The sequence below is a fragment of the Anabrus simplex genome, chromosome 2 (assembly GCF_040414725.1).
Source record: "Anabrus simplex isolate iqAnaSimp1 chromosome 2, ASM4041472v1, whole genome shotgun sequence".
NCBI lineage: Eukaryota > Metazoa > Arthropoda > Insecta > Orthoptera > Tettigoniidae > Anabrus > Anabrus simplex.
Genome location: NC_090266.1, coordinates 158,302,763 through 158,591,120, shown reverse-complemented (window position 1 = coordinate 158,591,120; position 288,358 = coordinate 158,302,763). Strand labels below are relative to the sequence as shown.

The window sequence follows — 288,358 nt, the reverse complement described above, 5'->3', positions numbered from 1 at the left end:
ATGTTTAACCTTCATTTTCAGCCTTCCCCGATCAAAACTTGAGAGCAAATCTTTTCGATAAATTTCGCAATGAATTAAATGAGAAATAAATCGAACGAACTCGACGCGTAGGTAATACTGGTAGTATAAAACGTTGCTCCTTATTCCAAAAATCAATTAGTTACAAGTCAAAATGCTGGTTATTTTCATTCAATTACTACGGCACCGATTGATGCGTACATTGCTCACTGAACTAAAAATTCTTCGATACAATCAAACATCTGCGTCTGTTTTGCGGTTTATCGGAAGATTACATAAAGCCATGTATAAACTCTAAACTTGCTTTTATCTTTATTCATTCTTATGATGTGCGTTGTTTATAGCCAAAGCGAAAAATACATCTATGACTAAAGTACGAAAAATACATATAATGCTACCAAGTCTAATAATCTCTGACAACGAAGAATTTAAACGCATAAAGTTGATACAAAATAGTGCTATTCTTGTTTCATTTCGATCTTGGAGACCTTATGTGTTGCCTCTACTCCAAATAAAACGAAAATCAATTGGATAGTGATTACGCCACAAATGGAAAACAAAGAATTTTCTTCCTTTGTTTTCAAGGCAATAGAAAGAACATTAATGCTACTTATTCTGCACGCGATCATTGTAATATTCAATCCGTTGCCGTTATCTTGAAATCACACTTCTATCAATATGAGAAGCTGTGTAATATTCAATCCGTTGCCGTTATCTTGAAATCACACTTCTATCCATATGAGAAGCTGTAGCTAATTTAAATACTGACGATTGCAGTGAATTGTATGGCATGTTCACCAAGTTTCGAAATTATTATTATAAGATTGAAGATAATCGTTCTGAACCGCTTAGATCAAAAAATGAATTTCAATTTCATTGTCCTATTGTCATCACTAAATATATGAAACAGCTAGAAACGTTAAAATCTTTTTTCTGTAGATGTTCGAATTGAAATTGAAACAAGCGAGCCCATTCCTGCCGACATTACTCTGAACTTTATAATTATTCGGGATCACATAATAAAATATAAGCATCTACCTAATGTAGTACTTTTCTTCCAATGAACTTCCATGCGTTATTATTTTTCCTTTTTCTGTTCGAACTACGCATATAAAGGAGAGATGAAATTCTCTGTTTCAGTTCTTTAAAATATTCGATATCGGAAACAGCATGAGTGTCGAGTGTGAGGAGTGATTGTTGTCATTCCAAAGATTGCCCACTGGAGGTTATGAGATAGCCTGTTGTAATATAGATGCTTCCATTAATGTTTTATCTGCAGCATTCTTTGGTATGAGTGCACCTAATTAAGATTTCAAGCTTACGTCTCTTTTCAAACTTCTCAGTGATCAACAATATCAGTATCTAACTGTGTGCAATTGTGTGAATGAATAACGTCTGATGGCACCCCTAGAGTATCCTCATTCATCCATAATTTAATTTTGACACTACATAAGCTGTTCGTGATTTAAAGAATATGCATAACTCGTGTTACCCCATCGACTGCCCGCGTAGTTTACCTTAAGTTGTAAGAAATTCAAGTAGCTGTGCTATGTTCAAACTTCACGCACTACATAATTCCTTAAAATCATCAGGTGGTTTAGTGAGAATTGTGTATACTGTGATCAACAAATTCAAGAAAGAAGGATCGAGCAGTTTCAATAAGTTTGATTGGACTTTCTTCCCTGAAATCATACTGCAACAACATCAGTTAGATGAACTCCGGATGAATCTGGCAAAACATCTCAAGGGAAACTTCCTCCCCCCTATCAAGATTCCGTATCCAACAACTAACGCCTGGGATTAATATCAATCTTCTCGTTAACAATTCTTTTCAGCAATAAATATAATTGTTCATGCTTTCTTTTTACCTTAATCATGCTATCAAGTATATATATTATTTCTTCTCCTCTGCAGGTGTTCATGAAGATGGATGTGTACTCAACTTTTTAAAATGTAAAAACAATTAATCCTTCAAAAATGTAAATTACGCAAAAACTCGTTAAAATGAATAAATGTAACATGAAATGTATGTGTAAGTTTTTATTTCTTAGACTCCACAACAGTTGTATGTATGTTCAGTCCGTCAGCGATGCCGCTGGTGGGATCCTCAACAGCTCTGCCATCAACTGTCATAGATGGCCTAGGCATCACTGAAGAGGCGTACTAGGGAAATGAGGAGTGATGTAGATTCCCGTTGCTTTCCTCACCGAGCCAGAGTTGCTATTACATATCAGTCTGCCAAGCCCACTGAAATGCATACACCAACATGAGCAACATTTTCACACCATTCATAGCAGGGACTGGCTGCATAAGGATTGGCATTACTAGCATCGCTCATACCTCAGTCACTTTTATATTGTCAACACCAAGGATAAGACAGAGACAGATCTATGAAAGTAACAAAATTGCTCTAGCCTATACCAGAAGACATAGCGCACTGTAAATACTAGGTCCTGCCAGCAAAGACGGCCACAACAGTTAGCATGAAAGAATAGGTATAAAAAGGAAAAACATCAGCGTAATGGTCATCTAGTTTGTATTTATCTCTGAAAGGAAAAATAATCTAAGAAGATTTTTCAAATGGTAACACAAGTTTCTTTAATAGATACAGTACAATTGAAAAATAATTTATACATATAACAGTACAGAAAAATAATACAAATAATAATTTAATGATCAACTATATTTTTAAAATTTTCTCTAATATGAATACATCAAGAAAAAATAAATTCTACATTTATAGTTATATTTATACACAATTATAAATACAAATAACATTCAGTGATAAATAAGTGTTCGGCCTCTCCCTGCTATTAAATGGGAGATACCGTATCATCACACACTTTCTGAGGAGTTGCTAATATGTTTTGAGTGCCAGATATAAGTTTACTCTGAGAAGGAGTATGATAGCTATGTTCGAAGAAAATTCTTTGTAGGTTTGGGTCTTGGGAAAAATGGTAGCGATGATCATGTTGAATGTGCTGGTCGTCTACTACAACCATTCCAGGATGTTTCGAAGGTCGACCACGCCCTATAAAATATAAGGTAACATAAAAGTAAACAAATTTCAATACCTATTTAATTGCTTTGGCGAATAAAATAGCTTACCACACATACCCTGCACGCATGTACCCTTACTGGATGTTGGTGGTTCCATAACTTTACGTTTTGTTCCGCTCCTAGAACAGAATAGAATTTATTGTTATTAAACAATGTACATAGTAATAGGCAAACGTCCAACGATCCATAAGAAATATGTTCTCAGAAGTCATGACTATGCGCAGACTATACTGTTAATTGCCTTGGAATATATAATGTACTATTTTAATAGTATTAGGTTAGAGAAATTAAGTTGTCAATGAGACAGTGAAAGATGAGCCGAGTTATGGCATCCACCTCGGCAGTCTCACCCGTGGGCTGTTACATAAAGGAGTGGTGAGGAAGTAACATTGACAGCTTAAGGGGTCTTTAAGGTATCGGTTCCCGGCTTCATGAGATATGTATAGTCGTGACATCCCAGGGAAGGGTGGTAGCAGTTCCTCACCAGGGGTGATGTCGCGACTAGACAGATTTAGAATAGAATCCGTATAGATTTAATGTAGTTAAGTAGTTAATTCAATTAGATGTGGAGGTAGCGTGTTGCACGTGGGGCTGGCTACATGCTACACGGTAGGTTTAGTGGTCGTTAAGTAGTTAGTACTTAGACAGAATATATACTGTATGTAGGGGTGGCATCATGCATGTTGACTGGCTATCCGCCCATGTGAGAGTCCACATAGTACATTTAGTTTGATTTTATTTGTTTATACATGTTCACTTCTGTGGTTATTTTGAATTTGGAATAGCGAACATGTTATGTTATGTTCAATAAAAATATACTATCTATTTTATATTATACCTACAAGTAATACATCTACATATTTATATATTTACACATCTTTACTAATTTATATGAAGATGCACCAATTTTTATTCAAATGCCTCTATACTGTAAATCATAAAGTGTGTGTGTGTGTGTGATACATTTAGTTCCGCAAATATTGGTGTTTAGTTTTGTAGTAATTGAGATTTAAGGTATTTATTTACATTTCTACACTGAGTAGTTCCGTACGGTTTCTCTACATACCGATTTGTAGGTTAGGATTGCGTGAAAGAAGATACATAATTTTTAATTTTTTAAAAATATCAGTCGGTTTGTCGATAGAATACTTAAAAGGAAGGAATATTATAAAGAGTTGTAACTTCAGCAGTGGTTATATTAGTGTAGGAAATAGACAGGGTATTTCAAATAGCAGATCATCGTTTCCACATATCACGAAGGTAATAATTTCTTTCAATAAAGCGATACTGTTGTACATTTTGTTTCAAGAAAGAATTCCAACAGAATATTTAGTGCTTCATTGGCGAAATAGTTAACAGTCATTGTATTCTCATCGATTATTGCCACTCTTCTTCAAGTATTGCATTGTTGGCTACAGTTGTGAATATTTGGGGCAGTGTTGTCAATAGAATATAAATAAAAATCAGCTGATTGGTGTGTTACGATCATTTGTAGTTCTGAGTACTTAGTCCAAGTCTTCATAATTTATAATTTGCACCCTCGATCTTTCAGTATTGAAGAGTCGTTAGATTGTAAGTATAACGCAAAGGTATTTATTTTAAACTGCATTTCTCTTGTCTATATTATCCATATTTGTAATTACCCGGATAAATGTAAACGCAGTTAATGACTGGAAGTGTGATCACAACATGGCAACTCTTAACAAGAGCCTGTCACAATCATTTGTTCGTGTCAATGTGTTATGTATAATAATTCCCATGGTCATCCTCAGTGTCCAGAATTTAAAGCTTCACGGACTGTTAGCTGGTATGAAATGGTTAAACGCAATCACTTATGTGTTTGATCACATGTTTAAACAGTGCAGTTCCAGCGGATGTACAGTTTGGGGCAAGTGGCACCAGTAATTATTACAACACAGTCGGGAATCACTCCGAGTGGACAAGGGGTTCATATCATACACACACAGCTTATGTCAAGGTCAAGGACAATATGGGAAACAGCAATACTGTCAGATTCTTCTTGTTCGCAGGCTAATATCGTCACAGAAGGCCTTGTTAGCGGGTTAGGTTTAACTCATCGTCAGACAAGGAATCAAGTACCAGTAAAGTGTATTATTAATGTTACATCAACAGTCACTCACACTGTTCAATTGGAAATTATCTCTATGCACAGTAGCTGTCAAACTAAAATAACGCCTTTGGTTCTACCACAAGTTACTAATCATGTGTCTACTGTACACACTGACATTTCTAAATGGAGCTCTAATCCTCATGTAAAACTTGCCGGTGATAATTTTAACAACCCTTCTGATGTCGACCTCCTCATTGAGGCAAAACGATTCTTTGATATTACCGGTATGTTAGAAGGTAAATTTGAATGTAAGGGATTGCCAGTCCTCCAGAACACACAATTAGGCTTCGTACTTGCTGGGAAGGTCCATCAGCCATATGTTCACTGTAGCAATCGTACAAGTCGTGCTCACACCGTACAGACAGACACATTACGTAAACTGATGGAGTGAATATGGGAAGATATATAAAGAACACTTACTCAGGAAGAGATAGCTTGTGAAGTCCACTTCTGACAACACAAAAGACGTTTATGTCTAGAGACTGGTTGGTATGAAGTTAGACTACCATTGAAACAGAAACATCAATAATTAGGGAAGTTCTCTGACAATGCGAAATCCACGATTTTGGGGTTGGAAGGGATATTAAAATACCAGCTAAAATGAAGAAAAAATTATCAGGTATCTTTGCAAAAATATGAAGATTTGGGTCAAATGTCACTATTCAAGAAGAAGGTTGAAGTAATTCCTGATAACACATCCCCACCAGTTTTTCATGCTATATCATGGTGTCATAAAGGAGACCAGTTCAACAACTAAGCTAAGGGTTGTTCCTCAGGAGATGCGACAATGGAATTTCATACAAAGATTTATTAATGGTCGGTGCAACTTTGTAGGATGGCCCGCACTCAGTCATTCAAAGATTAGGACTGAACAGAATTGCATTTAAGGCTGACCTTGAGAAAATAAGTTATATATGCAAGTTTGGATGCATCCAGAATACCGATGCCTCCAACGAATAGTGTGGGGAAGTGATCCAAACCGACCGGTCCGAGAGTAAAAATTGAACACCATTACATATGGAACAGCAGCGACGTTATTCTTAGCTACAAGACGCGTAAGAAGATACACTGAAAATGAATCACTGAACTATCCTGAAGCACAAGGACAGCACACAATGATTTTTATGTTGATGACATAATTTCAGGATAGAATGACTTAAATGAAACCTTAAGATTTGGCCTACAGAAAGATTTAATATCAATGAGATGGAATTGTGGACTTCATCTAAGGAAGTGGACATCCATTCACGCCGCATTATTACAAAATATCCCGCCAGAAGACTTCGACACAAATGTCTCACTGAATTTCAACGACAAGGTAACTACGAAAACGTTTGGAGTTTTATGAAATGAAATGGCGTATGGCTTTTAGTGCCGGGAGATCCCAGGATGGATTCGGCTGGCCAGGTACAGGTCTTTTGATTTGACTCCCTAGGCGACCTGCGCGTCGTGATAAGGATGAAATAATGATGAAGACAACACATACACGCGACTCCCGTGCCAGAGAAATCAACCAAAGATGGTTACAATTCTCGGCCCTGCCGGGAATCTAAACCGGGACTCCTGTGATCAAAGGCCAGCACGCTAGCAGTTTAGCCATGGTGCCCGACAAGGAGTTTTATGGAACCTAGTGACTGATAAATTATTGTTTGATTTCCGGCATGCACCAGACAACATTATGACCAAAAGGAGTGTGTTGAGGACGATTGCTTCTATATATTGTCATTTATGACTTTTCGGCCCCATAATCGTCACCTGTAAATAGTTTATGCAATAAATTTGGAGAGCTGTAATAGAGTGAGATTTATCTCTACCACAGGATTCAAGGACTTCTTAGTCAAACATTTATAAACAGTTAACATCTATAAACGATATCTAGGTCGACCGTTTGATCACTAGTACGGAAGGCAGTGGCAGATTTTGACTGCACGGATTTTCGAATGACAGTGAATTTGCATATGTCGCCTGCATATATCTTCGAACCGTGGGCAGAGAAGGAAATATAAAACTACTAGGGTAAGCTCAACGTCAAGAGTTGCTACGTTTAAGACTACCACTTCGTAGTGCTCTCTTATTTGCAGATTGTATCAGAAGACAAAACGGACATTAATGGAGTAATTTCACAACGTTAGATTTTGGTCTGACTGAAGCATTACCTTATCTTGGCTTTGTTCTTCACCTTGGCGGCGGAAGACATTAATTGCGAACAGGGTGAATCAAATTCAGGAAATGACAAATGTGAGTGCCTGGAGTCACGTCAGCAGCAAGGAGAATTCTTCAGATTTAATATCACGTGGATTTTATGCTAGGAAACTAAAGGATCTCAGCTTATGGTTGAACGGCCCAGACTGTTTAAGGAAACAGGCGACGCACTGGCCAAAGTTGCAGAAGCTAACAGAAACCTCTGAAGAGAGAGAGGAACATATAAGGAGGAAACAACGATCAGTCTCCTGAGTGCAGTGGTTCCTTTTACAGTATTCACTAAGTTGTAGTCATGGCCAAAACTACTAGGATTATTGTTTGTTGTTTAAGGTTTACTCATATTTGTCGGGTAAAGGAGAATAGTGCTAGTTAGGTAAAACATGATCAAATGGAATTCTTCAAATAAGACCAAGAAAAATTGACCGAAAACAAAGTACTATCTACCAAGAGCTAATAACTTAACCCTTTTCATGATGCAAAACTGTTGCTCAGGGTGGTTGGTAGGCTACGACACTCAAACTTGGCTTTGAGCAACAACATCTTGCCTTCAAATATCGTATTACAAAACTCATTGTTGTGTAGTCTCACAAGAAACTTCAGCAAGCAAGAATACAATTATTACTTTCTAATCTCAGATAGATGTATTGGATACCCAACGCCACACACGCTTAGGAAAATTGAATATCACTGCGCAATTTGCTTCAGACAACAGGATACAACAACGGAACAGCTCATTTTTCAATTACCTCAAGCAAGAGTCAAACCTTCACGGCCCCGTACTAATACGGGTGTTGACTATTGCGGTTCGTTTTATATTACACGGAGGAAAACGATTTATACTGAAGAACAAGTGTTACGTGGCTCCATTCGTTTGATTGAGTGTGAAGGCCTTACACCCATAGTTAGTGACCGATCTGTAAAGTGAAACATTTATCGGAGCCTTGAGACCCATTGTCGCGAGAAGAGGACTATGTGTTAACACTTATAACGGCACCAATCTTGTTGGAGTGCGTAATGTACTAACGGTGTGATTATTTTAATCAGACTTCAAAACTGAGATTACCAGTTATGCTAATACATCACTTTTCATTTTATTCCTCTGAATTCCCCTCACGTGGGAGGCATTTGTGAGGCATGTATTTAATCTGTCAAGTTTCACTTACAAAGCACAACTGGCAATGCCAATTTGAACTTTGAAAAATCCGACATTGTGTTGTGTCAAACCGAAGCTATTCTGAATTCCAGGCCACTTGTTCCCTTCCCCACGGATCCTGATAACATATGTGCCCTTCTCACAACAGCATGTGTGGCGGTGATCCTCTTGTAGACCCTTGCTTCGGCTGCTGATAATGAAAATACTCACCACACACGTAGATTCTTACCTCAGGGTGGACCGTCCGTTGTTTCCTCGCATATAGGACTGCTGGATGTGTAATTAAATAACTAGGTGTCAAACTAACTACCAAATAACTTAACCCAAGACTGAATTAAACTCAAATTAAGGACATTTATTAATAAAAAGTAATGCAGTTGAAGTTAGGCAAACGAAAAAGTAAATTTAAATTACGTAGAAAAGAAAAACTGAAGTATCATAGATTTTAATACGAAGACGTGGCTGTAAATAGAATAACAGTAACTAGAAATCTAAGCAACATTTAAATACCAACCTATCTAGTCATCTGACTGAACTGGTCCATCTCCTTAAAGTAAGTCTCATATAACCAATGAATGCTGCCTGCTATCATTTCTTGATGGATACAGTACTTTTGCATCCATCTCTTGGCACAGGCCAGAGCAAAGTGTAGCTTCCACTGATGTCCCAGTCTCATCCATGGCTGTGACAATATGGAAGCTGCTGGGGTATGGGTGGTGCTGATTAATGACATTCAGAGCACAACCAGTGTGTCTGAGTGTCATGAAAGGTGTTGCTCATAGGGTTAGTTGTGCTACAATAACACTGTCTGGCCCAGTGAGGAAAGCAATGGCAAACTACCTCACTCCTCATCTTGCTTAATACGCCTCATTTTGGTACTGCCATTGGTTTTGTGGTTTCCCTATAACTGCTTAGCCTTTGGTGATGCTATTTGAGGATCCAACCAGCCTCTGGGCTGATGACCTAACAGACAGACACAGCATCCATCTAGCCTCGAGGACCCTAGCACTATCATGTTGTAAGCAGCTGCATTCTTATGCAATCGCCCCTAGGCCCTCTCCTTAAATCGTATGTCTCCCCATGACCAGCTTTCTCCAGAAGAGCCTATGTATAGCCGCCATCTTGCGCAGCAGCCTCTGGGGCTAGCTTTCTCCATAAGAGCGTGTGTATAGCTGCCATCTTGCGCAATCGCCCTTGGGATATCTCCTTAAGTCCTGTGTTCCCCGTAGACCAGCTTTCTCCATAAGAGCCTATATATAGTCGCCATCTTGCGCAGTAGCCTGTGGCCCAGCTTTCTCCATAAGAGCCCGTGTATAGTCGCCATCTTGCGCAATCGCCCTTAGGCCATCTCCTTAAGTCCCATGTCCCCCTGAGCCAGCTTTCTCCATAAGAGCCTATGTATAGCCATCATCTTGCGCAGTAGCCTCTGGGCTAGCTTTCTCCATAAAAGCCTGTGTATAACCGCCACCTTGCGCAATCGCCCATTGGCCAGCTCCTTAAGTCCTATGTCTCCTCGAGCCAGCTTTCTCCATAAGAGCCTATGTATAGCCGCCATCTTGCGCAGTAGCCTCTCGGCCAGCTTTCTTCATAAGAGCCCGTGAATAGCCGCCATCGTGTGCAATTGTCGTCGGAAAGGGCAGCCTACTAAGGAGGAGGAAGGAGGTTAGGCCCCTCCAAGGTGGCGACTGTCCACGTCGGGAAGGGCATTTGCCTGTAAAACTGAGGTTAGGCCCTTCCAAGATGGCGACTGTCCACGTCAGGAAGGGCATCTGGAAGTAAAACTAGGTCATGTGAGGTTAGGCCACTACAGAATGGCGACTGTCCACATCGAGAAGGGCATCTGGTCGTAAAAATAAATCCTGTGATGTTGGGCCTGTCCAAGATGGCTTCTGTCCCGTCGGGAAGGTCATCTGCCCGTAAAACTGAGGTGTGCCCCCTCCCAGATGGCGCCTGTGAGGTTGGGCTTGCTCTCTTATGCAAAATCTTCGTCGGTAAGGGCAATTGGCCGTAAAACTGTGTTTAGGCCCTCCAAGATGGCGTCTGTGATGTTAGGCTCGCTCTCTTATGTAAATTCGCGATTCGGCATGGTCATACTTCTATACTAGGGGTCAATGACCTCGGGTCAGAACACGCATAGGTACACTACTAGAGGTGGCAGTGGCATAGATATACATTGTTTTAGAACTCTCATAGCTGCCCTACTAATTCAACATCTCTTTACCTTATGTGTTGGCTGCAACTGCATTACGCTGGTTCCCGTTACATGGTGATTTATTCCATCCTGGGCCTCATGAGTGCGTTATAACATGCGTACCACACACTAGTTGAATACTTCATAATACTACTAAGCACACGCATTAAATGTTAACACACGAGTTTCTACACCATAATACCATAGCATAATACACCATAATACAGCTTATGCAACTAATACACTTTTTATTTATATATAAATTCTTGTTTCTAATTTGTATTTGTAATGACTTAATTCCGCGATCCGCAAATCGTTTTGCCTCGACCAGCTTGTCAACAAGCTTACCGGTCAAACTACCTGCCTCTATCGAACTATTGCAATTTGTCCTTGTCTCCCTGAACTTTCTGTTATCTACTCTCTGCGGTCAGCTATCCTTTTATCTTGTACAAACAGTTGTTTACTCATTTAGTCTTTCACTGCTACTGTCTTTGTGCATATTTGCAATCGCTCTGAATGGTGGCAGCTCTCCTTACGATGAATTCTCTGCATACCACTCCCGTTGATAAATAAATCCTCTCATATATTTAATTTGCAGTCAGGACGTAAATATGAGTGTCCCATCTTTTGTTGATTTAATATACTGTCAAGTTCATCTAAGTGTCATAGACTATTCAAAACTTGAGTGTAGATTGATAACAAAGCAATATTATCATTCCCACTACATAGACTGTTCGTGACAATTGACATAGAGTATTAGAATTCACACTCATCGATCAAACATGTTTCATAGTTCCTCAAAACAAGAATAAGCACCGAATACCGAATACTGAAGACTGTCATTGTTTGAGACTAACACTCACCTCGACTGATACAGAGATGCAATGACGAAGCTGATGATTGCGTTCCTCGACCGATTGTAGACATGTGTAGACCGAACATAGACTGACTCGTAGACTGACTGTAGATTGTCTTTCGACTGAATAGTACACTGAATAGTTTCAGGAATTCCTCGCTCTGTTTTGTATAATTCCTACGTCACGCCCCTAACTATTCTGGAGAAGGGATGGCGGAGTAATATTTATTCATTCTTGCAGAATTTTTATCAACGTCCGTCACTTAATTTAACAACAAATAATTTGCTATGATTCCATAAATTTGTGCGGTTCCAATGCTCCGAATTATTATGGAACTCGATTGTACATTTTAACATAAAGTCACAAGCGTCACTGTTTCTATTTTGCTAGGTGGATCTCTACTATTTGTCGCCATGTGGATCTCGCTTTGAATGAGTCCATTCCGATCACACTTACAACGTAATTGTCAATAATTAATTAATTAATTATGAATACTTCATCACTAAAATCATCACAAAATTTATCATTAATTAGTTTAACATGCGAGCAGAGTATTCCTTCTTTAACTCACTACACAATCTCGAGAATAACTAAATAACAATTTTAGTTTAGCTGGGCGGTTATATTTTTCAAAATTTGTGATTGGTTGGTTTCTGCCTAAGGCTATAATGACATCTTCCAACAAGGACTAGACGATTTCTTTCAAGGGGTGCCAAGTATCGTTCCATCTCGTATTGTCACCTGTTTTCTCCGTCTTACTTCGGGGTGCGGCCTCCTTTGTTTCCAATATCCACTTTCTGGTGATAAAGTCCAAATAGAAATGTTGCAAGGCAGATCATTAAATTTATTAGAGAGTTCTATGACTTTCGGGTCTTCCTGTACATAATTTTAAACAAGTAGTGGGGTTTGCTCTGGCCTCTAGAATGTCTCTTTGTTGCAAAACCTGGGAAGTATCTTCAGTAAATTCTCTGTACGTAGTTTTAATATTAAAACGGATAAATTAATACATCATCGTTTAGGCTAATCGTCTTATGGGTGCAAGAAACTCCTTGACACCTCGTCAATTTCTCTCTGCTCAGTTCCAGACCACAACTTTATTGATTACAAACCTATCCGCCTGTCTCCTGGCAGTATGTTCAACAGTTGGTACAACACTTCTGGAAGTCTTGGTCATCAGATTATATATGCCAACTATCGGTTTGACAGTAAGTTGCTGGCGTTTTGAGCTCAGTAGATCCCTATATACAGATAAACTCCGCTTGACATTTACCCAAACCAATGGGGCCTCTCTTTTCATCAATCGTAAAAGGGGTTCAGTCAAACTTGCAAGGGTTTCCACATCCGGATTTTTTCAAATTTAATAATTTTATTCGAATTTGCCTTTATTAAGTCCATCAAAGTTTTACCTAACACTCATCAACTTCTCCCATTGTTATTCCTTCTCCATGTCTTATTCCTTCACAATTTGAATCACATCAGGCTAATACTTGCAGCCATGTAATGAACAAAGTTCTAACTCTAGGTCTTTGTTGAGTAATTGTTAAGCCTGCTTGATCCTTCTGCGTCTCTTGAGTCTAGGGCACTTATGAAGCAATTGATTTTATCAAAGTCTTCGCACAAGAAAACTGCGTGTTGTGTTTTTAATATAAAATATGCTATGGTAGGATAAGTGTGGATACACGGGTTTGGCAGCAGTGGCCAAGCAGCGTCATGATGAGAGTGAGTAATGGCTTCCTATGTTTATGTTGTTATGGTGATGTGTTGTTCACGTAGATTGAATAAATATCGGTTGTAAGTAAAATGCGACTTATCATTTGAGAACCTTCGTTTACTGATGCGTGGGTAACGTAAAATTAACATTGTGGCGACCGCGACAGGACTTACTGGTCCTGATATTTAAATATTGCGTTCAGAACTGAAGGAAGACATTGTGAAACATGGCTCTCGAATTCTCTATTACAATGAGGACGGTGAAACATTCAGGATTTACACGGCGATTGAACATTTTCAAAGATGAACTGAAAGTCAAAGAATTGGATCAGGAAGAAAGAAGGAGGAAAGTCAGAATCTCCTTTTCCTTGCTTCAAAAGAATAACGAAGATCCTCTGAGGCTGGATGGTAAGATCTTAAATTTGAAGATAGAGGCGGGTCAGGAAGGCTTGGAAGATGAATGCCGTGTGGCCGATGACTACCAGCGACAGTTCCTTGACTGTGAATGAAATATTAACTCACCCGGCGAACAGACTTGATGATTCGAGTATCAACAGTGGTGCTGTCATCGCAAGTAGGCGGAAATTCAAACTCCCGAAACTGGAATTACGGAAATTTGATGGTGATGTGAAACAATGGTTACAGTTCTGGGGACAATATGAAAAGGTAGATAAGGACCCAGTCGTTGTACCAGAGGATAAATTCCAGTATCTAGTGCAAGTTACTGTTGAAGGTTCTCGTGCTAGGGAAGTGGTCGAGAGTTTTCCACTTATTGGTGAAAATTATAATAAAGCTGTAAAAAGCTTAAGAAATAGATTCGGTAGAGATTATCTACTTGTAGAAGTGTATGTTAGAGAATTGTAGACTTTAGTTTTGAAGAATGCTTCCTCTGTAAATGATTACACTTCATTCTGTAGTCTCTATGGCAGTCTAGAATCACAAATTAGGTCACTTGAAACTTCGGGTGTCACTTCAGATAAGTGTGCTGCTATGCTTTATCCTCTGGTCGAATCATGCTTCCCTGAGGCACTGCTGAGGGTATGGCAAAGAAGCAGTACTTTTGTAAACACTGGTGATGGTAAAGATAGGTTAGAAAACATTATGAAATTTCTGAAACTCGAAGTTGAATCAAAGAAAGAATCAGTAGCAGGCTTTGGTATTCACGATAATGGTTACAATAATGCTCAGAGAGTATTGTCATGTAATAAGCCTGCCACTGCTACTGTGTTGCTAATAAACGGCAGGGTACAAGATAAAAGACAGGGTTGCATTATTTTGTGATGGACGACATGAGGCTTCAAGTTGTTTTAAGGCCCAGAAGCTCAGCCTACCAGATAAACAAAGGGTACTGAAAGATAACGGTGGTTGTTTTCGATGTTTTAAGAAGGGTCATTACACGAACAGGTGTAAAATTGCTGTGAGATGTTTGGTTTGTAGCATGAATCACAATGTCTTAATGTGCCCTGATGTACTTAGTAACGGAAAGAAATATTCTAAAAATAGTTCAGACTCACATAGTTCAGACCACAAACATGAAGATCAATCGAAAACAACCTCCCTAAGCATGTCCACTAACCGCCAAGTTCTTTTGCAGACCTTAGTTGTAATTATTAGGGGTCCTAGATTTTCTGTCTCAGCACGAGCTCTGATTGATTCAGGATCGCAGAGATCCTATGTCAGGAAAGAGATTATGGAAAAACTGGGTTACACACCACTGAGGAATGAAACTATTAATCACAGCCTCTTTGGGGGTGTGAAAACTAATGTGAAAGAACATTTATGTTATAAAGTAGAACTACAAAGTTTTCAAGGTGAATTCAATGTAATTTTGAAGCTCTGGATCAGTCTGCCATATGTGATGGTATTCCTTCAGTCGAAGGAGGGCCTTTGTTGAGATAGATTTCAGAAGCTAATATTTCTTTAACTGATGTAGAAGATAGGGATAGACCCGTCGACTTACTAATCGGAGCAGATGTATCAGGTAAATTAATGACAGGGACGCTCAAAATGTTAGACTCGGGACTAGTGGCTGTAGAAACCAAATTAGGATGGACGGTGATTGGTAAAGTACCGTGCCAATCGGCGAATAACTTAGCAGCAGAATAGGTTACTTCACTGCTCATCAGTGATGTCAGTGGCCTCTGGAAGTTGGACACAATCGGTATCTCGGATTCGGCCATTCAGAAGTCCAAAGAAGTGAGATAATTTGAGATCCGAACAAATTTCCAAACGTGCATTGACAGAACTGACGATGGACGCTATGAGGTACCTTGCTTTGGAAGGAGGGGCATTTACCTCTTCCAAATAACCAAGATTTGGCATTGAAATACTTGAGTCCACGAATCGAAAACTGCATGACCAGAATTTATTTAATTCCTACGATGATGACCCAAGCGAGTGGGAACAGCTTGAAATAATCGAAGTTTCTCTTCAGGTATCTATGCTTTATGGGCACTACTTGCCACACCGAGTGGTCGTGAAGGAACACAGCACCACTAGGGTGCGTCCTGTATTTGATGCCTCTGCCAGGAAGGGAACCTCGCCCTCCCTCAATCAGTGTTTAGAAAGTGGACCTAATCTCATTGAATTCATTCCCTCTGTCTTGCTCAAACTTCGAGAAAGAAAGTTTGGTGTAACAGCAGGCAGTTATCAGACTGTGCCTCATAATAGGCTTCTGATAAATTTCACCTGCATGCACCCCAGCATCAGTGGGTAGGGTCTGACACATCCCACTCTGACGAGTCTAGTGTCAGACCTAAGACGAAATGCTGGTTAATAGAGCAAACGCCTGAAAAGCCATACATCTAATTTTTGATCTGATTTTTGATATGCTCTATTGGTGGAAAAATATCTAATTCCCTCCATGGGAATTTAGAATTTCCATTTGGAATTGCTAGGCGGGCATTAATTCCATTGTGGAGTTTTATCTCCCGTATGCAGTTATCAGACTGTGCCTCATAATAGGCTTCTGATAAATTTCACCTGCCACACACAACCTCACAACAACGCACCTGTTGGTGTATTCTCAAATCACGTTGTACGTGTCAAGTCTGACGAGCCCGTACACCGTAATCCAGCACGACGTCATATCGACGCTTAAAAAAGTGTATTGGACAGGTGGACCGAGTGGTTTCGTGGGGTTTCACCCCTGGACTTGCATATTCTTCTAATAGCACAGTACAGCTCTTCATTTTTCTGATCCAGGCTAAAATCCTCCTCAGCCACTCCTACATATACTCTTCGTTCTACTGAAGTCAAGTCTCCAGGAAGTCCAGCGTTTTTTCAACACTTCGTCCGGTGTCATGTCGGAGCTCCAGGAGACGGATCGTGAACATCCTGGACCCCGCGTTATGGACGACGGATCTATTAAATCAGCCCGACAATTGGATAGCGACGATGATCACCACTCTAGCCCTGAACGTGAAGTTAAGAAACGCCGTTCAGTAGTTCAGTCTATACTACTATGCTCTATACAGGTATTTATCCTTCTCATTGGGGTCGAGCTAACGTACTTCTCTTCCTCAAGCCTGGCAAACCTCCTTCCGATGTTTCTTCCTATAGGCCTATTAGTCTTTTACCCGTCTTATCTAAGATTTTAGAAGCTCTCTTATCACGTCGCATATCTCGTTATCTTACTTCCCTCAATCTCCTTCCTATCTCCCAAGCCGGATTACGATCAAATTTCTCAACCCAGGATCATTTATTTCATATTACGTCATCCCTAAATTCATTTCTACGCTCCCGGAAAACTGCTGCACTGGTGTGTCTTGATGTCCATAGAGCTTTTGATACTGTGTGGCACTCCGGCTTACTGTTTCAATTGCGCCATTTACCGCTTCCTCTTACTCTTATTCGTTTTATTTATCACTATCTTCGCTCCCGTACAGCTCGTATCTTAATTCATGGCACCTCCTCTTATATTTTCCCTATGACTTTCGGAGTTCAACAAGGTTCTCCACTTACACCTTTGCTGTATACCCTTTTCACTCATGATATTCCCCATCCTGATCCTCCCCTCCGCCTGTATCAATATGCAGATGATCTAGCTTTTCTTGCCCTTTCCACCACGACTAACACATTAACTACTCAACTACAAGCCTACCTCACTACTCTCGAAACCTGGCTTCTATCCTGGCATTTGTCCGTTAATCCTGTTAAAACTCAATTTATAGTTTTCCGTAAGAAATCCCGTCTTTGCCGTCCCCGGCATCGAGTTCTACTATGTACAATACACCCCTTGCGGTGACTAATCTCTTAAAATATTTAGGCATTACCTTTCAAAATAACCTCCAATGGAACCATCATCTTGATGATATCTATCAAAAGGCATTTCTCGCTTCCGTGCCCTTCGTTCGCTCACTGGGCATACCTGGGGGTCTTCGACCCTCCCATATTATCCATATATACACTTCCTTTATCCGCCCTGTCGTCACCTATGCCTCCCTGACTTGGTTGACTGCTCATGTTCGACAGTATATTCAGCTCTTGAAACTTGTCAGACATGATCTACGAATCGCACATCGCCTCCCCCTTGACACTCCCTCTGCTAACTTTCAAACACTTTATTCTTTCCCCACTATCCTTGGTCACCTTCACTCTCTACGCCTCAACTATCTCACCAAAGGTACCAGTAATCACAATCCTATCATCACCGAAGCCCTGTCCTTATCCCCTTTAGCTGATGCCATTCTTAACGACCGTCGCACACTCCAGACTTCTCATCTCTTTCCTCCCCCATCACATAGCTTCCCCCCACCCCACTCTTTCTCTACCACTGTCCTGTTACAAGCTAAAACTGTATTTTTCAATTCTATGATGCTCCTGCGCACAGTGGTGCAGCCTATATTTCTGCAGCACGACCAGTGTCCTTCCATTGTTTTATTATTTTATTATTTATTATTTTATTTGTTATTATTATTATTGTTATTATTTTTATCATCACAATATTTTCTCTGTTTCTACTCTGGCGCAAGCAAACGGACTTTCCGTCCCATTAGTTCTTATCTTTTGTTCATTATTATTGTTATTATTATTATTATTTATGTTTTTCGTCCAAAGTGAGGACATATTGTATTAAGTGACGGTGTTTCCGTTTCGTTTTTCTGCAGTGCCACAAGGTAATGCGTGTGCTTCTAATTTCTGTTTGTTTTTCTCATTGCATTTTTTCGTGCCGATTGACATTCTACCTGCGGCACGTTCTTTATTTACGTTATGTGGACTTGCTTAAGCTAGCAATTGGTGTTCTTGAACGTTATTCAACCGACTTTTCTTCCATATTCTTTATATTCAGTGTTGTCTTTCCTTTCTTTCTGCAATTTCGTCTGTTATTTGTAACAATTTGTCAGTGCACGTTATATTCATTTCCTACTCGGTATGTTGTGAACTTGACTAGTGCAGTGCTTATGTTGTCCGTGCATTGACGTCCAATGGACTATATGAACTCTTGCTCCAATACGCTACGATGCAAACATGTTTATCTTCGTTGTATATTCATAATTTTGTTATCCTATTTTGTACCTATCTGTATAACTGTGTATCCTAATTCGTTATCCTCCTACTTTTCCCCCACGTATGTCTATACATACCATTAACATTTGATTTTCTTTTACATATATATATATGTATTGTACACGGCCTAAGAGCTACTTTGTATAGCCATAGGGTAGGAATGAAGTAACCTTCTAATAAATAAATAAATAATAAATAGGCGAGCTCTGGTGCAGATGACGGCTGCTCTCCTCTGCTTCAACGCAACGCATATTTTTTCTTCGGCCGGGTGACTCCTCACCTTTACTTATCACCCCGCCGAGACAACAAAGCATATAGGCTGGCACCACGTAGGAGGTCGGCCTTCCCACAATGCTCTACACCTGCCTTGCCCGCAACGTTCCTCTCGTCTTCTCAGACCAAGATGTCCTCACTGCTCTTCGTCCGGCGGGTGCCTATGGTGCCTGCCGGCTAGTCGACGACGAAGCTCAACCACTATCCGATGTACTTCTCTATTTATCCACTCCAGCCGACGTCTCTACCATCATCAAGAATGGCACACGCATCCACAACCATCTCTATGCAGTTGAACCTACTCCAGAGGATCTTTTGGCTGAGCTACCGGACACCGATGACCCTCCGCCTGGAACCATCGATCTGCCCGCTACGACCACACCACCTCCCTACTGCTCACCCCCGCCCCCTTTGTCCTTCACTCCTGTTACCTCTGTCACTACTCTAACCACAGCTACCACCACCATTACCACCTCAGTTCACACCTCCTCTTCCCTTCCTATCACTACTACTGTTACCACTCATCCTTCCCCTCTCATGACATTTCCTTTCTCCTTACCTCCCACCACTGACCCCACACAGCCCCAGCGCTCATCACTTCAGTCATCTGAAGAGGGATATTCCCATCAAGATACTCCTGGCAACTTGGCACAGCCACCATTGGTCCCACCGCCTTCCACAGGCACTACCACCTTTAGCTGTGTCGCCTGCGGTGTGGAGCCCAGTCTTCCATCAGCATATAACATCCAAACACTCCGCCAGACAGGGATACCAGTGCGCCGGGCCTTTCGGATCTATAACTCCGCTGGACCCACCTATCTCGTCCGACTTCATCTCCCGACTGCTGAAGACGTTGAACGCCTCATTGCCATCGGGATCCACCTCAACGGCCGTCATCATCGCATAGAACCATCTCGCTCACCTCCACAACCTTCATCTCATCCCTCCACACCTCGAAGTAGTCCCCGGGCGGCCCCACCTCCCCAACCACCACCTCCATCATTTCATCCTTATCTCTTTCCGCCCGCACCTCCTTACTTTCCCCCACCTCCCTCTTTTGATATCCTTCGCCTTCTTCTAACTTCGCTTGTTAGCTTCTCCTCCTTTTATAACACCCTTGCCCTTCATTTATTTCCCTCTCACCTTGTATAACCCCTCTCCTCTTTGCATCATTGTTCATAGCTCATTTTGACATAATCACAACTGTATTCTAATTTCGATAAAGAATAAATACTTAGGAATAGGCACAATTCCCCTCCCATCTCCTACTCCTTCAAGTCCTTATCCACCTCCTTCTTCCCTCACATCTCCCCAACCTGCCCGCATCTCTTGGCCAGAGAGAGGGCGACACCCTCTAGGTGGCCCGCCCCACCCCTTTCGGGTGGGGAAAGAAAGCATTTGATAGATAGATAGATAGGTAGATAATAGGATTCTGATAAATTTCACCTGCACAGGATCACCGATCAACATATCCTTCACATGTCCACACTTTTTCCGGCTGGGTGGCCCTCTTCTCTGCGCACACTCAGCCGGCCCAAGAATAACTAAACGGGCAGACGCCTCGTTGGCTGTCGCCTCCCCTATTCACCACGACTCCTCATCATCTTCTTCTTGTTGTGGACCCCGCTATCGACGAAAATCAGCTTTTCAACGTTCTTCCCATCCGTTCAGCCAGGCGGCTACACGATCGCACCACTAATGGCATGTCAACGCAGATCATGGTGCAATTCTTTGATCACGTCGACACGGCAGCCCTCCAAACCGGTGGAGTAAACATCAACGGACGGCTTTATAAGGTGGTTCCTACTCCTGAGTTCATCCTTCAACAGTTGCGCTCTGACCCCGGCGAACCACCCAGCGTTTATCTATGTCCCCCTCGCACACTTCAGCATTTCCCACCGCTCCCCACCTCTGTAACAACCACCCTCCCTACTACTACTACCACCACCTTCACTCATTCTGCACTTACCCTCCCGAGTACTTCCACTCTTCCTCCTACAATTAGCCGCCCCTCTCCAATCATGTCCACCCCTGCCCTCGCCCCATCAGTCACATTGCCCAGTCCCCAACAGCCCCCTACCACCACCACAGCTGCCACCGTCACTGCTCAGCCAGCTTCCCAAGGAGAGTCCGCCGCTGCCGCAGTTCATCACCGGCCTCCGTCTTCGAGCTGCGTCCTTCGTGGCATCGACCCTACCATCACGGAACAGGACATATTGGGGAAACTCCACATGGTAGGCATTCCAGCACTTCGAGTGTTCCGTATCTACAACAATGCTGGCCCAACGTTTATGGTACGCCTCCAACTCCCGTCACATGTAGACGTCCACAAACTGATCACCTCTGGCGTCCGCATCCGTCGTCGGCACTACCGCGTGGAACATTCTCGCTCCCCACCCCGAACTGTGTGTTCCCCTCCCATCAAATCTCCTCGTCGTCCTCGACCGGACCCGCCACCCACCCCACCCCCGCAATCGGTTTACCTACCTGCTCCCCAACCCCCAACTTTCCTGCCGCCCCTCCCGATCCTAGACCTTCTTCGTCTTCTCGCTACCTCCATTACTAACATCACAACCATCCTCTACTACCTCCTATTACAACATTACCCTCCTGCTCCTTACTAAACCTTTCAACCGAACCGCAAACTGTCCACTCATGTTTTGTTTTCACGATGCTCCTGGGTGCGGTACTGCTCCTCTTGTCCACCCTCGACGATCCGGCGCCACAAGCGCCCTCAATGATTGTTTTTACCAAGTGCAATAAAGTGTCATCCACGTGCATTTCTTTCTCGCAGTGTTTATTACTATTCGCTACGTCTCTATGGTTTCTTTTGTGCGATTTTATCGCACTTGCTACCGACGTACTCCGAAAGACAACTGAACACTCTCTTCTAATTTCCTCCTGTTTCGTTATGTCTAGAGTTAACATCGCAGCGTAAGAAGAGCTGCAGGCCAATTCTGTTTATTTTACGTTATAGTAGTGCAATGTAAGCAATGCTGCAAGACTTTCACAACTTTCTGTTTCAATTGTACCCTTCTGCGCTGGGACATTCTACATATTAGTTTACGTATGTGCATAACATACCCGCTAGTTCTTGTTAATCTCACTCTCCCTTTCTTATTCGCAAGGCCCAAGAGCCGCTAGTTCGGCTGATGGCCCGCCCGCCGCACTCGCGGCGGGAATGAAATAACTTACGTTTCTATCTTCTTTTCACCTGCATTATTGCTGTTAATCCCACCAAGACCCAATTTATTGTATTTCGGAAAAAATCCCGCCTCACTAGACCCCGTCACCGAGTTCTTTTAACGTTGTATAATACTCCACTAACAGAAACTAATACCCTAATCTACCTTGGTATTCAATTCCACAACAACCTTCATTGGAAACATCATTTAACACAAGTCTACAAACGTGCTCTTCAACGCTTCCGAGCCCTCCGTATTCTTACTGGTAAAACGTGGGGCCTCCGTCCTTCTCAAATCCTCACAGTTTATAAATCTTTTATCCGCCGTTTCGTAACATACAGTTCATTGACCTGGCTCTCAGCTGACAGACAACAATACGTGACCTTGCTTAAACTTGACAGACATGTTATGCGTATTGCATAACATATCCCCTTTGACACCCCTTCTGCTGACTTCCAACCTCTTTATTCTTTCCCCACCATCCTTACTCATGTCCATGATCTTCGTCTCAAATACTTACAATCTGCCCTAGCCATCAATCATTCTGCGATTAAAGAAGCCCTCTACCTTTCTCCTCTTGCCACCGCTATCCTTACTAATGACCGCTCTCCTGCTATCTCTTACCTTTTCTCCTCCCCTATTACGTAACTTTCCCCTCTGTCCCACTGCCTTTTTATTCTAACTTTTCGTTTACTGGATATTATGATGCTCCTCGCGGCAGTGGTACCGGCCTCCAATATCTGTGTCTGAGTGCTTTACGACACTACCAGTGTCATCTCTATCCGTATTCATTTTCAATCATTCTGTGTATTTCGCGTCCTCATTCTTTCACTAGTGTTCGTCCATTTCTTTCTGCTTCCCCCATAGTGTTTTTCGTATCGTACGTCAAGATGAACTGAAGACACTTCTCTCTCAGTACGATGTGTTGTGCGTTTATACTTTGTGTGCCAACCGAAATCAATGAAAAATAGACTGACATGGAAGAAATCACATAATATTTATGCTTTACATTTTCTCTGTTTCAATCTGTATTTGATTATGTTTTGTTTTCAGTATGTACGAGACATACTACTATGTATGTGTTCCAAATTTCAACTTTTATGTACTCACTCACCGGCCAAAGAGGTACATGTTTAGCTGGTGGCCAGCCTGCCCCTTACCGGGCAGGAATGAAATAACTATTTGAATAGAAAATAATTCACCTGCATACACCCCAGCATCAGTGGGTATGGTCTGACACATCCCACTCTGACGAGTCTAGTGTCAGACCTAAGACGAAATGCTGGTTAATAGAGCAAACGCCTGAAAAGCCATACATCTAATTTTTGATCTGATTTTTGATATGCTCTATTGGTGGAAAAATATCTAATTCACTCCATGGGAATTTAGAATTTCCATTTGGAATTGCTAGGCGGGCATTAATTTCATTGTGGAGTTTTATCTCCCTTATGCAGTTATCAGACTGCCTCATAATAGGCTTCTGATAAATAGTCCCCTTGAAACTATTATCCCAACCCAAACCTAAAAATGAACCTCCCCCCCGCCCGTCACAGCCTCTTTAGCTGTGTAATCCGAGGGGTGGACCCCGAAATTCCAACAGACACAATAATAAAAGAACTGGAAGAGGAAGGCGTACCAGTCCAGAAAGCCTTCCGGATTAAAAATAACTCGGGGCCCACTTACATGGTCAGAATACTATTACCCTCCACCCAGGACCTAGATAAATTTCTGGACAAGGGGGTCTATATATTTAGACACCACCACCGGGTGGAACCCTCCCGCACTCCACCCCCTCAATCCATCAGGTGCGAACGGTGCCTTACGTACAACAACCACGACACTGCACACTGCACAGCAGAACGACCAGTGTGCAGCCACTGTTCGCAGCCTCACCCCACCTTCCCATGCTCCAATACCCAACTTCCCCCCAAATGTAACACCTGCGGCGAAAATCATCCCACCTATTCCCGAAAATGCAAATCCCGCCCACAACCTCCCGAAAATCGCCCTGAACTGGTAGCCCCAGTTAAAACAATAGATACCCCCACCCAACCCTCCCAATCCATCTTCCCACCCCCAACCATCGAGGACATAATCCGCTTCGTGACCATCTCCCTAATGAATATTCATCCCTACCATAGGCCAATGGTCCTTACCAAAATCCAAGCAGCGGCCAACCAAACCCTCAAAGCCCACTTCCTACCCTCCTACTCAGGCCTGAACACCCACTTCTATTTCTCCCGCCTAGAAACACAAGTATAAACATGGCCCACAACCCACCCCGTCGTACCCGGCCCCCAGAACCCATCTCCATCCTCTTCCTAAATATCCAATCCTTCCACTCTAAACGACTACACCTAAAAGCCCTCTCCTCACAACACTCCGCCCACGCAATTCTACTCAACGAAACAATGCTCCGCCCCTTCCAGCCCGCTCACCTCCCAGGCTTTACCTTCCACCGAGCCGACCACCCCCACGACATAGGGCGTGGGGGCTCCACCATAGCCGTCCGGTCATCACTGCCCACCCGCCCCCACATCCCTCCCCACCCCCATAACTTCCCAGAATCAGTTATAACCACTGTTTGCTTCCGCTCGAGGATCCTACAACTAGCCACCATCTACCACCGCTCAAATATCCCCCTCCCACTGGACTTCATCACCTACCTTAGTGACACCTTTCCCCACTTCATACTCATAGCCGACCTCAACCTCACCCACCGAACCAAACGAGCAATGACCGAATTACAAAATCACCTGAGCGACCTAAACTGCTCCTTGATACCCTTCCCCGGCCCCACCCGTCCCGCCTCCAACACCACACCAGACGCCCTAATAGCCCACAATTCCCTCATCCATCTTATCACAATACAACTACTACCCAGCATCGGAAGTGACCACCTCCCAGTCTTACTCCAAATCCCATCCACCAACCCCCGTCCCCCACCCCCACCCCCCAGGACAATCCTAAACTTCAACAAAGCCGACTGGCCCTCCTATCAAGCCACGCTTAACCAAGTACTAGAACACACCCCTCCCCTTCCTACCGACCAACCTTCATTAGACAACCTAAATACATTCATTCTCACCACCATCGCTACTGCTTCAGAATCCAGCATTCCCACAACACTCCACTCCCCATCCCAACCCCGACTCCCCCCCGGTACGTACACCTCCAAAAGCTTTCCCATTCATACCATGGAGAATTCATGCGCACCCGAGACCCATACTTCCTAAGACTGCACCGCCAAATCCTCCGAACTATCCGAAACTACCTAGCCGCCCACACCCGCCGCTCCTGGTCCCAGACCTGCTCCAAACTCAACGACCTCCAACCCCATCCCGCCAAATTCTGGGCCAAACTCAACACCCTCCTAGGGACCAAAACAACACCCCACAACCCCATCATCCAAAGAGATACAACACCAGCGAATACCGAAGAAAAGCTGGGAATCTTCGCACAGTACTTCCGCCACCGTTTCAACACCCACGGAGACCCCCACTTCGACAACTCAAACTCAGAACTATACCTCCACCATGCCTCCTCACCTCCACTCAAACCATCCAACACTCACTCTTTATCAAACCACCCCCTAGAAACACCCATCACCCCGGCTGAAATACAGTCCGTCCTCTCTAAATCACGGAACACCGCCCCAGGACCAGATAAAACCCGATACCTTCACATCCGATATGCACCGCAAACCCTTCTATCCCTACTGGCCAACCTGTACACCTTCATCCTACGAACCGGGTTCTACCCCTCAGCCTGGAAACACACAACAATGCTTCTATTCCTTAAACCAGGCAAACCTCCCTCGGAACTAAGCTCCTACCGCCCGATAATCCTCATCACAGTCCTTGCAAAAATTCTAGATAAAATCCTAGTTCGTCGCCTACACCCTCACCTACAATCCCACCATCTACTCCCACCATCCCAGTTCGGCTTCCGCCCAAAACTTTCCACCGAAGACCAACTCCTCCGACTCATCCAAATTACTGCCAACAACTTCAACCGAGCCCGTCCTACCCTTCTAATCACCTTCGACTTCCAGCTAGTCTTTGACTCCGTATGGCACCCCGCCCTCCTCTTCAAACTCCGGTTCTTCGCCTTCCCCACCTCCTACGTCCGCGTCATCGCCTCCTACCTTACAAACCGATCAACCCAAATATCAATAAGGAACCAACTGTCACCATCCTTCCCCCTCACACTAGGCGTACCACAAGGCTCACCCCTCTCCCCACTAATCTTTATCCTATTTGTGGCCGACATCCCCCAACCACCTCCCCCCATCCAACTGCTCCAGTTCGCCGACGACACCGCCATCCTAGCCCCTCTACACTCAGTCCAAGCCATTAAGCGCTCCGTCCAACCCTACCTCAACACCTTCCTAACATGATGCGACCGGTGGCACCTAAAACTTAACCCAGAAAAAACCCAGTCCATCCTCTTCAGGCGTAGACGGGGAAAAACCAGTATATCCCGTAACCCCGACAATCTCCAACTCCGAATCCGTAGATCCCCCATTCGTACACAACCCACCCTAAAATACCTTGGTATCCTATTCGATCAACACCTCTCCTTTCGCCCCCACTTCCAACACCTAAAAACCAAGACTGCCGCCCGGGCTCGGCTAGTGCGCCGCCTAGCCGGGACCAGATGGGGTCTAAAAACCTCACTACTCCTCCTCACCTACAAAGCTTTCGTACGCCCCGCAATCACCTACGGCCTCATCACCTGGGCGGCTGCTGCAAACTCCCATCCGAACCTGTATCAACCTTTACTATCAATTGAACGCCGCACAGTCCGACACGCCCTCCGACTCCCCTTCCGATACCCCACGACCGACTTACTAGCTATATTCCCTTTCCCACCTCTAGACTCCTATGTCCTCACACAATTCCAGCGATCCTACCGCCGAGCCCTAGACCGAGACAACCCAACCCTTAACCAACTCCTCCGCGGAGACCTACCCCCCAACCCCCACTTCACCCAAATCCCGTTCCATCTCTACCGGTCCCTCCCCCCACCCGATGAGGGTACTACATAAGAAAAGGAAGCTGTGACGAAAATACCCCACCCCAGAAGCCCCAACCCCGTAAAATCCCACCCCCTCCCACCACAGGTAAAGCAACCCCAACACCCTAAGAACCACTGGCGACCTCCCCCCCCAACACCAGAATATATGTCAAATGTATTAACGAAACCCTTCTATGTTTCAGAAGCAGTGCATTCCAATCACAACCGAGATAATATTGTAAAACATCAAGCAACAACAAATGTAAATCTGCTAACCAACAACTGTAAATACCCAGATCAACTTGTAAATAACTCCATAATGGACTACAAATAACTATGCAAATCAAGACATGTACTGTAAATAACAACGCATTGTAAACGACCAAGCACTGTAATAATCAAGTGTAAATAGCCTGTAAATAGCCAAGTTCTGTAAATAACCAAGTGTAAATAGTCCATAGTGTAAATAGTCCATAGCTTAACAGTTGTAAATATCCTAATAACCCCCAATAAAAAATAAAAAAAGGAGGGGGGAAGGGATATATTAAAAACACGGTAGGCATCACAAATAAACAAGTAAATATTACAACAAAAGAATAACAATCTCAATGTAAACATCCAAAAATTGTAAAAATGTAAAAACTATAACCAAACTGTACATAATTGAAAGAATCAATAAATACTTAGTCAAGAGGTCGAGACCCCCTCCCAACTCCTTCAACTTAGCAAAGCTCCATCCCTCTCTACCAATCCCAACAAATCCCCAAACCCCGCCAAATCTCCTGGCCAGAGAGAAGGCGTAACCTTCTAGGTGGCCCGTCCCTTCCTTCGGGAAGGGGAATGAAAACTTCCTCCTTGGTCCTTGGTCGCCTGCATACATCGCCTCTCCGATCTTCGTAATGCACAAATCACTCATCCCAAACTTTTTTTCTCGGCCGGGTGGCCCACATCTCTAATCGCAGCCCAGCCGAGCTCAACAAAGCACAAATAGGCAGACGCCTAGTTGGCAGTCGCCTCCCCTCTACCACTAAACATGCCCTATGTACTCCTCCCCTGGGTAGATCTCTCTATCCCAGAGGCAGAAATACAACAAGCACTGAAAACGCAATATGCCCAAGTTATAAACTCTTTCCGTGTAATAGATGGCCGAACGAAGAAACCTTCAGAGCACCTCCTACTACAAATCATGACCGACCAAGAAGCGCGCCGCCTAATACTGGATGGAGTCAACTTAAGGAACTACAACTACGTGGTAATAACACCGCCGCAGAACATCCTCGACCAACTACAAGCCAAGCCCGAATACATTCCCATCCTCCATGAGCCTCCAATAAAAACAACACCTTTGCCTCTCTCACTCCCTATCACAACCACCACTACAACCATCATAACCACTACCAGTACCCATGCCACAACTATAACCACTACCAGCACATCCTGCCATTCCTTCCCGGTCATGACATCAACCCTCCCCCTCCCTCCCATCTTCCAACCACCAGTCCTCAGCAGACAACGTCCGAAATAACTCTGCAGGACTATGCCGCTGACCACGTAACACCGTCCGAGCAAGAGTACTCCACAGACCGAGCAACGCCGACCGAGCAGCCACCATCTCCCACATCCATCTACAGCTGTGTACTGCATGGCATCAACCCGCACATCCCTACCAGAGACATCATACAGGAACTCCGCACCGCAGGTATCCCAGTGAAGCGGGCCATAAGGATTCGGAACAACCATGGCCCTACCTATATGGTTCGCCTGCAACTACCATCTGAACGAGACGTTCAACGACTTATCAGCACAGGAGCACAAATTTACGGCGAACATCATCGAGTGGAACCCTCCTATTCACCACCCCCATCCACCCGCCAACCATCAGCCACTATGCATCCTCGCCCCCGGCCACCCCCCACCACAATCCCGCCATATCGCCAGGCTCTCCCATCTCTCCCACACTCCAGCCCCTACCAGCCGCCCACACCCACATTGGATCTCCTCCACTTCCTCATCCTTTCTCTTCACAACTGTACCGCCACCCTACAACTCTTAACCTCACACCTACTCCCAACCATGGTCATCCCACCATACCCACAGTCTAACCTAATCCCAAATCACGTATACTAAAAATTGTAAACCTAATATAAGCACCAATCATTGTAAACCAAATGTAAAATATGTAGACATGTATCACCACTGTATCTAAACCAATAAAAAGCACAAGAACAGACACTGCACCCTTAGCCAAGAGGCCAAACCCCATCACATCTCCAAATCAAAAACTCCCTCCCTCTTAACTTCAAACCCCATCAAATCCCCAAACCCCGCCAAATCTCCTGGCCAGAGAGAAGGCGTAACCTTCTAGGTGGCCCGCCCCTCCCCTTCGGGGAGGGGAATGAAAACATCTCCCTTGGTCGCCTGCATATACATATACATGTCCACATATTTTTTCGGCTGGGTGGTACTCTTCTCCTCGCTATCTTCACTGTCTCAGCCGGCCCAAGAATAATCAATCGGGCAGACGCCTCGTTGGCTGTCGCCTTCCTCCACCATGTCTTCTTGTCCCATCAAGAATGTGGACACAGCTTATTCACCTAAAGACATCCGGATCTCGCTTCAGAACGACAACGTTGCGACCAAGTGGGTACTCCGTCTCCAGGATGCCTTATCTGGACAACCTTCGCCCGACGTTTTGGTCTTCTTTGAATACTCCATTCACGGACCAAATTTCATCGCTCAAGGCACCATCTCTCTCTTTCACGTCCAGCACAAAGTTCTTCCCACTCCCGACTATCTCTTACAACAACTGGCCTCTGATCCTACTTTCCCTATTACAGTTCCGATTTCCTGTCTCACTTCCACTACTACCACTGTCACTTCTTCCGTCCATCAGCCTTCGCCTACTCTTACTACTACTACTACTACTACTACTACTACTACGTACACTACAGTTACCACCTCTGTTCAGCTTTCCCCGTCTTCTTCTATAGCCACTCTTACGTCCAGTCATCCTTCCCCCATCATGTCTACCCCCACCCCCTCCCTATTTACGACCCTCCCCAGTCCCCAACTGCCCCCTGCTGATTCGCTGGATACCGCCACTACTGCTCAGCCAGCCTCCTACGGCACATCTGGCGCTACCACGGCCAATCAACCACCTTCAGTGTCGAGCTGTGTCCTTCGTGCCGTCGACCCTGCGATCTCTGAACAGGATCTACTTACCGATCTCCTCACGGCAGGGGTCCCGGCACGGCGCGTCTTCCGTATCTTCAACGTCCACGGTCCGACGTACATGGTACGCCTTCAGCTTCCCACCAATGAAGACGTCAACCGCTTGCTCACCGATGGCGTCCATCTTCACCAGCGAACTTACCGTGTGCAGCCTTCCCGCTCCCCCGCCCCGCGCTGTACGCTCTCCCACACATACCCCCCTTCTTCGCTCTCGCCCAGCACCGCCACCCACCCCACCGCCCCAAGCGATCTATCTCAATGTTCCACAACCCCCTTTCAGCCTGCCGCCTCTCACCATCCTAGAACTTCTCCGTCTACTTGCCACTTCCGTTACAACTCTTACAAATAAACTATATTATCTCCTTCTCCAATACTACCCGTGTCCGTCTAATTATACCTTCCTCCCAACCTCCCTACCTGTACCTGCTCACCATATGTGACTACTTTTGTACATATTCTCTGTAACGAATGCTGCAAGACTTTCGCAATTTTAATGCGCTGGGACATTCTACATTTTATTTTACGTATGTGCACAACATACTTGCCATTTTTTTGTTAAATTCACTCTCCATTTTTGCTTCGCAAGGCCTAAGAGCCGCTAGTTCGGCTGATGGCCCGCCCGCCGCACTAGCGGCGGGAATGAAATAACTTACGTTTGTTGGTTGTTTGTTCGCCTGCATAGAACACACACATACAGAGTCTCCATCGGCATCTGTGGATGTCATTCGAGTCGTTTTCCAGAACTTCTAGAACATTCTCGACGCTTCGTGCTGTGGAAGCTTCTACTGTGAGTCAAAAAGGTTCTCCGTCTCCTCCTCGTGAAATGAATGCTACAACTCTAAAACAGGCTAGGAAAATTTCTCCGAAACTTACAGGCGACAGGAAGAAACGATGTGCTGAAGACCAGGCCTCATCAACATTCTCATCAGGCTCTATAGAGCGTTCCAACCTTAAATTGCAGTACAGCAGTAATGGGATAATTCCGTCTCTTTCCTTCTCCCATGTTTTGCGGGTAGCGCTGTCCTACTCTAATGCAGCGGGTTTGCCAAATATCCGTAAATTAGAATGTTATCGGTTAAAATGGGTGAATATCGTGTTATGTACAGAATTTTAAGGCGCATATGATGCCGTTAACAAAAAATTGTAAAAACATTAATTTAGTGTGAAAATGGTAATATAATGGAAAGTTACGCCAAATGCAAAATCTTCATTGCATAGAACTTATCATGTCGTAACTCCTATTTTATATTCATGATTTTCCTAATTGTTTCACTGCTGGTAAAGAAACATTTCAGCTCGATGTAGATAAGTTTAGTTTTAAATTTAAATGATAACAAAATGCAGTATATGCGTTTATTTTCAGTCATGTTCAGGGATTTTTATGTGCAGACACGAAAAAGTCAGTCGCTGGCCAGCGTCTTTCCTATTGAATTTGCATGGGGGGTCAAAGCGAGGCAAATGGACTTCAGATATGGAAGTTATTTTTAAAACAATCCTGAAGTTTTTATCTTGCTTAGTTCTTAATTTGTGACAGGAAGAATGTCTTCTTGAATTTTGGTTTCGCGCCTGACTCGGCTGGCTGTCTGTCTGGCTGGCTGGCTGAAGTACTGGTAGTGATCACCCAAACATGCGCTTTTAACACTTCCAGACAGTCGCATGCAGTGCAGTGCTCATTTTGTCAGTGGTGTGTATAATAGTGATTAAATACATATTAGTGACATATGTACAATTCTTGAAGGCAAGTGTATTTCGTTTGTGTGGTTCGGGAGTTCGTGCTCGTGCGTGGGGATCTTAGTTCGAAGAAAAAGTGCAGAAGGATCATGGCGTGGTTAAAGCGAATCAAACGGTCTTCGGATAGGGAGTTATTTTTAAATCATACCTCAAGTCCTTACCTCGATATCTCTTAATTTATGACAGGGAGAACGTCTCGTTTGTTTACGTTTCACGAGTGACTCAGATGGCTGGCCAGTAATGATCTCCCAAACACTGAGCTTTTAAATATACTGACAGCCGTGTGCAGTGGTGTTCATTTAATCAGTATTATCAGATTGGTTAAGTAAAGATTAGTGATAAATGTATAGTTCTTGAGGACAAGTGGATTGTGTTTGTTGTGTTTGTGTAGTCTGTTAAGTTGTGAGTTCGTGCTTGTGCTCGTGCGGGGGGTTCTTAGTTCGAAGAAAAAGTGCAGAAGGATGTACAATGGATCGTCAAATTAAAAAGAAATGTTCCGTAGGTAAACTCAGGGGAAAGGAACGCAATATTATAATGAGTGTCCTGGATTATTTCTTAAAGACTATGAATGTGACTAGTGCAGTCAGTGAAACAGCTAAAGCTACAGGTTGTTCCGAAAGAACAATCTATGCTATAAGGAAGGAACACACACATGGTCCTTTGCGAACTCCCGCAAAAAAAAAGCAAAAAAGAGAAGGACGGCAGAAAAATGCAAGGAAAATTAAGTATGATGAAATTGTGCAAAGTGGAGTGCGTCGGATAGTTCACTCTCTTTTATTTGCTAACATACCACCGACATTGAACGTGATTTTGAGTCGGGTAAATGGAGAAGATTCTTTGCCACGATTTTCCAAAACTACGTTGTGTCGCTTCTTACATGATATAGGCTTCCGCTATTTAAGACGGGGTTATAAAGCGGCTTTAATTGAAACCGATGAAATTATTAATTGAAGGCATAGATATCTCAGGGAGATAACACGTTTGAGGGCACAAAATAAAGCTATAATTTACACAGGTGAATCGTGGGTAAATATTGGGCAGACAGTGACAAAAGAATGGAAGGATACGACAGTGAAAAGTGCACGGCAGGCCGCCATTGAAGGGGTGAGTTCGGGACTTAGGCCACCGAAAAGCCGAGGACCGCGATTCGCCTTAGTCCACGCGGGTAATGAACATGGTTTTGTTCCAAATGCTGAACTAACATTTTTATGCCATAAAAACACGGCGGACGCCCACGAGGAAATGACTGGTGAAATTTACGAGAAGTGGTTTTCGGAACAACTGTTGCCGAACACTTCCGAAGGTGCCGTGATCGTGCTGGATAATGCCGCTTATCATTCTCGTAAGTTGGAACTTTTGCCGGTGGCTTCTTGGCGAAAGGATGACATCGTACAGTGGTTACGTAAAAAGCAAATATCTTTTGAGGACGGGATGCTCAAGCGAGAATTGTTGCACATCGCTTTTCAGCATAGGGCTCTGTATGATAAGAAGAGAATAGATGAAATGGCAAAAGCGGCAGGTCGGCAGGTTCTACGTCTCCCGCCTTATCACTGCGAGTTAAACCCTATTGAGATGGTGTGGTCCCAGGTGAAAAACTACATTCGGTATCATAACGTATCATTCAAGAAAAATGATATGGAAAATTTAATAACCGCTGCATATAAGAACATTACAGTGGACAATTGGGCAAATTACGTGAACGAAGTAAAGAAAAATGAAGGAGATTTGTGGAAAGCAGACGAATTACAGGACGATGTCGACGATGAACAGTTTTTAATAAGACTTTCTTCATCTTCCGGATCATCCTCAAGTTCATCTCCCGAACCCAGATCATCCAAAGCGGGAACATCAGGCCTTGCAGTAATGATAGAAGGTGTACGTCCATTATCTGAGAGCAACGACAGTGATTAAGGTATGTTGTGTTTATTTTACCATGCTACAAATATCAATTTATGAATGAATGAACTTAAAATTACAAAATTACAAACAAAAAATGTGGAACTGTGACGCACTGTTTGAGTCACACTCGAGCGTTACCTTCACGAGTCGATTTCGCAACAGCGCGCTCCATTTACGCTGTACTGCAATTTAAGGTTGGAACGCTCTATACCTTCACGTCTCCAAACTCCATTATTCGCCAGGGTTCCATTTCTGACGCACCACCTTCCGATCTCGGCATATCTCCGCTGCTGAATCTGAACACGGCCACCGTCGTGGCGCCTTTCCATCTTCCGCCACGGTCGCCTCCGTCTAATAATGAATACATGCCTAGCAATGTACGCAGTTATGCTGCGGCGGCGAAGAATCCAGCCTTACATCCTGCTATACGTCAACGCAGTGTCGTCAGTCCTGTACCACTGCCATCAACACCATTCTACGTTATTAAACTTATGCATGTGGACCCGGACAAGGCTAATACTCGTGCTATATACACCATTCTTTCCAGATTCACTACAGACTTCAGTTCCTATAATCTTGAACTGCAAAGTACTAGGGACGGCTATTTTCATATCAAGACTTCAAAACCTTATTATGATCATCTACTCACTACCGTCGGATTGGCACATTTTGGGAAACACACTACTGCTGCCAACATTACGCAGCAAACACCGGCCCGGCGCTCTGCTCCATCATCTCGTACAATGCCTCTTTTGTCTGTGGTCGCCTATCGGGTGGACAGAGACTGGACGGAAGACGAAATTGCGGCCCAACTCCAACTTGAGGGTCATACTTTCTACAAGGTCGTCCGCATTCGCAACGCTCAGGGCCCCACCTCTCTCGTCCGAGTGCTGTCGAGGGACGTCGCTACGCTGGATGCCCATCTTCGTGACGGCGTCGTCATCTACGGTCAACGTCACCGCGTCGAACCGTCCCGCTCTGCGGCACCCCTACAGATCAGATGTGAGCGGTGTCACCGGTATAACCGCGCTCCAGGTGCTCCCTGTGTGAATAACGAGGTATGTGGTATCTGTAGTCAGGAGCATCCTACTTCTCAGTGCACCAACAAGGCTTCTCCCAAATGTGTGAATTGTGACCAACCTCATCCCTCTTTTTCCTACAAGTGTCGTGCTCGCCCTGTACCTGATCCCCCTAAACCTGAGTATGTCACCCCTGTCATTTCACAGGATCTTTCTACCTCTGCCCCTTCCTCCTCCCTCCCCGCCCCTAGTTCTGAGAACCTTATCAGGTTTCTCACTATGGTTCTCCAGAACGTTCTTCCAGTTAACCGGCCCCATATCCTCTCCCAGGTCCAGTTAGCAGCGCGGCTGGTTCTAAATACTCATGTGGATGTCGCGTGTTCGGGGAATAAGATGCACTTTGCATTTTTTCCCCTTAACGCGGTACCCCTTATGAGATAAAATGTTTCAGGTATATTACGTTTACCTTCAATCTCTTCAACCAGCCGTGCTCTCCTGGACTTTGCCCTAAATCTGTACGCCCCGGACATTTTCATTCTTAACGAAACATTTTTGACCTATCAACAACAGCCCCATTTTCCGAAGTACAGCCTCTATCGCGCTGATAGGCAATATGAATCTCGAGGTGGTGTAGCTGTTGGAGTTAAACGCGGTATTACTGCTAAACGTCACTATTTCACTTTCCATAACAAATTCTCTGAATATCTCATCTTAGAAACGTTTCTCCAAAATAATACTTCTATTACTTTTGTTACTCTCTATCTCCCTCCTCGTACACCTCCTCCGATCGACTTCATTCGATATATCAATACCACTTTCTCTCACTATATTTTTGTCGCTGACATCAATATTACTTCATATACTGCAACTGAAGTTACTGCTTTTAATACGATGCTTACTCATATCCGGGGCGTGCAGATCCCCTTCCCTTTCCCCACCCGTCCCATTTCCAACTCTACCCCTGATGCCCTCATAGTTTCCCCATCCCTTTCCACTCTCACCCTTGATAAGCTTCTCCCTATATATTCCGACCATACACCAGCTCTAATTACTGTATCTAATTATTCCTATACTACACGCTCTCTTCCCCCTCGCCCTCCCCCCACCCGTCGGTTTTCCCAGACAAACTGGACTAACTATCGTACGACAATCACTGATTTACTTCAGGACTTTCCTCCCCCTATCTCCCTTCCTAACCTCTAGGCTCTAATCTCCCAAGTGAAACATGCCCTTTCTGTTGCTGATCAACGCCATATCCCTCGCCATTCTTCCTACCCCTCCAAACCACCTATTCCCCCTAAAGCTCACTCTTTACTTCAACTTGCTCATGACTATTACCGCTCTTACTTACGTACTCGCGATCCTGTGATTTTACGTGAACATCGACGTCTCTTACGTCACGCTCGATCTTACATCAAAGCACTTAAGAAACGACAATGGATGACTGCTTGTAATAACCTCAAAGATGTACATGAACCACATAAATTTTGGACAACTTTTCGACGCTTGACTAAAACGAATCAATCTTTCCTGACTTATCCTCTTCATTTTGGCCCTTCCCCATCCTGACGAGCCGCTTATATCCCAACACACTAACCCTGATCAACCACATTTGCAACCATCTTTCTTACATTTTCGTGATATTGATTATTCCCATCCGCTCAATACCCCTATTACCCCTACTGAAATCCTGACTTTTTTACGCCATAAACGTAACACCGCTCCTGGACACGATCACCTTACCTATCGCCATATCCGCGAAGCCCCTCTACTCCTCATTCATATTCTCTGCTCTATATATAATACCATGCTCTATACCGGTTTTTATCCCCAGCATTGGGGCCATGCTATCATTGTTCTTTTTCTCAAACCACATATACCTCCCTCCGATATCCATTCCTATCTCCCCATTTCTCTTCTCACTGTTCACTCTAAAATTTTTGAAGGCATTCTTAGTAACCGCCTGTCCCATTATTTACATTCTCTTAACTTATTGCCTTCTTCCCAAGCCGGTTTCCGTTCTCACTTCTCTACTCAAGATCACCTATTTCATATTACTTCCTCTCTGTCCACCTATTTAAAGTCCCATAATCCCGCTGCCCTAATTTGCCTTGATGTAGGTAAAACCTTTTGATTCTGTTTGGCATGCCGGCCTCTTATTTAAACTTAGTCATCTGCCTATTCCTACCACTCTCATTCGTTTCTTTTCCAACTATCTCCATTCTCGCACAGCCACTATTAAAATTCATGGTTCGCTTTCCTATACCTTTCCAATCACCTCCGGCCTTGCTCAAGGTTCACCCCTATCTCCGCTTCTTTATGTTCTCTTCACATATGATATTTCCCATCCTCAGTCTCCCCTCCGTCTCTATCAATATGCTGACGACCTAGCTATCCTCGCTTTCAGTCCTACTTACACTTCGCTTACTCGCCGCGCACAACAATATCTTAACACCCTTGAATCCTGGTTGAATAAATGGCACCTTTCTGTAAATCCTACCAAGACTCAGTTCGTCGTCTTCCGTGCTAAATCCCGTATTTGTCCCTTACGCCATAAAAAACACCTAACAATGTATAACATCCCTTTCCCCGAAACTCAAATACTAACTTACCTTGGCATTCAAATTCAAAATAATTTTCGTTGGAACCACCACTTCACGACCCTTTATGAAAAAGTTGCACAGCGTTTCAGTGCCCTTCGATCCCTTACCAGTTCTACGTTGGGTCTTTCCCCCCCTCAGATACTCCATATTTATAAATCCTTTATTCGACCTCTCATCACCTATGCCTACTTGACTTGGATCGACGCCCACCCAACCGAGTACTTACGTCTGACTCGACTAGACAGACATGCAATCCGTATAGCCTATCGCCTCCCTTACGACACTCCCTCCGCCCACTTCCGACCCTATTACTCTTTTCCTGGCATCTTTACACATCTTCATACTCTTCGCCCCCAATACCTCACTCGCGCTATTTCCCATAATAATCCCATTGTCACTGAAGCCCTTATTTTATCCCCCCTAGCTACTGCCATCCTTACCGACAACCGAACACTACAATATTCTCATCTCTTTCCACCCCCTATTACTTAGCTTCCACTTTATTCTAGACTTACCGCCCGTCACTCCTACTCATAATAATAATAACAACCATACTCCTCATGTATCGTTTTCAAGATGCTTCTGGCTGCGGTGTTGCTCCTCTTGTCCACCACTGACGATCCGGCTCCACAAGCGCCCTCAATTCGTGTTTTACCGAGTGCAGTAAAGTGTACTTCACGTGCGTTTCTTTCTCTCAGTGTTTGTTTCTATTCGTCACGTCGTTATGGTTTCCTTTCGTGTGATCTTACTCCCTTTATCGTATATCACTAAATATTACATGTTCTCATGTACTCAGTGAGTTTCTTTGATGTTCTTAACCGCACTCGCTACTGAAGTATTCTGTAACAATTGAACAATCTCTTCCAATTTTACTCGTATTTTTGTCGTTGTGTCTAGTTTATTTTCTCTTTATTTTGTATTTGTCTCTAATGTTCACATAGCAGCGCAAGAAGAGCTGCAAAACTTTTCTTTCTTTTTTCTAAGTTGCTCAGTGTAAGAAATGCTGCAGGACGTTCTCAATTTTAATGTATCCCCTTGCGCTGGGACATTCTACATTTTATTTTACGTATGTGCAAAACATACTTGCCATGTCTTGTTAATCTCATTCTCCCTTTTTGATTCGCAAGGCCTAAGAGCCGCTAGTTCGGCTGACGGCCCACCCGCCGCGCTCGCGGCGGGAATGAAATACCTTACGTTTGTTTGTTTGTTTGTTTGTTTGTTTGTTTCACCTGCACATACATAGCACACAGGAGGGGATTCCCTTGTCGCTGAGGATCCGTCTCTCTTCGCACGTCGCCGTCTCCACTTTTTCGGCTGGGTGGCGCTCTTCTCTTCGCATTCCCAGTCGGCCCAAGAACAAGCACAACGGGCAGACGCCTAGTTGGCTGTCGCCTTCTGATCCACTATGTCTACATGCCTCGTCAAGAATGTGGAGACTACCTATTCCCCGGGGGGAATTCGGACCTTGTTTCACAACGAAGACCTTGCAGTTCAGTGGGTTCTTCGCCTCCAGGATGCCTTCTCTGGGCAACCTTCGCCTGACATTGTGCTCTTCTTTGAATATAAATTTCAAGGTCCACGGTTCCTGGAGAAAGGCTACCTCACTCTCCTCGGCAAAAAATATGCAGTTGCCCCCACTCCCGACCGTATTTTACAACAATTAGCCTCTGATCCTAACTTCCCTTATAAAATCCCGCTTTCCTGTCTCCCACCGAATACTACTTCACCTCCTCATACCACTACTTCTCCCACTATTACTACCTCTACTACCATCACTCTTACTACCACTACTACAACCACTACAGTCACCACCTCTCTCGAGCTTTCTCCGTCTTCTTCTCCTGTTACTTTAACGTCCAGCCATCCTTCCCCTATAATGTCTACCCCTACCACTTCCCTTGCTATTAGTACTCGGCTACCTCCAACTGACTCTCAGCCTGTCACAACTGCAGCTCCACCATCTTCCCAGCGCAATGCCGACGTCTCTTCATCCGCCGATCGACTGCTTCGTCTTCCGAGCTGCGTTGTCCGTGGGGTTGACCCCGCTATTACTGAAAGCAACATCCTCCATGAGCTCCAACGGACCGGCGTTCCAGCACAACGGGCGTTTCGCATCTTTAATGACGACGGCCCGACCTTCATGATTCGCCTGCAACTTTCATCAGCTACTGCTATCGACCAACTCATCACCACTGGGGTCCGCTTTCGTCAAAAACATTATCGAGTGGAACCTTCTCGTTCCCCTCCCCGTATTGGCCCTTCCCTCCCTCGTACCCCTTCTTCCCGCTCTTCGTCTGCCCCGCCACCCAACCCCCCTTCGCCTTCAGTTAACCTCCCCGCTTCACCGCCCAATTTCCTATTACCCCCGCTTCAGATCATGGATCTTCTCCGTCTCTTTGCTACTTCTATCACCAACATGACCACCACCCTCTATTACCTTCTCTTGCAACATTACCCTACTCCTTACTCACACTTCCTTCCACAGCCGTATACTATCCCCTCTCCGTCTCAGTAAAACTTTTCAACCTACCCACGAAACGTCCACTCATGTCCACCACCGACAATCCGGCGCCACAAGCGCCCTCAATGAGTGTTTTATCGAGTGCAATAAAGTGTAATTCACGCACGTTTCTTTCTCTCAGTGTTTATTTCTATTCGTTACGTCTCTATGGTTTCTTTTCGTGCTCGCTACCGAAGTACCCTGTAAGACAATTGAGCAATATCTACTAATTTACTCATATTTTAAGTTGTGTCTAGTGTTACCATAGCAGCGCAAGAAGAGCTGCAGGACGATTCTGTTGTATATCTTTTCATTATAGTTGCGCAGTGTAAGCAATGATGCAGGACTTTCAAAATTTTCTGTTTCAATTGTAGCCTCCTGTGCTGGGACATTCTACATATTATTTTACGTATGTGCATAACATACCCGCTAGTACTTGTTAATCTCACTCTCCCCTTTTTTCGCAAGGCCTAAGAACCGCTAGTTCGGCTGATGGCCCGCCCGCCGCACTTGGGGCGGGAATGAAATAACTTACGTTTGTTTGTTTGTTCACCTGCATACACCCCAGCATCAGTGGGTAGGGTCTGACACATCCCACTCTGACGAGTCTAGTGTCAGACCTAAGACGAAATGTTGGTTAATAGAGCAAACGCCTGAAAAGCCATTCATCTAATTTTTGATCTGATTTTTGATATGCTCTATTGGTGGAAAAATATCTAATTCCCTCCATGGGAATTTAGAATTTCCATTTGGAATTGCTAGGCGGGCATTAATTCCATTGTGGAGTTTTATCTCTCGTATGCAGTTATCAGACTGTGCCTCATAATATGCTTCTGATAAATTTCACGTGTAGGATCGTCGATCAACATATCCTTCACATGTCCACACTTTTTTCGGCTGGGTGGCCATCTTCTCTGCGCACACTCAGTCGGCTCAAGCATAACTAAACGGGCAGACGCCTCGTTGGCTGTCGCCTCCCCTATTCACCATGACTTTTCATCTTATTCTTGGTGTGGACCCCGCTATCGACGAAAATCAGCTTTTCAACGTTCTTCCCATCCGTGCAGTCAGGCGGCTACACGATCGCACCACTAATGACATGTCAACGAAGATCGTGGTGCAATTCTTTGATCACGTCGACACGGCAGCCCTCCAAACCAGTGCAGTAAACATCAACGGACGGCTTTATAAGGTGGTTCCTACTCCTGAGTTCATCCTTCAACAGTTGCGCTCTGACCCCGGCGAACCTCCCAGCGCTTATCCATGTCCCCCTCGCACACTTCAGCATTTCCCACCGCTCCCCATCTCTGTAACGACCACCCTCACTACTACTACTACTACCACTTCCACCCAATCTGCACTTACCCTCCCGAGTACTTCCACTCTTCCTCCTACAATTAGTCACCCCTCTCCCATCATGTCCACCCCTGCCCTCACCCCATCCGTCACATTGCCCAGTCCCCAACAGCCCCCTACCACCACCACAGCTGCCACCGTCACTGCTCAGCCAGCTTCCCAAGGAGAGTCCGCCGCTGCCGCAGTTCTTCACCGGCCTCCGTCTTCGAGCTGCGTCCTTCGTGGCATCGACCCTACCATCACGGAACAGGACATATTGGGGGAACTCCACATGGTTGGCGTTCCGGCACTTCGAGTGTTCCGTATCTACAACAATGCTGGCCCAACGTTTATGGTACGCCTCCAACTCCCGTCACATGTAGACGTCCACAAACTGATCACCTCTGGCGTCCGGATCCGTCGTCGGCACTACCGCGTGGAACATTCTCGCTCCCCACCCCGAACTGTGTGTTCCCCTCCCATCAATTCTCCTCGTACTCCTCGACCGGACCCGCCACCCACCCCACCCCCGCAATCGGTTTACCTACCTGCTCCCCAACCCCCAACTTTCCTGCCGCCCCTCCCGATCCTAGACCTTCTTCGTCTTCTCGCTACCTCCATTACTAACATCACAACCACCCTCTATTATCTCCTATTAAACATTACCATCCTGCTCCTTACTAAACCTTTCAACCGAACCGCAAACTGTCCACTCATGTTTTGTTTTCACGATGCTCCTGGGTGCGGTACTGCTCCTCTCGTCCAACCTCGACGATCCGGCGCCACAAGCGCCCTCAATGAGTGTTTTTACCAAGTGCAATAAAGTGTCATCCACGTGCATTTCTTTCTCGCAGTGTTTATTACTATTCGCTACGTCTCTATGGTTTCTTTTGTGCGATTTTATCGCACTTGCTACCGACGTACTCCGAAGGACAACTGAACACTCTCTTCTAATTTCCTCCTGTTTCGTTATGTCTAGAGTTAACATTGCAGCGTAAGAAGAGCTGCAGGCCAATTCTGTTTATTTTACGTTATAGTAGTGCAATGTAAGCAATGCTGCAGGACTTACACAATTTTCTTTTTCAATTGTACCCTTCTGCGCTGGGACATTCTACATATTATTTTACGTATGTGCATAACATACCCGCTAGATCTTGTTAATCTCACTCTCCCTTTCTCATTCGCAAGGCCCAAGAGCCGCTAGTTCGGCTGATGGCCCGACCGCCGTATACCTGCATACACCCCAGCATCAGTGGGTATGGTCTGACACATCCCACTCTGACGAGTCTAGTGTCAGACCTAAGACGAAATGCTGGTTAATAGAGCAAACGCCTGAAAAGCCATACATCTAATTTTTGATCTGATTTTTTATATGCTCTATTGGTGGAAAAATATCTAATTCCCTCCATGGGAATGTAGAATTTCCATTTGGAATTGCTAGGCGGGCATTAATTTCATTGTAGAGTTTTATCTCCCTTATGCAGTTATCAGACTGTGCCTCATAATAGGCTTCTGATAAATTTCTCCTGCACACGATCGTCGATCTATCGTCACGTCACACGCCCCACGATTTTTTCGGCTGGGTGGCTCTCATCTCAGCAGCACCTCAGCCGGCCCAAGAACAACCATAAACAGGCAGACGCCTAGTTGGCTGTCGCCTCCCCGCTCTACCATGGATACCTGCATCATCACGGGCGTGGACATCGCTGAACTTCGCAAGTCTGGTTCCCCCGTCCACGTTGTTATCCGGCTCCGGGAACGCTCCACTGCTAAACTTTCTACGCAGGTCCTGGCCTACCTACGAGATCCCGCTTCAGCGGCAGCCTTCGTCACCAGCGGCGCCATTATCCAGGGCAAACTTCATGAAGTGGTACCTACTCCCGACTACATCGCACAGCAGCTGCTCTATCATCCTTACTCCTATCCCACTGTTCACGCACATCCATCTCGCACACCTCCGCAGTCCCCATCACCCTCATCTTCATTTCGTCTACATCCACCACTACCACTACTACCCTCACAACTTCGACCCACACTCCCTTCTATAATTCCACCCTTACTACCACGCCCAGCCACTCTTCTCCCATTATGTCCACTCCCATCCCCTCTACCTCCCTAACTGCCAATCTTCCTAGTCCCCAGCAACCCCCCATCAATCACATCGAGGTCGATACCGCTGCACAGCCTGCTTCTCACGGGACAACCGCCGCTACAACACCAGCTCCTCAGCTTCCATCTCCGAGCTGTGTTCTTCGTGGCATCGACCCCACCATCACGGAACAGGACATATTGGGGGAACTCCACATAGCAGGCGTCCCGGTACTTCGAGTGTTCCGTATCTACAACAATACTGGCCCAACGTTCATGGTACGCCTCCAACTCCCGTCAGATGAAGATGTCCACCGACTGATCACCTCTGGCGTCCGCATCTGTCGTCGGCACTACCGCGTAGAACATTCTCGCTCCCCACCCCATACTGTGTGCTCCCCTCCTATCAATTCTCCTCGTCGCTCTCGACCGGAACCACCACCCACCCGACCCCCGCAAACGGTATACCTACCTGCTCCCCAACCCCCACCTTTTCCGCTGGCCCTCCCGATCGTAGACCTTCTTCGCCTTCTCGCTACCTCCATTACCAACATCACAACTACTCTCTACTACCTCCTCTTACAGCATTACCTTCGTGCTCCTTACTAAACTTTTCAACCGAACCACGAACCGTCCACTCCTGTCCACCATCGACGATCCGGCGCCACAAGCGCCCTAAATGAGTGTTTTATCGAGTGCAATAAAGTGTAATTCACGCACGTTTCTTTCTCTCAGTGTTTATTTCTATTCGTTACGTCTCTATGGTTTCTTTTCGTGCTCGCTACCGAAGTACCCTGTAAGACAATTGAACAATCTCTACTAATTTACTCATATTTTTAGTTGTGTCTAGTGTTACCATAGCAGCGCAAGAAGAGCTGCAGGACAATTCTGTTGTTTATCTTTTCATTATAGTTGCGCAGTGTAAGCAATGCTGCAGGACTTTCACATTTTCTGTTTCAATTGTAGCCTCCTGTGCTGGGACATTCTACATATTATTTTACGTATGTGCATAACATACCCGCTAGTACTTGTTAATCTCACTCTCCCCTTTTTTCGCAAGGCCTAAGAGCCGCTAGTTCGGCTGATGGCCTGCCCCCCGCGCTTGCGGCGGGAATGAAATAACTTAGGTTTTGTTTTGTTCACCTGCATCCACTGTCCACATCCTTTTTCGGCTGGGTGGTGCTCTTCTCATCGCTAACTTCGCTCTCTCAGCCGGCCCAAGAAACAATAACTGGGCTGACGCCTCGTTGGTTGTCGCCTTCCCTGACCATGCCAGCTTTCTCCTGCCTCATCAAGAATGTGGACACTGCACACTCTCCATCTGCTATTCGTACCTGGTTATGTGATTATGGCGTCGACACTCAAGTGGTTCTCCGCATCCAAGATTCTCTCTCTAGTCAACCTTCCCCCGACGTGGTGGCCTTCTTTCGCTATTCGGAGGCTGCGGAAGGCGAATCTTGAGCGCGGCGAGATCTACCTCTTTGAGACTGTCTATGTAGCTCTCCCTACTCCTGCTCACGTTTTACGCACTCTGGTCTCCGATTCTGCCTTCCCTATTCGAATCCGGGACACGATCCCTTGCTCCGCTCCACCTACCATTACTACTACCACCCCTACTACCACCACCATCACCACTTCCGTCCATTTTTCTCCGGCTGTTTCTACTTCCACGGTCACGTCTAGTCATCCTTCTCCCATCTCGTCCACCCCTGTTCCCCTTTTGACCACCGCCACCCCGACTTTGCCTCCTGCTACACTCATGGATGTTACTGCCGCAGCTCCGCCCGTCTCCCAAGGCTGTGAAGATGCCTCCACTACCGCTCACCGACCGTTGATCTCCCCGAGCTGTGTCATCCGTGGGATTGAACCTGCCGTTCCTGAGCAAGCAAGAACTTCAACAGGAGGGCGTCCCTGTCCGCCAAGTGTTCCGAATTTTCAACACCGACGGCCCGACCTTCATGGTCCGCCTTCGCCTCGACTCACTTGCCGATGTCGACCATCTCATCACCACCGGCGTCCGTTTTCGAGGGAAAACTCATCGTGTGGAACACTCACGTTCCCCACCTCGACTTGCCCGCTCCCCCCGTCCTCCCCTCTCTTCTCCTCCCCCACCAACCCCCCCCCCCCCGTCGCCTACTGTTCACCTTCCTGCCCCACAACCAAACTTTTTCCATTCGTCGCTCCCTACCTTTGACCTTCTCCGACTACTTGCCACGTCCATCACGAACATTACCACTACCCTCTACTACCTTCTGTTACAACATTACCCGAACCCTTCCCCCGCCTTCATGCCGTCCGCTCCCATTGTCTAAATCTCCTTTCTGTACTCAGCATTTGTAATTCTTTGTACTATTTTCTTTCCGCATTGAGAGCCCGAGATACACGCCGTCGCTGTGAAATAAATCGCTTTCCCTTTTCTCTCTGGTGTTTGCGGGTGTTTGCTTCTGTGGGGTGCTTTGCGGGTCTTCCTTGGGCCCCGCCTTGCTGTGACCGTGCCTCTTGCGCCTACTTCACTCATTTCTCCTTTATGTATGTACGATACATACACCCTTTGTGTTTTATTTCTATTTTCTTTCTCTTCTTCAACGGCCAAAGAGCTGCTCGTTCAGCTGACGGCCCGCCTGCCACAGTCGTGGCGGGAATGAAATAACCTATGTAGGTTAGGTTCACCTGCATATACCCCAGCATCAGTGGGTAGGGTCTGACACATCCCACTCTGACGAGTCTAGTGTCATACCTAAGACGAAATGCTGGTTAATAGAGCAAACGCCTGGAAAGCCATACATCTAATTTTTGATCTGATAGAAAAAGCTTTCCTGCAAATTAGTATTAGAAAAGAAGACAGAGATAATGACCGCTTCTTCTGTTGGGATAAAGAAGACCGAGAAAAGGTTAGAATTTTTCGACACAGACGGGTGGGGGAGCGGTTCTCAATTATCACATTAATGAAACAATGCGAAGCCCTCACTATAACAATGGAATCATGTTGAAACTGAAACAAAGTTTGTATGTTGACAATGTGGTCACTAGTGTTGAATGTGGCGTCTCCGAAGACTTTAAAAAGTAGTTAGTGGGACGTAAAACAAATAAAATTATTATTGTTATTAGTGTTGAATGTGAGTCTGAATTAAAGCAGTTCACTAGCGAAGCCAGTGATACTATGAAACTTGGGAAATTTAATTTATGGAGATGGAAGTCCAATCACTACAGTTTTGATTCCACTGTAAAAGTTGGGGTGTTAGGAATGTTTTGGGACATTATTTCGGATACTCTGACTTTAAATTTAGAATGGTTGGAAAATTTTGTAGTAGGTGAGGTGACAAAACGTATACGTATACGTTCTGTTGCTCAAAAGATCTTCGACCCAATTGGTGTAGCCAGTCCTCTATTACTAATTCCTAGGCTATGGTTGCAGGATCTTTGCAGATGTCATAGGACGAGGAGACCGATGCTGGGACTCGAAAAGAATTTTTGACGTGGTACCAACATCTTTCACTTCTTAGGAACTTAAAGATAACACGTTGGTTCTTTTATGTAAGAAGGGACAGTAAAGTATCCACAACTTCTGTGATGCCAGTGGGCTAGGCTATGGAGCGGTTGTATTTATAAAAAAACAGAATAATGATGAAGTGTAGGTATGTCTTCTAGCTGTCAAAGCACGAGTAGTTCCTAAATAAAGCTGTCTCCATTCCTCAATTGGAAATGATTGCTGCGGTGATAGGAGCCAGATTATGTAAATCTGTGCGAGATGGGCTTAAATTGAAGGATATTGACTTTTATTTGTGGACAGATTCTTCCACGGTTTTGACCTAGATCCAAAAACAAGACAATTGGACAGTGTTTGTTAAAAACCGAGTTCAGGAAATACGAAGTCTGACTCTTCCCGAATCCTGGAAAGACGTGCCTGGTCATCAGAATCTATCAGATCTTGTCTCGAGAAGGTGCCGGGCAGACAAATGTTAAGTTTGAAATGGTGGGAGGGACCAGAGTGGCTGAAAGAACTTCCTCGAGGTCGGCCTTCGTGAGAGATATTTGTGAACGAGCAGGTGATTCGTCAAGAAATAGACGAGTCGACACAGGTGGTGAGCTGTCTTATGAAGGGATCGGTTGTCTGTGAATGGTGTCATACGCCCAAGGTGACACACAGCAACCAATGCAAATATCATGGTTTTAGCTGGTACTATAGGTATTTTTCAAGCTACGATAGAATCGTTCGAATGATTGCGTGAATGAGGAGGTTCATCCATAACTCACAGAAAATAGGATCAATGAGGAGGGGAAAATTATCAGGTGGAGAGATCCGAATGGCAGAAAAAGTAGTAATACGTATGGCACAAAAAGAGTCGTTCATCTCAGAGAATGACATATGCCTCACTGCTTTAAAGGTATTTAAGGATGATGAAGGGATTCTGAGAATTAAATCAAAACTAGTTAATAGGCAAGATAAGGAATATTCGTATGCTCCCATGATCCTGCCAACCTCTCATCCAGTGGTTCACCGATTAATTATGAGGAAGAACTCGCATGTCGGAGTCCAAACACTTATTAACATTTTGAGGGAACAGTTTTGGATCTTGAATGCCAAGAAAACCATCCGAAATGTACTCTCAAAATGTGTGGTATGTTTAAGGCAGGTGGGACATAATCTAAATGCCCCTAGAGTATCGCCGCCAATGGACCGAATTAAGGGTTGAGCTGTATTTGAAGTGGTAGGGTTTGATCTTGCAGGGCCACTCTATCTGAAGGGTGCTACCAAATCCTGGATTTTTTAATTTACATGTGCCGTTTATAGGCATTGAATTATTGTCTGTATTGTCAACAGAGAACTGTATGCAGGGGTTCAGGCGATTCATTGCACGCCAGGGGAGACCAGCAAAAATGTACTCTGATAATGGTCGGAACTTTACTGGAAATTCGAATGAGTTCAATGCAGTTGACTGGAATAGAATTGTGCAGTACAGTAGTGTTAGGAAAATTGAGTGGAAGTTTATTCCTCCTGCATTCCCCTGGTGGGGGGGGGAGGGAATTTGGGAACGGTTGATTGGTTTGATGAAACAGATTCTCCGAAAAGTCCTAAGTAGAGCCCTGCTTTCTTTTGAAGAAATGTCTGCGGTTCTCTGCGATACAGAAGCGCTTGTGAATTCCAGACCTTTAACATATATATCTGAGAATGATGGTGAACTTCTTCCCTTGTCACCCTCACTGTTTTTGCTGGATGTTAACCCATTAAGGATCAAGCACTGAAATAAACATGGTTATTGAATATTGTTGTATATTTTTCATGAAATTAGATCAGAAAGACCAGAAAATGTGGGAACAAAAAGTATTTATAAATAGTTTATATTCAGCATAATGTTGCGTTTACGCAGCTTTGGGCCTCGTAGGCATCTTCATTTAACGAGAGTGAAATTGTTGGAAACAGTTTAAATGAAGATACATATCGCATTTTTGACACTTGTAAATTGTTGTGCTCTTGCACAGTCGGCATCATCTTCTAGCTTTGTTTTCCTCTTGGATTATGAAATGTCCTCTTTGATCACAACGCACTTTCGTGGGTAAAGCTGCCTTTGACGGTCGTCCATAATTAGAATTGTATCTCCCTTCTATGTAAGTATCTTTATTGCCTTCCACGTCATCACCACACACTTCATCTCATCTTTAGTGTCATCACCATCAGATTTCATCTGGGCCAGAGTTATGTATGATCTAAACTGCAGCTGAGATATTTTTCATCGTTTGTTAGTCTATGAATTTTCCAAGAATTGACAATGACACTGTCAATCAAATTTATAAACGGAGGCCACCACCACTTTTTACTCCTAACTCGAATGCCATTATCGTGCAGATGACTGTATATATGATTCTCCTCAAATGTTGATGTTGCTCCAGTATGAAGCAGTATGGTGCAAAGTTTTTGACGCAGTCAGTAACAACTCTATAGTAGCTGCTTCATCATTTTCAGAACTTGTGAATCGATGTACAGTGAAAATACTTTGAAAGGTGACTTACCACCTACACTGACTTTTTAATACATCGAGTTGAGCCTCTGTGGACTGCGTGGTAACAACCAACTTCATGTCAGTGTCTAGGTCTTGTTCTTGTTCCGGCTTTGACTTCCTGCCAGTATCTTCTGAGTCCAGCGACGAGTGTCTGTTTATGCTCTTCAGACAAATGTCCTTTCCGTCCTCTAGAAGTTGACGCCATTTGGAAACCTTGGTAGTTGTTCACCAATCTTCTGAATGCGTTCCTATCATGAATTTCTTTGTCTGAAATACCAATCTGCCTCAGATCTTTTTCGCATTCCTGGGACCATCTGGGCCTCCAGGTTCATACTCCGGTTCTTGTTAAGTACTTACATGTATTTCAAAGGTACCAGCCACGTCACATACTGTAACTGTTCCTCTTCCACAAGGCAAAGATTTCTTCATCCGTTACTTCGTCGATATCAGGTGAAATATAGACAGCGTTAGCGTTAAGCTAGCCATAAACGTACAGGAAATCTTCAAGGAAAATGCCTCCGGGATTTCCTTGGAGATTTCCTCAACCGAACCCTCGCCCACACACGGAGAGGATATCCTCAAGGAAATCCTGAAGGAAAAGGCCTTGGTGATTTTCTCAAGGTACAACTCCAAGTTGACTGGTGGTGGTTGGTTGTTCACGTGGGGTTGCAAATAATTTTCATCATGGTAATTTTTGAACTCACTTGCCACAAGAAAGGTTCATTCTGGTATATTATATTCTGTTAAAAGTTCTCGAGACATGACGAGATAGGACACTCCCAACAATCACTTCACTTCACAAATCCTAAAGGCCTACTGCCGTCAACATATACACGCAGCAAGAGACTGGAAAAATCCGGCCTGCTTGGCCTCAAGGCGGAAAAGAATTGAATTTTGTTCGGGACTTTTTGATACCTCGCACCCAGCGCGGCCTCAAGGACGCCACCACACACGTTGAGGAATTCCTCACGGATTGGACTTTTCAGGCCGTAACTTGAGGAAATCCCGCTCGTATATGGCCGCCTTTATCTACATTCACCAAGTCATCATTATCATCATCATCATTCTTATTCTTCTGCTTCTAAGATAGCTACGAGTTCCGCCACACCTAGTTTCTATTTTTGGTAGATGTGACACATGTCGGAAAACAATGAAATCTTATAGAAATACGAAAGAATGTTATACATAATTCCACAGCAACCAGAAAAGTTCGTATTTATAAAATCATTATTTTAAATACAGTTTAGCATACGGTACCTTTCTTGCGATATCGTTTCTTTATCAACACACAATTACAGTTTCATGCTTCTTCACTGCACTACAAACATACACTTCAACAATGAAGGAAGGAAGGAAGGAAGTAAGGAAGGAAGGAAGGAAGGAAGGAAGGAAGGAAGGAAGGAAGGAAGGAAGGAAGGAAGAGAATTGCAAGTACAGTCAAGTGAGCAGTGTATGAATCAGGAATACATCCTTGTTAATCCCAAAGTTGCATAAACGCAACATTATTGCAAATTTCAAAAAGAGGCTTCACGTGATAGATCAATTGTGTGAAAAAGACCTACTGTCTTACAAGTATGTCTATAAAATTTGAATACATAAAAACAGACACAAAATATCGATTCTATTTCTGAAAAAAGAATTCAGAACTCAACCTGGTTACATGTGATTTTTTCAATCTTAAAAAAATTCAGAAAAACAGGCATTACATGTATTTAACATGGACAACTGGTTCACCAATATTTCTAGAATGTTCCTTCAATATATCGATGCTTAGAATTAAAATTAACGGAACCCTTAAGTTGGGGCAAAAACAGAAATTAAATGTTGCGTTAACGCAGCGTTGGGCCTTAATGGCTTAGAAACTCAAATGCCGGATTGTGATTTTATTGAAGAAACGTCTCTCAACAGAAGGCTGAAATATTGACAGAAAATATAGGCAGATCTATGTAAAAGATTTAGATCAGAGTATTTAGATCTGTTAATCCTGAGGCCAGGAGTAAAGAAAGAAGAGGCAAAATCAAACTAGGAGACATAGTCCTTGTAGGGAGCATGTGAAGCATATAGATTGGCCCTTGGGACGAGTTATTGAAATTTTGCCGGGTAAAGACAATGTCACTCGTTTAGTAATGTTGCAGCCTGCAACATCTGTCTTACTTAGGCCCATTCAACGGGTATACCCTCTAAAAGTCTCGTCTGACTGGGGGGAGGAAGTTAGGACATCAGACAAAACTGATGAATCCCCGGATCTTTCTGAGAGCGATGGAAAGCCAAGGACTACAGGAGTGGCAGGCGGATCAAGGTGCCTGAAAGACTAGATTTGTAATTGTTGAGCTTATTGTTCAGTAGGTTTTTGTTATATTGTATATATCCTTCATTGTTGTATGTATTCTGACTTGTATGTATATACATTTTTGCATTTGTTTTCGATTTGTTAACCAACAAATTAAGGTAATCAAGATAAAATATGCTATGGTGGGAGAAGTGTGGATGCACGGGGTTGGCAGCAGTGGCCAAGCCGCATCATGATGAGCGTGAATAATGGCTTCCTATGTTTATGTTGTTATGGTGATGTGTTGTTCATATAGATTGAATAAATATCGGTTGTAAGTAAAATGCGACGTATACTTTGAGAACCTTCGTTTACTGATACGTGGGTAACGTAAAATTAACACTGCGCATCTTAAGTACCCCACCTTGTGGTGACAGGAAACTGCGTAAGGTGGAGCCCAGTCAATTCTTAGTACAAAACTTGACGACTGGGTGCCTTTACGAGAATCTTCTTCAGAACAGCAATGAAGTAATTTACCCCGCTGTAGTCCGTACGCAATAAGTGTCATAAATTGGTTGTGTGTAATTTTTTCTCAGAATGCTCTTATCCGGTATTTACCTTTGGGTGTACTTCTCAAGGAATGATCTGAATGCAGGACTGTTTACCTTGTGGACTGAAATTTCTCACTGGATTAATTCCATGGCATGATCCGCTCTGAACTGAAGCAATTTCCACTGCTTTTCAGTGCCTGAAGCGAAGGCGTGTATCAAAGTAATTTGCTTAGGTTTCGAGTTGCGTATTTCAATGTTCCTTACATGTTTGCTGTACTGGTGGTGGTGGTTTATTCCATTTCTTTGATGATTGTCATCGAATGCAATATTTACTTCGCAGACGGCACGTTGAGGGATGATGCCATCAGTTTCGAGAAACTGCAATTTGAATCCTTCTGAATGTGCATACAACTTCTCCATCGTAACCTTCGATTTTATTTTGTGTTGTGAAAAACACATCTGATCCTGACTGGTAAAGCACTAACACAGCCAGCAGGAGAGTACACAGTTGATACGTCGGACTGTAAAATTCATGCCAGTACTAACTGTACCTAGTATAATCTGTTCACAAATCATATTTTAATATTTATGGACTATTGTTGACTTCTGATAGAATATAATTTTAAAAATCTGTTCAAGAAGCGGAAAAAATATTTCTAATCTTTTATAAACACAGATAAAAATGTGGGAAAAGGTGCTGAAGCGTGAAAAAGGAGGAAAATGTGGCAAAATGTAGTGATATCCCAAACAGGTGCAACAAATTGTGTTTATTTCCCTTAATTTCATGTCCGCAGATAAGTATATTGACCTATCTGTATGAAAATAGTAGTCATCATCAAGGAAGATAAAGTTTCCACCCTTATGTGGAAGATCTTGGTCGCCAAAGTTTGTCCAGGACGAGATGGGCTGGTTCTAGTAGTTACTGTGAAGTGTGAAGACTACTAAATGCTACTTTAAGCGTCCTGCAAATAAACTATGCTTGCTGCCAATGCGTGATGACATTTGATTCAATTTGTGTTTCTCTTCATGTACGGAACCTGTTTCTTTGTTAGTACTTACATCCCTCGGGGTAACCTGTCAACTCCTAGAGTGCGCCTCCCCATGTGGCGGATACGCCGCCTACATAAATGTGGACTGGTGACGATACGTCGGAAATGGACCCGCGGACCATCAGGCAGCCCTATTCCTGGGAGCTTTAATATATTGGGACAGCCTCCCTCCAGGGGTCATAAATATGGAGGGCCCCAGCTCAGCATCATGAGTGAAGTCCACAACGGTAGCAACAGTGGAGAAGCTGGAATTCAGAGCAGTGCGGCTGGTGGAAGTGGCATCGTAGTACTCGGGATTAGTTAAAGATATTTGTCCATAACTACGGCATACATAAGATTTAGTGTCTGTTCTCCATGTTAGGAGCAGATACGAAAGGCGTCTGTTCCCTATGTTAGGAGCGGCCTAAATTCCTGTTGGCAGCAACTCTAAAATGCCCGACGCAGGCTGTGGAGACAAGCCGGTTGGTAACTCCGTCGCAACCCACGAATCATATCTACGTCAGTTTTGTCGAATAATGCTAGGAGATTCTCCAGAAGGGACCCTCGTCAGCATCACCTGACCACCACGACAGACGGACAAGGGTTGCAGGTTCAAGGGGGAAAGCAGCTAAAGGAGCTAGCTCACGCAGGCAACATTTACGCATCGCCACGCTGAACATTGAGACTCTTACTGGAGGGAGCCGAGAACTAGCACCGATGTTGAAAGAATGGAAAGCGCACATTGCATGTGTGCAAGAAATATATTGGAATGGCTAGAAATCTCGTGACGTTGGAGATGTCTATAAACTGATCTGCCATGGTACATCCAACAGAAATGGTGTTGCCAACATCGTTTGCGCCAGCCTACGAGATCGAGTTGCTGAGGTTCAGTGTTATGTCTACAATCATAATCATTATAAAGCTCATTTAAAGCTCCTCCCAAAAATCCACACAGAAAATTATCCTGCTAGACTCATAGTAAATTGTCGAAACAGCCCCAAATTTCAACAGTCTCAATTTTTAATTAAACCCCTAAAACGCATTAATATAGAAAACAGTAAATCGATATCGAAATCTTTAGAAGGTATTTCCAAGATACAATAAACGGAAATAAACGAGGAATCTATAATGGTGTAATATAATGTGTCCCATACGTGCCCCAACATTCCTATTAGAGAGACTACAGGCTTAAAAGAAGGTAACTTAAAGAACGAAGACAAACTAAGTTATATACAATTTAATGAAATGATAAACTTAATAAGTCTAATATTAGATAATAATTACAGTACTTAAATTTCAATGTGAAATACTAACAGAAAAACACAGGTTTACAAATGGGGTCCTCTATTGTTCTTTTAGCTAACATGTATATAAATAACCTCCAAAATCCATCTTGGACATAAATCAGAAAGAAACAAATTATGGGTTCGTTATATTGACAACATGGTAGTATTTTTGAATGGAGACCTCATTACTCCCAAAACACTTCTGGCTTGTATAAACTCACTTGACAGCAATATGAAATTCACGATGGAAAAGAAAACCATAAACGTTTTAATATTTGGACATCACATTAACAAAAAACAGCAATAGAATATATTTCAATATTTTTAGGAAATCCACACTGTCGGTTACCACCATTAAAAATGTCCAAACACCCAGGAATTCACAAACAAACAGCTTACAACAGCTATAGCAATAGATTATTCAAAATCCCCCGAGTAAAGAAAACAAATTGAAAGAAATTAGAGTAGTAAAATAAATTACTAAAGCAAATGGATACAATCCAGAAGTGATAGACCGAATTATACGTTATAAAATGCTGAAAAAACTCTCATCTTAGACAATTTGTAACATTCCCATATTTAAAATGAAGTTTTTAAAATTGCTGACATTTTCAAGAAATTTCATCTCTAAACAGCCTTCAGTTCCAGAAACAAAATATCAGAGCATACGGTATCTATAATTCACATAATATCAACAACAGATACTCAGCTTTTACGGAACACATTTGTAATAATAACTTTCTGGGGAACGAAAAGGACACGAAATCAATTTTCAAAGATAATTATGTATTTCAGTTAAACACCCGCGAAAACAATGATATATTCTTTGCACGGATAAAGGAACCCGGTAAAATTATGAATGAAACAGTTACAAGTAACATATTACTCTCAACGTGGACACAATGTAATGCCACGCCCACCTATCGCATCTCTGCTCTTAAAGCTGAACGTCTGTTTAGTGCTCGACCAGCGATCTTGACTTCCGGTTGGTTTTCTTCTTCTGTAGGTTACCTTCACTGGATTTAAAATTATTCGGAAAACTCTGAAGACCACGGCCCGTCATTCCATCTTCAAAGTGATCCTCTGACGGCACCAGTCGAGCCGTGCACGTCGAGACCGTGGCGTGAGTGGAAGACGGGCTAGAGTTGTGCGTGTACGTAGTCCCACTGCTAGTAACCTGTTGGCAACAGTTCGTGACACTTCTGGGCTCACAAACCCTCTTATCTCTGCTGTGGTAGCTGTAGGATCTGACACTGCTGCCCTTACAATACGACGATCTTGGCGGACGACTCGTCTCAACATCTTGCTAGATGTATTCTTGGTTAAACCATGGGAAATTGTTGATAAAACTGAGGCAATTGAAGGAATAGGTGACCATAAGGCTGTAATAATGGATGTAGGAGTTGTACCAAAAATGCTTAATAAGAGGGTCACACAAGACAAGAAATTATACAGAAAAACTAAAGTTGATGAATTTGGGACTTACCTTAAATCATAATTCAGTTGTTGGATAAGTGAAGGGAGTACCGGTAATGTGGATACACTTTGGGCTAAATTTAAAGGAATCATTTGGGAAGGAGAGAAGAGATTTGTACCTGTTAAGAAGGGTAAAATGACCTCAGACCCTGTTTATTATAGAAGGGAAATAAGGAAATTAAAAAGAAAATGTAGAATAGTAAACAGGAAAATCAAAGAGGGTAGGGAGAGTAGAGAAACGAGAAAACAGCTAATGAGGGAACTGAATAGAGTGAAAAAGGAAGCAAAAGAGAAATATATGAATGGCATACTTCAAGAGGGTAATGACCACAAAGGGAAATGGAAAAAGATGTATTCATATATTAGGAATCAAAAAGGAAAAGGAATACAAATTCCTACAATGGTGGGAGAAGGGGGTGAACACTATTCAACAGATACTGAGAAAGCAAATCTATTTAGTAGGGAATTCAGAGATTCAGTAGAAGATTGTCAGGAGTTGGAAACAGTAACAGAAGATACAGAAGGAGAGAGACAGAGGGAAACAAGAAGCTTCTCATTCACAAATGAAGATATTTTCAGAGAAATCCAACTGCTTCAGCAAGGAAAAGCAGCAGGAAGTGATCAAATTACTGGGGAGGTATTAAAGACAATGGGGTGGTACATAGTGCCTTATTTAAAATTTCTCTTTGACTATGTCATAAATAATAGTGTAATACCAAAAGAATGGAAGGAATCTATAATAATACCAATTTATAAAGGAAAGGGTGATAAAAGGAAACCAGAGAACTACAGACCAATCAGCCTGACCAGTATAGTTTGTAAAATACTGGAGAGTTTAATAGCAAAGTACATCATAGGGATATGTGATGATAAAAATTGGTTCATGAGGAGCCAGTATGGATTTAGAAAGAAATTTTCTTGTGAGGCACAACTGGTGGGATTTCAGCAGGACATATCAGATCAGTTGGATTCAGGAGGCCAGTTAGATTGCATAGCCATAGATCTTTCCAAAGCCTTTGATAGAGCGGAACATGGAATATTATTAAAGCAATTGGAGGGAATAGGATTGGACGTAAGGGTTATACGTTGGATAAGAACATTTCTAAATTCAAGGGTTCAGAATGTCAAAGTAGGAAATAATATATCACAGGAAGAGAAAGTTGAAAAGGAATTGCACAGGGTAGTATAATCGGTCCGTTACTTTTCTTAATATACACAAATTATTTAAGGAACAATATAACATCAAAAATAAGATTGTATGCAGATGATATAATTGTTTATAGGGAAGTAAATAACATTGAGGATTGTTCATAATTACAAAGGGACCTTGAAAGTATCCAACAGTGGGTTGAAGAGAATAATATGAAGGTTAATGGAGGCAAATCAACTGTTACAACATTTACAAACAGGAGCTTTAAAACTGAATTTGAATATACTTTGGATGGGGTAGTTATCCCAAAAGATGGCAAGTGCAAATACTTAGGTGTGACATTTGAAAGTAATTTGCACTGGAAGGGTCATGTTGATGAGACTGCTGGGAAAGCATACAGATCATTACATGTCATAATGCGGCTACTTAAAGGATGCAATAAAGAATTAAAAGAAAAAAGTTACTTTGGTTCGTCCATTATTGGAATATGCAAACAGTGTTTGGGATCCTCACCAAGAATACCTAATAAAAGAAATAGATAGTGTGCAGAGGAAAGCAGCAAGATTTGTAACAGGGGATTTCAGGAGAAGCAGTAGTGTATCAGAAATGTTAGAGGAACTTGGGTGGGAAACTTTAAGTAAGAACTTGGGTGGGAAACTTTAAGTAAGAGAAGGGAGAAAACTAGACTTATAGGATTATATAGAGCCTATACAGGAGAAGCAGCATGGGGAGAAATCCATGAGAGGCTTCAGTTGGAAAATAATTATATTGGCAGAACTGACCACAAGTATAAAATTAGAAGGGATTTTAGCAGAAGCGACTGGGGTAAATTTTCATTCATTGGGAAAGGCGTGAAGGAGTGGAACAGTTTACCAGGGGTAGTGTTTGATCCTTTTCCAAAATCTGTACAGGTATTCAAGAAGAGAATAAATAGCAACAGGGAAAATAAATGAAATGTTAGAGGGCATTCGACCAGTGCAGGCTATTGTAAATAAAAAATGTGTGTTAAAAAAATTAATTCCATCCCCTGGTCCATGGAGTTTGGACAGCCAAAGTATGGGACTGCCTGTAGGGGTGAAGTTCAGTGGAGACTTCGAGGGCCCTGGGATCGCTACAGTAGCTGTGAAGGCCCTTCAGGAACTCTGAAATGTGGTGGCAAAAGGGGGCTCTGGTTAAGACTCAGCAGGTCGTTATGCTACTTAGGTTCCAGAATGGGTAAAGACAAAAAAAAGTAAATAAATGCAATGTAAATTTTAATCTTATACCACTTGCATACTATTATTTGAAGTAATTCCACATACTGTATATGAGTTGACTATGTTTATAAGTATAGGAGATATTATAAGTAGAATTTTGTAAACAATATAAATTTATTAAGGATGATCTGTTTGTTTAATAGAAAAAAAAATTATTAGCATAAATTGTATATTATTGTATTCTAGAAAAAAAATTCTTCTCTTGTTAATTTAAAATTTAGTGCTTGACAATGATGTATTTTAGTGTACCATTTGCCACTGAGGTATACACCTCATTTGCAAATAAAGAAATTTTGATTTGATTTGATTTGATGAAAGCAGATTCTGCCTCCACGCAAGTAATGGTCGTTTGCGCGTTTGACGTAGATCTGGCGAGCGCTGTCTAGTAGAGTGCATTCGTCCAAGACACACTGGCCCCACCCGAGGCGTTATGGTCTGGAGTGCGATAAGCTACAACTCTCGTTCACCTTTGGTGTTTGTGGAGGGAACACTGACCAGCGCTCGGTACGTGCATAATGTTGTAAGACCCGTTCATTTGCCTTTCTTGCAACAGGAAGGTGATGTTTTGTTCCAACAGGATAATGCTCGCCCACACATTAGGCGTGAAACTCAACGTACTCTGCAAGACGTGCAGAAACTTTCCTGGCCAGCACGATCTCCGGACATGTCTCCCATCGAGCACGTGTGGGATATGATGGGATGACTACTGAAACGTGCGACTCGCCAACCCACAGCTTTTGCAGAACTACGTGAACAGGTTGAACAGGCGTGGAATAATGTATCCCAAGACGGTATTCACCATATGTATGATCGAATGGATGTCAGAATCAGCGCCTGCATTGCCGCCCGTGGAGGATACACCGTGCACTAATATGGGTGTTTCAGCACGGGTTGACACCTGATATCTCAGTACCGCTTGAGCTATTGATCTGTAAATGTAATCATTTCATGTACTCCATATACACTGTTTCACCAATAAATCTTGATTGATTGATTGATTGATTGATTGATTGATTGATTGATTGATTGATTGATTGATTGATTGATTGATTGATTGATTGATTGATTGATTGATTGATTGATTGATTGATTGATTGATTGATTGATTGATTGATTGTGTGTAAAATATTTTTAATATAACTCTATATAGGTACTTATTTAATGGAGTTATTACTGTTGGGAGAGGCCTTGTAACATCAAAACTTGATGTGAAGGAGTAGCTGCAGGAGGATCGAGAATTTGAAAGGTAGATGACGCATAGGAAAGAATTCATAGAATGAGGACCAGGTGGCAGCAGCAACCATTGAATATTGTTGCTGCTCTCCTATCAGTACACACTACACAGGTGCAATAGGATTGATGACTCTAATTAGGCTTGATTTGGCTCACTGTATCGATTCAGTAACATGAACAGAATCGAATGAATTGATTCAGTAATATGAATCGAATATCCCATCACCTAACTGAATCCCTCCCTGCCACATAATACGATCATCCACATAAAGCGAACAATAAAGGTAGAAGATTACAGCCTTGTCTAACAACTGTAAGTACCATGAACCAAGAAGTAATTCTACTTTCATTTCTTACTGCAGCTCAATTATCAACATAAATGCCTTTGATTGATTTTAATAATCTACATTTAATCCCATGGTCCCCCAGTATGGCAAACAATCTTTTCTTTTGGTACTCTGTCATATCCTTACATATATCTATGAAACATAAATATAACTGTCTATTCCTCTCGGATCATTTTTTACTCACCGGGGTGCATACTGAAAATCTGACACTGACAGCTTACTGTGGTCTGAAACCATATTGGTTTTCATCTAACTTCCTCTCAACGACAGATCGCACACTCCCTTCCAAAATGCCAGTGAACACTTTGCCTGTTATACTGGTTAATGAGATACCTCGATAGTTGTTGTAATCCTTCCTGTTTTCTTGCTTATAGATAGATGCAGTTACTGCTTTGGTCCAATCTGAAGGTACTTTGCTGACACACCATGCAAATCTTATTACTCTATGGAGCCATTTTATCCCTGCCTTCCCACTATATTTCAACATTTCAGGTCTAATTTCATCTATTCCTGCTGCTTTATGACAACTGCTACTTAGGTTCCAAAATGGGTAAAATATAAATATGTAAATAAATTCAGTGTTAATTTTAATCTTATACCAGTTGTATAGTATTATTAGAAGTAATTTCACATACCGTACTGTATATGAGTTGACTATGTTTGTAAGATATTATAAGTAGAATTTTGTAAACAATATAAATTTATTAAGGATGATGTGTGTGTTTAATAGAAAAAATTATTAGCGTAAATTGTATAATATTGTCTTCTAGGAAAATTTTCTTCGTCTCCTGTTAATTTAAAATTTAGTGCTTGACAATAATGTATTTTAGTGTACCATTTGCCACCGAGGTAGACACCTCATTTGCAAATAAAGAGATTTTGATTTGATTTTGAACTGAGTCTATTTAGCATCCTTTCCACTTCATTAACTTTAATTTCACCAACATTATTGTCCTCCTCCACATGAGCTTGGTTGTTTGCAACATAAAAAGGAACATACCCTTTTACGTTGAGAAAATTTTCAAAACATTCCTTCCACCTGTCCAGTGATTCCCTGGGATCTATTCTGAGTTTACCTGATTTATCCAAAACACTAATCATTTCCTGTTCTTCCTCCCTTCCTAAGATTTCCTACAATGGTGGGAGAAGCAGGTGAACACTATTTAACAGATACTGAGAAAGCAAACCTCTTTAGTAAGGAATTCAGATATTCAGTAGATGATTGTCAGGAGTTGGAAACCGAAACAGAAGATACAGAAGGAGAGAGACAGAGGGAAACAAGAAGCTTCTCATTCACAAATGAAGATATTTTCAGAGAAATCCAACTGCTTCAGCAAGGAAAAGCAGCAGGAAGTGATCAAATTACTGGGGAGGTGTTAAAGACAATGGGGTGGTACATAGTGCCTTATTTAAAATTTCTCTTTGACTATGTCATAAATAATAGTGTAATACCAAAGGAATGGAAAGAATCTATAATAATACCAATTTATAAAGGAAAGGGTGATAAAAGGAAACCAGAAAACTACAGACCAATCAGCCTGACCAGTATAGTTTGTAAAATACTGGAGAGTTTAATATCAAAGTACATCAGAGGGATATGTGATGATAAAAATTGGTTCATGAGGAGCCAGTATGGATTTAGAAAGAAATTTTCTTGTGAGGCACAACTGGTGGGATTTCAGCAGGACATATCAGATCAATTGGATTCAGGAGGCCAGTTAGATTGCAAAGCCATAGATCTTTCCAAAGCCTTTGATAGAGTGGAACATGGAATATTATTAAAGAAATTGGAGGGAATAGGACTGGACGTAAGGGTTACACGTTGGGTGAAAACATTTCTAAATTCAAGGGTTCAGAAAGTCAAAGTAGGAAATAATGTATCTCAGGAAGAGAAAGTTTGGAAGGGAATTGCACAGGGTAGTATAATCGGTCCGTTACTTTTCTTAATATACGTAAATGATTTAGGGAATAATATAACATCAAAAATAAGGTTGTATGCAGATTACATAATTGTTTATAGGAAAATAAATACCATTGAGGATTGTTCAGAATTACAAAGGGACCTTGAGAGTATCCAACAATGGGTTGAAGAGAATAATATGAAGGTTAATGGAGGCAAATCAACTGTTACAACATTTACAAACAGGAGTTTTAAAACTGAATTTGAATATACTTTGGATGGGGTAGTTATCCCAAAAGATGGCAAGTGCAAATACTTAGGTGTAAAATTTGAAAGTAATTTGCACTGGAAGGGTCATGTTGATGACATTGTTGGGAAAGCATACAGATCATTACATGTCATAATGAGGCTACTTAAAAGATGCAACAAAGAATTAAAAGAGAAAAGTTACCTAAGTATGGTTCGTCCATTATTGGAATATGCAAACAGTGTTTGGGATCCTCACCAAGAATACCTAATAAAAGAAATAGACAGTGTGCAGAGGAAAGCAGCAAGATTTGTAACAGGGGATTTCAGGAGAAAGAGTAGTGTATCAGAAATGTTAAAGGAACTAGGGTGGGAAACTTTAAGTAAGAGAAGGGAGAAAACTAGACTTATAAGGTTATATAGAGCCTATACAGGAGAAGCAGCATGGGGAGATATCTGTGAGAGGCTTCAGTTGGAAAATAATTATATCGGCAGGACTGACCACAAATATAAAATTAGAAGAAATTTTAGTAGAAGCGATTGGGGTAAATTTTCATTCATTGGGAAGGGTGTAAAGGAGTGGAACAGTTTACCAGGGGTAGTGTTTGATCCTTTTCCAAAATCTGTACAGATATTCAAGAAGAGAATAAACAGCAACAGAGAAAATAAATGAAATGTTAGAGGGCATTCGACCAGTGCAGGTTAATGTAAATAAAAAAATGTGTGTGAATAAATTAATTCCATCCCCTAGTCTAAGGAGTCTGGACAGCCAAAGTAGGGGACTGCCTGTAGGGGTGAAGTACAGTGGGGACTTCGAGGGCCCTGGGACCGCTACGGTAGCTGTGAAGGCCCTTCAGGAACTCTGAAAAGTGGTGGCAAAAGGGGCTCTGGTTAAGACGCAGCAGGTCGTTATGCTACTTAGGTTCCAGAATGGGTAAAGGAAAACAGAAAAAGTAAATAAATGCAATGTAAATTTTAATCTTATACCAGTTGTACAGTATCATTTGAAGTAATTCCACATAAAGTATATCAGTTGACTATATTTGTAAGTAGTACAGGAGATATTATTAGTAGAATTTTGTAAACAATATAAATTTACTAAGAATGAGCTGTGTGTTTAATAGAAAATATTGTTAGCGTAAATTGTATAATATTGTATTATAGGAAAATTTTGTTCTCTTGTTAATTTAATATTTTGTGCTTGACAATAATGTATTTTAGTGTACCATTTGCCACCGAGGTAGGCACCTCATTTGCAAATAAAGAGATTTTGATTTTGATTCTTTATTACTGTTCAGAATTATTTCCCTGCTGCTTGACATAATCTTTCCAAGTTATTACCAAAATCTTCCCACAACTTCTTCTTAGATTCAACAACTATTTGTTTTCCTTTATTTCTCTCATTTACATATAGTTCCCAGTCTGGATCAGCCCTTGTTTGGAGCCATTCCTGATACCCCTTCTTTATATGTTTACAAGCTGCACTCACTTTGTCATTCTACCAAGATGTTCACCATTTCCCATCCTTACACACTCTTGTTCCTAGACACTCCCTTGCTGTTTCTACTACTGCATCCTAAATGCACCCATTCTCCTTCCACATCCTGAACCTGCTTACTGTTCACTGTTTGAAACTTTTCACTAATCATATCCATATAAAATCTGTATATCTGTATAATTTCTGCAGATTTTCTACCCTTCTTGATTTACAGATAGATTTGACTTTTTCTATCCTAGGACTAGATTTCCTTAGTTCACTACATATCAGATAGTGGTCTGTATCATCAAAAAGTCCCTGGAATACTCTCACATTCCTGACATATTTCCTGAATTCAAAGTTGGTTATGATATATTACGAATCTGTTGATCCTGCCCTCCCATGTGCAGCAGTAAATAGCCTTATGTTTGAAGAATGTATTTGTAACTGCTAATCCTATGCTAGCACAGAAGTCCAGCAAACATTTCCCATACCCACTAGCTTTGATATCTTCCCCACATTTACCAATCACCCTTTCATGTTCTTCAGATTGATTTCAAACTCTTGCATTGAAATTGCATATTAGCACTATCTTATCCTTGCTGTTGACCCAGAATATGATGTCACTCAATGCTTCATAGGCCTAAAACTTGTCACTTCATTCCCATCAGCACCCGCACATGGTGAATACATTGAGACAATTCTCGTCCTACTTCCTCCAACTGTCAAATCTACCCATGTCATCTGCTCATTTACATGCCTAACACAAACTATGTTGTGTGCAATAGTATTTCTGATGAACACTCCTATCCCATACTCTGCCCTTCCCGTTTTAACACCCATCAAGTACACTTTATAATCTCCTATCTCTTCAAAGTTATTTCCCTTTACCCAAATATCACTTATTCCTAGCACATCCAGATGCATACTGTTTGCTGACTCAGCCAGTTCTACTTCCTTTTTCCCATAAACCTCTTTAACACTGGTAGCTCCCCATCAAATTCTATTTTGTTCTGCAAGTTATTTCCAATTAGTCCCTCTCCTGTCAAATGAGAGTAGGACTCTGTTACTCCCATAGGTTCGAGTGTTGCTTAAAATGTTCCGAGTGTGCTTGATGAAAAATTCTGTGAAGCTGGAAGCTTATCTTACTAACACGTAGTCCAAGTGAGTACCTCCCTCTGACGGGTTAGGGACCACAGCGGATCATATAGTTCTAACCTCTGAAGCACAAGAGGGCCACGATTCAGAATATGTCCAAGATGCCCACTCCTATTTCATACCAACTGGTATCCTGACACTCAGGACCAATTAATAGGCCACCCAGGCATTGCCCATGGTACATGAACCAGGACAAGACTACAGTAACCCACACCATGAACATGGTGGGTCTTCCGCCTTGGGGTATTCCTGAGACTTGGTTCTCATACAAAACAATCACTTTGGTGATATCAATATCCAAAACCACAAACAATAAATAAACAATGAATAAAACAATTCTTGTCTATTTGTATAAGAAAAGTTATTCCACAAGACAAAATGATAAGAGATAAAAAGACAACTATATCCATAATACAGTACCATTTATGCCTTCCTTCAGTACTGATTTAATATCAAATCATCATGTGTGACCTAATTTTTAACATTCTATGAAGTTTTTATGATGCAAGTTCACCTCTATGAAGAAAGCATGAAAGCATGACCAACAAATGGCAAATAAGTTAATATGGGAAGGACAGCTGATTTGGAAAGTGATGGAACCAACTAGAGGGAAGAACATTCTGGATGTGAAGTTGGCAAAACCAAAGGAGTTCTATAGAGAATCCCAAGTAATAAATGGTATTAGTGATCACAAAGCTGTTTCTTTCATAGTACAATATAAATGTGATAGATGGTAGGACTATTAAGCAGTATCATATGGCTGATAAGGCAGGCATGACGGAGTTTTAAAAAATAATTATGATTAGCGGAAAATGGTAAATAAAAATATGAACGGACTGTGGGATAGGTTAAAAGCAATTGTTGAGGAATGTGAAAACTGATTTGTACCTTCAAAGGTGGCAAGAATTGGTAAGGACTCACCATATTATGACAGAGAAATAAAGAGGCTAAGAAGGAGGTGCAGGTTAGACAGGAAAGGAGATAGAAATGGCTGTGGAAGTAAGGAGAAATTGAAGGAACTTACTAGGAAATTGAAACTAGCAAAGGTGCGAGCTGAGGATAAGTTGATGACAGGCATAATTGGCAGTCATACAAATTTTAGTGAAAAATGGAAGGTACTTTATGGCAGAAACAGGTTCCAAGAAGGACATTCCAGGAATCATTAAGGAATAAGGGGAGTGTGTATGTGAGGATCTTCAAAAGGCAGAAGTATTCAGTCAGCAGTATGTAAAGACTGTTGGTTACAATGATAATGTTTAGATAGAGGAGGTGACTAAAACTAAAGAAGTGTTAAAATTTACCCATGAATACAACTGCATTTACAATAAGATACAAATTTGAAAACTAGAAAATCAGGTGGAATTGATAAAGTTTTGGGGGATGTACCAAAGACAATATGTTGGAATATAGTACCATATCTGCAGTACTTATTTGATTATTGTTTGCATGAATTAGCTATACCAAATGAATGGAGAGTAGCCCCTGTGTATAAAGGAAATGGTAATAAACATAAAGCTGGAATTTACAGGATAGTCAATTTGACATGCATTGCATATAAGCTTTGGGAAAGCATTCTGTGTGATCATGTAGACATGTTTGCAAAATTAATAAGTGATTCAAAAGAACGCAGTTTGGATTTAGGAAAGGTTATTCCACTGAAGCTCAACTTGTAGGATTCCAGCAAGATATAGCAGATATCTTGGATTCAGGAGGTCAAATGGTCAGTATCACTATTGACCTATCTAAGTCATTTGGTACGGTAGATCATGGGAGACGGGCCGAGTTGCCTGTGCGGTTAGGGGCACGCAGTTGTGAGCTTGCGTCCAGGAGATAATGGGTTCAAATCCCACTGTCAGCAGCTCTGAGGATGGTTTTTGTGGTTTCCCAATTTCAGACCAGGCTAATGCTGGGGCTGTACCTTAATTAAGGCCACAGTTGCTTCCTTCCCACTCCTAGTACTTTCCTATCCCATCATCGCCGTAAGACCTGTCTGCGTCGGTACGACATAAAGCCACTAGCAAAATAAAAAGATATTGGGAGACTAATGGTAAAACTGAGTGCAGTTGGACTAGGCAGATTAGTGGCTGGATGGGTGGCTATACTTCCAAGAAATACAACTCGGAGAATTAGTGCAGGTGAAGCTTTATCTGACCCTGTTAAAATTAACAGGGGAATTCCTCAAGGCCACATTGTTAGACCTTTAATTTTTCTTATACGTATATATAAATGATATGAGTAAAGAAGTGGAATAAGAAATAAGGATTTTTAGTAGATGATGTTATTCTGTACAGAGTAATAAAAAAGTTACAAGATTGTGAGCAAGTGTGAAATGCCCTAGTTAATATGGTGAGATGGAGAGTAATAAACGGTATGATGATAAACAGAGTTAAAAGTCAGCTTGTATGTTTCACAGTTAGGAAAAGTTCTCTCAGTTTTAATTCTGGATGTGGTGCTGGTAAAACAAGATGAGCTCTATAGAGAAACCGAAGTAATAGATGGTATTAGTGATCATGAAGCTGGTTTTGTCATAATTAAAAATAAATATGAAAGACAGGAAGATATTAAAATTAGGACTGTTAGGAGGTACAACATGGCTGATAAAACAGGCATGAGGGAGTTTAAAAAAATTAACTATGATTGGTGGAAAACGGTAAATAAAAATGTAAACAGACTCTGGGATGGGTTTAAAGCAATTGTTGAGGAATGTGAAAATAGGTTTGTACCTTTAAAGGTGGTAAGGAATGGTAAAGATCCACTATGTTATAACAGAGAAGTAAAGAGACTAAGAAGGAGGTGCAGGTTGGAAAGAAATAGAGTTAGAAATGGCTGTGGAAGTAAGGAGGAATTGAAGTAACTTACTAGGAAATTGAATCTAGCAAAGAAGTCAGCTAAGGATAACATGATGGCAAGCATAATTGGTGGCCACACTAATTTTAGTGAAAAATGGAAGAGTATGTATAGGTACTTTAAGGTAGAAACAGGTTCCAAGAAGGACATTCCAGGAATAATTAATGAACAAGGGGAATGTGTATTCGAGGATCTTCAAAAGGCAGAATATTCAGTCAGCAGTATGTAAAGATTGTTGGTTACAAGGATAATGTCCAGATAGAGGAAGTGACTAATACTAAAGAGGTATTAAAATTTACCTATGACAGCAATGACGTTTACAGTCAGATACAAAAGTTGAAAACTAGAAAATCAGCTGGTATTGATAAGATTTTGGGGGATATACTAAAGACAATGGGTTGGGAAATAGTACCATATCTGAAGTACTTGTTGGTTATTGTTTGCATGAAGGAACTTTACCAAATTAATGGAGAGTTGCTATAGTAGCCCCTGTATATAAAGGAAAGGGTGATAGGCATAAAGCTGAAAATTACAGGCCAGTCAGTTTGACATGCATTGTATGTAAGCTTTGGGAAAACATTCTTTTTGATTATATAAGACATGTTTGCAAAATTAATAACTGGTTTTGATAGCAGGCAGTTTGAGTTTAGGAAAGGTTATTCCACTGAAGCTCAACTTGTAGGATTCCAGCAAGATATAGCAGATATCCTGGATTCAGGAGGTCAATTGGACTGAATCGTGTTTGACCTGTCTAAGGCATTTCATAGGGTAGATCGTGGGAGACTACTGGCAAAAATTAGTGCAATTGGACTTGACAAATGAGTGACTGAATGGGTGGCTCTGTTTCTAGAAAATAGAACTCAGAGAATTAGACTAGGTGAAGCTTTATCTGTTCCTGTAAAAATTAAGGGGGGAATTTCTCAAGGCAGTATTATTGGACCTTTATGTTTTTTTATATATATCAATGATATGTGTAAAGAAGTGAAATCAGAGATAAGGCGTTTCACAGATGATGTTATTCTGTACAGAGTAATAAATAAGTTGCAAGATTGTGAGCAACTGCAAAATGACCTCGATAATGTTGTGAGATGGACAGTAGGCAATGGTATGATGATAAACGGGGATAAAAGTCAGGTTGTGAGTTTCACAAATAGGAAAAGTCCTCTCAGTTTAAATTACTGTGTTGATGGGGTGAAAGTTCCCTTTGGGGATCATTGTAAATACATAGGTATTAATGTAAGGAAAGATCTTCATTGGGGTAATCACATTAATATGATTGTAAATAAAGGGTACAGATCTCTGCACATGGTTATGAGAGCATTTAGGGGTTGTAGTAAGGATGTAAAGGAGAGAGCATATTTGTCTCTGGTGAGACCACAACTAGAGTATGGTTCCAGCGTATTGGACACTTACTAGGATTACTTGATTCAGGAACTGGAAAAATCCATAGAAAAGCAGTTCGGTTTGTTCTGTGTGAGTTCCGGCAAAAGAGTAGCGTTATAAAAATGTTGCAAAGTTTAGTCTGGGAAGACTTATGAGAAAGCAGACGAGTTGCTCGTCTGAGTGATATGTTGATAAAGATGTTGATTCACATAGGGAACCTGAAATATTTGTCCAAATGAGTAAATTTATAATACCAATATAGTTGGTCCATTATTGGACATTATAAATTTTCCAGCTAACTCATTCCTGGTAGCCATCGTTTCAGCCCAGTGTGTCATGTTGGGCTCCTCAGTTGGTAAATGTCACACCCACCAAGATGCATGGCTAGTGCACACTGTGGAGGCCACTGCATAGGATACCTGGAGCCACCAGCAGTGCCAATGCACTATGAAAGACTTTGTCTCATTTTCAAAAATTGACGCCTTCCAGGCCATCAGATGATAAGGATGTTGTTTTCCATAGGAAACCTGAAATATTTGTTCTGAATGAGAAAATTTATAATACTAATATAGTTGGTATGTTATTGGACATTATAAATTTTCCAGGTAAACTCATTCCTGGTTGCCATCATTTTACCGCAGTGTGCCAAGTTGGGATCCTCAGTTGGTAACTGATTGATTTCATTGAAAATTTAATTTCATCAAGGTTCTCTAAGATGTATATTTTGATTAAATGTATCTAGTAGGGCCTATGTGATTCTCAATAGTAATCTATCAATCAATCACTACTGAACTGCATTTAGAGCATTTGCCCAAATGGAAGATTTTGTATCTGTTGTTTTCCTAGCCTTTCCTTAAATGATTGCAAAGGAATTGGTAATTTATTCAACATCTTCCTTTGGTAAGTTATACCAATCACTAACTCCCCTTCCTATAAATGAACATGTGCCTCAATTTGTCCTCTTGAATACCAACTTTATCTTCATATTGTGATCTTTTCTACTTTTAAATATACCACTCAAACTATTTTGTCTACTAATGTCATTCCATATCATCCCTCCACCGACGGTTCGGAACATACCGCTTATGATATAGATGTTGATTCCCATAGGGAATCTGAAATATTTGTCCTGAATGAGCAAATTTATAATACCAATATAAATGGCCCATTATTGGTCATTATAAATTTTCCAGCTAGTTCATTCTTGGTTGCCAGCGTTTCGCCCTCGTGTGCTAGGGTGGGCTCATCAGTTGGTACCTAGCACACCTACCAATACGCTGGCTAGTGCATACCGTGGAGGCCACTGCGTAGGCTAACTGGAGCCACCGGCAGTGCCAATGCACTAAGAGACTTTGTCTCATCACTAAAAATTGATGCCTGCTTGGCCATCAGATGATATAGATGTTGATTCCCATAGGGAATTTTTAGTGATGAGACAAAGTCTCTTAGTGCATTGGCACTGCCGGTGGCTCCAGTTAGCCTACGCAGTGGCCTCCACGGTATGCACTAGCCAGCGTATTGGTAGGTGTGCTAGGTACCAACTGATGAGCCCACCCTAGCACACGAAGGCGAAACGCTGGCAACCAAGAATGAGCTAGCTGGAAAATTTATAATGTCCAATAACGGACCATTTATATTGGTATTATAAATTTGCTCATTCAGGACAAATATTTCAGATTCCCTATGGGAATCAACATCTATATCATCTGATGGCCAAGCAGGCATCAATTTTTAGTGATGAGACAAAGTCTCTTAGTGCATTGGCACTGCCGGTGGCTCCAGTTAGCCTACGCAGTGGCCTCCACGGTATGCACTAGCCAGCGTATTGGTAGGTGTGCTAGGTACCAACTGATGAGCCCACCCTAGCACACGAGGGCGAAACGCTGGCAACCAAGAATGAGCTAGCTGGAAAATTTATAATGTCCAATAACGGACCATTTATATTGGTATTATAAATTTGCTCATTCAGGACAAATATTTCAGATTCCCTATGGGAATCAACATCTATATCATCTGATGGCCAAGCAGGCATCAATTTTTAGTGATGAGACAAAGTCTCTTAGTGCATTGGCACTGCCGGTGGCTCCAGTTAGCCTACGGAGTGGCCTCCATGGTATGCACTAGCCAGCGTATTGGTAGGTGTGCTAGGTACCAACTGATGAGCCCACCCTAGCACACGAGGGCGAAACGCTGGCAACCAAGAATGAGCTAGCTGGAAAATTTATAATGTCCAATAACGGACCATTTATATTGGTATTATAAATTTGCTCATTCAGGACAAATATTTCAGATTCCCTATGGGAATCAACATCTATATCATCTGATGGCCAAGCAGGCATCAATTTTTAGTGATGAGACAAAGTCTCTTAGTGCATTGGCACTGCCGGTGGCTCCAGTTAGCCTACGCAGTGGCCTCCACGGTATGCACTAGCCAGCGTATTGGTAGGTGTGCTAGGTACCAACTGATGAGCCCACCCTAGCACACGAGGGCGAAACGCTGGCAACCAAGAATGAGCTAGCTGGAAAATTTATAATGTCCAATAACGGACCATTTATATTGGTATTACATACCGCTTAGACGAACAACTTTATTATTATTTATTATTTATTATTATTATTATAATTTATAAGCTTCATTTTCCGTATTGATTGGATTCAATGTATAGACAAGAAAAGTGTTCCACCGATCAATACTTATTTATTGTGAATGGATTATTACACTAGTACCGGTTTCGGCCTTTCATGGCCATCATCAGGTAGTACATAACATTTATAGTTATTAGACAAAATTACAAAGATGTTACGTTAGACCATCCGGATGTCCAATGAAGAATTGAAGTAAAATATATTGCAGTATTGTTATGTTAAAATATCTGTGATGAAAGGTGGTGGTGACGGTTACAATAAACTAAAACCTATTGAGTGTACATGGATATGAATACATCAAACACATTAAAACATATAGGCTACTGTATAAAACACTTTAAAAATTATAACACATTAAAACATAGTATATATTTTAAAAACGTCTATTAAAATTTGAGTTCATGTTGTGTAGCATTCATTCTTTTCCTAACTGTGAAACTAACAACCTGACTTTAAACCCCATTTATCATCATACCAATGTTTACTCTCCATCTCACAACATTTACTCTGTTCTGCTAAAATCCTTATTTCTTATTCCACTTCTTTACTCATATCATTTATATATCTTTATATAAGAAAATTTAAAGGTCCAAAATTGCAGCATTGAGGAATTCCTCTGTTAATTATAATAGGGGCAGTAAAAGCTTTGCCTACTATAATTATCTGAGATCTATTTGCTAGTAATATAGCAACCCATTCAGTCATTCTTTTGTCTAGTCCATTCTTTTGCCAGTAGTCTCCCATGATCCACCCTATTTAATGCCTTAGACAGGTGAACCATGATACAGTCAATTTGACCTCCTGAATCCAAGATATCTGCTATATCTTACTGGACTCCTACAAGTTGCGCTTCAGTGGAATAACTTTCCTAAATCCAAACTGCCTTCTATCCAACCACTTATTAATTTTGCAAACATGTGTAATACAATCAGATAGAATACTTTCCCAAAGCTTACATGCACAATGAATGTCAAACTGACTGGCCAGTAATTTTCAGCTTTATGTCTATCACCCTTTCCTTTGTACACAGGAGCTACTGTAGCAACTCTCCATTCATTTATTATAGCTCCTTCATGTAAACAATAATCTAATAGGTACTCCAGATATGGTAGGCTACTAAATCCCAACCCATTGTCTTTAGTATATATCCAGAAATCTTATCAATTCCAGCCATTTTTCTAGTTTAACTTTCTGTATCTTATAGTAAATGTCGTTGGTGTTAGGTAAATTTTAATACTTCCTTAGTATTAGACACCTTCTCTATCTGGAAATTATACTAAAAATCTCTGTGTGCTACTGTCTGAACCATTCTGCCTTTTGAAGTTCCTCGCATACAGTCTCTCACTGTTCATTAATGATTCCTGCAATGCCCTTCTTGGATCATGTTTCTGCCTTAAATTACCTATAAATACACTTCTATTTTTATTAACATTTGTATGACTGCCAATTATGCCTGCCAAAATATTCTCCTTAGCTGACTTCTTTGCTAGATTAAATTTCCTAATAAGTCCCTTCAATTTCTCCATACTTCCACAGCCATTTCTAACACTATTTATTTCTAATCTGCACCTCCTCTTGGGCGTCCATGCCCGGGGGCAAGGTGGGGATGACCCCCTCCCTAGCTCTCAGGGAAAGGGTAAGATAGTCAGGTGTTTTTCTTTCAAGAAAATTATTTAAAAATTGATATTCCATAGATGTGGTAGGGACTTCCATGTGTGGTATTCTACTGTGGAATACAAGTCGCCATTCATCTTCCAAATATTAAAAGTACTACATACCCCCAAGTCTAGCTCCCCCCTACAAACTATCCTATGGGTGTCCTAACACCTCCTTCTTTGTCTTTTTATTTCTCTGTTATAATAAATTACCCACTTTATTACTGCCATTGCTTGCCACCTTTAAAAGTACAAACCTGTTTTCACTTTCATCAAAAATTGTTTTAAACCCATCCGGAATCTGTTTAAATTTTTATTTATCACTTTCCACTGATCTTAGTTACTTTTTATGAACTCCCTCATACATGCTTTGTCAGCCATATGGTACTGCCTAGTAGTCCTACTTTTACGACCCTTCTTTCTGTCTCATTTTTGAAGAAAAGGCTATTCACATGGCTCATTAACAATTATTACAAAGTAGATCAACTTATAAATTTCCATTATAATATTTAAATCAACGAGCACACTATTCCTCTCTACTAAGAAACCAACCTTCTCCTTAACCCATGCCCCTCCTTTCCAGCTTCTTGTTTAGGCCTATTACACCAAATACAGAAAAACAGTTCATAAAATTACTCTAATTTAATATCACCAAAATGTTAATGGAGTAAGTGATATTCACTAGATGCCATGATGTACATAATCTAGCTATTGTATTTTTGAAGCCCACACACAAGTTTACCTTATGTGGGATTCACATTGTATCTTATACTACCTTTGTATGTATATGTAAGATACTGATTGTGAATAAAAATGTATGTAAATGTAAATGTAAAAAACTTCAGTTTCTCTATAGCGCTCATCTGGTTTTACCAGCACAACGTGCAGTACATTCTTCCCTCTAGTCAATGCCCAATTTAAATTATATGTTAAACTCAACCTGGTCATCTATGTTTCTACCACCATTTACATCATATGTGATGTTATGGTACATTATTTACCTAGATGTGAATTTATTAGTTCCTCTTCTGTGATTTCTCTTTTACTATGATTTTATAATCTTGAAAATTATTTCTTGTTTTATTTACACCTACTATCAAGGACTTAAAGTTGAATAAGTTTTGACAAGCTCATGTTTTCTACCCACAGGACTGGGGTTCAATATTAAGAAGTTTCAATAAACTGTTCCTTACATTAATCCAAAATGGCCTCTGGTTTATCTTGTTTTTCTCCTAAACATGAGGAAAAGCACAATCTCTCAAAGCTACATTTAGGACAAAAGGAATTATAGAGGTAATGAAGAAAAAATTGTAGTGTAACTTTTCAATCCTGACACCACTTCTTGTGGGTTCCTACAGTGTTTACTTCAAAAGAACATGAAAAACGCAGAAGACATTATGTGTCAGTACTGTACTGAGTAAAGATTCAGGACTTAAGGATTTAATCCTCCTATAATTTTCAATTCTTTATTATCACCCTGAATTGCTACATTAAGTGCAGTGAGGTTATTTTCCAGACAAAGGGCTTTATAGTATTCAGTGGAAATTGGATCCTACTAATGGATCATCCTTTTCCATCCTCAGGTTAACTTCTAATACGGTTAAGAGATTCAAATTTAAACCAGAACTGCAAGAATTCTCCTTTTCATTGAACCTCTCTACGCACGCTTAAGAAGTGAGCCTTCTTCTATATGTTATCAATGAATCACTACTGATCTGCATTTAGGGCAGTCGCCCAGGTGGCAGATTCCCTGTCTGTCGTTTTCCTAGCCTTTTCTTAAATGATTTCAAGGAAATTGGAAATTTATTTAACATCTACCTTGGTAAGTTATTCCAATCCCTAACTCTCCTTTCTATAAATGAATATTTACCCAATTTTTCCTTTTGAATTCCAGCTTTATCTTCATATTGTGATCTTTCCTACTTTTAAAGATATCACTCAAACATATTCGTCTACTGATGTCATTCCATGCCATCTCTCCACTGACAGCTCGGAACATATCACTTAGTCGAGCAGCTCGTCTCCTTTCCATCAAGTCTTCCCAGCCCAAGCTTTGCAACATTTTTGTAATGCTACTCTTTTGTTGGAAATCACCCAGAACAAATTTAGCTGCTTTTCTTTGGATTTTTTCTCGTTCTTGAATCAAGTAATCCTGGTGAGTGTACCACACACTAGAACCATACTCTAGTTGGGGTCTTACCAGGGACTTATATACCCCCTCCTTTACATGCTTACCACAACCCCTAAATACCCTCATAACCTTGTGCAGAGATCTGTATCCTTTATTAACAATCATATTTATGTGGTCACCCCAATGAAGACCTTTCCTTATATTAACACCTAGGTACTTATAATGAATCACCAAAAGAAACTTTCACCCCACCAATGCAGTAATTAAAACTGAGAGGACTTTTCCTATTTGTGAAACTCACAACCTGACTTTTAACCCCGTATATCATCATATCATTGCCTACTGTCCAACTCACAACATTATCGAGGTCATTTTGTAGTTGCACACAATCTTGTAACTTATTTACTAGTCTGCATAGAATAACGTCATCTGCAAACAACCTTATATCTGATTCTACTTCTTTTCACATATCATTGATATACGGTATATATATAAGAAAACATAAAGATCCAACAATACTGCCTTGAGGAATTCCCCCCTTAATTATTACAGGGTCAGATAGAGATTCGCCTACTCTAATTCTCTGAGTTCTATTTTCAAGAAATATAGCCACCCATTCAGTCACTCTTTCTTCTAGTCCAATTGCTCTCAATTTTGCCAGTAGTCTCCCATGATCAACTATTTGTAACAATAGAAAAATGATCAGTATTCGATTCGTACCTCGTGTTTATATATCAAGATGTAATACAATTACTCTTCGTTCGAATAGACGGTCAGAAAATATTTCTTTTCGTCTGTTTTGCCACACCTAGCAACGTTTAGAACGAACGACAAATTCTGAAGAATTTATTTAATATATCAATTGAAAAGAATTCGTACCGGTATTCGCGCATTTCTAATGTGTTACGTTAGTGTATTTAGACACATAAGAAAAACACGATATTTATTGAAGTTTAAGAGGATAAGTGCTCACGGGCTAGTCTTCAACTATGGAATTTCATCATTTCAAGATATTGATAACTTCCGCCATTTTGACTACCGTACCAGATCTGTTCAATTAACTTAAGAACACGGTAAAATAAGGTATCTTTTACGAAAAAGCATATACGAACTAATTTAACACACACAATGAACGTAATTTTCTAAAATATGTTACTCTACCTTTGAAATGAGTATGTACTCTCGTACAATAGCAACTGCACTACGACGACTTACTTGGATCTCGTCTTTACAAACTATTGCAACAATGAGCCTCTTGAAAAATCAAAGCACGTATCGGAAAGATACAGCATTCTACAAACAGTTAGTAATGAACTTAAAGCTTGTCATGGAATATTTACTCAGACTATGGAGGACAAATGCCAGTGATAGTTCTCAATAGGTAGACAAGAAACTAATTGGCTGGTGGGTTCAGGACAGTCGGGCACGTCAAAAAGATAGTATTGTTCACTCACGAATATTATTCAGAATTTGAATGTTAACAAAAGCAATTTTTTTCCGTGCATAGTATGTTTACACAGAAAGTATCTTCTTGCTCAAATCTCTGGCATTAATAGAACATGTCGGAAATTCGTGTCTTTGTAGTGCTGCTTACTTCTCGAACTCTAGCGGACTGTCGCTATAAGAGTAGCCTCGTCAAAAAATTTTCCCACCAGTGACTGCAACTTGTCCACTCATCTGACAGGGTGTCTTCCTCTAGGTCTCTTGCCATTAACCCGTCCCGCGACCACACGCTTCTCCAGGGTGCCTGTTCTTCTGACGATGTGGAATGCTTGGCTGATTCGCTCGAGAGGTCCAATTATTATTATTATTATTATTATTATTATTATTATTATTATTATTATTATTATTATTATTATTATTATTATTATTATTATTGTTGTTGTTGTTGTTATTGATAAAATGAGGAGCCTCCGTGGCTCAGACGGCAGCGCGTCGACCCCTCATCGCTGGATACCGTGGTTCAAATCCCGGTCATTCCATGTGAGATTTGTGCTGGACAAAGCGGAGGCGGGACAGGTTTTTCTCCGGGTACCGGTACTCCGATTTTCCCTGTCATCTTCCGTTCCAGCAACACTCTCCATTATCTCCATTATCCAGCGTCTATTAGTCATTAATAAAATCACTTTGGGAGTGGCGACCCCATTGTACTAATAGCCTATGTATGGTTCATTCATTACATCCCTGATCCGGTCAAAAGACTGGAAAACAGGTTGTAGGTTTTCATTTTCATTAAAATAATGAAACACATATGCTTTGTTACAGTGATTATTCATATGTTTTTCATCGTTCGATTTTATTTTCTTGTCGTCTTAGTTACTTTTATTAAATCTGAATTGTTCTGTTTTCCTGATCAACTTGGATTTGTGATTTCAGTTTAGGACTTGTACCTTAACAGACGGATTTGGGGAGTTATCCTCTATTGAAAGGACTTCATTAAAAGTCTTGAGCGGTTGGCTTCTGATATAATAATAATAATAATAATAATAATAATAATAATAATAATAATAATAATAATAATAATAATAATAATAATAATAATAAAGTAGAAATGTTCACAAATTATGCAGAAGTTAGTCATTTGATTATGGATTTGTGCAGTAGTCTATAATTGATTTCAAACGCTTTTCACATGTTACTACAAGAAATCGGCCACGGTATTTATCACATAAATCACATAACTTACACAATCTTGTTCTGGGTCGTGAAAGAATTTCGATTTGCATAGTTTATGGTGGTAGCCGTGTATCGCCATACAGTTCACGAAGTGGCAGAGTTCATTATTTATACCTGTCCATGACCTGTTCAGCATTGCCTCATTGTACACATTTCGGCCCTGATTTCCTTTCTTTTACGTTCCCTCTCTTCCATCAACTTCCTCCATCCATGTGTGGAGGGCAGGTCGAATTTTATTCGCAGATCTTCTACAAAGGGCACTAGGAAAGTTCTGCAATGTGAGTGAACGCTTTAGACTTTTTCAAAATAATTCCCACCACACTCAATACACTTCTCCATACGTCGAAACCAGTCACTGAACCAACTCTGCCACTTTTCTTCGGTTGCATTTTCGCACTCTTGTGCCCATGCTGTCAGAAACTCCTCGTCGGATGCCAAACGCCGCCCTTTCAGCTTCATCTTCACTTCTGGGAAGAGTGCGAAGTCACATGGGGGCAAGATCAGGAGTGTATGGAGCACAGTCAACCCTGAGGCAAGAATATCCATTGTAGCATTAGCGCGATGTCCTGGAGCATTGTCGTGTTCCAAGAGCCAAGTGTTGAGCCGTGACCTTTGACGGAGCTGCTTGAGAGCCTGGATGACCTGAGGCAGACAAGTCTCACTGTACCAATTCGCAGTAAGTGTCCTTTGTTTTTCTAGCACAACCCGGGTCAGGATGCCCCATTTAGTGAAGAATACTGCAATCATCCTTTTCTTCACTGACCTTGACTTTCGCACAGTCACAAGAGTACTCTCATCTTCAAACAGCCACACCTTGTTCTGAGATTTTGTTGGGACATCGTAATAACAAAGCCAAGTTTCATCTCCTGTAACGATGCTATTGACGTTACGCGAAGTCCCAGTTTCAAACTGTTTTAGCATTTCTCGGCACCATTTCACTCGATGTGCCCTTTGTTCCTCTGAAAATGAATGGGGCACCGAAAAGGAAGAAACCTTTTTAACATGGAGATAGTCGTGTAGAACTGAATGAGTAGCTGGTGCAGGGATTTGGATGGTCTCTTCTACCTGTCGATATGTTAACCGCCTTTCTTGCTGCAACATTTTCCTCACAGCTTCAATGTTTTCCTCAGTCACTGATTCAGACGGTCGCCGAGAACGAGGATCGTCTTCAACCCCAAAATTTCCCCTCTGGAACTCTTTGTACCAGCGGAAATTTGTTGTCCGATGTAGACAGTCTTTCCCCAGCACATGAGTCATTTCCTCCAGGTACTGGTCAGCAGTTAATCCACGAGCAAATTTATAGCGGATAATTGTACGATATTCACAATGGCTACAGCCTGTTCAACCATCTCGTTTCTCCTCTCGGTACATTGACTGCGATGCAGATTTAATGATGACCTCCTGCCACAAGGGTTCAAATTACCTCACGCACTCGCGAACTAAATAATTTAACAATATATATCCCCAATCCCACGTTTCCACCCGTTGTTTTCAGCAGCATTAATTACTAATAAGGAGGACTCCCTAATAGCTTGTGAAGTACAAAAAAATCAATTACTGAGATATCTTTGAAGACTCCTATCGGCTATAGAAAGATGATAACTGGAATCGTTTACAGAGAATATTTAAGCCCTTTTTACTTGACAGTACTCCACACTTAATTAATCTGACGTCCTTAAAATTACGTCATGCATTATCAAACCCTTATTAAAAAAATGGAAGTAAAATATGGTCATTCCCAAACCGTGAAGAAAATGTTCTATAAAAGACCCAAAATAAAATGAAATTATTATTATCCCTCTGAAATGGCATGCTAGCAGTCTACGTTACGTCTATGTGAAAAATCTACATATTTGCAATGGGACACGACCTTCAAAGACATAAATACTTGGAAATGTACTCAGCCTTCATGATGCCACGTTCACAGCATTACAGGAGGGCACATCCATGAATTACTCGACTCCATAATGTAGTCAGCGATATGAAGTTCTCTGGTGACTAACTGGAAAATCACGGACACCATGGCTTGACCTCATTCGACGTTCCAGATGATCTCCGCTACTCAGGCAAAGTTTCCGCAAACAGCTAGATGACTCGTTCTCTCTGGTACACAGGCAGATTCTGGCATGCAGCTGGATATCCCGTCACTCCGACGCTCTTGTAGACTTCTTATGTAAATGAGGGGAAAATTATCTCATGTGAATGCGTTACTTTGTTACACACCACAATTTAAATACATGGTTGGATCTGCTCAATAGCACGAGCATTCCAACCCAATGCCGGTAATGCCTCTGAAGCCCGACACTGTTCCCTTCTCATATAACTATTCCTTTATAAACAGCCCTGAATAAAGAATGTCACTGGTTAGGCCACTACTGGGTTAAAATTTCTCGTGTCACACGACCGCACTTCAGGCATACTCTATTTCACTTAGTCATGCGTAAGTCAAGCTCTCAACTGCATCACGGATTACTTTAACGTGGCACTGTCCTCAAGTAGGTCGACAATAAGCCGTTCACTGACTCTTTTGGTAATTCACATTTATATCGAGCACGCTCGCTCCACACTCCCTATATATGTTAACTGAGCCGTATTAGCTTAGGCACATAGGAGGCTCGATGTACGAACTTTTCTACACACGGACATCGGTCATTACGGTTTTGTACCGTTCCTATTATATTAATTAGCGGCACACTGTATGCGCAAACATCTTACTCATATTGTGATTATTTCCACATATATTCACAGGCTTTAATAAATCACTGCATCGCATTGCTCACTTTACAAAATTATTTCTTCATAGACGACTCTCACACAAATCACGACGGACTACTAACGAACTGGCGTGGCACTGAAAATGAACTGGGTAGTGTCTGCCTCTCAGCTCTTGACTATATAGGCGAGATACGCGAGAGACTCGGCTGCTTAGAGTGGGGGGAAAATGCAACCCCTTCTGAGGGATCGGTCCGGTAATATGCAACGTAGAGTGACGAACAGGGTATCAAAATATAGCTCTTGTATTCTCATTTCCACTGAGTGACTGTTTTTGAAATAGCTTCGTAGATTCTCAAGCAATCTCAAAAGCGTCCTTTTGTCTCTGTCGGTGAATGATGACGAGCGCTGGGGATTCCTTGTGTTCGCTGGCACGGTTGGGTCTCAACATCTGTTAACCATTAAGACGCGCCCCTTGTTTACAGCGTAGTTACCGCTCTGTCAGTTAAGTAGAGCACTTCTCGGTCTCATAATTATGCGTAAAATTCCCTGATTAAAATGAATGTTTGCACTTAATTATCCATTGAGTATCTTGCGGTTTATAAAAATTAACAGAAAAAACAGCTGAATTCGATGAGTTGGCAGTGGTGAATGAATGAGGAAAATAGGGTATAATGTTTGTTCTCACGTTGGGCATCCTCCACGAGCTCAGCTAGTGACCTAAATTCTGTGTCATGTGATAACGCGTCTCTTTTCATCTCGCTCGCGGTTGGAGTGAGACAACTTCGAGTACGAGCGCACCTGCACTGCCTCGCTGCTAATTACCAGCAACTAGAGCTGGGTCGCGCGACTCTGGATACTGCAAATCGAGTCGCGGAGCGGGTGGAAAAATTCTAACTTGGGCAGTTTTTATCCCAGAATGACGCGGAAAACGGCATATTTCATCTCCTGGGTATCATGACATACCATAGGTGACGTTGTGAACGGTCACAATAGGCAAGCAATACTGGAAAATAATGTAGTAAATATCGCTCCTGTCGGTTAAATGGTTAATGAATTTCACGTGCTGCCACGTGTATTCTTCCGGGCTAGCATACTTTACTGCTTTAATACGAAAACTAAATACACATTATTAATGCATAAGGTATATATTTCACTACTAACAATACCAAAGACGTTTTATATCAACTGTTCATGTTAACACATAAAGTTAAACATAAACCTCAAAAGTAATTTAAAAAGTCCTCTTTGTTCAAGGTTTTCCATGGCTAGTGCACAAACTCTAGCTCCGAACTGGGAATTAATTGCAAACTAATTACTTATTCTTCTGATTGTTATGAATTAATAACAAGTCATTGACTTGGTCTGGGTCTAGTTGACTCCTACGACTCGTTAAAAGCATTCCAGCTTTACTAAAGTTTCTTTCGCTACTTGCACTGGTTGCTGGGATGCACAACGTACGTCTGGCAGTTATTGACAGAGTAGGCAGACTGGTTTCGTGTTCCTTCCACCATCGCAGTAGGTCGTCATCATCTTCACCAGCATTCATATTGCAGTGCATCCCTACTTTGTCGCCAGCAGCTGAGCTGTCACTTATCCATTCACTGATTTTGTTCTTTTTCTTCGGAGGCTCTTGTAGGCTGGTCGATGCACGCACAGTGTGAGGTGAAGGATCTATAGAGAAAGAGAAATATAAAATTAGAAATAAAGAAACTTAACGAGATGGACTTTATAATACAATTAATTAATTAATTAAACACAGCAAATTATATTACGAACCTGATATATCAGATGTTATACAGATACGCCTTACTTCGTCCATTACGTCCTTCCTTTCATCTTCTTCTAACATTTTCAGGTGGTGAAATGGAGGCTATAGAAATGTGGCTATTTTGTGTACAGTTGAGATCTGTACCTTTTCACTTAATAGCTTGTGAGCTCTGATTTTTATTTTACTGATTTCCTGAAAGCAAAATGAAGGTTCAACATAACATTAATGTAATGGCTATATGCATATTACTTAAGTGACAGAAAATGAAGAAGTAAATCATTAACAAATACTTCACTGTCTGATTCACTGACGGAGCAGTGTTGCAGCAGTTTATGGAACCACAACAGTACTAAGTGAATTGTTGGTTCTGTGTCATGCTCCAGATCATCGGTTGCTTCTTTGAATGGATTAAGCAAAGCTACTATATCTTCTGCAACCTTATAACTGAAGCCATCTCACTTTTGGAAGGCATTATGATTTCACAACAGCGCAACAATTTGATCATACTGTTTAAAAACTGACTGCAACATTGTATAGAGACTATTCCACCTAGTCATTACTTCTTGCTGTACCGTCGTTTGAAGCTAGGCAGCAAGACCGCTTTTTTCAGATACCTCACTACTGCCTTTGCGGCGTTTATTGTGTTAGCAGATACTGGAGCATCTTCCACAAGAAATCTCGTTTCATCGAATACATGCGCAAGTACTGTATTTATGCAGTAAGCAACACAAGGCAGACGTCTATGTTCTTCGAAAGCTTTCTTTATGTTCGAACCCTGATCTGTTACAAAAAAAAATGTCTTCATAATCACACTGATTAAAGTTTAACTCGGACATTCTTTCATGAACTTCCTCATTTATACTTGCACTTGTTTTCTTTGTATTTGGAAATTTTGTAGTAAAAAGCACATTACTGATCAGCTTCCACTCTCTGTTTATATGATGCGTAAACAGCGTCAGATAATGGGTTTGGTTGTATTGGTCAGTCCACATATCAACAGTAGCCGAGCAGCATTTGTCGTGCATAGCAGAAATAATCAGCGGCATTATTTCGCTTCGTGTATCATCTGCCTTTGTTTGAACGTTTCTACTGATGGTGGAAGGATGCGATAATACATCAACCATATCTACTTTTCCAAAATTAGCACCAATATTAATCAGTTCTTGCCCTAATTCTTTAAAGCCTTCTCCGGTAATAGTGTTAAACGGTCGGAAATCTTTGACACACATGAAAACACACGCGCTAGTTATGGTTTGCTGTGTAGTGCCGGGCAATACTTGGCGAGAAAAGCCAGCATTAAATTTGTAAACGTGATTTTTTAAATGAGTTGTACCGGATTTATATGTTAACAGTGCATCGCACATTTCACAGGAAACATACCCTGTCTGCTGACTATCTGCAGTGACCACAAGCAGGAACTTCTTCCAACATCAGAACTGAGCCCACCTCTCTTGATTAGTTTATATTCACTGCTTTGAATTTTAGCCATAACGCTGTCCGTCGATTCACGTAGCATGGTGAACTTCAGCTCAAAACTAACAGGTAACTCAACCATTCCTTCGCCCTTTTATACCTCCGAATTCCTGGGCTTTGCTCTATGTAAACAAGGGATTCCCTATATCTGGAAATACCACAGTGCTTGCAACGTCAGTAAAGCAAGCAAGACCATCCTTCCTAGTCAGCAAACTTCGTTTCGAACATGCCCTGTCGAACGAATTGGAGCAGACTCGGGTATTTTAGCTTACACGCTCCACTCATGCGTGATATTGGTTGCATATGCAGTAAGGCACATGACCTTCTGTCTTGGTTACCCGTCTCAAGTTCGAACAATGAACGACACTATTAGTCACCTCCTCAACCTGGAAGTTAATCTTACATCCAACTACCTTTGCATATTGCTAACTGAATTCTTATGCTTTCTGGAAGTCCTCACATAAGCACTATCCTAGTTCATTAATTTTCCCTGGAATGTCCATCCTGGAAGTTGTGTCTGCCTTAAAGTACCTATACATACCCATCCATTACGGTACGGTACTCACTAAATTCATATGGCTGTCAATTATGCTTGTCATCATGTTAACCTTAGCTGAATTTTCTTGCTAAATTAAATTTCCTAGTAAGTTCTTTCAATCTCTCCTTACTTCCTCATGTATTCCTATTTCTTTCTAACCTGCACCTCTGTTATAATACAGTGGGTCTATACCATTACTTACCACTTTAGAAAAATACCATACCTGTTTTCAAACTCCCAAAAATTAGTTAAACCCGTCCCATAGTCAGTTTATATTTTCATTCACCATTTTTAACTAATCATAATTATTTTTTAAAAACTCACCTCTGTCTCTCTTATCAACCTTATGATATTGCCAAATAGTCTTGCAGCATTCTATTCTCTCACATTTATTTTCAACTACAACAGAAATTATCTTCATGATCAGTTCAGTTTTTCTATAGTGCTCATCTGGTTTTATTAGCACTATGTCTAGAATATTTTTCCCTCTATGTTGTTTGTTACATCACTTTCTGATTCAGTTGTCCTTCCCAGATTACTTTATTCGCCATTTGTCGGTCATGTTTTCTGTCATTCGCATCAGTCACCACTCATCTGCATTTAGGGCAGTTGCCCAGGTGGCAGATTCTCTGTCTGTTGTTTACTCATCTTCTCTTCAATAATTACAAAGAATTTTAAAATTTATTAAACATCTCATATGGTAAATTATTCCAATCACTAACTCCTCTTCTTATAAAAGAATATTTGTCCCAGTTTGTCCTCTTGAATTTCAACTTTATCCTCATATTTTGATCTCAAACTTATTCGATTACCAATGTCATTCCACACTCTCTCTCCACTGACAGCGCAGAATGTACCACTTAGTCTCCCTACACCCAAGTCTTCCCATTCCAAATTCTGTAACATTTTTGTAACGCATCTCCTCTGTCAGAAATCACCCAGAAGAAATCGAGCTGCTTTTCTTTGGATTTCTTCCATTTCTCGAGTCGAGTAATCAGGGTTATACACTGGAAACTTACTCTTAATTGGGGTAATACCAGAGAATTATATGCCCTCTCCTTTACATCCTTACTGCAACCCCTAAATACCCTCACAACCACGTGCAGAAATTGGTACCCTTTACTTACAATCACATTTATGTGATTACCCCAATGAATATCTTTACTTATATCAACACGTACATACTTACAATGATCCCAATGAGGAACTTTCACCCCATCAATGCAGTAATGAAAACTGAGTGAACTTCTCCTATTACTCATATTATTTAAGGTCCAATAATATTGCCTTGAGGAATTTCCCTCTTAATGATTGCAGAATCATTATCAGCATTGAAACACCAACTGCATTTTACGGTAATATGTAGGAATTATTTTCAATAAATGTCAACTCATTATTTTTATGTACATTCATTTATTAAAATATTAATACAATGGTACATGAGAAAACATGTCAAAATGATACACTCCTCATCTTGCAGCCATTAAGAACTCATTGGTACTGTTTTACATTAAAGCTAAGCAGGGTATTTCGGAAGGCAAAGAAAGGTACAATGCTATTAAATAATTATGTAGAAGACACATTGAAAAATGAAAAATAATTGCCAATGACAAATTCATTACTTCCAAAAATAAATGCATGGCAGCTTGTGCTGAAATAATGAAACTGCTAGGAAGGTAACAAGGGAGCCAGTAGCCATTGTGCCAAATATACTGAATGATTCGTTTGAAAATACTGTAAAAACATGTCTAAACTGAAAAATAATCTTGACTCACTCAAGTAGAATGAAGATACATTTACAGATATGTTGAGTAAACTATAAACTACCATGAACAAGTGAAATAAAATATACATGGCATGAAGTTGCACCTCGGGAAAAATTTCAAAATAATTAAAGAACTCAGGAATTCCAGGACGGATGAGTACAATGGGCTCTCCTCAAAACCAAATGAATATGTTTGCATATTGTAGAATGCAAAGAAGTCACAGCATGTACATGGATACTGATGAATACATATTTTATATTTAGAGCAAATCAATGGACCTCAGAATGAATGACCTGTTACACATTCTTTTCTGACACAATAAAACTCATCTGTCCTCCTGCTTTCAACCTTACTTGAAGTGTCACATCATCCACTGTCACTGTGTTTTATCACTGACATCACAGCATTTATGCTCTTATCCATCCTGCTGACTCGAAGACCTTTCATTACCACTTGTTTTAAGACTTGGTGGAAGACTTCTAAATGCATACTGGTATTAATGTGCATTTCTAATCAGTAACAATAGGCCCACTGATCACACCTACTAGCATATTCCTTTTCGAAGTACACACCAAACTCTCTACATGTGTCATTATTTTCACAAGCATCTAGGCAGTTGTTGAGCTCACTGTAGAATTCAACTACGTTTTCACACTGCAACAACGTCCTTAGGTGTTTGTTACACAATTGCTTTGAATGCCTGTGTACCATGAATTTTAGAGGAAATGTTCTTTCTCCAAGCCCTATCCATATGCCACATGCATAGAAGTTTCTTCAAAGGGGCGCCCGTGACTTCAACCCATGCATTAGAGAATGAAGCCTAATTATCAGTTATCAGTATCTGCACAGGAAAATCAATTGCAGATATTGATCATTTGACAACATACAAAAAAATCCATTTCAGCACATTGAAGTCTGTTCAATTAGAGTAACAGAATGCAACAGAGAATCTCTCACTGTATTCATCTAACATCAGTAATGTTGTAAGTGAGAAGTCACAAGCATTTGTCCCATGAGTACTGTCCATACAAATGATTTTTCCCCAAATTCCACAAGCATTACTTTCTGCACATCAGTCATAATTATTAATACAAAATCATTCTCTGTCAATCTGTATTCTGGGTTGGAAATCCCTTGTAATTTACCAAACCGGACATACTCATTACCTTGTACTTTTAACCTATGCATCCCAGTGCACACAATTTCTACATCTTTCTGACTCTGTTTATCACTATCTAATGTAAAATCACGAACAATATTACTCAGGTCATGTATTTGCAGAAGGTGTAGCCTGGTAATCTGCTTAGTATCTAAATAGTCTGTGATATTTTTCAGAACAGTGTCAAAGGGATATTCTGACCCAACTGGCCAGCAATCTGCTCTCTCTCTCTCTTCTTTTGACAGCAGGATATGCCCAACTCCTCTGCGATGTCCAAAATGTACATAATTGTAAACAACATGCACACTCGATTTATTTATTTTACATGAACCCTGAAGTTTCATATGCCGTATTCCCTTTCCTCTTCTTTTGACCAATCCACTGTGATGACAGAAATAAGTAGATCCTTCAAGGGCTGTAGTGTCATGGGGTTTGGTTTGGTTTGGTAGTTGTTGATGTCCTCTTATGTCTTGGTGGACGAGTTAGAAAATATCTGGATTGAGTGTCTTTTTTTCCTTTGATTTTCTTTGATTTCCATACCTTAAATTCTTGAAGAGAATAGAAAAATTGATTTACTAGTTATTAACATTAAGATAATCATAAACTCATTGCACAGCTCAACTTGTGTTATGGCAAGGGTCATTCCATAAAAACTCACAAACTACAACAAATTAGACATTTACTTTTTTTTTACTAAACTTGTTTGTAGAGTACTCGTTCACGCCTGGTGGCCATAATTGTTAAGGCGTTGAAGTCTGCATGGTCTAACACCGTGGTTAGCCGGTTCAAGTCCCCTTGTTCGAAAACATTTTGGCCATCAGAATCTTTGGCCACCAGGGTAGAGGAGGTGGTGATATACAATTTATAATCACTAGATTGCGTGCGAAAAGCCTGGAATAAATTCCAAACCTCTCCGCAGTGCTCATATGGAGTGAGGGCATATGACGCTGTTGATGGTGATTCGTCCGTCGGTTGGAGATGTTAAGCCTTGAGCAGACCCCTTGGTGCTATTCGACAGGAGCTGGCTATGTGCTGGCACAGGGTTTCACCCCTCTCCCTTCTTACTATCATATATCACGTCATTCATTTCATCTCATTAACTTCTCTGATGAAGCTGACGCCAGGAAGGGCATCCGGTCATAAAAACCACCACGAATGATTCATCTCACCGTATTCCCGACCCCGTAGATAAAACGGGACAAGGTTTGGACATTGTTTGTGGAGTACTGTTTTGGTGATCTAATGTTTATTGTTGTTAGGCCAACCCTTGTCCCGTTTCTGTACGAGGTCGGGTATGAGGTGAGGTGAGATGAATCTGTCGTGGCGGGTGTTTATGACTGGATGCCCTTCCTGACGTCAACCTCATCAGAGGAGTTAGTGAGATGAAATGAATGACATGATATATGATAGTAGGAAGAGGGTGAAACCCGGTGCCAGCACATAGCCTACTCCTGTCGAATAGCACCAAGAGGTCTGCTCAAGGCTTAACGTCCCCATCCGACGGGCAAATCGCTATCAACAGCGTCATATACCCTCACTCCATATGAGCATTGCAGAGAGTTTTGGAATTTAATCCAGGCTTTTGACAAGCAGTCTAGTGGTTATAAATTGTATACCACCCCCTCCCCTACCCTGCCAGCCAGCATTCTGATGGTGAATTTGTTTTACCAACGGGACTCGAACTGGCTAACCTCGGTGTCGGACAGTTTATACTTCAACGCCTTAACGATCATGGCCACCAGGCAGGCTGATCTAATGTTCATTGTTGTATTTTAAAAATGACTATCTCAACATAAAAATGTGATTTCCGTGCATACTTCTATTAATAGACTTTGAACTTCAGAATTTTAAGTGAGCTTCAGATAATTTTGATAAATACCCCTGACTATGGTCTGTCTGTTAAGTTGGATCCTCAAAAAGTACCATTAAATTCAAGTACCACTGGACTAGGCTAGGATTGAACATACCAACTTGAGCTCAGAAATCCAGTGCTCTACTGCCCTAGCTACCCAGCCCAGCCTGAACAGCTGATCAGTATATCCAAGCACTGAATTACTCAAAAAAATTCTGGAAATCACTCCCGAGTATGAATATCCACAGCCTGTTTCCAGTCATTCAACCGGGTCAGGAATGGAACACATGAAGCCCCATCTAGTGGTGAGGATAGGACCTGTGCCGGCTGCCGAAGCCTGTCGCACTTCTCTGGGGCAATGATTAATAACTGACAGATGAAATGATACTGGAGAGTGTTGCTGGAATAAAAGATGACAGGGAAAACCGGAGTACCTGGAGAAAACCTCTTCTGCCTTCTTTTTGTCCAACACAAATCTCCCATGGAGTGACTGGGATTTGAAACAAGGAATCCAGCGGTGAGAGGCTGGCGCGCTGCCGCTAGAAATCACTCTTCAAGTGCTACTATTGACTCCACTCACCAAGACTTGTGTAATTTGATCCAACAACAGGTTTATTTCTTTGGAAAGAAAGTAGTGGTTATATATTATTTTCTGGAAAACTATACTTCTATTCTTCAAAATGCAATTCTTTACATCTGGAACAAACCATTCGCTATTTAATTTCCTTTTCCAGAGTTTCAAGTAAGCTTAGTATGACAAAATAGTAGACATAGGCTTTTGGGCTTATGCTGTGTCAAGAAAATAAGGTGAAATTCTTCTTCTTCTTTCCTCAGAAGAAACCTCGACTGACCACGAGAAAGGCTTCTTAAACAATGACAATTTCCTTAGCAGTTACCTCAAAAGATATTAAAGTATAAATCTTTCAGAGAAAGTTCATGAATTACATGAGGATGTAACAAATATTATTTCATAAATTCATCTAAATACCTGCCAGAATCTGGCAAAGAAATGAGCACTTTTCTGTGAAGAGCTTGTAGCAGATTGTGATATTTCATGGAATATGCTTACCCTTAATAAACTTTAATGAACATTTATGCATTCAACTATCTCCACATGGATTGCCTAACTGGATACAGTGAATAAAATTTGAATATGAAGATCTGTTGCATACGGTAACTATTATAATACAATGGTTGAACATTCTTCCCACCTTTCATGTTACTGAAAGACATTTCTGTGATAGAACATCCTTCAAGAATTAATTCCCTGTGGTCATGCAACACATGCTGACTCAACTCTTGGTGATTCACAGTGATATACCGACAATTCACCACTGAAATGAAAAAAAAGCTTTTGAGTAAGAACATACCAATCCATTACCTCTAACCTATTCATCTACTAATATGGAAATCGTCAGCACTTACCAGGACAGTCTATATGAATTCTGAATCTTCTCACTGAATGTATGACGCTTATATGTCCCCGTAACTCTCGTTCGCTGGATGTGTCCCAGCTACAAAATTTACAAGTAAATCCAGTTCCATTAAGCCGCCCACGCTTCAGTGATTCAGATGACAACTTGTGTACTTGTAATTTATGTCTCTTTAATTTTGCATCGTGCAGATAGCAGAAATTATCTAAATTAAGGTATTGACCACATTAGAAATGATCCAAATGAACTTATTGAATATGTGTTGACGCAATTCAAACAAGTATTAAAAAATATTCACCCGAACGTATTGACCACATGATAAACACAATTCAAACAACAACTTTTCCCTCCACTTACGCAAAAACAACTGCTAATCAATTGTCATATTTACTACGAATCATACCAGATGGCAGCACTTTCGTAAAAGGCTGAGGCCATCAATCAATCAATACTGATCTGCATTTAGGACAGTCGCCCAGGCAGATTCCCAATCAGCGGCATACTTTTCAAGAATGCATTCTGATTGGCCAGGTCGTATTATCGCAGTGTTATATCGTTGCCTACGAGATACACAAGACCGGGAAATGCAGCACACTAGACTACTCGTTTTCTTTGCACTAGACTCGTCCTCGAAATACTTCCAGCAAGTGCCACTAGAGTTCCCTATACTGATATCTTTCGCCCGCTCATTACAACACGTTCGAATATGAAAAACTATAAAAAATCATTAAAACTAGTAATTTCAGAAGGCAGCAAACAGATATGAGATCAAAGATAGACCAAGAGCAATTGTTTGACTTATTTTCTACAACGTATTTCTTACAATATGTTTAAATGAAATAAGTAATTCACGAAAGAAGTAGAGGAATCTGATAGCGAGTTTGTCACTTCTTACCGATTCCTTTAATTGTCCCTCAAAGTATCCGATAAGCGGATCGAGATTGCGGTCATAAATAACTTTGGGTTTAATCGCCCTTTCACCAATTATCAGCGATCCATTTTTTTTCTCCGCACATCTGATATTTTGACATTCGTAAAGAAGCCCGCTGTTTGGTGAGCGATGTTATGCCCGTTACGCAAATATTTAGCGTCGTTTCACCGTATTTCTCTTTCTTCTTCCCGTAAAATTAAATTTGTGTTTGCCTCTCTGGTGTAGTGGTTAGTGTGATTAGCTGTCACCCCCGGAGGTCCGGGTTCGATTCCCGGCCCTGCCACGAAATTTGAAAAGTGATACGAGGACTGGAACGGGGTTCACTCAGCCTCGGGAGGTCAACTGAGTAAAGGTGGGTTCGATTCCCACCTCAGCCATCCTCGAAGTGGTTTTCCGTGGTTTCCCACTTCTGCTCCAGGCAAATGCCAGGATAGTACCTAACTTAAGGCCACGGCCGCTTCCTTCCCACTTCCCTGCCTGTCCTTTCCAATCTTCCCATCCCTCCACAAGGCCCCTGTTCAGCATAGCAGGTGAGGCTGCCTGGGCGAGGTACTGGTCATCCTCCCCAGCTGTATCCCCTGACCCAAAGTCTTGTGCTCCAGGACAATACCCTTGAGCGGTAGAGACGGGATCCCTCGTTGAGTCCGAGGGAAAACCGACCCTGGAGGGTAAACGGATGAAGAAAGAAGAAGAAAATTAAATTCGTTCTAACAGGAATAAAGCTCCTACATGGCCAATTTTAACATACTTTTCAATTTGGTCAAGTTCAGATACCGTAAAACTGTTTTTTCTGATTTCATTACCCGTATCCTACTTCTCAATTTACATTTTGTTTTCTGTAATCTGGTATTTAATTTTCTCATCAGTATATTTTTTTAGATTTAACAGAGATACTCGTAGACTTTCCTTCATGTAGACTTGTATTCCTTTTTCGTTTGTGGTTGACGTATGAAGATATGGTATGTTCATCGTTATCTGAATCGGAACTTTTACTAAATTTTGATGGCAATACATCGTTTTTGGGAGCTGGACGCTTCCTGCGTTTGACATTTCCCTGTTTGTGAACAGGATACACAGTGAAAACAGAAGGAAATTTGATTGATGTGCTTACACTGAAATCTGTTTTATGGGAAGAATTGCTAGGTACCTAAGGAGATCCTACTATATCACCTTGCCTAGAAATAGTTTGCTTCCATTTCTCCCTTAAACCGCACTCGGAAGAGAAACTATGGAACGTCAATTTTCATGCTTTTTTTAGTATCATCCGAAATACAGAGAGGTATACAATAGTGCACCTTCTTCTCAACCTCACAGACACCCACCGATAGAAACAATATTTACAATAAATTGCACAAAATCAACACAGCGTCACAAATAATCCACATATGTTGTTGTTTGAGTCATCAGTTCATAGACCAGTTTGATGCAGCCCTCCATGCCTCCCTATCCTGTGTTAACCTTTTCAATTCTACGTAACTACTGCATCCTACATCTGCTTGTCATATTCATACCTTCGTCTACCCCTACCGTTCTTACCACCTACACTTCCTTCAAAAACCAACTGAACAAGTCCTGGGTGTCTCAAGATGTGTCCTATCATTATATCTCTTCTTCTCGTCAAATTTCGCCAAATCTATCTCCTCTCACCAAATCGATTCAGTATCTCCTCCTTCGTGATTCGATCTATCCATCTCACCTTCAGCATTCTTCTGTAGCACCACATTTCAAAAGCTTCGATTCTCTTTCTTTCTGAGCTAGTTATCGTGCATGTTTCACTTCCATACAATGCCACGGTCCACACGAAAGTCTTCAAAAACATCTTTCTAATTCCGATATCAATGTTTGAAGTGAGCAAATTTATTTTCTTAATAAAGCTCTTCCTGGCTTGTGTTAGTCTGCATTTTATGTCCTCCTTACTTCTGCCATCGTTAGTTATTTTACTACCCAAGTAACAATATTCATCTAATTCCTTTAAGACTTTATTTCCTAATCTAATATTTCCTACATCACCTGCCTTCGTTCGACTGCACTCCATTACTTTTGTTTTGGACTTACTTATTTTCATCTTGTACTCCTTACCCAAGACTTCATCCATACCATTCAGCAACTTCTCGAGATCTTCTGCAGTCTCAGATAAAATAAAAATATCATCGGCGAATCTCAAGGTTTTGATTTCCTCTCCTTGGAATGTGATTCCCTTTCCAAATTTCTCTTTGATTTCCTTTACTGCCTGTTCTATGTAAACACTGAAAAGGAGGGAGGACAAACTGCAACCTTGCCTCACTCCTTTCTGGATTGCTGCTTCTTTTTCAAAGCCCTCGATTCTTATCACTGCAGACTGATTTTTATACAGATTGTAGATACATCTCCGTTCTCGGTATCTGATCCCTATCATCTTCAGAATCATAAATAGCTTGGTCCAATCAACATTATCGAATGCCTTTTCTAGATCTACGAATGCCATGTACGTGGGCTTGTCCTTCTTGATTCGATCCTCTAAGATCAGACGTAAAGTCAGGATTGCTTCACGTGTTCCTACATTTCTTCTGAAGCTAAATTGATCTTCTCCCAGTTCAGCTTCAACTTGTTTTTCCATTCTTCTGTAAATAATACGTGTTAAAATTTTGCAGGCATGAGATACTAAACTAATGGTGCGGTAGTTTTCACACCTGTCAGCACCGGCTTTCTTGGGAACAGGTATAACAACATTCTGTCGAAAATCGGATGGGACTTCTCCTGTCTCATACATCTTGCACACTAAATGAAATAACCTTGCCATGCTGGTTTCTCCCAAGGCAGTCAGTAATTCAGAGGGAATGTCATCAATTCCAGGTGCCTTGTTCCTATTAAGTCACTCACAGCTCTGTCAAACTCTGACCTCAAAATTGGCTTTCCCATTTCATCAGCATCAACAGCCTCTTCATGTTCTAGAATCAAATTATCTACATCTTTCATTCCCTTGTCGCTGAAGCTACGTCTGTCTTCGCATGTCGCAGTCTCCAATTTTTTCGGCTGGGTGGCGCTCTTCTCTTCGCATTCCCAGTCGGCCCAAGAACAAGCACAACGGGCAGACGCCTAGTTGGCTGTCGCCTTCCTGATCCACTATGTCTACATGCCTCGTCAAGAATGTGGAGACCTCTTATTCCGCGAAAGTCATTCGGACCCGGTTTCACAACGACAACCTCGCAGTTCAGTGGGTTCTTCGCCTCCAAGATGCCTTATCTGGGCAACCTTCGCCTGACATTGTGCTATTCTTTGACTATACCTTTCATGGACCAAAGTTCATCGCTCAAGGCTACATCCCTCTTTTTGATAAAAAAAATATGCAGTTGTCCCCACTCCCGACTTTATTTTACAACAAATAGCCTCTGATCCTAACTTCCCTATCAAAATCCCGCCTTCCTGTCTCCCACCGACTACTACTACCGTTTATTCCCCCTCTCCTCCTCATACCACCCACTGCAGCTCCGCCATCTTCCCAGCGCAATGAAGACGTCTCCTCATCCGTAAATCGACTGCTTCTTCTTCCGAGCTGCGTCGTCCGTGGGATTAACCCCGCCGTTCCTGAACACGATCTACTCCATGAGCTCCAACAGACAGGCGTTCCAGCACAACGGGCGTTTCGAATCTTTAATGACGATGGGCCGACCTACATGATTCGCCTCCATCTTTCAACTGCTTCTGAGGTCGACCATCTCATCAATACTGGTGTCCGCTTTCGTGAACGACATTATCGAGTCGAACCTTCTCGCTCCCCTCCACGTATTGGCCCTTCCCTCCCTCGTACCCCTTCTTCCCGCTCTTCGTCCGCCTTACCACCCAACACCCCTTCGCCAAATGTTAACCTACCCGCTTCACCACCCACTTTTCTCCAACCCCCACTTCAGATCATGGATCTTCTCCGTCTCTTTGCCAATTCTGTCACCAATATGACCACCACCCTATATTACCTTCTCTTGCAACATTACCCTACTCCTTACTCACACTTCCTTCCACAGCCGTCTACTCTCCCATCTCCGTCTCTATAATCTGTTCATGTAACTCTATGTAGCACTTTTCTGTAATACGCGCCCGAGATGCCTTACTATATAATTAATTCTTCCTCTTCTGGTATTAGTTGGGGTTTTGCTCGTGCGGGGTCCTTTGCGGGTCTTCCCTGGGTTCCGCCTTGCGGTGATCGGTCCCCTCCGCCATTATCAATCATCGTTACCTCTCCGGTATGTACCATACATACCTTCTATGTAGTCTTTTTCACTGTACCCTTTTCTATTTCTCTGGCCTTTGTTGAGCTGATGGCCCGCTTCCCCCTTGGGGAAGAATTAACTGCTTTCGCATCGCATCTATCTACATCTTTACCTTGATACAACTGTTGGATATGTTCCTGCCATCTTTCTGCTTTGTCTTCTTTCCCTGGAAGTTGGTTTCCATCTGAGCTCTTAATATTCATACAGCTAGATTTCCTTTCTCCAAAGGTTTCCTTGATTTTCCTGTATGCAGCATCTACCTTTCCCAGGACCATACACCCTTCGACATCCTTGCACTTCTCCTTCAGCCATTCTTCCTTAGCAATTTTGCACTTTCTATCCACTTGATTCTTTAATCGCCTGTATTCTTTTCTGCCCTCTTCATTTCTAGCATTCTTGTATTTTCGTCATTCATCAATCAGGTCTAGTAATTCCTGAGTTATCCACTGATTCTTAGTTGATCTTTTCTTCCTTCCTAACATCTCTTCAGCAGCCCTACTGACTTCATTTTTCATGACTCTCCACTCTTCTTCTATAGTGTTTCCTTCAGCCTTTTCATTTAGTCCTTGTGCAACATGTTCCTTGAAATAATCCCTCACACTCTTTTCATTCAACTTATCTAGATCCCATCTTTTTGCATTCTTTCCTTCCTTCAATTTCTTCAACTTCAGATGGGATTTCCTGACCAACAAGTTGTAGTCGGAGTCCACGTCTGCTCCTGGGAAAGTTTTGCAATCCAACACCTGGTTTCTGAATCTCTGCCTAATCTTAATGGAGTCTATTTGATACCTTCCAGTGTCTCCAGGTCTCGTCCACGTATAAAGTCGTCGTTTGTGGTATTTGAACCAAGTATTGGCAAGGACTAAATTATGATCAGTGCAGAATTCAACCAGCCGACTTCCTCTTTCGTTCCTTTGTCCCAGTCCAAATCCTCCTACTGTACTACCTTCTCTTCCTTGGCCTACCACTGCATTCCAGTCTCCCATCACAATTAGATTCTCGTCACCTTTCACATATTGTATAAAATCTTCTATCTCCTCATATATTCTTTCGATTTTTTCATCATCGCTGAACTAGTAGGCATATAAACCTGCACTATTTTGGTGGGGATTGGTTTAGTGTCTATCGTGACGACAATAATTCTTTCGCTATGCTGGTCGTAGTAGCTTACCCGTTGCCCTATTTTCTTATTCATTATTAAACCAACTCCTGCATTTCGCAATGTTAAAGTCTGCCAAGAACAGAACGAAAAACTGACATCTAGCGGCCAAACCGTGAACACGATCGGGCCGCTTTTTCACCTACAAATTAGTAGCTATGTCCCAATGTCCCGGCCTTGTATATCTCGTAGGTAACGGTTATACCGAAACGCTTGTTGTAAATGCACCGAGATAAAGTGTGCCGATAGTCTCGTCCGCGACATCATACTGTACGGTTGGTAGTGTTCGAGGTTTCGTGTTCGGTGTCTGAAGTTTCTCGAACTTACTCCTGCATTCGAGTGCTAGCTTGCGTGTGATTGTGAAGTAATGGCATGAGTTCTGATAGTGGAGGAACTCGGGAATTTCATCCCGCGTCAAATAGTAATGTTGAACGGGAAGAAGAAGTGAAAATGGATACAAACGTGAATGATAGTTCTACTACTACCCCTTCGTTGCAACCTTCGACCCAATGCAATAATAACCCTCCCCTTCCTGTCCAACCTCCTAATACTCTTGCAACCGGGCGAGTTGGCCGTGCGCGTAGAGGCGCGCGGCTGTGAGCTTGCATCCGGGAGATAGTAGGTTCGAATCCCACTATCGGCAGCCCTGAAGATGGTTTTCCGTGGTTTCCCATTTTCACACCAGGCAAATGCTGGGGCTGTACATTAATTAAGGCCACGGCCGCTTCCTTCCAACTCCTAGGTCTTTCCTATCCCATCGTCGCCATAAGACCTATCTTTGTCGGTGCGACGTAAAGCCGCTAGCAAAAAAAATACTCTTGCATGTAATTTATACCCATTAAAGCACCCGGGACCATATCTTGTTTTTGTTTCATCCAAACTAGGTACTAACATTGGCAACCTGCACCCTATGGCTATTGGGCGTTTACTTCATGAAAGAAACTTTCCTGTTAGATCCATCCAGTATAAAGGCCGTAACAGGATTCAGGTAAACTTTCACTCTCCCAATCATGCTAATGACTTTTTGCAGAATAAGTTCCTTGATACACACAAGTTGCATGCCTTTATTCCTCACTCCAATATCTTCTGAGTAGGCATTATACGCGGTGTTGAGAAAGATCTAACTGAATCCGATATTTTTACTTTACTTCAGAGTGACGTCAAAGTTCTTTCTGTTCATCGCCTACGCCGTAAAACCCTCCACGATGGTCAGGCAGTATATCCACCTACCGGCTCTGTAAAGATTGTTTTTTGCTCCAAAACTTTGCCCAAATATGTTTCAATCTATCACGTAATGTTAGAAGTCAATCCCTTTATATTCTACCCCATTATTTGTTCCAAGTGCCAGCGGTATGGTCACACCATACGCAATTGCCAGTCCACTAACTTTCGCTGTCGCAACTGTGGTTTGAATCATGCTACCTCAGACTGCCTTGCTAATGTCAATTTATGTGTACATTGCAATCGGGAACACGAAACGGGTTCATCAGATTGTGCTGTTCATCAGAAGCAAGTGGAAATCAAAAAACTCATGTGCACTGATAACATCTCCTTCTCAGAAGCTTCTGCTCGACTATTTCCACCTACTTATTCTGAGTATAATAACATTCAACAATTTCCTCCCCTGCCCTCTCAACATCCTTCTCCAATACCAGACATCCCTCGCAAACGCAAATTCTCACAAGTGATTGTTAAGGATTTGTCACCAAGCCTTCTCCCGGATATGATAGAGCTGGCTATCTCCAGCTAGTGCAATCCACTACATCCTCTCGCCACTCTCAATCTCTGAGTTATCAATACCCCATTCAACCCAGTCAGACAACTCCCTCAACATCGAGCCCGTCAATGCCTCTGCAACCTGCACAGCATCACCAAACAGCTACTGCACTCCCACAGCGAGAGCATGTTCAACAGTGTGTTCTCAATCTTCTCATGCAGCTTACTCAACTAATTGGAGATCACCCCAATATTTTACCAGTTATTAGTCAACTTCGAGAAAGTTTACACCTTATCTTTAATAATGGTAGTACGCATACTTCAATGGAATGCTAGGAGCCTACAAAATAAGCAATACGAATTCAAAATTCTCATGCACGAAACATCTCCTCATACAGTCGCTTTGCAAGAAACTTGGTTTTCTCATACCTCTAACTTTTATTTTCCAGGATATTCTATCGACGCCATGACGGACCAGGATTTGATGGTGTCGCACTTATGATACATAATTCGTTATCGTACACTCCATTACGTCTACAATACATAATACCAAATACCTATTCCCTAGGCCTTATATATCAGAACACATATGTTATAAACTTGCATAATCCCCCTGATAACTACATTCCTTTCGCCCATTGGTTCAAATTTTTTAATCAGTTTCCACCTGATACCCCACTGTTTTTTTGGGAGATGTCAATATTCATCATACTCAGTGGGGAGCCCCGCTCGACACCTCCAAAGGCACACAGTTCTTACATGCTGTAACTCAACATAATCTCTTGCTTCTGAACTATGGTTCCCTTACCAGGCCCACTCCTCCTGGTTCGTTGCCTAGTGCAGTCGATCTATCACTTTGCCGCAACTCTATTGCCTCTATCACCACGTGGCGGGTACTCAGTGACACTCATACAAGTGATCAATGTTTCGTGCTACATGGTCACCCAATTGGAGACCTTCCCTGTAACAGAATTATCCTATCACTCACTTCTCCAAATAACAACACAGTATCTGGACCTATACCATCATTTTACAACACCATCAAACTCCATGACAACTGGTACCTCTAAATTAAAGTGGTGGGACAGCGAATGTCACCAATTAATCCTTAAACGCAAGAGACTCTTCAAAACGTATCGTAAAACTCTAACCCCTTCACACTACTTTCACCTCAAACATCATATTGCTCATATCAGACGTGTATTCAATCAAAAACGACGACAGGTCTGTAAATTTTTATATCCTCTTTCCATAACCATATTTCTGCATCTCAATTATGGAATGCTATCCGTGTTCTTACCCGGGCTTCCACTCACGTCCCACGCCCTCAAATCCCGCCGAATATTCTAAATGACTTTCTAAGGTCCCTCACTCCAGATCATGCACTTCCACCTTATACCCCAGCTATCTCTGCTTCCACTAGTCAGTGTTCAGTCCTTTCTCGTCCCATCACTCTCCCTGAGCTCACGTCCGTTCTTAACTCCTGCAAATCATCCACTCCCGGTCCTGATTATATCTCATATGCTATGTTACAACAGTTGCCGACCGAAGCCCTACAAGTGCTTGTTCTGTACTTTAATTTTGTGTTACATACTACGACTCCTCCTCCCGAATGGAACACTTTTTTCCTAGTCCCGGTTCCAAAGCCTCGTCGTCGAATGACCTCCCCTCACAATATTAGGGGAATAATTTTGCCATCTTTTATACGCAAACTATTTCTTAAACTCATGCTTCAAAGGTTTCTCTGGTACTTAGAATATTATTCCCTTCTTCCCAAGTATCAGTATGCTTACTGTAAAGGTCGAAATGCTCAGGATGCGATCAATATGCTAATAATAGACTGCTAAATCTAGAAAAGAACACACTATTGCTGTCTTCCTCAATATACGAGGTGCCTTTGATTCCGTCCCCCTGAATATGTTATGGGATGTGTTAGCACAGAAAGGCATCCCAACCACTTTCATAACTCTTCTACGTCATCTGTTAACGTCTCGCACTCTAATCTTCAAACCTCCTCTCACTACACCATCCCCTCGTCAAGCTACTGTCGGCGTCCCTCAAGATGATATATTCAGTGGAATACTGTTTGCTTTATATTTATCCGGCCTCGAGCAACTAGCCCTCCAATCTGCCAGAATTCTTATGTATGCCGACGACATAGTTTTCTACTTTTCCCATAAAGAGGTCGATGTTGCTCGCGAATGCATAACACGGCTGCTAATTCACGTTCAGTCCTGGTTACACACTCATGGGTTCTCTTTATCACCCGATAAATGCTCTGCCGTAATCTTTACTACCAAGCGGGTTTACAACTCCGAGCCTTTACTGTTCGATACTTATGAAATTCCCATACGTTCGCACCATAAATATCTTGGCATTATCCTTGACCGTAAATTACAATTTTCCCAACATATACAACACCTACGCAACTGTACTGCCACGTATATTAACCTCCTAAAAGCCGTTACACGTCGTTCCTGGGGAGCTGATCCTCCTACAGCAAAATTAGTCTACTGCTCCACCATCCGTGCTCGTTTCGACTACTGTGCACATATAATTGATCTTGCATCACCCTCCGCCCTTCAATCCCTCAATACAACTCAAAATCAAGCACTACGAGTTTGTTTTGGTGCGTTGTCTACCACTCCTACTAATGCCTTATTAGTTGAAACTGGTGACCCACCTCCTCTCCTTCGACGCCGATTTCTAGCATCTAAGTATCTGCTCAAACGACTTCTAGTGCTGTCCAATAACCTTATACCCAAGATACAATTACTCGCTCAATCATTCTCATCACCTATCACACATCGTTGCCGAGCCCCTGCCTTAATTTGGGCATTTGAGTCTGTCTCCCCATTTAAACATACTATTATTCGTAGTCATGTGCTACCATACTATTCTGTGGCATACGACGTGATTCAATATACTCCTACTATTATTCATTCTAAAGAATCTTCTTTTGCTATGCTCCCTTACCGGCTTTCATTTTTTCCCCTCCATTCTAAAAAAGTTCGCATTTCATCCACTAATGCCTGTCCCAATTTTTATACTGATGGATCCAAAAATTCTTGTGGTGTCGGCGCTGCTTTTTATTACGAACAGACTCAGTATGCTGAATTGTTTCACTTATCGTCCCACTTTTCTATTTTTTTCTGCTGAACTCCTTGCCATACGACAAACATTACTATACATAAAAAATTCATCCATACAATCTGCTAATATATTCACTGACACTCTCTCCATGCTCCAAACACTAAAATCTAACAAGTTTACGCTGAACTGGTATGTGTATAATGTCAAACATATCCTCTTCAATTTACACCAATTAGGTGTCCAAGTAACCCTCATTTGGATACCTGCACATAAGAACATACCAGGCAATGAACGAGCCGATCGATTAGCCAAAGAGGCTTCCCTATTATCTACAACCCCAGCTACATTTTCTGTTCCAGCCACAGATTTCATATCTCTCCTCAAATCACAACAACGACAATTATGGCAAAACACATGGATAACATCTGCATGACAGAAGGGCAAATTCTATCATAGTCTCCAACTCATCTTCCCTTCTACTTTCTGGTATCAACACGCCACCTACACTCGTCTTCATATCATCAATATCATACGTCTTCGCTTTAATCATTCCCTCACACCTCTATATCAATTTAGATTTCGCTTACAACAGCATTCCCTATGTCATTGTGGATCTGTAGATGCTGATATCAATCATCTCTTTTTTCAATGCCCATTGTACAACTCTCCTCGCCGATGCCTGTACTCCAGCTTAATACAATACAATTATCCACTCCCATCGTCAATTGCATGTCTCGTATACAAGCCCTCTCCCACAATCATACGTATCTTAAATCGGTTCTTAGATCACTCTAATATACAAATCTGACCCCACTTTCCCACAATACATTGACACTACTTACATATTTCATCATCTTCTCATTTGCCTCACGCCCTCCCTAACGCCTCTTCTTCAACCAAGGCACATAGCTACCGTTTATTCTCATCTCCCCCTCCGCGGATCGCGTGTACATTTTCATTGATGTTCATATCAACACACTGTCGCCCCTCTTAATCTTTTGTTTACGATTTCAATGACATTTTGAGCTCTCTCCATCCCCCATATACGTTGCTCAGATCTTTCTTTCCATCTGTCCAAAGTCCCACACTCTCACATATATCCACCCCTCAGTCGTTCCACTGCCCTCTCCTGCTTATCCCTTATATGTTGGCCCGGAGTGTATGTTTTGTAGAAGTCGCTGAGATCGGCCACTCTAGCGTGAAGATTAGTATACCTTGTGTTCCTGTAGTTTTCCTATATCTCCTAGTCTTGTATACATATTTCCTCACTCTCAGTTGTCTAGGTGATACGTCTTTTCATGAACTACTTCAAGTGCTTTGAAACCATTTTGTGAGTCCGCTGCATGGTCTACTTCCCTCAATCTTCAAGTACTTCGTACTCAGAACAAATTGTGAACTGCATTGGTGTACTACTTTATTGGAATTGTGTCCGCGTGTAGAACTAGTACAAATATAATACAGTATTGTGACTGGGTGAAATAACGAGCCCAACTCAACTTCACGAACAGAACAGAACAGAACAAGTTGAAGTTGTAGTTCAGTTCGTCAGCACCTGCGGTGCAGCGAACATCGCTCCTCAGCTGACGTGTGCTTCAGTGTAGTATAGTTAGTAGGGAGTGAGTGTGTTAAATGGAGAAAGCAGTTGGAAGCGGTGGCACCAACCGTCCCCCGAATCTGGACATGGATTTCTAAGTCGAACACGAAGAAGAAATTCCCGCAAAGAATGAACAGGTAGCAGTGAACTCTAACGATGAAAGGCATCCGGCTGACAAAAATCTTTCCAAAAGCGACAATAGCTCATCACCTACAGAATTGTATCCACGTACTCATAGGGGTCCTTATTTGATTAATGTTGAACCTGTGGGTAATAATAATACAGGCAATTTGCATCCTATGGCCTTAGGTCGACTTTTTTATGACAATAAAATCAGTGGCATAAAAACTATTAGTCGCAAAGGTGCTCGCCGGATTCAAATTGCATTTAAGTCTGGTCAACACGCCAATAGTCTTTTGCACCATCCAATCTTACCAGAAAAGAATCTAAAAGCCTACTTTCCATCATCCAGTATTTATCGTATCGGAATTATTCGTGGTGTGGATAAAAATTTATCAACGAAGACATAATGCAATTCATTGACTCTACCGAACCCATTAAACAAGTGCAGCGAATGAACAGAAGGATTAGTGTTGGTGATAAAATAGATTACGTGCCTACTGATTCCGTGAAAGTAACCTTCCGATCTCAAAACCTACCGGATCATATATCTATTTTTAATGTGCTCTTAGAGGTTGAAGTATTTATTTATAATCCTATTATCTGTCAAAATTGCAGCGATATGGACACATTGCTAAAAAATGTAGGGGAGATGTTGTTGTGGGAGATGTTCTCTATCCCATTGAACACGGGAATGTCAGCAAACAATGTTGAAATGTCTACACTGCAATCTTAATCATTCAGTGGGATCACACTTATTCGAAGTTCATAACAAAGAAGTTACTATTAAAAAAATTATGTGCATTCAAAATATATCTTTCGAAGAGGCATAAAATCAAGTACAGCCAAAGGCATATAACCCACTTTCAGTAACGCAGAAATTTCCCCCATTACATTCTTCCGAATCAAACCAAACAGTCGAGCTTCCTAAAAAAAGAAAATTTACGGAAGTTATCTATCGTGAACCTCGGATCACACCTCCCCCTGGTTTTGATAGGGACGGTTACCTTCAAATACTTGGACCCACCAGAACAAAACATCGTTCATCTCCCATAACTAATACTACCCACGCGCCGAGTGGTTCAGGGATTCGGTCTACAGTGTCATCCTCTAATAATGAACCAGGAAGTAGTTTCCAGAAGGATAATTCATTATCGTTTAACCCAAGTAAACTACAATCGGCACTACGTGCTGAGTTCTTAATACTCATGGAATTATTAGGGGATAACCCACAATGGAGTCACTTGGTTAAGAGTATAAATGACAAAGTCAATAGTCTCATCGAACATGGCAATTTCGATTCTCCAGTGGAATTGTAAAAGCATGCTAGGTAAGAGACATGAGTTAGTTAAACTTATTAATGAATATCATCCCCAAATAATATTAATTCAAGAATCCTGGTTGAAACCCATGTATACTTTTCGATTTGCGGGTTATAAAGCGGAACGAATGGATGGTGGTGGATATGGCGGCGTACTAACGCTTATTGCCACTGGAATAACATATCAACGGTTGGAGGTTGCCCATCATATACATTGACTGACAGAGCAAATGCAACACGAAGAAGGATTGGTCAGAACTTTATGCCAATTGCAGGGTAGACTGACGTCACTGAGGTATGCTCATGATGTGAAATGCGCCGCTGTGCTGCGCACGTAGCGAACGATAAATGGGACACGGCGTTGGCGAATGGCCCACTTCGTACCGTGATTTCTCAGCCGACAGTCATTGTAGAACGTGTTGTCGTGTGCCACAGGACACGTGTATAGCTAAGAATGCCAGGCCGCCGTCAACGGAGGCATTTCCAGCTGACAAACGACTTTACGAGGGGTATGGTGATCGGGCTGAGAAGGGCAGGTTGGACGCTTCGTCAAATCACAGCCGATACCCATAGGGATGTGTCCACGGTGCAGCGCCTGTGGCGAAGATGGTTGGCGCAGGGACATGTGGCACGTGCGAGGGGTCCAGGCGCAGCCCGAGTGACGTCAGCACGCGAGGATCGGCGCATCCGCCGCCAAGCGGTGGCAGCCCCGCACGCCACGTCAACCGCCATTCTTCAGCATGTGCAAGACACCCTGGCTGTTCCAATATCGACCAGAACAATTTCCCGTCGATTGGTTGCAGGAGGCCTGCACTCCCGGCGTCCGCTCAGAAGACTACCATTGACTCCACAGCATAGACGTGCACGCCTGGCATGGTGCCGGGCTAGAGCGACTTGGATGAGGGAATGGCGGAACGTCGTGTTCTCCGATGAGTCACGCTTCTGTTCTGTCAGTGATAGTCACCGCAGACGTGTGTGGCGTCGGCGTGGAGAAAGGTCAAATCCGGCAGTAACTGTGGAGCGCCCTACCGCTAGACAACGCGGCATCATGGTTTGGGGCGCTATTGCGTATGATTCCACGTCACCTCTAGTGCGTATTCAAGGCACGTTAAATGCCCACCGCTACGTGCAGCATGTGCTGCGGCCGGTGGCACTCCCGTACCTTCAGGGACTGCCCAATGCTCTGTTTCAGCAGGATAATACCCGCCCACACACTGCTCGCATCTCCCAACAGGCTCTACGAGGTGTACAGATGCTTCCGTGGCCAGCGTACTCTCCGGATCTCTCACCAATCGAACACGTGTGGGATCTCATTGGACGCCGTTTGCAAACTCTGCCCCAGCCTCGTACGGACGACCAACTGTGGCAAATGGTTGACAGAGAATGGAGAACCATCCCTCAGGACACCATCCGCACTCTTATTGACTCTGTACCTCGACGTGTTTCTGCGTGCATCGCCGCTCGCTGTGGTCCTACATCCTACTGAGTCGATGCCGTGCGCATTGTGTAACCTGCATATCGGTTTGAAATAAACATCAATTATTCCTCCGTGCCGTCTCTGTTTTTTCCCCAACTTTCATCCCTTTCGAACCACTCCTCCTTGGTGTTGCATTGTCACTGTCAGTCAGTGTAACAGGCACCTTTTTTTGTAGCAGTGAAAATTAATGAACTGGTCATTGTGAATCTTTATTGTCCCCCTCGTATACAGGGTACAGCTACACAGTGGTATAATTTTTTCTCTCAGTTTACTTCTTATCCTCATTTTATAATTGCCGGAGATATGAATGCCCATCACACCGCATGGGGATCTCAGCACATTTCTGCTAAGGGTAGGAAAATTCTTAATGTAACGCAGACCCTAGACCTACTAATATTAAATGATGGATCTCCTACACGACTCACAGTACCGCGGCAAGCTAAGAGCGCTGTCGATCTTTCTATTTGTAGTATCTCATTGGGTCACCGTAGTTTTTGGCAAACAATTAAAGATACCCATCCCAGTGACCATTTCCCCATATTTCTTTCACTTATTGGGAATATTGGCACTATAAATTTCGATTCTTCTACAAATAACCAACACCGGCTCGACAGGTCACTCCATGATTTTAATATGTTTCATAGCTATTTACATGCCAAGCTCAAACTCAGTTCCTCCCCTATCATGCAATATTCATCATTTCTTACTGCAATTACCGAATATCTCAATATGTCTCATCCTATTCACCCCAAAACATTCACGTCCAAGAGTGAACAAATTGTAATAAGATGGAAGTATAAACAATGTGATGCAATGGTCAAACGCCGCAAAATTCTTTTTCGACAACTTCGAACTAACTTCACATATTATCACTATATCCTTTACCAGAAGTATACTGCATTTATGAAACGCACCTTTAATCATAAACGAAAGGAATCCTGGAAAAAATTCATCTCTACTATTCATAGAAATACTAATCCACAAATTATTTGGTCTGCTATTCGATCCCTAGGTCGCATTCAACGACGACACAATACTGTTACCATTCATCCTGATAATCTACAGACATTTTATAATGAACTAACTCCAGATTTCGTGATACCCCAATTTCCGCTGTCTTCGTCCGTACATAATGTTCAATTTGACACACTTATGCAACCCATTGACCTAATAGAATTCCTCACCGCTGTTGAAGGTAAGACTTCCACTTCCGCGGGTCCGGATTGCATTACTTACAGAATGATACAACATCTTCCACACAGAGCTCAAAAAATTTTAATCACGTACTTCAATTCGGTTTTAACGTCCGCCACAACTCCACAGGATTGGAATCAATTTCTCCTTGTGCCATTAGAAAAACCACCAACTGAAGGACATGTATAGTATGCGCACTTTTTGTGATAGATTTTTGTACTCGTTGGAGAAGTAAGAAGGGTTCCGTTAAAACTGCCAACTGATTGGAAATGAAATCTGAATTGAATCGATAATATGATCGATCGATATAAATTTTATAAACCTTTATTATTTTAAGCAAACAACTGTATCACACACACAATATATAATACTATATAACATTTCCCGTTGCGAAACGTGTTCCTAGCATGAATTCTATAGTTTGGCTTTACTGTGTAAACAACAACAGCACGAGTACTTAAAGTGTACGCCAGATGGCGCACAGCGATGATAAGCGATTCTTAGTTTGTGTTTCAAAGGTTGCCAATACGAATCTTGAAGATAACCGAAGTCGACCACTTCAGCACTAGGGTGTAAATCTATCACTAAAAAGTGCGCAGATAGTATATCCACGGTACCGAGGCATAACCTTGGGATCCTGTATTAGGAAGGTTTTTCTACGTATACTGCTCAGTCGCCTACTATGGTGCTTGGAATATTATACTTTATTGCCAAAATACCAATTTGCTTTTATCAAGGGAAGAAGTACTTTTGACGCTATAAACATTTTCTTAACGGATTTTACTTTAGCTCGATTTCGAAAACAAGATACTCTTGCCATTTTCATAGACATCAAACAGGCATGTGATAATGTTAATATTCATGTATTACTCCAAAAATTAACGGATATGCAATTTCCTCCCAATTTTATCACTATCATATGGCAACTTTTATACTATCGATGCCTACACGTTAAATCATCATGGCAGCCTCCTAACATTCGTTATAGTTGCAAGGGCTTACCCCAAGGTGACGTACTAAGTGGTATATTATTTGCATTATACCTCAAGGATCTAGAAACACTCATTACTCGTGATGCTCGCATAATTACGTACGCGGATGATGTCCTAATATACGTTACTAAAAATACAGTATTGGAATCCAGACAAACCATCTCGCAAGTACTAGACAACGCAAATAATTGGTTCAATGACCATGGATTCGAAGTTTCGCAGAATAAGTGTGCTGCCATGGTATTCACCAATAAACGAAGTTATGATCAATCACCAATACAAAGTAGTACTTTAATCATTCCGATTCATACAACCTATAAATATTTAGGTATATATTTAGATAATAAGTTAAGCTGGAAATATCATTTTGAATCCCTACACTATAAAACAAATAACTTTTCAAATATTCTCAAAGCTATCGTAAGGAGGAACTGGGGGGGCGGACCCAGTCATGGCGTTGACAATCTATAAGAATACCATACGATCAAGGTTAGATTACGGATGCTTCTTTTTTAACATGGCATCTGCCACCCTTGTCCATAAATTAGACGTTATTCAATACAAAGCGATACGACTATGCATTGGTGCATTGAAATTAACCCCCACTAATGCGTTGCTGGTTGAAACTGGAGAAATGCCGTTGTTCTTACGGAGAAAGTTTCTAGCAAACAAGTTCTTACTAAGAAAAATCTCGCTTACCTCCTATTTGTTATTTCCTAAATTACAACTTCTCTCGGAATATTTTCAAAAATACCCTAATACTAAATTAAAACCGCCTGACCTCTTAACAGCCTTTGAAAACATTAGAGATTATAACAATCAAGTCATTAAATGTCCCTCTCTACCTCATTATTCCTTCCCATACTCTGTATCATTGTATAAACCATAACTTATTATATCCCAATTCGGATTCAATACCAAACAAAGCATACAATCTTCTCATATTATTTCTTTTCCATTCCCAGTATGCCTATCTCCTCATCAGGATACATTAAGTATTTACACGGATGGTTCTCGAAATGACCAAGGTGTCGGAGCAGCCTACTATATACCTTCATCTAAAACCTCCGATAAATTCACACTACCAAAACATGCTTCTATCTTCACTGCTGAAGCATTCGCCATTCGGCAGGCCCTATTATATGTCAAACTTCATGCTATACCAAAAGCCATCATATTTCCTGATTCACAGTGTTCTAAAATGCATACAATCAACTCAAAGTCCAAGTTCGTGGTAGGTATGTCCTCAATATTAAAAAACTATTATTGAACCTAGTCCAAAACCATGAGGATATAACGTTGGTCTGGATTCCAGGCCATTCTAATATTAATGGCAATATTAAAGCTGATTTACTTGCCAAAGACGCTGCTTTAGGAAATGGGTTCAACTGTAACATCGCTATTCCCGCTACTGATATTCAACCTCTCACAAAAAAATGCACTTTGTCAGGAATGGCAGGACGATTGGAAAGGATCTGCGACGTTAAAGGGTGGTTTTTATTTTAATGTGCAACCTTCTATCTGTTTACGGCCATGGTTTACTAAAGGGAAATACACACGTCGGCATGTTACCACTATCATTCGCCTTCGTTTTAACCATGCACTAACACCAGCCTATAAATTTCGATTTCAGTTAAATGACTCACCGCTATGTAATTGTGGTAACGCTATCGGGGATGCTAATCACATTATTCTACAATGTAAAACATTTAACTCACAACGAAACATTCTCTTTCAACGATTATTAGAACAACAGGTTGCCTTTCCCACATGTGTCTCTTGCAACGAGCTAGAATTACATACAGAGGCGGAAGCGCTGCCTGGGTGAAGCTAATAGAACGAACGTCCGCCATGTTTCCTGTTGTCACACAAGCAAGGGGGCATGGCCTTTAAATGACGAAAAGTGTAGAAAATGCGCATTTTAGAATCGCTGGGGGAGAATTAAAGTCCGTTGCCGAAAGATTGAAGCATGAAAGCGAATACCACCACTTCATCTTATTGCGGCACGAGGCCAACATCACGATCAGTTGATTGTAGGGTAGTTCGAAATCATCGCCCAGTGACATACGAATAGGCCTCGAAATCGGAACAAGAGCGTTACCCTGCTTGGCTGTTGTGGTTAAGCGTAAATTAGAATACAAAAATGTTGCAATGTTTGGGTTGGGAAGAATTGAGAGAAAGAAGAAGAGCTGCTCGACTAAGTGGTATGTTCCGAGCTGTCAGCGGAGATATGGCGTGGAATGACATTAGTACACGAATAGGTTTGAATGGCGTCTATAAAAGTAGGAAGGATCACAATATGAAGATAAAGTTGGAATTCAAGAGGACAAACTGGGGCAAATATTCATTTATAGGAAGGGGAGTTAGGGATTGGAATAACTTACCAAGGGAGATGTTCAATAAATTTCCAATTTCTTTGAAATCATTTCGAAAAGGCTAGGAAAGCAACAGATAGGGAATCTGCCACCTGGGCGACTGCCCTAAATGCAGATCAGTATTGATTGATATTGATTGATTGATTGATTGATAAAAACGATGGACATAAATATTTATGACAGGAAACCTTAAAATCATAGGGACCTATAATAGGTTACAACCTCATTCTGTTAATATTTTTAAAATTATTGCATCCTCATGAGTACTGTTTTCCTTTATTAATCCGTTTACCCTCCCGGGTTGGTTTTTCCCACGGACTCAGCGACGGATCCCACCTCTACCACCTCAAGGACAGTGTTCTGGAGCGTGAGACATTGGGTCGGGGGATACAACTGTGAGGGAGGGCTGCACCTGCTATGCTGAACAGGGGCCTTGTGGGGGCGGGGGTGAGAAGGAAGCGGCCGTGGCCTTAAGTTAGGTACCATCCCGGCATTTGCCTGGAGGAGAAGTGGGAAACCATGGAAAATAACTTGGAGGATCGCTGAGGTGGGAGTCGAACCCACTTCCACTCACTTGACCTCCCCAGGCTGATAGAATCCCGTTTCAGCCCTCGTGCTCCTTTTCAAATTTCGTGGCGGAGCTGGGAATCGAACCCGGGCTTCCAAGGGTGGCAGCTGCTCACGCTAACCAGTGCACCACAGAGGCGGCCCATGAATACTTTACCACAATAATCGTTTAGTGTAATTATTTATTATAATATAGGGGGGATATCATGTTTCTCCCATTACCATATCATACTGGGATTACTAGCTTGAAAGTTGTCCATTATGAAGTGTGGCGTAGTTTTAAAAACCAAGGCAACAGACATCTACAATAAAGGCTGTATACATTTCAAAAATAGCAGTAAAATGCTGTATTTATCATACTTGGTGTACGTTTGAACGAAATAAGTAATATTTTGTGGTTACGTTTTATTGGTTGTGGGCGTTCCATTTCCTTTATTTGTAAATGTGAATGAAAATTAAATTGGGCTGGAAATGTACAGAGCATAAGCAACTGAATTGAGTGGGAAACCATTTATCTCTTCGCCCTCACAACGCATTGTTCAGTTAATTCCTTGTTCTTTAAACGAAATCTGAAACAAAATTCGACAAATAATTACCGTGGCTATCCGTACTTTCGCTAAGTAAACAATAAAATGGATTTAATTACAAACAGAAATTACAAAAACGAATCTCGGCTATAATTCAGTAATACTTACTTAAAGTACGATATATCTTTTTTTTTTGCTATGGGCTTTACGTCGCACCGACACAGATAGGTCTTATGGCGACGATGGGATAGGAAAGGCCTAGGAGTTGGAAGGAAGCGGCCGTGGCCTTAATTAAGGTACAGCTCCAGCATTTGCCTGGTGTGAAAATGGGAAACCACGAAAAACCATTTTCAGGGTTGCCGATAGAGGGATTCGAACCTACTATCTCCCGGATGCAAGGTCACAGGCGCGCGCCTCTACGCGCCCGGCCAACTCACCCGGTGTACGATATATCCTTGGTTTTATTACTCCGATTAGTACAACCATACGCTGAGCTCACGGCTGGCATTCTTGAAAGCGAGAATCTATCTTTTCACTTCTTAAAACTTAGGGAATTAAATTGGCATGCACGATCTCCCTGTCACCTCAACATATGCTCTCGCGCCAATTCGCTTTGTTTTGACAACCGTTAACATGGCTGCCCCTTATCAACTTGCTTCAAGCAGGGAGCGCTGATGTCAGGTATACAGCCCCTCTATGTTATTCTAGCTCGTTGGTCTCTTGCCTAGTATCCAATCTCACACCCGTTGCCTACGCTATAATACAAGGCCTTGAAATGCACTCGTGGAAACGGGTTGCTTCCTAGTTCACCATTCAGCCGCTAGGATCGCGGTCTTGCTCCCTTGTATTCGCATGGCCGTATATGTCAATAAGTAAAGTATATCCTAAATAAAAAGGACTGAATGTTTTTGCGAGTATTGACAGTACTTTATTTATAGAGCCGTGCTGCATTGGCTTGGATATGTCATTGAAGTTTCAAAACTTTTCTTTTGAGGGGCTTCTTATCAAGTTTCAAAACTTTCTCTCTTCTACTTGAGTGGCTCAAAGCAATGTTGTCTCACAGAGGTCTCAGAAATTTTCATAGTAGAAAAAGAGGTGGTTTGTCGCCTTTACACTTTCCACCCTTAATTTCACTGTTGAACATGTCTTTCGAAAAAATAAACGTACACCTTTTAGTAGGTAACTCTCTTCGGGACAAGTACTGCGTAGCGGAAGTGACAAATTCCGTCGTTCACTGCAGAAGTGCCACAGATGATTTTCGGTATCTGAGGGCTCCTCGATCTTGAAAACGAATAAGACACAATGTTGGACTTTGAAGAGCTGGAGAACAGATATGTTCTAAACAGCCTTTACAGTCATTTTTTCTTTTGCCACACGAACCATAATGTCATTGTATTCCGCTTGGCGTCTTAGGTAGCTGAAGAAGAGCTCGATGTCATAGCTCTTTAGGTTCCTCATCAATGCATAATGTAAATGTATACTTATGAAGTATTTTACGCAGGCCACAGTTGACTGATACATTTCTCTCATGATTCTTTTTTACTTTCTCTGAATGCATTTTAAGTTTCTTAATATATGACAGGAAATCATTAATTAACCAACTGAGGAGTTCATCTTCAGTACTAAAATATGCTTTTTTTTGCTAGTGACTTTACATCGCACCGACACAAGTAGGTATTATGGCGACGATGGGATAGGAAAGGCCTAGGAGTTGTAAGGAAGCGGCCGAAGGTACAGCCCCAGCATTTGCCTGGTGTCAAAATGGGAAACCACGTAAAACCATCTTCAGAGCTGCCGACAGTGGGATTCGAACCCACTATCACCCGGATACAAGCTCACAGCCGTGCGCCCCTAACCGTACGACCAACTCGCCCGGTTAAAAGATGCTCGTTTGTTCTCGTTCCTGAATATGTCCCATGTGAGGTGTTGCAGACGTTATGCGCATTGAACAATTTAATAAAATGCTCCATAAAACAAATGGCTTATTTTAAACTGTATTTTATGCTCTCGGGACAAAACCACCTCCATACTTTAAAAAACCGGTGATTGTTTCATGGGAAAATACAATATTTTTAGCTCTTGCTACATTCATTTTCGTGAAATTTGTTGGGCAAATTATTTTCCTCGTTGGTTTCCTAATTTAAGATTTCTGAGTTTGAAGATGCCTCTCAAATGATTGCCGGTCACGGTAGCATAGTTTAAAAAAAGTCCAGTGACAAATTTTGGGATCGCCCGATTCTTATGGCGTAACTCGGATCAAAACTTGGGAACAGAGGCCTACTTCGATCAGCTTGAAGTCGTATCTCATGCGTAATACTTCCTCTGTATAATGTTTCGAACATTGAACATTCACTGAAAACTTGTGAAACGAAATTCCACTACTTTTAATTTCTCGTGAATAAACCATGACTGGAACTGCGAATGCTTAACATCAGACAAATACATAATACATTCACAACCAACTCAGTTAATGAACACGTTTAAAGGCGCGAGCCTGGTAGAAGGGGGCAAGATAGCGATCCTAGCGGCCCGGCATTGAACTTCAGTGTAACCACTTCTATAGCGTTTTACGGGCTCAATTTCCAGGCCTTGTATTATAACGTAGGCAACGCTCACACCGGAAATTGTGCTGGCCATTACGGACTACTTAAATCAATGTAACATTTGTCTTTGAATACTCTCACACAATTTAAATTATTCAATGTGATGTATCTAGTTCTTCGTAATTTCAACATACATTCTTCTGATAATAATGACCAATCGTTCTATACGCATACATGTAACATTCATATAATAAAAAAATAGAGATTACAGTGTTCAAGCGAGTATACATTTGGTGACTGGGTAAATTGCGTCTGTGCAGCGCCCAACATCACAAAAATAGAAAAGGAGAAAAAGAAGAAGTTGTAGTAGTTAAAACTAAGCCCAACAACATACAAGAAGAAGAAGAAGAAGTTGTAGTAGGAGAAAAGGAAGAAGAAGAAGAAGAAGAAGAAGAAGAAGAAGTTTACAATTCCGGCATGTCTTTGTCACCGGCAAAAAAGCAAAAAATGAAAAAGAAAAAAAAAAAAAAGTCCCAGTCTTAAATTCTCAAGCTCATAATCTTTGTGTTGGTTTATGAATCACGTTTTCTTATCTTGGACAATAAGGAAAGACGCCTTCGATTTAGCACATTTTTAAAGGTATCGCTTATGCGTTGTGAGAAGTCATTAAAAGAAGATATTCCTGTGTTTGTCAAAAGTTATTCGGTCTAGTATGGAGGCTTATAAAATTACATTATTTTCTTTTCTGTTAATGGTTTCGTTTTGCTGTTGTTGGTCAACGAAAAAAATTCCTAAAATAGGTAAGATAATACAGTTTTATGATAGTACTAAAATGGATATGTCTACAGGCATTTAAGACCGACTGTCAGTATATTGGCAACGCTGGGCTTCTGGTTACTGATATCTTCTATTTTGAACTTCCAAATATAAATAAAATGCATTAGGCCCGACGTTTGTTTTGGGTTGGAGCACCATCCATATCATTTTGTTCTGAATCGTGGTTGTTCTTAATCACCTTGCCTTATTCTCGAAGAAGATTGATTTATTTGTTGAATACACTACCCCACAATAGGATTAGGATGGGCCAATTTCTTTTAGAAGATAATGCTTACTATGAACTTCAACCATCATCATATCCCTTGTCATATTGCTATATTTGAAGGATGTCACTATGCTAAGTGAACCATGTTCCAATCCCTCAGAGTTGAATTATAATCCTAGGGCATGTCATTGTTAGAACGGGGCCAGCTGGTAAGAGGCAAACATTCCCTAATCCTGGACCTAACTGCTATGTACATTACCAGTTTGTAAGTCAGTACTACTGAGGAATGCAAGTCTCAAGAACTTTCAGAGTGAAAGATTGTCATCCAGGCTGTCTGAAGAACTTTCATAGTGGAAGATTGTCTTCCAGGCTGTTGGGCTGCAGCCGTATTGTTAGGGACTCTACAAATCACTTACGATGGGCGTTCTCATATTAAGAGCGGGCCTGTAGTTTTACACGACTCTTGATATTGTGATCATAAACCACAGATTCTCTAGTGTATGTGATATCTGAACGCAGGACTTAATGGATGTTTACATCTCATTTCAAAAATCGCTTGTGCATTGGCTGGGATTTAGAACATGGCCAGTTTGGCGATATGTCCATGACATTGTCATTAGATTACCAAGCCTCTTGTTCTCAAGAAAGAGTGGTGATCCAGTTGAATTAACCTTTTATGTGTGTAGGTGGTACATGTTCAGTTCACGCAGTTTATCTTTGTGAAATGACCTGCTGCACAGCAGGACCCCTTTCAAATCTTTTAATTTTTTAAACGAGATCTTAAGCTTAATGGTATTCTTACCATCAAAAACAGATAGGCTATGCTGGTATCGTCATCATGGCCAACACAGGACGAGTTGGGCAAGTGGTTAGAGGAGCGCGATTGTGAGCTTGCGTCCGGGAGATAGTGGGTTCGAATCCTGCTGTCGGCAGCCCAGAAGATGGTTTTTCGTGGTTTCCCATTTTCACACCAGGCAAATGCTGGGGCTGTACCTTAATTAAGGCCACGGCAGCTTCCTTCCAACTCCTAGGCCTTTCCTATCCCATCGTCGCCATAAGACCTTTCTGTGTTGGTGCGACGTAAAGCTATTAGCAAAAAATCTGAACAATCTGAACAGTCTGCAACACTTGCTGGAAAGTGTAAATACAGCAAGCAAAGGAATGGGAACAAAAAAAAAATAAATAAATAAAATAAAATAAATATTAATTAAGCTTTAAGTCCGTGATCTACAGCAAAGAAGTTCATCCCAACTCAAAGTTATTGTTAGGCATGTTACCATTGATTTTCTTGACATGGCAAAAGACCAAAAAGCCTATATCTTATTTATTCTTAGGCAGTTGACAGATCAAAAGACTGAACAACTTCAAATATGTGGGAGCTATGATAACTAAACAGCTAGATACTGAAAAGGAAATCGGACAGAGAATACAGTAGCAGTAGCAAGGAATGCCTTCAAGAAAATTTGACCGAGCTTGATAGCTGTAGTCGCTTAAGTGCGGCCAGTATCCAGTATTCGGGAGATACAATGTTCGAACCCCACTGTCGGCAGCCTTGAAAATGGTTTTCCTTGGTTTCCCATTTTCACACCAGGCAAGGGCTGTACCTTAATTAAGGCCACGGCCGCTTCCTTCCCACTCCTAGGCCTTTCCCGTCCCATCGTCGCCATAAGACCTATCTGTGTCGGTGCGACGTAAAGCAACTAGCAAAAAAAAAAGAAAAAAAAAGAAAATTTGAAGTCGTTTTTTTGTAACCTAAATATGTACATACATACATACATTATTTATTTTATTATTATAGACCGTTATGCCTTTCAGTTTTCAAGCCTTTGTGAATGTACTAAACATAGCACAATCTTCTATTTGCAACTAGTGCTGTGGCCTCATTTAGTTCTATACCTCTTATCTTTAAATCTAGAAACTGTGTCTAACCATCGTCGTCTTGGGCTCCCTCTACTTCGCTTACCCTCCATAACAGAGTCCATTATTCTCCTAGCTAACCTCTCATCCTCCATTTGCCTCACATGACCCAAACACTGAAGAATGTTTATGCATACAGCTTCATCCATCAAGTTCATTCCTAACTTAGCCTTTATCTCCTCATTCCGAGTACTCTCTTGTCATTGTTCCCATCTGTTTGTACCAGCAATCATTCTCGCTACTTTCATGTCTGTTACTTCTAATTTATGAATAAGATATCCTGAGTCCGCCCAGCTATTGTTCTTGTAAAGCAAAGTTGGTCTGAAAACAGACCGATGTAAAGATAGTTTCATCCAGGAGCTGACTTCCTTCTTACAGAACACTGGTGATCGCAACTGTGAGATCACTGCATTAGCTTTACTACATCTTGATTAAAAATCACTATATTACCATCCTGGGAGAACACACAACCTAAATACTTACAATTATCTACCTGTTCCAGCTTTGTATCTCCAATCTGACATTCAGTCTTGTTGAATTTCTTATCTACTGATAGACTGTGAGTGCAAACTATGTGGAAAAACGTGTGAACAGTACCACATCGAATTCTGTACAAGAAGAACAATGTCTATAAGTGATTATGCAAATATGTAACCCATCAATGTAACCTATACTCTCTGTTATGGCTATTTGGCTGCATTAAATATATTATTTATCTACTGACATCAATTTAGTCTTTGAAAGGCTAATTTTCATACCATACTCATTGCACTTATTTTCAAGTTCCAGTATATTAGACTCCAGGCTTTCGGCACAATCTGCCAGTGAGACCAAGTTGTCAGCATAGGCCAGACTACTTACTACATTTCCACCTGTTCGAATCCCTCTCTGCCACTTTATACCTTTCAGTAGATGATCCATGTAAACTATGAACAACAAAGGTGAAAGATTACAGCCTTGTCGAACCCCTACAAGTACCCTGAACCAAGAACTCATTCTACCATCTATTTTCACTGCAGCCCAATTGTCAACATAAATGCCTCTGATCGATTTTAATAATCTACCCTTAATTCCATAGGCCCTCAATATGACGAACATCTTTTCCCTCGGTACCCTGTCATATGCTATTTCTAGATCTACAAAACATAAACATAACTGTCTATTCCTCTCGTAACATTTTTCAGTTACCTGGCGCATACTGAAAATCTGATCCTGACAGCCCCTCTGTGGTCTGAAACCACACTGGTTTTCATCCAACTTCCTCTCAACCACTGATTGCACCCTCCCTTCCAAGATGACAGTATGCCTGGTATACTAATCAATGACATACCTCAATAGTTGTTGCAATCCTTCCTGTTCCCTTGCTTATAGATAGTTGCAATTACTGCCTTTGTCCAATCTGAAGGTACCGTACCAACACTTCGTGCTTATTTTATTACTCTATGAAGCCATTTCATCCCTGCCTTCCCATTATACTTCACCATTTCATCTGTCCCTGCTGCTGTATGACAGTGAAGTTTATTTACCATTGTTTCCACTTCTTCAAGCATAATTTCACCAACATCATTTTCAAAATATTCCCTCCACCTGTCCAGTGATTCCCTGGGATCTATTATGAATTCATCTGAATTACCTAAAACACTGTTCATTTCCTGTTTCCCTCCCTTCCTAAGATTATTACTGTCCAGAAATGTTTCCCTGCTGCTTGACCTAACCTTTCCAGGTTATTACCAAAATCTTCCCACGACTTCTTTTTGGATTCAACAACTATTCGTTTCACTCTGTTTCTTTCATCTACGTACAATTCCCTGTCTGTATTGGCCCTTGTTTGGAGCCATTCCTGATAACCCTTCTTTTTACGTTTACCAGCTGCTCTCACTTCATCATTCCACCAAGATTTTCGCTTTTTCCCATCTTTACATACAGTCGTTGCTAGGTATTCCCTTGCTATTTCTACTACAGCAACACTGTATGCCACCCATTCTCTTTCTATATCTTGAACCTGCTTGTTTCCAAGGAGTCCCTCGCCTGTTAAGTGGGAGTGGGACTCCGTTACTCCCATAGGTCCGAGGCTTGCTTAAAATGTTCTGAGCTCGGTAAATTCATGAAGCAGGATGCTACCCTACTTACACACAGTCTAAGTGAGGATCTCTGTTCTTACAGGTTAGGGACCACCGGTGGATTGTATAGTCCTAGCCTCCTGAGCACAAGGAGGGTCATGACTCAGAATATCTCCGAGATGCCCACTCCCGTTCCATAGCATTTGGTATCCCGACCACTCAGCCGTTGCCCATGGTTCACGAACTAGGACGTGACTACAGTAACCCACACCATACAACTTACATATTTCATTATGGACAGTTTTGCCTTTCAGCATTCAGTCTGCAAACCTCTGTGAATTCATTAAACTCCTCCACGTCTACTATTTGTTACTAGCTCAGAGGCCTCATTTAGTTCCGTACCTCATATGTTTAAATCATTAGAAAACTAGTCTACCGTGCGAGTTAACCGTGCGGATGACGTTGCATAGTTCTGAGCTTGCATTTGGAAGATAGTGGGATTGAATCCCACCATCTGTAGCCTTGAAGATGGTCTTCCGTGGTTTCCCATTTTCGCACCAGGCGAATGTTGGGGCTGTACCTTAATTAAGGCCACGTCCGCTTCCTTCCCAATCCTAACCCGAAAACCTGCAATGTGTTGGGGCAATGTTAATCTGCTATTAAAAAAGAAAATGAATCTAACCATTGTTGTCTTCATCTTTCTCTACTTGTCTTTCCATCCATGAGAGAGTCCATTATCATCCTAGGTAAGCGACGTAAAGCCCCTAGCAAAAAAAAAAAAAAAAAAAAAAAAAAACATCCTAGGTAACCTATCCTCCTCCATGCACCTGAAATGACCCCACCATTTAAATCAGTTCATATGTAGCCTACTGCTTCATCCATCGAGTTAATTCGTAATTTAGTTTTTATCTCCTCATTGTGATTATCCTCCTATCATTGTTCCCACATATTTTGACCAGTGATCATTTTTGTTATTTTCAGGTCTGTTACTTCTAGATTATGATTAAGATATCCTGAGTCCACCCAGCTTTCACTCCTGTACAGAAAAGTTGGTCTGAAAATAGACCAGTGCACGTATAGTTTCATCTGGGAGCTGACGTGTTTCTTACAGAATACTTTTGATTGCAAGTGCGAGCTTACTGCATTAGCTTTGCTGTTCCCCGATTCAGTCTTGCTTACTGTATTACTATCCTGGGAGAATACACTTCCTAAATACTTGAAATTATCTGCCTGTTACAGTTTCGTATTCCCAATCTGACATTTAGTTTTCGAGGGTTTGTTCCCTATTGACATCTCTCTAGTTTTGGAAATGGCAATTTTCATATCATACTCATTGCACCTATTTTCATGTTCCAAGATATTCGATTGCAGTCTTTCAGCATAGTCTGCCATTAAGACATATGTTGGCATATGTCAAACTGCTTACTATATTTCCAACTACCTGAATCCCTCCCTGTCACTTTATACCTTTCTGTAAATGATCCATGTAATCTACGAACACCAAGTAAGTGGCTGCGCAGTTTGGGTCACATAGCTGTCTGCTTGCACTCTGGAGATAATGGGTTCAAACCCCACCATCGGCATCCCAGAAGATGGTTTTCCTTTTTTTCTCCTTTCATACACTTTACTTTACTTTAATTAAGGCCATGGTTGCTTCCTTCCCACTCCCAGACCTTTCCTATCACATTGTCGTCGTAGGACGTCTCTGTGTCTGTGCAAATTAAAACATTTTAAGAAATCTATGACCAACGGAGGTCAAAGTTTACAGCCTTGTCTAACCCCGTGTAAGGACTTTGAACCAAGAATTCATTCTACCATCGATTCTCACTTCAGCCCAAATTGTCAACATAGATCTATGCAGTTTACCCTTAATCCCATAGTGCCCCAATATGGCAAAAATCTTTTCCCTCTGTAGTCTGTGATGTGCCTTCTCTAGATCTACAAAACATAACTGTCTATTGCTCTCATAGCATTTTTCAATTACCTGGGTCAATGGGTGGGGATCTTGCTGATCGAATTTTCCAGGCTGCATTACGGGTAGCATTCGCATACCACTGAAATAGTTTCTGCACTATTTTAAAATGAAACTCCAGCTTAGTGAATGTGCTGCCGGGTTGTTTGTATATCACAAAGGCGTTGAGTATCTTTATATCCAGTAGGTGAGTAAAAATCTTCTTGTAGTAATACTTCTTCATTCTTTTTCTCACTGTATTGTATGGCACGATACATTTGTCTGGTAAGTCCACCCCTCCCATTGAGTCATTTTACTCAATACATACAACTGGGTTCTCTTTGGTTTCTCCTTTCTTGTTTAGTACAGTGTGCATATCTGCATCATGAGTGCTACTCAGTATGCAGACATCTATCTTGTCTTTCCACTTCAAGGCCATGACCTTGTTTCTATAGGGAAACACCACCTTCCCTTTTTTCGACTTTTTCCCTCTGACGTCCTTCAGAAGATTCTTTCGGTTGTATTTCAGAGTACCGACAGCATCTGTCTGAAACTCATTGAGTTGTTCGAAGAGTTCTGAGCTACTGTAATAGTTATCTAGAGCTATGAGGTATCCCTTATTTAGAAGAGGTTTGGGATTGAGCAAACATAATTTTAGAAGGCTTGGTATACTGCAGAATATTCACCCTTTACCAGCTCTGTTCCCTTGTCAGTGTACCACAGGATATTCCACAAACATCGTGTTTTAGCCTCACATAATTTTAAAAGACTCCATCCCGAAACAAGCTTTCTTCTTGGGAATGTACATTTTCCAACCCAAGTGACCATTCCAAAGCAGTAAACGATCATCAGGCAAATAGGAGATTTTAAATTTTGTTACTAGGATGTCCAAAACTGGCTTCACTTGTAGGGTTTCGGGGATACTTGCCAATCGTAAGTCTCATTATCAGAGGAATGTAAAAATTTCAGAAGAAGAAAAAAAGTTTCTCGTAGTGGCGGCTCGTGATCGATTCCGCCAGTGTGGCCCGATATAAATTTTTTTACTATGAATACGGGATTGAGACAGGCATTTTTGAAACATGGGTTTCTATACTGTACAATACTATACTCTACTGTACCACAAAAACTCATATAGCAAAATATATCGGCCTAAATATATATATATATATATACACTAAATAATTAATAATAAAGAAATAGAATTGAACTCGCCAAATGGCACATTACTTATAGAGCAGTTGAGCAAGCCTATTCTGCTGAATGGCAAACATTTCAATTATTCTGTTGTTGAAGTTGTGAATTTCACCAATTTCCTCCTTGTGAATTGAACAAACAGCAAGTGAATTCAGTCTGTTTTGACCCATACTATTCCTAAGGTAATTCTTGACTCTCTTTAATGTTCTGAAACTTCGCTCTGCTTCTGCTGGTGAAACTGGAGTAGTTAGTGCAATTTGTAAAGTTTTGTGTACCTCAGAGAATGATTCTTCGAAGGAATGTTTCATGAAGAATGTGAACAAATCACAGACTGAAGGAATATCTTTAAAGGTATCATTGTGATAAATCACTCAAAGTTAATTTCTTTATTTCTGTTGGGAAATAAATGGACTGTAACTTGATGAAAAAGTATTGACTAAATTCGTTGGGAAAATTTATCTGAATGTAGCAAACATTTTCGGATCAATAATTTCCAAACAATTAAATATATGAGACTAGTGAAATCGGTCTTTCATTTGGATGATCACAATATCACACACTTCTTTGGCATCTGCAGTCAGATTTACACCAGAGCTATATTTAGATCTTTTTGTTGGAGTAGAACATTCATCTTCATCTAGCCTACCTGATACCTTTTAGTGTTTTCTCTTATTTCAGAAACAGCTGATTCAAAACGTTGAAATGCATTGGATATGGTAACTGCATTGGCACTCTGCATCTGAATCATCTTATACAAAATGTCAATATGCTTCATCATCGCATAGAAGAATTTCAGATATTTTTTTTGAATTGTTAAGTAATTTCTTAAACCAAAACACGCCATTATTATTGCATCATCCCAACCATCTTTGTTATCAGTCTTCTCAAAACATTCTAGTAAATGTGATTTGTTTTCATGAACACTACTCACAACTCAAGACTGAAAGTTCCATCTTGTTGAAGAAACTGTTGGAATCTGCTTATTGCAAACTGATCGCAATACATCACTTCTCTTATGCGATGAAGAGAAAAACGTAGCGAGTTCTGTAATGTTTGCAAAGAACAACCTAACTTATGTTCCAGCTTCAAGCATTTCGTATTGCCAAATTTAGTTGATGAGCATAACAGTAAATGTACTTGGCACACGGAAAGGAATTCTGCATCATAGCCTGAACACCTCCCTTACTCCCTTGCATCAGCGCGGCTCCATCAAAGGCCTCGAGCTGTGAGCTTTTTCTCAACATTGAAAGGTTCAAGCCGTTTTCTTTCAGACCCTCGCTGAGACCATAGGCTGTCCTATCAGTAACATTTTCAAAGGAAAGGAATATTTCAACAGGTTTATTATCGTTAATGTACTGCAATATGATAACAAATTGACTTTGGAAAGTAATGCCTGTTGCTTCATCTGCCTGCACAGAAACAAAAGTTGCAACGTTGATATCTTTGACCAAGTCTTCAATGTACACTTGATACATTCAATCTAATAGTTCGTTTTGTATAATGTGTGACGTATATTTAGAAACTGATGTGCGAGTGCTGTTGGTCATCTAACACACTGTCGAGATTACCAAGAAGATATAACAAATTTAAGGAATTACCACGGTTTGCCGAGGTATTTCATTATGGCACCTCAGTGCTCACTCATGAGTTCCACAAAATTGCAAGCACTCAACTACTCTATTTAGTATGTGTCTATTTTTTGTGACTACTTCATTATGTTTCTGGATTGAAATTTTATATGTAAAGTCAATTTGTGGACCAGTGTTAACAGTCCCAAATAGTTTGTATTTACAGTCCGTTTCTAAGTGTCGTATGTTTTCCTCATGTGTTTTAATTTGTTCACTTAAATGTTTTAGATCCCTACACACAGTCGTTGAGCACAATCCTTCACCACGAAATAACACACAGTAAAAAGAAAATAGACTTTGTTTCTCTTCACTCACTGTTAACCATGACTTGTTTACTGAGCCATGTATTACAGAAGGTTCTCTTTTTCTTGCCATCAGGTGGAGACAATGTGAAATCATTTGGTTGGTGAGCACCTAAACGTTTAATTTGGACCTTTTCTTCTAGACTTAATGAATTGAAAGGAGTTTTTATAAACAATCCACTCGGTTCATCTTAAATTACACACTCGCTTGTCCATCAAACAATTGTGAATGGCCTTACCACAGTAATCACACTTCCGCGCACAGCCATATGAAACATGAAATAAAGCCAGTGTAATGGGCCTGCTTCCTCTGGCTCCAAACGACTCGAGAACTTGCCAGCAACACCTATGAACACTGCCACTCTGCCAGGCAGCCGAGGAGGAGATGTAAGCCAGTCGACTAATGTGTCATGGAGACGTGGGGAGGCAAGGTGGTTGGGGCCAGCAGTGGCTGGTCCTCTCATACGGAACCTAGGCCATTGACGGACTATTAGCATTGAATATCATATTCGCTTCATAGTGTTTTCAATAACAACTACAAATAATAAATTACAAAGGATTACAAAGGTGGGGCCCAGCCCCTCTGGCCCTTATAGTAGATCCGCCCCTCGTTTCTCGGACATGGTCTTGTAAAACACAGGCGTAGCAAACAATCTATTACGTAAAAAATAATGGAATAACTTCGGCTTTTGAATTATGCCCTGAAAAAAAAATTCCAAATAAAAGTTTCTATTTCTTCTTTTGTCAGTAGGAACCCAATCCCTGTCTCTACTTCTTTTCATTTTAGCCGTTCCTATATGAGTTTGTATTGACTGCTGAGCATACAGATTAGTTTGTTCTGCAATAATTTCGCACAGTTCATCATCAGTGAAATCCTCCAATATTTGATCCAGTTTTTTATTTATTTAAAATTTTGTCCTGAATTCCACTTTGGTATGTAGCTGGAAATCGGGCTCTCCTGCATCCTCTTACATCCCAATCACTATGTGGAGTGTGTGGCAAATCACTCTCACTTTCTGACTCACTACTTTCATCGGAGCCCAAACTTGTCACCTGTCCGCGGCATCTAGGCAGTAGGCCTACGTCATGGAAGCACTCTTGCTTGGAGCATCTAATAGTGGGATAGTTTCACCATTATTTGCTAAACTGCAATCACTGCTGCTATCTTCCAGACTGAGTTCAAGAATATCCCGTAAATCATCACTCGGAAACTCTACAAATCTTTTGGACATGTTCATAACAAATAGGAAACGTTACATCTGGAATTAACAAATTACTTGTACAAGAGATATTTATCCATCAACAAAACAATTTATGAGAGCTGAAAACATCATCACCAAAATTCGCAATACAACGCTCCACGGCAGCACACTGACTGAGCTTCATGCACCACCAATAGCCAAGCGCCACATAGGTAGTTCTTGTGCTATGCAGCTATGTAGCCGATAACAAGGGCATTCCCAGACGAGAACTGCCTAGATGCACGAAGGTGACAAAAGTTCTGTCAGATGGCAGCACCTCTCGGAACGTACGGAGAAATTTTGAAACCTACTGCTTGTTTTACAACGGAGATAAAAAAATAAAAGCTTTTCACGCTTCACACGACGCGCGCCTACCCGCACGCTCACTCCGGCCTTGTCACCTGACGCGAGCCCCACTCTACGGGTTAAATGGTTACCAGCCTTTGAATTGTGGTCACATCATAGAACGCTGAAGATTTCATGGGTGAGTTGGCTAGCAAATGAAGTGCTAAATGGGGCAAAAGCTAACAGACAACTGATGACTACAGTCAAATGCAGAAAGACCCCTTACTTCTGCCACATACTAAGGAATGGTCACTATCAGATCTTATAGCGGCTACTAGAAGGCAAAATTGGGGGTCAAAGAGGTGTTGACCGAGCTCGATAGCTGCAGTTGCTTAGGTGTGGCCAGTATCCAGTAATCGGGAGATAGTGGGTTCGAGCCCTACTGTCGGCAGCCCTGAAGATGGTTTCCCATTTTCACACCAGGCAAATGCCGGGGCTGTACCTTAATTAAGGCCACGGTCGCTTCCTTCCACTTCCTAGGCATTTCCTATCCCATCGTTGCCGTAAGACATATCTGTGTCGGTGCGACGTAAAGCAAATACGGGGGGGGGAGTGTTGGAGATCATGGACAAATAGAGTGTACCGGAATTTCTAGGATTGAAGAGCTTTTCTGACTGGCAGCATTTTGTAATGCCCTTGCTGTACCTAATGATTGCCTATGAAAGAGAGACCTGACATGACACAAGAAGAAAAAACTGGATGGTGTTCAAGAACATAGCCCTATTGTTGTGTTATATTCTTTTTGTAATAATTCTTGTTATAGTTACCCCTTGATGAGCGAATTTATTAATGGGAAGCTGAGCCAGAACATATTTTGCATTGAACTTTATTTTGTGGTGCTGCTTATTTATTGCATACTCTGCTGCTGCAAACTTCTGTTGCTTATTTAGATGTCAGTAGCACCTTTGTTTCTTTGATATGATGATTTGTGGTTCCTAAATACACTTTTTCATGGATGCAGGGAATATAACAAACTCAGTACTGGATGGGGATCATGTAATTAATTAATGTTATTTACTTTACGTCCCGCTAACTACTTTTACAGTTTTCGGAGATGTTGAGGTGCTGGAATTTAGTCCCGCGGGAGTTCTTTTATGTGCCAATAAATCTACAGACATAAGACTGACGTATTTGAGCACCTTCAAATACCTCCGGACTGAGCCAGGATCGAACCTGCCAAGTTGGGGTCAGAAGGCCAGCGCCTCAACCGTCTGAGCCACTCAGTTGGTCAATGGGGGGATCTTGTGGGTGCTAGGCTGTACATAAATACTAGTCTAATTTTGTAGTGGTTCTGGGATGGTGTCCAGCATCAATAATGAATATACACATATCTCTTCAACAAACATTTTACAGTCCCTGGCCATATTATTAGACACGTAATTCTTTTTACAATTCATTTGATTCTGGGGCTTGGTTTTGTAAACTTGCTCACCTATCATTGTTTAATGGGTCGAATGTTATCCAACAGCTATTATTGAATGAAATGATCTCATTTGTTGTGCAGTATCATTCTTGTGAGAGCTGATTAATAATGAACAAGTACCATTTGCAGTCTTGAGAACAGCAAGAACAGACATATTTGAAGTGTGAGTGCGTTATTAACATCTAGTATTGTTGGTTTCTGGTTTATTTACAATCTGCAGCCTCTAATGATAAAAGTTTTCTGATTACTGAGGGATTCTAGATATAATGCGATACGAAAAATTATGGATAAATTAAGTGATTTGACACCTCGAAAGATTGCGGAGGTACAAGCACTGATTGGCACCAATTTGTATTCATATTGGGAGATTTCTCCAAAACTGGGTATATTGCAAGTTATAAATTTCATATTAGGATCCGTATTGAACTACGTATTGCACCCTTTTGTCGGTAGAGCTGCGGTAAATTCTCTTGATTCTTGCCACGGCTGCTGTAAAAAAATATACTTACTGCAATTTGAGATTCTGTCCCATTGGTGATCAGTCCTTTGTCGCCCACAGGGTGATGTCAAGGGATTGCCTAACTATAGGTTACCTTATAAATGCTAACTAAATAAATCTCATGACTCAGACAGATTTTGAAATATAATAAATCTTTAGTAGGCCTAATCAAAGTAAATAAAATCATTATCGTTGACTGATAAGAAAAATGCAATGTAAATATAAATTATTGAGTTGTAAATGTATCAAAATTAATATAATGTAAACTTGCAAGCTTTTATAAACATTGTTGACTGATAAAAAAAAAAGAAATTAATTAATTAATTAAATTAATTAGGATGAACTTTAATATTAAATTAATGGATTTATTGTCACCATATTAATTCATCCAATACTGGAGTAAGCTGCAGTAAATATTTTGATCACTATTGATCTGCAGTTCATTACCCTGGCTTAATAAACACCAGTTAACTCATGTGATTAAAACTGAAAGTCAACAATTGTTGTATATTCATGAATTATAACATTACACCAAGTGTTACCAACTTTTTAACATTTTAGAACATTCCAGTTATTTTTTCAGGAGTATTTTTCCTTAATTTTTACCTCTTATTTATACATGGTAAACTTTTATTTTTAATAATGAAGATAAAATATAAAATTTAAATTATATCACTGTGTAATATGACATCATTTAAATATAGGTTCCTGAAATAATTATTGTTGAAAAACCTGGACATTACTGAACTTTTATTTTAATATAATTCCTATTGTTTTCACAATACTGTGGAATCTCGAAACTTCCATTTGAATATTCTCAAACATTACTTTACAAATTTTAATTATTTTTTATCATCAATATCGCATATAATTATTAACAAAATATAATTTATTGACCAAATTATTAGTTCAGTAACTCCTATAATTCTGTTGTGCCTTGTTATGTGAGAAAAATTAGTAAATCTATTATGTTGTTTACCTATTGTTACGCGAGCTATCATTTCACTATCAAATATAAATGAGTATGGTGATTATCTCACAAAATTAAAGAAAAATCAATGAAAACAACTATGTTACATTATAGTCACAGAGGAATATCACCTAATTCTACTAATAAACACAAATAAAATAACCATCATGGCTGATATACAAATAACATCCTAAATTTTAGCTATATTCACATTATTTACAGAAATTTTATTCACACACGCATTATATAGTTTATAAGTAAGATATAATAGGCCTCAGATTGCACCGTTGCTTATTAAAAAATAAAGTTATCCAGCTCAGAGTCCAATAATTACAAATCTCTGAGTGCAGACATTTTTCTACCATGACCATAACAGTCTTTCATGGCTTCACTGATATTTTGCAGTCATATATAATTATAAAATAATCAAGAATAAATTAACCAAAAAAATCAACTTGCAATAAAATAAAAGAAACGTGTGGTACAACTGACTCAAATTAAATGAAAAATCACTAGAAAATTTACTGCAACACGATCTTCATACGTCAATTGGGATTTCGGACTACATCAATAAATCTTTATCATAATCATTTACTACGGCTTGCATATAATTACATCACTTAAAGATGTGTGTCATGTGGCCTTATATTTTTCCATTGTGATAATCTCATATATTTATGCACCTCAACTACACTAGGAGACTTGTCCTCCCGCTCACTTTCATTACATCCTCGGCTACCTACTGCTGGCATTTATCATCACAGCTCTAACGGCTTGAATATTATTAAATTACATCAGCTCTAACGGCTTGAATATTATTAAATCACATCCCTTCAGCTCCACGGCTGGCATATATAATTTACCTCTCATTATCATTGAGAAAGTTACCAACAGTGCTTATCCAGTTACGACATACATAATTTTCTCGCTCCATCTAAAGCCTTATAACACAACATCTTTTTCTTGGACTAAATTTCCAAGCTACTTAAATATTTCAGTTAACATTTCCCAATTGAACACTTGACATCGTTATCTTACAATATTATAATAACTCCGCTGCTTTATCCATAAATAAATATCAGATGATTGCTTAATATCAAATATCGCCTGTTGAGAATGTAATTAATCTTCACCTGTCCATATGCTAGTATTCAGGTGAAATATATTCAGATTGACACAACAATATCGAAAATTTAACATAAAATCATGTCATCAAAAAATTAGATATTAATTGAAATCTTATTACTGCTAAAACTGCAAATCATAATTTCTTAACGTGCAGTCTCGCAAAAAGCATTGTAACGGCCTCTAATTTAGATCAAATGTAGGTCTAAACATTTATCCAAATTAGTAAAATTGATAATAATAATATTAATAATTATAACAACAATAAAATATATAACACTGATGCCATCATGTGTGAATAAAGCATCCTATCTTAAATATCCTGTGTGCTATACCCTAAATTAAATTGCAATAACTAAACATCTAATTGATAACTCGTGCAACTAATCTAAATAAACATTAAACTACGTCATAGATTTATCATATTAATTTGTCTACTCACATCACTGCAAAGAAGTTTTCGCCCTTGCAACGGGCATCCGTTGCTGGTGAATTAGAACATGTTGACAATGTAATTACATATTAGCATAATATCGGCGTATCCATGATGATTACACTTCGCACACGCTCACAAATTCTTGATGCCTTATTGATAACACACTTTATAACCTAATTACACTTTAAATCAAAATTATATATACACATTCTTTCTCCTATCACAGATCGTATGTGTAGCACACAAATTGAACTATTCTGCGTGTAGAATATTTGTACGCTGAACTGCTGGTTCTGTGGAGAAAGTATTTCCCCGGTTATCTGCTCTCGTCGAAGTACTGTTAATCCTGTTACAGAATATTTCTCGCCCCTCTCATGGTGGCCTGGTTGTAGTACAACTGTTTATTTACTGTCTGGTTCACTAATTGTCTGCTTCCAATTACGGAAAGTAAAAGTATTTCCTCACCAACTTGTTTACTGTCTGATCTCCATTGACAAAGTTATCCTCTCTTACAAATGCTGTAGTTAAATATAACGAAGTGGTGTACAATGAAATTTCTATTAATGTCACTCTTGTCATATCAAAAAAAAAAAAAAAAAAAAAAAAAAAAAAAAAAAAAAAAAAATTCCTCAACATGTGTATGTGCCTCGTGTATTACAATGTCACTAAATAAGTACATAAACTCATTGAAAGCTTTGCATACTGAGTAAGTATTTTCCAATGTTCCCTTAATATGATACTTGAACACGAGTGTTTGCACTGCATGACTTGCAAAGAACGAGTGTCCTGTCGACTTGGCGTATGTTTGCAGCTCTGGGTATCTGTGCGGAGTAATATTTTCTGACTCATTCGAAGATTTTTATGACTCTGAGAGCGTCTTCTAATTTATGCATCTCCACCCGTTACTTCATTTATATCTCTAATCACACTTAAATTGTCAGCAATTCCAGTAATATATTGCGATTGCTAAATTAATCATAGACTTTTGAATAATTGCGATGGTTTCGGTAGGAATATATTGCCTGTCGTATTTTTGGGCGAACTTAAGAAATGGCGGGAATATTACCTCTCCCTTGTCTACTGACGCATCCTCTCTTAATTCATTATCACCCACACACCTACTAAATTTTCATCATCCACTATTGACCATATATAAATTGAAGTATGCCTACAATTTAAACATCATTAACTACTGTTGAATATCGTAGAAAGACTGAATATTAGAGGGCGCTACTTTTGAAATAGTCAGCGTAAAAGCTTGTGATTGGCTGAGAAGTTTTGAGCCATGAAAGTTTTTATGATTCCATTGCATTTTAGAGGGGTGTTAGGTAGATATTTCGATCTTCTATCTGCGTTCCTCTTGTGGTTCTCACTCTTACAAATATGGAAAAATACTCAGCATTGACCTCAATTCTACCTCGGCTTGGCATCCTGGTGAAGTATTGTGTTCGAGATAATTGTTTTATTGTCCACAACAGAGCGTGCCTTATGAAGACTTGTGTGGCTTAAAGCTTCTACTTGAAGGTCTTTGTTAATGCAGTATTGTGAGAATAACAAAATTCTGCTGTGTGGAAATATTCCACCTATGATATCCATTAAAATTTATCTTATAATGAAATGAGGCTTAATTCCATGGGTGCAGTATGTTCATGAAAGAATTATGTCGTAGAACTCCATCTTTTCAATACAATTTGTAATTTATTAAGAATCAAAATCGATGTTACATATTAGAATAACAGGACATGTTTCACCTATAATATAATAGGCATCTTCATCCGTATTGTCCTTAACCCTCAAACATACGCACTGGGGTGAAATCCACCCCAGCAGAGTTAGATACTTTGATGCATTGCGCAATTTGTTTTTCAGCCTGTTTCTTCTTTTAGGTACCTTCCTAGCACATCCCCCTCCAAATGCTCAGCCAAGTGCAGGCTGTTCCCGCGCAGTCATCAAGGAGGGTACACCTTCAAAGTTGGACTGGGGTGAAATACACCCCGAGTGTGTGCTTGCATAACACCTTTTTTGTTTCAGTGTATTGTCGAGATATGTGTCCTTATTCGTTTCAACACAACTGTGTTAGGCATATTGTATGAGTTTCATTTTGCGTTTCCCATAGGGAGAAACTTATCTGACAAGAAAATGGATAATTTCGCCATGGAAGAGGACAGAATAAGATGTTTATTTGATTATGTTGACAGTGATGAAGATTCTCTTGGCAGTGACTTCAGCGACGGTGAGGAGGATAATTTAAATGAAAGTGAGCATGACTCGGAAACTGAACAGGAGGGTGAAAATGATGAATTAGGTATTGAAAGTGGCAGAGATGACGATTTGCCGTTAGCTCATAGATTAGACATTTACAAAGGAAAGGATGGCACCGTTTGGAAAAAGAATCCTCTGCCAGGAAATGTAAGAACTAGGACAAGAAATATAGTTTCCATATATCTCCCTACTGTGAAAACTGCAGCTTAAGAGGCGAATACTCCTCATGATGCTTGGCTATGTGTGATTGATGATAGTATTATGGAACACAGCTTCACTTATTGCGAAGGGTGTGCTCCGGATAAAGGCAAGTGCCCCCCTCCCACTTCCCCAGGAACTTCCTAGTGAATTATGTGTGTGCAACAGCTGATTGATACTCTATATTTTTAGTGTTAACTATGTGTTTCAGACAGTTAACCTTATATTTTACATTCCATTCCTTGTATGACTCACTATTTTCTCTGTCTTGAAAGAATTTTACAAGCCACATTTTGTGCTGTTATTTCTAAACATTTTCTCGAATAAGTGTGTGTTGAAACTTTACAGTTTTCATGATTTATTACTCCTTTTGCTTAACATAAACAAAATAGATGATGTTCTCAAAGAATTTAACAGTTGTTGTCTGTAATTCGTGAAAACTTAGGAAAATCCGTCTGGAAAAATGCGTATATCAAATTATGCTTCGTACTGATGTCCATTGATCAGTTGTGTTATAAAGTAGTGATAGAAAATTAGCCAAAGAGTTGTTTTATGTCAATAAATTACAGAAATCCACACACTATCATAATTTTTGAAATATGTTGTTTTAAATGCTGGGGTGTTTAAGACCCCGCATGTGTGTTTGAATCCTAAAAGTTGGCGTGTGTGATTAAGAGATAATATTAAAATTGAAGTGGTTGACTAGACATTAGGCTAAACTTAAAATGGTATTTGGGAGATCGTGGGTTCGAACCCCACTGTCGGCAGCCCTGAAGATGGTTTTCCGTGGTTTCCCATTTTCACACCAGGCAAATGCTGGGGCTGTACCTTAATTAAGGCCACGGCCACTTCCTTCCCACTCCTAGCCCTTCCCTGTCCCATCGTCGCGATAAGACCTATCTGTGTCGGTGTGACATAAAGCAAATAACAAAAACAAACTTAAAATGCTACATAAAATGGCTTATAACATTAAAAGAACTATTACAAGAACACACATGTTTACATAAAATGAGCACTTGAGTGCACTTGATATTTGTGTTGTGTCATTAAAATTTCATAGTGGGTAAAAATAATGTTTTTGTTGGTTGTGTTTGACAGTTAATATCTGAAAGCACTCAGGTACACTTGTATATATATTTCAAAAACTTGTATAATCTTAGAATTAGAAATTGCTACTGTTGATTAAGGTTATGATTGTGGCAATTTAAGCTCCTGAACATGTGATGTCATGGTAGTTGGGCTTTGTTTGTATGCATCATGAAGACAGAGCAGCCCTGTATGGCTAGAGTAGAAGAGGGGACTTCAAGAGAAAGTTCTTCCTGTGGCTAGATATGTTTTAATGCAAAAGAAAGTCCTGTTATGGTGGGCAGAAAGTCTGAAATGAAACAACAAAAGGAAAACACCACAGTTATAAGCTCTAGACCAATATAAGTTTGGGGGGGGGGGGGGATATGGGGGAGGACTGAGAATTAGCATTAGGCTTACCCACTTGCATCCTCACTTTGCTGCTGACTGCCTAGGTGCTGCAGCATGTTGCTCTGGCCGTGGCCAATGCTGCACATCAAGTATTGTATCTGCTGTGTTAAGGCGGGTAGGCTGGAGAAGAGGTGGGGGAGAGAGAGAATCAGTCAATAGAGGGGGCTACTTAACTCAGTGACATCGTTCAAGTTGCGGTCGCGGTTGCAAAGCCGATCGATGTAAATATAGATATTTTCGTACTCCTTCATTAACCTACCCTTTTTGACTCTCTTTAAAATAGTTAAATCTTCTCTATGGTAGTGTAAGTATGGCCTGTTTCCCTCATGTGGATACTCGTTGCCGAAAATCTTTGGTACTTGTTAGCGTTAAAGTGCTCTAAATATCTGGTAGAAAAGCTTCTCCCAGTCCGTCCAACATATAAAACTCAGCACTGAGAACAAGTAAGCTTGTAAATCCCTGATCCAGAAAACCGATCTTTTACAGGGTAAATGGTGTGATTTAAAATAAATTCTTGTTTTTGTTGCAAATTTGATGTACGCTAGGGCTATTGAAAGTGAAGGTGGCATATTTGGTCTTTCTTTGGTTTGTCAGGCATCAATGTAGAAACTTGTTTTTGTTCTACTTTATTAATAATTTTATATGGCCATGTTTGCTTTATAGCCATTAAACTTAGCTATATTTCATATGAACTGTAACCGTTTATTACGGTCCTTGCGTGAAAGGGGGAGTTCGAAGGTTTTGGTATATTAGGCTGTAATATGATTATATTTTTTGGGCTTCTTGGTGAAAAGAATTGTTTTTTATTAAACCAGTGAAAACATTGGCTTTCTAAAAATTTGGTAATTAAAGCTGTCTACTTTTCACATTATGGTAACATCTAGGAACTTTTTGGAACCATTAACTTCATCCTCTAGAGTAAATTTTATTTTTTTGATCCAAAGAATTAAAGAATTGTAACATTGCTACTACTATTGTGGCGCTGATCTATGACCGCAAACGTATTATCAGTATAATGGGTCCAGAGCTTTAAACCTTGTATTTTGCTAATAATTTTGGTATCAATCAGTCACTACTGATCTGCATTTAGGACAGTTGCCCAGGTGGCAGATTCCCTATCTGTTGTTTTCGTAGCCTTTTCTTAAATGATTGTAAAGAAATTGGAAACTTATTGAACATCTTCCTTGGTAAGTTATTCCAATCCCTAACTCCCCTTCCTATGAACGAATATTTGCCCCAATTTGTCCTCTTGAATTCCAAAACTTTATCTTCATATTGTGATCTTTCCTACTTTTAAAGACACCACTCAAACTTATTTGTCTACTGATGTCATTTCACGCCATCTCTCCACTGACAGCTTGGAACATACCACTTAGTCGAGCAGCTCGTCTCCTTTTTCCCAAGTCTTCCCAGCCCTGCAGCATTTTTGTAATGCTACTCTTTTGTCAGAAATCACCCAGAACAAATTGAGCTGCTTTTCTTTGGATTTTTTCCAGTTCATGAATCAAGTAATCCTGGTGAGGGTCCAATACACTGGAACCATACTCTAGTTGGGGTCTTACCAGAGACTTGTATATATGCCCTTTTGTTTACATCCTAACTACAGCCCCTAAATACCCTCATAACCATCTGCAGAGATCTGTACCCTTTATTTACAATCATATTTATGTGGTTACCACAATGAAGATCTTTTCTAATATTAAGACCTAGATACTTACAATGATCCCCAAAAGGAACTTTCACCCCATCAACACAGTAATCCTGATGGTCTAGGTAAATTTTTAAATGTCAGCTAAGAAACCTGAGGCCAGAGACATTCTTGCCAATATATTTTTTGGTTAAACGTGAAGTAGCTTTTATTGAGAATGAAACTTCGGGTTCTTAAGAATTCACGCATTTCTAGCTTACTGAAGTGACTTTGTCTCCTTAAGTTGTCTTGGATTATTTGAATGGTCTCTTATGTTGGAACGTTAGAATACATATTAGAAATGTCAAATGAACATAAAATATGGTTCAGTGTAACCTGGAACTTTTGTACTTTATCACAGAATTGTACGGAGTTTTTTTATGGGAGCACTGTTATTGAAGCGATAATGTCTTTTGAGGAAATTGTGTATGCCTTGGTTATGTCAATCAATCAATCAATCAATCAATCAATCAATCAATCAATCAATCAATCAATCAATCAATCAATCAATCAATCAGTACTGATCTGCATTTAGGGCAGTTGCCCAGGTGGCAGATTCCCTATCTGTTGTTTTCCTAGCCTTTTCCTAAATGATTTCAAAGAAATTGGAAATTTATTAAACGTCTCCCTTGGTAAGTTATTCCAATCCCTACCTCCCCTTCCTATAAATGAATATTTACCCCAGTTTGTCCTCTTGAATTCCAACTTTATCTTCATATTGTGATCTTTCCTACTTTTATAAACGCCACTCAAACTTATTCGTCTACTAATGTCATTCCACGCCATCTCTCCGCTGACAGCTCGGAACATACCACTTATTGCAGGTTATAAATTTCATCTTCTTTGTCCGTATTGAAGATCTACTTGTGATACAAATTCTTATAATTTTGTTAATTACCACCTATTCAATACAATAAAAACATAGTACAAACTTACATATTTATTAAGATGTTTATATGGTACATGTTTCTCTCCTTTTTCGTGATGTTCACCAGATGAGTTTCGTCTATAAAATGTTAGACTTAGATAGATTTTAGACAAAAAGTTTTAAAGACATAATTTTATTGTTGTGTGACTTTTAAAATGTTATAAGATTTGTCAATTAGTTTTATAGGAATAATCTTGATCCAAAAGAATTGTTTCATGATCTTATACAACCTTAAGTGAATGATAGTTGGCTGATGATGCTCACGAAAAAGGAGCGAAACATGTACCATATAAATATCTTAATAAATATGTAAGTTTGTACTATGGTTTTATTGTATTGAATAGGTGGTGATTAACAAAATTATAAGAATTTGTATCACATACCACTTAGTTGAGCAGCTCTTCTTCTTTCTCTCAATTCATCCCAACCCAAACTTTGCAAAATTTTTGTAACGCTACTCTTTTGTTGGAAATCGCTCAGAACAAATCGAGCTGCTTTTCTTTGGATTTTTTCCAATTCTTGAATCAGGTAATCCTTGTGAGGGTCCCATACACTGGAACCATACTCTACTTGGGGTCGTACCAGAGACTTATATGCCCTCTCCTTTACATCCTTACTACAACCCATAAACACCCTCATAACCATGTGCAGAGATCTGTACCCTTTATTTACAATCCCATTTATGTGATTACCCCAATGAAGGTCTTTCCTTATATTAACACCTAGATACTTACAATGATCCCCAACAGGAACTTTCACCCCATCAACGCAGTAATTAAAACTGAGAGGACTTTTTCTATTTGTGAAACTCACAACCTGACTTTTAACTCCGTTTATCAACATACCATTGCCTGCTGTCCATCTCACAACATTATCAAGGTCACGTTGCAGTTGCTCAGAATCTTGTAAATTATTTATTACTCTATACTGAATAACATCATCCGCAAAAAGCCTTACTTCCGATTCCACTCCTTTACTCATATCATTTATATATATAAGAAAACGTAAAGGTCCAATAATACTGCCTTGAGGAATTCCCCTCTTAATTATTACAGGGTCAGATAAAGCTTCACCTACTCTAATTCTCTGAGATCTATTTTGTAGAAATATAGCAACCCATTCAGTGACTCTTTTGTCTAGTCCAATTGCACTCATTTTTGCCAGTAGTCTCCCATGATCCACCCTATCAAATGCTTTAGACAGGACAGTCGCGATACAGTCCATATCTGCAAGAGATGTCACAAGAAGCTCTTAGGACTGCAGTGAAATGGTTCTCATCTAATAAACTACTCTGCAACTCTCTAATATATGAGGTGGTTCTGTGTCATAACAAATGGGTAATGGATAATCCATAATGGATAATGTAGATATATCTTTATTGATGTAATATATTACGATGTATTGAATAGTAGGATTTTTTACATTTTATATTGATGAAACTGAAAAACTGTCAACACAGAATGAAATTCAAACTGTGTAATGTTCAAAGTTGGCCAACACAACATCTGAATGTAAATATAACATCCTACTATGTACTATACGAATTAGATTTCTAGGTTAACTTATAAGGTTGATGCTGACCTCAACTTCGGTCAAAACTAGTACCACATCTATCTGAATAAGAATGAGAATAAGAAGAATATTTATTCACCATTGATCATTTACTTGAAATAGGTTTTGTCATCCAATACTACAGTATTATTTCTACTATCTATATACAGTTATTAAAAGTCAGTATTAACAGTTTTCATTTCTAAGAATTCCTTTACATCATAAAATGGATTTTCCAACATCCAGTTATACAGTTTTCTTTTAAAATTATTGGTGGACACATCCTGTGCAGAGAATGGTAATTTTTTAAAAAATATTATACTATTTACTTTATGTGAGTTACCTGTTTTCACAAGTCTATATCTTGGGAGATCAATATTACCCTTGATGCTTGATGATGATGCTTGTTGTTTAAAGGGGCCTAACATCGAAGGTCATCGGCCCCCAATATTACCCTTATTACAAGTATTGTGTTGATGGATGTTTTCCCTGATGGTAAATTCATTCAGGTGGTTTTTAACATACAATAATGAGATAAAAATATATAGATTCATATCTGTTAATATTTTAAGCCTGATAAAAAGGGGACAGCAGTGTTCAGAAGAACCAGCTTTACACATTACATGAACAAGCTTCTTCTGTATTAGCAATACATTATGGACATAAGATGAATGTCCCCACAATAGGGACTGGAAAAGACCAAAATATGGCATTCTCAAATAGTCTGCCGTTACTAATTCCCTCAATTTCTACACAAGATATGAGACCCGTGATACCTTTTTACAGACATGATTGATATGTACTTCCCAGCTTAATTTGGTATCAATATGAAAACCCAGTAGCTTAATTTGGTATCAATATGAAAACCCAGTAGCTTGACTGACTGAATTTCTATATTATTGGACAATCCTAACAGAATATGTTGGGTTTCATTCTCGTTGCAGAGTAGTTTATTAGATGAGAACCATTTCACTGCAGTCCTAAGAGCTTCTTGTGACATCTCTTGCAGATTTAATACGTCCTGATGCATGTTGATTAGTGTTGTGTCATCTGCATATATACAACTGATTGTGACATAACATTTTGTTGTAGGTCATTAACAGCAACATTAAAGAGAAATGGAGCAAGTAATGTCTGCCAATAACATCTTTCAATCTGGAATGTCTATTTCTAATTGCAACAAACTGGCATCTGTTACTTAATTACATCCAAAGTGGGACTGTTTATGCCATAATACTGAAGTTTTCCCAACAAAATGTCATGATCTATACAGTCAAATGCTATACTCAAATCACAAAAAAACAGAGAAACCATTTTCCTATTTTCAAAGGCTGTTAAAGTTTGATTGACAATTTCCAGAACCACAGAGGTAGTACTTTTACCCTGTCGGAATCCATATTGATTACTAGACAATACGGCATGATTTTCAAAGTAGTTACTAAGTTGACTATAAATAACTGATTCAATTATTTTAGATACTATGGGAACAGTTGAGACTGCACAGTAATTTTGGGGAAGATGTTTGTTACCACTTTTGAAGACCGGAATAACTTTTGAAATTTCAAGCATATTTGGAAAAAAAAACAATCTTTAAACATTTATTGATACTAAATGCTAGTGGTTCACAAATCAGATGTATTGTTTGTTTAATAATGTAATTGGACAGCCAATAACAGTCCATACTTTTAGAATTAGATAATTTTGAGACCGTCTTTATGATTTCATTTGACGTAATGTCAACCCATTGGAAAGTATGTCCCCCTAATTGATGTGGACTAGGCCCAATGATAGCAGATGTACCTGTTGGATTAACTTTATCACCTATTTCTTTCACTGTGTTCAAAAAGTAATCTTTCATAGTATCTGGATTCAGTAATATATCATGTGTATGATTAGGAGGATTCTCTTGCGCTATAATATCCCAAGCTGCATTGCATTTGTTGGATGCACTTTCAATGTATGTTTCACATGCCAATTTTTTTTTCATGTGCAAGTTTAGTTCTGTAGTACTTTTTACACCTGAGATATACTTCATACGCATCTTTCTGCACACTCCCTTGCACCCACAAATTTTTATAAACTCTATACAGAATGAACATCCTTTCCCTTATTTGGGTCAGTTCACCAGAATACCAGTTAAGTTTTTTATTCCTAACTGTGTGCACATTATTGACCTTTAACATGAGGGAGCAAGAATGCCACAATTCAACATAAGTTTTAAAGAAAGTTTCAATAGCAATTTCGGCCTTCGCTTTGTCAGTTTGATTTTCGTATAAAAAATTCCAGTTTACTTTCTTCAATCTTTCCCTGAATAAGTTAATATAACAATCTTTCTGTGTTCTTATCCATGAAATGTCAGGCTCCCTATTTGTTCTTTTGTCTGTGTAAGACAAATTCTTCTGGCAAAAAGAAAGTGCCAATGGTTCATGATCAGCAAAAGACATTATACATACATCTTGAGAAATTGACAATAATGTTATCAATGCATGTGTTATTGCGTGTGGGTGTTTTGTTTGTACAGGTTAAATTTAACGATCTTAAAAGGTTAAGAAATATTCTTGAAGACTGTTCGTCTGATTTTGCCATTTCTATATTAAAATCACCACAGACAACTACTTTAGTATTAATCTTTAACAATTTTCTCATAATTATTTCAAAATTCTCAAGAAATACTTTCACACTGCCCTTTGGAGATCTATACAGACTTACAATTGTTAGATTCTGATGTATTATTTTAACACAACTAAACTCTCTGTCTAATTCTGCACAGTATTGTCTTAGGTCAACCTTAACAAATTTCAAACAGTCCCTGACTAAAATTCCAGCACCCCCATTCTTCTTATTACTTTTACACTTAATATCTGCCATAATATACCCACTGGGCACAAAGAATTCAACTTGATCTTCTACGAGTCAATGTTCTGACATGCATACCACATCAGTTTTTTCAGCTTTACAGAAATGTTCTAGTTCTAACACTTTATTTCTGACACATTGAATATTAACCTGCAGGATAGTCAGTAAACTATTGTCAATTTCTGTTTCCTGGACACTATCAGTATCTTGGATGTCATTTTCCACAATAGGCCTACTAGTAGATATTTTTGTTTTTACAGGTTCATTGATTTTAGTGATCTGATAAGAATCTAACCTAGTCCGTCTACCTTGCACATTAACACTATTCCCCAATACAATTTTAAAAGAACCTAACCTATATAGACTACCATGAGTATTAATACCATTCTTCAACTCTAGCATGACAGACCGACCTATATCGGTCACTTTATCTAGTTTTTTAGAGCAATGGGATCAGTTACACATTCTACGTCTTGAATTGAAATAGCAAACTCTATTATACTATTGACAACATACCTCTCTCCCAACCTATTTAGGTGCAGACCATGCCAGGTATAAAATCTTCTTCCCAAATTACTTATATCTACATATTTTACATTCGTGAAGTGCCTAAATATTTTCAAAAGTTCTTCATTAACCTTGTTTACCTCCTTGTTAACACAAGACCATGCCGGAAGATCATGTCTGTGAGGAACAGAAAATACCACAACATAAACTGCAACCCCCGTAGCTCCTAGATATTCACAGTATTTTTGACTCTCAGAGGTTATGTCATTAAAATGTGCACCAGGCTTAATTACAGCATGTATATGTGTATAATGTACCCGCCCCCTCCCCTCAAAGGCTCCGGCGAGAAATCTACAGGGTGTAATGGGTCATAACGAATAGGTGCATATCTTAAATTAACTTAGTGCCATACAGGGTAGGAGAAAATGGGCATACCTAACTATAATGGGAACACATTCCTATAAAGTTTTTAAATAATTCAATCGGTTTATTGCATCCTGATGATTATGGAAATGAAACATACACTGACTGACAGAGCAAATGCAACACCAAGAAGGAGTGGTCAGAACTTTATGCCAATTGCAGGGTAGACTGACGTCACTGAGGTATGCTCATGATGTGAAATGCGCCGCTGTGCTGCGCACGTAGCGAACGATAAATGGGACACGGCGTTGGCGAATGGCCCACTTCGTACCGTGATTTCTCAGCCGACAGTCATTGTAGAACGTGTTGTCGTGTGCCACAGGACACGTGTATAGCTAAGAATGCCAGGCCGCCGTCAACGGAGGCATTTCCAGCAGACAGACGACTTTACGAGGGGTATGGTGATCGGGCTGAGAAGGGCAGGTTGGTCGCTTCGTCAAATCGCAGCCGATACCCATAGGGATGTGTCCACGGTGCAGCGCCTGTGGCGAAGATGGTTGGCGCAGGGACATGTGGCACGTGCGAGGGGTCCAGGCGCAGCCCGAGTGACGTCAGCACGCGAGGATCGGCGCATCCGCCGCCAAGCGGTGGCAGCCCCGCACGCCACGTCAACCGCCATTCTTCAGCATGTGCAAGACACCCTGGCTGTTCCAATATCGACCAGAACAATTTCCCGTCGATTGGTTGAAGGAGGCCTGCACTCCCGGCGTCCGCTCAGAAGACTACTATTGACTCCACAGCATAGATGTGCACGCCTGGCATGGTGCCGGGCTAGAGCGACTTGGATGAGGGAATGGCGGAACGTCGTGTTCTCCGATGAGTCACGCTTCTGTTCTGTCAGTGACAGTCACCGCAGACGAGTGTGGCGTCGGCGTGGAGAAAGGTCAAATCCGGCAATAACTGTGGAGCGCCCTACCGCTAGACAACGCGGCATCATGGTTTGGGGCGCTATTGCGTATGATTCCACGTCACCTCTAGTGCGTATTCAAGGCACGTTAAATGCCCACCGCTACGTGCAGCATGTGCTGCGGCCGGTGGCACTCCCGTACCTTCAGGGGCTGCCCAATGCTCTGTTTCAGCAAGATAATGCCCGCCCACACACTGCTCGCATCTCCCAACAGGTTCTACGAGGTGTACAGATGCTTCCGTGGCCAGCGTACTCTCCGGATCTCTCACCAATCGAACACGTGTGGGATCTCATTGGACGCCGTTTGCAAACTCTGCCCCAGCCTCGTACGGACGACCAACTGTGGCAAATGGTTGACAGAGAATGGAGAACCATCCCTCAGGACACCATCCGCACTCTTATTGACTCTGTACCTCGACGTGTTTCTGCGTGCATCGCCGCTCGCGGTGGTCCTACATCCTACTGAGTCGATGCCGTGCGCATTGTGTAACCTGCATATCAGTTTGAAATAAACATCAATTATTCGTCCGTGCCGTCTCTGTTTTTTCCCCAACTTTCATCCCTTTCGAACCACTCCTTCTTGGTGTTGCATTTGCTCTGTCAGTCAGTGTATATATGTATATATACAAATGAGGTACATAATTCATTCTACATTTCGTTGTGAATTGTTTATTAACCTTTGGTCTTGTGTGATAGGTACGAGTACTATCTATCGTGGTGCGAGATGCCATGACGTAACGTGAACGGAAACACTTATCATAAACACCAAAGCTATCCCATATTACTGGGCAAACAAAATCTACACTCGTGCAACAAGTCTGAGTGATGCCTAATCTAGAACACACGAATTATTTCCCAGCGGAATACCAGAAGATAAATTATACAAACATGGATCAAACACCCAGGTTTGAACCGAACCCCCACTTGAGAACACAATTTGCCATGCTGATGGTATGAGACCACCGCTGACGCTAATTACAATTGCTACATGTTACACAGAGCATCATACACATATTATGTACAAGAATCAAGTGAGACACACATCCTTCATCCCACCACATGTGGAATAACAATGCCCACGCCCAGGACTGATCTGATGACCCCAATGACGCAGGTGGCGCTGAAAACCCTAGCTAATTTATACTCAAATATATATTAATATAACAAAATATTAGTACCAGTTACCGCGTCGCTTATTAGCAAAATACATTAATCTGCCGTGTTAAAATAATTCCGACCACATGGTTCATGCTAGCCATATTCAGTCAGGCCCTGCTTCTCTCAGCCCAAAGTTCCTCTCTTTTGAGACGAACACACACAAAAAATTGTCTGGTTCAAGGTCAAGCCTCACCCCCTGCTGCAGGCGGTCATTAGCCTCGCCCCTTACGGACATAACAAGCTGTTCCTTTAAAGATACATAGTACACACTCGATAATACTGAGGTCAATTCCTCATTCATAACCCTCTATGTGTGATTATAACACTTCACACCATTAGTTCAAACTTCAGACCATCGTGACTTCAAATAAAAAGAACCTCAATTTGACACGTATTCTGCACACGGCCAAACCTATGACTTCTAATGTCACACCTTTCCCCAAACATCACAACACCAGTTTATAATACTAATATTCGTATTATTATTATTATTATTATTATTATTATTATTATTATTATTATTATTATTATTATTATTATTATTATTATTATTGGTTTCAACTGTCCACTGACTTCCTTACGCGATCTACCTCACACCACAAACACACACACACACACACACGCACACACACACACAATAATTATGCCACACACCCGGTAATCAGATCGAAATTAAATCATACCTGGTAATTAAATCATCAAATCATCACACAGTAAATACCTCATAATTAAATCATAGTTAAATTGTCAGACGGCAATTAACTCATAATTAAATCACAATTAACTCATAATTAAATAGTCACATGGTAATTAACTCATAATTAAACCATAATTAAATTGTCACACGGTAATCAACTCATAATTAAATCATAATTAAATTGTCACAAAGCAATCAACTCATAATTAAATCATAATTAAATTGTCACATGGCAATCAAATCAATATTAAATCATAATTAAATTGTCACACGGTAATCAACTCATAATTAAACCATAAATAAATTATAATTAATCTGATCAAAATGACCCAACTTAAATTGAAACAATCCCTAGCTAAATATTTCTAGGGAGGGTTGGGGTATGAGTCCCGTGAGCATCTCTTGGAATTCTGGTACTTCTCACATAGCTTAACTTACAGTACTATCACTACTCATGCATTTACCAACACTGGATTAACTCCAACCTATCTTAAATTATCAGTCCTTGAATCTATGAAACTACTGGTCTTATGAAGAATTACTTAACTATGGATTTCCCAAATCATATAACTAAATGAATCTTCTCCCGCATACAAATTACTCATAATCAAAATTTCCCATATTTACAATTATTCACTTGTTATCAAGAAAAAGAAACTACGTGCTCATCTTTGGCACTTCTACATTCAAATAAGATTTACATCCCTAACATTATAGCTACAGTTTTATGACAAATAATTCCCGTCCCCTCTAGTCATGCCATTTAATTAGAAAGTACTCATCCTCTATCCTCTGATGACATCTCGGTCGGCTTGGGTGGTCCAAATCAGGTTTTAGTACTGCTCCATCAGCACCAAAGCAATTACTGATAACTCCATTTCACCACCAAGACGGAAGTCCATGGTCCTCAATTGATGATGTCACTTGTAGTTTTCTAGGCACAGAACACATCACCAGTTTATTTCCACAATACATTCGACTGCATTCCGCGCGGACGTCCGGCCACGATCTTTGATTAACTTAGTACCTTGTAATCCATGATTCAATATCGAGTTACCCTGTGCCTCTCAGCCACTGTTAATTTATTACTACCCGTCACGATCTTGGTGTAAATAATAATAATTTTACAAGTTGAACTAAGGGTTCACGATTCGACACAGTTTAAATATTTAGTTATTAGCGTCACGTATGTCAACACGATTCACACGAATTACTCTCCTATGTTTGAATTTTAGGTTTCAAATCAGTAAACAAAGAATTACTAAGAGCTCGGCAAACATAGCTTCGCTCTCAGTGAGCTGAAAGTTCCAAATGAGACGCTGTAGTGCTTTTTACTAGAAGGAGGCTACCCCCACTTAAAATATTCATATGGCCTGTCCACGGCCCACTAGAGGTCAAATAGTGCGACCATTATGTGACCAGTATCCACCTGATGTAAATGAGACACATCCGTGCGAATATTTTATTAGGATCTCTTATAATTAATTAAGTTTTTCCATGTTCCCCCACTACTCTGGGGTAAATCCCCGCATCAGTGAGGTGTCTTTACACTAACCAGATGGCCCCTGCTACTTTTCCACGCTTATAAAACGAAGTATTCTTTCTCCATCCGTAAGTTATCAGCAAAAAGGACATTACACACACTAAGTAAATGCCCCAATTATAACTATCTCTTCTGGATCGAAAAGCGATGCCAGAATTTAGATTTTATTAATTTTCACAGCGTAGACAATCAAGTTGGCTAAGCTGATTTAAAGATGGCTAGCATATTTTGCTTTGAAAAAGTTCGCCTCTCCCCCTTTTCTTGAACGTGTGGTGGGGATAACTTCTCCCAAGATGCGTCGTGGTGAACCACCGGCACAGCCCCACCCACGATGTCACAGGCTTCACTCTTCTCCGGGCTCACCGCTGGACAATGAAAAGGTTGTGCAATAGATTGCAAATACTGAAATTTATAGAATAAATTTTAAAGACCTATTTCATCTGTCGCAGTGATGCAGATATTTATTAATTTCAAGATTTCTTTCCACAAAATAGCATTGTATCTGCAATTTAGATGACCAGTCTTAACCTGAGGTCCTTGGATCATGCCCCTGTTGGGTGCAATATATATAAACAAATTTGTATTGATTAGCTGGATCTAACTCCATACCACAGTTGTCTTATCATCAATACGGAACATGAAACTTATCTGCTTTGATAGACCTAATTGTCGAATAATGAAAGTAGAAGAATGCAAAAAGTGAGGAGAGGAGAAAACAGTACAGGTGATTAAACAATGAAGTGGATAGAAAGTGTAGGACAGATAAGGAAGAATGGCTGAAGGGGAAGTGCAAGGATGTTAAAGGTTGTAATGGTCCTAGGAAAGGTAGATACTGCATAGAGGAAAATCAAGAAAACTTTTGGAGAAAGGAAAACTAGGTTTATGGTTACGAAAGCTCAGATGGAAAACCACTTGTAGGGAAAGAAGACAGTGCAGAAAGATGGCAGGAACATATCCAACAGTAGCAAGGTAAAGAAGTATATGATAAGGTTCTAAAAATAAAAAGAAGCAGCTGTTGATGCTGATGAAACTGGAGACTCAATTTCAAGGTCAGAATTCGATAGAGCTTTGAGAGACTTAAATAGGAACAAGGTACCTGGAATTGATGACATACCCTTAGAATTACTGACTGCCAGAAACTAGCATGGCAAGGTTATTCCATTTAGTGTGTAAGATGTATGATTTAGGAGAAGTGCCATTCAATTTCCAGCAGACTGTTGTTATACTTATTCCCAAGAAATTTGGTGCTGACAAGTGTGAAAACTACTGCACCTTTAGTTTAGTATCCTATGCCTGCAAAATTTTAACATGTATTATTTACAGAACAATGGAAAGATAAGTGGAAACTGATTTGGGAGATCAGTTTGGCTTTAGAAGAAATGTAGGAACAGGTGAAGCAATTCTGACTTTACATCTGATCTCAGCAGACCGAATTAAGGAGGACAAGCCCATGTACATGGCTTTCGTAGCTCTAGAAAAGTCATTCGATGATGTTGATTGATCTTGATTTATCAGTTTCATTTTCTGAATTTACAGTTATCGTATGTTATAGACAGGAAAGTTTCCACCTTTTCAATACAAATTTATTTATATAAAAATTCAATCTACAGTACCGGTTTTATAATGGACAAGGCAAATCAATAAAACTTATTTGAAGGTAATAGTGTACAGCTGAGGATGACTGTATGTAAAAAGGTCGAAACCGGTACTTTAGATTGAATTTTAATATAAATAAATTTGTATTGAAAAGGTGGAAACTTTCCTGTCTATAACATACAATGTTGATTGAACTGAGCTATTTGAGATTCTGAAGGAGATCAGGATCAAATACCAAGTAAGAAGAATTATCTACAAGCTGTACAAAAGTCAGTCTGCACTGACAAGAATCAAGGGCTTTGAAAAGGAAGCAGCAATCATGAAAGGAGTGAGGCAAGGCTAAAGTTGCCCCCTCCCCCCCTCCTTTTGAATGTCTATATAGAACAGGCGGTAAAGGAAATCAAAGAGGAATTTGGAAAGGGAATCGCAATCCAAGGAGAGGAAATAAAAACCCTGAGATTTGCCAGTGATATTGTTATTTTTTTAAATCTGAGTGCTGAAAATCTGGAGAAATTGCAGAATGGTTGTGATGTTAATTGATAAGATGTATATATTTAATCACTGACAGGTCATTTTTAAATTAATGTGTATATATATATATATAGGGTTTTAATCGCCCATTTCACATCATCATTTCATTCCTTTGTATCGCGGCTATAACGTATTCTGAACGAACCACATATTGGGTAAAGTATTTCAACATCATTCATATTAATAGCTTGCAGTAAATTTTCCAATAGCCGTTGTGAGGTGACCAGAGTCAGCAGGCTAATTTCAGCCCATTTCCAGGAAATGTACGTCATCAAGGTTACGAGAGACCTTACCCTCTTCACCTTCTGATGAGACAGTTGAAACATTATGAACGCTGACTTTTCGAAGTTTGCTACCTGACGCTTCAATTTCGCGGGAAAGTTTAGCCTATGTGAATGGACGTAATGAAGCAACATGATGGATTCACAGCAATACATAGAAGGGGTGAGACCTCGAATCATACTGGACCATGTGATATGGCTGATGGAGGGAGACTTTTGACGGCTATATACCTGCCGACAAGAGCTGGAGAGGACACTTGTATTCGGACATTCTTATTCTGACTCAGAGACACAGAGACACTCTTGGAAGACACTCTTACTACGATTCTACTTCTGCATATCGGAGAAGATTTTAACTTCACTTCACATCTGAGTATATACTACTCAAAAATTACTCTCATTGGGACCTGTTATCTCAATGACGAGAGGTAGTCAGTGGGAGAACGGTTTCGACTAGTATAGGGGAGGAGAGCTTTTATTATATTTTAGTTACGCTACTGTTCCGTAATACGGAAAAATACAAGTGTATTCTCTCCATGAACATAACCCATGGTGGTTTTGCATTTAAAATTAGGACTCATTACGACTTTATGTAAGGAGTACAGTAGGAAGTGTTAAAGGCAGGAAAAGCAGAAGTAGGACTGGAATCCAACAACAGATGAGGCAGCCGGTACGAGAGATCCATCGATCATCAGCTTCAAGACAACAGAGTCTACAAATGGTGAGCTTATGGCATAAGTTACTGCAAGTCTTCGCGCAACAGTTCATTTTCTTAGAGTTAATTTCATTCAGTTTTTTTTTTGCTTCCCCAAGTTCAGATTTTGTTAATACGCCGTTACGTCACATCTTTCATCCTAATAAATAGCTGTTTTAATTTGTATTTTATGAAATGATTATTAATGATCCTTAAATTCCAAGTTAGTGTACTTAATGGTTAGTGTCCCGTCACCCTACCCCTGGGAGTTTTTTGAGTCTTATGACGTATTATTATTATTATTATTATTATTATTATTATTATTATTATTATTATTATTATTATTATTATTATTAATTATCGACTATCGTTTTCAAGCCATAAGCTTGAAGGCTGGTGCCCATGGGATATTATTTATTGAGAAACAATGAGATATCATTTATTTATATTACTATTAAAGTGACCCGCCACGTTATAATACTGTCACACATCTGTGGGCTGAGTGGGTATGTCACATGGTATGGACAAAGTTGTGGGGAAGGAGTACAAGATGAAAATAAAGTCCAAAACGAAAGGCATGGAGTGCAGTAGAATTAAGTTTAGTGAGGCAGGAAATATTAGAGTAGGTTGGCGGCGACGGCTGCAACTCATATCCGAGTAAACATATTCTTCACCAGTGTACATTTTCACTTTCACAAAACTTTGTGAATATGTTTCATATGACTTAGTAGCCCAATCTTGGCATGAAACATACGTTCACACAGATCACATGAAATGTTTGGGGGAGGACGGAATTGAGCTTGACAGAGCTTCCGTGCTTGTCATTTATCCGCGTCAGTGCTACCCTTTCCCGAACTGTACACTCCAAATATATCAAGATAATAGGCAAATTGATATATTTGGAGTGTACAGATCGGGAAAGGGTAGCACTGATGCGGATTCGGAATTATTTGATAGGATAGTCAGCTATGTGGGAAACGACATGGAAAGAAATGTGATTGTAGCGGGAGATCTGAATTTGCCAGATGTCAATTGGGAAGGAAATGCGAACGACAGGAAGCATGACCAACAAATGGCAAATAAGTTAGTATGGGAAGGACAGCTGATTCAGAAAGTGATGGAACCAACCAGAGGGAAAAATATCCTGGATGTGGTGCTGATAAAACCAGATGAGCTGTATAGGGAAACTGAAGTAATAGATGGTATTAGTGATCATGAAGCTGTTTTTGTGGTAGTTAAAAATAAATGTGATAGAAAGGAAGGTCTTAAAAGTAGGACTGTTAGGCAGTACCATATGGCTGATAAAGCAGGCATGAGGCAGTTTCTAAAAAGTAACTATGATCAGTGGAAAACGGTAAATAAAAATGTAAACAGACTCTGGGATGGGTTTAAAGAAATTGTTGAGGAATGCGAAAACAGGTTTGTACCTTTAAGGGTGGTAAGGAATGGTAAAGACCCACCTTATTACACTGACTGACAGAGCAAATGCAACACCAAGAAGGAGTGGTCAGAACATTATGCCAATTGCAGGGTAGACTGACGTCACTGAGGTATGCTCATGATGTGAAATGCGTCGCTGTGCTGCGCACGTAGCGAACGATAAATGGGACACGGCATTGGCGAATGGCCCACTTCGTACCGTGATTTCTCAGCCGACAGTCATTGTAGAACGTGTTGTCGTGTGCCACAGGACACGTGTATAGCTAAGAATGCCAGGCCGCCGTCAACGGAGGCATTTCCAGCAGACAGACGACTTTACGAGGGGTATGGTGATCGGGCTGAGAAGGGCAGGTTGGTCGCTTCGTCAAATCGCAGCCGATACCCATAGGGATGTGTCCACGGTGCAGCGCCTGTGGCGAAGATGGTTGGCGCAGAGACATGTGGCACGTGCGAGGGGTCCAGGCGCAGCCCGAGTGACGTCAGCACGCGAGGATCGGCGCATCAGCCGCCAAGCGGTGGCAGCTCCGCACGCCACGTCAACCGCCATTCTTCAGCATGTGCGAGACACCCTGGCTGTTCCAATATCGACCAGAACAATTTCCTGTCGATTGGTGGAAGGAGGCCTGCACTCCCGGCGTCCGCTCAGAAGACTACCATTGACTCCACAGCATAGACGTGCACGCCTGGCATGGTGCCGAGCTAGAGCGACTTGGATGAGGGAATGGCGGAACGTCGTGTTCTCCGATGAGTCACGCTTCTGTTCTGTCAGTGATAGTCACCGCAGACGCGTGTGGCGTCAGCGTGGAGAAAGGTCAAATCCGGCCGTAACTGTGGAGCGCCCTACCGCTAGACAGCGCGGCATCATGGTTTGGGGCACTATTGCGTATGATTCCACGTCACCTCTAGTGCGTATTCAAGGCACGTTAAATGCCCACCGCTACGTGCAGCATTTGCTGCGGCCGGTGGCACTCCCGTACCTTCAGGGGCTGCCCAATGCTCTGTTTCAGCAGGATAATGCCCGCCCACACACTGCTCGCATCTCCCAACAGGCTCTACGAGGTGTACAGATGCTTCCGTGGCCAGCGTACTCTCCGGATCTCTCACCAATCGAACACGTGTGGGATCTCATTGGACGCCGTTTGCAAACTCTGCCCCAGCCTCGTACGGACGACCAACTGTGGCAAATGGTTGACAGAGAATGGAGAACCATCCCTCAGGACACCATCCGCACTCTTATTGACTCTGTACCTCGACGTGTTTCTGCGTGCATCGCCGCTCGCGGTGGTCCTACATCCTACTGAGTCGATGCCGTGCGCATTGTGTAACCTGCATATCGGTTTGAAATAAACATCAATTATTCGTCCGTGCCGTCTCTGTTTTTTCCCCAACTTTCATCCCTTTCGAACCACTCCTTCTTGGTGTTGCATTTGCTCTGTCAGTCAGTGTATAATAGAGAAATAAAGAGACTAAGAAGGAGGTGCAGACTGGAAAGAAATAGAGTTAGAAATGGCTGTGGAAGTAAGGAGAAATTGAAGGAACTTACTAGAAAATTGAATCTAGCAAAGAAGGCAGCTAAGGATAACATGATGGCAAGCATAATTGGCAGTCATACGAATTTTAGTGAAAAATGGATGGGTATGTATAGGTATTTTAAGGCAGAAACAGGTTCCAAGAAGGACATTCCAGGAATAATTAATGAACAAGGGGAGTGTGTATGTGAGGATCTTCAAAAGGCAGAAGTATTCAGTCAGCAGTGTGTAAAGATTGTTGGTTACAAGGACAATGTCGAGATAGGGGAGGAGACTAAGGCCAAAGAAGTAATAAAATTTACATATGATAACAATGACATTTACAATAAGATACAAAAGTTGAAAACTAGAAAAGTGGCTGGAATTGATCAGATTTCTGGGGATATACTAAAGACAATGGGTTGGGATATAGTACCATATCTGAAGTACTTATTTGATTATTGTTTGGTCGGAGGAGCTATACCAGATGAATGCAGAGTTGCTATTGTAGCCCCTGTGTATAAAGGAAAGGGTGATAGACATAAAGCTGAAAATAACAGGCCAGTAAGTTTCACATGCGTTGTATGTAAGCTTTGGGAAGGCATTCTTTCTGATTATATTAGACATGTTTGTGAAATTAATAACTGGTTCGATAGAAGGCAATTCGGTTTTAGGAAAGGTTATTCCACTGAAGCTCAACTTGTAGGATTCCAGCAAGATATAGCAGATATCTTGGATTCAGGAGGTCAAATGGACTGTATCGCGATTGACCTGTCTAAAGCATTTGATAGGGTGGATCATGGGAGACTACTGGCAAAAATGAGTGCAATTGGACTAGACAAAAGAGTCACTGAATGGGTTGCTATATTTCTAGAAAATAGATCTCAGAGAATTAGAGTAGGTGAAGCTTTATCTGACTCTGTAATAATTAAGAGGGGAATTCCTCAAGGCAGTATTATCGGACCATTATGTTTTCTTATATATAAATGATATGAGTAAAGGAGGGGAATCGGAGGTAAGGCTTTTTGCGGATGATGTTATTCTCTATAGAGTGATAAATAAGTTACTAGATTGTGAGCAACTGCAACATGAACTCAAAAATGTTGTGAGATGGACAGCAGGCAATGGTATGTTGATAAACGGGGTTAAAAGTCAGGTTGTGAGTTTCACAAATAGGAAAAGTCCTCTCAGTTTTAATTACTGCGTTGATGGGGTGAAAGTTCCTGTTGGGGATCATTATAAGTATCTAGGTGTTAATATAAGGAAAGATCTTCATTGGGGTAATCATATAAATGGGATTGTAAATAAAGGGTACAGATCTCTGCACATGGTTAGGAGGGTGTTTAGGGGTTGTAGTAAGGATGTAAAGGAGAGTGCATATAAGTCTCTTGTAAGACCCCAACTAGAGTATGGTTCCAGTGTATGGGACCCTCACCTGGATTACCTGATTCAAGAACTAGAAAAAATCCAAAGAAAAGCAGCTCGATTTGTTCTGGGTGATTTCCGACAAAAGAGTAGCGTTACAAAAATGTTGCTAAGTTTGGGTTGGGAAGAATTGAGAGAAAGAAGAAGAGCTGCTCGACTAAGTGGTATGTGATATAGATGTTGATTCCCATAGGGAATCTGAAATATTTGTCCTGAATGAGTAAATTTATAATACCAATATAAATGGTCCGTTATTGGACATTATAAATTTTCCAGCTAACTCATTCTTGGTTGCCAGCGTTTCGCCCTCGTGTGCTAGGGTGGGCTCATCAGTTGGTACCTAGCACACCTACCAATACGCTGGCTAGTGCATACCGTGGAGGCCACTGCGTAGGCTAACTGGAGCCACCGGCAGTGCCAATGCACTAAGAGACTTGGTCTCATTATCAAAAATTGATGCCTGCTTGGCCATCAGATGATATAGATGTTGATTCCCATAGGGAATCTGAAATATTTGTCCTGAATGAGTAAATTTATAATACCAATATAAATGGTCCGTTATTGGACATTATAAATTTTCCAGCTAACCAGCTAACCAAGAATGAGTTAGCTGGAAAATTTATAATGTCCAATAACGGACCATTTATATTGGTATTATAAATTTACTCATTCAGGACAAATATTTCAGATTCCCTATGGGAATCAACATCTATATCATCTGATGGCCAAGCAGGCATCAATTTTTGATAATGAGACCAAGTCTCTTAGTGCATTGGCACTGCCGGTGGCTCCAGTTAGCCTACGCAGTGGCCTCCACGGTATGCACTAGCCAGCGTATTGGTAGGTGTGCTAGGTACCAACTGATGAGCCCACCCTAGCACACGAGGGCGAAACGCTGGCAACCAAGAATGAGTTAGCTGGAAAATTTATAATGTCCAATAACGGACCATTTATATTGGTATTATAAGTGGTATGTTCCGAGCTGTCAGCGGAGAGATGGCGTGGAATGACATTAGTAGACGAATAAGTTTGAGTGGCGTTTATAAAAGTAGGAAAGATCACAATATGAAGATAAAGTTGGAATTCAAGAGGACACACTGGGGCAAATATTCTTTTATAGGAAGGGGATTTAGGGATTGGAATAACTTACCAAGGGAGATGTTCAATAAATTTCCAATTTCTTTGAAATCATTTAGGAAAAGGGTAGGAAAGCAACAGATAGGGAATCTGCCACCTGGGCAACTGCCCTAAATGCAGATCAGTATTGATTGATTGATTGATTGATTGATTGATTGATTGATTGATTGATTGATTGATTGATTGATTGATTGATTTTTCATGTTGCCTTCGTTCCTCTTCAAACACCGAAACTGATGTAGAAACAGTGTGGCACCAAAGTGTATGATTCTCAGCCAGTGTATCCCAGGATTCAGTGTTAATTCCAGCTCTTTTCATAGTATGCTTTAGCTGATCCTTGAAATGCCTCAAAGGTGCTCCATGAGGTCTTGTGCTAGAACAGAGTTCACCGTGCAGAAGATGACAAGGAAGCCTGGTTTTACTTATGCGATGGATGTGCCCTGTCCATCCGAGACGGTGGACAGTGATGGTAGCCTCAATGCTTATAGCATGTACTTTCTCAGGAACTGCAAGGTTAGTGACCTGGTCCTCCCATTTGATGTTCAAGATGGATGTAAGTTTTTTTCAAATGGAAGCACTCTAGCTTTTTTATATCCTGATTGTAGAGGGTCCACATTTCACAACCGTAAAGCAGAGTTGAGATGACAACAGCATGGTAAACCATGATCTTGGTATGCATTGTAAGGTCCTTATTCATGAATACACGACGGCATAAATGTCCAAATGCTGAGAGGGCAGCACCAACTCTCCTATCTACATCCTGTGAGTAGTTAGCATTTGTTGAGAGGATACTTCCTAGTTATAAAAGTGGTGACCTGCTCTAGTGGAGTATCCGCAATGGAGTGATTGAAATGTGGGAAGTTCGGTCCAGGTGCAGGCTGTGAGAGTACTTTGGTTTTCTGAACATTAATGGAGAGACCAAAATGATTGCAAGCACTCTTGGAACAACTGACTGACTGTTGCAGCTCCTCAGGTGTGAGAGCAGGTCGGCAGCATCATCTCCATATTGCATTTTCTTAATGGAGGATATTGTAGTAACCTTTTTCGAGTGTGGTCTAGCCAGATTGAACAGTTTCCCATTTAAGCGATATCTGACCTTTACACCTTGGTTGCCTGTAGATGTTCCATATAGCATGGCAGCTAGGTAAAGAGCGAAGAGTTTTGGAGCGAGCACACATCCTCGTTAAGTATTATGCCAGTATTTAAGGCATTTTGAATAGGATCCACTGATTATTTTTATTTCATGATCATTTTTTCATCGTCATTTATTTTAGACTAGCCAGTGGATACATTTTGAAGTTTTAAATTTCATTTTGTTCACCTCATACCATTATGGGCTGATGACCTAGCTGTTATGCCCCTTTAAACAAGAAACATCATCAGCGATTCTCTGATTACTTTCCGCAATATAGCCCATTCCTGCTCAACATTCTTTGTGTTGACTGGAGCACTTGCCAACATGTCGGAGATCATGTTGTGGAAATTCATGGCAGTGGGTCCATCTCAAAGTTTAGATGTATCAAACATCTGTCTGGATGGGGTTTGAAAATGCTTGGGTGGTTTACTGTGAAGACTGGTTCTAAAATGAAAGAATAATAACTTGCGATCCGTCCAGCAATCATCGTGGCATGGAGAGCTCCATCAAACCATTCTGTGGACTGATGACGCAAATAGAAGATCTATTGTCGCGGCCATCAAATTAGGCGGGTGAGGAAAACTGCGCTGTCGTCAGATATGGGAACAGCGAAGCGACAGATGGTCGAGAGTCGCTTACCCCCGGACACGGATTGGCAACGTTGATCGTGCAGTGCTGTCAAACTGAAGCCCATCCGCTCCACGCCACCTTACCCTAGTCATTCCCTGTCAAGCAGCTGTTGAACTCGCATCGTAAGTGCAGTTAAACATGGATAGTGAATGTGAATTGACTTGGGCTCAAGTGAAGAAAGAAGTGGCAGAGAGGAACGAGACATTCAAAATAAAGGGCGTAGAAAAACTCACGTCAGAAGCCATCGACCGTGTGACTGCTGCAGATTGGGAAAAGTGCTTCAATCGCGCAGAAAATGTTCAAACAGACGATTGGACCAAGGAAATAGTAAGGGACGAAAGAATGGAGCCATTCATCATCTGTCTAAAAGACGACTCGACAGATAGTGAGATGAGTGATGACAGTGACTAAGACTGCCTTGAAGCCAGAAACCGATTCTTACTTCATTGTAAATTAATGTAAACCTATTTTTTAAAGTAGTTCTTTTTCTATATTACTTGGTGCAATATACAGTATTCAAATATTTAAAGTTATAATGTAATAAAACTGATACGGATTAATATGTAATCCGAAAGTATTTACGGGATCCTGCAGCCTGTGCTGGTGCACGCGCCCCGAACTGCCTCAGCTTGCGACATTTACATGATCGCTTTCCGGGCCATTTTCCGGGAAAATTACAAGACTCACAGAAATATGTTTCAGATAAAAAATATAAGTCAGCCGATTTTTTACATTTTTCCCGCAGACAAAATTTTATTGGCTGAAGCAATAAAAACTTGGCCGCTTACTGAAATTTTCAATACATGATTCTACGGATTTAAACTTACTCGTTCAAGATTTTTTTTTTCATAATTATTTAAAGTGGTTTATATGGAAAATAGTTATACCACTGGAATCAGCAGTCTTTTCTGAAGCTTGTAGTATAATTTGTATCGAAACATTGTATGAAGTAACATCAGGAGCTTGAGAGAGAACAACTTGCCTCGCACTCCGAAATGATGTGTTCAGTTAGACATTTCTTCGCCAGTTGCTACATAACCTTGGCAACAGCGTAATTTCTCTGACCCGCCTAATTTTGTGGCCGCGACAATAGACACTTTAGGACATGAAGTAATTCGACTCAAAATATCTGTGAAATCCACTCCAATTCCCTAGTTTCTGGTAGGTTTACTCTCAGGACCTTGCATTATTTCATTTTTCCATGGTTCATGATGGGGCCATGGAGGAATGACGTCACATTGTCTCTTTCTTCGTATTTAGATAGCCTCTCTTTGAATCCTGGTGAATGAATATGGAATTTTTGAAATATAAATCATGACCCTATGGTTAAGTTTTCATGTAAAACTGAAGGTATCATTGCAATGATCGTGATATTGACAGTCACTTAAAACAACAGGCTAGCTACTAGCTTGCTTGCTTTCTTTCTTTTAACCTCACTGTATGGACTAACCCATAAAACTCCTTACTCATATTTAAAAAAATGAAATGTATTCTCTTTTCATAAATATAAATATTCTTTGTTTACTTGCCTGCATTTTTGTGATTATCTTTTACATTCACTTAGATAAGTAGACACTTTTATTAATTTTTGTTTTGCTATTTTTAGCTGTTATAGGTGGTGGTATTGGAGGAGCCTCAACAGTACATTTTCTTGAAGAATTGTTTGGTCCTGCTAATGTTCAGATTGATGTATTCGAGCCCAACAATATTGGAGGTCGTTTGGCAACGACTACAGTGGATGGGAACGAATTTGAATTGGGAGGTTCTGTAATTCATCCCAGGAATTCACATGTGAATACATTCATGGATATACTGGGTAAGTGCGTTTCAGTAGCCATCATCTGCAACACTTTCATACGAATGAGTAAACTCTGTGAAAGCATTAATTCTTATTTACTTCCTTGTCTGCGCATCAAAATGTTCACTATGATAGGTGGGAAAGAGTTAAATATAGGTTCAATTCTTCAAGTTTAAAAATTTGATGTGTCTTTTTCTACTGTAGAGCCTTCTCTCCCTCTCTTTTCAAAGTAAACAGGGCCCTACAAAAACAGTTTTTCAACATGTGTCAATATGAAAGATGTTTTTTAAGTAAGTAGTTTTTAAATATGGCTACTGCAACGCTTCGGTCGTCGTTCAGCGCATGTGCACTCAGTATGTACACCTGTAAGCTAGCCACAAATGCAATTATGGAAGCATTCATCTGTGTTTGTGTGTATTGAAAATGCCTCTCACAATTAATGGTCCCACCGAGTGTGAAGTACACGCTGTGTTCAGTACTCACATGTTTATTATGTATGTTATGCATTATTTAGAATTGTACTTTTGTGTTTGACAGTTTGTTGTTAACACTAGTCTGCAGGAGAATAGATATGAGGTTATTCACCTTAAGTAAAATGACAAAGAGATTTTAGAGTATATAATTATTTTAGGGACTGGTTTCAACCCAACCAGGGGTCATCCTCAGCCTTATAATACTAAACATCGGCAAGTTATACAATGTATGTGCAATCATTAAAATTCTTTACTTTATATATTATGACAGGATATAAAACCCATATTAAAATATGTAATGACAAAATAGAAGACACTTAAAACACCAGATGTGAAATTCAAATAAAAGTTTTGGTAAATTGATCAATTGTAAACAAGTTCTGTTGGACTGGATGTCTGAGGTGTGTCATTCAGTTCACATTTATTCCTTGTGTGTGTCTCATTTGTTGATAGTACCAGTTTACACAAAGTTATAACTTTATTTTCTTAGATAATGTTTTAAAATGTTGGCCGATGCTATGTAGTTAATTAGAAGTCATCAGTGGTTATAAAAGAGAACCATATACAGTAAAACCTTGTCAAGACGTTTCTGCAGGGGACAGGTAACAAGAACATCTTAAGCAAGAAAACGTACTACTGAATATACGAATAAAAACTATCCAACAGGATATGGAAACACTAGGTATGATTTTTTCCGACACAATGGAATTTTACGTCGTACAACCTGACAATAAAGTTCGGTGAATAGTCCTGGACCATAGACATAAATGAACAATGCACGACAGTGACCTTACTGTCCTTCGAAATAGTCCCCTCCCATAACTATGCACTGCTGAGATCGGCGGTACATGTCCTGGAAACTTTGCAAGAAGGCTTCCTTTGGGATGGTGTTCAAAAGCCTCGTCACGTTTTATTGGATGTCAGGAATATTGTCAAATCTCTTTCCTTTTGAAGCGAGTTTGAGTCGTGGGAATTGGCTCTGACCTTTTTCCGATGAGGGGATCCCAGAGAACGCCATTCCATGTTTTGCCGTTTCATTTTAGGGTCGTACCTGAGGCACCAGGTTTCATCCTCGGTGACAATACAGTTCAAGAAATTTGGTGTCGCATCCGCCATTTCGACAAAATCCTACGAAGCCTCTAAAAGTGCCTGCTTCTGATCGTCAGTCAAGTGATGTGGCACAAGATGGGAACACGTTTTCGTCTTCTGTAACTTCTGGGTAACGATTTGTCGCATGGATTCATGGTTAATGTGCAGTTCATCCGCTATCATGTGCACAGTTAATCGCCAATCGTTTGTGATTAATGTCCTCACCTTCTCACTGTTTTCATCACTGTTTTCGTCACTGACAGCGGTCGCCGGTCTTCTGCTACAGGGGTTGTCAGAAACACTTTCCCGGCCTCCTCGAAAACAGGCGAACCACTCGTACACACACTTCAAGGATAATGCGTGATCTTCATAAACATGTACCAGCATCGCATGCGCTTCTTTTGGTGTCCTGTCAAGCTTAAAACAAAACTGTACATTGATCTTTTGGTCGTTCATGTTCCTGTTCGCAGTTCAGAACCAACGCACAAAACACGCACTGTATCAAACAGGTCTTACATGGCACACACACGATGCTCAACTGAACAACATTGGGAGCAGGTGGTCAAAACCTGCTGCTATGCAGGTGCAGAGTTGTGTGTCGCCAGTGTTGCCGGATCGACCATTCTAACTTCATTCACCAAACTTTATTGTCACAGGTTGTATATCCGTGGGTACAGTGAAAACTCTATGAGAAGAGAATATTAAAAGGTGTGAAAAATACGAGAGAACAAATATGAAATCTTATTCCGCTGGGGCTTATAAAATAATAGTGCACTGAAAAGTGTTAAAAACACCAAACAACAAATACGAATGTTGCCATTGATGCCTTCACGGCCCGTACTTATAGACATGATACTGTATAGGCTTTTGGGATTATGCTGTGTAAAGAAAATTAGGTGAAATTCTTTGCGTTTCACAGAGAACTGTGCTCTGCGTCATCAGAAGAAAAGCTTGACTCTCCACGAGAAAGGCTTCTTAAACAATGACTTTTTAAAATTAGACGTTATAATAGAAGTGGAAATGGTACGTTCATTCGTCACCAGGTGGCTCCCCAGATGTGGCACAGCGCTAGCTTTCAAAGCGGAAGCTGACCAAACCATCAGAATCAGTCTAAGAGGGTCTCATAACATGTGTACGTAACATATGACAGTGACAGGTGTATGACATTGACACAAGCCTGGAATTAAAATGAAAACATTTGAACGGGTCTCATAAAAATATTCAAGTATTACTGCAGATCACACTCTTTCTAAAATGAATGTTAGCAGAAGCCTTTTATCTCGGACCAGTTGGTTATTAAACTTTATTTTTCTGGTCACACACTTGACAATGAATTGGATTTTATGCACGGCCATGTGCGACTGCAATGGAGTGACTTTGGTTGCTATTTTGAATCAAACAAAACTTCGACTGACCAAGACTGATTCGAGTGATTGAGTCAAAACTGAGAGGTGCGAGTTTCAACATTCATTCTAACTCTGTGCGCTTAAAGATGTGGATGCCAGTCGACTTGCTGACAGACTTTAACTTTGTCTTCATTAGTAAGGAATTTCACGACTTTTTCCGTACCCATAATTAGGCTACCACAAGACAAAAACGCACCACATCGGTCATTTTCACCCGATTATGCTCCAGATGTAGGCTATCGTGCGACAAATATTCACTACCCTTCACTGTAAAACTAAACACAAAGTACATTTCTTACTTCTGAATGGAATGCGAAATACAAGCACAAACAGGCTCATTGTGTTATTCTGCAGTTTCACTGCTAACGGGCAAGTAGAACTGAGCATTACTGAGGCTAATGGCTTGCTCCCCGAAGGTGCAATTTATCCTGTGAAGTACAAGAATTCAAGGCCTTTTCCCGTTACCACGCAACTGCAGCGGAGACCCAAATTTTAAATCACGTTCCTTCTACAAGGGATGACATTTTCACGGCTAGGAAAATATGATCGTACTAAGCAGTAATAGCGAAAATTTCTGACGTTATAAGTGAGGTATTTTTATATAGATTTAATACGATGAGAATCGGGACTTTGAATTTACAACGTGCTAACCGGGAAAACTTGTTAATGAGGAACGCACTAACAAGGTTTCACTGTAATATAGGGATATTATCCTGTGACCAAGCTTCTTAAAATATATATATAAGTTGTAGGCCAACCGGTGGATTAGGCTCATGAGTATCATACACTTCGCCCATATTCACCACATGTTGCAGTGTTGACGATTTGAGGGATACTGTGCTCAGGTTAGCGCTGAACGGCTGGTTGAGCTTCTAGTGGAGGGGAGTCAAGTGAATGAGTATAGGTGGGGGAAGTAGGGAGAACGCTGTGCTCTTGCGTGGGGGGAACCTCTTATTTACACTTAATAAATGTTCTAGATATACAGGAATGGTTAAAATTTAGATTAAAACATTGATCTAGGTGGATAAAACCATTTTCTAAGATAATAAGATAAAAAGATAAAACTCTACACCGGATAATCCCTGCTATGGGACAGTGATAGAAATGGAGAGTGTACGTACTCGACAGAAAATGTAAGAGCAGTGTTCACCGCCGTCTGTGTCCGGGCCAGTTCAGATTGGGAACTTGGCATTATTACAATGGCAACATAGTACTGTTTGTGAAAAGTGAGAAACTGTGCCATTTTTCATTTCACCGAGCATTTCATATGATAGCATTAGCTTTTAACCACAACATACTAGTCATTTAATATTGTATTCTGACAAGAATATTGATGTCATTGTAATGACTTATGTGGAGTTCAGTTTAATATTTTTTATGCATCTGTTACAGCATCAGGTAAAATGGATTGGATTGTAATGAAATTTGGTATTTCAGTTTACAGTAAGGACGAGTAGGATCTTGGCTGTAAGTTGTCCAAAAAATTTCATCAGGACAAAAATGTCATCATGCACATGCTAAGTTATTGTCCCGTCAATGACGGGTACTACAGCTAGTAAATATAAAGCTATTTTTGTAATTCCGGTTGGTACTAGTAACTGGCTTTTTGCTCCAAAATTGTATAAAATTTTAACTAATTTTCCAGTATTGTCTGTTGTCCTGCCAACTGCAATTTGTTTTGGAGTATTCTGTGGTAGGTATATTCTCCCATATTTAAGGGGGGTGTGTATTCTGCCCAAAGGCAGGTCCAAACCTCCGCAGAGGTGTGCCTGAGACGGAGTTTACGTACGGTAGGATGGCCAGTTCCTTTCCGCTCCTCCATTTCCTTACCCCCTACCAACAGTGCGTGGCAACCATCCAAATGTTGACCACACCCAATGATGCTTAATTTCGGAGATCTCACAGGATCCGGTGTTTCAACACGGCTACGGCCGTTGGCTTTCCCGTAGTATCACTTAATAATCATCCTCCTCCTCCTCCTTTCCCCTTATCGAACTCCTGCCGGGTTGGGGCATTTATGGCACTTCTCTACCTTCCTCTTCCATCATTTTGCCCCAGTCCATGTTCCTTCTTCTTCTCCTCTCTATTGAATCGGACCACCATTTTCTAGATCTCCCTCTCTTTCCCTGGAACTTCTTCTCCATCATATGTTTTGGTATTCTTTCTCCCTCTGTTCTTTTTGCACATGTCCAAACCATCTTAGATTTACATGTATCAATTATCTCATTTAAGTTTTCCGTTCCGACCTCCTTTCTCACATCTTCGTTTCTCAGTATGTTTTTCCTCTCATACTTCTTAGGGCTGTGAGCTCGCATCCGGGAGATAGTGGGTTCGAACCCCGCTGTCGGCAGCCCTGAAGATGGTTTCCCATTTTTACACCAGGCAAATGCTGGGGCTGTACCTTAATTAAGGCCACGACCGCTTTCTTCCCATCCCTAGGCCTTTTCTGTCCCATCATCGCCATAAGACCTATCTGTGTTGGTGCGACGTAAAGCAAATAGCCAAAAAAAAAAAACTTCTTAGGTACGGTATTTCATTTTACTGGCTTGAATTCTACTCTCCCTTCTTGTCATCGTCTAGCTCTCAGCCACATAGTTCAGTGTAGGTGTATAATACATTTTGTATATCATCTCTTTACACTTCTCTGGTACGTCCTAATTCTAGACATGGTTTCTCACACTCTGGTAGAATACACATTTTGCTGCCCCTCCATCAGTACATATACCAACATAATTTGTTCATGACAGATTGTTGTCATTGAAAAAGGAATTCACAAGAGAGAATATCTTTGGCTGTAGTTTTCCCTTCCAGAGCTTTACAAAATAGAAAATCCTTGTGTATCTCATTTTCATGACAATAGCATACCAAAACAAGAAGCTGGGCACTATTTACGATATCAATACTGTCATTAAGTTGCAGGGAAAATTTTGGACTATTATGAAGATGTGGTAGCAATTGATGTTTTATGTCAGGGGCTATTGTATCAATATGATGAACCACTGTGTCATCTGAGAGCGGTATCCACTTCAGACACTCGCGCAACTTTTCTCCATGCATGATCGCGAACATCTTCACGTCTCCAGGAAGAAGTAATTTCTCACCAGTGATATGTGGTGATTTAGATTTTGCATTCTTCAGAATGAAATTGAACATCCTCGTTCACATTGTCGCGGAATTAGAAAAATAACTTACAACTAGGCTGCGGTATGAAAATAGTAAAAAAAATGCAAGCTTTAAACAAATTGATTGCTGTTACATACCGATTGTGGTGTGCGTGGGGTTTTCCTGACTTTTACAAAAAAATCTGATATAACAGCAATCCGCTATAGCGAGTAAAATTTTCTCCATTATGAACTCTCGCTATAATGGATTTATACTGTACCTTGCCTGGCCAGGCTTCTAGAAAAGTATGGCACAACATATTTTCTCGTATTTTCTCAAGTCTCCAATAACCTATGTACAAATGAATAGAACATTCTGTAAAACTCTAGTGACGAAGGTGTATTGTTCTAGGATCTTACCCTGTGCTGCACAACATTACATCAGATTTATACATCATATTTTAAAAGCCTCCATGGCTCAGACGGCAGCGCGTCGACCTCTCACTGCTGGATACGTGGTTCAAATCCCGGTCACTCCATGTGAGATTTGTGCTGGACAAAGAGGAGGCGGGACAGGTTTTTCTCCGGGTACTCCGGTTTTCCCTGTCATCTTTCATTCCAGCAACACTCTCCATTCTCATTTCATAGCATCTATCAGTCATTAATAAATCACTTTGGGAGTGGCGACCCCATCGTACTAATAGCCTATATCTGCTTCATTCATTCCATCCCTGACCCGGTCAATGACTAGAAAACAGGTTGTAGGTTTTCATTTTCATTTACAGGTAATAATAAATTATACTATTAATTACATGTTCTTACATTAAATAAAGTCATGTTAATAGACATACAGCAGAAGTATTGTTACATAACCTCACATGTTTTGTTACACAAGAGAGAGCATACCACACACAAATCATAAATAATACAACCACGATTTATACCAAATAAAGTCCATACATAACTACGTAAATAATAATAATAGATGTAAACAACTTCATAGCCACACCTCACAAGTCAATAATAATAATAATAATAATAATAATAATAATAATAATAATAATAATAATAATAATAATAACAACAACACCTACTAATCAAGCTCGATTTTTCTATTTACCCATGGGTTTAGAGAATAGTTACCAAATAATAATAATAATAATAATAATAATAATAATAATAATAATAATAATAATAATACCTACTAATCAAGCTTGATTTTTCTATTTACCCGTGGGTTTAGAGAATAGTTACCAAGTCCGTGCGCGTAGAGGCGCGTGGCTGTGAGCTTGCATCCGGGAGATAGTAGGTTCGAATCCCACTATCGGCAGCCCTGAAGATGGTTTTCCGTGGTTTCCCATTTTCACACCAGGCAAATGCTGGGGCTGTACCTTAATTAAGGCCACGGCCGCTTCCTTCCAACTCCTAGGCCTTTCCTATCCCATCATCGCCAAAAGACCTATCTGTGTCGGTGCGACATAAAGCCCCTAGCAAAAAAAAATAAATAGTTACCAAGTACCATAATACTAGTCCATTACACTTGCATCAATCACAGAAGCATTACATCTACAAAAAGACTTAATTGCATTACTAAGTAAAGGAGGGTCTCCCATCAGAAAATGGTATGCTAACCATCCAGCCATTCTCGAAGCTGTTCCATCTACCAACTGCGAAATGAATTTGCCATTCCAATTTGATAATGATAGCACTGTAAAGGCTTTAAGATTGTCATGGCACCCAACTTCAGAAGCATTTTTAATTGCCAACAAACTTAAGCATATCTCACAACAAGATGAAGCAACTACACACATAGCAACATCAGTTGTAGCATCCATATTTGATGCATTAGGATTGATCAGCCATTTAGTGATACTGTACAAGATACTTTTGTAGGAATTGTGGCTACACAAACTTCACTGAGATGACCCACTGCCAGATCGACTAGCATCAGATTGGGCAAAATTACAAATATAGCTAGTACACATTGATAATACACAAGGAGAACATCATGTATTAATTGAGGATGTTTTGACAAATATACAAGTTCATGGATTTTCATATGCTTCCTAGCGAGCCTGTGGTGCATGCATCTACCTTTGGTCAATAAATCAGGACGGTGAGTTATCAGTCAAATTTTTATACTCTAAATCTCATGTAGCTCCAGTTACAAGAGTCACTCTTCCTCCTCTAGAGCTTGTCGGTGCCACATTACTAGCTCAGTTAGTACAAAAACCAATTCCAGTTTTAAACTTCGCCATTAATGAAACACATTTGACTGGGCGGGTTGGCCGTGTGCTTAGCAGCGCGCAGCTGTGAGCTCGCGCCTGGGAGATAGTGGGTTCGAATCCCACTGTGGGCAGCCCTGAAGATGGTTTTCCGTGATTTCCCATTTTCACACCAGGCAAATGCTGGGGCTGTATCTTAATTAAGGCCACAGTCGCTTCCTTCCCATTCCTAGGCCTTTCCCATCCCATCGTCGCCATAAGACCTGTCTGTGTCGATGCGATGCAAAGCAAAATAGCAACAACGAAACACATTTGTGGATGTATTTCACTACTGTGCTGTCATGGTTAGCATCACCAGCATCATGTCGGAAGATATTTGTGGCAAATAGGGTGGCTCACATTCAACAATCAACCAACATCGCAGATTGGCATCATGTACCGTCACAAGACAACCCTACTGATCTGATCTTTCGAGGCGTTAGACCAGCCAGTCTACAAAGCTTAACCATCTGGTGATCAGGACCCGCATGATTATCAACATCTCAAGTAAACTGGCCGATAAAACAACCATGTTGAGGAGAATTTGCTCACCATAACAGAGCAGCGACAATCGTCCACATTATTAGTAGTGATGCAAGCCGAAACTATAATTGAGAAATTCTCATCATTAATAAGACTGCAATGAGTGATAGCATATTGTTAAAGATTTGTGCATAATCCAAAGCATGCCAAGGACAAGAAAATTGGACCTTTAAATAATGAAGAATTGGAACATTCATTACAAGTCTGCATTTGTATTGCACAAAATGCAACCTTTTCAGAAGAAATCAAGGATTTGAAACAAGGAGGCATCATCTCTAAGAAGAGTAGATAATCTATGACCATTCCTACACAACAATATTCTAAGAGTTGGGGGCAGGTTGAAAAACACATCATTTCCATTTTCATCCAAACACCCAGTACTGTTACCATCCAAACATTATCTTACAGATACTGTATACGGGCTGTGAAAGCATCAATGGCAACATTATCTTACAGAGCTCATCGTAAGACACCAACATCTTCAGCTGTCCCACGCAGGGTCTGGATTGTTATTAGCTTGTCTTCGTGAAAGATATTGGATCCTGAATGGCAGGAATGTGATAAGACATCACATACACAAATGCATACGTTGTCACAAATTAAAGGTATTAACAGCACAGTAAATCATGGTCAACGCACCTAAGCTTCATGTTCAACCAGCTCGACCATTCAGCACTCTTGGAATTGACCATGGTGGCCCTATTCTGTTACGCCCCATCAACAAAAAGAGCAGAGTGCAAATAAAGGCATACATAGCTATATTAGTTTGTTTTTCTACTAAGACTGTTCACCTTGAGGTAGTAAGTAGTCTCAACAGCAAAGCATTTCTAGCTGCTCTAAGGTGACTCATAGCAAGACGGGGGAACCTATCAACATACAAAGCAATAATGCAACAACATTTACTGGAGCTGACAAGGAATTACAAGATCCTCATCAGTTCATGTCATCAAAGAAGTTCCAGGAAGAAATCACCGACAACATGAGTAATAAATGTATTAATTAGCATTTCATTCCCACATGATATCCTCACTTCGGTGGAATCTAGGAAGTAGGTATTAAATCTGTGAAGTATAATTTGCATAGAGTAGTTGGCAGTGCAGCTCTTATGTGTGAAGACATATGCACTGTGCGTACACAAATTGAAAGTTCCTTAAATTCAAGGCCGCTCACATCCTTGTCCTCTTGTCCCATAGATCCCAAAGCTTTAACACAAGGACATTTTCTAATATTTGCAACAACTTATTCCAATCCCTGAGCCTAATCTGACACTCGTTCCCAGCAATAGACTGTCTTACTGGAATCGTTTTCAACAGATGGTGCAGTTCTTTTGGTCCAGGTGGTACAAGGAGTACCTTACACAGCTACAACAGAGACACTAATGGGTCAGTCAGCAGCCCAAACTTAGGATTTGAACTGCGGTTGCAATCAAGGTGGACACTGCCACCCCTGCAGTGGAAGCTTGCAGTGGTGCAAAAAATTTATCCTGGGAGAGATGGACTTGTCAGAGTGGCAACAGTCAAAGCTGCAAATGCTCAATTCAAGAAACCCATCGTAAAACTCAGTCCATTACCTCTTGAGTGAATTAACAATATCTTTGAGTGTTTCATTTATTTTGTATCATGTTTCTAGTTATAACAATTTATTTCTTCAGTGATTCTTTTATTTTTAGTAGAAAATATTAAGTGTTAATTTTATTTTGATTGTGGATAGTCAAGAGGGGGGAGAATGTTTGAATGTTAAAATATTCCTTTGTTAAGTGCACTTGCTAGCACTAGAGCGCAGCATCAGCCAGGCATCCCTGGCTGGTAGCAGCTTGGCATGCTGGGATTAGACTTCCGGCAAGGTTATGAGGAAGACATAGCGTGATATGTAACAGACATGTGGTCAGACAAATCTAACTCCACATCCATGTGGATCAAGGCATTTTGTACATAGAGTACTGTACCCGCTCAATGCCTGAGTCCCAACCAGCATTTATCTCAGGGAGTGTTACGGTCCGAAACTATCGCAACAAAAAAAAAAAAAAAATAAAAAAAAATAAAAAAAAATTATGAAGATATAAGGTCTCCAATTAAATGTATGGGCGCCATCCTAGGAATGGGGACGGATATTTAAACAGTCACCAAGGGTTTACTATTCTACAAGAACAAGAACCTGGAACTGTTTCCTTGCAAATGCTAAAGGAGCATTTTATTTAAGTAAAACCAAATAAATTTTACATACAACAAAATCTGTTGACCCTTGATTTGCTGGTAATTTGGCAAATTATTCCTGAAAATAGTTAAATAATATTTATCACATTTGACCACCCTTCCATTTGGGTGATGGAACCGTTGATATCTGAAGGTATCAGATTTACCCTCGTTAACACCATGACCGTATTTGGTCATGGACCAATTACCTGTTGGCTAAGTGGGCGCAATCACATGGACCATGTTATCGCCTCCACTTTTATTGAGATGAGACCAACCCGGGAGACTACAAACTTTCCCCGGGTTCCTAACCAAGATATGCTAATCGTTAGTTGAAGGAAACGACAAAGTGACTCTAACCTAATGGTCCAGATGTAGGGATTTGCCTTCATATTACAAATATTAACTTAACTTATTATTTACAACAACGTGACATTATTACGTTAATTCGCCAGCTGACTTCCCTAGTATCATTCATCATCACCATCCGAAATAATAAAATTAAAATAAAAAAATTATTATTATTATTATTATTATTATTATTATTATTATTATTATTATTATTAGTGGAGATTGTGATTATAGTAACTGGTAATCATCCTCGCTCTAATACTTCAACTTCTCGCTCTTATTATTCTCTTCTGAAATAAAAAAAGTAGCTTCTTCTTCCTCCGATACTTCAAATATTATTATTAAAGTAGTTCGAAAATTTATATTTTAATTTCAATTGATATGTGGCAGTTAACCATTAATATGTTTAACGCATAACTCCTTTTACAATTCCGGTCTAGTTTGGCACTTAATCGATTAAAACCTGATTTACTTGAAATATTCTTTTTATTCGAAAATTTATATTTTTACTTCCCATCTTTAGAACTTAGTCACATATGCTAACTTCCAAATACGAACCACCTAGATCCGATTTCATATCGCTCGGGACATAATGACGGTATTCGAACCTGCAACCTTATTTTCATACTGTCGTTAATTCATGGAGACCATGTCCTCCTAAGACAAATCTCAGATCCCATAACACCTCACAGTTGGGCAAATACATCCAGTCTCTGCAAGTGCTAAATTATTCTTTCCATTTTCGTTTGAAGTCCATTTTCTCACTGGAACTCTTCAAACATTTCATTCATTCATTCATTCATTCATTCATTCATCTTCGGTGCGTGGACTCCTGCCTCTCATGACACTGAATCTTCATATTATATCGACGTAGGCATTGAAATTTATCTATTTCATCATCAAAAACAGTACAGCTCAATTTTCACCTTATGCCGGATTTTCGTCCCGCACGACTTCCGATCTCAAAAATGGGCTCAAACCACTCTGGGCTTTCAACATATCGTGACCACCCTATAAATGTGCCTCTATCACTTCTAAACAAATATTTATGATTATTATGGGGTCCAAAAACGTTAAATCAACAATTAAGGTTAAAATCAAATTTACTGCTCGAATTGAAATATATTTATGCCACATGTTATCTCCACATTGCAATTACTTTAACTTGCAATTATTCCATCAACTTAGGCCCGTGCCATTATTCACAAAGCATTGCAATAAACACGCATTTACACATTATCCATGTTCATTTATCACTCCGATACTTCCACTGATTATTATGTTTCTGTCCACTGGCGGACTTCGCTGCACGAATAATCATCGATATTTACAGAGAATTCAATGGACTTCATTACGTCCCACAAGAACAAAAATCACTCGGCAACCCTCTACCTCTGGATACTTTTACAACGTGCCTTAATATCTATAAAGTTTCCGATAACAGAAAACATATTTGAGCACTTATAAAATGAATATAATCTTATCTTTACGTGAAACGTGCTCCATATAATTTCAAACAATTCAAGCACTTGAATAAACAAATCAACCCTACTCTACTCTATTAAATAATAAAAATTATGATGAGTGCTTGATCTAATTATGTACATATTAATTTGTCCCTTTGTCTATCTATCTTTGAATTTATATGAGCCGGAAACGGCTTGTTTCACAATCAAGTTACCATAATGAAGGGGTATGATTTCCTCCCGCTAACGATAGCAATCTACAAATTTATCTTAAAGGTTTACTCATCTTCAGCCTTGTAGTCTGCTAAAACCGGACAAGGAGCCTAGCCCCTCCGGTTTTTAGCACTGCATTCTACTGGTATTCATGCCAGCTTGAAGAATTAATCCTTGACCCTTTTCAACTTTACACATTTTGAATAAAAACAAATAAAATAACTGTTGCACTCTGGAATAATTTCCACCCTAAATTCCACACAAATTTTACACTCTCGGCCTTGTATCTAGCCCACTTAATGTAAATATACATTCTTCATTCCTTTCCCGGACACTAGGAACATGGGATACCTCGGGATCCCCTTTACAACGGCCCATGCACGCACTCGAATTCCCGTCACGCATTCACACAGCTGACCAGGTATCAGTTTATAATCGACTGTTTACTAGGTGAAATACCTCAAACACTCGTGACCGTTCTCACGTAACGTACATCCTAATCTGTCGGTAGAATCTCGCACTCCTACCCGTAAGTTTTGTTTTACTGAGTCCTATAAATATTGGAACTCTTCCTACTAGTAGACTGCTCAAGACTGTAGTATGAGCTACATCACGTCAGGAATCACTATGCTACGTAACCATATAATACTTCGAACCCTACTCCACGAGTAAGTATACATATGCTCCCTGGCGTAGTAACGGCACGGAATATTCACAAGTAAGTTACTCACCCCTGGCGTGGTAACAGCTCCGACACTTTGTCAGAAGTAATCAAGTCCGTCTCCACGACCCTATATTTATATTTGACTCCCCTCTCCTCCGAGTTCACGGTAGGCCATCTTAGGATGCGCAGCCCCGATATCCTCATACAACTATTTGCGCCTTTGCCAGTGGCTTAAATATGGGATTCAATGATGTAATTATGTTCTCAAAGGCTCCATGCCAATTCTCAACTAATATCGTTCGCTGGTAATTGATATAATTGCGAATTTAGCTCCTGAATCCCGGCCTGGGATTTCGCGCTCTTTTGCAGCGTCCTTTGCCTGCTGCCAATCAATGGATAGCATTCATGAATTCTGAGAATTACGCCAATTAATCTCCCTCAGTTAGTGACTTTTAATAACTTTTATTACTTGGTTAGGCTTCTAAATTCCACCTTATTCCAAATTTATAACTCACTTCCTTCTATAAATTTAATCCGTGGAGTTAATGTTGACTGTGCTTCTTACAATACGAAGTTGGCGTACCTACTACTGGTCTATGAATTTTGCGATTGGTCCATGCTAGCGCGGGACAGAGAAGTTTCATATTTTTTTCTTCAAATGCCAACCTTGCGCTCAGCTTCTGCTAGTAACTTGGAGATACCCTGCCATCATTTCTAAGAAATCTGCACACGGCTCTTTGTGCTGTTGCCACTACCTATTTTGCTCGAGGCGAGGAATGAGTCCCCTAACTTGTCAACAATTCTCGCCTCTCTCTTTCCCCCTTCTTCACTATTTCTGAGAATTCTAATTTCTGCCGTCCATTGCATTCCTTTATCTTAGTGGAGACAACAGTCTGTGGTCGGTTTCACAATCACCTTCTGCCTGGCTCTTTCTTCTGAAAATGAAATATATATTCCTCAATAATTAAATCCAATTGAATGACGCCTATCACTCCCCCACCATGGCGCAGTACATAGCATATTATTTACAGTATATTTCATACATATTATTTTTGATCCGAGTGATTTGCAACCAGCCCACCTCATGCATGACTAGAGACTGGTTTTTAAAGGGAAAAATATTTATTAAAAAAGGACCAAAAGGGGGCAAATATTAATTGAAAAAGACCAAAAAGGGGAAAAGTATTAATTAAAAAAGGGATTATTAAAAGAAAGGGAACTGGTAAAGAGATTAAAGGAAATAAAAAGGTATGCATAATCAGTTAAACACTTCTAATTTAACTTTACTGCATTAAAGAATGATATTTAATCAATTACATGTTCAACATTTCAGTATGTTAAGGATATAGGCCTAAGTGTCCTTGTATTACAGTGTTTATTGCATCAAGAATGAATTGAACCGATGACATTTAACTTTGTGATATGTTTGAAGGTTAAATTTTGTCTCTTTGTACAAAGAAAATGTGCGCTCAACATCAACGGAAACCAGTGCAGAATACTTGTGTTTTTCTCTAAACTCGAATTCATTGCACTTCACTAGTTTTTCAATATCTGATTCTTTGATAAGTTTGCCTTAAGTTTTTCTTTTACAAATCCCTCAAGCATGTTGTCAGTTCTTTCAACCACAATCCATTGAACCTCCTTAGACAAGCACAGCTCTTCCAGTTGCAAGATGGCGGTAGGAAGAAACTTGAACGTATGCACTGCGTACAGCTCTGTCTCCAAATTTGGGCCATTCAGAAGGTCCTTCGCTCGTCCCACAGCTGCAGATTCGACATCGTCCAAAGACAATATAAATTCCTTTATCTTAGTGAAATGTTCTCAGAGGAAAACAGCACATGAAATCCATGTACTCCATCTAGTAATGATTTGAAACTTAGGTGGTGGTAGGCCTGTAACTTCCTTGTAAAGCTGTATTCTGCTTGGAGCTTTGGTCAGTATCTTCCTAAGTTCGGATGGAAAAGCATTTGCAATGATATATTCAACCCTTATTGCTTCACGTACCCTATGCAAAGCGTGGGCAATATAATTTGTATGGTGGAGATTAGAATACATAGGCTTCAACTGTGCAAATGCTGAGACCATGTATGATGCTTGGTCTGTAAAAACTTGCCATACTTTGTTGTACTGTATTCCTGATGGCCAGAGTTTAAAACAATAGTCATAGAAACTCCGCATTATAGATGTAGAGTTGACTTTTCCAATTCGTACATGGCAGCCAACATTGGTTTTGATGGATCTCCTGTCAATGTCATCACAAGAATGTTTAGAACAGCTCTTGAAAGTGAATTGGTTGCTTCATCCAGGATAAAGCAAACTGGATGTTCTCCAACAACCCCTTAACTTTTTGTACATTAGCTTCATAAATTGGTTGTAGGTAACTCTTTATAAGTGTACTTTCATTAGGGACAGTGCGTTGCATATTTTTTCCAAGAAACTCTTCATTGCTGGGTTATTTACCTTATTTAAAGGAATTCCACACTGAACAAGGGTAACTGTGAGGTCACTGAAAAAAACATTTTGTTCCCTGCTTTTTTGTTTGGACTTCTGAAAAGATTCCTGTAAAAATGACTGTTTCAAAATTTCCGTACAAATAGCTTTGTTTTTCTCATGTTTGGCATACTTGAGATGCTGAATTATTTTCTCCTTTATATGTTTTCCTACCGAGCTCGATAGCTGCAGTCGCTTAAGTGCGGCCAGTATCCAGTATTCGGGAGATAGTAGGTTCAAACCCCACTGTCGGCAGCCCTGAAAATGGTTTTCTGTGGTTTCCCATTTTCACGCCAGGCAAATGCTGGGGTTGTACTTTAATTAAGGCCATGGCCGCTTCCTTCCCACTCCTAGCCCTTCCCTGTCCCATCGTCGCCATAAGACCTATCTGTGTCGGTGCGACGTAAAGCAACTAGCAAAAAAAATATATGTATATATGTTTTCCATTTACTTTAATAACAATATCACATAGAGAACATCGAATAATGGTACCATCCGTTTAGATTAAATCGTCCTTGAAACTGCTTACCGCATTTAGCATTTTACTGCTCAAAGAAGACTTCGCCATCACTATTACAAGGTACTGCTGTTTCCTGTTGCCACATAACGGTGCGTGCTATTCTCTATCACTCTGCTTCTGCTACTGAAGCGAGCAAGCGACTGTAACTGCTTCACACATTCTGGAGGGGATGCGACGAGTCCAACAACACCTGCCGGTGGGGTGAGTGTGTGCAGTGGGCGAGTTCAACTCAGGGGTGAGTTTGGTTTAGAACCTGTGTTAATTCTTTCTTCCCTTATGCTGCATCAGTATTTTACGCAGTTATTTTCCCTCAAAGTGAAATAAATTATTGAGGTTTTTGCCATATATTCTTTAAAAAAAGGGAAAATAAGCACAGATGTAGGAGAAAAAGATAGCAAGGGCTAAACAAAGGGAAAAAAGGGAAGTTAAAACATGGCAATCTTGAGTTTTAAATACAGTTTTTATCCATCTGTCTGTCAGGTAATCAGCCCAGAGGCTGGTTGGATCCTCAAATAGCACCATCAAGGCTATGCGGTTATAGGGAAACTGCAACAGCCTATGGCAGGGCCAAAATTAGGAGTACTAGGAAAGATGAGGGGATGAGGTAGTTTGTCATTGCTTTCCTCACTGGGCCAGAAATTGCTGCTGCAGCACTGCTGACCCTATGAGAAACACCTGTCATAACATTCAGATGCACTCGTGCTCTGAATGTCATTACTCAGCACTATCCATACCTCAGCAGCTTTCATATTGTCACAGCCATAGGTGAGACTGGGACTTTGGTGGAAGCTCCACTTTGCTCTGGCCTGTGCCAAGAGACAAATGCAAAAGCACTGCATCCATAGTATTGATTATTTCTTGTTCCCAATTAAATTATATTTTAAAAAATGCATTCCCTTTAAAATCCAGTCTCTATGCATGACAACCCTTATATAGTCCACTTCGCCAGTAAATCCCAAAAAAAAACAAAAATGTAATTGACTTTTCCTCATTGATGCTTCAATTTACTAACCCCCAATATTAATAAAATGTTTATAGAAATTGTCTCAACTGCTACATTATCTGTAATTCAAAACAGTAAAGGACAATAAATTGGTTGCCAGCTTTCGACAGTTAAACTGTACTCTGTGAATCATCCCATCAACACAATAATTAATACTGAGAGGATGTTTCCACTTGGTGAAACTTACAACTTGCATAAATCTAGGTCCATGTATACAAGGTATTCAAATTGAAAAACTATGTGAGATCCAAATTTCACTAAAACTATACGTCCTCTGACTTGTCCTTATAAGTTCCTATGTGTTCTAAAGCTGCAAGCTTGCTTGAATGATATGTTGTTCTGATTTACTGGTAGAGTGAAGTAGATATATATTTATCTTAAGGCTTGTACTGTTAAAAAGAAATTCTGAAATCCCTGTTTAATTTTGAAATCGCGCTTCAAATCTTAGTTGCTGAATATGTGCACTGTTTACAAATAGATTGGATTTGATTCTTGAAAATCTCTGTATGGCTTCCTGTTGGTGTGAACCAGTTCATGATATGGATGATCTGTACCAGAGCTAATATAGGATTTCTGTTATTCTTACTTCCAGTTCATTTTACCATGCTTTTTTTTTTTTTTTAAATTCCTTCTAATACGTGTTCTGTATATTGTGTGTGTTATTTCAGGATTGAAGAAAAGATATTCACCCCATTCATTGTTTGCACTTTTTGATGGAAAGAAGGTTGTATTTTCTGAAGACAGTAACTGGTATTTATTGAATGTACTTAAATTAATCAAAAGGTATCACTTGGGACCATTCTATTTAAATCGCTACATCGATGATATGCTGTCCAAATTTGACAGGTCAGTATGAAAGTTTTTTTCCCAGTCTGTTTTTCTAGATACATATAATTCAGACTTCATATTTTCCATGTAATATTTAATACCAGTCCTGATCAATGTCTTGACTTTGCTTAGTTTTTGTTCAGGAAGTTGAATACAACTTTTATTCTTATATTTCTATTCATGTACAGTATCTCCAAACTGTAGTAGAAAGTGCAGTTAATCAGCAAGTGAAGAACTGTTAGTAAAGTTTCAGAACAGATGTATTTGATGTTAGTGTTGTTGTTGTTGTTTGTCCAACCCTTGTCCCGTTTCCCCTATGGGGTCGGGTATAAGGTGAGATGAATCTGTCGTGGCAGGTTTTTATGACCGGATGCCTTCCTGACGTCAACCTCATCAGAGGAGTTAGATGAAATGAATGACATAACATATGATAGTAGGGAGAGGGTGAAACCCGGTGCCAGCACATAGCCTACTCCTGTCGAATAGCACCAAGGGGTCTGCTCAAGGCTTAACGTCACCATCTGAGGGACAAATCACCATCAACAGCGTCATATGCCCTCGTTTCATATGAGCACTACGGAGAGGTTTGGAATTTAATCCAGGCTTTTGGCACGCAATCTAGTGAATAGAAATTGTATACCACCACCTCCCATACCCTGCTGGCCAACATTCTGATCGTGACAATTTTTTTTTGACCAACGGGACTTGAACCGGCTAATCTCGGTGTCAGACCATTTAGACCTCAGCACCTTAACGATCATGGCCACCAGGCGGGCGTATTTGATGTTAGTGTGTGTAAACAAAATCAAGAAATATATACAGTGTCTCTCACATATAAACCCAGACCGAACTCATGATGTTTGTACTCTGCGCTACAGCAGCTGCCTCAGCTGAACTTACGTCATGCATGGCCGCTTCGCTTTAAGCGTGTATACAATCTTATATGAAATCTTACCTTATAAAAGATGCTGGAAGTTGTCATCCTTCCTGGGTTGTACAGGCATTGTACCTGGTAACCACATTCTGGCTGACGCGAGTGATTTCTGCCACTGTAATATTTCTTATTTCATTCATAATGTTTTCTTTCAGATCCTCCAATCCTCCAGATCCTCTTTCAGTTTACCCCACAAGTAAATATCACACACTGTTATATCTGGAGAACGAGGGGGAAGTAGACCAGCACCTGATCACTCTGTCTGCAAACACTTCCGTGATTGTAAGAAGGAAATCTGCTATACGAGCAGGGGCTGAATCTTGTTGAAACCATCCACATAATTTTTCTTCTTTCGTTAACTGATGGAAGAACGGCGTCAAAATGTCATCTTGGAGCCTCTCTGCATTTACTGTAGTCTCAAAAAAATGGCCCAATTATTCGTCTTGCACTAACAGCACACCAAACACCAATTTTCCTATCATAATGAGGGACTTCATAAACACCATTAGGATTTTCTGCAGACCAATAACGAGAGTTATGACTGTTCACACGATCATTAAGATGAAACCAGAAAGTTTACATACGAAAATACGGTGTTGCAATGATAACTGTCTCACCATGTTAACAGCTGAGATTCAGACTGGTGACTCATGCTTGCCAGGTTGAACACATGCAGGCTGCTTGCAAGGTCAAGAATTATGTGTGCACCTCCCATACTGCAGCTGCTGTAGCCCAGAGTACAAACACTGTCCGTTCGGTCTGGGTTTATATGAGAGACTCTGTACATCTGGATGGAAATATATGGTCAAAGCAAAACATAGAAGACCGAGCTCGATAGCTGCAGTCGGCCAGTATCCAGTATTCGGGATATAGTAGGTTCGAACCCCACTGTCGGCAGCCCTGAAAATGGTTTTAATTAAGGCCACCGCTTCCTTCCCACTCCCAGCCCTTTCCTGTCCCATCATCGCCATAAGACCTATCTGTGTCGGTGCGACGTAAAGCAACTAGTAGCAAACCATAAAAGATGGACATAGAAACGTGTACTCTTAGTGCTGGTAGTAAATTTCAAAATGGTTCAATCTCTATTGACTAAAACAACCAGGACCATGGAATTCAAATTTAATAACACTTTTTTTAAATTAGATATTAATAACAAATTAATCCGAACAAATATATGTAACAGTGTGAAGAGATCAGAAGACCAAAACCAGTAAAGATTCTGCAATCCATTTTGTCAGTTGTACGTATGTTTAGTCCTCAGCCCGACTTAACACATAATAATGTTTTGTTTTGAGAATGCCATGTGTTTACTTAAAAGTGGACACACACCTTCTTTGTTTTTCCCTAATATGTTGATAAAATATTGGTATGTACAATATTCAACATTAATTATCATATGAGTCGTGTAGTTTCAAAAAGCCCTATCTCCAAGAAAATCAGTTTTTCAGGAAGGGCAAAAAACTGCCATGACTGCATTTTACACTTCTTTTTAACATTTTCTTTACTTTTACTTTACGCTTGTGCACCCTACGGGTCAGGATAACCACAGTAATTCCCAACTAGTCAGTTATATATATATCTCAGGGTATTCATGCCTCATGATCCGTTCTGATGATCACGGGGTATCCATAAATAATTCGTCTCCATTGCTGCAGAGCATGTATTATGGCAAGGAGTTCGAGCTCCGTCGTTGTATAATGTAGCTCGTGTTTCCGCAGTTTTCTGCTCGTAAAGGCTAAGTATGTTCGTCTCTTACTCTCCTCTTCCTCTTGGTATAAACATGCTCCAACACCAATATTTGACGCGTCTGCCTGGACAATAAAATCTTTTTCGAAATCAGGGTACCCTAGTTTGATGCTTTGCCTAAGCAATTCTTTCATTCTTATGAATGCGTTTTCGGCTTCCTCGTTCCATTTCCAACGGTTATTTGCCTTTAAGAGTTCCTGGAGCGGTGCAGCTATCTCTGTATAACCTCTACAGTGGTCTGAAAAGAATCCAGTCATACCTAGGAATTGTCTTATGTGCTTCACTTTAGAAGGACGTGGGAAATCACAAATTGCTTTGATTTTTACCGGGTTTGGCTTAACTCCTTCGCCGTCTATTATATGTCCAAGGAAAAGCACTTGGTTTTGGCAGAATTTTGATTTTGCTAGGTTAATTTTAAATCTGGTTTTCTGCAGGTTACTCAACAATTTTTCTAATTTTTCACAGTGTTCTTCGAAAGTTGTACTGCCAAATACTAGATCATCGACATAACAGTTGACAAATCCTTTTACTTCATCTGTTAGGTTCTTATCTAAGGCCCTTATCAAAACGGCAGAACTGTTCTTCAACCCAAAAGGTAATCTACAGTAGGCGTACGTTTGGTTATCAAACATAAACCCTGTGAGTATCCTTGACTTTTTTTCCAGTACAATGTGATGGAAGGACGATGTACAATCTAAGCTTGAAAAGTACTGCAGACCTCTAAATTTTTTTATGATATCCTTAATCCTTGGGACCTTATTGTACTCTGGGATAAGTCTTTCATTGAAGACCCTAGCATCTACACACGGCCTGAGTTTTCCGTTGTTTTTCTTTACTATTACCAGCGGGTTCAAGTAAGGTGTGGTTGTCTTTACTATTATTCCGTCAGCCATCATTTCCTGAATAATTTTTCTTACTTCTGTTAAATACCTTTCTGGTACATCGTATAATTTTCCCTTATATGGTGGCCAGTCTTTGACTAATATTTTGTATTTAAAGTTGGGTATTTGACCCGGTTTATTGTCGAAAACTTTGACATGTCTCTTCAAAATTTCATAGATTTTCCGCTTTTCTGTGGATGATATTGTAGCTTCGGCCATAGTTTTCCAAATTTCAGTTTTCTCTTCCTCCTCCTCTTCGATAGCCATTATTTCTTCGAGCCTTTCAATTAATTCTAAATCTATCTCTTGTTCATACACGTCTTTCTTTTGAGCTTGGCCTTCCATGACTTCAGGATCAATTTTCTTCACCATAATCTTCAAGTGTTCCTTTTCGTCCGTAAGGTCATTAAGTTGTATGGTCTCTATAGACTGCGTTCCACCACTTTCTGTTGCTGGGAACCGGACTTCTCGTCTTTCCATATCAATAGTCATTCGTGTCGTTAACATGAAATCTATACCAAAGATGATATTATATTTTATCCTCTTCATAATCATGAATGGATGTTCAAATCTGTGCCTTCCTATCATGACTGTAACATATGCTTGCAGCTTGCAATCAACAGATTTATCTGGGATTATTCCTCTTATTTTAATTCCTGATACTGGGATTGTCGGTACGTAGATTCTTTTAGTAAGCTCTTGGAAAAACGTCGATGCCATTACACTAATACTTGCTCCAGAGTCCACCAAGCAATGCAACTTTATGTCGGCCACTGTTACTACGATTACGGGTAACCTAAATTTTGTTCTTTCTTTGCCATGATCATTTTCGTCAAGCAGGTCATCAGGTCGAATATCCCAGTGGTCTACTTGCGCAATTATCCAACTACGAATTTTGTCAAATTTACCATTTCTTTCGCTACGTGATATCTCCTCACTTCTCAGTTGGAAATCGGAGTTGTTTTTTTTTTCCAGGTGGCTCCGAATTTCCTATGAATTCAGGAGTATTTGGATTGAGTCTCCCCTCTTCTGCTTTCCTTCGTTTATATGATTGCAATTCGAGGCTCTCCGCTCCCTCGATATCTCCATTTATATCTTTATCTTTTATTGCTTCTTCCCATCTGTTCTTATTTCGTCTTTCCTCTCGTAGTTGTTGTATATACCTACGGTTTTCTTCGTTCCTGCGATAATTATTCTGTCCTTTCCGGTTATTAATCCATGTTCTGTTTCTAAAATGCTGTTGGTTCCTACTGCCTCGAAACCTTGGATTATTTGTATAATATGGGTTATGTCTACTATTACTCTGTCCACATTGCCCATTAGAATTTCCACTGCATTGGCAGCAACATCTCTTTCTGCCCTTCTCTCTTTGTTCGTCATGGTCCTCTGGCCTATTCTTTGACTTGTGATTTACCCTATGGTTTGTTTCCTCGGGACTGATAGTATTTATTACTTCTTCTTGGGCCGTATTCCGTATATTTCTATTCAATGGATATGAAGATGTCATATCGATCTGCCTTAGCTTCCTCTCCATATCGACTACGGTTTCAACATCTGAGGCTGCTAATAACCTCTGCACCTCCGGTGGGAATTGCCTTTGAATAGTTTTTATGGCCTCTAGCTCGCTTGGAGCTGAGTCTTAAGTCCTGAAATCGGTGAAATTGAAAAGAGAAGTAGTCACTGTATCGGGTTTGACCCATCGACGAAAATTTTCTTGCGTAAAGTTCGATTCTTAGTTGTTGTTGAATTTCTGGACTCCAAAACTTTCTTAGGAACGCTGCCTTAAATTCCTCATAGCTGTGGAAAGTATATTTAAAAGCTTGGAACCAGATGTTCGGGTTTCCGTCTAGATGTTTTTCTATCACGCGCAGCTTCTTATCCTCTTGAATTCTACCTTCGCGAAAATGTTCCTCAATATCTCTGAGAAATTGCTTAGGTGAGATTTTTGATGTGTTGTCAAAATGCTTTGGGCGGTCGTCGTAAGTTTTTATGACGTTTATTATGGTTGGACTTTCTTTTTGACTGCTTCCATTTACCAAATCTATGCTCTGCCTACTTGGATCCAGTGTTCTTGATGGTGTAGTCTCCCTCTCATTAATCTGAATCTCTATCGCTTTTTGCCGTTCACTATAATTCGAAATAACGGATTTCGTTGTCTGGTTTTCTATCTTAATTTCCTGCATCTCCTTCCTAATCTGCCTTAACTCCTCTTCCGTCTTCTCCATCTTCTGGTCCGCCTCATTCTTATCGCTCTCGATCTTCTCTTTTAACTCATTAATTTTCCCGGCCACCGTGCCAGCAGCGTGATCGAATTTTTCCTCCAATTCTTGATGTCTGACCTTCAATCCTTCCATGCCGCTTGTTATTTCACTCAATTCGTCCCATTTCTTCTCATTACTGACTTTTAGTTTACGGAGATCGCTGGTCAGTTTGCTAATCTCCTCATCCTTCAACTTCTTGATAATTTTCTGGCTTTCTGTAACCTGTCCTCTAATTTTGTCCATTTCTTCGTGTATCTGCTTGTTTCTATTCTCCATACTCTGAGTCATTTCAGCTAGCCTATTCTGTATTTCCAATCGAGTTCTTGTGTTGTCTTCCTTTATTTCCTCCAATTCCTTTTTCCTCTCTTCACGTTGCTTTTGTTGCCATTCTTCCTGTTCTTTCCTCCTTTCTTCACGTTGCTTTTGTTGCCACTCCTCCAGTTTCTCTTCTTGTTCTCTCCGGAACTCCTTTAAGAATTCTTGTTGTTCCTTTTTCCTCTCTTCACGTTGTTTTTGTTCTTTCTCTGCCCGTCTCCTATCCTTCTCTTCTTCCTGTTTCTTTTCTTTCTCATCACGTTCTTGTTTTTCTTTCCTCTTTTTGTCCTCTCGTTCTTGTTTTTCTTTCTTCTTTTCGTCCTCTCGTTCTTGTTTTTCTTTCTGTCTCTCTTCTTCTTGTTTCTTTATATATTCTAGGAACCACCATCGTATTCCTTCATGTTTTTCCTGTGCTCTTTTCATTTCTTCTTCTTGTTCCCTTCTGGTTTGCACTCTTCCCTGAGTTGCCATTTTCTCGTCAATTTCAGTAATATTTCGAATAATTCTCTAATTTCCTAACCAACTTTAACTTTCCAAGTTCTCTAATATCACACAGTGTCAATAAATATATGAAATATTTTTCAATTTCTAAATCTACCGAGCTCGATAGCTGCAGTCGCTTAAGTGCGGTCAGTATCCAGTAATCGGGAGATCGTGGGTTCGAGCCCCACTGTCGGCAGCCCTGAAGATGGTTTTCCGTGGTTTCCCATTTTCACACCAGGCAAATGCCGGGGCTGTACCTTAATTAAGGCCACGGCCGCTTCCTTCCACTTCCTAGGCCTTTCCCATCCCATCGTCGCCATAAGACATATCTGTGTCGGTGCGACGTAAAACAAATAGCAAAAAAAAAAAAAAAAAATTCTAAATCTAAAAATATCCTTAAAGCTAGCAATCAAGTCTTATATACTAAATATTCACTTAGTTTCTCAAATTATTTGAAATATAGACCTTCCTGAAGATCGATATCATCCTAGCAGTTAAAATATGAGCAACTTCCCAACGAACTCAGATCATTTTCCTTTGAATTCATTTCAGAAATAGTTTCCCAAAAAGAGAAAAATAATTATCCACCATGTGGTATTCGTCATTTACTTACATACTAACTATTAATCCAAATATCAAGAGTAAATTCAATCATATTTTAAAATAAAAATGAAATGTGAAGACCTACAATTATTTCAATAAAAAGGATAAAATATCCTCCTATCACTCCATCTAACAATCTGTTTCTGGAAAATATTCATATTTAAACATCATTTTCTCAATACTTAATTATCAGTTTCTCATCCGAGCCTATTTTCTTGACAAATCTCCAAGCATTTCCTTCACCAACTGCATGTTGGGCTCTTTTGCTTCCCACAACGTTCCGCAATATCATTCTCTTTTGACCTCCATGTTGGTTCAGCAGTAAGTTATCGGGCTATTTTCTCGGGTCTAACTCTCAATTAAATAATCGATCCCGCGGTGTCTCTCTCTTCAATTTCCTCACTGTTGTGCGACAATTTTTTACTTCCATATTTTTGGTGACTGATACGTTTCTCTCCCCGGTATCTTTCTCTTTAATTGCGCCACGTCGGAACGGTAATTTTTACTTTCGGCGGTCCATTATTCGATGTTCCCGCGGTGTCTTTCTCTTCAATCGCCTCACTGTTGGTCGCCAAATTTTACTGCACCCTACAGGTCAGGGTAACCACAGTAATTCCCAACTAGTCAGTTATATATATATCTCAGGGTATTCATGCCTCCAGAAAAATGGTTAATTTTTCTATGTTTGGTTTAACGTGTGTTCAAAGAGAAATAACGGTATCATACGCGGTTCAGAATTACGTAATTCAACGCCCAGTAGTAGTTTTTGTGAACGTAAACTTCAGTCAACCTTTTAAAAAAAAATATATATCCGCACAACGAGAACCTTACTCACTAAGTACAACTATTGAATACCAGTATAAATGAAAACTCACTTCATTATATAAAAAACTAATCAAGAAACACATTTATTAAATTGTCAAGATTCGCAAAAGAAATGGTTAATGTCAAATATGGCTCATAAGCTTTCAGTTATCAATCTAATAAATAAATATTTTTAATTACTGAGTCAAATATTTAAGGTCAGCGCTGCCTAATTCCTAAACTAAGCTTACATCTTAATATTCTAGGTCACGTATTCCTGAAATGAATTATCTTCCCATTAAAAATTACATCTGGTCACTTAAGTATGTTACATCACAGTCTTCAGATCACGGTCAAAATTCGTTATATCAGTAAATTATTCCATTACTCACGGTGTTAATTATATACCTTCATCGAAAAATACAACCATAACATTGTTCAAGTTACCGCAGAAATGAACTGAATTTGAATAATGTGTCCTGAATACAAATATCAGTGACCTAAGTTACATTGAAAATTATCTGAGTTCGTTGGTGCAGACTATAGTGTAGAAAATGAAATATTGAATGACGCACTAAGTTCCACGGTCCGATTGCCATTTAAATTACGGCTCCTAACTAAATATTCGCTCTAATAATATTTCAGATTAACAAAACATCGATGATATCCTACGTAAATATCAAATAATTTCCCTACTCTAGCTAAATAATTTCTTATGTATCGTATTCCAGCTCGATATACATGTAGCCAGTAAGCATTTTTCATATATAGGTGTGCTAATGCCAACACAAAGATATTTCAACACTACATTATCATACTACTTGCATACAAGTTTGTTCTTCCATGCAATAACCATTCATTCAGAATATGATATAATCATGTATTCATTTACCCATCACCGGTTGTTATTATTGTCAAACCACTTTCACACTCCATTAAAATATACGTAATTTTATTGTCCATACCTTGCTATGGTTCCTCCCTGGGGCATACTCATATTCTGTAGTCGCATTACATGTGCTCCAACATCGCACATAAAATATATCATATACGCTTTACTTCCTATTAATCTGCGCAATATCATTTAAAATACTATATACACTTCCATTATCTCACTATTATCCTTCAATTCAACCCATATTTAATTCATTTAACATTCACAATTACCGCGTTTAACCTCCAATATTAATTAAACACGACGATACGTATCTCATCAATAGCGCAGAATTCGTTCCTCAAAACGCATTTTGTTATACAATTCCATATATAACCCCAAATTCAGTATCTTTCCTTTCTATAAAATCACACAGCAAAGAGTATGGTAACTTAACTTAACCAATTCAACATGCGTCCCTCTGTGACGTAACAGGGTTTGACTAGTACTACATCACTCATGGATCTTTCTAACTAACCGGGATTCTTTGAAAACAGCTGTTACATTATGTCGTATTTTTAAATCGTATTCCTTCGTCCTTGGATAAGATAATGTAGTAAACACGTTACCATTCTGTAACAATATATCGTCTTAAATATTTCACATTGCACTTTCTTATATTCACAGCACACTTAATTATCTCACGCTTAGGCTATTCAGATCTACTGTATATACTGGTAATACTCTACATAAATTATTTACTTAATACTATTACTTAGCTCGCCATTCAATATCTCGGGCCTTAGTTGCTCTTCGGTGTGGTCGTAGTCCTTGGATCTTGAACTGGGCAGGATCTCCACCACTGGTGTCTCAGGTAGAGTGACCTCCTCCACACGGGTCGGGTGGTTTTAACGGCCAGGATGACATCTCCCTCCAGGTTGGTCTATGCCGATTTAGCAAGCCATCATCTGTTCAGCAACACAGTAGACGATATACGTTGATTCTGGAAAATATAAATTCAACATGGTTCTGCGTAGAATATATATTTTTTATGGTGATTGCTTCTTATTTTAGGTTGTCCTTGCGATTATTTTTACTAAATGTGGCTCAATCTCGAGCTCTCACGTCTCAATCAAGTTCTGGTTTTCAAACGACTTTGCGTCTAAGTATCTGGACGTGTTTTTCAAAGCTTCAGGATTTTATTTCCTCTTTAGAGTATTTCGACGTTTATCTATTCAATTCGTTCAATACTTCCGTCCTCTCAGCTTAATACTTCTTGCTAAATATTGCCAATTTCGCTTATTTCTGGGAGCGATGTTCGGAACGTCTTGTCCTCACCATGTCAATTTTTTAAGTCAGTTTTTATAATAATCTGTTTGATCCTTCTTATTTTTTTAAAAACAATTCTATCGATTCTACACCATTGTACACCGCCTTCATAGTGGTAGGTTTAAGTTAGTCATGGCCTCCTAGCATACGTCAATATCGATATCCGATTATACATTTCTTTGCCTTGGCTGGCCTCGACCTTCCGTAGGCGCCATTTTTAATACGTCCAGTAAATGCATCGGGTACACTTGTAAACTTCCATTTAAAAAGAAGTTAAATAGATTACATGGTAATAGTTAACAGTCGTCGTATTGTTATTGATTATTGTCGCTTCACATATTCAAATATTGCATTGTTGGCTACACTCGTGAACAAAGAGTGTAGTGTAGTCAAGTAAATATAAATAAAAATCAGCTGACCTTGTATTCCATTCATTTGTACTTCTGAGTAGGTAGTTAGTATCCGTAATTTATATTTCGCTTCCTCGATCTTTCAGTATTTATGAGTGGTTAGCTAATAATAATAAAGTTCATATATCCTGGTAATTGCAGTTCAAGTCCCTGGAGTAGTAGTAGTAGTTTTGATAGAAATATTTGAGAAATTATTGTAGATAACCTCGTATGTTTCAGTAGGCCTAATTGAGAACACTTTTTTTTTTTTTTTTTTGCTAGGGGCTTTACGTCGCACCGACACAGATAGGTCTTATGGCGACGATGGGATAGGAAAGGCCTAGGAGTTGGAAGGAAGCGGCCGTGGCCTTAATTAAGGTACAGCCCCAGCATTTGCCTGGTGTGAAAATGGGAAACCACGGAAAACCATCTTCAGGGCTGCCGATAGTGGGATTCGAACCTACTATCTCCCGGATGCAAGCTCACAGCCGCGCGCCTCTACGCGCAGAGAACACTTTTATTCTCCGTCCCATGGAGTAGGGAAAATAATAGTAATCCACCAGCTGTAATAATCACATAGCCACATTTCAGTAGAATTGTAGTGAAGATAAGGTATAATATATTAGATAATATCTTGCTAGTTATATTCGTGTTTTTCTTCGTGTACGGCAAAACTTTTGATACTTAAGCATTTAACCAAACGCAGTGTAGTGTAGTGTAGATACATTGTAGTATAGATTCAGTGCATTTAGATAGTGCCGTATCTTGCCTGCTATATTCGTGTGTTATCTTTCATGTGTATCTATTAGTCCGTAATACTAATAATATTTTGTCCAAGCATTTAGCTTCGTTGGTAAACTTTGAGTACAGTACTTCTTGCAAATTTCATTTCTGTTGTGCTTAGTAGTAACATACATTACGGTACCGGTATCATAATTAGGATACGTCTGAAAGTAGTTTAAAAATTACTGTAGTGTACTGTACAGTAGTATACGAGTAATATCCTATTAGAATTTAGTGTGCTTATTTTATTATTGTAAAATATTTGTGTAGTACTGGTGTAGTAGAGGTATCCGTAGAAACTCTACTAAAATACTGTTGTTGTAATTAGGATAGGCTTAATTGCAGTTTGGAATTGTGTAGTTCTTGTGTATTACTTTCGATATTCAGTAATTAACAGCAGTTTTTATCTTGTTAGGGGTTGTAGGATAAAATAAAATAGAGCACGACTAAGTAGTATTGTAGTGTAATCGTATATTAATTACCTTATTGTCGTGTACTATCCCAGACAATATATCCCTCCGTTCATTTATTTTTTGCAAATAAGTTATTTTATTTTTAATAAAAAAAAATTTTCCCGTAAAGAATGGCTAAGGAGTGCGAGTGTACTGACTGTGGGTGTGGTGAGGCATTGAGGGGTATGAGGGAGGAGTTGGAAAGTTTGAGGGAGATAGTTAGGATTCTCACAGAAGACAGGAAGGAAGATAGGACTCCCCCAAACAATGTACAGGTTACAGTAGGTGTACAAGAGGGAGGGGAAGGAAAGGGAGGAGTTGTAGAAGACAGGTGGTCTAATGTTCTAAGGGGAAGGAGATTGCAGGCTAAGGGCTCTATTCAGGATCAGAATTCAGGACAGGTGTCTGTGCGAAATCGGTACGAGTCACTCCAGGTAGAACAACAGAGGGAGGATGAGGGACAGGGAACTGTTGCTGAGATGCGTGCAAGTAGGAGAAAGGGAAAAGGTAGGAAAGGGAAATGTAGAGTAGAGGAAGGAAAAGACAGGTGGAGCAGGGTCATGAGAAGGAGAAAAGGGAGGAGGAAGTAGCTTCTGCAGCTATCAGGAAAGACAGGGCTGACCAGGAGGGGAGGGGATCAAATGAGGTGGGTAGGGTTGAGGCTCTGGTCATGGGGGATTCCATCGTTAGACACTTGGGGAAAGTATGTGGAGGAAAGGGAACCAGGGTAGAATGTTATCCAGGAATTAGGTTGAGGCAGATGTTGAGGAAAGTAGAAGAGAGGGAGGAGGGGAAGGAGAAGGTGGTAGTGTTTCACGTTGGTACCAACAATGTAAGGCAAGCTGATATAAGTACCAACATAGTTGGAGATGTGTGGGATCTGGTAAATGCAGCACGGGTGAATTTTAAGAAAGCGGAGATTGTTATTAGTGGAATACTGTGTAGGAGGGATACTGACTGGAGGGTGATTGGGGATTTAAATGATACTATGTGGGAAACGGGGAGTGAAATTTCTAGATCCTAATGGGTGGGTAGGAGATAGGGATCTCCACTCGGATGGCCTTCATTTAAACCGCAGTGGTACGTATAAGTTATTTTACAATGCTTAGTAAAGCTAAAGGTTCCACCTATTCAATATGTTATCGTAATGGTCTATTTAGAACATCACATATTTATTTAACTTATCATAAAATACATCTTTGGGACCGGTTTCGGCAATCCACTATGCCATCATCAGCCATTGAGTTTTTATAGCAAGGAACATTCAAAAATTTAAAAATATGCAATAGCAACTCCTATTCTTACATGAAAAACATTAAAAATATAGCTAAATAGCATAGGCCCATTGTACTATACAAATAACATGTCTTTTTTGAAAAATACAATATTATTTAGTGCATCTAAAATTATTTTTTATATATAATTGGCAAAGTCTATGATTTGGTGTACCTTATGTACAATAGAATCATGTAAAATTGATAAAAGAATCTACTTTTGCCATTTAAACCACAGTTTTAAAACAACAAGTCCTATTTTACATGGAAAATATTAAAACTTGGCTAGTTAGTATTAACCCTTTTTTATGTTATACAAGTAACATGTCTTGTTAAAAAATATAGTATTATTTGGTGCGTCTAGAATTGTTTTTAGGTGCTTAAAAAGACTATGGTTTGATATAGTTGATACACCGGAAATTTTCTATAAAATTGATGAATGTTTCTATAAAAACCTCTGTCATTTTTTAACACAGTTTCTTAGTTCCTCATAATATGCGACTTGTACTGTTTTAGATAATAAATACAGGTTCTTCTTCCTTAAAACTTATTGACACAACAGTCTGTTTGACTATGTAAGGAGTAGCAGATTCTGATGTGTTTTTTCTTGTTTGAGTATTTGAACCTTGCTTCGAGTATTTTCCAATGTAAATAACTGTGTGGCTGAGGCCGAAACTATGGTTAAGATCTTGAATATTATTTTATGTGCCAGATGGAAATGGGCCGTAAATAGTGTTAATCTCGAACCAGTACGGACCTCAGGTTGAATGTAACAGCGTGCAGAAAGAGTGAGGAACAACTGCTGAATGTCCAAGTAAAGCTAAAGGTTCCACCTATTCAATACGTTATCGTAATGGTCTATTTAGAACATCACATATTTATTTAACTTATTATAAAATACATCTTTGGGACCGGTTTCGGCAATCCACTATGCCATCATCAGCCATTGAGTTTTTTATAGCAAGGAACATTTAAAAATTTAAAAATATGCAATAGCAACTCCTATTCTTACATGAAAAACATTAAAAATGTAGCTAAATAGCATAGGCCCATTGTACTATACAAATAACATGTCTTTTTTGAAAAATACAATATTATTTAGTGCATCTAAAATTATTTTTTATATATAATTGGCAAAGTCTATGATTTGGTGTACCTTATGTACAATAGAATCATGTAAAATTGATAAAAGAATCTACTTTTGCCATTTAAACCACAGTTTTAAAACAACAAGTCCTATTTTACATGTTGTTCCTCACTCTCTGTGCACGCTGTTACATTCAACCTGAGGTCCGTACTGGTTCGAGATTAACACTATTTATGGCCCATTTCCATCTGGCACATAAAATAATATTCAAGATCTTAACCATAGTTTCGGCCTCAGCCACACAGTTATTTACATTGGAAAATACTAGAAGCAAGGTTCAAATACTCAAACAAGGAAAAACACATCAGAATCTGCTACTCCTTACATAGTCAAACAGACTGTTGTGTCAATAAGTTTTAAGGAAGAAGAACCTGTATTTATTATCTAAAACAGTACAAGTCGCATATTATGAGGAACTAAGAAACTGTGTTAAAAAACGACAGAGGTTTTTATAGAAACATTCATCAATTTTATAGAAAATTTCCGGTGTATCAACTTTATCAAACCATAGTCTTTTTAAGCACCTAAAAACAATTCTAGACGCACCAAATAATACTATATTTTTTAACAAGACATGTTACTTGTATAACATAAAAAAGGGTTAATACTAACTAGCCAAGTTTTAATATTTTCCATGTAAAATAGGACTTGTTGTTTTAAAACTGTGGTTTAAATGGCAAAAGTAGATTCTTTTATCAATTTTACATGATTCTATTGTACATAAGGTACACCAAATCATAGACTTTGCCAATTATATATAAAAAATAATTTTAGATGCACTAAATAATATTGTATTTTTCAAAAAAGACATGTTATTTGTATAGTGCAATGGGCCTATGCTATTTAGCTATATTTTTAATGTTTTTCATGTAAGAATAGGACTTGCTATTGCATATTTTTAAATTTTTGAATGTTCCTTGCTATAAAAAACTCAATGGCTGATGATGGCATAGTGGATTGCCGAAACCGGTCCCAAAGATGTATTTTATGATAAGTTAAATAAATATGTGATGTTCTAAATAGACCATTACGGTAACGTATTGAATAGGTGGAACCTTTAGCTTTACTAAGCATTGTAAAATCTTGAGTCAATACGGACAAAAAATGTTTTTAATACTAAATACGTATAAGTTAGGAAATTTGTTTGGAAGGGTAATAGGGAGGTACATTCAGGGAAACGGGATGGCCTAGGGAGCGGTGATAAGGGAACAGGGAACTGGAAATCAAGTAGGGATGACATAAAATTGTTAGCGTTGAACTGTAGAAGTATTGTAAAGAAAGGAATAGAATTAAGTAATTTAATAGATATATATTTACCAGATATTGTAATAGGAGTCGAATCATGGCTGAGAAATGATATAATGGATGCAGAAATTTTCTCACGGCACTGGAGTGTGTATATACAATAATAAAGTTTTATTATGAATCCACCTGTTCAATACATTATAATGTTGTTACATTTAAAATAACTTCATTAGTTAAAAAGTTATATATGGGACATGTTTCGCTCCCTTACAGAGCATCATCAGCCAAATCTGAATCTCAAATAATTGTTATTTACGTAAATAAAGACTTAAGAACTATCAAAACATTTTTGACAAACTTAAAACTTGGACATGATATATATATTATTTATTTTATATTTTAGTACTCTCTCTTCCATAATTTTAATGTATCTTCCTATTAAGCACATGTAATTAAGCCATGTATACAAAGATTTTATATTTTATGATTTTTCTTATAGAATAAGTTTTAAGTTTGTCAAAAATGTTCTAATAGTTCTTAAGTCTTTATTTACGTAAATAACAATTATTTGAGATTCAGATTTGGCTGATGATGCTCTGTAAGGGAGCGAAACATGTCCCATATATAACTTTTTAACTAATGAAGTTATTTTAAATGTAACAACATTATAATGTATTGAACAGGTGGATTCATAATAAAACTTTATTATTGTATATCAACAGATTTCAATACGGATTAAAACATGAGATAAGTCACTTGCACTGGAGTGTGTATCGTAGAGATAGGATAGGAATGGTGGGAGGGGGAGTGTTCATTCTGGTGAAAGAAGAATTTGTAAGCTACGAAAAAGTTAAAGATGAGACACATGAAATTCTAGGTGTAAGGCTCATTTCTAAAGATAATAGGCAACTTGATATATTTGGAGTGTATAGATCGGGAAAGGGTAGCACTGACGTGGATTCGGAATTATTTGATAGGATAGTCGGCTATGTGGGAAACGACGTGGAAAGAAATGTGATTGTAGCGGGAGATCTGAATTTGCCAGATGTAAATTGGGAAGGAAATGCGAACGACAGGAAGCATGACCAACAAATGGCAAATAAGTTAATATGGGAAAGACAGCTGATTCAGAAAGTGATGGAACCAACCAGAGGGAAAAATATCCTGGATGTGGTGCTGATAAAACCAGATGAGCTCTATAGGGAAACTGAAGTAATAGATGGTATTAGTGATCATGAAGCTGTTTTTGTGGTAGTTAAAAATAAATGTGATAGAAAGGAAGGTCTTAAAAGTAGGACTGTTAGGCAGTACCATATGGCTGATAAAGCAGGCATGAAGCAGTTTCTAAAAAGTAACTATGATCGGTGGAAAACGGTAAATAAAAATGTAAACAGACTCTGGGATGGGTTTAAAGAAATTGTTGAGGAATGCGAAAACAGGTTTGTACCTTTAAGGGTGGTAAGGAATGGTAAAGACCCACCTTATTATAATAGAGAAATAAAGAGATTAAGAAGGAGGTGCAGACTGGAAAGAAATAGAGTTAGAAATGGCTGTGGAAGTAAGGAGAAATTGAAGGAACTTACTAGAAAATTGAATCCAGCAAAGAAGGCAGCTAAGGATAACATGATGGCAAGCATAATTGGCAGTCATACAAATTTTAGTGAAAAATGGAAGGGTATGTTTAGGTATTTTAAGGCAGAAACAGGTTCCAAGAAGGACATTCCAGGAATAATTAATGAACAAGGGGAGTGTGTATGTGAGGATCTTCAAAAGGCAGAAGTATTCAGTCAGCAGTATGTAAAGATTGTTGGTTACAAGGACAATGTCAAGATAGAGGAGGAGACTAAGGCCAAAGAAGTGATAAAATTTACATATGATAACAATGATATTTACAATAAGATACAAAAGTTGAAAACTAGAAAAGCGGCTGGAATTGATCAGATTTCTGGGGATATACTAAAGACAATGGGTTGGGATATAGTACCATATCTGAAGTACTTATTGGATTATTGTTTGGTCGGAGGAGCTATACCAGATGAATGCAGAGTTGCTATTGTAGCCCCTGTGTATAAAGGAAAGGGTGATAGACATAAAGCTGAAAATTACAGGCCAGTAAATTTGACATGCATTGTATGTAAGCTTTGGGAAGGCATTCTTTCTGATTATATTAGACATGTTTGTGAAATTAATAACTGGTTCGATAGAAGGCAATTCGGTTTTAGGAAAGGTTATTCCACTGAAACTCAACTTGTAGGATTCCAGCAAGATATAGCAGATATCTTGGATTCTGGAGGTCAAATGGGCTGTATCGCGATTGACCTGTCTAAAGCATTTGATAGGGTGGATCATGGGAGACTACTGGCAAAAATGAGTGCAATTGGACTAGACAAAAGAGTGACTGAATGGGTTGCTATATTTCTAGAAAATAGATCTCAGAGAATTACAGTAGGTGAAGCTTTATCTGACTCTGTAATAATTAAGAGGGGAATTCCTCAAGGCAGTATTATCGGACCATTATGTTTTCTTATATATATAAATGATATGAGTAAAGGAGTGGAATCGGAGGTAAGGCTTTTTGCGGATGATGTTATTCTCTATAGAGTGATAAATAAGTTACAAGATTGTGAGCAACTGCAACGTGACCTCGAAAATGTTGTGACATGGACAGCAGGCAATGGTATGTTGATAAACGGGGTTAAAAGTCAGGTTGTGAGTTTCACAAATAGGAAAAGTCCTCTCAGTTTTAATTACTGCGTTGATGGGGTGAAAGTTCCTTTTGGGGATCATTGTAAGTTTCTAGGTGTTAATATAAGGAAAGATCTTCATTGAGGTAATCACATAAATGGGATTGTAAATAAAGGGTACCTATCTTTGCACATGGTTATGAGGGTGTTTAGGGGTTGTAGTAAGGATGTAAAGGAGAGTGCATATAAGTCTCTGGTAAGACCCCATCTAGAGTATGGTTCCAGTGTATGGGACCCTCACCAGGATTACCTGATTCAAGAACTGGAAAAAAAAAAAGCAGCTCGATTTGTTCTGAGTGATTTCCGACAAAAGAGTAGCGTTACAAAAATGTTGCAATGTTTGGGTTGGGAAGAATTGAGAGAAAGAAGAAGAGCTGCTCGACGAAGTGGTAATACCAATATAAATGGTCCGTTATTGGACATTATAAATTTTCCAGCCAACTCACTCCTGGTTGCCAGCGTTTTGCCCCCATGTGGTAGGCTGGGCTCATCAGTTGGTACCTAGCACACCCATCAAGACGCTGGATAGTGCATACCGTGGAGGCCACTGCGTAGGCTAATTGTAGCCACCGGCAGTGCCAATGCACTATGAGAGACATTGTCTCATTATCAAAAATTGATGCCTGCTTGGCCATCAGATGATGTAGATGTTGATTCCCATAGGGAATCAGAAATAATTGTTCCGAATGAGTAAATTTATAATACCAATATAAATGGTCCGTTATTGGACATTATAAATTTTCCAGCCAACTCACTCCTGGTTGCCAGCGTTTCGCCCCCGTTGCTAGGCTGGGCTCATCATTTGGTACCTAGCACACCCACCAAGACGCTGGATAGTGCATACCGTGGAGGCCACTGCGTAGGCTAATTGTAGCCACCGGCAGTGCCCCGTGTGCTAGGCTGGGCTCATCAGTTGATACCTAGCACACCCACCAAGACGCTGGATAGTGCATACCGTGGAGGCCACTGCATAGGCTAATTGTAGCCACTGGGATGGAAAACGAACTGCAAACATGAAATTCAGTATAAAATGTATTAATATTCATTGAAAATATGGAATGCTTTTGTACCCTTCTGCAACAACATTTTAATGCTGTTATCCTTCACAGCTGATAATTTACAGCCAACGTCTGATACATTGTTATCTATATCATGAGAGACATTGTCTCATTATCAAAAATTGATGCCTTGTAGCCACTGGGATGAAAAACGAATTGCAAACATGAAATTCAGTATAAAATGTATTAATATTCATTGAAAATATGGAATGCTTTTGTACCCTTCTGCAACAACATTTTAATGCTGTTATCCTTCACAGCTGATAATTTACAGCCAACGTCTGATACATTGTTATCTATATCATGAGAGACATTGTCTCATTATCAAAAATTGATGCCTGCTTGGCCATCAGATGATGTAGATGTTATTAAATTGCGCTTTCCCTTACCCTTCTGCAACAACATTTTAATGCTGTTATCCTTCACAGCTGATAATTTACAGCCAACGTCTGATACATTGTTATCTATATCATGAGAGACATTGTCTCATTATCAAAAATTGATGCCTGCTTGGCCATCAGATGATGTAGATGTTGATTCCCACATTGAATCAAAAATAATTGTTCCGAATGAGTAAATTTATAATACCAATATAAATAGTCCATTATTGGACATTATAAATTTTCCAGCCAACTCACTCCTGGTTGCCAGCGTTTCGACCCCGTGTGCTAGGCTGGGCTCATCAGTTGGTACCTAGCACACCCACCAAGACGCTGGATAGTGCTTACCGTGGAGGCCACTGCGTAGGCTAATTGTAGCCACTGGGATGGAAAACGAATTGCAAACATGAAATACAGTATAAAATGTATTAATATTCATTGAAAATATGGAATGCTTTTGTCTCTGAAGAATAAAAACATAATCATGTTATTGCAATCTAATACAACAAGGATACGGTATCATCTCTTGGGTCACAGTATTCTTCTTCCTCTTGCTCTTCTGTCGTACTGCAACGATCTTCAGCCTGTCGTGTTTCCAGCGAAACATAAAACTGGAGATCTGAAAGCTCCCTCCATCTAACCCCACGATGTTTCTCAACCAATCTGCACACATCCTTCACTTTTGCATTGTTTAATGGAACATTGCCTTTTTCGATTAACTGTGGAACCAGTCCAGAGAAGGCTTGCCTCTCTTTAACACACTCTTTGGCTAGCCAAATGTGCAACGGTAAGCAACTTCCCCTTGTACCAATACATTGTTTTTCTTCCTTTTTAGAAAAATTCTTTTCGCAGGACTGAACTGAAAATGCCACGAGCCGACAGGTTTCAAAACATCTCGAACAGCAGTCTTCCAGTCAAATATTGGTACTTCACAACCAGGCTGGAGAAGCTTCCCATGTCCACTGAAAATACTGTTGTATACCTCTGGCTTAAAGATAACTTCTCTTTTTCGAACAACTTTCTCTATTACATGTAACTAATCTCATTATTAGACCCGTATTGAACTATGCTATGATATACTAACACTTTGTTGGTTATTTTGATCCATCTTTTCAATACAATACAATACAAATTATTTGTATTGAAAAGGTGGATCAAAATATCAACAAATTGTTAGTATATCACAACTTTCTCTAAACGTGCAAACACCCTTTCAGGTGGTAAAAAAGAATGACCAACTACAGGAAAGTAAATTTCAACTTCTTTCACATTCTCTGGTGCATATAGAAGCCACTTACTAACCAAACCCTCAAGAATACTGTTTTTATTTTGTCCACCGCATCCGTCTGCAAATAGGCGTACAGTTTTTTTTTTTTTTTGTGACAGATCGCCACTGGTATACAAGAACCATGCTTGATAATGAAACTATCCTGCTGCAGTTTTGATGCTGTAGAGTAGAATACCGAATGAAACTTCTTCACATCCAACAAAGAAATATCTCCTCACTGGTAGGCCTTGGATTTATGGCCTACATTGATGTGACAGGAGGTTCAGCTGACGAGTACCTGTGTAATAAACACCCTTTTCACTTACGAGAATGTGTATGTTTACTAAAATATCATAGGTATTTATGAATGGCTTGCACCGAAAAAAAAAAAAAAAAAAGAAAAAAAAAAGGAAGTTCGCTTCTCAACGTGACCATAGAAGGTAATATCAGAAGCTGCACAAAGTCACAATGGTACAGGCTTTTGGGAATCGACGTGAACTGGCCAAGATTCGAACTGCGGCCATTTTTGTGAGAGAAGAACGACCGATCCGGCACAACACCGTGCGCCGACTTCATGCAGCAATACATGTTTTCTAAAGATTATTCTAAAAGTGCAGTTTCTGATACAGTTCTACAATTATGATCACAAGAGAGGAACGTAATAACATAATGTTACTGTAAGAAAGCATACCTTGATATTTTTGCTTCCTTGCATTTCCACTGCCGTTCGTTACGTAATTTCTTCCTACCCTTGCCAGGGCTACACTTCTCAATACATTTATGAGGTGAATCCATTAGTAATAGACAATAAACGACACTGTGTCAACAGAAATGCTTCCTCTCACTGTCGCGCCATGAGCTCCTCACGCGCCTGACACATGGCCACGTATTGCCTTCCTATTGGCTGGCGGAGATGGCAGGTTATGTTATCTATGGCCAAGCGCAAGGCGTTGGAGATGGCGGAATATGAAAATAACCCCGTACTTTGACACTGAATTTCGAACGGTTAGAGCGGGTTTTGATGCTTACTAATAGTATACAGCGGTGGACATGCCCACAGCAAAATCAAATCAATCTTTATCTCCATTTTCGTGAAAAATAGAGATAGGGGGTTTTGAAACTACACGATTCATATAATATATAATGGATGTGAAAGTTAATCATATTGTAACGTGTTGGCGGGGTAAACAAGTAAATAAATGAGTACAGGACCTGGTAGCGTCCTACTCTAAGATTTATTAACTAAGCACTACAATTACAGATTTACACACACACAGACGATAGCCGAGCTTACTACTTACACACATACACGGTTCGCGCTCTCTCTCTTAGTTTTTTTTTTTTGCTAGGGGCTTTACGTCGCACCGACACAGATAGGTCTTATGGCGACGATGGGATAGGAAAGGCCTAGGAGTTGGAAGGAAGCGGCCGTGGCCTTAATTAAGGTACAGCCCCAGCATTTGCCTGGTGTGAAAATGGGAAACCACGGAAAACCATTTTCAGGGCTGCCGATAGTGGGATTCGAACCTACTATCTCCCGGATGCAAGCTCACAGCCGCGCGCCTCTACGCGCACGGCCAACTCGCCCGGTCTCTCTTAGTTTATCATGTCCCATCTACAATGACACACACACACACACACACACACACACACACACACACACAGAGTTATCGATTATTTACAGTACACTCACTCAGCCATTCATTCAGACTCGTTAGCGCTGTCACGGTCCACAGCCTACACGTCAGTCTCGCAGGTCGGGATAGTATCCGCTGTTCACTCAATCCGCCGAACCCCGCACACGTCGGCACCCAGTGTTCCCTTCGCACTGCTCCAGAACACTCCAGGTTCTCCTCCAGCAGCCGGCCTCAAGGGACACACACACACGACATCAGGGAAACAGGAACGAGTCCTCGGCTCCAATAGTCAGATACTCCATCAGGGTGACATCTCAGCCCAGGCTATCACTGACTGCGCTCTTCGCTAACTCACATCAGCGAACTCAATCTCGCTCTCACTCACTCACTCACTAACTAACTAACTCTCACTAACTCCAGGCAGGTCGTTCCTCTCTTCTATATCTGCTCTGGGCATTCCAGAACAGTCCGGATGCTAGAGTATCCAGGAACCTCGCGAGATAGAAGACTCCAGATTAATAGTCTAGTAATTTCCGTCGTCCTCTGCTGTGGGACCGTGGACGGAGGCGAGAGGACCGGCCTAGCACCAAGTGTTGCTCGTGATTGGCGCGCTCGAGCGTAAGGGGTGTGGGGCCAATACGATGACGCCCCCGGCGCGTAGCGAATTGGCATGGTGGACATCATAACCATTACAATATTTTAAAGCAAAGGGACATAGGTTTGACTATCAGTTTGTCTACGGTACATGTTATCTGACCAGAAATTCAGTTAAAGACAGAATTGACAGCCGACTACTAAAATACCGTATTATTAAATTGCGCTTTCCCTTACCCTTCTGCAACAACATTTTAATGCTGTTATCCTTCACAGCTGATAATTTACAGCCAACGTCTGATACATTGTTATCTATATCATCATTGAAAATAGTTTTTCTCTTGACTTTCCCACTATAATATGTCAATTTTATATCTTAGTATTTACAATTAAATTACAAATCAGGTACCTTGAGGTAGTACTATGACTGATGATGCCCTCAAGGAAGGGCGAAACATGTCTCGTATGGAAATAATGATAAATTTTTAAATGTTTAAAATTTCTAATGTATTGAACAGATGACATAATAAACTATTTAGCATCCTACATATCTCATCTTTTTGCATCAATATCTGCCTTGTTTCAGTTTTTACAAATTTTGTATCTTCTCTGTTTCGTAAACTAGTCTTCAACAAACCGTACACAACATTTTTACCTCCCTTTATATCCTCCTGTAAAGCTTCTGTGAAACTTTCCCAGTTCTTCTATTTCTCTTCTTGTACTATTTTCTTATATACCTTTTTGGCTTCTTTATATTTCTGTCAATTCTCTGTACTATTGCTGCCTATCTGTTTCCTCCTAGCCATTTATTTCTCTTTAACTGCTTCCTTTACCCTGCTGTTCCAGCAGGGAGTCTCCTTTTCCTTTTTCCTCCCTCAAAGCCTTCCATAGGTGTTTACTGCACACTTTACAAAACCATTTCTGAAACATGTTCATTCCTCTTCCACAATGTTCATGTCGTCTTTGGGAATTCCTTTCTTCAGATCCTCTTGAAAATTTTCCCTTATTTCTTTCTCTTTTAATTTCCATCTCTTTATTTTTCTTTCCCTTTTTCCTATTAACTTCGTTATTTTAGCAAGTCTTAATTTGGCTTCCACCACTTTATGGTTTCTTTCGAAATCTGCTCTTGGCATTGCTGTCACATCTTCCAGTTGTCTACGTTTCTCCTTCTCCACCAGAATAAGATCAATCAATCAATCAATCAATCAATCAGTCAATCAATCAATCAATCAATCAATCAATCAATCAATCAATCAATCAATTTCTATAATTCATACTTTCACTAATTCAAACCAGGCTTCACTCCTATTAATCCTAAATAGTAAGGGCCCTATTAGTAAGGGCTTAAATGTGTATTTAATTGCTTAAATTGCATTCCGAAAACCACTGAAACTTATTAATCTAAATATAAATGGTTATCTCAGGATATTTTGGATGAAATCTCTTTGATGGCAAAATGGGTTCAAAGAGTTCTTTTAGACAACTTGCATAAATGGTATTTTTCCTTTTGCTAGTATCTTTCACAAACATCGGATATGTTTGTGCACAGACAATTTTCTGTGTGCTTTCAGATGATGAACGCTTTTATGGGTTTACAAAACTTTGCTCACAGGTTCTGAGAAATCTTGTGATGGTTGTTTTGATGCATTATTGTCTTCCATTAAATGTAGGAGTTCAGTGCTATGATGATGTGTCTAATGCTAGTGGATCATAGACTAAATTGCAGGCTAAGATAACGCATATAGAACCCCGAGCGGTGAGAGTTCATTATGTTGCTCATATGCTCAATCTGGTTTTCTAAGACTCGGTAAATCATTCCGGTTGCAAGGAAAATTTAGTGGAATGCAGAGATTTAACCAGTTTTATTCATTGTTCTTCTAACAGACTTACTTTTACGATTTACAAAATGAAAGTAGAGATGAAAATTTAGGAAGAACAAGCTACAGTTTGTGTAGACCCTTCTGCATAACAAGTGATATCTGAGAGTATGGTCCCATTTGTACATAGAAAGCAATGATGAAACTTTAGTAGACTTTCTTCATATGAGGAGTGTTCAAAAGGTGTTATTTCCACATATTTTTTTAAAAATTAGTATTTCGTCCACATGCATTGCGGTAGTTGAATACTATCAAATGCCATGTGCATTCCAGACCATAGGGTTTCATTTCTTGTGTAAACACACACCTCACAAAATGATCCAGGTCAAAAGGTCCTATATGTATTGGTAATATTGGTGAGCATTCAGAATCACGTAATGAAAGTCGGGGACAAACGAGACGATTTCCTTCACATTATGGGTGGTAGGAAAAATATTCCCTTTTAAGAGGGTGTATTTCCTGTGGGTTTTCATTGATGTGTTTAAATTATGAGAGTTATACCCAGACACAGGTGTAAGTGTGGCGACACCTCCAGCAGGCAGGTGTACCCTCGGCCGCAAAGACATAATATGACAATGCACTCGTAGTTGGAATGCGCCTTGCTGTGATCACTGCACATTTGTAACTGTGTGATAGTAAAATAATACCAGATAAGGGAAACACCATGGTTCTAATGAATGAGAGCGATTACGTCAGTGAAACAGACAATTCTTTTCCGATAAGAGTTTCTCCGTCATAACTAAAGATCCCACCAGTGAAATTCAATAAAGCCTTAAAGGAATTTTAAATAATATTGTAACCCTTTTCAATGAACAACAAATGTCCAAACTTATTTTAATGAATCCAAAAATCCCCACTGCTAGATCTTTACCAAAGATTCATAAGACCAATTATCCAATCAGGCAAATCATTAATTTCAAAAGTAGTCCAACTTACAATGTTTCTTGTTTCATACAAAAACTCTGTAGAATTCAGTAACATCACAAATAAACTTAAATTAGATCCAAACCACACTATGCACTCGTTTGATATTATGAATATGTACATTGACATTCCAATAGTTGAAACCATTAACCTAGTTCAAGGTAACCTAAACAAACATACCTTTTTAAGTAAACATGAAATAGAAGAATTTTTACATATTCTGAAGTTCATTCTCAGTCATTATTATTTTACATTTAATAACACAGTTTATCTGCAAAAAAAAAAATCTCCCTATGGGATCCTCTATTTCTGAAATTTTGCAAGAAATTTATATAGACAATGTGGAAAAAATCAAGATACTCAACAATTCACCAGGTATATTCCATTGGTTGAGATATGTGATGACATTTTCACCATTATTGATTAACGTATGACTGACAGTACAACCCTCCTTAATAAGTTAAATACCGGGTGAGTTGGTCGTGCGGTTGGAGGCGCCCAGCTGTGAGCTTGCATCCGAGAGATAGTGGGTTCGAATCCCACTGTTGGCAGCCCTGAAGATGGTTTTCCGTGGTTTCCCATTTTCACACCAGGCAAATTCTGGGGATGTACCTAAATTAAGGCTATGGCCATTTCCTTCCAACTCCTAGGCCTTTCCTATCCCTTCGTTGCCATAAGACCTATCTGTGTTAGTGGGACATAAAACTACTATCAAATCAATCAATAAGTTAAATACTTGTGACCCATACATAAAATTCACAATTGATCTGAAACAGATAGATCTTTAAATTTTCTAGATCTTAAGATTAGGAGAAGCAACAATCATCTAAAATTTGAAATCTTCAGAAAATGCACCCAGACAAACAACATGAACAGACAAGATTCACTGCACCCTGGCTCTCACAAAAAGGCCTTTTTTTTACAGTATGATATATAGAGCCTTAAACATTCCTATGTCCAAGAAAGCTTATGAGAAAGAAATTATCACCATCCACACTTTAGCACACCTTAATGGGTTTAATAGCAATTTCGTTGGCAGAATTCTCAGTAAGATAAAAAATAAACCCACCACACTTAATAAACAAAAGAAGGAGATTACTGATTTCTTTGTCACTTTCAGCAACAACAAGCTATACCAAATCTCAAACAAACAAAAGACTGAGCCTCAATGTCGCCTTTAGAACTAACAACACTACTTCTAAACTATTCTATAACACAGACACACTTAACAAATCTGACAAACATCTGCAGTCAGGGGTCTACAAGTTGACGTGTAACCAGTGCGACGCCAGTTATATCGGACAGACTGGGAGAAACTTTCAAATCCGCTGCAAAGAACATTTTAATGCAGCTAAATACAAAAGATTTTCCGCTATGAGTGAACACATGAAAGATCACAATCACTTATTCTCCACCCTAGATAAAGATCCGGATATCCTACATATAACCAAAAAGGGAACTTTATTAAGTATTTATAAACCTTGATCGAAAATCCAATCCCATTCATTATCTTAATGAAATCCAAGAAAAAACGAACATCCTGGTCGACACAATAATTGAGGTTTTGCTTTACGTCGCACCGGCACAGATAGGTCATGTTGCGATGATGGGATAGGAAAGGCTTAGGAATGGGAAGGAAGCGGCTTTGGCCTTAATTAAGGTACAGCCTGGTGGGAACTTCAGGGCTGCCGACAGTGGGGTTCAAACCCACTATCTTCCAGATGCAAGCTCACAGCTGCGCGCTTCTAACCGCATGGCCAACTCGCCCGGTAAGATCTTAAGCAAAGCTCAATTAAGTCTGTCTCAACACCACACAATACTGGTCTGTCCTCCCATCCTTCCACTCACTCTCCCTCCTCTCACCCGCCATTTCCCCCATTCAACACAACATCAGAACAGTCGCCAGTCAGTGTGGAGGTCAATACCGACCCAACCTGATTTATACAAGCACAGGGCTGGAGGAAAGAGTAAGTGAGTAATATTTTGTGACTCTTCATATTATCTTTTATTTCTACTTCATTTTTCGTTTTTGTACTCGGCTTTTTGTTTTCACTTTTAGTTCCTGGCTATACTTGTATTCTCCATGAAGAAATTTAACAGATTTTTCAAAACTTCACTCCTTTTCCAGAAGCATGACAAATAGAAAAACATTGAACAGTCTTCACAGTTTTTAAGTATTTCCTCCAGCCAACCAGTAGTTGTATTAAACATGGTTGGACCCACACTTAAACTAAATTCGTCCAAGTTTGAAGCTATGTACATTTTAAATATAGATTTGCATTGCATTTGTTGACTGTATTTTAAGATTGAAGCTATGTACATTTTAAATATAGATTTCCATTGCATTTGTTTATTGTATTTCATCTCAATTTTTTAATGAATCACTGTTTTTTGTGTATGTCTTTATTCTTTATGTTATTTTAGCTGATGATGACTTCTAGGCTAAGTCGAAACATGTCCTATGTAGCTTTTTAGACAGATCATTTATCAAATAGCAAATGTGGACTTTATACAATTAAATTATTTTGGAATTTTTCTTAGGTAGCAACAGCTCAACAGTATTCAGCAGCAGGACGATACCCATAACAGCGAATATGAACACAGGTCCATTTACCTTCGCACTCACGATAGGGGCTTCCGTTGCTGACTCACGGCGATCTTCAGTCCACAGAAGTACACAAGTACACAGTTCTCTCAGGTAGTACGGTCTTCCATTCCGCACATCTTCAGTCCAGCACCACAGCAGCAGCTCCTTGTTCAGACCTTGGTGGTGCACTAGCGACAGCCAACACCTCTATCGCCCTCAGCCCAGCCATCGAACACCAACATACTGAGTCTCACATTGACTTCACCGCGGAGTACAACACTGACCCCAAGTCCAGCACTAAGTCCAACTCCACTACGGAGCCCAACACTATGACTCCAACACGGACCACAACTCTGACTATAGCACCACCACAGAGCCGAACTCTGACTGACTGTCTGTGGCTAGCCTTACTTTTTATAGCTTGGATAATGTTAGCCAGAATTTTTGCAAGGTGGCTAGAGGCAGAACATTCTCGTTAAATCTCCAAGGAACTCATAGGTAAGCCAGCCAACGAGAACAATACACCGAAAGGCTGCCCCTCCCCACAAGCTGGCTGGGAGATCCCCAGTCATCTGAATGATTAGCCCCTTCCTGGAAGTACCAAAAGGTGCTACCATGGGGCTGGCATGTAATAATACTTTTCAATTTTCTTGTTCAGTGCATCAAGTTGTTCTTGTATTACTTTGCTGTTTGTTACCCAGACCACAATTGAAAATTGAATAAAATATAATTAACTAATTGAATAACCAAATTGGTGATGAAAATGGGCGCCATTTGCAAAATACATGCATAAATAAATAACTTGGTTAAACATGAAAAAACTATTTCTCCCTAGGCGATGATCATAGGTAGACAAGGCTCCAAATTTGCTTCATTACCTTACCTGCTGCTGTTTAACTCTGAAAATGAATATGGGTAGCATACCAGGTTTTCATTCCATCAATATGATGACTGACACCTTGAGTCCTCCCAACTTCCAATATTTATTTACACAGGTTGGTCTGGCCTCTTGCTCCAAGACGTTAACATACACAAATCACCTCCTTGGTTCACAGATGTATGTACATATGTTTGAAGGCCAGGCTTCAAAGTGATGATTTCGTATGGATGAGGTTATGAGGTTGTTGTCCCTTTCTTAACCTCCTATCTATCCAATCTATCCAAGCAAATTCACAATGTGGAATCAATGAACGACGAATGCCATGTTGAATCACTGAAAGAATGACCAAGCAATGAACACTTAGCCTACTATTTCATCTACCAGTGATCACTTCTCTGCCAAATAACACATTAGCTCCAGATTACATATAAAAACCACCACACACTGTACATTCTCCCAGAGAATGAACGAGCAAACGAACACCATGTAGCATCTTCCTCAGAATGAGTACAGAGAATGAACTTGCCTCGTAAAGAATTCTCAACGCAACCTCATTCAAAGTCAGGGTCTTTATATTGGCTATCAAGAGATCGATATGAAAATTAGCGCTATCTCGTGTTCATCCACATTGATGAATTACAATCTTCAGCCTATACTTTCTGACTATTCCCTGGGGTTTTCAAGCTTCTTGTGACAGCACTTTCAACCAACTTCAACTGTCCTAACCGATATTGTCACTGTTTCTCATTGCACAGTTTTGAAAAATCTTAACTGCTTAGGGTGGTTCTTATTTTTCAGCTTTCAAATTTCTTTGTGCAAACCCGTAATTTCTTTTCTGTGGTTGTAAGAAGAATTGTAATACCTATTTTGTTGAAATCAAAGAGGAGGAACCCATGCCGCAGTGGCCGGGAAGTAGCCTCATGTTGCATCATATTATTTTATTCCTGCATATCTGTATTCTTGACTGCTGTCTATGTTGAGTTGAGTGTCAGATTCCATCCAGGTTCGAACCCCACTGTCGGCAGCCCTGAAAATGGTTTTCCGTGGTTTCCCATTTTCACACCAGGCAAATGCTGGGGCTGTACCTTAATCAAGGCCACGGCCGCTTCCTTCCCACTCCTAGCCCTTCCTTGTCCCATCGTCGCCATAAGACCTATCTGTGTTGGTGCGACGTAAAGCAACTAGCAACAACAACAAAAAAAAAATTCCATCCGGTATTCATGGTGAGTACTTTAAGAACCAGTGATACAGTTATTTTACACTCATGTTCATAAAAACCAGAACACCTTGAAAGACTAGATATAGGAAGTTCATATTCACAGGACATGTGCATTAGTATGTTCTGAAGAAATGATTAGCATTTGAACCATGTCGGCCCTCAGGTTCAAGGTCCACATCGATCTCGAAGCTCCAACACTGATTGATAAAATGTGCCTGCAGCTTTAGTTGCTGCTATAAACCAAACGTAATAGATCAGTGTGACTTGAGCAGATGTGCAAGATGCCTTGCAGACATATGCGAGAACCGTACCGTCAGATGAGTGAGTTTGAAAAAGGGTGCATTATTGGCATGAGAGAACGTGATGCATCCATCTGGGAAATTGCTGCTCGTGTGGGACGAAGTGTGTCGGCAGTGCAGTGGGTGTGTACAGAACAGTTCACAGAAAGCCATAGAACACAAAGAGATGGTCTGGTCGCACCACCCAAACCACCTCCCGAGAAGATCGACACCTCATCCGAATGGCATTGCAGGACAGATCTGCGTCCTCCTTGGCTCTTGCGCAATAGTGGAACAGTGTAACACATCATTCACTATCAGGAGTGACAGTCCGTAGCCGTTTATTACGGTCTGGGTTACCGGCACGTTGTCCACTTCTCTACCTACCTTTGACTAATGTGCATAAACATGTTAGACTGCAATGGTGTATGGAACGACGTCACGACGTGACTGGGGACAGGAATGGTAGCAGATAGTGTTTTTGGACGAATCCAGATTCTGTTTGTTTGAAAATGATGGCCGCATTTTGGTTCGCTGCAGACAGGTGGAGAGGCATCACATTGACTGCGTTCACATAAGACATACAGCGCCAACTCAAGGCCTTATGGTGTGGGGAGCTATTGGGTCTATTGGGTACAACCACAAATCACAGTTGGTGCATGTCCAGGGCACTGTGACCAGTGTGACCTACGTGAGTGACATCCTGCGACCCGTAACCGTACCCTTTCTGTACGACACCCCAGACGCCATATTTCAGCAGTACAATGCGCGACCACATGTTGCTGCATGAACGCATGCCTTCTTGTTGTCACAGGATGTCAGACTGTTGCCCTGGCCCGACCGATTACCGGACATGTCACCAGTCGAAAATGTGTGACCCAATGCCAACCACCAAAGATGAACTGTGGAACCAGGTGAATGAAGCATGGGTGGCTATACCCCTGGACGCCATTCGCGCCTTATACGCATCGTTTTCACGCATGTAACAAGTTTTCAGTGTCCATGGAGGACCCAGTGCCTACTAGGCAACAGGATACATGCTGAACCTAAACGACTGAAATGCTAATTGTTTCTGCAGAAAATACTAATGAACATGTCCTGTGAATATGAACTTCCTATCTCTAGTCTTTCAAGGTGTTCTGTTTTTTATGAACATGAGTGTATTTTGTTGGTGAAGTTAAAGTCAAGATTAGAGGACGTAAATTGCCACCTAATCGACAACTTTTGTCTGTTATAGGCTATGAATCTCATGTTAGATCCGTATTGACGGTTGAACTTCTTACAAAATTGTACAAAATTACTACAAATACACATTGATGAATTACAATTTTCAGCCTATACTTTCCGACTGTTCCAGGGGTTTTCAAGCTATTTGTTGCAACACTTTCAAACGAATGAATGAAGGGAATAAAAGTAAAATCAGGAACAGAAGAATTCACAATTATTACACTCAGTTTCAGTCACCACCCCCATTATCCTGCATACTCCCACTCTTCCGCAAGCCCCGCCCCTTTCCATACTCCAGTTCCTCCTAGCAGCAAATCTTGCGTCTCGACTGCGGGAGCAAGTCAGTCAAAAGCTGGACTCCGTAGTCAGAGAACACGGGTGATACAAGCGGACCCTGTAATGTAAGTTAATTTTCGTTCTTCATAACTTACTTTAAAGATTTTCCTGTTAGTCACCATTTTTGCAACTCTTAATTTGATTTGTATTATTATGCATTTTACAGACTAAAAATCAGACATTCAACTTCAATAATGCATATGTATATCAGCTCATGTCGGAACATAACAACTAAGCCAACAGTTTACAGATACCAGTGGAACCACACCAAGGGACAACAAAAACATTGAAACAAAAAGACCCTCAGCTCAAGACTGTTTTAAGAACCACCATCTCACAGTTTTTAACTTTCATCTTGCTTTTTAAAGGAAAAACTTTTTAAGTATCAATTCATTTTATGTGTTGGATGTTTTTAATTCATTATGCAGTATATGTCTTGCTGCGAACGACCCAATGCTGGGTCGAAACATGTCTATGTCTGAGTAAAGTTTTCTCTTAATTGGATGTAAAATATTATAGTATTGACTAGGAGGATATCAAAATGTTTTTGTACAATTTTGTAAGAAACTTTTGTCAGTCTTGTTTTATGACATAAGCGAGGTGAAATTGACTGTCAGTAAAAGTGCTAATTTAATTGCGCGTGAATGTGTCATATTTTGGGAGAAGGCTAGGATTCCCACAAGAGCTTCACCTCATTTTACAAAAAATATTATAGTATGGGTAATACCATTTACAGGATACTTTCAGTGGTGTGGAAATTGAACAAGCACTTATCTTTTTCCAAAAACTATTAACCCTCGAAGTGGCGGTCATTTATCCTGTAATGGCAGCAAAATTTTACTGGTGTTGCAGACTCTTAGTATAAATTGTGTTAAAAATCGTTGATATGTTGTACATACATAAACAGCACACCCTTTTATCCTCAAAAGTACAAGAAATAAGATGATGATGATGATGATGATACTAAGGCTGTTATTTATCATCCACAAAGTATAAGATCAAAAATATATTGAATTTGTTTATATTATTTATTTTTGCAAAAGTTTTGCTGTATATAATATGTTTATATTTAGGTAAATTTAAAAATGACATATACAAAAGGAGTAACAGTTCATAGTAAATAGTTGCGTACCGGTATATAGTTTATAATACTGTTCTTAGCTGGAAAAATTATACAACTATATATACAACAGTGGTATGATACCACTTGTACATTTCACTCAGAGTCGCTTGGGTGGGTCATTCTTTTTTCTCTGGAAGTGCACTAGTTTATGATAACACCCCTGGTGAATACCACCATTACATCTTGGACACCAGAATGTAGACTTCTTATTCTTCTTCTTTTCTTGCAAGCACACAACATATAGGCGATTGTTATTCTGTGGCAATTTTTCGAGAGCATGAGAGGGGCCTCCTGCATGACCTGTTGGTCTCACAACTGGAATTGGGAACTCTTCATTTAGCAATCCCCTAACTATACTGACCATGAAGTCTCATCTTGCTAAAGGCGTATCAGTGTTCTTTATGTACAGGAGATATGCCTCAAATAATGTCATATCTAGAAGATTTGAAAAAAATTGCTTCCAGTACCTTCTGGTGGGTCTGGAACAAGTGGCATGGAAAATGCACTCATCTTTATTATCTACACCTCCCATGAAGATATTGTACTTATGGATCAGTAGTGGTTTCAACCCTTCATTTCTCTTTCGACTCCTTACAACATTGTCCTCAGCGTGACATCCTGTTGTGAGACAATAAACTCATTTCCTTGTTTTCGTCTCTTTATAAGCAACCAGTATAACGTCACCTTGCCTAAAGTAAACGGTTTGCTTAGGTTCAAGTTTTGTACCTAAAACAATCTGAGACTGTCCCTTTGAAGATTTATTCATTGTTCCTGTGAGGAAATGATTCAGAATTGCTGACATGAGTGCATATCAACACTTCAGATTGATCTCAGAAGGAAAACTGGCGACTAAATATAGCTGGCTCAGCTGTGACATACGTGTGGTCGGCCGCTGAGTATGTAGCAGCTAGCACAAGACAGCGGGATTATGACGCTACTTTGGCAACGATTTACACTAGATTAGTGCAAGATGCTATTATACAAACTATTTCATGATTATGACCAAACATTTCTCCTTCAATTGATTCGTAATTAGCAGATTTCGATAAATAAAAATTCGATTATCAAAATAAAATAAAGAGCTCGTTAAAACGCCTGATATCAGGCATTGCCACTGGGCAAACGCATAAAATGCCTGATATCAGGTGTTTACCACTTGGAGGGTTAGAAGAGTGTGGCACAATCTGCAAAAACCTGCCCTCACAAGGACAGGTACACATAAAGAAGATGAGCGTAAGTTTGTTGCAAATCTAAATAATTCGACATTGCAGATGCTAATGCTTTGAACATAGTAAACATAGAAGAGGATAAACTTCTTCTTATGACATCAATGAGAGCCCGGATGTAGAGGTTATCTTGGAGAGGTTGACTGGAAGTTGGCAACCCAAGAGGAAAGGATGATGCTTAGAGTTATGAAAAAGGAGTAAAAGAAGATGAAGGGTGATAATAGTTCACAGTTTCTGGAGATAACCAATGATTCGTGTGACGAATTTCCTTAAGTGAGTGACTGAAGGTAATCCCATTTTTACAGAACCCTCCAAGAGCTCAGCTACAATTTCTGGGTGTGATGTAATTGTAGATAGAATGAAGGCAAATTTATAAAAGGAAAAGAAATGTGGGCAAAAGTGTTTTATGACATCAAAACTAGTGGCCATTTTAGATAGGTGCCAGGTAAGTCAGACAGATGCCATGTTCTTCCTTGAAACTACAGCTGAAGCCTTAGGATATAATGTTGATGAAATAGCACTTAATTGTAGTTCAGTTCAAGGATATAGAGAAAAATTCAGGAAGAAATGGGTAGAAAATATTAAATATTTGCTTTAAAGAGAAGAATCCAACTTTTGTGACTGTTCACTTGGTTGGTAACCTGGTACTGGCATTAAATATTAGGGATTCAAGAATTAAAAGACTACCAATCTTCATAACTTATGAAAATCAGGAATAGTTAATTGGTGTGCCTGCATTACCAAATTCCAGTGGGAAAGAACAATCACGGCCAGTTTGTAATGCCATAAAATTTGTGGACTGGATGAGAAAGTTCAAATTCTTTGTTGTGACACAACTGCATCCAGCACAGGTAGTTTCAGTGGAACAGTTAGCAGTAAAAGAAGTGTTGTTATTCCCTTGTCATCATCACATGTAAGAGCTAGTGTTAGAGAATGTGTTCAAAAATGAGTTACCCCAAGTGGCTGTTCATCCTGATGTAACATTTTTCAAAAAACATAGAGAAAAGTGGAATACCGTGGTAAAAGGCAAATTGTGAAGGTGGGTATGACCATTTACAGGGTACTTTGATTGGTGAGGAATTTGAACAAGCACTTATCTTTCTCCAAATACTATTAAAAGAGGAACACCTGAAAAATTATAACCATTCAAGATGTACATTATGTTTCTGGGAGCAACTGTGGATTGAATCTAAAAGTAAGGCCACCTGGAGCTTTGCATCATGCAAGATGGGTTATCAAAGGAATGTGACCGGGCGAGTTGGCCGTGCGCGTAGAGGCGCGCGGCTGTGAGCTTGCATCCGGGAGATAGTAGGTTCGAATCCCACTATCGGCAGCCCTGAAAATGGTTTTCCGTGGTTTCCCATTTTCACACCAGGCAAATGCTGGGGCTGTACCTTAATTAAGGCCACGGCCGCTTCCTTCCAACTCCTAGGCCTTTCCTATCCCATCGTCGCCATAAGACCTATCTGTGTCGGTGCGACGTAAAGCCCCTAGCAAAAAAAAAAAAAAAAAAAAAATGTGTTCATGAAAAATGTTTCTCTTTTGTTCTCAGTTGGCCTCAGTGTCACTGAATTGGATGGCCTGAAGGACATTGGTTTACTCATGGTAAATGTAAACTATATGCAGAGTGATGGTTTTTGAGTTCATCAATAATTGGAGCATCTTACAATGACTTATGCTTGTTGAAAGAGTATGAAAGTGTAAATGCAATGGTGTCTTCATGTGCTCTAAAGAAGTTTTGTCAGCAACTATCATATCTAAATGAAGAGATTCATATGATGTGTCTGATGGTGATGTTAGCAATGACACAGAAAAGGCGTATGGTTGGAAATCTGAAGCGCGAAACGTTGGGAACCGAAAGGATGTACACTGTTCTACCTGGTGCATTTGTAAAACTTTTAGGTAATATAGCAGGAGCATAACAGCACAGCCGGCTGGGACAAGCAGAAAGATCATCAATCGCTGAACACTCGCTCCTACCAGGCCATTGACATACAGTACAGCATCAACAAAGTACTGTCTATTACTGTATCTTATCACACCCGGCTACAAAGGGAAAGCATTGTAATCCTGAAGCACACCAACAGCTTCAACCATAAGGAGGAATATGAACGGGTAAACAAAGCCTGGTTTCCAGTCCTGAAGGCCTTAAATCCTGGAGGACTCTATGGCCGCGGTAGACCAGAAAAGGCAACCGGTGATCAGTTGCCTATCTCCGCCAAGGCAGGTCGACGTACATCAGCCTCCTCAATGCTTCAATGATTGGCCGAAGAACAGCCAATCTGCTATCGTCCCTCCAGCATGGCGGACCAATAGACGAGCAGCGCACCATAACCTACACTATATAATGAGGTGGAATTGCAACACCACTCCATTCCACTGTGAGCTACACTGCTATCGAAGTCAGTTGGAATCCTTGATAATGTTGATCGCAGTCTTCGATGAAACATCGTTACCATCACATGCTCCTGTACCACGGACTCCAAGCCCGGAAAACACTAACATGACTTTTGGGCAAGTTTTTTCACCTAGATAATTCTATACATTTAAATTTAGCAGTTTTGCACAAACTATTCAGAATATATCAAAATCCATATTAACAGATAACATTTCAAATTTCTTACACAGGGAAGGGAATCGACAAGTTCATTTCAATTGAGAGTTTTGACATATTGAAGAAGTTAAGCATAGATTTAGATTTCTTATATATAGATCCTGCTTCATGGCATGAAAACATTACCTACCTTAATGCCGGAGAGAGAATGAAAATTCTTGAGGTGGTAAATGATACAGCAGAGAGAGGAGCAAAGTTAATGGACTCTTAACAGCCAATGAAGAACAGCAAAAATTCATTTTGCAATGTGTGTAAGGTCACTGAAGACAATTCCCTGATTGTAGAAAAGACACAATGAAACAAAAATTGTGCTAAAATTGTTTTTGATTTGTGGTGTGTCAACAAATTTTGTATTATTATATTATATAGTAAAATATTATTTAAATATAATTGCAAAAATATATGTTTATTTCAGTTGCTTATGAGAACAGAAGAATACACACTTTCTTTCAGTACTTTCTTATTTAGATTTTTAGGTCCAGTGTGTCAAGGTTTACATTAACTAATTGTAATGAAATTTGGCACATTATCAAAACATGCACAAAAAGTATCAAAACAAAACAAAAGTTTAAAAAAAATACGGGGTGTGCATTGAAATCTCTTGATATTTTTGTGTAATCCCTATTTAAGGACCACCCTAATGTACAGATTCTGACCCAAATTAAATGTTATAAAATATAATGATATACATGTTCAATATTCCTTAACTAAAAATTCTTCTTGTAACACTAAGTTCTTACATTTCAATTTAACAAATTCACATCGTATTCACTACTTTATATTACAGATTATTTTATGAAAATTTCCTAACCTAAAATCGGGAGATTGTACTTGTGTTCGGTTACACGGTATCGTCTGCAAATAGTAATAACTTCATCTTCATATTCCCAAATGCCTCCTTTGTCTCCTTTACAATTTCATCATAACCATTAGAAACAAAAAAGGCAACAAGCACACTCCCCTGTCTTAGTCCATTTTCATTTCTAAACAATTCTGTTTTTCCAAACAGAGTCTGTACACTGCTGGCACAGTTTTTGTACATTGCTTGCACCATTTTTACACTTTGTGTACCCACTCTCTTTTTGACCATGGTTTCTCACACCTTCTCTCTGGCAACACTGTCATATGCCTTTGTGAGATCTATGAATGTCATGACCAGATCCTTCCCATATTCCCTGCTCTTTTCTATTAATTGCTTCATGGCTTCATGTGTAGATCTTTCACTTCTAACTCTTACAACTCTCCTTCTACCTTTCTTCTCATTCTCCTCTAATATTATTTCCAGTATTTTTGACACTTGTGATAAGAGTGTGATTCCTCTATAGTTATCACACACTTTTTTGTCCCCCTTCTTAAAGACTAGTATTATTATTCCCTTTCCCCTGTCTTCTGGCTCGCATTTATGTCTCTTCATATAAACGGGGTATTCACATAAATGGTAATGTAAATAAAGGGTACAGATCTCTGCACATGTTTATGAGGCTATTTAGGGGTTTCAGTAAGGATGTAAAGGAGAGGGCATATAAGTCTCTGGTAAAACACCAACTAGAGTATGATTCCAGTGTATAGAACCCTCACCAGGATTACTTGATTCGAGAACTCGCATAGTGTCCACATTCTGGAAAATCAGGGGAAACAATTTTGGTCAACGAAAGTCAGGGAAATAGACAAAAAATCTGGAAAGTTAGGGAAATAGACAAAAAATCTGGAAAGTCAGGGGGAATGTTCCCCAATGATGTATTTGAGGGAATATTTTTAAGCTCTAGTCTGCTGTAACCCAGGTTATGGTAGCATTTCCCTTTCAGGTATTTTTTCACAAGAAGTGCACAACAATTCTACAATTTTCGTTGTGCCCTTGTGTCATTTCTTTCAACCATTTTTATGTTATTCTTTTTTATTTCAGTTCTAGGATGCTTCCTTGAAATTCATGACAATGGGTAACATCCAGTGTACATTTAATAAACTTTGGCTAGACAGTAAAGTTTTTCCTGAACTGGGTGGTTGGTTGGACATTGGTAAATGATGCAACTCCAGCATATTGTAAAGTGTGTTGTAAATCATTCATACTTAGTAATACGGGTAAACAAGCAGTCACTTCTCATGCTAAAGGACCTACTCATATAAAATATATGAAAGCCAAGACTTCCCAGCCAAAAATTTCTTTCTTTGCAAAGAATATCTCTACTCCATCTCCACTTGAAGATATGCAGCCAAGAGTTACAGTTGATCCACAGCTACAAAGGAATTAGCAGTGCCAGGAACAAATCAAAGGAGTTTAAAGACTTTCAGTGCAAATGAAGATGATGTTACATCAGCTGAAGCCATATAGGCTCTCCAGATTGTCACTGGAAAGATGTTTCTCAATTCTTGTGATGAAACCTCCACAGCATTCAAAACAATGTTCCCAGACAGTAAAATTGCTCAAAACTTTACGATGGGCAAGATTGAGGCTTCCTATGTTATAAATAATGGATTGGCCCCATATTTTTAAAAAAAGTTTGCAAAATAACTTAAAACAGTGCTCTGACTACGTTGTTTGTTTTGATGAATCATTAACCCTTTACTGCATACTGTTGCCCTCAGGCAACATACAACTTTACACCTGTATAAATGGATACAGATTGTGGACAGAGGTAGTTTTCCGGGACAGCTTTAACTGTACAGTCATTTAAAGACATATACCAGTGATGCCTTGTTTTTTTTTTTTTTTTTTTTACATAACATAAGACAAAACAGCCCTACAACCAAAGGTACTCCTTCCACCCCGTCAGCATCCACGCGTACCAACCACCGTTTACTTTACGTGGGCCCTCCCCATCACATTACCACAGGCTTCAGGAGTACCTCTGGCTCAACCTCAAAGACATTACCGACCTACGGTCCACAGCATTCAAAACAATGTTACCAGACAGTAAAATTGCTCAAAACTTTACGATGGGCAAGATTGAGGCTTCCTATGTTATAAATAATGGATTGGCCCCATATTTTTTAAAAAAGTTTGCAAAATAACTTAAATCAATGCTCTGACTACGTTGTTTGTTTTGATGAATCATTAAACAGATTTGTCCAAAGAGGACAAATGGACTTGTGTGTAAGGTTTTGGGATGTAAATCTTCAAAAAGTTGCAACATGGTATTGGAATAGTGTATTTTTTGGCAGGGCAACTGTGGATCACTTCTAGATGGGTTTATACATAGACTCTCCTTACCTTTAGGAAATATTTCAAAAGTCTCAATGGATGGGTCAAATGTTAACCTCAGTTTTATTTAAAAATTTGAGATTCATTTGCAAGTGCTAAACCCTGAGGGCAAATTTCTTCTTGATATAGGCATATGCAGTTTGCATACAGTGAATGGAGCCATGAAAACTGGGATCTCCAAAATTGACTGGGATATTTTTCATTTTTTCAGCCCTAATGCTAAATATACAGACATAACAACAACCACCGCATTTCCTTACAAGTTCACTGCAATAAGGTGGTTGGAAAATGGATGCTGTGTTGATCAAGCTCTTAAAATATATGATCATATTGACAAATTTGTGAAAGAGTATACTGAAAAACAAAACCTTCAATACAGTACCTTAGAGAAGCTGTGAAGAATCCACTACTTAGGGCAAAATTGAGTGCTTTTAGAAGTATTTTGCCAAATATTGAACCTTTCCTCAGAAGATTTCAAAGTTTGAAACCTATGGTGCGTTACCTTTTTATGTCGCTTGAAGAACTTATGATAAACATAATGATGAGATTTGTTAAGTCTGAAAATATAGCTGAATCAAGTGCTTCCTAAAAGTTAAAATATTTCGACTTACAAGATAGTGCCAATCTGCTTTCAGTAGAAAAAGTAGATATTGGTTATGCTGCCAAGAACTTACTCAAACAAGTTAAATGTTCTGAAAAGAAAAAGTTATTTGTAAGAATGAGTTAAAAAATCTCTTGATCACCATGTTAGAAAAACTCTGAGAGAAAAGTCCTCTAAAATCGCATTTAGCAAGGGATTTCACTGCCCTAGATGCTAAAATGATATTGCTAAAATCCACTTTGACAATGAAAAGGATTGATTTGCTCTTGAAAACTTGCACAGCCATACAAGAATATGTGATAAAAGTACTGAAAAGGCCAAGCGACGGTTCTGTCTGCTGACCGAGGACGGTCAGAACAATGCAGGAATCAACAAACAAATTAACGACTTCATTTCTAAGGATTGGATGAATCTTACAACGGTGCTTTAGGAGAAGATGAGAAATATGAAGATCTTGGATCTGTAATGAAACTTTGTGTCATTTTATCCTATGGTAATGCATTTGTTGAGACAGGCTTTTCTGTCAGTAAACATTTACAAGTCAAAAATATTCTAGAAAAACCACATGTGTCCCAGAGAATAATTTTTGATAGTGTGAAACACGTTGGTGGTTCAAGGAATGTTACTATCAGTAGAAGTATGCTGACCTCGATCCGAGCTTCAAGAAGAAGGTATCAGTCATACCTGGAAAATAAAAAATAAAATCAATTAGAAGAGGAAAAGAAGAAAAGGGAGAAAAGGAAATTTGAATCACAGTTGAAAAATTTGGAGGAAAAGCAGAAAAAGTTGAAAATTGAAGGAGAAAAGCAGGATGCTGAAATTGAAAGGAAGAAAATAATTTTAGAAAACATAAAACTAAAACAGTAATCTTTTCAATAAGTGCAAATGTTTCTTTTTCACTCCTATCTTTCCTGGCTGATTTGTATTCAGATTTGAAAACTGTTTTGAATATAGACCTAGATTAATTAGAGTTCATTATAATCACCTACATTAGAAACACAAGTTAATTGCTTTTTATTTCAAGAGTGCTTTAAATCCACGTGAAATAGTATTAGATTGCTGTGCTAAATTAAATTTATTTTCGTATTTGAATGACTGTATTAATAAGTTAGTTGTACTTTGCTCCTTGGACATGTTAAGATAAAGGTAACTGTTAGGCCCACATGTTACCTTTAAACAATTTGTTTATATATAAAGTGCCATCATTGTAATTGATTTTTCCATAAATAACATTGAAGAAAAGGAAGTCCCGAGAGAATTAGGCCAGCTATGAGAATGGTGGAGGCTGGAATTTTTTTTTCCTTGTAAAACATGCTGTTTGGCGAATGAACGTGTCACTCAGTTTTTGTGAGTCAGGGAAATTTTTCTCAGTAGGTCAGGGAAATTCAGGGAAACTTGAGAGAACATTTCTGTGGACACTATGACTGGAAAAAATCCAAAGAAAAGCAGCTTGATTTGTTCTGGGTGATTTCCGACAAAAGAGTAGTTATGAAAATGTTGCAATGTTTGGGCTGGGAAGACATGGGAGAAAGGACTGCTCGACTAAATAGTATGTTACAAGTAATAAATTTCATCTTGATCCATGGTGGAGTTATTATATATAACAAATTCCAACTTGCACATTTGGGAAGTTCCACCTTAATACCAATTTAAAATTTTACGATTTTCTTAGATTACAATAACAATTTTTTTTTTAAATTTTGTTGGTACATTAGAAGTGAAGCTTCCACGGTGTGAAAAATTATTTAATTTAATTTCCGGGTTGAACCGTGTTGTACTTGTCTGCACATCACGTACAGTTTGCCAATGTTTCGAATACATTGCAGTATTCTTTGTCAAGGCGACTGAAATACCCCTACTCGATCCGAGGTAATCAGTCTCCCAGGCAGAAATTACACTTCTAGAGTGACCCTGACCTTGGCCTTTTATATCCTAGCCAGGGCTAGCCAGGGCTTACGTCAGCCAGAAGGGCTAGGATATAAAAGGCCAAGGTCAGGGCCACTCTAGTAGTGTAATTTCTGCCTGGGAGACTGATTACCTTGGATCGAGGAGGGGTATTTCAGTCGCCTTGACAAAGAATACTGCAATGTATTTGAAACGTCGGCAAACTGTACGTGATGTGCAGACAAGTACAACACGGTTCAACCCGGAAATTAAATTAAATAATTTGTTTGTACATGTTTCGTTTTCCATGGAAAACATCTTCAGCCATGATCTTGAATGATATTGCAAGTTATAAACTTCATATTGAAGTCCATATTGAACTACGTATAAGCTCATAAAAGAATTGTCTCATAGAAGTCCACCTTTTCAATACACTTTGTGATTTATTAAAAATCAGAATCGAAGTTACATGCTAAAATATTGGGACATGTTTTGCCTATGATATTATAGGCATCTTCAGCCATGCTGTCCACAATTACGGTCTTAATCAGGAGTAGCACTTTTATCCCAGGAAGAAACAAGTTTTAAGAACATAAATACAAGTGTACCTGAGTGCTTGCAAATATTAACTGTCATACTTGACCAGTGTTATTTCACCACTATAATGTTTTAATGACTCAACACATGTTAATCTTGGAAGCCTCCATTTGTGCTGGACAAAGCGGAGGCGGGGCAGATTTTTCTCCGGGTACTCTGGTTTTCCCTGTCATCTTTCATTCCAGCAATACACTCCACTATCATTTCACTTCATCTGTCAGTCATTAATCATTGCCCCAGAGGAGTGTGACAGGCCTCGGCAGCAGGCACAATTCCTATCTTCACCGCAAGTTGGGGGTTTCATTCATCCTATCACTGACCCGGTTATTGACTGGAAAACAGGTTATAGGTTTTCAATCATGTTCATCTCACTCATGTACTTATTTTATCTAAAGTGTGATTTTATGATTTTTTTTTTTTAAAGTTATAAGCCACTTTATATAGCATTTAAAGTTAGCCTTAAGTCATGTCTACATCTTTAATTTTAACTTTAATGTTAAGGATAAAGCTGTTACATCCATCAACTGTCTGTGGTTTTTCCCTTCCACCAGAAAGTAATCGATTAGGCATACTGGTTTTATTCTACTATCGCCCCAACTATATCTTGTAATTTTCTTTCTGTTTTCCTTCGAAAACCATATGTTGCCCATAATCATTCCATTCCTCTCACAAAACTCAACTAGTTTCTTTCCTTCTTAATTTGTTTTCCCATATCCCTACGGTCCAATTACTTCTTCCTTCTTTCGTTTCCCACCTTTGCATTTAATTCCCCCATTATAATCATTTCCACATCAGTTATCTCATTTTCTAGTTTTTCCAGGAATTCCTCAGTATCCTTCTCTTTATTCCCTATCTGTGGTGCATACAATTGTATGAAGTCCTTCACTTCTTTCCTCATACATTGTTGGATGCGCTAGTGAACGGTTGCATTATTATAGTGAAAAAGTAGTAAAAATCTATTGAAATTATTTAAATTTGTGTGTGTGTGTGTGTGTGTGTGCGTGCGCGCGCGCGCGCGTGCGTGCGTGCGTGCATGTGTGTGTTTTTTTTTTCCATTTAGTGCTATTTGTATATTGGTGTTTAGTGTTTGTTGGTAGAAATTGGGTGTAGTGTTATTTATTTGAATTTTATAACAAGTAATTCATTCAGTGTTCAGTAGATTACGTTTTCTAGGTTAAGTAGGCTAGCTAGGTGTACTTTGTTTCAAATTTAGGTTTAGGAATTACTTTAGGTGTTAATATTAACTTTTAAAACAATATTTTTAAATATCTGTAGGTTCGTTGGTATTATACTTACAATGGCAGATTATCATAAGGAGTTGTAACTCATTGTAATTTCTGTCGCTACTTTTCTGATATTTCGTACAGATATCCGTTCAAACTATCACGAAGGTAATAATTTATTACATTAAATAACACGATAAGCCTGTAAACATCGATTTAAAGAGAAGTTAAAGAGAATTCACGGTAATTTCACTGGATAATTACGGTACTTAACAGTTTCTTGGATTGTTGACGATTGTTGCTACAAGCACATGATAGTAGTGTAAATCCAACCCAGGAGATCAACCCAAGAAGGAGAAGTGATCCAGAGCAAGCAAGACACCGCAGGGAGAAAAGAAGAAAAGAAACGTAAGCCAGCGTTAAATTTAAAGGACATATGGGCAAAGAAAGGATTGACAAGGTCTGAGGAAGCTAGAGGGGCAGAGGAGGAAATAATTAGTTCCCCAAGTGGATCTATCGTACAAATAGAAAAACCACGAATAACGAGAAGCAAGGCCCTGGTAGCATCAGATATACCTATGAACAAGTAACTAGACTGGGTAGTGGGATTAATCAACATAGAGGGTATATTAAGTAAACTGGGAAATGATGAATTTATAGATTTAATGAGAGAGAGTGAGATTATTGGGATAGTAGAGACATGGTTGCCGCCTAGCAAAAATGTGCAAATACCGGGATTTAAGGTCTGGAGTAAAACAAAATATAAAAGGCGTATGAAAGGGCGTCACCCAGGAGGGATAACAGTTATCGTAAAAGACGAAATTTGCAAACAAGTGGAGATATGGGAATCAGGATGTGAGGAAATGATCTGGGTCAAAACTAAAAAAGGTAATCAAAAGGGGAGAGATATGTTTATTGGCTTTGGTTACAATCACCCATCAGGGTCCCCGTTTGAGAAGGAAAATTTCTTTGAAGAGCTCGTTGATGCAGTAAATCAGATAAAATTACTAAATGAAGAAGCAGGAATAATTATAATGGGTGATTTTAACGCAAGGGTTGGCTTAAATAATCCATTATATGATAAAGAAATCGGGGAAATATTAATAGAAAGAAGGAGCAGCAAAGACAAAGAGTGTAATAAAAATGGAGAGAAATTATTAGAAATATGCGCGATAGAGGAATTGTACATCTTAAATGGGGGATGGCCGGGAGATGAATCAGGCAACCTAACATATATAGTAGAGCCAGGAGGGAGTGTTATAGACCTAGTGCTGGCATCTAGAGAGGCTTTAACTCTTATTAGAGAAATCCAGGTAAAAAATTGGACAGCGTCTCATCATTTCCCAGTTATTATTCGGCTACTGAGAGAGGAAGATAATAAAGCAGACAAACAATTCTTTAACTATGAACAGAGAAAATTAGTAAGATACAGGTGGAGTGAGGAAAAGAGAGAACAATTTAGAGATTACTATAGGGGTAAAACCTTTGAAATTCTGAGAATAAGCATGGAGTATATGATAGAGGATAATAAACTAGATGAAGCAATAAGAATGCTTGAAAGATCAATAGAAGTAGCTGGTAAAAAAATGGTTGTGAGTAAGAGTAGACAATATAAAAGAAATGTATGGTATACGGAGGAGTGTAAAGAGAAGAAAAATCAAGTGATCAAGGCTTTAAAAAGGTATAGAAATGAGGGATCTCAGGCCTTACGAGTAGATTTTTGTAACCAGAGGAAGGAATACAAAGATTTAATAAGCGATAGGAAAAGAAAATGGCAGGACAAAGAATCAAAAATATTACTTAAGTACTGTAAAGCAAATGAAACAAAGAAAGTATGGAACAAAATTAGCACAATATGTAAAGGTTATAAAAGTTATGATCAAGTAAAAATATCTAATGAGGAATGGTTAATGTATTTTAAGGGGTTATTAGGGGGTAAGGACACATGGGTAGAGAACAGAAACGAAATTGGTATACTGAGACATATGGAGTTTACGCTGCCTATACTAGACGATACAATAACCACAGACGAGGTACTAGATGTAATGAAAAAAGGGAAGGGCGGAAAATCAGGTGCTGCTAATGGAATTACGCATGAATTCTGGAAAGAGATAGGTAACAACGGTTAGATGATTGAAATAATAACTAAAATATTCAATAAAATATTTGAGGGAAGAAAAATTCTAAGATCTTGGCAGGAAGGAGTAATTTGCCCGATCTACAAAAGAAAGGGAGAAAAATCGAATACGAACAACTATAGGGGGATTACATTGTTGGATTCACTAAGTAAGATCTACACTGGGATTTTAGCTAAAAGAATTATGAAATGGGCAGAAGATTACTCTATTCTCTCGGTATACCAATCAGGATTCAGGAAAAGAATGAGAACTACTGACAATGTATTTATAATCAAAACATTAATGGATAAGTACATAAGAAAGAAAGGTGGTAGACTATACATTGCAGCAATAGACCTACAAAAAGCTTTTGATTCAGTTAGCAGACGGGCTGTCGTTGTGAAGCTGGCCGGAATAGGAATGTCAATGAAAATGATTAGAGCCATAGAAGAATTATATGCCGAAGTGATATGTTCAATTAAAGTCAAAGAACTTGTAATGATAGGAAAGATCCACTCGAACATTGGACTTAAGCAGGGATGTAAACTATCACCAATACAGTTTTTGCTTTTTATTAATGATGTAATAGAATGCCTAGCGAAAGAGAATAGGACTAGCCCTTGCTTATACAATAAAGAGATCCCCGGTCTAGTCTTCGCAGACGACATCCTGCTGCTCTCACTAACAACAGTAGGTATGCAAAGTAACCTCAAAAACATGGTGGAATACTGCAATACATGGAATTTGAAAATAAATACCAAAAAAACAAAAGCAATGGTTTGTAAAAGAGGAAATAAATTAAAAAGAAATGAAAGGCGATGGTGGTTAGATGGTGTTGAATTAGAAGTTGTAAATAAATTAGAATATTTAGGAATGATATTAACAAAGAATGGGTTGTGGAAGGAACAGATACGCCATGCAAAAATAAAAGGTGTGGCCCGCCCTATCAAGTATAAAGGCCTTAGAAAAGAAGATGCCTAATTTGCAATACAAACTACATAAAAATGTTTTTAATGCCCTTGTGGTATCAAAAGCACTGTATGGGGTTGAAATATGGGGTATAGAAGTTGATAAAAAAGAACTAGATGTCATAAGTAACAAATTCTGCAAAATAATAATGGGCCTACCAGAATGTTCAGCAAATAGTGGAGTGAAAACTATATGTGGAGATATCAGCATCCAAGCAGACATAAGTAAGAAAATAGTAAAATATTGGTTAAGATTAAAAAGAGGAGAGGGGAGGGAAATATTAAACCTAGCCTACCAGCACCAGATGAGACACTTGGATGAGAATTATTGGTTATCGAAAGTAAAAAGTATGTTAGACAAAATAGGAATGGGGCTATATTGGGATAAGGAGATGAACGGTAAAGAAAACAGCTTAATTAAAATATTAACGATTAGAGTAAAGGACATAGAGAGACAGACGATTAGGGCAGAATGTGAAACTAAAAGAACACTAGTAGAATTTTGTGGAATTATCCAACACATGTCAATAAGAAAAAATAGAATCACAAATAGGGAACTAAGAGGCATGTTGTGGTGGCTTTTGGGTTTATACAAAAATAAGGGAATAAGAGAGAACCATAACGTAAATCAGTGTTTATTTTGTGACGACATAATGGGAGAAGCCCATTTACTGAGAACATGTAAGGGAACGGAGGCACTGAGAACTAAATACCTTGGAGATGAATATAAATTAAAAGTAGAAAGAGAGAAAGAATTTTATACAATAACCAAATTGTTAAATAAAGAATGGATCACCCCAGGAAAACTAGCAAAATTTTTCTGTATTCTAAGAAACATGTGGAAGAAAGAAATTAAAATGAGATTAGTAATAACAGAAAGTAATAACAGTACTGTACTGGTAAATGTATATCAGATATGTATTCATTATAGAGTTTAAGTCGCTAAAAACTAAGGGCGACTATAGTTATAAGTTTAGCACTATGTTTCTTTTATAGTTGTTCAGTGTTCCTTCATATATTAGATATTGTATATTTCTAAGTAGCAGATTTAGTTCATCAATATGTTAACAGTAATGAGTTCCTTACAATGAGGTCGTTTGCTGTGTGTTAGCCTGTTTTATTTGCTGTGGGATTGTTAATTAGTTTGTTTTGGATGCTGTAGTACAGTAGAGTAGGGAGAGGAAGAGATAGGCCTAACCTATCTCAACCCCAGTGTTGACTCAGCACTTCTGCATGTGTAGATTAGAGTAAGGTGTGATGACAATGAAAGTTACAAGCGCAGCAGAGAGATAATATGATGATTGTACAACAAGAGATCTCGGAAATAGCAGATATGTATGAGTTGATAAGATTTCAAGAAGTATATGGCAGAAGGAAACGAAAAGATATTAGCAATAACTACAAGTATTGTTACTGTTAAACAAGCACTTGCGTCAAATATAGTAATGGTAAGATACATGGTGGCATTTAAGCATGCAGTGGAACAGATTGATATACCTGTAAAGGTTATTTAAATGCCTGTGAAGGCGCTTTTGTGACTTGCCTGAAAAGGTTTCACATAATATGTAGTATCTGCTGGAAAGTGGGTATTCACACTTATTTAATTTATTTCTGCTATGAAGTAGAAGTGTGTGCTTTTTGTTAGTTTGCCGCAAGGTGAGCAGTTATATTGTTTGATAATGATCATTTTTTCGTTAATTAAGTGTATAAATAAACTAAGGTAAGATACATGTTGTCCTAGACAATATAGCAATGCTAACGTCTAGGACAAAACAAATTTTATTCAGTATAGTTAAACAAATGTAAGAGGAAAATGTAAAATGTTAAGCATGTATCAAAATTGAACAAATTGCAATAAAAGAGTACTCTCTCCCATAATTCCGGAATCCGGAACTAGGGGATGGGCGTACTCCATTCTATTCTATTCTATTCTATTCTATTCTATTCTATTCTAGTAGTGTAAATAAATACAAAGTCAGCTGATTCATTATTCCAATAATTTGTAGTCTTAGTTCCCTGCATACTTTGTACTTTCCACCTTCGTTTATTCATGGAATAAAAGTTAATAATCAAATTCATATATCGCAATAATATTGCACTTCAAGCCCCCGGCGTGGTTTTGACAGAAATTATAGTAGTCAGCCTCTTATTCTCAGCATTTAAGGACACTTTTATTCTCCGCCCCACGTAGTAGGGAAAATAATACTAATCCACCAGCGGTAAAAGTTCATATAACCACACTTCAGCTGAAAATTGTAGTGTAGATACACCTTAGTATAGATACAGTAGCCTACATTTAGATAGTGCCTTATCTTGCCTGCTAATATTCGTGTGTTATCTTTCGTGTGTATCTATTAGAGTGTAGTACTAATATAATTTGTCTAAGCATTTAGCTTTGTTGGTAATCTTTGAGTACAGTAGTTCTTGCAAATTTCATTTCTGTTTGTGCTTAGTAGTGACATTCGGTACCGGTATCGTAATTAGGATACGTCTGAAAGTAGTTTAAAAATTACTGTAGTGTACTGTACAGTAGTATACGAGTAATTTAGAATTTAGTGTGCTTATTTTATTATTGTAAACTATTTGTGTAGTACTGGTGTAGTAGAAGTATCCGTAGAAACTCTTACAAAAATTCTGTTGTTGTAATTAGGATAGGCTTAATTGTAGTTTGGAATTGTGTAGTTCTTGTGTATTACTTTCGATATTCAGTAAATAACATCAGTTTTTATCCTGTTAGGGGTTGTAGGATAAAAAGTAGAGTACGACTAAGTAGTATTGTAGTGTAGTCGTATATTAATTACCGTATTGTTGTGTGATCTTTGAGTACTATCCCAGACAATATATCCCTCCGTTCTTTTATTTTTTGCAAATAAGTTATTTTATTTTTATTTTAATTTTTGCCGTAAGAATGGCTAAGGAGCGCGAGTGTACGAACTGTAGGTGTGGCGAGGCATTGAGGAGTATGAGGGAGGAGTTGGAGAGTTTGAGGGAGATAATTAGGATTCTCACAGAAGACAGGAAGGAAGATAGGACTCTCTCAAAAATGTACAGGTACAGTAGGTGTACAAGAGGGAGGGGAAGTAAAGGGAGGAGTTGTAGAAGACAGGTGGTCTAATGTTCTAAGGGGAAGGAGATTGCAGGCTAAGGGCTCTATTCAGGATCAGAATTCAGGACAGGTGTCTGTGCGAAATCAGTACGAGTTACTCCAGGTAGAACAACAGAGGGAAGATGAGGGACAGGGAACTGTTGCTGAGATGTGTGGAAGTAGGAGGAAGGGAAAAGGTAGGAAAGGGAAATGTAGAGTAGAGGATAGGAAAAGACAGGTGGAACAGGGTCATGGGAAGGAGAAAAGGGAGGAGGAAGTAGCTTCTGCAGCTATCAGAAAAGATAGGGCTGACCAGGAGGGGACGGGATCAAATGAGGTGGGTAGGGTTGAGGCTCTGGTCATGGGGGATTCCATCGGTAGACACGTTGGGAAAGTGTGTGGAGGAAAGGGAACCAGGGTAGAATGTTATCCAGGAATTAGGTTGAGGCAGATGTTGAGGAAAGTAGAAGAGAGGGAGGAGGGGAAGGAGAAGGTGGTAGTGTTTCACGTTGGTACCAACAACGTAAGGCAAGCTGATATAAGTACCAACATAGTTGGAGATGTGTGGGATCTGGTAAATGCAGCACAGGTGAATTTTAAGAAAGCGGAGATTGTTATTAGTGGAATACTGTGTAGGAGGGATACTGACTGGAGGGTGATTGGGGATTTAAATGAGACTATGGAGTGGGTATGTGAGAAACTGAGAGTGAAATTTCTAGATCCTAATAGGTGGGTAGGAGATATGGATCTGCGCTCAGATGGCCTTCACTTAAACCGCAGTGGCACGAATAATTTGGGAAATTTGTTCGGAAGGGTAATAGGGAGCTACATTCAGGGAAACAGGGTGGCCTAGGGAGCGGTGTTAGTGTTGTTAGTGTTGAACTGTAGAAGTATTGTAAAGAAAGGAATAGAATTAAGTAATTTAATAGATATATATTTACCAGATATTGTAATAGGAGTTGAATCATGGCTGAGAAATGATATAATGGATGCAGAAATTTTCTCACGACACTGGAGTGTGTATCGTAGAGATAGGATAGGAATGGTGGGAGGGGGAGTGTTCATTCTGGTGAAAGAAGAATTTGTAAGCTACGAAAAAGTTAAAGATGAGACACATGAAATTCTAGGTGTAAGGCTCATTTCTAAAGATAATAGGCAACTTGATATATTTGGAGTGTACAGATCGGGAAAGGGTAGCACTGACGCGGATTCAGAATTATTTGTTAAGATAATCAGCTATGTGGGAAACGACATGGAAAGAAATGTGATTGTAGCAGGAGATCTGAATTTGCCAGATGTAAATTGGGAAGGAAATGCGAACGACAGGAAGGATGACCAACAAATGGCAAATAAGTTAATATGGGAAGGACAGCTGATTCAGAAAGTGATGGAACCAACCAGAGGGAAAAATATCCTGGATGTGGTGCTGATAAAACCAGATGAGCTCTATAGGGAAACTGAAGTAATAGATGGTATTAGTGATCATGAAGCTGTTTTTGTCGTAGTCATATAAATGTCATAGAAAGGAAGGTCTTAAAAGTTGGACTATTAGGCAGTACCATATGGCTGATAAAGCAGGCATGAGGCAGTTTCCAAAAAGTAACTATGATCGGTGGAAAACGGTAAATAAAAATGTAAAAAGACTCTGGGATGGGTTTAAAGAAATAGTTGAGGAATGCAAAAACAGGTTTGTACCTTTAAGGGAGGTAAGGAATGGTAAAGACCCACCTTATTGTAATAGAGAAATAAAGAGACTAAGAAGGAGGTGCAGACTGGAAAGAAATAGAGTTAGAAATGGCTGTGGAAGTAAGGAGAAATTGAAGGAACTTACTAGAAAATTGAATCCAGCAAAGAAGGCAGCTAAGGATAACATGATGGCAAGCATAATTGGCAGTCATACAAATTTTAGTGAAAAATGGAAGGGTATGTTTAGGTATTTTAAGGCAGAAACAGGTTCCAAGAAGGACATTCCAGGAATAATTAATGAACAAGGGGAGTGTGTATGTGAGGATCTTCAAAAGGCAGAAGTATTCAGTCAGCAGTATGTAAAGATTGTTGGTTACAAGGAACATGTCGAGATAGAGGAGGAGACTAAAGCCAATGAAGTATTACAATTTACATATGATAACATAGACTTTTACAATAAGATACAAAAGTTGAAAACTAGAAAAGCGGCTGGAATTGATCAGATTTCTGGGGATATACTAAAGACAATGGGTTGGGATATAGTACCATATCTGAGGTACTTATTGGATTATTGTTTGGTCGGAGGAGCTATACCAGATGAATGGAGAGTTGCTATTGTAGCCCCTGTGTATAAAAGAAAGGGTGATAGACATAAAGCTGAAAATTACAGGCCAGTAAGTTTGACATGCATTGTATGTAAGCTTTGGGAAGGCATTCTTTCTAATTATATTAGACATGTATGTGAAATTAATAACTGGTTCGATAGAAGGCAGTTCGGTTTTAGGAAAGGTTATTCCACTGAAGCTCAACTTGTAGGATTCCAGCAAGATATAGCAGATATCTTGGATTCAGGAGATCAAATGGACTGTATCGCGATTGACCTGTCTAAAGCATTTGATAGGGTGGATCATGGGAGACTACTGGCAAAAATGAGTGCAATTGGACTACACAAAAGAGTGACTGAATGGGTTGCTATATTTCTAGAAAATAGATCTCAGATAATTAGAGTAGGTGAAGCTTTGTCTGACCCTGTAATAATTAAGAGGGGAATTCCTCAAGACAGTATTATCGGACCTTTATGTTTTCTTATATATATAAATGATATGAGTAAAGGAGTGGAATCGGAGGTAAGGCTTTTTGCGGATGGTGTTATTCTGTATAGAGTAATAAATAATTTACAAGATAATGAGCAACTGCAACATCACCTTGATAATGTTGTGAGAGGGACAGCAGGCAATGGTATGTTGATAAACGGGGTTAAAAGTCAGGTTGTGAGTTTCACAAATAGAAAAAGTCCTCTCAGTTTTAATTACTGCGTTGATGGGGTGAAAGTTCCTGTTGGGGATCATTGTAAGTATCTAGGTGTTAATATAAGGAAAGACCTTCATTGGGGTAATCACATAAATGGGATTGTAAATAAAGGGTACAGATCTCTGCACATGGATATGAGTGTGTTTAGGGGTTGTAGTAAGGATGTAAAGGAGAGGGCATATAAGTCTCTGGTAAGACCCCAACTAGAGTATGGTTCCAGTGTATGGGACCCTCACCAGGATTACCTGATTCAAGAATTGGAAAAAAATCCAAAGAAAGGCAGCTCGAATTGTTGTGGGTGATTTCCGACAAAAGAGTAGCGTTACAAAAATCTTGCAAAGTTTGGGTTGGGAAGAATTGAGTGAAAGAAGAAGAGCTGGTCGACTAAGTGGTATGTAATACCAATATAATACCAATATAAATCTTCCGTTATTGGACATTATAAATTTTCCAGTCAACTCATTCCTGGTTGCCAGCGTTTCGCCCTCGTGTGCTAGGCTGGGCTAATCAGTTGGTACCTAGCACACCTACCAAGACGCTGGCTAGTGCATACCGTGGAGGCCACTGCGTAGGCTAATTGTAGCCACCGGCAGTGCCAATGCACTATGAGACACTTTGTCCCATTATCAAATTTGATATCTGCTTGGCCAGCGTATGATATAGATGTTGATTCCCATAGGGAATCTGAAATATTTGTTCTGAATGAGTAAATTTATAATACCAATATAAATGGTCCGTTATTGGACATTATAAATTTTCCAGTTAACTCATTCCTGGTTGCCAGCGTTTCGCCCTCATGTGCTAGGCTGGGCTCATCAGTTGGTACCTAGCACACCTACCAAGACTCTGGCTAGTGCATACCGTGGAGGCCACTGCGTAGGCTTATTGTAGCCACCGGCTGTGCCAATGCACTATGAGACACTTTGTCCCATTATCAAAAATTGATGCCTGCTTGGCCATCTTATGATATAGATGTTGATTCCCATAGGGAATCTGAAATATTTATTCCGAATGAGTAAATTTATAATACCAATATAAATAGTCCGTTATTGGACATTATAAATTTTCCTGTTAACTCATTTCTGGTTGCCAGCGTTTCGCCCTCGTGTGCTAGGCTGGGCTCATCAGTTGGTTCCTAGCACACCTACCAAGACGCTGGCTAGTGCATACTGTGGAGGCCACTGCATAGGCTAATTGTAGCCACCGGCAGTGCCAATGCACTATGAGACACTTTGTCCCATTATCAAAAATTGATGCCTGCTTGGCCATCATATGATATAGATGTTGATTCCCATATATTGGTATTATAAATTTACTCATTTGGAACAAATATTTCAGATTCCCTATGGGAATCAACATCTATATCATAAGTGGTATGTTCCGAGCTGTCAGCGGAGAGTTGGCGTGGAATGACATTAGTAGACGAATAAGTTTGGGTGGCGTTTATAAAAGTAGGAAATATCACAATATGAAAATAAAGTTGGAATTCAAGAGGACAAACTGGGGCAAATATTCATCTATAGGAAGTTTCCAATTTCTTTGTAATCATTTAGGAAAAGGCTAGGAAAACAACAGATAATGAATCTGCCACCTGGGCGACTGCCCTAAATGCAGATCAGTATTGATTGATTGAAATATTTTCTCAGTCTAGTTTTCATTATCCTTCAGTGAATATTCAAGATAAACTTAAATATTATAATTAAGCGGTCCGCCTATTCAATACAATATATAATTTATTATATCTAGGACATGTTTCGTCCCCTAAGGGACATCATCAGCTAATAATAAATTAACGTTAATATATCAGAAATCATTATTAAAATTGGAAAGACACATTAAAATTTTTGACAATTTAAAATAAGATCTTCACATTTTGTTAAAATTGTAAGTCATAAGACAGGTGAAACAGTTAAATTGTCCATATTTCTCTTGTTGATGTTCTTGGAAAATACCAGTTTTACTTATAAAATCTTAAAATATCATTTGTTGTAAGTAGCACACTTGATTTGTATCATTTGGTGAAAGATTTATTGAAACTTAATAAGCATTCCTTAGATGGTATACTAAAATTTAAATGTTTCAGAATTTAAAGTCAGATCGGGGCCGTGATGGTAAAGTTCTGTGTGGTAATGGATATAATTTTATCTGAAATAAAATGAAAAAATAAAAAATAATATAAGTGTAAGTAACGTGAAATGGAAGATGAAATAAATATAACGTAATGTAATAAAATCTTATTACTTACTCCTTATTATTGGCCCCAATGTGCGGAGAAGGACTCACTTCTACCGAGGTAAGTGTGCATCTGCTTTAAAACAAGTACTGGTAGTTGCTACACTGAGCGGGGTGTGTGGAGGGGAAGTAGGAGAGTGTGTTTTAAGTTGAACAACCTGAGTGTCACTGAGCATGTGTTGTGTTCGAGTCTGACGTTTCCTCCTAACTTTCGCTTTTAATAGTTCTTCATATAAAATGTTATACTTCTCAGAAAGCTCATTGATATTATTTGTTGGATTGTTTCTCTGGTCCAGATAAATGTAGATTTCTTCATATATGTTTAATAAATGACCTTTATTTACAGTTTTCAGTATTTTGAGGTCATTATCTATGTTTGTAAACATAGATTTGTAGATGACACCTTTGTAATACTAGATGAAAGAATTACTAATGGCCAGACTTTTTTAAACCAACTTAACTCCCTTGATTCATATATCAAATTCACACTTGACTCTGAAGTAAATAACACTTTAAATTATTTAGACTTGAAAATTACTAGAAATAGTCAAACCCTTTCCTTTAACATCTTCAGAAAACCAACGCAGAGTGTCAACATGATCAAAAATGATTCTTTACACCCAGGAGCTCATAAAAGAGCCGGCTTCTTTAGCATGATTTACAAAGCTTTTAATATTCTGCTTTCAACCCAGGATTTAAAAAAAGAAATTAATACTATACACCATTCAGCATACAAGAATGGCTATAATAAAGAGTTTGTAAACAGGATTATAAATAAAGTAAAAAGTAAGCCTAAGACAACGTTAATACAAGAACAGAAAGAAAAAGAGAATAAGAAATTTGCCGTATTTACATATAATAGCAGTAAAATAATTTGCATGTATGTATATATATATATATATGTATAGTATATGTATAGTAAAGTCAAAACACCTGTAGGAATGACTGAAACCTTTGATATAAAATCTGGGTTAAGACAGGGTGGTGTTCTGTCTCCTCTTCTTTTCATCACTGTGATGAACGAGATTCAGAGAAAAGTTCACCAAACCATTGGAGGTAAGAAAATGAAAGTTATATTGTTCGCGGATTATATATGCTTGTGGGGAGACTCTAAAGAAGATCTTCAAGGACAAATAAACTCCTGGGTAGAATCTGCTAAATAATATGGACTCATCTTCAGCCAAGAGAAAAGTGAGGTTATGGTCATGAAGAGATACGGGCAACCAATGGGACACATTGAGATGGAGGGGAAGCAGCTACAGATGAACCATCAATTCAAATATCTTGGAAGTGTTATCTCTGATACTGGCTCTATAGATAAGGAAATTTCCCACAGAATTCAGGCAGGTAGCAACTTTTTCAAAATAGTTAAAGACATAATATGGAACAAGAAAATACCAACCAAATGTAAGAGAGTCATATATGAAACTTATTACGTACCAATCCTGACCTATGGTTGCGAAATGTGGACCATGAGAAACAAAGATGTTAGTAGAATCCAGGCAGCAGAAATGAAATTTGTGCGTAGCATGATTGGCAAAACACGGAGGGACAGAGTCCATAATGAGGAAATCCGCAAGCAGGCTCAAGTTGTAAGACTGCAGGACAAAATAACAGTGCAGCGACTGAGATGGTATGGACATATGCGACGCATGGGTGACAACAGATTACCAAAAAAAATGTACGATCTAAAACTTGAAGACAAAAGACCAAGAGGGCGACCAAGACTCAGGTACAAGGACATGGTGAAGATTGAAGACAAAAGACCAAGAGGGCGACCAAGACTCAGGTACAAGGACATGGTGAAGATTGACATTCAACAGAGAGGACATACTTTGGAAAGCATTGAAGAAGGAGAGAAGTTCAGGGACCGCAACTGGCGGAGAAGCCTCGTTTGCCAACCCATCGCTTAAGATGGAACGACGTGGGATATGTATGTATGATGTATGTATAGCAGTAAAATATATAGTATTACGAATCTATTCAAAAAACGTATTTTAAGAATCGCTTTTAGGACTAAGAACACAAACTCGAAATTGTTTTATAACACTCATATCGTTAATAATAATAATAATAATAATAAATTCCAAAATTTGGGTGTTTATAAACTGAAATGTGCTAGTTGTTTAAAATGTTACATAGGGCAAACAGGTAGGAACTTCATTATAATATATCAGGAACACACCAGAGCCAAGAAATACAACAGATACTCGGCCATGAGCGAACACATGACCAACTCCAATCACATGTTTACAAACATAGATAATGACCTCAAAATACTGAAAACCGTAAATAAAGGCCATTTATTAAACATATATGAAGAAATCTACATTTATCTGGACCAGAGAAACAATCCAACAAATAATATCAATGAGCTTTCTGAGAAATATAACATTTTATATGAAGAACTATTAAAAGCGAAAGTTAGGAAGAAACGTCAGACTCTAACACGTCACACGCTCGGTGACACTCAGGTTGTTCAACTTAGGACATACTCTCCTACTTCCCCTCTACACTCCCTGCTCAGCGTAGCAAATACCAGTACTTGTTTTAAAGCACATGCAGACTTACCTCGGTAGAAGTGAGTCCTCCGCACATCGGGGCCAATAATAAGGAGTAAGTAATACAATTTTATTACATTACGTTATATTTATTTCATCTTCCATTTCACGTTACTTACACTTATATTATTTTTTATTTTTTCATTTTATTTCAGATAAAATTATATCCATTACCACACAGAACTTTACCATCACGGCCCCGATCTGACTTTAAATTCTGAAGCATTTAAATTTTAGTATACCATCTAAGGAATGCTTATTAAGTTTCAATAAATCTTTCACCAAGTGATACAAATCAAGTGTGCTACTTACAACAAATGATATTTTAAGATTTTATAAGTAAAACTGGTATTTTCCAAGAACATCAACAAGAGAAATATGGACAATTTAACTGTTTTACCTGTCTTGTGACTTACAATTTTAACAAAATTTGAAGATCTTATTTTAAATTGTCAAAAATGTTAATGTGTCTTTCCAATTTTAATAATTATTTCTGATATATTAATGTTAATTTATTATTAGCTGATGATGTCCCTTAGGGGACGAAACATGTCCTAGATATAATAAATTATATATTGTATTGAATAGGCGGACTGCTTAATTATAATATTTAAGTTTATCTTGAATATTCATTGATTGATTATAGTCAATATGGGATTAGTATTACTTGAAATGAAGCTGTTAAAGCTTATCACTTGTAAATTTCATTATCCTCTCGCTGATGTACTCTACCATATCTACATACCCTTCCAGCTGTTTTGAAATTATCAGGCCATGTCCATTTTTCACCTCTCCGCTACCACTCCAGTATAGTGTATATCCTTTCCTCATCCTCTTCATTCCTTTCCCCTTACATTCAACTTCTCTCAACCCCATTATTTCTATACCCTCTTTCTCCATGAAATTCACCACTTCTTCTGGCTTTCCTGTCAGTGTCATAATGTTGATTAGGCCCACCTTCATGATATTGGCTACTGGTTGTCCAATTTTCACAATTCCCTCAGTGCCCAGACAACTGCATGTTGCTTGCAGCAGGGTACACCCTAACCTTTTCCGAGGCAAGTTCAGAAGTACTATGTCATATATAGGCTATTATTAGAGTGGGGACGCCATTCCCAGGGGCATTTTATACCTACTGCCTCCTCAGGGGTACAGACGTTTTTTGCAATGCCTTCACTGAAGTACAGACATTACTGACAGGAGAAAGTTCCTCTGCTTTATCTGCTACTGGGACTGGAGTCCTCTTCTGCCATCTAAACTGTTGACTATGGTTCTCCTTCCTGGTGAATTTATGTGTCATTTCCTACACCAAGGCTTCACCTAGCCTCCAAAGGGAGGGCTCCTCCACCCTTAGTCATTGGTTCCTCCTTTTGGATGTCAGATGATGATGATGATGATGATGCTTGTTGTTTTAAGGGGCCTAACATCGAAGGTCATCAGCCCCTAGGGTATCAAATGGCCACCTGACCCTCGGCCATACAGTTGCAGGTAGTACCGTCTACTGTCACATACAGCAGGAGGATGATCCTGGCCTGACCTGACATATATATATATATCAGTGTACACTGTTTTAATAGAACAAATTTCAAGATTTGAAGTATGAACATTCTACTGTCGTATCATTTGTTTTCTTCTTAATGTTTCATTCATTTCAGTTCCATAATACTATTTAACATTGACTGCTGAAAAAGGTCCAATAAGACAGAAACCTGTACTTTTAGATATTTATGTAAAAGTATTGAATAGGTGGATTTTATTAATATAATTGCTTATTGAAATTTTGCTATATAATGTTTTGCCTTAAGTGTATGGGTAGTAATGCAGGGGACATAATTATTATTGATCCTTTTGCATTCGCACCCCTATTAATAGCAGAGCACTTCCTGCAAATTCTCACGGATATGTTACCAGAAGCTGTGGATCATATTCCTTTGAACATACTTAGAGATATGTGTTCTTACATGGTGATGTGCTCTCTCACATTTCCTGACCTGTGTGCGAGTTTTTAGACACACTTGTGGACCACTGGATTGGTCAAAATGGTCCTGTGCAGTTGCCAGCTTGAAGCCTTGATTTAAATTCCTTGGATTTTTACATCTGTGGCAGTGTGATGGAATTAGTTTACAGAAGTGAGCTACAAGACCATGACAATCACCGTGGCAACTCATCTTGCTTGTGAATAGACAAGATTTTCTTCAGAAGACTCGGAGCAATGTTCTCTACATAACGTAAAGAATTTCATCTTCTTTTCTGACACGGCAAAAACCCAAAAGCTTATCATGACTACAACAGACTTTGTTTGCTACTGCTGCCTGAAGTGGAAACCTACAAAATGAACATTTTAATATTAAATTTTAAATTAAAAGGTTGCTGACTATTTCTTTGCATGCATTGCTTTAGAAATCTTCTATCACCTGTTACATGGATGTACCTTGTTTCAATTACATGCTGTATATCTTTATTAACTACTGGCGAAAGATACTTACAATATTTAAGTTTGTAAAAAACTCAAATAACAAGTTAAAAAATTCCACCTTGCCACCACTTTTAATAATCTTTGATTATTCTTACATTAACACGTTTGCTGCTATGTAAGTTATACATTCCCACCCCCAAAAAGTGAAAATGAAAAAATTATATAGAACTTACCAAATGTTATCAAAAATTTAAACATGTTCCTATAAAGATGATACATGCCTAAATTAAGATTTCTGAAGATGTCTAAGTCTGTGGGTCGGATTCGGCCCCTCAGCACCGTGCATTACACCACTGATCGCTATTTTGTTGAAAGTCTTATGTTATAATGAAATATAATACGATAATTACTGTTTATGACGTGTTATAAATTGGAAAACTGTAAAAACCACATTTAGCTTTATTAATTTTTTTTTTTTTTTTTTTTTTTTTTACTATGTACAATAATTTACAGCTCTGCCCAACCACCCACTGTATGGTCCACTTACATGTCATCGTGGTACTTGTCAAAGCAACCAAATGGGAAAAGCCCCAGCAAATCTGGACAGCCAGAGCAGACAAATGTTGATTGTTTTTTACTTCCTGCTTTATTGCAGACCCTACACTTTTACACTTTTTCCATTTGGTTCCTGTTTCAGAATCTCGCTCATCAATTTTCACCAACTGATGTAAGTTGTTCTTTCTTAGAGAAGTGCAGACTAGCTCTGCTTGACGGAGTGGCAGAAGTGATTTCACTATTTGTAGGCGAAAGCTGTATAAAACCATTTTTTGATTTCCTAGCCTGGTATTGTGCATGTTGTATAAGTGGCAAGCATTGATGATCATCATTTGAATGATGTGGAAAAAAATCTTTTTGTACCAGTAAAGGGTTTTCCTTTCGAACGGATAGTACGCCTTGAGTTGGTCACACCGACCAGTCCCTTTCATGTGTGCATTATATTGCACTATTGGCAAAGGTTTTTTTTTTTTTGTTTTTGCCCCTTTTACTCAATCAATCACTACTGATCTGCATTTAGGGCAGTCGCCCAGGTGGCAGATTCCCTACCTGTTGTTTTCCTAGCCTTTTCTTAAATGATCGCAAAGAAATTGGAAAATTATTGAACATTTCCCTTGGTAAGTTATTCGAATCCCTAACTTCCCTTCCTATAAATGAATATTTGCCCCAATTTGTCCTCTTGAATTCCAACTTTATCTTCATATTGTGATCTTTCCTATTTTTAAAGACACCACTCAAACTTATTCGTCTACTGATATCCTCCCACGCCATCTCTCCACTGACAGCTCGGAACATACCACTTAATCGAGCAGCTCATCTCCTTTCTCCCAAGTCTTCCCAGCCTAAACTTTGCAACATTATTGTAAAGCTACTCTATTGTCGGAAATCACCCAGAACAAATCAAGCTGCTTTTCTTTGCATTTTTTTCCAGTTCTTGAATCAAGTAATCCTGGTGAGGGTCCCATACACTGGAACTATACTCTAGTTGGGGTCTTACCAGAGACTTATATGCCCTCTCCTTTACATCCTTACTCATCATCATCATCATTTCCCTTTATCCAGCTGTAGCCGGGTAGGGGCAAATATGGTTCCTCTCCACTTTCTTCGGTCTTTCCACCACTCCTCCTCCAACACTGTGTCCCACTCCAGGTTTCTTTCTATAATGCTGCGTTGGATGGTATCCTTCCATCTCAATCGTGGTCGTCCACGGCCTCTCCTTCCTTGGATTTGCATTTCCATCACCCTTTTTGGCATTCTTTCGTCGCTCATTCGCTTTATGTGCCCAAACCATCTTAGTCGGCTCTTCTCTATTCTATCATTAATTTTTTCCACTCCAATTTCTTCCCGGATTTTCTCATTCCTTATTTTGTCTCTTCTACTCTTCTGTATCATACTCCTCAAGAATTTCATTTCGGCTGCCTGTATTCGACTCTCATCCTTCTTTGTCATTGTCCAAGTTTCTGCTCCGTAAGTTGTTATGGGTACGTAATACATCTTATACATAGTATCCTTTGCTTCCGTTGGCACATCTTTGTCCCATAACATGTTTCTTACACTATGATAGAAACAACTTCCAGCTTGAATCCTTTTACTAATCTCAACATCCAGTCGAGTATTCTCCATTAATTCACTCCCCAGGTATTTAAACGTTTTCACTACTTCCAGGGGCTTGTCTGCAAGTCTAATCTGACCTTTCCCTTCTTTCTCCCCTCTAGTCATAACAAGAGTTTTACTCTTTTCTGCACTTATTTTCAATCCACATTCTTCAATTCACCACATTCAACTGTTCTTGAACCTTCCTGTCGTCTTCTCCCCAAATCACAATATCATCTGCAAATAACATCATGTTCATTTCTCTTCCTCCATATGCTGCTTTTGCTGTTCTCATGATGTCATCCATTACTATTGTAAACAGGATTGGTGATAGAACACTTCCCTGTCTCAGCCCACTAGTTATTTTGAACCAACTTGTCCTGCCAACTTGTGTTTGCACACAACTACAACTTTCCTTATACAATGCCATGATCATTTTTATTAATCCCTGTCCAATTCCTTTTTGCACCAGACTGTCCCAAACTTTCGTCCTGGGGACACTGTCATATGCCTTTTCAATATCAATGAATGTCATCACCATATCATTCCCGTACTCCCAATGCTTTTCCATTAGTTTACATCCTTACTACAACCCCTAAATACCCTCATAACCATGTGCAGAGATCTGTACCCTTTATTAACAATTATATTTATGTGATTACCCCAATGAAGGTCTTTTCTTATATTAACACCTAGGTACGTACAGTGATCCCCAAAAGAAACTTTCACCCTATCAACACAGTAATTAAAACTGAGAGGACTTTTCCTATTTGTGAAACTCACAACCTGACTTTTAACCCCGTTTATCATCATACCATTGCCCACTGTCCATCTCACAACACTATTGAGATCACCCTGCAACCGCTCACAATCTTGTAACTTATTTATTACTCTGTACAAAATAACATCATCTGCAAACAGCCTTATCTCTGATTCCACTTCTTTACACATATCATTGATATATATAAGAAAACATAAAGGTCCAATAATACTGCCTTGAGGAATTCCCCTCTTAATTATTACAGAGTCAGACAAAGCTTCGCCTACTCTAATTCTCTGAGTTCTGTTTTCTAGAAACAGAGCCACCTATTCAGTCACTCTTTTTTCAAGTCCAGTAGCACTTATTTTTGCCAGTAGTCGTCCATGATCTACCCTGTCAAATGCCTTAGATAGATCAGTCGCAATACAGTCCTTTTGGCCTCCTGAATCCAGGATATCTGCTATATCTTGCTGAAATCCTACAAGCTGAGCTTCAGTGGAATAACTTTCCCTAAACCCAAACTGCCTTCTGTCAAACCAGTTATTAATTTCGCAAACATGTCTAATATAATCAGAAAGAATGCTTTCCCAAAGCTTACATGCAATGCATGTCAAACTGACTGGCCTGTAATTTTCAGCTTTATGTCTATCACCCTTTCCTTTATACAAAGGGGCTACTATAGCAACTCTCCTTCAACCAAACAGTAATCAAATAAGTATTTCAGATATGGTACTATATTCCAACCCATTGCCTTTAGTATATCCCCAGATGCTTTTCTAGTTTTCAACTTTATTTGTGACAGTGACCATTGTGTTCTCAAATTGTGAGGAAATGTATTGTACCGCTCGCTTGTCCCTCCATTTGCCCACCATAATTCCCGCAGTGTACTGAGCGATGGTTCCACCATTATTCAATATTGCCGTCTTCACAATTGGAGGGTTGTGCTGCCGATCAGCTCAGAGTGTTCCTGTACTGTACTGTTTGTGTTTTCTGACAGCAGCTTAGATGCTAGGGCAAAACTGTTATAATAAATGTCCATGAACACAGCATAGCTGTTATTCAGAAGTTGCTCCAAAAGATGCATGACCACTTTTGTAGAGTGTCCTTTCCCAGACAACTGGTCATTGGCTCCGGCATACACAATCAATTTGAAAGCGAGGTCCTCAGGTTCATTTAGAGCATAAAGTTTTATGCCATACTTATGCTGTTTCCCCTTTATATACTGCTTGAAAATCAAGCGACCCCGCCAAAGTACCATAGCTTCATCAATGGACAGTTCCCGTAAAGGATAATAAATGCTAGACATTTTATTGTTGAAAAAGTCAATAATCTGTTTCCCTTTTCCAGCTTGTCTAATGACTGGTGTTTGGCATCTTTGATAGGCCTAGCCGGGGAAAAGTGTAGGCATCGTAATATAAGTAGAATGATCCCGGCTCATATACTGTTGAGACGCAGGAATGCTGAAAAGCCTGTGAGTTTTCCAATAATCTTTGAGTCTGCTCATTCGCATTGTCCCTGTATGAATCAGCAAACCCAAAAATGTCTTTAGTTCATTGACATCGACATCCTTACATCTAATAATGCGCAATTTCTCTTTAGTGCCTGACCCACAAAACAACTCTAATGCATAATTGTTTGTCTCACGGCAAACAAATTCCAAAATACTGTTATCAAGCAACAATAGATACCAGTCATTTTGCTTGTTTTCTCCTGGTATCGGCACTAGCAGTTTGTTTTCTTTCCTAAATGGTATATTCTTCAAGCCGAACGTTTGATTTGACCAGGTTGGGTTGAGTTCAGGTTTGTCCTCACTTTCTGAACTTTACGTGTCAGAATCAGCACTTCTTTCACTTGTAAACTCATCATCACTATCGGACACATCAACACTAATAATAATAATAATAATAATAATGTTATGTGCTTTACGTCCCACTAACTACTTTTATGGTCTTCGGAGACGCCGAGGTGCCGGAATTTAGTCCCGCAGGAGTTCTTTTACCTGCCAGTAAATCTACCGACACGAGGCTGTCGTATTTGAGCACCTTCAAATACCACCGCACTGAGCCAGGATCGAACCTGCCAAGTTGGGATTAGAAGGCCAGTGCTTTAACTGTCTGAGCCACTCAGCCGGGCACACATCAACACGACAATGAGTCATCACACACTCACGATAAAAGCAATTAAAATATAATTCAAAATTATAACATACAGGCACACTACTGCCACAATCGTAAAAAATCACCTAAAGATGTGAACGACGAGCGAAAATATGTCACACCACTACTACTCAATGTGTGTACAACATACGGTCTGTCTTTGTCAAGAGCTGAGCTCACACTGACTAGTTAGAAATGGCATGGCAATGCGGGCCGGATCCGGGTCACGCGCACTGGCGGGAAGCACACTAGGGGCCGGATCCGGTCCCTCAGTATTGAACGAGTTAAAAGAACATTAATCTATTTTAAAAAGGTACATTTCGTTTTCTTTTGAAAACATCTTCAGCCATGTTCATAGTTCAAGATTAAAACACACACAAAGTACAGGTTTCATAGATACACACAATTAACAACACATTGTTAAGAATATCTTGTCCTAATCGTGGAAAAGGCGTAAAAAGCTACGAGTCTTTGAGTCTTGGAGCGTGCGACATATCTTGTTCATGAAGGCATGCTACACGTGAAATCCACTTGATCATTTGTCTTAAATATTTTACGGAAGGAGGAACTTTCTCCCTCTTAGAAGGAGCACTTCCACACTACTCCCTCCTTCCTCCATTACTTCCACTCCTCCTACTACTATAAACAATTATTCAGGAAAAGAGCCTTCAGTAGGCCACTTGCTGTGAGTGAAAAGGGAAAAATTTCTTAATTTGGACGAAATGGACCAATTATGTTTGAATTGAAAGAGCAACTCGATGTGTAATTGTTGTATCCAGATCTGGAAAAAGGGGAGTATAACTAAGTATCTGAAAACAGCGAGATGAACTAATTGTTATATGAGATGAACAGTTAAGATTACTCACCCTGTGTCACCTCCCACAGCTGACTTGCACCTTATTACCTGCTGCCCTCACAGCTGACTCCTTCTAGTATTATATCTGTGTGCGCCAGTGGGGCCTGCTTGCACGGTAGGAGGAGTGGAAGTAATGGAGGAAGGAGGGAGTGGTGTGGAAGTGCTTCTTCTAAGAGGGAGAAAGTTCCTCCTTCCGTAAAATATTTTACTATTAACATCAAAGAAATTTAATAAGGGAGGAATTGATTCAAAGAAAGAATTCCTATTATCTTGAATAGTCATTCAGATTATATATGTTGTTATAAAACTGATCAAGAGAGATGTGCAGGTTCTCCATTGCTGTGCGGAGAATTTCCGATGTTGGATGGTATTTACATGCTCCATGTATCTAGTTGCGAAGCCTCGCCTGTCTGTCCAATTTACGAGGCCCTACAATTAACACAATTTAGCTTGTATACACCTGAGTCTGTATACTTGTCTTTCTTTAAGTTAACACTATTGTGATTGAAAAAAATTTTGGCATTGGTATTGTGGATAGAATATGCCACCTGAATGTTTCTTTTCTCAAATATTTTAGCTACTTGTGTAATCATAAAATTATTAAATGAAGAAACAGCAAGACCGGAGTTTTTCCACTTGTCATGGGTCGGTTTTGAAAAACTTCCTTTTTACTTACAATTTTGTTGATAAAATTTGCTTCAAAACTGTTAAATTTGGCTATGTTGCACATATATTTCAGTTCTTTGAAACGTTTGTCACGAGAAAGGGGTAATTTGAGAGAGTGATTTACCAAACTATAGTGAGCTGCTTTCTTGTGGCCAGTTGGATGCATAGAGTTACTATTAATTGTAACATGTAAATATGTCAAGTTTCTTTGGACTTTGTAGACAAACTGCTTCTGTGTTCTCTTGTAACCATGACATCTAAGAAATTTATGGAATTGTTCACTTCATCTTCGACAGTGAACTTAATGTTTTTGTCCAAAGAGTTAGGGTGTCGGAGAACATTGTAGCTGTTATTCCTTCTCTTTTCAATGATGATGAACGTCTTATCAACGTATCTTAACTAGACCTCCAGGTCCTGCACATGTCCAATAATTTTTGTACTTTCCAAGAAGTGTAAGAAAATTTTGGCCAAAATCTAGAGATTGGAGCCTCCATAGGAAGACCCATCTGAGGATAAATTTTGTTATTAAATGTAAAATAATTGTTACTTATGACAAAGTTTAGAATGTTGATAAAACTTGCTGTTTCTTATTTGCTTAAGCGACCATGAGCCGAAAGATTCTTTCTGGTAATATTAACTATTTCTTTGGCCAGTTTATTAAGAGGCGGCCGTAGTCAGCTCAAGATCCATCTTTTATTTCAAAATATCGCCACTAGTCTCGTTGATGTCGACAACTAACTCCACTGATAGTTACATCGCGGGTGCATAGATGGCAGTAAGAAAGGCCAAGGCCGAAGGAGCGATTCCCCTCTCACCCTCCAGCGTCACATAGTCTGTCACCAGGAAGTTGTGATACAGTACTTGCACGGAGCTGATGGTGTTGACATTTGTACGGAATGCGAAACATTCCAGGAAATTATTGAGCATCGGTTAGTGCTGAGCAAAGCAGTCAAAATAAGGTACTGTTTCCGACAAAAATAAATGAAATGGCATATGGATTTTAGTGCCGGGAGTGTCCGAAGACAGAATTCGGCTCGCCAGATGCAGGTCTTTTGATTTAACTCCCGTAGGCGACGACCTGCGCGTCGTGATGCGGATGAAATGATGATGGAGACGACACATACACCCAGCCCCCATACCAGAGAAATTGACCAATTATCGTTAAAATTCCCGACCCTGCCGGGAATCGAACCCGGGACCGTTGTGACCCACGGCCAGCACGCCGGACACTGTTTCCGATGTTGAAATGAAGTAGTGCATCAACCCCATCCCCGCCTCACGTCTTTCCCGGTACCGGCCAGTAAGTGATACATAATATAATTCTATCCAATGAAATTACAAACTGATATAACAGAAGAATTCATTTACGCATTTTTTAGTCACACAGTGATACTTTGGACATACGATAAAGATTGTAACGCGACCAAGAACGAAATTTTCCAACAACCCTGAGTAAAAAAAAAAAAAAAAACCTTACAAATTTATAACAGTTTTTTTCCCTTGGAAACAGACAGTTCTGAAATATATAAACAATGTATAAAACATCCCATTGCATATTGTGTTAAAATTTGAATTTGATAAAATAACTTGTTTTCGGAGACGCAGAGGTGGCGGAATGTTGTCCCGCAAGAGTTCTTTAACGTGTCGACCTTCCAATACCACTGCACTGAGCCAGGATCGAACCTGCCAAGGGGCAGAAGGCCTGCGTTCCAACCTTCAAGCCGTTGTGAGAGTCTCTTTGTCTTTACAAAGACAGATTTGAAGTCGTATATTTTCGTATAAGTTTTAAATAATAAATGTTACAGCATCTAAATATCCATTAGTTCTGTATTCCATGACTTGAGTGGAGTGTAATTAGAGTAACTACTAAGCTCAAAGAATACCACTTCATTCTCGCTTTCGGTGATGTCAGGCGCTGTAGCCAATAGCAACGCTGCTCACCGGAATGACCTATCTGACCTGTGAGTTATTCTAGTTACGTTGGAAAACCCCATTTCCAAGAAATACAAGGATTATAAACGACGGTTTTGTATACCTACCCGTTATGAAACTCTGAAACGGTGCTGGTAAAGAACACCCCAGCTGAGGGGCACTGCAACTTCCCTCTGTAGGTGGGGGTAGTAAAATAACACCCACAGGATCACCTGCCTGTCGTAAGAGGCGACTAAAGCGGGCTTCATGGGCTCTGAACTTGGGAGTCTGGGCAGGCGACCACGAAGCCCTTAGCTGAGTCCTAGCTTTATTTCCACTTACTTGTGCCGGGCTCCTCACTTTGATATATCCCTCTTCATCAAGTGTCAAGTGTTTTTTTTAAATTTTTTTAATTTGCTAGTTGCTTTACGTCGCACCGACACAGATAGGTCTTATGGCGACGATGGGACAGGAAAGGGCTAGGAGTGGGAAGGAAGCGGCCGTGGCCTTAATTGAATTGATTATTTCAGAAAGCAGTCAAGTGCCAAAAAATGGAAAAATGAGTTAATGGCAGAATATGTTACTAAGAGGGTATACACACATTTTGGTGCTGAAACCAGTCAGGAAACGTTCTCCTATAATGGTCAGGCATTACGTTGAATTTCGTATTTAGTTCAGAAACCAGTTAAGTGACACCACTTGGTTGGTTTCTGCGGTAAACTGCTGGTACCTTTCCGGTTGGCGCTGCTGTTCTGAATCCAGAATAACCAGCTGTTCATCTGTTTTTGTTGTCATTGTTGTGTTTCTGGAATCGCATGTTCCTAGTTTTGTGAACAACTGATTCAAAAAATGTTTCTTTTGTTTAGTGCAGTGTTTTTTATATTCTTAGTGATATGTCTGAAAATTCAGAAGCGGGTTCGAATCCCACTGTCGGCAGCCCTGAAGATGGTTTTCCGTGGTTTCCCATTTTCACACCAGGCAAATGCTGGGGCTGTAACTTAATTAAGGCCACGGCCGCTTCCTTCCAACTCCTAGGCCTTTCCTATCCCGTCGTTGCCATAAGACCTATCTGTGTCGGTGCGACGTAAAGCCACTAGCAAAAAAAAAAAAAATTCAGAAGACGAACCTGTATCTAAAAAGGAAACGAGGAGTGGTAGACGAACAAACTCTCACGCGTAATATTATTCGGAATGCAAGGGTAAAAGGAGGAGGTTATATTTCTTACTCTGACAAGGAAGTACCTGGTCTGAAGCCCTACATTATTATTTGTTACTGTTTGTTTTAGGTGCCCATCAATATCAAGACGATACGTGAATTAAATGCCTTAAAACCTTACCTGATGGAATATGAACACTTTTATGACAGCATTTTACAATGGCCTAATACGGAGACAGAATGTGCTGTGGAGTTTGTTTATGAGGACTGATTACCTCTTGTCATGATGAGCAGGCATTGCTGATTTCATCCTTTTGTGTCAGCAATACAGTCTAAACCTATTAAAATGTGTTTTTTTAAAACAAATATGGGGTTTATGACAAAAAACTTCAACACTCAAGAATTAACCCATAAAAATATGTTTGCAACACTCGTTTATTTCAGAAACCAGTTAAGTGGAAATATTTTCCGGTTTGTTTTGGCAAAGTTAATAAGCACAAAATATTTATCCTTAGATAGAAATTATTAAGAGATATAATACTTTCGTGCTAAAATATTAAAACCCCTACCATAACATTTTGTCTGATGCTAGACAGTTCTTTTTTCATTTTCCCAAAAATAACAGACTTGGCGCTTGACTGGTTTCTGAAATAATCAATTCAATTGAGGTACAGCCCCAGCATTTGCCTGGTGTGAAATGGGAAACCACGGCAAACCATTTTCAGGGCTGCCAACAGTGGGGTGGTGGTGATTATTGTTTTAAGAGGAAGTACAACTAGGCAACCATCCTCTAGTAACACTAATCAGAGAGAAAAAATTGAAGGGATCCGACACTTCGAAAAATGAAGATATCGGTCAAAGGAAGACAAGGGCCACGAAGGGCGCGAAAATGAAGGACTCCCTAGCCCTCGCATACCTAATAGCGTCGGGGTCGGAAGAGAACAAGAGTAGACCAAGGAAGGTCGGATAGGATAGATGAACGTGAGGAGCCTGGCACAAGTAAGTGGAAGCAGTGCCAGGACTCAGCTAAGGGTCCCGTGGTCGCCAGCCCACGCTCCAAAGTACAGAGCCACTGGGCCCCCTATTAGTCGCCTCTTACGACAGGCAGGGGATACCGTGGGTGATGTTCTACCACCCCCACCCACAGAGGGCGACAGTGGGGTTCGAACCTACTATCTCCCGAATACTGGATACTGGCTGCACTTAAGTGACTGCAGCTATCGAGCTCGGTTCATCTCCTTTTTTTTTTTTTTTTTTTTTTTTTTGCTAGGGGCTTTACGTCGCACCGACACAGATAGGTCTTATGGCGACGATGGGATAGGAAAGGCCTAGGAGTTGGAAGGAAGTGGCCGTGGCCTTAATTAAGGTACAGCCCCAGCATTTGCCTGGTGTGAAAATGGGAAACCACGGAAAACCATCTTCAGGGCTGCCGATAGTGGGATTCGAACCTACTATCTCCCGGATGCAAGCTCACAGCCGCGCGCCTCTACGCGCACGGCCAACTCGCCCGGTCATCTCCTTTCAGAAGATCGGCTACCATCATAGAGATTCTTGCTTTGGATGTTGCTCAGTAGTGGAACAGTTGAACCAAGTTTTCAAATTAGCAGTCCAAGGAATGCGCCTTCTTCCTGGTCATCTTTTGCCTTGTAACCTCCACTTGAATAACCAGCTGCAGTAGACGATATTCTCTTCTCTCATCTATCCTATCCAACCACATTTAGTCAACTCTTGTTTTTTTCCGACCCCGACGGTATTACGTAAGGAGGCCTATGGAGTTTTTCATTTTCACGCCCTTTGTGGCCCTTGTCTTTCCTAGGCCGATACCTTCATTTTTCGAAGTGTCGGATCCCTTCCATTTTTTCTCTCTGATTAGAGTTATATAGCGGATGGTTGCCTAGTTGTACTTCCTCTTAAAACAATAATCGTGACGTAAAGCCCCTAGCAAAAAACCAAACAATAATCACCACCACCGCACTGCAACTGAAAAACGGTTATATTCTTGTAATTGTTTCATTCAACAACGGTTGTGTTCCCAAAACGGTTGCGTTCTATCTGTCCCAGCTGTAATGGGTATTACAAACAGTGGCACATGCACGGAGCCTCAAGGAGGGTTGTAATGCAGAAACAGGGGAGGTCCGCTTGCAAGCCTCGTATCGAGAGCAAGGGAAGCAGTGCAGTGGTGAGTTTCCGTGCACACTAGTAACAAACGTAGATTTAAACCCATATCCAGTGGTGATTCCAGCCCTGGCGGGGCTGGGGGCTCAGTTTTAGTGAATTAAATTATTTTAAAATTCCTTGATTAATAAAGAAATCGATCATTTACAGATATGACGTATTTAAAATAAACATGTTAATGGTTGTGCTAATGTTGCCCATTGTATTTTCATAAACATGGTTACTTTTCTTTTGAATTCCGTTACCAAGACTTTCAATTCCCCCCATTTATTTATTTTTTTAATTTTTTTTTTTGCTAGTTGCTTTGCGTTGCACCGACACAGATAGGTCTTATGGCGATGATGGGATAGGGAAGGGCTAGGAGTGGGAGGGAAGCGGCCGTGGCCTTAAGGTACAGCCCCGGCATTTGCCTGGTGTGAAAATAGGAAACCACGGAAAACCATCTCCAGGGCTGCTGACATGAGGTTCGAACCTACTATTTCCCGAATACTGAATACTGGCCGCACTTAAGCGACTGCAGCTATCCACCTTTTTTTTAAGTATTTAGAACCGCCACTGCCCATATTGTAATAGGCTACAACTGAAAGAGGAACAACGTATATTTATAGCAGTTTATTCTTATTCTACTAGCAACTACTATTCAGTATGCAGATTTTCAACCATTACTGCATCTCTTTCTCTAACGTTACGCCATTTAGCCATTCTTTTAGTAAGATATGTTGTAGCTTATTCGAACTGACGATTCACCTCCGACCTACAATTAGCAATAAAAATAAGTTAATTGTCTTATTTTGAACAGTAAGCATCATTGCGTCACTAATATAACAAAGACAATTCATTAAAGTCAGGTAACATCTACCTCAGATAAGGCAACTGTTTTAAGTTCATTTGCAATTTCATGGTGTTCTTCACCAACATATTTGTCATATTCTTCGGCGTGTTTTAAAGAATAATGTCGATGAATGTTAATATTTTTTGCTAGTGGTTTTACGTTGCACCAACACAGATAGGTTTTATGGCGACAATGGGATAGGAAAGGCCTAGGAGTTGGAAGGAAGCGGCCGCGGCCTTAATTAAGGTACAGCCACAGCATTTGCCTGGTGTGAAAATGGGAAACCACTTAAAACCATCTTCAGGGCTGCCGACAGTTGTGTTCGAACCCACTATCTCCCGGATGCAAGCTCACAGCCGCAAGGCCAACTCGCCCAGTGTTAACATTTTTAATAAAGTTTAATGTCTTATTACAAATCAAGCATTTTGTCATTCCATTGCACTCGGTAAAAAATATAACGTGCTATTGAAAGGTCATACCACAACTAGCGAGTAACGAAGTATTGTCAGCGTGTCCACTGCCGCTTGTTATGAAGCAAGGGTAAGGAAGCAACTGATAGCAGCTGAAGATCTCGCTCACCACATCCCTGCATGGGTAAGAGCTAATCTGTCATCATCCCTCTTCAAGGACAAGGCTTTGTGACGCTGCAGCATATGACGGAAACTGGCTGAACTACCAGCACTAGAATTCGGCCGACACTCGGAAGTCAATAAGCAGAGCTTTATTAAAATCACGATTAAATATATAAAGAATCCCTAATTTTGAAGTATGTTAAAGTAGCCGCTTAGAGAAAAAAATAAACTTCCCTACGGTATAGTTTGCTTCTAATTTGAACACCATCTTGACTTAAAACAAGTTTAGGAAAACCGCGGTTCAGAGCTCAATTTCATATGGAGATTCGTTATTTTAACTACCATTTTATAACTATACTTGCATTTCTTTTTAAATTGCTTTTACACTAATGAGAAGTGTATCACAGACTACCGTACACTATAAAAACAAAAGAATTTTACCTTGTTCCGTTTCCTTATAGAAACTCTTACAAACTTTTGACCCATGTTAGAACTACTGAGCTGGAGGCCTGCCGTTCCATCTCCGGCCGCCTCTTAAGATACATATCCTTAATATCTTAAAGGCACATGATGTGAAACGATGACAGTTTGAATTGATTCACTTTCTCACAGAAATCTACTGAGTCTTTTCAGGAAGACTTATTGTGAAAACTATAATGTGGTTGAAAAAATTGTGTATGTGTTTGGAAATTTTATAGGTAGCGCTATTTTTTAAGTTAATTATAGGTTTATTATTATTATTAATTATAGGTTTTATTCTGGCTTTATGTAGTTTCGGGAGTGCTTGAACTGTCGGTAGACCTGGATTCATGTTTGTGAACTTGCATTTTTCTTGTTTGTTAATAATAAAAGAAGAGTTTTTCAGAAGGATTTTTAATTTATTCTGAATATTCATAGTAGGATCTTTACTGACTACTGTGCACGAACTGTTTGAGAAGGTCATTTCTGTTTTTTATACGTAGCCGTCTTTGTCCATAATGACAATTGCTTCACTTTTGTCGACTTTTGTGACAGTAACATTATTCCTTGATATACCTAAGTTACAGCCACTGCTTAAAGCAGGTAGTTTCTTTCCTACATCATGTCTAACATCCTGTAGTTGATCCGTAGGAAGCATTTGAATGTTAGCCTCTATTTCTGCTATAGAGATCAACGTATCTTCCTTCCCGTGAGGACTAGGCCAATTAAACTTGGGACCCCTGCTCAAAATGTTTATTTCAGGCTCCGTAAATCGGACTTTGGACAGATTATGTACTAGGGTTGCCTCATTCACTTTTAAGGTTATACTTCTAATTGGTTCCCTCCTTCCTACTAATTGAACATTTTTAGGTGCATTAGTTTACAGACAATAGTGGCCTGTTCCTTGGAAAGAGCTGTCTCTGTCTTATTTATGCATGCATTTGAAATGAGCTCCATTCTAACGGAGTCAGCTGTTCAGGTGCCTGCAGGTGAGCGTTTTTTAACTTTTCATTTAACATAGCTTTTTTCTGATACAAAAACTTAATCTCATTCCTTAACCAGTTCTGATTAACGTTATTGTGAGCTACTTTGTGTTTGTTAAAAGTTAAATTTTTCGTTTGAGAAGACTTCAGCACGTTCAGAACAAAATTGTTAATCTTATATTCTTCCAAAAACCTATATCTTTATACCAATCTCAGCAATTTTAATCTTGAGGTTGAAAAAGACATTGGCAAATTTCGCCTGAGGGGCTATGCTATTACATGTTATAAATTTCATATTGGTACATGGTGGAGTTTTAATATGTTAAAAACTCAACTATAACAAGTAAAAAAAATTCCACCTTTCAACCACTTTTATAATTTTTTATTATTCTCACATTAAAAGAATGTTAATCTAATTAAAAACGGCACATGTTTGTTTTTCTTTTGAAAACATCTTCAGCCGTGTTCATAGTTCACACAAAGTACAGGTTTCATAGATACAATTAACAACACGTTTTTAAGAACATCTTGTCCTAATCATGAAAAAAGGTTAAAAAACTATGAGTCTTGGAGCATGAGATATATCTTATTCGTAAAGGCACGTTACACGTGAAATCCACTTGATCTTTTGTCTTAAAATTTGTCTTAACCTTCGGATATATAATCTGAATTACTGTTCAGATAATAGCAATTCTTTTTTTGAATCAATTCCTCCCTTATTAAGTTTATTTGAGGTTAATAGTAAATTATTTTACGGAAGGAAGAATTTTCTCCCTCCTAGACTGAGCACTTCCCCACTGCTTCCTCCTTCCTTCATTACTACCACTCCTCCTAACACGCAAGCAGGCCCTGCCAGTACACACATATAAAATACTAGAAGGAAGGCAGCTGTGAGTGCAGCAGGTAATAAAGTGTGAGTCAGCTGTGGGAGGTGACGTGGGGTGAGTAATCTTAATCGTTCACCTCATATAACAATTAGTTTTTCTCGTTTTTGGATATTTAGTTATATTCTCCTTTTTTCAGATTTGGATACAACAACTACACATGGAGTTACTCTTTCAGTTCAAACACAATTGGTCCATTTCATCATAATTAAGAAATTTTCCCTTTCCACTTACAGCAAGTGACCTGCTAAACGCTCTTTTCCCCAGTAATTGTATATACAGTGACAGTCAGAATTTTTCGGACAGAATAATCTATAGATGTAATACCCCTGTTACTAAAGAGAGAACAGGTAATGAATTCGAAATTTCTAAACTCTAAATTTTATGCACTTCGTATGTACTGGAATTATCCAGTTGCGATGCGTAGATGAGTGTACAAAGTAATAATATCTTTTATTTATTTGAGGTATGAAAAATTGCTGGTCAATACTTTTTGGACAGGAGATGTTTAGCTGCTAAAGGTATGCTTTGCACTTGTTATGTGCTGTGCAGCCAGGTCCCAGTCAGTGCCTTCCTAATGCACAAATCAGACACAACGATTCATGAGTGAAATGGGACGCAGAGGAAACAACAATACATTTGATCAAAGGCAATTAGTAATATTCCATCACGAAAAAGGGAAAACATGTCAACAAATCTCAGATTTGCTGAACATGAAGAAAATTACTGTTAACGATATTTTCTGCCGATACAAATTTCAAGACAGAATTGAAAATTTGCCACAGACAGGTCGCCCGAGGGTCCTTACTAGGAGAGAAGAGAGGGCAGTAGTAAGAAAAGTGAAAAGAAATCCATGTCTTACTACAACCACTATTGCTGCTGCAGCTGAGAGTGAGTTTGGAAAGAAGATCAGTGCAAGTACAATCCGGAGGGTGTTATATAGAGGTGATTGTCATGGGCGAACTGCAAGAAGGAAGCCCTATATCAACAAAATAAATAGGATCAAGTGACAACGATTTGCTAAGGAGCATCTTACCAAAGACATGGATTGGTGGAAGACTGTCGTTTTCTGCGATTAATCGAAATTCAACTTTTCTGGCTCAGATGGGTGCATCATAGTTTGGAGACAGCCCAATAAAAAGTGTGAAGAAAGAAATTTGAAGGCAACAGTAAAACATGGAGGGGGACATGTTATGGTGTGTGGCTGTATGTCGGCTCAAGGAGTAGGTGAGCTGGTTTTTATGGACGAAAACATGGACCACCACCAGTATCTTCAGCTTTTAAAAAAACTATCTGAAGAAAAGTGTAGAAAATATGGGAGTTAGAAATAGGAAATTATTTCCACCTATCAATACTTATTTATTGCACTTATTATGCTACAGTACCGGTTTCAACCCCCTACATAGGGTAATCTTCAGCTGAACAATACATTCACATCTATATCATGAAGCTATGATTAAGATTACATTGTCTAGGGAAGATTACATTGTCTAGACATACAATTGCATTGTCGCACATAGTGACATACACGCCAGTTCCCGTTTCGACATGCCCCATTGGGATGTGACCAAATGTTTATTATAATATGGCATTCCCTAGACAATGTAATCTTAATCATAGCTTCATGATATAGATGTGAATGTATTGTTCAGCTGAAGATGATCCTATGTAGGGGGTCGAAACAAGTACTGTCACATAATAAGTGCAATAAATAAGTATTGATAGGTGGAAATCCTTTCGTATTTCTAATTGTGTAGTTCGTCAATGCAGAGATGAAGATTATAGATTACAATATGGGAGTTGGGGAGTGTTTTAAATTTTATCAGGACAGAGACCCGAAACATACGGACTAGAATGTACAGCTATAGTTGTTTCAGAACTGTCCTAAAGTTGTGAATCCTCCCCCCCACAAAGCCCTGACATTAACCCCATAGAGAATTTATGGGATATACTGGAAAACAACATCCGGAAACTTCCCATAAATTCCAAAGCTGATGTGAAGAGATGACTACAAGAGGAGTGGGAAAAATTGTCCCATTCCACCACAAGAAAACTCGTGGAGAGCATGCCGAGACGCCTGACTGAAGTGCTTCGTAGGAAGAAAAGAATCACGAAGTATTAATATTCCTACATGGACTCCATCCTCATATTTTCCTTGTACATGCATTTTTGTCCGAATATTTATGAACAGGCAATTTTTTGTATTATTATAATGACATTCATAAATTTCAAATTTGTTGTGTATCATGAAATTAAGTGAGTATTTTTGGTATCTGTATGTGTAACTATATTCATTCTGGAGTAAGCAAAATTATACTATTTGTGTTTGTTATTAATATTTTTATGTGAAATATAAAGAAACTCTGCCTGTCAGAAAAATTATGACGGTCACAGTAGTTGTAATTCAACAGAAGGTTTTTTAAGATGAAGGATCAAGTGAATTTCACATGTAACGTGCCTTTACGAACAAGATATGTCACATGCTCCAAGACTAAAAGGCTCATAGTTTTTTAAGCCTTTTCAACAATTAGGACAAGAAGTTCTTAACAATGTGTTGTTAATTGTGTATATCTATGGAACCTGTACTTTGTATGTGTTTTTAATCTTGAACTATGAACACGGCTGAAGATGTTCTGAAAAGAAAACAAAACATACCATTTTTAAATAGATTAATGTTCTTTTAATCTAAGAATAATCATAGATTATTAAAGTGATGGAAAGGTGAAATTTTTTAACTTGTTAGTTGAGTTCTTTACACACTAAAATTCCACCACGGACCAATATGAAGTTTGTAACATGTAATATTATTTAGGTTTACATGCCATGTGCATTCAATATTTTAATTTTGAAAATAGTGCACCCAATGCAATTTACAAAACACGGTGTCTATGCATGCAATTCCATAACCTGAACGCAGGAGGCAAGTGCCTAACCAACCAACTATTACTCCTTTTACTTTTATGATAATAGCACCATGTGCTGAAAATGCACCTTTGGCTCATCTATATTTGATACTTTAAACACAAGAATACACAGCTTCTACTGATCACAATCAAACTTGATTGAAAGATGCAGTAAAATAGTTATTGTCATTCCGAAATTTACATGTTCAAAATTACTCCGATAACTAGAGTGCTGCACGAATGCAGGTTGTGACTTGGCGGATGCAAACTGTATGGCAATGCAAATAATTTTGCTGATAATTTCTAAATAATGATGTTTATTGATTTTCACTCAGATGATGATGATGCTTGTTGTTTAAAGAGGCCTAACATCTAAGGTCATCGGCCCTGATTTTAACTCAAGTATACTCTAGAAATCTCAGTTAGTCAGTGTTTCATACATTTCATGCAGTTATTTTTGCTTGTGATGAGGCGACCCTTGACATTGGTATATAATTATGTATATATAAATAACTTCGAGTCCATAAAGCCATAAATCTGGCCTAAGCTTAACTGGCTGCTGCCCGCAATCAGTAGAAGGAAAGAAGGAAGGAACAAAGGTTCCAGAAGAGAACCACTCAATATGTTGGTAATTGTTGTCGCAATAGGAAATCCCTCAAAAACCTATAATACAGTTGGAATATCCGTGAATAATCATTTGTGGATGTAGGTGCGGATGGGGGAAGTGCGGAACGTATGTGGATAATAATTTTTATATCCGTGCAGAGCTCTGCTAATAACCTCATTTCTTTGCAAATATGTACAGTACACTCAACCGCACAGAAATTTGACAGGCAAAGCAATATTTAATTTTATACATTCTTAAAATGTGAGGATATTCCTAAACTGTGGGTAGGTGGTGTTGGAAGAAATGATATTTGAAATCTTACCACCTGCACAATATGGTCATCCTATTTCAAACAAGAGGGTTTTGAAAGAAAGCCATTTTCTGTGACAGCCAATTTTTGTGTGGTAGAGTGTACATACCAGTAGTTCTAGAGTTATATGGATGAAATTATCTGTATTATAATACCTTCTCAGATGAGAGGACAAATAAATTGATTAGGAAGAGAAGCTGAATGTACAAAAGATTGCAAAACCTGTAGTCTAACATTGTTTGGAACAGAATGAATATGGTTAGTGGTGGCCGGATCAACCCATGACTTTATTTCTATTTTTCATGTCCTTAGAATCAGTATTTCCTATATCCATAATCTAATCTATTTTTTTGTCAGTAATTTTAATGTCGCTCTTACTCAGATAGTTTTCAGCGATGATGGGATAGGAAAGGGACTAGGAAGTGACCATGGCCTTAATTAATTGCCTAGCGTGAAAACATGAAACCGCAGGAAACCATCTTCAAGGCTGCTGATAGTTTGATTCAAACGCACTAACACACTGAATATAGAGTGGAAACAATAAAAATAAGAATATTGGGCTGTGTTTACAAAGTGGAGCAGCCATGCACATTAATGCGCCACAGCTATGGAGTCAAGCTCTGCATTTGGGAGGCGAGTGGTTTCGAATCCCATCATCGGCTGTCCTGAGAATGGTTTTCTACGGTTTCTCATTTTTACTTTCAGGCAAATGCTGGGACAGTTCCTGTACATAGGTCACAGCGGATTCCTTCCACCCACTTACCCAATTTCATTAGCCAGCATTCATTTCATGTTCATTAGCTCCTCAACTGAGATTGACATCAGGAAGAGCATCTGTCTGTAAAAACACATGCCATTTAAATTTCACCTCATTTCCTACCCTGTATCCGGAAATGATACTAAAGGGAAGACATACATTTGTCTGGGTTTCTTTTTGTCAATGTGTAGTTTGACATAATTTAGTTTTATTTTATTTCTACCGGGCGAGTCGGCCGTGCGGTTAGGGTGCGCAGCTGTGAGCTCTCATCCGTGAGATCCTGTAGTGGGTTTGAATCCCACTGTCGGCAGCCCAGAAGATGGTTTTCCATGTTTTCTCATTTTCACATCAGGCAAATGCTGGGGCTGTACCTTAATTAAGGCCACGGGCGCTTCCTTCCCATTCCTAGGTTTTTCCCGTCCCATCGTCGCCGTAAGACCTATCTGTGTCGGTGCGGCGTAAAGCAAATAGCAACCAAAAAAAATATATTTCTAGGGATTATCTTTCACATATTTTTTAATTCTAGTTTTCTTTGATGGTGGCAGAAGGAAATCACTCACTTAAATGAAGTAGTTTCAGGTTCTTTGCCAAATTCCTTATTTTTCTGTTATTTCATTTTGACAATCGTAAGTATACTCTTGTCTTAGTTTTACAAAATAAGTATTTTGTTACCAAGTATAATGTGATTTCTATTCTGCATTGGCAAAGAAAGAATCTTGCTAGAGGGCATTAGCTTTTACTGCATATATTTTATCTGTTTTTTTAGGATTTATGCCCTTCAAGATGATGGCAAGCATTACTCAACTGTAACCGAGTTACTGAATGATATGAGTCCGGATTTTGTGGAAGGTTTGCAAGAGACTGCAGGCAGTGGATTTAAACGAAGTGGTTTTGGTGACCTTCTCGTCGACGAGCTAATCCTTGCTACCCTGGCCGTTAATTATGGACAGACATTGGATGTTCATAAATTTGTTGGTATGTAACTTTAAAACAGTTATGTTTTTCTGTAGTATAATGGGAAATGGGAAGAGCCTCCATGGCTCGGGCTGCAGTGTGCCGGCCTCTCACCGCTGGGTTCTGTGGTTCAAATCCCAGTCATTCCATGTGAGATTTGTGCTGGACAAAGTGGAGGCGGGACAGGTTTTTCTCCGGGTACTCCGGTTTTCCCTGTCACATTTCGTTCCAGCTACACTCTCCAATATCATTTCATCTGTCATTCATTAATCATTGACCCATAGGAGTGCGACAGGCTTCGGCAGCCGACACAATTCCTATCTTTGCTGACCTGGTCGAATGACTGGAAACAGGCCGTGGATTTTCAATGGGAAATGGATCATGTTCTCGTATGAAATTCACTATTAAGTGTATAATATGATTATTAGAAAATTAAAATAAATGCCTTGCAAATATGGATCTTATTCAAAAACATTGTTGCACTTTCATCTATCTCACATAGTTTTGTAGTATTGTCCTAATGACAGTGGTTAGTTATCTGGGTGTCGCAATTCCATGTCCTGAGTGGGCTCGATAGTTGAGAGACTTCATCGCTAGTGGCTGCCTTGATTGAAGTACAGGGTCAATGACCGAGGTGTTAGGTCCCTTTAAACAACAAGCATCATCATCATCATCATCATCATCATCATAATCATCATCATCACCATTATCCAGATCAATACACTGAAGATATTTTTAAAACAAATTGTATCCTTATCATTTTGGTTTGTAGGTCTTATGACCTATATCTTAAGATTAATGAAAATTTCTTCACCTTATCCCAGGTATTTCAGGGGTTGCTGGTGCTATCTTTTCTCATTTTGCATTTCAGCTGGGGATTCAAGGCCAAGTGCCCTTCCTGGCATTATAGTAATCAACACGTAAATATCGCCACCCGATTCTCTCTCTCTCTTTTTTTATGGCTCATCACTGCTGCCAACTTGACTAGTTACATATTAAATTCACCAGACATAACCATAACTAACCAACTTCAATGTAAGCTTCTATAATGAACGTTCCCTTACCCTAGTAAATGATTAAAGTTAGGATGAAATAAATTAAGATATTCATGATTAAGTCGTTTTCCACGCTCAGTGAGGAATTAAGGAAATAAACACACTTTCTCACTCAAATAAATGTTAGATATTTCTGCCTTTATTTTGATATATGCATTACTATAACCATATTCTTGAAAAGACAGGTGTCTTAAACGATGTAATTTATTTAATAAGTCTTTGTAGTGTGATTTTCGAAAGTTCCAGAAATTACTTAATGCCTTTCCTTTCTTTTGCAGACACGTTTTCTTCTCTCTTTAATAACCAGTAAAGGAGAGAGATTATTGAGCATATTTCAGCTTGCAGGCTGGTTATAACTTCAAGCTTATTCAGGAAACATATAGGAGCACTAATGTGCCAAGCTACGTGAACGGAAATTAGGACAGCTTTCAAGCTCACTGCGGAATTGAGAATAATAATGTTATTAATTCTACTAACTACTTCTATGGTTTTCATAGATGCCTAGGTACCAGAATTTCGTCTTGCAAGAGTTGTTTTATGTACCGGTAGATCTACAGACATGAGACTGGCATATTTGAACACCTTCAAATACCACCGGACTCGAACCCGCCGACCTGAGCTCTACCATCTGAGCTAGTCATACATTCTCTCCTTCACTCGCTTAAATTAATTTTAAACATTTCCTGCCTTTATTTTGATGTATTCCTTATTGTAACTGTATTCTTAAAGGGAGGGGGGAGGGAGAGAGAGAGAGAGAGAGAGAGAGAGAATCTAGATTGTATTATTTATTGAAATTTGGAAGTTCAAGGACTTTCCACGTAGGATGTATCTATCCTTCCTTTTGCTTGGATCTTGTCTTCTTCATTCTTTTCTTCTTCTCCTTCTTCTCCTTCTTTCTTCTTTCTTCAATAAGCCGTAGGGGATGGGGGGGATTTTGCAAACATATTTTCAGCTTGAAAGTTGGTGTATCTCAAGCTTACCACATTAGGTAAACCCAAGAAATGTACAGGGGCACTAATGGGTCAAACAACATTACCAGATTTATATATGAAAATCCACAGCCTGTTTCCAGTCATTCGATCTTGCTCCTCTGGGGCAATGATCAATGACTGACAAATGAAATGAAATGAAATGTTTGGAGAGTGTTGCTGGAATAAATGATGACAGGGAAAAAGAGAGTACCCAGAGAGAAACCTGTCCTGCCTCCACTTTGTCCAGCATAAATCTCGCATGTAGTGGCCAGGATTTGAACCACGGTATCCAGCAGTGAGAGGCAGGTGCGCTGCCGCCTAAACCACGGAGCCTCATTGGCTTAAATCACACTGATTGCAAGACAGGTTGTAAGGCAAGAATGGGATAGTAAAGAGGGTTAAGTCTTTAATGAAAGAAAGTGATTGTTGCCTTAATAAAGGTACAGCCACAGCATTAGCCTGAAGTGAAAATGAGGGAACCACGAAAAAAAACTTCAGATCTGCCAACTGTGGGGTTCGAATCCACCATCTCCCAAACGCAAGCTCACAGCAATGTGATTGAACTTCACAGTCGGTTCACTCAGTTTCATGTGACACGTTACAGGTCTACCACATGGGCTTACTCTCTCCCAAATTACACAGTTTGGACTTCTACCATAGGGCGACCCACTTACCTGTGTATGGATCTTCAGTTCTTCAGTTATACATATATGTAAGAACATTATGTACCTTAATAAAAGATACTTCCCTAGTCTGTTGTCTGATTGTTGCAGGTATAACAAATGTATTTGGGAAGAAATACTTTTATATTTGCATCATAAAGAAGTCATGTTGTCATAGCAATAACAAAATGCAATGAAATAAATGAATACAAAGAGATAAGCATAATTTACTTATTAAATATTAGTTTATTTACATTTTAAGGGATATGGAGTAATAATAATAATAATAATAATAACAACAACAACAAAAAGTGTTTAACCCATATGCACCCACCCACCCACCCCTTGCTCTGACATTGCTAGGAATCCGCCAACTTTTTAGTATGCAACCTGGGTGTTGCAAACTTTCGGTTAAAACAGTATAGTGGGTGATCGACTGCACGTATTATCACGGGAACTGTTTTATAATATTGAGAAATCCCACACTATTGCTCATGACACAAAAAACAGTACAATACAGATGTATAACACAAAAAAATCCCTTTGAAGTCTTAAATTTTTCATTAACTTATCTCACTTCGGAAGTTCTTTAGTGTGTGTTATGACCATAATTATACGACACGAGCCTAACATTTGCCTGATTTTGAAATAAGGAAATAATAGGAAACCAATATGACATGAGCCTAACATTTGCCTGATTTGGAAATAAGGAAATAATGGGAAACGAATCGTGAGTAAGCGAATGATGAGATTTGAACCTATGTCCCAAATACGAACTTAAAGCCGTATGTCTCACTCGGTGTATTATTATTATTATTATTATTATTATTATTATTATTATTATTATTATTATTATTATTATTATTATTATTATTATTAAGATTCAGTCGGAGGATTAGTGGTAAAGTGTTCACATCCAGGTACCAAGATCGTAGGTTCAAATCCAGCAGTCGCAGTCGGATCTTGAGGGGCGCGAGAAAGTTCATTCGGCATTCCGTGTTGTACAATATTACTACGCGAAAGATCTCTGGTGATATATTTCGTGTTCATTCATGCACAGGATCACTAATTACTTCTTCCTCACTAACACTGCTGAAATCAGAGCCTAAAACATCAAATATGCTTTGAATTTCGCTATTACAGAGCATTTCGCACGAGCAAGCAACTTCCTTCTCAGCCATCTTGTCAACAACAGAATACAGATTTCTTGATCGATATTTTAATCAGTTCTCTTTGCCAGAGAAGCATACCAGAGCACTCTAGTGACACTTTGAGACACCAAGAACAGATTTCAATTAGAAATGTTTCTGGAAAAAGCCAACAGATGTTACAAATGTCTCCAATATGCGACCTTGCATCCCGGTGTACCAGTCCACTTGTGGACTCCTGGCCCAGCCGCTCGAGCGCGTACCAGTCCGCTTACAGTTGCATAGGGATTAGTAAAGAAATAAATATAATTTACAACATCAAGAACCATTTCATGGTCACTGAATTACAAAGCAGGGGATATGAATAAACAAACATAATAACCATGAGTACTAGTATTAAAAAAGCAAAAAGCAAAGTCATCTCCGTACAAGCCATGAAGGCCATTGGAAGGGTGGAAAGTAAAGGTTTCCACTATCCACGTTGGCACTTGGTGAGGTAGAGTAGTTAGTTCTACATTCAGCTTGAGCATTGGAACTTGCTCACTGAATTGAAGCTTGCTGACCTCAAGTTCTTCCAGCCAGGTGACATTGAATTGTTAATAGGCGCAGAACAATTCATTATTGAAACTTGGTCACAGAACTTGATCAACAGATTATCCTATTCTTCAAGACACTGAACTAGAATGGATTATTGCTGGACACTACAGTCAGAGAGAAGAGAAATGTCTTAGTCTAATCACATGTTTCTTGAAGTCAGAGGACAGGTTAGACACCCAGCTACAGCGGTTCTGGGAAATAGAAGAGCTTACGTCCCCAGTCATGACAGGAGAGCCACAGAAATGCACTTTACAGAGAGTACAACTAGAGATGCTACAGGTAGGTTTATAGTTTGCTTACCCCTCAAGCAGAAACCTGAGGTTCTGAGAAACTCCTTCAGTCATGCCATGTCAAGACTAACTCAACTAGAATGGCGTTTTAATAGGTAGCCCTCACTTAAGCACTAGTACTGTAACTTTCTTCACGAGTATGAGGCCATGGGGCATATGGTTAAGGTCAGGGAATGACGGTGGAAGCTTTTATCTACCCCATCATAGAGTTTTTAAGCTTAGTAGCTCAACTACCAATATGATGGTTGTATTTGATGTATCTGCTAAAACCTCTAACAATATTTCATTGAATGACATACGAATGGTTGGAATGACAATACAAGAGGATCTTTACTCTATTATTCTAAGATTTACAATGCATACCTTTACCTTTACTGCAGATATTGCTAAAATGCATCGGCAAGTCATGGTTCATGCAGGTGATAGGAAAGTTCAGCGGATTATCTGGAGGGAACCGCGTAGGGACCCAACCTGTCACTACGAACTGACAACTGTAACATATGGTACAGCAGCAGCAGCACCCTTCCTAGCTACCAGATACCTGCGACTTGCTGAACATAAAGAATCGAGGCTCCCCAGAGCAGCACAAATTGTTTGCAGAGATTTTTATGTTGATGACCTAGTAAGCGGCTGTGACAGTATACAGGATGCTCTTCAGTTGCAGTCTGAAATTATTAATTAACTAGAGAGTGGAGAATTTCACCCCAGGAAATGGTGCGCAAACCACCCAGCATTATTGGAAGGAGTTTCAGAAGACTATAGGGAAACCCAGCTCCCTTTAAGTTACTTAAGGCACTGGTATGAAATCTTTAGGCCTATTGTGGCATCCAGTAGCTGATAATTTTCTCATTTGTGGCAGTCTGTATTCAGACTGTCCCTATCATGCTGATATGCATGTAACTAAACAAAAGGTCTTATCTGTCATTGCATCAATATTTGATCCACTTGGGTTAGTCAGTCCATTGGTAATTTCTTACAAGATTTTTATGCAGAAACTTTGGTCAGTCAGTCTGAACTGGGATGATAGACTCCCATCGCAACTAGTCAGAGAATGGGAAGAACTTCACTTTCAGCCACAGGCAGTAAGATAATTTTATATTGAGCGGTTAGTCACATGTAAGGAACCCCCTGTTGATGTACAAATTCATGGTTTTTCTGATGCTTCAGAATGAGCTTATGGAGCTTGTCTTTATTTACAGTCTGCCAACAAAAGGGGACAGACAGGGTTAACTGAGTCTACTGAATCGTGGCCAGATGCAATTTCATCCCACGCAGAAGAGGAACTACCTGAGTCACGAAGTACATTTCCCATAGTCATGTTGATAGATACCAATTGGGATAAATTTAAGCTGAAGTACTCGTCACTGTCCCGACTGACTAGAGTTACTTCCATATTGTTGGCGATTCATTCACAATAGTGCCAATCTTCAAGACAAGAGGTTAGGGATATTAAGTGCACAAGAGCTGCAGATGACCTTGAACTCCTGTATCAAAATTGCACAAGTGTATTATGCTAAAGAGATAGCCAATCTCAACTCCAAATGCTGCATCCCAAGGAAGAGTAAAATTGCAGGTTTACATCCTTTCTTAGATGTTAAGGGAATGCTAAAGGTAGTAGGAAGACTTGTAAACTCAAGTCTACCTTATGATACTAAGCACCAGCTTATCCTTCCTCCCCAGCATGCTTTCACAAACCTTGTTGTGATGGCAGAACCCATTAGGCTTTAGCATGCAGGTGCTCAATTAGTAATTGCATCATTAAGAGAAAGATTCCGGATTCCCACGGCCAGGGCAATTGTTCAAAGAGTCATCCACACATGTCTAACCTGTTTTAGATTCAAGATGTCAACAGCTGAACAGCTGATGGGACAGCTCCCTGTGACCATAGTGCAAGAGAGTCACCTATTTCTTAATGTGGTAGCGGATTATGCTGGTCCTTTCTTCGTCAAGAGGGGGAAACATAAGAAGCAACACAACGAAAGCTAGACGTGGAAAATGCTCCATCATTTATTGTGGTAATGGCACTAATTTCATTGGAGCCAACAGAAGAATGCAGCAATTGCAAAACCAGGTTTTGTGAAGAGATAAGGACTTAATTTGCGATGGAAGGCATCACATGACACTTTATACCTCCAAGCTCTCTACACTTTGGCAGACTTTAGGAAGCAGCTGCCAAGTCCATGAAATACCACTTGAGAAGAGTTGCGGGTAATGCGCTACTGACATTTGAGGAGCTATGTACCCTTACTGCACGTATAGAAGCCTGTTTTAATTCTCGTGCCTTATCTGCCTTATCCAGTGACCCTAATGACCTTACCCTTTGCCGTTCCCCATTTAAAGGTGGATGCCCGACTTTCTGACAGTGTCCTTTAAGTCCCAATGGGCACAGCAGCATAATTACCGCCCTTTAAGAGAAAATAACTAGAAGTCAAATGAATAAAGATATAAATGTAATTTCTTTTGCATTTCATTCCTAAATGATTAGTGCATATAAATGTGTACTCACCCTAATTTTAAATATCCACATTTCGCTCCTTATTGTATTCCAAAAAGTACCCCGTCCTGCACAGTGGTAGATTGCACCTGAATGTTGTTTGTTTGCCTCTCCCCGAAGCTGCCCTATTTTTAATTTGTAAACACAAAGCGCACACTTCGGCATGACTAGGTATCTTCACAAGAGAATGAAATAATTTAGGGGATGACAGCCGATGGGTAAACTTCTTTTCCTGCCTGTACGTTTGCGGGACGTGAAGTTCCCGATCAACTGTTGCACCAAGCTGCACCGAAAGTTCAGCTGTCTGTTTCCATGAGCTGTGAGAGCTGGTCAGTTACTCATATCATAAAGAATGAAACTGTTCACAATGCACACATTAATTACAAAATTAAAAATAAATTTCCACCATTTTTTAGACGATCCACTAACCCCGTATTATTCTCTTTTCTGATAACTTATGTCCACGCCACCCATATGTTTTGTGTAATTATGACAGCATTAGGACACACAATTTCTATTTCTTCATTGCCTTTACTGGTTTTTCGTTTCACTGTACCATCATTCACAGAATCTGAATTTGTTGGCAGCCTAAGAACAGTACATTTATCTTGCCAGACTGTTGCTGTTACACCCTCATTTTGCATTTTCCTACATTCTCCCCACTTGAGTTTCAACTGTGTAGGTTTCCTAAATTGATCAGGCCAACACTTTATATTTAACCTCATCACACAACAATAGGTGTTATGGGTTAGCAATAAATTCACCAGTTTTGCAGAACTGTAAAAGTTATCAAAGTAAATGTTATGTCGCTTTACCCAGTATGACTCTATCAGGTGTAAAACTACCTGCTCTCCTAATAATAAATTCTGGTCCCATGTTTCTTTCTTCCCCTTGTAAATCTCACATTTCAGGAGTTAGCCATTTCCACTGTCAGCACTACTCCATGCTTTGATACCCCATTTGGTGGGTTACCCTGGGAGGTACTGTTGTGAGATAAATCTTCCCTGGAAACCTATCATAGCTTCATCTACTGTGAGTTCCCGGCCAGGTGCATACAAAATTCCGAATTTTATCGGTAAGTTGCAGAGCTGGTCTTGTGGTGTTGGCCTGTTTACATGGCTACTTAGATGTAAATATTGCCCAAGTTCACTTATAGTTATGAATTTCATTGTGTTCCATATTGAAGTGGGATTACACTAAATTAAAATTCTTTCAAGGTCCACCTATTCAATACAATAACATTTTATTGTGATTCAATCACATGTCAAATGGTACTAGTTTCAGCATCTATAATATGCCGTCATCAGCCTTAAGTGCAACATGGACCTTGAAAGAATTGAATGACATAAAATGTTATTGTATTGAATAGGTGGACCTTGAAAGAATTTTAATTTACTGTTGCAAGTTTCCTAAACCGTTTCAGTGTCACAAGTTTCCTAAACCGTTTCAGTGTCATTACCGGCCTTACTAACGAGCACACGCAAAAGTCTCCTAGGAAGTAATCGTCTATTTCAGGTAAAAGAACCAATCTCATATAAATTACAACTCCTACATATGCCCTTATTTCATCAGCGTTAGTGTCTTGCCAGGTAGTATCAACAGTGCCAGTTTTTCTTTGTAAATATTCAGCCTGATTAGTCTGCTCTGCTCATAAAATTCCAGTCCCACAAATAATTTAAAAAATTCTCTGTCTGAACTCTCAGAATGTAAATCGTGATTTGGACCAGCATTGTTTTCCCGTATTTTCAGTTCATCAAAATGAATATTGTGACTCCAGATATCACTAGTAACATTTATTTGTAGCCCTGTCCCTCAATCTTCACACAGTATTTGTTCACGCTCATGATTCTCACAATCATTATCACTACTACATTCATCAGAATACAATTCTGAACCACAGCTAGAAAGCTCACTGTCTCCACTAACTTCTAAGATATCTTCAATTTCGCATTCTTTCATACCTGTTGTAATCTATAATCTTCATTTCTGTATTGACGAATTACACAATTAAAAATAGGAAAGAATTTCCACCAATCAATACTTGTTTATTGCTTATATTAAGCTACAGGACCGGTTTCGACCCCATATACAAGGTCATCTTCAGCTGAACCATGAATACATATTTATATGATGAAGCTTTTATTAAATTGCATTGTTAAAGGAATGTCATATGATGATGTGCATTTAGTCACGTACAAATGGGGCATGTCTTAACGTGAATTGGCATATATGTCAGTATGTACAATATTGCAACTGTATATCTAAAATATTATGTTGAGGTCCTAAAATTAGTGTATAAAACATATCTTCACTTAAACTAACTTATATATATATATGTATAGGATAAAATACAATATATAAAAAACATTTTGTGCACATGAACATTCGTATCTTGCTTGTTGGTCATTTCATCAACTCTCGTATTTAAGTCCCATTTACAGTTGTACACTCAGCTGCTGTTCTTGGAGTTTAAAAGATATGGTTGTAAAATTGCATGAGTAAAAGATTTAGTCTTCATGTGGGATAAAACACTTTCCAATTTAAAAAAAAATTGCCAGATGTATGGATAAAATTCGGCTAAAATATGTTCAGCTCTGCTATGTGTGTTGCCTTATGTTAGAATCAAATCTTGTTGTCCTGTGGCGTCCGTAAAATTGGGTTCAAAGTAATGGCTCCTTTCCCATTTGTAGCTGTGCAATGGTGTTACGTTTATCTGTAGAAGATAAGATTGAGCTATGAGAGATATTATGTTGGAGGAATGTCTAATGGTTATGTGTGTAAATTTGAATATGTACTTACTATTGTTGGTGTAGCCGAGTTGCGTTTGACGTGCGAGCTTGTAGTGTACTACTTCGTGTTCTTCTTGGGCTCATACTAGCTGCTGTGAGGGGAAGGGAAGGAGGGGTAGGGAGAGTTGTTGTTGTGGGGTTAGGGGTGGAGCTGGGTGTGTTGTTTGATGTTTTTCTGTTACGTGTCGCGTTCTGTTTGTCAATTAACTTAAGGTAAGAGTTTTTTAGAGCGGGGATAACTGTATTGAAGATGATGTTAGTTTTTTCTGTGATTTCATTTATGTTGTAATTTGGATTGGTGTACTGATCTAGAGTAATGTAAAATTCTTCTGTTATGTTGAGCAGGGGGCCTTTGGGGTTTATGTTTAGGATTTGCATATCGTTATCGATGTTTGTAAAACTGTGTTTATAGTCTGCGACATGTTGTCCTAATGAGGAAAAATGATTGTGTTTTACCGCATTTATGTGTTCGTTATATCGGGTTAGGAAGTTTCTACCGGTGCGTCCGACATAGCTTGTCTCGCAATTATTACATTTGATACGTTATACCCCTGAGTGGTTGTATTTGTTGTTGCTATTGATTGATCTGACGTTGTGTATGATGTTGGTACTATTGTGTGTAGTTCTGAAAGCTATTCTTAGGTTATGTTTTTTAAAAATGTTGGTTATGGGGTATATGTGTGCATTATTGAAGGTGAATAGTGCGTAATCTTTCTTGGATTCGTCTACTTTTGTTAGTTTGGTTTTGGGTTGGGATTTTATTTTGTGAATGATTTTGTTAACCATTTCTTTCTTGTATCCATTGTTCTTAGCTATGTCATGAATTAGTTGTAATTCTTTGTTTAGATCTTCTTTTGTTAACGGTATATTGAATGCTCTGTGTATCATGCTATAGTAGGCTGCTCTTTTGTGTGTATTGGGGTGAACGGAATCCATTTTAATTGTATTTGAGGTTTGCGTGGGTTTTCTGTATATTCTGTAAGAAAGGTGGTCATCATGTCTAGTTGTCGTTATGTCCAGGTAGTTCAGATTGCGATTGTTTTCGGTTTCCATGGTAAATTTTATATGGGAATCTATTGTGTTGAGTTTATCTAATATATCAGTTTCATTTGTGGACCTATTATCGATGATGACAAAAATGTAATCAACAAATCTGCACCAAAAAAATATATTGTCTATTTTGTTGATGTATGTGTGCTCTAGATAGTCTATGTAAATTTTGGCGATTATACCAGAAGCGGGAGATCCCATCGGTAAACCCTGTTGCTGATAGATAGTATCATGAAATTTAAAGTAGTTGTTACTAATGGCAAAATTAAGTAATTTAATGAACTCTTCTATTTCTAAAGTGCTTAGATTGCTGTGGCTTTTTAGGTTAGATTCAATGATTTCTATTGTTTGTTTTGTGGGAATGTTCGGGTACATGTTTACTATGTCAAATGATGCGAGATTATGATATGGTTCAATCTTTAATCCTTTTGTTTTATTACAAAAATCTATTGAGTTCCGTACTGTTTTTTTAGCTAAGAATACGTTGTGCTTTTTGAGAAATTTTTGAATAAATTGTGAGAGTTTATAGGTTGGGCTTGCTCTGTAGTTAATAATAGGTCTCATTGGAATATATTCTTTATGTATCTTACGATAAGCTTTAGCAATGGGTATTTGAGGATTCATTACTATAAGTTTAGAGAATTCTACTTCTGTTAAAAGAAAGTGTGTATTTTTTAATAAGATTTTGAGGTTCCTTTGTATGTTATTAGTAGGATCTTTGCGTTTGATAAGGAAAGTGTTATCTTGAAAACATTCTTTGGTTTTTAATATGTGTTGGTCTTTGTCGATAATAACTGTGGTATTGCCTTTGTCGGCTTTCGTTATTAGTAGATTATTCTGTTTTATTTTATCTTTGAGTTTATTTATGTGTTCTTTATTAGTAGAGTTATCGTTTTGGGAGTTACTGTGAATTTTGTCGATATATTGTGGGAGCCTTTTTTCTGTGATTTCCAACAAAAGAGTAGCGTTACAAAAATGGTGCAAAGTTTGGGCTGGGAAGAACTGAAAGAAAGAAGATGAGCTGCTCGACTAAGTGGTATGTTGCAGGTTATAAACTTCATTTTTCTTGTCCGTATTGAAGATCTACTTGTGATACAATTCCTTTAGTTTTGTCAGTTGCCACCTTTTCAGTACAATAAAAATATAGTACAAACTTACATATTTATTATGATGTTTATATGGTACATGTTCAGCTCCTTATCGTGAGCATCATCAGCCAAACTATCATTAATCTAAGATTGTATAAGATCATGAAACAATTCTTTTGGTTCAAGATTGTTCCTATAAAACTAATTGATAATATTATAACATTTTAAAAGTCACACAACAATAAAAATATGTCTTAAGCTAACACTTTTCTGTCTAAAATCTTCTTCAGTCTAACATTTTATTGCCGAAACTCATCTGGGTGAACGTCTTTTAAAATTGTTTAAAAATAAGAATAAAATAAAAAACTTTTGAGATCTGGCTAGTTGAGTTGATTCCTGTTGCTTAACTTGTATAATTGTCATTAAAACATAATTGTATTAAATATTTTCTGCAGTTGATAATTGTCATTATGGTCGATAGACTTATTCTCGTTGCTGGAGTAACATTTATAAAATGTATTGGTATTAATTTATATTATCAATGGGGTAAAATTGTCTGTGAACAAACTTGTTGATGATACACTTTCTGATGTGATATTGGATTTAAAATGTTCTTGAATGTTCCATAATGGCTCGCTGGTATATTTTCTTTTCTACTGCGTAATTGTTTGGTGTTACTCTTAGCCTCTTGAGAACTACTTGTTGACCGGCAGTGCCATTGCACTATGAGAGACTTTGTCTCTTTACCAAAAATTGATGCCTGCTTGGCTATCAGATGATATAGATGTTGACTCCCATAGAGAATCTGAAATATTTATCCCAAATGAGTAAATTTATAATACCAATATAAATGGTCCGTTATTGGACATTATAAATTTTCGAGCTAACTCATTCCTGGTTGCCGGTGGCTCCAAGTAGCCTATGCAGTGGCCTCCACGGTATGCACTAGCTAGTGTCTTGGTAGGTGTGCTAGGTATCAACTGATGAGCCCAACCTAGCACATGAGGGCGAAACGCTGGCAACCAGGAATGAGTTAGCTGGAAAATTTATAATGTCCAATAACGGACCATTTATATTGGTATTATAAATTTACTCATTCGGAACAAGTATTTCAGATTCCCTACAGGAGCCAACATCTATATCATCTGATAGCCAAGCAGGCATCAATTTTTGGTAAAGAGACAAAGTCCCCTCTAATAGTGCATTGGCACTGCCGGTGGCTCCAAGTAGCCTAAGCAGTGGCCTCCACAGTATACACTAGCCAGCGTCTTGGTAGGTGTGCTAGGTACCAACTGATGAGCCCAACCTAGCATATGAGGGCAAAACGCTGGCAACCAGGAATGAGTTTGCTGGAAAATTTATAATGTCCAATAACGGACCATTTATATTGGTATTGTAAATGTTACTCATCCGGGACAAATATTTCAGATTCCCTATGGGAGTCAACATCTATAACATCTAGTGTGAACCGGGCGTAAGTGCGAAGCCAAACTGTTCAATGATATCATGGCAATTCTATGGCCAAATGGTATTAGATGCAAAAATGTGCTCATGTTTCTGAGTGATGCAGCTCAGGATATGTTCAAGGCTGGCGAAGCATTGACAATAGTATATTCCAATATGATTCACTTCACTTGCACAGAACTTGTTCAAGCCAGCTACCCTAAAGTGGACCTCTTAATTTCTTCAATGAAAGAAGTGTTTCTGAAGGCTCCTAGCAGGATTCAGAATCTGAGAGAGATATACCCTGATGTGCCATTGCCACCAAAACCAATCATAACTCTATATGGAGCATGATTAGAGGCAATAGGATACTATGCAATTAGCAGTGAAGCCATCGAAAATGTGTTAAGTGTTTTAGACTGTGACAGTGCTGCTTCATTTGAATCTGCAAAATTAGTTTTTTTGTGACAAAAGAGCAAAAAATGACATAGCTTACATCCAAGCAAACTTCTTATCCATCACAACAGCATTACATGCACACCAAAACCAAGATACCACTCTACCCAAAAGCCTTGCCATTGTAAGAGAAGTGATTGAATATCTTAGCTGCTGCAGTGGAAGGGTTGGAGAAGTCGAAAAAGTGAGATTAAACACAGTGTTAGCCAAGAATCCAGCGTATTGTGATACGTGTAAAATCAGTGCAATTTTAAGTGACGAATCAAGTGTAGAACTAGATTTTGATTTGTCTTCTGAGGATATATACCCTATAACTTCCTGTGATGTTGAACAGAGTTTCAGTGAAAAAATCCTCAGTCTGTTTCCAGTCATTCAACCGAGTCAGGAATGGAAAAAATGAAGCTCCCATATAGCGGTGAGGATTGGAATTGTGCTGGTTATTACAAGTTATACATCTCATTGTTATGATCCATATTGAAAATTGCTATGTATGAGCAAGTACAATTTGGGGGTCTGCTTGTTCAGTACACAAAATAATCCATTGATTATTGTCTCATTATCCTGTTATTCGTGGAACAGGTTTCGTCCGATATTTGGACGTCATCCGCTACTTAATTTTTAAGATTTAAATTAAATTAAAACACAGATTTTCAAGGAGTACTCCTGATGCTTAAGCTATCCTGTCAAATATACAATGATTAAAATATTAAAGCCAATAAAATCTAAACCTATGACTTCTTACTTGTAGCAGTTCTTATAAAAGTACACTAATTTAAAAAAATCGATTCCTGTTATTTTTTTAAAATTTTCTTGATTCAAATAATATTTTATTAAAACATTGAATTCCTTGTCAATAAACACATCTCTACAATATTCACATACGTGAGACAGTAACATACCACAGTTTACAGACTTCTTCAGTCTTAACTTCACATTTAGTCTGCTCTCAGAAAGATAGAAAATAAACAAATTATTAATTCTGTTATATGTGCAGATTAATTGTGAAAAAGGAATGTAGTATTTTCATACTGCTTCAGAGCAACTTGCACATGATTCAATTTATCAGTCTTTTCAGCTGAATGGTCAGCGTAGTCGCCTTTGGTTCAGAGGGCCCTAGATTCGATTCCCGGTCGGGTAGGCGATTTTAACCTTAAAAGGTTATTTCCCTTCAGGGACTGGGTGTTTGTAATGTACACCAAATTTCTCCAACTCACATAACAATATCCTCCACTACAGAATCACACAGTTCCAATACACGGCAGATTCCGACCAGCCTCGTTGGAAGGTTGCCTTACAGGTGCAAGCTGAACATGTCCTTAGACACTCCTGGCACTAAAAGCCACATTTACTAGATTAAATACTGAAGATGTCCTAATAGCAAATGGTTACATTTATTCTGTAAATCAAATTGTAGAGCTAAAAACTTACAATTAAAGAAAACAACATATTAATATGTAACATATAACATATGAGTGCAACTTGTAGCTGGGCTGAGTACCTCTGACGATAGAGCCCTGGTCTTTTGAGCCCAACTTGGCAGGTTTGAGCCTGGTTCAGTCTGGTTGTATATGAAGGTGCTCAAATTCATCAGCCTTGTATCAGTAGATTTACTGGCACGTTAACAAAGTTCTGCGGGGCAAAATTCTGGCACCTCAGTGTCTCTGAAGACCATAAAAGTAGTTAGTGAGACATAAAATCAATAACATTATTTACTGTTGTAAATTGCAGGTCATCATCTACTTTCTATTTATATAATTAATCTGAGATAAGAATACTTTTTGCACAACTAAATGTTAAACCTTACCTTCAACACTAATATTTTACTTTAACAAAATTTACTTACACTTACATTGTTTTGTCTCAAGGAAAGCAACGAAAAAATAAAGATTTTGAAAACTTCACAAGTTCAAAGTTACCGCAGTCAGAAAGAGCACAGACCTTGCAAGACATGGTTCAGTGCTTGTCTGTTTATAATTTCAGAAACATTTTATCCAAGAATAAATTACATTTCCATGAAAAGCTTCTTCTTAACCCAAATCCGAGAACAAAATTTCACACAACACCAGTTGATCGGTCTCACTACTACATTCCCTCTTCATTATGCAAGGCCCGACCGCTAGGTGTGCTCAAAGTCTTGTGATATCTCACAAAGTGGCATGTATACTCTATAGTGCACTTGACGTATTTATTTATTTATTTATTTATTTATTTATTTATTTATTTATTTATTTATTTATTTATTTATTTATTTATTTATTTATTTATTTATTTATTTATTTATTATTTATTTATTTATTTATTTATTTATTTATTGATTTATTTATTTATTTATTTATTTATTTATTTATTTATTTATTTATTTATTTATTTATTTATTTATTTTACATGTTTTGGCTTTATTAAGCTACAAATATTCAACCCTTGTGAAAATTGGGTTTGTAATATAATTAAAAGGATACATGATCGAGTTGAGTGATCAGTGAATGAGTACATTTAAAAAAGATCATATTATGTATACATGATTATGTCAATTGGTTGGGTATTATTAAACATTGCAAAGAGTAACTTGAATTCACAAGCATTTTTTAAAATCTTCATTATGAAGTTAAATTAGAATCTGAGTTTGTAGTGCTGTGCTACTGTTCATTATGTTGGCTAAATATTGACTAAGATATTCTGTTAGGTACTGATATGAAGTTAGCTATACACTTCTTTGAGGTGAAATGATACGAAAGAAAAATGAAAATGAAAGTTCTCTGGAATATATTGATTGGAGGATAAGAAAAAACATTGTGGTATTGCTTTACTCACCTCCTGGCTAATGATGGTTAATAAAGCCAAAACATGGATCATTGACAATGCAAAATATAATCCAAGGGGATTATTTAGTAAGTATTGAATAGGTGGACAAAAAAAATACTATTCTTCCAGTTGGTATGTGTGTGTTCCTGTAGACAGTGTTGCCTAATATCCCATCTGGCTTTGGGTTACTAGGATGTGCAGGCCTGCTTTAACAAAAAAACGGCAAAAAGTAAGACTAAAATAATTATTAGTACCTCTTCTGATCTACTTTGTTTTTTTAAAATGTGTTGTATCGTGCCAGTTGTGATAGAAATGTCATATTCTTGTATGTTATTGTTGTATATCCATTTCTATTCACATACAGTATTTGCATCAAGTATCTTCACATTGTAAATTGCATGTCATGTCAGAGGTTTTCTTTGAGTGCTGCCCATGGTTGAATAAAATGGAGACAGTGGAGCCACATAGTGGACTTTACCTCTAGGTGGTATAGATGGTGATTAATATCCACTATAATAAGCTTCTCAGTTTTCTTAGCTATGTTTACATAAATATTGTGTTTGAGTTGTCAGTATATGGATTGCTTTAATGTAATTTAGTTGTGAGTAGATCTGATTTGTTGGGTGTAAACAGTAAAGTAGTTGATTTTTTTCGTCCATATATGATTTAGACCATCTTCATCAAGTGGTCATCATACTGCTGTACTTCGGAGATAGAACCGTTGAAATTCAATGATATGGCAGTGCCGAAATCGTTCGTAGTTCCATGAGTGACATATTTCAATTTATGATCACATTCAGTGTATGATTTCTATCCACTCTTACAAGTTTCCTGCACTGCACAAGTATTGATGCGTATCTTCTCAAGTGTTTTCATCAGTTCGTTTTACTGTCCAGACATACAGCCAATAACGGGCAGTGCAAAATGAGGTGTGGGGGTAAGATTGTTTAACTGTTATCGCCCATGCAGTGGTAACCCTTGCATATTTATCATGCTGACCGGATTTTGCTGGCTCATGCCGCTTATGAGGGACACCGTAGCCTTTGACCTGAAACATTTAGAGGACGTTCCTGAGAGGATGTGGTGGTTTGCTGCAGGAGTTTAGGCTGTTATGTCAAGAGTAAATGCAACTTTGCAGCCACTTCACTGGAGCGCACATGCTACTAGAACTGCATTTTGCCTCTTCACCTTCTCACCATACCAAAGCCTTACATCACACTGGGTCATATAGGTCTTATGGTGACAGAGAGATAGGAATGGGAAGGAAGCGGCTGTAGTCTTAATTAAGGTACAGCCCCAGCATTTTCCTGGTGCAAAAATTAGAAACCACAGAAAACCATTTTCAGGGCTGCCGACAGTGGGGTTTGAACCCACTACCTCCCGAATGCAAGCTCACAGCTCCATGCCCCTAACCACATGGCCAACTTGCTCGGTTCTAAAATTAATTTCTGTTATTGTATTCATAGAACTTAGCCGCACTTATCCTAAAAGTCATGAATTATGTTTATGTAGAGTTAATTAAGAATTCTTTGTTTGCAGGTTCAGTGTCTATTGCTGGTGTTGTTGGTGATCTGTATTCCGTTCATGGTGGAAATAGGCGTATTCCAGAAGGACTCCTTGAGAAATCTAATGCAATGATTATCAAAGCTCGTGTAATGAATATCACTTTGGAGGAAAGTAATGCTTTCCGGGTTGTATATTCTGACTCTAATTCACTGAATGCCTCTTTGTATGACATAGTTATCATTGCTATGCCATTGGCTGAAAATATTGAATCGGGAATAGAATTTATAAATTTTCCCAAAAAATTTGCATTTCCTGGTAAATATCATCAAACTGTGTGCACGATTGTAGTAGGTAACCTAAATTACTCATACTTTGGGTTGGGTGAAGAAGTTACAGAAGTATTTTCTCTTGACGATTCCCTCTTTTTCAGTTCTGTTGGAAAAATTTCCCCTGTTGATGGATTGAGGTCTAAAAACTTGCCAGATGTTTGGAAAGTTTTCTCTCATGAAATGTTAACCAACTCCCAAATGAGCACACTATTTTCTGATAGGAAATATATTAAAGTGAAGAAATGGTTAGCCTATCCACATTATTCATCAGGTTTAAGATCAGATAGTTTTGTGTTGCATCCAAACCTGTATCATGTAAATGGCATAGAATGGGCTGCTAGTGCAATGGAAATGAGTGCTGTCGGAGCAAAAAATGTTGCCCTCCTTGCTTATGAGAAATGGACAGGCCTAAAACCTAAAGGTAAACCAAAAATGACAGAACAAGAATTGTAGCTGCCTACACGTTCTGGACAAACTAATATCGGTTCCTCAGCTTCAAAGTGTGCTAGCTTTCAGGTTTATGTAAGGCTTTTTGTATTTTTATATATTTATTGATATCTTCTTACACAGGCATAAACATCTCAAATTTTGTTAATGTTTATGTGATATTTCACCACAAAGTAGGGATTATTAGTATTCTGAAGTTTGAAGATTATTTTTCTGCTAAGAAATATATCTTCATTTCGGACATGTGAGCTGGGAGGATATACATTTTACTGCAGTAATTTAATCACCTTTAGTCTTCAGTAATTTCCTGTTATTCTCTTCAATTCGTATATTGAAAGAACACTCTTAATGTACAGGTATGGACCAAATTATTTTCATATACAATAGATTATAAATTATATGGAAGCTGTCCTAACCCAAATAAATCACAAAATCTTTAGTAGATAATTTAGTCAATAGATTTCTCCCTAAAGTGTGTGAAATTTCTGTTTTCACTTTTTCTTCTCTTTGCCCTGACATATTTTAGAATAAGTATTCTTGCCAGCAGAAATGGTGAAGGATATATTTATGAACAATGCAAATTTTCTAACATTTGTATTGATTCACAAATTTGTTCATTTCCTTCTAGAGGCTTTCTGTGCAAGTGCTTCCATTTGTAGGTAAGGTGGGTATTTCTGTTCTCAGCTGCCTGGAACAGCATTACTACCTAAAATCAAATTAATAGGCTGTGATAATGTTCAATTTAGTGCTTATAGAATCCAAAAGCAGCAACTTATAATGAAGCAATAGTCATATCATTTATAATATTGTAATAATTATGTGATTGTGAGCCTAAATTACAATCGTCAATGCATTAGTCTCATATATAATGCATAATCTATGCCCTTGGTGTAATATTCTTGAGCTAACTGTGGGGCTCAGCTGATTAAAATGCTAGAATCCTATGTCTACAATTATAGAAACAGTTTCTAGACATTCTGATGGCATAAAGGTGCTTAAATGGAAGGTACCTACACCAGTAGATTTAGGTACATTTAAGGTTTTTCATGGTTCTGGCTCCTTGCCTTACGATTGTTACTACTTCAAGAATGTTGAAGGCATAGAAGCAGCTTCACATTGTTCTCCAAATGATGGAGTATTGTCTTGTTAAGACTTATGAGAAATATTTTTTTAGAAGATACAGGTATTCGTGAAACTAGCATTCTTTTAGACAAAACTGCTAGAATATGTGATTTTTTCAATTTTCTTTGTCCATTCTCTCTTCTGTAGTATTGTTATGAATTAATGTAATGTTTATAAAATGATGATAAAATTTGGTCTTTTAAGATCCAGTAGATTGTATAGTAGTATCTTGTAGATAATTGCAGGAAGAAATGATATGTTTACTTTTGACTCTGGGTGGTTCCCATGGAAATACAAATAGAAATTTTAAATTTCTTACTTGTGAAGTATTGTTTTTCTTTGAATTTTACCAAAGTTCTAATAGGCATAAAATTATGTTTGTATCATTTATTATGGACTCAAAAAATGGTTTTTATTTTGGGGAGTTAATGTTACTTCCTGCTTTAAAAAATAATTTTTTTGTAGATTGTTTGTATCAAATACAAATCAAAATATGTCTTTTGTTATTTCTACATTTATTTTTACACTGTTGAAATCTCTATTAGTAATCTATTATGAAGGTGAATTTGAGGTCTTGAATGAAGTTCTGTCAGGAAGAATGCTTGGCTTTGTTTGAAACCTTTTGAAATAAGACTGTGTTATGAAGAAATATAACATTGCAAGTCTATTTTTAGTTAATTATTATATGTTTAAATTTGTCAAGATTTTGTATCAGTCAATGAAATAAAAGTGATTGTTAAGTTTCTGATGTTTTTACTTTGCTTTTGGTACTTAATTATCTTGGTCTTTTCATAAGTAAACTTATTATTAGTATTTTGAAAAGAATTGTACTTTGTATAGTCTAAAACTAGCATCTTATTAAATTAGGTCCTTGGGGCTGCATAGCTGAGGTGGTAAAGGCATACTTATTCACCTGGAAGGACATAGGCTCAATTCCCTCTCAGGGAAAAAAAAACAAAAAAAAAAAAAAACAACAAACAGATTACCTCTTCTGGAGTGGCACATAACCTTGAGATTCACTCAGCCTATAACACAATATGAATACCGGGTTAATTCCTAGCAGTAAAGGCGGTTGGCATAAAGTTGACTGCTCTATCCCACTTAATGCTTATGTTGCAGATAGTGGAAGGCTCTCCTCCAAGGGCCTCACAACAGTGGCTAGTTTTACTAGCCTTGCGCCTCTGCATTTGGGAGGTCGAAAGGCTGGTCCCCGACATCGGTTGTCCTGAGCATGTTTTTCCATTCTCCTGTGCTAAGGTAAATGCTGGGACATGTCATTTTATATGCCACGGCCACCACCATTTCACCTTCTCCACACCTCAAATTACAGCTTCAAATCTCCTTGGCGTGAGAGAGGGCATAACCCTCTAGGAGGCCTGTCGTACCCCTTTAGTACACATAATGTAAGTCATTTTTTAGCTTGTATTGCCAGCTTTAAACAGTTTTGATTCTTATTAGGGAGATGTTCCACCCTTATAATGTATGTATGTTCAGTCCGTCAGCGATGCCGCTGGTGGGATCCTCAACAGCTGACATAGATGGCCTAGGCATCGCTGAAGAGGCATACTAGGGAAATGAGGAGTGATGTAGTTTCCCGTTGCTTTCCTCACCGAGCCGGAGTTGGTATTACATATCAGTCTGCCAAGCCCACTGAAAGCCGACCCTATGAGCAACATTTTCACACCATTCTTAGCAGGGACTGACTGCATAAGGATTGGACCGGGCGAGTTGGCCGTGCGCGTAGAGGCGCGCGGCTGTGAGCTTGCATCCGGGAGATAGTAGGTTCGAATCCCACTATCGGCAGCCCTGAAAATGGTTTTCCGTGGTTTCCCATTTTCACACCAGGCAAATGCTGGGGCTGTACCTTAATTAAGGCCACGGCCGCTTCCTTCCAACTCCTAGGCCTTTCCTGTCCCATCGTCGCCATAAGACCTATCTGTGTCGGTGCGACGTAAAGCCACTAGCAAAAAAAAACATAAGGATTGGCATTACTAGCATCGCTCATACCTCAGTCACTTTCATATTGTCAAAGCCAAGGATAAGACAGAGACAGATCTATGAAAGTAACAAAATTGCTCTAGCCTATATCAGAAGACATAGTGCACTGTAAACACTAGGTCCTGCCAGCAAAGGCATACCCTTATAATACTTATAAGTTATTATTACAATTAGATAAACCTGTTTCGTCCCTTTTGGGGACATCTTCAGCCTTTCAATGTACGAAAGTTAGAAGGTGAAGACGAAAGCCTATCTAAAAATATTAAAATATATGTCCTCAATAAAAATTACTATCTATAATAATATGTTTAAATGTTTCTTTCCTTTGAGTTTCATTGAACCATATTTGCTAACATATAATTAAAATTCTTCACTTGTGAGCTTGTCGTTGAGTGTTTTTTTTTTTTAATTGATGAACTACTAGTAAACAGTAAAAGACCAACTAATGTACAGCACTGGCTTAGCCAGGGGGGGGGGGGGGGCAGTGGGGCCGCCCCCCCAATATTTTTCCTGAAACTAGAGCGATGATCACCCGTTGTTTTACGTACGGTACGAACAACTTAAAAACGTACGCCGAAATGTTAAGGTAACGTAGTGACAAGAATCTACTAGCAGGGCTCAATAGGGCCATACATAAGTCTCCATATTTGTACTGCTTGAATGAAAGGAAGACACTTAGGATTGTGATGCGCAGGGATATTTACCTGTAGAGGCCTCAGTATTGAGAATGTAACCGTGTGTTGACAAATGTCAAGACATGGAGAAAGGGGCAAGTAGGAAGCGATTACTCAGTAGGGGGCCGGAACGTGACCACCGAGATAACAACATCGTGTCAGCTTTTGCATATCGGTTCCAGAAAACAACAATGTCCTAGGGATCCTCGGGTTGTACCGTGGTTGAGAGATGTGCTGTGTTTAAGTTGCAGCGCTGGGAAGACTGTGGCAGGATTGTGAGCTGCACGTTAGTTCCTCATTTTGTGCCATATAAGTAACTTTTTTTGAAGAGGGACCGTTCTGTCACTGAGAAGCCAACACCATGTGCATCCTCGGTAAGTTATGAAAAAGTTTTTTTACTTTTAAAATAGCAAGACAATCGCGGAGTCGTGCCTAAGTTCGATAGGTAGGCCTATATATTTTATCAAATGCCCGGGGACTGATTGGAACCTCAAATGGCACCATCAAAAGTGCGGGTAACTATTTTGTAATTGGCGGGCGTGATAACTCAGTTCCAATGGTTCTATCTTCTCATCAGGACGGCCCAGGCTTGAATCGCAGTCGATACATGAAACATTTTTAAAATGGGAAGTCACGTTCCATTGATGCGGATTCTACTTAAAACACAGATCCCGTCCCTTACGTTTCCTTGCACTTTTGAGCCAGAACCGCATCATTTATGGTGGCGTATTTTGAATATCCAACCATTCTTCGGACTTACCTTGTACCTTAAATGGTGAGTGGATGCAGTGGCGTACCCACAAAATAATTTCAGTGGGTCCAGGCCAGTAGTGTGGATACAACTTTTCCTTGGAAAGGGGTGTGAAAATATTTTTTATTTAGAATTTGCTTTACTCGTACCGTAGGTCTTATGGCGACAATGGGAAAGGAAAGAGCTGAGAGTGGGAAGAAGCGGCCGTGGCCTTAATTAAAGTACAGCCCCAGCATTTGCCTGGTGTGAAAATGGAAAACCACAGAAAACCATCTTTAGGGCTGCCGATAGTGGTGTTTGAACCCACTATCTTCCAGATGCAAGCACACAGCTGTGCGCCCCTAACCGCACGGCCAACTCGCCCGGTGGATATAAAAAGAAAGCTGGTCCTACCGAGTGTGGTGACGGATCTTCAGTAGATATTGTTGGTTTTGATTGTTACCATGTACAATCATAGCTTCTGTACTCTTAACATACACCAGCTGCATTATTGAAACTGTTCGTAAAATTGATAATATCATTCTTCGTTTGTGAGGAAGTAGAATCTTTATTTAATTTCTCTTCTTAAAAAAGGAACCACTTTGGTACTACACTCCGTGAAGGTGACTACCGTCCAGGCCGTAGATATTTCGATTACGGGAGACTCAAGGAAAACTCTACTGCACCCCAAAACAAGGCTGTATCCTCCCGATTCCATGCCTAACTCTGTCAGTGCCGGGAATCGAATGCAGGATGCCTTAAGTCAAATTCGTAAATAAGGAGACCTAAAAGTAACCAGCCGGCCCCACGGTGTAGGGGTAGCGTGCCTGCCTCTTACCGGAAGCCCCGGGTTCGATTCCCGGCCAGGTCAAGGACTTTTACCTGGATCTGAGGGCTGGTTCGAGGTACACTCAGCCAGGAGCTGTCTGACGGTGAGATGGCGGCCCCAGTCTAGAAAGCCAAGAATAACGGTGGAGAAGATTCGTCGTGCTGACCACACGACACCTCGTAATCTGCAGGCCTCCGGGCTGAACAGCCGTCGCTTGGTAGGCGATGGCGCTTCGGGGCTGTTACGTCATGGAGTTTGGTTTGGAAAAGTGAACAGAGAAGGAAGCGACACCCCTGCAAGGCTCCTTAGCTTCCAGCTGTAGGACAGTAAGAAAACGTACGCCTTAATAAATGCTCTTCATAAAACCTCTGTGTAAGTACTAACTGCATATATTTATAACAATAATCACAAACGCCTTCTTTTCATGTGGCTCGGTTGTGTCTCTGTCCTTCTGAGTCCGAGTTCGCAGGTTCAAATCCCGGCTTGGATCGGTAACCCTTAAAACGGTGTTGAAATGGCAACAGCTCAGTGTCGTTGGTTTCTGACACGTTAATAAAAATTATACATACGAATATTAGCGTCACAAAACTCTAACTTTATACTACTATATTCTGTATCCCAGGCTTGCGAGGAAAGTAATTAACAATTTACTTTACGTCGCACCGACACAGATAGGTCTTTTTTTTTTGCTAGGGGCTTTACGTCGCACCGACACAGATAGGTCTTATGGCGACGATGGGATAGGAAATATCTAGGAGTTGGAAGGAAGCGGCCGTGGCCTTAATTAAGGTACAGCCCCAGCATTTGCCTGGTGTGAAAATGGGAAACCACGGAAAACCATTTTCAGGGCTGCCGATAGTGGGATTCGAACCTACTATCTCCCGGATGCAAGCTCACAGCCGCGCGCCTCTACGCGCACGGCCAACTCGCCCGGTACAGATAGGTCTTATGGCGACGGTGGGATAGGAAAGGCTTAGGAGTGGGAAGGAAGCGGCCGTGGCCTTAATTAAGGTACAGCTCCAGCATTTGCCTGGTGTGAAAATTGGAAACCACGGGAAAACATTTTCAGGGCTGCCGACATTGGGGTTCGAATCCACTATCTCCCGGATGCAAGCTCACAGCTGCGTGGCCCTAACCGCGTTGGAACTAATAGGACAAGGTAAATCCTACATAGCATATGATGTAAAGCGTGTTTTTCTTTACCAAGTAACAAAATAACTATACCCATACGTTTACATTATTTATTTATTTATTTATTTATTTATTTATTTATTTATTTATTTATTTATTTATTTATTTATTTATTTATTTATTTATTTATTTATTTATTTATTTATTTATTAGTGCCTTCAGTACAGTGGCGAAGTTAGGGCTCCAGGCCCTCTCGTACACTTAAGCACATACTAATCAGAATCTTAAATAAAATACTGAGATACTTAAAATAGTTAAAACTACATAAATTAATAGAATTGAAAATACATTTAAATAAATTACTTACTAAATTAATATTAGAACTAATTAATATTTAAAACTCTTAAAAATGGCTAATCCTCAGGAACGCACACATTCATACTTCAACCATTCAGTCAGCTGTCCTCAGCAGGTAGTCTCGGCAGGTGACCTTAAATCGTGATTTAAAAAAGCTAGTTTCTCTGACCTGAACTGGCAGGGAATTACATAATCTGGCGACAGTCACCACAAATTGTCTATTAATTTTATTTATGCGGTGCAGTGAAATAGAAAGAATGAATCTTGAACGTGTATTTAAGTTGTGAAATGATGATAAAAAGATGAATTTAGAAGAAATATACATTGGCTGACTTTCAGCTACCACTCTGATCACCATCGTTTATCAGACATCAGCCATGAGACAGCCTGATAGTACGGGGTGAAATGAACATCGTACCCGATATCGTAAATAAATCGCAGGCAGGAATACAGTGCTCGTTGAAGTTTAAGTGTTTCTTCTCTCGTCATGTCAACTAAAACGTCACAATAACCAAGAATAGGGAGAATGAGTGTCTGTATTCGTCTGACCTGTAGCTCAAATGCAAATACATCCCTCTGCCGTTTAAAAGGGTGAAAAACTCCAAAAATCTTTTTACGTATTTGTTTCGTCTGATCAGACCAATCAGCTGCTTCATTCAACATTACGCCGGGTTTTTAAACAGCTTTACTGTAGGGAATAATTCAGTAGGATTGGCGGGATTGCGACATTGTTTGAGCAGCTCAGTAATTTTCGTGATCCAATTATAATTGTCTGAGGTATTTTGCAGTTTAGTATAAGAGAGCTTCGTTGTGCATATACAGTACACTGAGTCGTCGGAGGTCCCTGTTAATATCTTGTCTTGCAGTGTCGATATATTTGAAGATCGTCAGCACAGAGGTCATGTGTGTTATTTCCTGTCAGAGATGGTATGTCATTGATAAAAATACAGAAAATTAGGGGCCGCAGAATACTGCCCTGTGGGGCAACACTAAGTTTTATTTTCCATTTAGAGGCCTTGTCGTTCACTGTCACACGCTGTTGACGGTTACTCAAATAAGAACTAAAAACCTTAAGCACAGCCAGGTCGAAATTTAGCAGTTCCATTTTCTTTATAATAGTCGGAATTACTAAAGTGTCAAAGGCGCTACTGAAGTCAAGAAAGATACGTATAGTGAGCAGTCGTTTGTCCCTAGCGTTTCTAATGTCTTCAGAAACCTTCAAAAGTGCTGTCGCGGTACTGTGACCCTTCTCAAATCCAGATTGTAAAGGGTACAAAAGAGCATTTTCATTTAGGTATTCCAGAACTTGCTCGTATACTAAACGTTCAAAGGCTTTAGAAAGCGCAGGAAGTAAGGACGATAGTCAGAGGGTGATTGTGGGTCTAAACTCTTAGGTACCGATATAATATTGGCTGTTTTCCAGACAGTAGGGAAAGTTCCGTTTAGTAAACAGTAGTTCAGTATGTGCGTCAGTATAGGCTATATAGCACCCATAATGTTATGTAAAAAGTAATAGGAATATCATCTACACCTGTAGTCTTTGATTTAATCGAGTACAAAGCCTTTTAACCTGATTTTCTGTGACACTGTGAAATGTGAATGGTGGATTGGCTTGAGGAGAGGGCGGTGGGTCGGTGCAGTTAATTTGGGTAGGTTGATTATTTATTCTACTAAAGTAATCATTCAATTTGTCAAGTGGAATGTCAGCAGTTGTCTGTCTCTGTTGATGTTTTCCTATTCCCAGAGCTCTAAGCTGGTCCCGTGCGCGATTAGAATTTAAGTTGTTAGCTAAATTCCGAAAATATATACATTTTTTAAAATTTCTGATTAACTGCTTTGTGCG

The 288,358-nt window shown here is 39.6% G+C and overlaps 1 protein-coding gene across 1 annotated transcript; it reads left to right on the top strand.

The window, feature by feature from the left end:
- Positions 1-115,500: 115,500 nt before the first annotated feature.
- LOC136863954 (prenylcysteine oxidase 1) lies at positions 115,501-281,539 on the top strand. Its single transcript, XM_067140407.2, has 5 exons — positions 115,501-115,784; positions 159,294-159,503; positions 177,929-178,106; positions 260,360-260,568; positions 278,932-281,539. Exons 1-5 carry the CDS (start codon positions 115,697-115,699, stop codon positions 279,678-279,680), a joined length of 1,434 nt encoding a protein of 477 aa, XP_066996508.2. The 5' UTR covers positions 115,501-115,696; the 3' UTR covers positions 279,681-281,539.
- The last annotated feature ends 6,819 nt before the right edge of the window (positions 281,540-288,358 follow it).

Coding starts and splice junctions, on each gene's coding strand:
- LOC136863954 (XM_067140407.2), top strand. CDS start 115,697: ATGGAGGCTTATAAAATTACATTATTTTCTTTTCTGTTAATGGTTTCG. Junction 115,785..159,293: donor GAAAAAAATTCCTAAAATAG/GTAAGATAATAC, acceptor TGCTATTTTTAG/CTGTTATAGGTGGTGGTATT. Junction 178,107..260,359: donor ATGCTGTCCAAATTTGACAG/GTCAGTATGAAA, acceptor CTGTTTTTTTAG/GATTTATGCCCTTCAAGATG.